Source organism: Artemia franciscana, unplaced genomic scaffold (assembly GCF_032884065.1).
Source record: "Artemia franciscana unplaced genomic scaffold, ASM3288406v1 PGA_scaffold_33, whole genome shotgun sequence".
Taxonomy (NCBI): domain Eukaryota; kingdom Metazoa; phylum Arthropoda; class Branchiopoda; order Anostraca; family Artemiidae; genus Artemia; species Artemia franciscana.
Window position 1 is genome coordinate 460,486 of NW_027062668.1, and position 220,000 is coordinate 680,485.

A 220,000-nucleotide genomic window follows, 5' to 3' on the forward strand; every position below is an offset into this window, starting at 1 on the left:
GGTTCTGTGTCTGGCTGTACCAAGGGCTTTTTGAAGACATGAGTGTGACAAGGTGAATTTTGGGGCAAAATAAATGCGTACCATAGACTTTATTTCACTTATTTTTGCTTAGGTATTTTGAAAAAAGGGCAAACACACAAAAAAACACAAAAGGGCAAACACACAGCACAAACACAAAAAAAAAGAGAGATAGAAGGAGAAAAGGAAGACTGTTGTCCTAAATTAGTGATTAATATAGACCAGCACTTGAATGAGGCCTCAACCCTACTCATCCATACAATCACATAGGTCAAACAGCATAGCCACACACAATCAACAATAAAGAATAATCCATGGACATGCAGTCATGTCGTCAATAAGTATAAGTCGTCATTTACCAAACAATACAAAAAATAATATAGACAAATAATTCAGAGGCAACACCCAACATAAGGGCTCATCAGGAGAATGCACTGGCCTATATAGGGTTTCGCCACTCTAAATTCTCTACCCAGCACAGTGTTGTGGCTACCACAGAATATCCATGGCATCCCCGCGTCAGGTATCACCCCCAAAATACATGCCTATGAAAGAAAAAAAAAACAGCAAATGTAAAACAACCAAGTAAAACCAAAACAAGCTTATCCTGTTAATATATCCCTCCCTTTAGCAACAATAGGTAAACTAAATATTAAAAATTTTACCAAATCACAAATATTAACACATTGCAAAAAACCTGAATGAACTAAACAATTATAGAATTCATCTTTACCATGTGGCTAATTTTTAAGAAAATCCGCTCAATTAGAAACACAATTCAAAATAAATGGCGCTGCGACAACATTTCTCGAACCTCCGAAATTAGTTGAAAATTTCTTTAAGTATTTCAAGATAATTCTTTTGATATTTATTTAAAAGTTCGTTATAAGGAAAACTATGTTTTTTAAATTGCCAAGTTAATTTATTTAAGAAACACCTCTTGATATCAATTTTTGGCTTAAGATTTTACATCTATTTTTAAAATCAATATAATTACTACAAATCCTTGCATAATGAAGTAACTGTGAGAAAAACGCTGAATATGTGATATTTGAGTGCATATTACTTTCAGGGAATGGGAAACTAATCACTTCAAAATCAAATCATCCGTTTTATTATACATTTTAAAACTTAATTTATTATTATCACAAATATTAATATTTAAATCTAAGAAATGATCTTCATGACCAGCGCCATGACTAGGCTCAAGAATAAGCTCTGATGGATATATATTTTAGAAATATCAATGAAATCCTTACAATTTAAGACCAAAATATTATCTAAATATCTTTTATTATTTGACAAAGCATGTTTTAAATTAATTGGATTATTCTTATCTATCATATATTTATATTCTAGTTGACTTAAAAACAAGTCAGCTATAAATGAGCTGGCATTCCCCCCCATGGGAATTCCTACAATTTGCTTGTACAAATCACCCCCAAATCTTATATAAGTATTATATAAACAAATTCTAATAACTCAAAAATCATATCCAAGCTGTAACATCTCAAGTTAACTGTAGTATTAAAGCAATTTGTCCATATGGCTTTTTTATTATAAATGTCTATTTTTAAGAACCTTTTACTAGATAAGAGGAAAGATTTCTTGATAACAGTTTTTAAATTATCAAACACTACCTTAAGTGATAAATTAGTATACATTGTCGCAAAATCGAAAGACTCAATTCTTTTAGCTGAAACCATTGTTAAAGAATATATCACCTGCAGTGAATTATTAACACTCCAATATGGATTAAAATTCGAAAATCTTTTAATATATATATATATATATATATATATATATATATATATATATATATATATATATATATATATATATATATATATATATATATCATATATATCATTATAAATATATATATATCATTAGTTTGGCTAGAATTTAATCTAGAACACTTAATAATATATATATATATATATATATATATATATATATATATATATATATATATATATATATATATATATATATATATATATATATATATATATATATTAAGTGTTCTAGATTAAATTCTAGCCAAACTAATGAATTTTCGGTGGTCTTAAGAGTAGTATTATATGCATACTACTCAAGTGAAGGTTTAATTTATATGGGTAGTATTATTAATAAAGATGATGAATACAATGAAGATGCATAAAGTGGAATTGCCAAGGCCTAAGTTGTTTTTTCTCAGTTGAAGAAAAAAGTTTGGAAGAATAGGATGTATTAAAAGAAAACAATTCTTTAGAATTTTAAGCTAGTTAAAAGAAACGACATCTACTCCATATACAACATGTCGTATAAAATTGCTAACCGTAAATTGGGTAACTTAGGTTTTCTTAATCGTTGAATACCTCTTAAAAGTAACCTTCCTGAGCTGTTTTCTCTCTCAGACATACTAGGGTGATTTACGTTTGTTACATAAGCTTTCATAAACTTCTGTTGTGATTTATTTTATGTATTTCTTTTTTTTACAGTTGATATTATTGAGATTAATTTCCCCCGTACACTTTGGCCCATTCTAACGAAAGTTAGTTTTATTTAAGATCACTCAAAATAATTCTAAAAGTTTGGAAATCTATTTTCTTTTTTACCGAATTTCTTTTTTTTATAGTTAATATTATTGAATTTAATTACCCCCGTACACTTTGGCCCATTCAAACGAAAGTTATTATGATTTAAGATCACCTAAAATAATTCTAACAGTTTGGAAATCTAGTTTTTGTTTCTAAATTTCTGAACAAAGTAAATTCGATGATTTTAATCTATAAAAAAGAAATGCTTTTGTAACTATGCATTAATTTAAGGCAGTGCTGGGATACTGCTGGCACTTTTTCCCTGATTACCAACAACATTATACTTACTATCTAAGACAGACCAATGTTTTGATTTTTTCTAGCTTGTTTTCAAATATTTTTTTATCGTTCTCATAAATTTTGTGAGCCCTTTATGTCAAAAGGTTCACAAAACATATTTTTTCTTGATTGAATGTATATTATAGGTTCTTCCACAGTTCCGCCACCCTTGGCACAGTCCATACAATGCTTGGCACAGTTGCACCACCTTTGGTACAATTCCCACAGTGCCTGGGCACTTTCGCCACGCTCGGAACGTGCCACCTCATGTAGGTGATTTCTGAGAGGTTGTCTGGGAGTCTAATCCTAAGACTGAAAATCTACCCTTCCTCGTGTGCTTGATTATCCATTATTTCCCTGGAGCCTCATTTAGCCGCAAATGACGGTATCACATTTTCCTACCCTTTGGGTTATCAAAATTTTGCAACACATGATACTCTTTGTGGACTATGGCTTGAAGTTTTTTTCATATTTTTCCTACAAATCAACTTTTAACTAAGAAAAGAAGAAATTTCTTCAAACATCAACGTCAAATAGAGAAAACGGACCTAAGGAAACGCCCAAAAGCCCTAAGTAATACTGTGATTTTATATTTTGAACCAAAACTATCTACTAGCTTTTAATTATAATTGAGTTTGTTAATTGATTAAATAAAAAGAAAAAAAAATTTCAACTGAAAGTAAGAAGCAGCACTAAAACTTAAAACGAACAGAAATTATTATGTATATGAGGGGGGATATTCTGCCCCTCGTTGATACCGCGCTCTTTTCGCTAAATTTTGAATTTTGTTCCAATTCCTTAAGAATGGCCTCTGAACCACAAAGGCCTTTTAATTAGAATAATTTGCTCTATTAAAAGTACTAAGAAAAAACAGAAAAAATCCCCCTGAAAACGTCTTTATACTTCCCAATAAGCAATACTATATGTAAATAATGGGCAAAGTTCATAGCTTGCAGCCCTTCCCCAGGGGACTGTGGGGGATTAAGTGGTCCTCAAAGGTGTAGCTGTAAGACTTTTCGACTATGCTGAGCAAAATTACTATCTCAAAATTTGGTCCGGTGACTGTGGGAAAAAATGAGCGCGGGACGGGGCCTATTTGCCTTCGAATTTTTTGGTCACTTAAGAAGGGCACTGGAACTTCTAATTTTTGCTTGAATGAGCCTTCTCGCGATAGTGGAGAAGCAACTTATTACTTTGAACTCTAGCTTATTACGTAATTATTAGTTTAATTTACACAGAATTGGATTTTTCATATCCCCCCCCCCTAAAACTTTTCGTCTCAAGCTTTATAATTCTTTTTAAATGCTTCATTTTCCATACCCTTCTCGCAGCTTCAAAACTCTAATGGCACACCCAGAGATGAGGAATAGCTCTGAAGGGCCTACCTCACCGCCTTTGTTTTAAAAGTTGAATGACACAACCAGAGATGAGGATTGGTTTTTGGAAGACCTACCTCACCGCGTTCCAAAATATGAAATATTATATATCATATGAGATTTTCGTCATTTTATAGGAGCGTTAATGCAGCTTTTCTTTGGTTTTCCATCCCTAGCCCCCTCCCTTTATTCCCCACAAATGTTTGACTCCCAATAAAAAAAAAATCAGACAGAGCCCTAAATCTCTTATACCGGAATAGAGGCACTTTTCCTTCAACACCTCAAAGGTATGACATGTAGGTAGGATTCTTGCTAAATTGCACAAATCTAAACTCCAAACTGCCGAGAAAACCCAAGTGTAACTAGCGAAGATGAACTCCACGGAGAATCTTTGTTCCTAGCACAAAGGAGCGAAAAAATCCACCTGATGAAAACAGGCGTATGCCTGCTAATTGCAACAGTGAGCGAGGATATGTCATTCTGTTTCGTGTGGTCTCTATGTTTCTTCCGAGCTTGATAAAACAATAGGTTTGAATATTGCAATATATCAATGTCAGCCTCTTCACGTACAAAAGACAGCGCGGTTCCCCTCAAATCGATGGAAGATAAATATCTTCAATAAAATAATCTATGGTATTTAATGAAAAGTGCTATTAAGAATCGACTAATTTTTAGCCTCCTAATTTATCAAATAGAGTTGAAAATTCTTAAGACCACAAGGATTAGACATAAATTGAAAATAAGCGTTAAATTGTGTCGATAATGTCCTCGAAGTTTTAATCAGGCATATACCGAGGGTATGCTTCCTATCCCAAGACTATCTGAATTGGGAATGTTGCAGAATTTACTGTAGTCTCGTATATTGCATACTTTATCTACTTTTATGCCGTATATACTGCTCCCTGTCCCCCCCCCCAAAAAAAACCGTGCACACCTAGATATGGTACTATTCTAGAGCCCTTTTTTTAATTGCTTACGTGAAAACTTATACAGCAATATGTATTTTTGAAAATTGCAAAAAAAAATGAGAATGCAAATTTTAATGAGCAAGACTTACAGATGCTGTTATATAGTTTTTTGTAGTATAAGTCACCAAATTTAAAAAAAAGAAAAGTAGGTGAAAAGTAAGTAGAAAATATGGAACCCAACAGCTTAAAAAAGTGTAGCTTCCCTTGGAAAGTGTAGCCATAATTGTAGTTATGCATTATACCAAACACAGTCAAGAAGTGTGTTGAATGAAGAACCTCATAAAACCGATTTCATAGCCACAAAGACAAATGAAGGGTGAAAGAATGCATTAGACTTGCATAATTTGGGCTATAAGTTTGTATATTAGGGGTGGGTGGTGGTGGTAAGGTCAGGTTAGATTACTCTCCCCTGATGTGCAAATATATAGCGCAAATTATATTATTATATAAACTAAAGTATAATATTTTCATCATGTTTTGGTATATTTCATTATGATCAACCAAACTTCACGTCTTGATTATGTTTGATATAGTACATAAGTAACAGTGTAACTGTCTTTGAGACTCAATAATTTTTATTGTTTTATTTTTAAAAACCAAAAGAGTTGTCAAATTCAGCCAATTGGTTTTGAATATTTATCCCTGCGGTTCGGAGTGGCAAAATTTACAAAAATAGAGCAGTGCCTCAACAACTTCATGATTCTAAAAGACCCAGAATAAAAACATCAAAAATCTTTTCTTTCAAATATGCATGGATGTAAAACGGGGCCAGGGGGCTAAAAATATATTATTTTGATGTCGTTGGCACTGAAAATTTGCAAATAATTGCAAATGGTTTAAATACTTATTCTGAAGGGTTATACACCTCTTTACAATCTCTGGCCCTGTCCTCTAAGTTTTTCCAAGCTCACCAACGACCATGGTAATTAACTATTCAGATATAGTCTTTAGTAGAGGCAAATTTGTCTCTATCTAGGCCGTATCTAGTGTGTTGCTGGGTTTTAACACCACTACCTAAATTTTTATCCGTCCCGCAAAAAAGTAACAAAAATTCATATGAACAAATTTTGATGCATTTGTAATTTTTTGGTAAACCCTCCCCTCAACAACCCCCTGAACAAAAACCCCTGAAAAAAATGTTCAACTGAGGATAAGTCCATTTATTTAGACAGAGAGAACAGGTACAAAAGTCGGGATATTTCGATCACATATTCAGCGATCGTCATCAGTAGAAATACCTAAGCTTTAAAATTGAAACTAGCATATTTAAGCAAAGCAAAATAATTAAGTTCCGGGTCATTCACTTGAATTTTTCTAAGAGAGTTCAAAAACAGGGTTTAGTCAGAGCTTCGAGATGTAAATTTTCTTTTTTAATCTTGGTTAAACGTAAAACGAATTTCCAATGAAGGTGGCAAAGTGTTCTTTGTCTTCTAATTGCAAAATAAATGTTGAATTTGTATTTGTAAACTTGATTGGTCTCATCTCCCCATATATACGACGCATTTTCAATGAAGTATCTTAAACTAGGTATCCTTTCCCCAGGTCATACTGCCTTTCTATGACAAACAAATAGATGTTCAAATGGAGATAAGTCCATTTACTTAGACAGTGAAAACAGGTGCAAAAATCTTGATATTTGGAAGTTACAAAGTATAGATGTACCCAAAAATTAATTATTTTGTTATGTATAAATATGCTAGTTTTAATTTTAATACTTTGGTATTTCTGCTGATGACGATCGCTGAATATATGATCGAAATATCTAGACTTTTGTACCTTTTTTCACTGTCTAAACAAATGGACTTATCCTATTTGAACGTCCATTTAATGGGGGGCAATCCTGCTAACTGTTAACAGAAAGAATGCCCCAAAATGAGACACTTACCTTAAACAATGGTGTAAAAATAGTGTTTGTCGAATTATAAAACAAATACAGAAATTCCATCTTGCATTTTCCTTGAAAAACCGAAATTACAACTCTGATTCTTAGAAACAAGAAACTTCCCAATAGCATATAGAAAACATGAGATAATTCTTCATTTTAGATTCGTATGAAGAGCCCCACTAAGTTCTTCTTTACGATTATGACACACCGTGGTCGTAAATTTCCTAGTCATTAGCTTGAACAGAAATAACTTTTTAATCCGAACTTGTTTAATGCAGCGAGACACACCATCAGAATGCAGTATTAACGTTAATCCATCTAATTACAAGTTACAATGAGTTGCCTGTCAACTATTTTTGTCTGGAGTATAATTGGCGTACATGCGAGGTGTTGAAAGCGCATGAAACTATTGTCTTCTATTGTATCTCATGGTTGGGAGTCACAGCTTAGATACCAATACAGTTATGAAAACTCGATTTATTTTTGGGACACAGTGCGCGGTAGCGATACTAGCGGCTGGAGACAGGAAACTGGCAGCACAGCTTATGTACCAATATTGGTATCTAAGCTGTGTATGCAACAAAACAAAATTGCGTCCCCGCCTATGGTGTTGTAGTACGATCTACGCGTCGGAGCGTGGGCTTGGAGGAGGCACCAAGTTCAGAGCTCTCTACGAAAAGCTTCTCATGGGCAAGATAAGAGTTTTCATAACTGTATATTGGTATCTAAGCTGTGTTGGGAGTATAGCTGGATATCATCTATTTTCATATTTAGCAACGAGAGATAATTTGTATTTCCTTCAATGCACCATCAGAAGCTAGTAAGGAGCGACCCGGCTCAATAGTAACCAAAACTCTAAAAAATGGAATTTTGATACCAATAGCTATATCAAAAGAATCGCATTTTAATGATGGTTTTAAATATATAAGTTTCATCAAGTTTAGTCTTACCCATCAAAAGTTACGAGCCTGAGAAAATTTGCGTTATTTTAGAAAATAGGGGGAAACACCCCCTAAAAGTCATAGAATCTTAACGAAAATCACACCATCAGATTCAGCGTATCAGAGAACCCTATTGTAGAAGTTTCGAGCTCCTATCTACAAAAATGTGGAATTTTTGCATTTTTTGCCAGAAGGCAGATCACGGATGCGTGTTTATTTGTTTTTTTGTTTTTTGTTTTTGTTTTTTTTTTCCCAGGGGTGATCGTATCGACCCAGTTGTCCTAGAATGTTGCAAGAGGGCTCATTCTAACGGAAATGGAAAGTTCTAGTGGCCTTTTTAAGTGACCAAAAAAATTGGAGGGCACCTAGGCCCCCTCCCACGCTAATTATTTTCCCAAAGTCAACGGATCAAAATTCTGAGATAGCCATTTTATTCAGCGTAGTCGAAAAACCTTATAACTATGTCTTTGGGGACGACTTACTCCCCCACAGTCCCCGTGGGAGGGGCAACAAGTTACAAACTTTGACCTGTGCTTACATATAGTAATGGTTATTGGGAAGTACACAGGCGTTTTCAGGAGGATTTTTTTGGTTGGGGGGAGGGGTTGAGAAGAGGGGGATATGCTGGGGGAACTTTCCATCGAGAATTTGTCAAAGAGAAAACTTCCATGAAGGGAGAGCAGGATTTACTAGCATTATTAAAAAAAAAAAAATTAAAAAATAAATGTGAAAAAGCTTTTTCAGCTGGAAGTAAGGAACAGCAATAAAACTTAAAACAAACAGAAATTATTACCCATATAAGGGGCTCACCTCCTTATGATACCTAGCTCTTTACGCTAAAGTATTTTTAGTAATTTCAACTATTTATTCTACGGCTTTTGTGATTCAGGGGTCATTCTTAATGAATTGGGATAAAATTTAAGCTTTAGTGTAAAGAGCGAGGTACTGACGATGGGGCGAATCCCCTCATATATGTAATAAAAACATGAGAATACAAAAGTTCTTTACGTAAGCTAATTTATAAGCTACGTAAATCTTTTACCAATAAAAAGATTCGTAAAAAATTAAAAGTTCTAGTTGCCTTTTTAATTAACCAAAAAATCGGAGGGCAACTAGGCTTCGCCCCCGCTCTTTTTTTCTCAAAATCATTCGATCAAAATTATGAGAAAGCCATTTAGCCCCCCCCCCTAAAAAAAAATATGCAAATTTCGTTTTGATTATTCCTCTGCGGAGAGCCAAAATCAAAACATGCATTGATTCAAAAACGTTCAGAAATTAAATAAAAAAAAACAAGTTTTTTCAACTGAAAGTAAGGAGTGACATCAAAACTTAAAACGCACAGAAATTACTTCGTATATGAAAGAGGCTGCTTCCTCATCAACGCCCCGCTCTTTACGCTAAAGTTTGACTCTTTCTCTCAATTCTTCTTTCTAAAACAGTAAAAAACTTTAGCGTAAAGAGCGGGGCGTTGATGAGGAAGCAGCCTCTTTCATATACGAAGTAATTTCTGTGCGTTTTAAGTTTTGATGTCACTCCTTACTTTCAGTTGAAAAAACTTGTTTTTTTTTTATTTAATATCCTTAGAAAATACAAGTACCTCTACTTTTTGGATGCATAGCCTATAGTTCATTAATAATCCAGCCTTTGTAAAAGACGGGCGCAGGAACTTTTCTTAGAGGGAGGACCATTAATGAAACAGGTATTCAGAAAACACCCAAGATGATTCAATTTACAGGTAAAAGAGTTGAAACAACTGAGACGATTGGGAGATAGATAGAATATATATATATATATATATATATATATATATATATATATATATATATATATATATATATATATATATATATATATATATATATATATATATATATATATATATATATATATATATGGGCTGTATTATTCCACATTAGAGGGAGGGGCTGGGGGTTAAATATAGCGGGCCTGCATGCAAAACATAACCTAATTTAACTTAACCTGACCAAAATATAAGCTAAATATTTATTTAAAATATAGCTACATTGTAGTTTTCCACTGAGCCAAAGCTAATTCTCTCCGAGTACGGACAGCAATAAACCCATTGTTTTGATATTACAAGATCCAAATTCTTGGTGTTACCTGGATAATGGACAAGTACCATAAACAAAAATAAGGATAATTTGAATAAGAGATGCAAAAAAAATTGGGGGAAATTCAGGATATTAGGGAGGCCGGGTCCACCATCACCACTTTGTCAATTATTTCCAGTTTCTTCGTGAAAAACCTGATCAGTCAGTCCAGCTTATCGCCAAAATGCTTCTCGGGGAATGTTTCTCAAGTCCGGGCTTCTCCAAGCATAGGTACCCTGGTCTTAAACAACAACAACAAGAATGTCAATAGAGAAATCTTTTCGTGCGACAATAATTCTATATTTGAATAAATAAATAACCCTATAGAGTTTTGGTTGAACTTCGCTGAAGTAAGGATGCTGGGACCGTTTTAAAATGTTTTATTTTAGTTTTAATGGTCGTATTTTATTATACGTCTCTTTTCTTTTATATATTTGTGTTTTACTGAGGGGGTCTGGGTTCCGAGACGCTCACCCTGCGTACGTCACGAAAAACAAACAAAGGTTTCTCTTTAGGTCCCTAGAATTCAGTTTACGAAATAGCTTAAAAAACCACATATCCACTATTCATAAAAAAAAAATATTTTCCGACCCTTTTTCATACTGCTAAAAAAGGCCCTCAAGTAAAGCTCAAAGAAAAGGGACCAATCCATATAGGCTTTTGCAAAGATGTTTTTTAATTACAATTATGATAGATAGCGTCGATCCTTGTCTTCCAGGAGAAGATTTACGTTGGAAAAACATAAGTTGAAACGCCCCCTTTTTAATGATGATTCGATGTAACAAAATGCCAGAATTTAATACACGACTCTGTCCATTTTTGGTAAATGCATCAAAAGGCGTGGTGTTCATGATGGATAGGTGTCGGTCATGAGAGATGCTGAATCTTGATGTGGTTAATATTTCACCATTGTCTTTTTAAGTCGAGCCATAATCGGTGAAGTGCAGCGTATCCACCCACTCCTTCATTTTTACTTGGACAAGTGCCTTAATTCAAATGACAAGTTCCATTTCGAGTCGGAAGAACTCAAAGTTACGAGGGATGTGATAATAATATAAGTTTGTCTCGATTGGTTAAGTGGAAACCTAAACAACCTTGTATACAACATCTTAAGAAGTCAGGGAAAATCGACAATGCAGTTTTTAGTGAAAATGACCTTCATAGCGGGTGCTAATTTAAAAAAAAGAAACACGGTTGACAAATCAGCAAAAAATAAGCTAAAAATTTCATAACATAAGACAGTTTAAGAAAGTATGCCTTTTCTTTGAAAGTACAGCTGTTTAGGGAATCAACAGATAGTTGGTGTTTGATGTTTACGGAGAAAAAGCGTTGTAAAATTTAACTTTTCCGTTGCGCTTGTTTATTTTCAGAGTTCGACGCGGCAACACTGACAGAACTCTGGTGCTGACGTAAAAACCTCATGATTTTTAAACAAACAAAAAATAAATATTAAAATTACGATCTTCAGGTGGGAATAGATTTGATATGAGCTCAGAGGGCAAAAAATGTTTTTATTCTTGTGTCCCTGGTTCTTTAAGATTTTTTTTTCGTATATTTCGCTGAAACGGTAACATAGAAATTTTTATAGAGAAGTAATTTTAACTTTACAATACAGATTTTTTTCTTAGAAAAATTAATACTACTTTTTTTGCTACAAACGGGTGCAAAAATAAAAAAAAGAAACGTGGCAAAAAAATTAGCGTAGCTTTGATTCGAAGGTGAAATTGTATTTGGGAATAAACAGGCTGTTTATTCATTAATAAGAACAAATTCAATGAAACAGTTATACTTATTTATTTTCAAGGTCCGAAATGGCAACACGTGACAGATCTGCGGTGATACCCTGAAAACCTGTTATTTTTCAAATAAACTAAAAAAATATTGGCAAATCACAGTTTTAAGGTATTAACACACCTTAAATGGGCCCAAGGGATGGTAGATGTTTCTTTTTTTTTATCTTTAGTCCATTAAGTTTTTTTTATGCTTAGCTAAGAGAGTGATATATAATTATATAGGATAATCTTCTAACCTTAGAATAAAAATATAAATAATAATAATAAAAATCAAGAATGCAGTTTTGTATAATTTTTTGTTTAAGTGGGTGCCAAATAAAATAAGAAATATGAGCAAAAAACTTGCAAAAAGCTAAAAATATATGACATTGAACGGCTTAAAAAGCTGTAGCTTTCCATTGAAGGTTTAAACGCTTTCAAATTCCCAAGGAATTTGTCTAGCAGCCCCAAATAAGGATTTTCTTACCTGCATTTTTAAAGACCAGTTTACAAGTAAGAAATGTATGTATTGCTGATTTAGGAGAAATAGTTTATTTCCTTGCGTTTTTAGGGCTAATTATGAGTCAGACAAATATTTCGGGGGAGGGTGGTTCAAACAAAATAAATAATAAAAAGAAAAAAAAAACGTTTAACTAATTTAATCCTGATTATTTATTTTCACAGTTCAGCATGGCATCACTGACGAAAATGCGGTTGTCTCCTAAAAACTTCATTATTTTTCAACAACGAAAAGAAAAATCTAAAAAAAAAATCATGATTTTCATTTGTAAATAATCCTAAGACGTTTTTTTTACATTTTTTATTTTAAAATACTTTAATTAAAATAGATTTTGTTCAATTTCTAAAATTTCGATTTACAAAAAATGTTGGTGGTTCAAAAAATAATAATAATAAAAATCAAGAATGCAATTTTGTATAGTTTTTGGTTTAAGTGGGTGCCAAATAAAAAAGAAATATGGCAAAAAACTTGCGAAAAGATAAAAATACATGACATTAAACGGCTTAAAAAGGCGTAGCAGGCTTTTCATTGAAGGCTTAGATGCCTTCATATTGTTAATGCTTATTTTCAAACAGTTGGTGGTAAAGAACTGCAGTAAGGAGCGACCCGGCTCAATACTAATTGAAATTCTAAAAAACGAAATTTTTATGCTAAGAGATTTATCAAAATAATTGGATTTTTATGCTGATTTCAAATATATAAGTTTCACCAAATTTAGTCTTCCCCATCAGAGAAAATTCGCATTATTTTAGAAAATAGAAGGAAATACGCCCTAAATTACAGACAAATGATTTTTTCAAGTTTGAACTACTTAGTTTTACTACTTTATCTTCAAATTTGTACGTGGAAACTTAGACGAAATTTTGGCCTCAGAAACTTCTAACAAGCAAAATTAAGATTTTAGAAAATTACGTTTTTAGCTATGAACATATTCTAAATGGGTAAATATATTTATTTTTTTTGCTTTTGTTGCTTCAATTTTTTTTTATTTTGTATGCTTTCCTGAAAGAGTTATAGGAAATGTTTTTGGGGAAATACTTAAAGTTAGAATGCAAGAAAGTATACCTGAAGATTCAATCTAGGACAAAGAATTTTTATATTTTTACAGCCTACATGCCTTCCTCTAAAATTTAATTTTTTTTATCCTATTTTGAATACATCAAGTAGCTTAGGGAAATAACTGAATTCAACTTCTTTTTGGTGTATTTTACCTTATCACTACATTTTCTATGGGACTTCATCCCATCATTCCACTGCCTTTTATTAGAGCCCGTAATTATGGTTTTATAGTAGGTGTAGTTCAGCATATCCATCCACTCCTCCTTTGTTATTTGGACCTGCGTCAAATTTTCTTATATCAGAAAAACACCTGATTTTTCGTATGTTTTTGCGTGTTTGCATGATTTTTTTGGTTGTAAGAAATGTAATCAAACTTTTTATCAAAAATATTTAAAAGTTGAAATAAAAGCGAATTGTGAATAAAGAGCGTTTTCAAGGGGAAATATTAAAATATCAACAAAGAATGTCTTTTTAGAGATAATATTTATTGACAAAAGGTACAAAGGACAAAGTTGCCGAAAAGTCCTTGGATAAAAAGCCCTTCTGTAAGATAGAATCAACTCCTTAAAAATTGTTAAAGAACGAAAGAAAATCACCTGATACCCTGTTTCAGATTAAAAAGCATCAAAAATCATTGAAACAAAAATAGTGGGTTCAAGAGCCCAGGAACAGCTGACATTTTTTTTTTTTTTATGAAAATATTGAAAACAGCAACGCGTAAGAAATCGTTGAAAAATCATTCTTTTCATGGGATTTTTTTTCAAAAATTTTCAACGGGAATCGGTCCTAATGTAAAATTAAGACTTAATTCATTCCTGAGTCACCTTTTGCTTGAGCAAAAATCGGCGAGACGTTGCGCATTTGGTTCCGTCTTTTGGTAGTGATTTACAAGCCCCTTTTTGGAAAAAAAAATATTCTTTAGAAATGGGAAGTTATCCTTCGAATTTTATTTTCATTTAAAAAATAAAAAATATAAATAGAAAATTGAGAAACAGAAAATAAATAGAAACACCCTGTGAGTATATATTCGCCGTATTAAGTCTGGGAAAGTCCTTACTTATGCTTAGGCTAACAACCCACTAGATACTTACGAAGATATCTATTTAAGGGAGGGGATAATTAAAAAAACACACTAAAGCACGCAGCTACATGAAACAGGTTGGATACTTAGAGCCCAAAAGCTTAGAGATTAGAATAAGGCAAACCTTAAGACCCCCCCCCCCCTTTTGTATACAAGTCCAGTCGAGTTTGTTCGTCATGAATCAAATCAAAAATCTCAATCATCCCATAGTTCTATGGATATTTACCTTAGTTCTTCCCTATGATGCATGGATGGATGATAGACTAGGATGCAGGACGATACACTGATGCCCTAGGATGGATCAACAGGGGAAAATTACATCATTTTTATACAATCCTGAAATAGGCTTATGCTAGCTTCGCCTCTCACTCAGACTATCTGTCTTGGCTTTGTCTCCAACTGGCCAATTGCTAAATGGTAATTTGATTTTAATTCGAACCCGTCTTCAGTCTAGATAAGTTCTGATTTACGCTTAGGCTAACAACCCACTAGCTACATAGGAAGATATCTGTTTAAGGAAGGGGGTAATTAAAAAATATACACTAAAGCACGCAGCTACATGAAAAACATTGGGTACTTAAGAGCCAAAACTTGGAGATTAGAACAGGGCAACCCTTCCCCTGTCTTAGGGCCTGGTCCAAATAAAGTGAGGGGCCACCGATGTCAACTCTCTATACGCAGCGCAAACCAAACATCCAAAGAAAATAAAATAGTTAAACTGAAAATTTAAGATTTGGTTCGAATAGACTCATCTATAAGATAGAAAGATCCTCCTAAGCTGTTGATGGTGAAAAGAGCGTTGAGTCAATTTTCAACTGTTGAATCTCTTTTACAGGAAAACGCTTTTCATGTTTAAGATACCTTGCAACTTCTGAAGACTCAAGGGAATAAGCATCATTTAACGAAGCCGTAAGTGTTGGTTGGCAAGCAAATCCGACACTTCTTCACCAGTCCCAAAGGACTGTCAGAAGTAGTATCCCTTACACAGATACGGCCCCGGCACTATCCCGGTTTACTATTGGAGTCACTTAACCACTTGTATCCCAGATGCAGATCCGCGTCTTGTCTTAGAGATAACGACATTCCTGGAAACATTACTTGCCAAGTTTATTTTGTGACAATCACTGGTGTTAGGCATCATTGTATTGCACCACGTAAATAGCGTAATCTATTTTTCAATTGGAGTTGGATATATGGTAAATGCTACCATTCAATTGTTTCTGGATGCCTTTTTGGCACCATTCCAAGAATATGCATACCACAGTGATTTGAGATGCTTGTTGGACAGACATATTCTCTTGATGGTCAGTGACGCTTGTTTTGGTTCCAAAAATGTTATGACTACAACCGGCCAGGCATATTTTTTTGTAATAAAATGGTCCTGAGCACAATGATTCTCCATTACCAGGCTTGCGCATGACTTTAGATCCTCGCGTCCCCCTTCAGGGGCCCAATGCTCCCCATCCCCCATTTTTTGTTTTGAACTTATATTTTTTTTTACTCGGAATTTTTTTCGTCGTGTCTTAAAATGGCATTTTTTTTTACTGTTTTTATTGTTTGGTAAATGACGACTTATACTTATTGACGACACGACTGCCTTTCCATGGATTATTCTTTATGGTTGATTGTGTATGGCTATGCTGTTTGACCTCTGTGATTGTATGGATGAGTAGGGTTAAGGCTTCATTCAAGTGCTGATCTATATTAATCACTAATGTAGGAAAACAGTCTTCCTTTTCTCCTTCTGTCTTCCTTTTTTTTTAATATGTTTGTGCTGTTGCATTGGTGATTTCTCTTTTCATTATACAATAATTTCAACCAAAATATTTCACTACATTACTTTGTTGTGTTTCCACTATTTTTAGGGTACACTAGCAACTCCAACGTTTAGAATGTTTATTCAAAATTCGGAGATGCAACAACAGGAATTTTCAGAGACATAGGCACTACTAACAGGCTCTTAGTAGGTGTACTAGAGTCTCAGATCGGTTAACAGGGTTTGCAGAGTATGGAAAGATGAGCTGGATTTTTTCCAAAATCCACACAAAAACACACGTGCAAAGAGAGAGAAAGAGAGAGAGAGAGAGAGAGAGAGAGAGAGAGAGAGAGAGAGAGAGAGAGAGAGAGAGAGAGAGAGAGAGAGAGAGAGAGAGCGAGAGAGAGAGACAGAGACAGACAGACAGACAGAAACACATACACACACACAAATGCGCAGAAACAGACACAGAGACAGAGAAACAGACGACAAGACACACAGGCAAAGAGTAAGAGACAAAAACAGTTGAAAATTTTCTAAATCCAGAAAGTTTGAGGTCCAACAATTCTGAGTTCAAAAAATTCTAAGTTCCAAAAAAAGAAAAAAAATTATAAGTTCCAAAAAGAAAAAGATCTAAGTTCAAAAAAATTAATAATTTAAAAAAAAATCCTAAAATGGTCACACCCAAACACTCAGAAAGAGAGAGGGAGGGAGAGAGAGGCTGTTTTCCGCGGGGAAATAATTTCCACCGAAGGGGATATTTCTGGAGTGACCGAGAAACTGATAGAGATTGAAGTATTATCCAAATGAAAGAATGTTAAGGCGATTTTTCAGGCTGAATCGTTCGCAAGTACTTTTACAGGGAGGAGGGGTTTTCAGTGACAATGGAACTGTCTGGAGGGAATTTGGCGGGAGAGGGGGGGGGTGCACTTTAAGTTGGATGAAATTTCTACAGAGGAGTGTTCTGTGAGAAGGAGGAGTATATTTGATAGAGTGTAACCCAGATATATCGATATTATTTAAAAAACGAACAGAAATCATTCCAGATATAAAGGGTTGCCTCCTCCTCAATACCTTGCTCTTTCCGCTAATGTTTGAGGGTTTGTCCCAATTTTTTAGAGCGGCTACTGACACGTGGGGGCCGTTTAATTAGAATAGGAAGCTTTTTTATAAGTGCTTACAGCTTTAGCGTAAAGAGCAACGTACTGAGGATGGGGCAACCTTTCATAAACGGAATAAATCTGCCAAGATTAATATGCAAATTTGTTTTAATTTTTCATGTACTACGAACCTGAATTAGTTGAAAAACGTCCAGAGATTAAATAAAAAAAGCAAGTTATTTTAAGAAAGTAAGGAGCGACATTAAAGCTTAAAACGAACAGAAATTATTCCTTATAAGAAAGGGCTGTCCCCTCCTCAACACCTTGCTTTCTATGCTTAAGTTTGACTCTTTGTCACAACTCAACTTTCTAAAACAAAGAACACTTTTGTGTAAAGAGCGAGGCGCTGAAGAGGGGACAGTCCCTTTCGTATACGGAATAATTTCTGTTCGTTTTAAGCTTTAATGTCATTCCTTACTTTCAGTTTAAAAAAAACTTTTTTTTTATTTAATTACAATTAAGACAAAGGGCATTTATACACAAAATAATTGTATAAATACTCGTTTGTTTTAATTGTTATTCTTTAATATATTTAAACTTATTCTAAAGTTTAAACATAAGAATATGCTAATACCAGAAAAGGGAGTTTTCTTGAAAAATTTTTTCATTCTTTCTACTTGCTTTATATTTTTTTTAAATGAACAATCATATTTACGAAAAAAAAAATAATTGAAGAAAAAACGGGTTTAATTTCTTATAAAGCAGTGACAACAAAATAAAATAAAAAACTACACTTTAGCTAACCAAAAAATAAAAATACTCCGAATATTTCGGCCCCACGTCCAGGAGCCTTTCTCAACGAAAAAAAAAAAAACAAAAAAGGAGAAAATTACAACAATTTAAGACTATTTTTAAGACATTATAAAAATGCCACGACAACTAAACCAACATAAAAAATATAAACAATCAAATATATAAGAAACAAAAACTCACATTTTAAAACAAACACTCCCGCAACTGACTGTAACTTTAGAAAAAACTGAAGTAATTGTTTATATTGGCACTTTCCTCTGCCAAAATCGATGTATAAATGGGAATCTATATTCCCATTCGGAAATATTCGGAGTATTTTTATTTTTTGGTTAGCTAAAGTGTAGTTTTTTATTTTATTTTGTTGTCACTGCTTTATAAGAAATTAAACCCGTTTTTTCTTCAATTATTTTTTTTTTCGTAAATGGAAAAGCAGTGTGGTCTAAGAAATTATTAACAATCATATTTCAAAAAAGTAATGCTATTTGTCTTTCCAGAATCGTATTTCCTTGTCAACCTAGATTTGTCGCTCAACAATGATTAACCTGAAACATTAGTTAGAACAATTTAGTTTTTTTCCAGAAACAAGAAACAGATTAATTGAATTGCAGAAATATAACAGAAAAATAAGCCACTACAAATTAAACACACTTTTTAACAAATACGAATTAGAAAGTAATATCTCTTTTTCTCTTTGATACTAATAACTTAGAACCGAGGATTCAACTATCTAGTTTTTACTAATTTTTGTTAATTTAGCTAAAATTGTCTAATTTTAGTTACTAAATTCATCAGAAAGTTTTACTAATTCCTAATATCAAAGAAGCTATTGAATTCAAGGATTGAGAGAGCGAAAAACAAAAGGCCAATACCGTCAACATAAATAACTCTTCTGACATTAATAAGAATCATTAGATAGGTCTTCCAATCTTAATTCTGCCATATCGCTGCTTCTCCGACACATGACTTATAGCTGATACTCAAATCCAATGACGGTATATCAAACTGCGAGATACCCAGTGATACATAATGAGTGATGGTGGTTCGTAACCCTTTAAGTCGATTGATGCGGCTATAAAATGAGCAAGACAATAATTGGTTGGCATATAAAGGTATACTTCTCTTAATGAGTGATGGTTGTCTGCTTTTTTACGCCCGCTTGTGGGTTAGTGGCTTCCTAGTGGTTTAATCATTGAAACTAGTATTGTCATCAGTTTGTCATCTTTTGATAATACTATTGCTAATGACAATAACATTGTAATGTCGATTGTAAAGGTACTTTTTTAGTGGTTGGTCTCTCCAGAAGAAATACTATAAAATTCTGACTTCAAAATTTTTTAAAAGATACTTATATCATTCCTAAAGCAGATTATTTTACTCCCCACCCCTCCTAATGGTCAAATATATCGCTAAATATATATTTAAATATATAATAAATTAAATAAATTTTAATATTTAAATAAATTAAATTATATTTAAACTACAGTGGTTGATCTAGAGCAAAATCTTGAGGTGGGAACCCAATGTGACAAGGGCGCGAATGAGCGAAATCTTGGGGGCGGGAATGTGACAAAGGTGGCAATAATTAACCAAATTGACAAATTTTTTTCTGAAAAAGAATGAAAAAAAGAAAAAAACGAATGGAGGCACCAGAAAAATCTACGGGGGGGGGATAGGGTCCCCTTGGCCACCCTGGATCTGCCACCGAATACGCAATGAAGTAAGGAAGCAAACTGCTACTACAAAGAAATATTTTGGACACGATTCTGCTAAAGAATCATCAAATTTAAACCAATTGCTGTGACTGCCACTATCGTTGCTATTGTTAGCAGTTCCTATCTATTAATTAAATAAAAAAAAACTAGTTTTTTTTTACCTGAAACTAAGGAGCGATATTAAAACTTAAAACGAACAGAAATTACTCCTTATATGAAACGGGTTGTCCCCTCCGCAATCCCTCGCTCTTTACGCTAAAATTTTTAATTGTTTTAAAAAGTAGAATTGTGGCAAAGAGTCAAACTTTAGCGTAAAGAGCGAGGGATTGCGGAGGGGACAACCCATTTCATATACGGAGTAATTTCTGTTCGTTTTAAGTTTAATATCGCTCCTTACTTTCAGTTAAAAAAAAATTAGTTTGTTTATTTAATTTCTGAACGTTTTTGAATTAATACATTTTTGATTTTGGCTCTCCGCACATAAATTATTAAAATGAAATTTGCGTATTAATTCTTTTTTTTGGCTAAATGGCTTTCTCTTAATTTTCGTCAGACGATTTTGAGAAAGAAGGGGTGGGGAAGGAGGCCTAGTTGCCCTCCAATTTTTCGGTTTCTTAAAAGGCAACTAGAACTTTTAATTTTTAACGAGCGTTTTTATTAGTAAAAAATATACGTAAATTAAGAATTAACTTACATAACAAACTTTTATATTCTTATATTTTTCTATTATGAGGGGATTTTTCCCCTCGTTAATACCTCACTCTTTACACTAAATCTTAAGTTTCGTCCCAATTTTTTAAGAATGACCCCTGAATCAGAAAGGCCTTAGAATAAATAGTTGAAATTACTAAAAATACTTTAGCATAAAGAGCAAGGTATTTATCTCCTCCTAAATACCTCGCTCTTTATGCTAAAGTGTTTTTAGAGCCCCTCATATGCGTAATAATCTCTGTTCGTCTTAAGTTTTAATGCTACTCCTTACTTTCAGTTGAAAAAACATTTCCATGTTTATTTTTTCATTGTTTTTTTTTATAGTAATGCTAGAAAATTCCGCGCCCTTTTCATTGAATTTCTCTTCCCCATGGCATATTCCTCCAAGGAAAGATCCTCCCACATAGCCCCCTCCTCTCAACCCCACCCCCAAACCAAAAAATCCCCCTGAAAACGTCTGTACACTTCCCAATAACCATTTCTGTATGTAAACACTGGACAAAGTTTGTAACTTGCAGCCCCTCCCCGAGGGATTTTAGGGGGGTGAGTCATCCCAAAGACATAGTTTTTATGGTTTTCGACTATGCGGAACAAAATGGCTATCTCAAAATTTTGATCCGTTGACTTTGGGAAAAAAAGGAGCGTGGGAGGGGGCCTAGGTGCCTCCAATTTTTTTGGTCGCTTAAAAAGGGCACTAGAACTTTTCATTTCCGTTAGAATGAGCCCTTTTGCGACATTCTAGGACCACTTGGTCGATACGATGACCCCTGGGAAAAAAAAAAACAAATAAACACGCACCCGTGATCTGTCTTCTGGCAAAAAATACGAAATTCCACATTTTTGTAGATAGGAGCTTGAAATTTTTGTCTATAGGATTCTCTGATACGCTGAATGCGATGGTGTGATTTTCGTTAAGATTAGACTTTTAGGGGGTGTTTCTCCCTATTTTCCAAAATAAGGCAAGTTTTCTGAGGCTCGTAACTTTTGATGACAAAGATTAAATTTGATGAAACTTATATATTTAAAATCAGCATGAAAATTCGATTCTCTTGATGTATCTTTTAGCATCAAAATTTCCAATTTTTTGGAGTTTCGTTTACTATTGAGCCGGGTCGCTCCTTACAACAGTTCGTTACCACTAACTGTTTGATAAAATTTCGTTGAGTGCTTTATGTCAGCAAAAAATGACTGCTTTGCAGTGCCGTTTGAAACATGGGTACATAGATAATTCTGTTGCTTGTAGAACACCATACTTATTGCATAATTACGTTGTATATAATATGTATCGCAGGCTTTTGTAAGGATAGATTTTACGAACTTTAGTGTATTTGTTGATTAATGGATCCGCTATGATACCTTGAACCAACAGGGGGACTTTGAATTTCCATCGTTATGTTGTTCCAAAGATCTACTACTGCTATTACTAATACCTCACTGCAGTACCAAGCCACCTGAGGCCAACACAGCTACGCACGCTCCTCCTCCAACCTAATCTATTCAAGGCCTCCCTCTTTACACCCTCTCAGAAAGTTCACATTCTCTTTAAATCTTTATTTATGACATCCTCCCAACCCAGCGAGGATGACCTGCTTTCCGTGTAGCTTCAGACGGTTGGCCAAAAAGGACAATCTTCGGTAATCTGTCATCTTTCATCCGGCAGAGCGTGGCCTTAGCCATCTCAACCTTTCTTTCATTACAGCCCTAGAAAGCGGGATTGAACCACATTTATCGTACAATCTACTGTTTGAAATACGGTCAGTCATTCTTAAAAATGTTTGAGAACTCGTAAGTATGATGTGGACAAAATATATGTAGCAAAAATCCGCAAAATTGCTGTGGTCTTCCGCAAAATGAATTCTGAACAACGCTTGTACGTTGCAAAAAAAAGTGTATCAATTACTTGCAAAATCGCAGGTATGATGCAACAAATCACAACTACCTTTGCCTGATCATAGAGGTAAGGTTTCAAATCATGAAGATGGGTCAGGTGGTCCGATGCTTTAAAATATGTGGTTACTCACTGGTAGATTTGGATGATTATGTATTATAATTTTCTTCAAAATTTTTGGGTGTTAGTACCAATCATGCCCCTCACAATAATTTCCCAGCATGAGGGTTGTTCTTACAAATCCATTTGTGACTTCGTAATATTTTCTTCCTTTCTTTTTTATGCTTCACTAGGTTATACAACTACCTTTGCCTGATCATACAGAAGATGGGTTCAAATCCACTTGATGATGTTGAGTTACTATCACTCCTTTACTTCTATATAGAAGTGAAGGAATGGTAATTTATAGACTATAAATATGATAATTCATAAAATGGTAATTTATTATCAGGTGGTAATTATAACAATTTGTAAATGGTAATTTATAAAACGTGGTAAATGGTAATTTATAACAATTGAATAATCAGCCAATCATTTGACTCATGAGCACATTTTCATGCAAGCAAGGGATAATTTCATCCACTGCAGATTTGTGGTTTTTCGTAAAAAGCTGGTAAATAATCGCCCATAGTCTGTAAAATCATTATGGTTTTCCGCAGAGTGTAGTATGTGACAACTAGGGGTTAATAAATGGGGTGCTTGTGCTCGTCCATGCCCAGTTTCTTAAGCTTATACAGCCTTAAGACCCCTATATTCTTTTTCTAATATTCTAAGATAGGGTACTTTAGTCCATAGACACCTGTATCATACTTTGTTTCTGTGGTCAAACCGTCTTAGTCCGTATTTTTAGAGGAATTTTTTGTGCAACATTAACAATTACCAACTTGACAACTAGAGGTTAATAAATGTGGTTCTTGTGCTCGTCCATGCCCAGTTTCTTAAGCTTATACAGCCTTAAGACCCCTAAATTCTTTTTCTAATATTCTAAGATAGGGTACTTTAGTCCATAGACACCTGTATCATACTTTGTGTCTGTGGTCAAACCGTCTTAGTCCGTATTTTTAGAGGAATTTTTGTGCAACATTAACAATTACCAACTTGACAACACAGGCAAATGACTTGAAGTTTTGTTCCTTTTGTAGGGTGCTAGAATAAAACTTTTTTTCAAAAAAAGGAATGCATCATAAAAGTTGCTTTTAAGGCCGTAATTAAGTGAACTCGAAAACGTCGAGCTTCAAAATTGAAGTTAGGGTAGCCTTCTGTCTCTCAATTCTCTAGAGACTGTTGATTGTCAAAAACCTTTCAAATAGCACTTATTCATTGGCGGAAATAGCATGTTAATTACACCAGCTTGTCAATCTGGTCTCTAAGGCGATCTGAAACGATTCTTTCTGGCAACCGACTTGTAAAAATTTCAGGTAGCTGAAAATATTCTAGGGGACTGTTAAAAAACAGGCAAATACATCGAAAAATGGTTCCAATCATCTTACAGGTTATTGTCTTCTGCTCGTGATAGTACAGATTTTGTTCTAAAAGCAATATCCTTTATCGAGTACACTTGTGAAAAAGAGCTAGACATTTTCTAAGATTTTTAAGCAATTAAAGGAAATAGAGCAAAATCCTAGCAAACATTTTGTAGCATCTTCAAGAAGCTACGGCCTAATATTAAAAGCGGTATCTTCCGCCAATGAATGCTCGAGTACTTTTTAAATATAAATTTTCAGTTTTAACGTGGGATTTTCAAGTTCCATCAGTTCACTTAATCACGGCCTAAAGGACTTTGTAATTCTTGCTAAAGATGCTACTTCTGTATCCAGTATTATTGTCCAAGAACAAGCACTAGAAACAGAAACCGAAACTGAAAACAGAAACACAAAAGTTTTGATAGCCAATTCTAATCATCTAACATTGTTAACCATAATCTAATCCAGATCTTCACCAAACTATTTTTTTTTTTCATCGTAGCCAGATTTTACTCAAGATTCCACTATAACACAAATTTCTGCCATATTTTTTCCCAAATAGGGTCAATGCAAATTTTTAAAGGTCCAACATCCTTCCTTTTTTGTGGGGGGGGGGTGTTAGTAAAAATAAGAATTTTAATTTAACTTTAGACAAAAGTGCAATAATTTTCGCATCAAATTGTTATGCATACAATTTTTCTATGTTCAACCGTACCACCTTAAACTAAAGATCGTTATGGTGCGTTTGACACCATTTACGAGGTCAGTTTGATAACCCTTATATAAGCCTCGTTTTCATGCGTGTCTAGGTGGATACCAGTGATTAATACCCATCAGTTTGAGTCAGTAAGAAATACTTATAATAAAATAAAAATTATTGGTCAAAAAAAATTATTGGCTTTGCTGATCACTGAATGGACTCTTTTCAAAAGTAAAACAATTTTTTGGCTTATTTGATGATTTTCAGTCTTATTATAGAGTGTACTTATCAGAAGGATCTGCAAGCAACGATAAAAATTCGAACATTAAGATATACTTTTTGGAAATTGATTCATATCATTTTATTACTTATTGATTAAGACAAACGATCCTAGTCCCCTTGGTAACTTATCATGTCTAAGGAAATACTATTTTGTGACGGAAAATGGGGGGGGGGCTTATTAATATTGGCTTTTGAAGCTTTTTGGCTCCAATACCTTCTTGGTAATGGTACTCACCTGACACTAAATCCTGATGGCCTTTCTGCCCCACATTACCTGGTAATAGTTTTCTAAATGACCCTTTGACGACCAAGGATAATTTTTTTTTAATGAAAAGGTAAGGACAAATAGTACTTTCGCCAACGACACTACAAATTTAAGCGAATGTGACAGGCCTTAGCATCGTATGTGAAGAAGATTCCCTTGGTCCGCTCTCACAGTTGTATTTTTGGGTTGTACGGGCATGGCCTACGAGGCCAGGGCCAGGGATTTTTGTTGATTTTTTGTCATAAGTTTGGAAATCCTTAGTCCCTCTTGGTTTCAATTTTTCGGAATAAGGAATCTATAATCATTTCGAATTAAAAATTAAAAAAAAAATGATTTATTTGCAATACATATTTCCACATAAAAATCATACAGTCACTTTGAGGCTCGTGCTCTTGGGAATGTGGCACCTATCATCTCGACAGCCCTGGCCTCATGTGCCAGTCCTGTTTACTTATTCATATTTTGTCGATATACAACACATTTGTGAAAATATTTCGAATATTCATTATGATTATATATTGATTGTTTTTATGATTATTAACAGCGAAAAAGGGACAGAGCAAAATGGGGAAAAAGGGACAGGAAAAAAGCAAAAATGTTTAAATAAAAGTTAAAATTAGGTAATATAAAACATAATAAAATAGATAAGTATATGTATTTTTTTACCCTTTTGAGAGCCGTTTTGTTAGAATCAGTGGTAATAAGGGATGGGACCAATAAGAAAGCACTGTTTTTGCCGTATTCCTGAAAAAAATTCTAAACAATGGAAATGTTAGTCTAATAACACATAACACAACATATAACATATTCATGAAGGTACATTCATTGATTTCTACGAGCAACAGATATAGAACATTCGACTATTTCCTATTTTCTGGGGTGACGAATTATAAATAAAATGATGAGAAGGAATAGTGACTAAAGGGGCAGAGCAAAAGATATTGAGCAAAAGAAGTTTGGTATCCAAAATATAGGATTTTATCTGAGATGAGTTCAGAAAATAAAAAAAGTTTCTTTTTGACTCGAATTGGTCATTGCCATGGGGCCCCTAGGATCAGTATTGGAAACACTATTCCGCTACCCCAGTGTACCCACTGACCAATATATCTATTTTCCTATCTCAATGTGTGGATAAATAAATGACCATTAATATCACAAGATACTCGATATTTTATATTTTTTATGTTTCCAACAATGACAAATGGGGTAAAGTAAAATGGACATACTCATTGAAGTTCAATAGAAGTTCAACAGGGAAAATAAAGAGATTTCTTCTGAGGGCTAAATTATAAGAAATGACATTTCATCATTATTCGCACTGGAGTCCTTTTTATCAGTCTTAGATATATTTTTCCCCATGTCCCTGCCACAATGTGTAAATTGATCGATGTGTCATCTTTTGTCTACCCCAAATGGCCGTGAATAATAAAAAACGAGCTCGGAATATATTTTCAGTAATTCTAATTTCTTGTAAAATCAATCTCATGTAGCACAACATTTTCTGAATTGCATCAGTCAATCTACCTACTCGTTAATTTAGGAAAGCAAGTTCCCCTAATTTCACAAGTTATTGAGATGACATAACAATTAAACATATACTAAAGCTTCCCAATAAACAATTCACTTTGACGTTGTTACTCAAAAATAATTAGCCTATATGCATTGCACCTGACATTTTCAAACCTTTCTCTAACTGTCAACATTTTCCGGGGCGAAAATTTAACGCTCTAGGCTAATTCCAAAAACGTAATCAACAGCCGAGCCACTCTTCTAGCCGTCAAATAAAGTCCCGAAATTATCGCCACCGTATGGAGCATTTAGCATTTGAATAACCAAACAGGGGATGGCCAACTTCTTAAAGCTGATTTTACGGCTTACTTGAAAATTAATGAGTATTTTAGAAACGAAATAGTGGAGAAAAGCAGGTAGTAAACTAAAAAGAAAGTGAAAAGAAAAACAAATTTAAGCGATAAATTGTATGTTTTTTGGGATTCTTGGTACCAAGTGTTTTATTTTAACAGTAAAAAAGGATCAGTTAATCAGATGGGATTCGGGAAATAAAAAGAGAAATACACTAATTTTTCAGATAAAACAAAAAGTTATTCTGGACTAAAGTGGAAAGAACGAAATTACAAAAACTTCCAACTGTTAAGGATAAGAAATAAAGGATTTCTTAGTACTGGTGCAGCCTTCAGCGTAAATCTACCAGTTTTTGGTTATTTACTTGTTTGTTCCAATTTATTTTATTATTGTTCAAACTTCTGTTTTCATTTTCTGTTTTTGTTTAACTGCTTTGATTTACAAAACGATATACGAGAGAAATATGTTTTGCAGAAATTTAAGCAGTACTTGGCCTTTATTGACATCATTTCTGAAAAATTTCTGAACAAAAACACCAAAATTGGCAAAAAAAAGAGGAAAAACACTTCAATGGCTTGGTAAAAAATAAAGAATACAATATCATCGACAGTTTTTTTTATAGCTGAGAAACAGTTAATACACTCCGACGGTTTTCATCATCCAAGCGCCATTTCGTGTTTCAGTACTTCCTTTCACTTGAGTCTGGTATTTAGATAAATGAGGGGGAGTTTTGACTCTATACCCTAGCAAGATATCAGAATTTTCACGATTAGCAAACCCACGATTTGGGATTTTTACAATCATGGGTCGTGATGGGATCAGACCTGGTTTCAGGGTGAGACCTCTAACGAGTTTTCCTACCCAAAACCGTGAGTGCAAACAGCGCTGCAAGGTGCCATTTATGAGTGGCGTACCTCTAGAAAAATATAGACTAGTAAGCAATAGATCTTTTTAACTGGATTCTGGTTAATTGATAATTCTTCTGGGTTTGGTTTATTTTGGTTAGCAAAATGAATTATTTTTTGGAGGTTTCGAGACTTCAGATTGCAAGAACAGGTCCAAAAATTAATGTTAAGAAGACTAAGTTGCTAACACAGCTTTACTTAACTAGGTAATATTATTAGTATAGACAATGGGTGCAGTGATAATGTTAATAGTTGAACAGCCAAGGCCGAGGGTGTTTTTTTCACAGTTGAAAAAAGTCTGAAGGAATAGGAAGAGAAGTCTTCAAACCAAGAATAAAATATTGGAAACTGCAGTGATGACAGTCGTCAAATATGGTTCTGAAGCGTGAGTGTTCAGAAAGACGGAGGAGGATTTACTAGATGTTCTCCAGAGGAATTGCCTACGGACCTTTGTGGGTACCCAACCGACAGACCTTATCTCAAATAGAAAGTTGTACAAAAAATGTGGTAGTTCTTTCTAGGAATAAATGAGAGAATGTTTGAGGTGGCTAGGACACATTCTACGGATAAAGGATGACAGATTACCAAAGATCATCCTCGTCGACCAATCATTTAGGGTCAACCTCCTCGTTCCCGAACGAGGAGGGAGGATGTCATAAGGAGAGATTTAAGTGAAATTGGAAGTTCTTGGCAGGGTTTAAAGAGGAAGGCTTTGAAGAGATTGGGATGTAGAAGGAGCGTACGTAGCTGTGTTGGCCTCAGGTGACTTGTTGCTTCGGTGAGTTGTTATTAGTTGTGATTTCTCATGCTTTCCTATTTCTGCACATAATTCACCATTATTCTATAAAATTCACTCCCTTCCCCTCCCCTCAAATCCAGTGCCTCTCTAAGAGGTAAACCAATTTGTGCTAAGATGATCAGGTATAGCCACAGCTTTACATAAGCCTTAATTAAAAGTGAGAATAATAAATATCAGATGTTTCAAACTTATTACGTGCTAGGTGTTATGTTTAAGATAATATTTTGATGTTAATCTTTATTTTGACTATTTTTCATACTTTTTTTTTTAGTTTACTGTTTTGTAGTGCTAAAATTGGTCCTATGGTGTTATTAGCTTTCATTGGGTTAAGATTAGTTAGTTTCCAATGTACTATGATGCTATTTTATCGATAAAATGTTCTCTATATACCAACAGCTCGAGGTAGTACGCTGTATGTAAAGAGCTACTCATACCAATAGTAACTGCTACTCGGAAAAAGGAGCTTCTAAAACTATAAATGTATCTACATTTTTGTGCTTATTTTTGAGCAAAATTAAACTTTAATGCTGATTCTAAATTAGTAATAATCGGAAAAAGGAGAAAATATTAATGAAATTGGCAAAATCAACTTCAACATGTTTAATATCTCGGAAATTTAGGTTCCAGGTCCTGATCTACAAACATAAGAAACTTTCTGTTTTCTCAAAGAAACAGTCACGGATACCTGTTTATTTGAGTATTTGTTTCAGTTTTTTTTTCTAATGTCAGGGTTAATCATATCGAACCAGAGGTCAATAGAGAAAAGGGCTCATTCGAACAGAAATTGAAAGTTCCAGTGCCTCTTTCTTAAGCAACAAAAGAGATAAAACCATGGCAAAATTATTATGGCAAATAGGCAACACCGAAAAATTTGGCCCGAAAACTGCCAAAATACCCACGATTGAAAATCCCAGGCTTGCCAATTGATGTAGAACAACTTGAAAGCTCTTTTTATAGTCTGAGAGGTCACGGGCTTACAGAAATCATAGACCCTAGATGGCACATGCCAAGCGTGTCGAAAGTGTCCCAAGGGCGGTGGAATTTTCCGGGATGTGTGGTACACTTAGATATACACTAGGTGGAAAAAAGTGGGCGACCCTAATTCACCCCCCTAAGAATATACAAAATAAACAGTGATTATTCATATTTTTATATTTATTATCTTTTATGATTATATTTTTTCTATAATTGACTATTGACAAATATTTTTAAGGCTTATTTTCCCGACTCATTTTATTTGAGGATGAATATTTCTTGTGTGCTTAGGGGGAAGCCTCAGGAGTACATTCAAAGGCCTGAATTTTCAAAATTCTATTCAAATGAATTAGAGGGGGTGGAATACTTTATTCAGCCACCATGCTTTTAGATAAGTATATTTTAATTCAGCATGTAAATTAGATGCTGCGGGTTATAAGCTCCGTTCTTAGTGTGGGCATTTCGTTTGCTTTGCTTCGTTTCGTTTCCTTTTCGTTTTTTTTTCTTTTCGTTTCGTTTTCTTTTCGTTTCCTCTGTTTGCTTACCTGCACAGGCAGGGGATGTGGGAGAAGAAGGATGTTCTGTTGGCTATAATTTTGTGAGTAATTTAGTCAAATCCAAATATAAAGAAAAAAGTGGCATACATTTTAAATTTAGTAAAGCCTGCTCTGCGTTGGCTAGAGTGGAAATTTTATTCCTGTTATTTGTATTAATAAAGATTTACTTACAAAGATTTACATATTATTCTTACTTTTGTGGCTCAGCCTTTTCTCAAATTTACCCCCCCCCCTAAAATGTAAGGCCATCCTTAAAAATAAATTTCTCTATGTATTTAAGACGGAATAAAGTCAAGTTCAAACTATAGCTTAGGGAAGGGGCTGTATACGAACAAATTGTTTTGATCAGCTAAACTATAAACACGCCGTGAAATAACGATTTAAGGGATTCTAAATAACCTCATTTATTATCCACAAAAAAACGAAATACCAAAAAGAAAAGGGAATGTAATTTATGAGCTTAAGCCTTTTACTTATTAGCGCCAGTTTTAGCTGAAAGATTACCTCACTTCATGTCAATTCTCAAAGTTTACGATCCAATTTTTGGCTGAAGACGTCTAATATTCAATAAATCAGAGAATATGAGATACCCGCCTATCACTTGTAAGGAAATGGAGTCAAATTCTCTTCTATAGCGTTAGCAACGCTATATGATAATAAGATTGTTTAACACCTTTTAAAGAAATTTGTAAGATTAAATCATATAATTAGTCATACTAGACATAGGCAAGTGGCAACCCACCTATGTCGAAACTGTCACCAGTGTTGCTAGATGTTTGGTTTAAAGCTGTACCGCCTTAAAAGAGAAAATGCACCGAAAGCTCCATTTTTCTAATTAAAATGCACCGAATGAACGATGCCTCCTCCCCCTAAAAAAACAAAATAATGTGCTGATTCGAAAAAAAAATGCGCAAAACGCCTCAAAAAAGTGCCAAAATGGCCACTCTGAATGTCACCGATCAAAATGCCTAAAGTGAAGAAGTTTAGAGATTATTCGTATAAGGCTGGTCTAAAGGTGCCATTCAGATATATGCAATGGAATTCAAAACTGGTAGATAGATGGTGGCAGACCTAATCCACGCTCATCAAAGTCATTTTGAAAAACGTAACTCCGCTGTTTCAGAATTCTGGACCAGTGCGCATGTGCGCTGTCCTTGCATGTATCTCCATTGTCTGTATGTGTCATAATGGAGACTATTTTGCGTAAAAAAAAATTGATTTAAACCCAAATTCTGATGCTCGAATCAAAAATTCTACTGATTTTGAAAGAGCGGAAACATAGTTTGGCAAAAAGAAAAAGAGACATTAGGTACTTTACTTTGATTTCATGATGAAATGTACTTTAGTTTCATTGGTTTCTTATAACATATTTCTATGACCCAATCACATTATTCCTTATTCCTGGAGAGAAAATTAACCCCACCTTTCTAAAAGTCAATTGGTTTTTAACTTCTATGTTAATTTTTTATCCAATAAAGAGGACAAATAGTTTTTAGTCTCAAGATTTTTTACAAGTAGCTTTTTTTTATTGTTAGGAGGTGTTCTTGGTTTTATCTGAGTTTCATAAATAGTTAAAAACATAACAAACCAAATTTTGTAACGAGGAGAATTGTACAGAAGCAGGAGCGGTCTTGGCCTCTTTTGGGCCAACAAAGCAAACATGATGCACCAGCCTGGTTAACGGTCCTGGTCTCTTTTGGGCCCTGGTAAAAATATTGGTTATCCCCCTCCCCACCTGTCTTCCACAAATTTTTATTTAAAATTTAACAAAATTTTCATTTATTAACAAAATTATTTTCAATTAACTAATTAATAATAATCTACGTTTTGATTATTTAAAGTTTATTATTTTAATTATTTAGATATTATTAGTTATTTCATTTTGACTATAATAATTATTATTATTTCATTATTATTTTTTATTACTTAATTAATAAATTTATTAAGTATTTTCATATATTAACTATGCCCTCTAATTTATTAAATAAAAAAATTACAAAATGATTACAGCCGTTAGATTATTTATTTGAAATTTTGCACCCCTTAAAGTTGTTGCGCGCAGGGTGAGTGTCTCCTCTGTCCCTCCTCTAAAACTGTCTTTGCAGAGCGGTCACTAGTATGCATTTGGTATGTAAAAAATTGCGAAAACTCTTTGGAAATAATGTTTTTCCTCTCACAGATGATTTATTTTCTTTTTAGTTTTAATAGAGTGGAGACCCTGGGTCTAAGCCTAGAGTGAAAATGAAAATTAAGAAATCTTTCGATGATTTTCCTTCTAAACCACCTTTACATGTCTTTTTAGTAGCACATAAATGGTGATGCTTTCTAAAATGAAATTTGAAACATCCTTTTATTATTCTATTCAGCTTGTCAAAACCATTGATTAGAGATTAGAAATTGAAAAGGATAGTTGTTTTATATAATAAAATAATTAGTTTCACTTTAACTGAGGGACGACCCTACACCCAGGTTAATCAAAACAAAAATAAGACAAATTCTTCAAACTGGATGGGGCCAGGTCATAAAAAGGACTTAAAGGATATTTCACAAGGTGGATTAAGTTAACCAGCCCTGGGCTCAAATTTATAAAAAAAAACGAAAGAAAAAAGGTAAGGCACCCTACTCTGCCTTTAGATATATTTTCTTAAGAATGCCTTTCTTGATTCCTTTAACAACCTTTATATTTTTTCTCATTTTATTCGTCCAATGTAATATTCACCTACTGTTGCCATGTCAATTATAGACCCAGCAAAGAAGACACGAAACATGATTGTTTCTCTTATAGGAAACTAGCTGTTGGCGTGGCGCTTCGCGCCACACCAGCACCTAGTTGGTGGTGGCGCTTCGCCCCCTAAGCTCCCCCACGCGCGTAAGTCGTTACGCGCCATATTAGTTACTCGCTATTGTAGTTGTGTCCCTGTGTCCCACCTGTGAATATATATATATATATATATATATATATATATATATATATATATATATATATATATATATATATATATATATATATATATATATATATATATATATATATATATATATATATATATATATATATATATATATATATATATATATATATATATATATATATATATATATATATATATGTTTTTAACTACGTAAAACTTGCGAATATACAACATTTTTCGCTGTCCCATTGCCTGCGCATATACAAAGCCTTATATACTTATAATGACATCATATGCAAACCCTCTTTACAAACAAACAAACATGCATACATACAACTTATTTTTATATAGATAGATAGATATACATATACACTATATATTAACTACGTAAGACTTGCGAATATACAACATTCTTCGCTGTCCCATTGTCTGTGCATATAAATAGATTGTCAGATTTACAGACCCTCTAACATGCAAAGATAGGTCTGACCAGTGAGTCATGAAAGCCCACTGAAGTTCTCTACTACAAATTATGCTTTTAACCTCGTTTTGCCACTTATAATAGTCAACTGAAATAGACTTAATATGCTTAAATTTTCGGCAATGGAGAGAAAATTTTCCATTTTTATATAGTTTTCCTGTTGTTCTTAGTCAATAAAATTCCTCGGTGTATTAATATTTATATACAGTATTTCTTTTGTCACATAGATTCCCTGCGTATTAAATTTATTCCAATCTATTATTTGCATAAAATTATGCTAAACATAAGTATGATCATTTGGTGTTACATTAAATTCATTGAATCTATCATCTTGTATCCTTACTATTCTTTCTTTTAATGTACCTTCTAATGTATCGCCTTGATACATTAAATATGATTTGGAGATTCGTGTGCTTTGAATTAATTTCAGTCAACTAATTAATTTCAGCTCATTAATAGCACAAAGAAAGAAAACGATCAAAAATGGGGTTTTTAATTGGGGCAAAATGGGGCCAAATGAAAAAACTGAAGAAAGCGAAAAGAACAGAAAGCGAATATTTCGAGAGAACAACCGCCTCTCTTCTTCAGCACGATCAAACCAATAATATCAAGGAAAAAACAAAAAAAAGTGCGGAAAGTAAAACAATACCAACGAAAACAAGAGCTAAGAGCTGATATGGCACTTGTGACGAGACCGGACGAGCCAAGAGCTCATGTAGTATGAGCTCTAGCAAAATTCTAAGAATCAACAGATTGATTTAAAAGGCAAATCGGAGGCTTAATGCCGGTCGGGATTTAAAATAAGAGCTCTGAGTCACGAGGTCCTTCTAAATATCAAAATTCATTAAGATCCGATCACCCATTCGTAATTTATAAATAACTCATTTATTCTACTTTTTCCTCTCCCTTCAGCCCCCCAGATGGTCTAATCGGGGAAAACGACTTTATCAAGTCAATTTGTGAAGCTCCCGGACACGTCTACCAATTTCCATTGTCCTAGCACGTCCAGAAGCACCAAACTCACCAAAGCACTGAACCCCACCCCCTAACTCCTCCAAAGAGAGTGGATCCAGTACGGATTCAGTCCGGTTACTTCAATCACGTATCTACGACATTTGCTCATTCTACCCACCAAGTTTCATCCCAATTTCTCTACTCTAAGCGTTTTCCAAGATTTCCGGTTTCCCCCTCCAACTCCCCAATGTCAACAGATCTGGTCGGGATCTGAAATAAGAGCTCTGAGACATGAGTTCCTTCTAAATATCAAATTTCATTAAGATCCGGTCACCCGTTCTTAAGTTAAAATTCCTCGATTTTTTGATTTTTCCAAATCAACACCTCTAGCTCCTCCAAAGTGAACAGATCCGTTCCAATTATGTCAGTCACATATCTATAACTTGTGATTGTTCTTCCCATCAAGTTTTATCCCGATCTCTCCACTCTAAGCGTTTTCCAAGATTTTTGTTTCTCCCCTCCAACCCCCTATGTCCTCGGATCCGATTCGAATTGAAAATGGAGCATCTGAGACATCCTTCTATATCCTTCTATATATCAAGTTTCATTAAGATCTAATCACCCATTCGTAAGATACGTTTCCAAGAATTCTGGTCTCCCCATCCAACTCCCCCCAATGTCACCGGATCTGGTCGGGATTTAAAATAAGAGCTCTAAAGCACAAGATCCTTCTAAATATCAAATTTCAGTAAGATCTGATCACCCGTTCGAAAGTTACAAATGCCTCATTTTTTCTAATTTTTCCGAATTACTACATCCCCCCTGAACTCCACCAAAGAGGGTGGATCCACTCCTGTTATGTCAGTCACGTATCTTGGACATGTTTTTATTCCTCCCACCAAGTTTCATCCTAATCTCTCCGCTTTAAGTGTTTTCCAAGATTTCCAGTCCCCCCCCCCCCAATGACGCTTGATCCGGTCGGGATTTAAAATGAGAGATCTGAGTTACGAGGTCCTTCTAAATATGAAATTTCATTAAGGTACGATCACTCCTTCGTAAGTCAAAAATACCTCATTTTTTCTATTTTTTCAAGTTTAAAAATCCCCCTCAAACTCCTCCAAATAGAGCGTATCCGTTTCGGTTATGTCAATCACGTATAAAGGACTTCTGCTTATTTTTCCCACCAAGTTTTATCCCGATCCCTCCACTCTAAGTGTTTTCCAAGATTTTAGGTTCCCCCCGACTCCCCCATATGTTACCGGACCCAGAGTGGATCCGTTCCAGTTATATTAGTTACGTATCTTGGACTTGTTTTTATTCTTCCCACCAAGTTTCATCCTGATCTCTCCGCTTTAAGTGTTTTCCAAGATTTCTGGTTCCCCCAACTCCCCCCTTAATGACTCTGGATCCGGTCGGGATTTAAAGTAAGAAATCTGAGTTACGTTGTCCTTCTAAATATGAAATTTCATTAAGATCCGATCACTCCTTCGTAAGTTAAAAATACCGCATTTTTCTAATTCTTCAGAATTAGCCCTTCCCCCCAACTCCCCCAAACAGAGCAGAACCGTTCCGGTTATGTCAATCACATATTTTTATTTTTTTCCCTTATCTTTCCCACCATGTTTTATCCCGATCTCTCCACTCTAAGCGTTTTCCAAGATTTTAGGTTCCCCCCTCCAACTCTCCCCAATGTCACCGGATCTGGTCAGGATTTAAAATAAGAGCTCTGAGACACGATATTCTTCCATACATCAAATTTCATTAGGATCCCATCACCCGTTCGTAAGTTAAAAACTTCATTTTTTTCTATTTTTTCCGAATTAACTGGCCCCCCACTCTCCCCCCAGATGGTAAAAATCGGGAAAACTACTATTTCTAATTTAATCTGGTCCAGTCCATGATACGCGGGCCAAATTTCATCGTCCTAGCTTACCTGGAAGTGCCTAAAGTAGCAAAACCGGGACCGACAGAGCGACAGGAATTGCGATCGCTATATGTCACTTGGTTAATACCAAGTGCCATAAAAACTCATAAAAAAATTAAATAAAATTCAATAAAGACCAAAAATTAAAAGAATTAAAATCAAATACCTAACAATATAGGCTTTCTGTGAAATATTCTCGAAATATTCGCTTTCTGTGTTTTCTTCAGTATTTTCATTTAGCCTTTAAAAACCCCATTTTTGATTGTTTTCTTCCTTTGTGTTATGGCAGGCCAATATGGTTTAAGAAATTATCATCGATCAAATAAAGTTCACATTAAATATGTAAGTGTACCAATCGGCAAAAAAAAAAGTTTATTTAATGTATCATCTTGCATCTTTTATATCCTTTCCATTAAAGTATTCTTGTATCCTTTAATGTATCCCCTTGATACATTAAATGCTTCATTTAAAATATTATGATTTGGTGATTCTAGTGAATTGAATTTATTTCAGTTCATCAGTGTCATAAATTAAATGTAAGCACATTTTTGGTAATACATTGATTTTATTTAATGAATCACCTGGTATCCTTAATATTTCTTTCCTTTGAGTTGTCTTTGTATCCTTCAATGTATCAACCTGACACATCAAATGCGTCACAATTTGGTGATTCTTGCGCATTATATTTATTTCACTTTAATATTTTAAAACTTATATTAAATGTAAGTATTACCATTTGGTGCTATGCAAATATCAAATTGCTCTGGTGCCCGTGCATGTACCACAATCCTAATTTTAATAATGTTGTCTTAAACATTCCCAAAAGAAAACTCCTACAATTTTTAAATCGTTAAAAGACTGGGAAAGTCAAGATAGGGACGCAACGATTACGACAATATAACGAACAAAAACAGTTGCACCACAACAAACTGATTTCCCATTTCAGGAAAAATCATCCTTTATTGACAGAAGGATTAATGAATTTAAAGAAGAAAGGATAAAGGAAAACCTGATAAAATTGACATTCTTATTTTCTATTCGGAAATGAAAAAAGTTGACTAGACTCAAGGTCACATAGTTGAAATTTCAGTAAGAGCACTGAAAGAGGAGAAATATGGGCACTAAAAGAGCACTAAGGAGAAAGGAGACCAAGGAAAAGAGCACTGAAGAAAGAAAGGAACACTAAAACAGCACCGAAGGAGAAAGATCACTAAAAGAAGAAAGGAGCACTAAAAAGCACTGAAGGAGAAAGAGCAAAGGAGGCCAAGGATAAAGAGCATTGATAGAAGCAATATAAATTTTGCTTTAACTATAAATGTTTGTAGCAGTGGACCAATGGAACCATTTTTGAGATCTGATGCCGTTTCCTCGTTTTTTATTTCCACGTAGAATCTAGATCAAGCCTTAGAAAGAACGAAGCATAAATGAAGCATACGAAGAGTTCATATTGAAGACCGCTATGCGAAACGTTATTCAGATTACAATTTGTTCAAGAATCTAGATCAAGCCTTAGAAAGAACGAAGTGTAAATGAAGCATACGAAGAGTTCTATTGAAGACCGCTATGCGAAACGTTATTCAGATTACAACTTGTTAAATCCGTTTTAAAAATAGTTTCAATTAAATAATTTAAATCTCGCAATGGAAACGTTATTTTTTCGAGACCATAGCTTCATGAGCAGTTTCCAGTTAATACGCGATGAAGACGTTACAAACGAAACGCCCTTGGCGTTCATTTTCATAACCTACTTGTATTTTTGCACCCTTATCAAAATCAGTTAAATGCATCTTCAAGGCAAAGGTTGGTGCGTTCCAGAGCTGGAAAATTAGGATTCGAAATTTATTTGATCAGATAAAAAGTGCCTTAAAGCCGGCACCCCCCACGGACCAGCACCCGGGACAGGGCGCCTTTCCCCCTTGATGCGTCCCTGATTCATATCCATTTTCTTTAAGTCGATCATCGTAACGAGAACGAATTGGACGAATTCTTAAATGAGAATAAGCATAAGGCTAAACCCAGCTTGATCCCATCTATCAAAACATTTCCGCTTAGAATCATCTGTGTGATTCAGCCCAATTATCCAAAGCCCGCCTCTTAGTTTCAGTACCTATTGCTTCATCAGGACCTAAGTTTTTAATGTTCTGAGTTTGCCTTCTTTGTTGCTGTATTCAATAAAAAAAAGTTGTTTAAACTGAAAGAAAAGAACGGTGCTGAAAATAAAACAAAACAAAATTATTCCATATATGAGGAGGGATGCCTCCTCCTCAGCCCCTCTTTCTTTACGCTATAGTTTTTTAATGTTTTAGAAAATCATCTTATTCAAGTTCAATTGCCCTAGTGTTTCAGCAGTCGTTCTTAAGGAATCGAGAAAAGAGCAACAGGTTGAGGAAGGGGCAGCTTTCATTTAAAAAATAATTTATGTTAGTTTTGAGTTTAAATACTGCTACTTACTTTAAGTTGAAAAAAGTTTGTTTTTTTATTTAATTTCTAAGGGTTTTTAGATAATGGCCCAGGTCTGACCAAGATTTGATCTGGGCTACCGGCCCCATAAGATCCTGATTTCTCGCTGCTAAATCGAAAACATAAATAATTGTGAAATGATTGGTAGTTTTCCGCTTTTTCAGTTGTTCTGCCAATAAATCAAAATATTGGATTATAGTTAAAACTTTGGACAAGATATGTATATTTACTCAAAATTTTGGATTGACAGTCATTTTGTTGAACAAGTTCCAAATAGTATTTTAACTACAGAATTTCGGGTGGAAGTGGACGGAGAGGGGTATATGGATGGGAATTCTGAGTGACTTTTGATATTCTACGTGGCTGTCAACCATCATAACCTCTACAATAGGGTTTTCTAATGTTTAAATACATTGTACATACATGTTAAAATAAAATAAAACATTGTATATAAATAGAAAAACAGAAACATTAACATTAAAACAACTGAAAACTAAGCTCCTAGTAGCGCTTGTAAGCTCCCTCCCCCATAAAAATTTTCCAGTGATTCTCATATAAAATAATGCCCCGTCTCGCCATTTCCACCTCTTTGCTGGAAGGTATGTGAATGTAATATTTTACGATACTCGTTGTCGCAATAGGAGGGGTACTATTAACCACCCCCTGTCCTGAAACTCCAAAAAGACGGCATAGGCTAAAAAATATTCCCGGGAATCAAGAAGTATTAGACATTAATGTCTCCCCCTTTCCCAAAACTCATTCTACATTCATCTGAAGGCTCAATGAGAGTTAAAATATTTGTCCATTAAAATGCACTCTTTGAGACACATCAGTGATCTTCCACATAACAAAAATAATAATAATAAAAATTCCGCATATTTTTGTAGATATGAGCTTGAAACCTCTACAGTAGGGTAGAGGTTTCTCTCCGATATACTAAATCTTATAGTGTGACTTAAATTAAGACCGCTTGCGCTTTTGGATGTGCTTTCCCCCCTTTTCAAAAATCAAGCAGATCTTCCCGGGCTCATAGATAAAATGGGTTTTTAGTATTTTCGTAAAAAACATTGAAAAAATAAAAATAAGGCAGAGATTTTCAAACACCTTTATAGTATTTTCGTTGAAAAAAAAACTACAAAAATCATAAGTGCCTTCCCCCTTGTATTTTGGAAAATACATTTTTTTTAAATATTTTCACTAAAAACATAAAAAAGCAAAAATGTAAATCATAGATTTTGAACACTAGTCTTGTTCAATGTTTGCATTAGAAATAAATGACCCACCCCATAGATTTTGAAAATAGGCTACCTCTTTTTAAGTGTTTTTGAAAAAAATCTAAGAAAAATGCCTTCCAGGCTAAATTTTGATGTGTTTAATAGTTTATTCATTTAAAAACGAAAAATAAAATCCTTACCTCGCTCCCAACATTTTTTTGAATTTAAACCACAGTCCCCTGCTTACTAGAATGGATCATGACAACCATTTATTTCTACAAGTAATCAATTTCTATTCACTAGCAATAAAATTCACTATATTACATATATATTCACTATATAACAATAACATTTCAAACAGTTCGTGGTAACGAACTGTAGTAAGGAGTGACCCGGCTCAATAGTAACCAAAACTCTAAAAAATTGAAGTTTGATATCAATAGCTACATCAAAAGAATCGCATATTAATGCTGATTTTAAATATATAAGTTTCATCAAGTTTAGTCTTACCCATCAAAAGTTACGAGCCTGAGAAAATTTGCCTTATTTAGGAAAATAGGGGGAAACACCCCCTAAAAGTCTTAGGATCTTAACGAAAATCACACCATCAGATTCAGCGTATCAGAGAACCCTACTGTAGCAGTTTCAAGCTCCTATCTACAAAAATGTGGAATTTTGTATTTTTTGCCAGAAGACAAATCACGGGTGCGTGTTTATTTGTTTTTTTGTTTTTTTGTTTTTTTGTTTTTTTTTTCTTTTCCCCAGGGGTCATCGCATCGACCAAGTGGTCCTAGAATGTCGCAAGAGGGCTCATTCTGACGGAAATGAAAAGTTCTAGTGCCCTTTTTAAGTGACCAAAGAAATTGGAGGGCATCTAGGCCCCCTCCCACGCTCATTTTTTTCCAAAAGTCAACGGATTAAAATTTTGAGATATCCATTTTGTTCAGCATAGTCGAAAACCATAATAACTATGTCTTTGGGGATGACTTACTCCCCCACAATCCCTGGGGGAGGGGCTGCAAGTTACAAACTTTGACCAGTGTTTAGATATAGTAATGGTTATTGGGAAGTGTACAGACGTTTTCAGGGGGATTTTATTTTGTTTGGGGGTGGGGCTGAGGAGAGGGGGCTATGTTGGAGGATCTTTCCTTGGAGGAATCTGTCATGGGGGAATAAAAATTCAATGAAAAGGGCGCAGGATTCTCTAGCATCACTGTAAGAAAACAATGAAAAATAAACATGAAAACGTTTTTTCAAATGAAAGGAAGAAGTAGTATTGAAACTTAAAACGAAAAGAGATTATTCCGCATATAACGGGTTCTAAGAATACTTTAGCATAAAGAGCGAGGTATTTAGGAGAAGATAAATACCTTGCTCTTTATGCTAAAGTATTTTTAGTAATTTCAACTATTTATTCTAACGCCTTTCTGATTCAGGGGTCATTCTTAAAGAATTGGGACAAAACTTACGATTTAGTGTAAAGAGCGAGGTATTAACGAGGGTACAAACCCCTTCGTATACATAATAAAAATATAAGGTTATGAAAGTTTGTTACGTAAGTTAATTCTTCAGTTACGTATATTTTTTACTAATAAAAACGGTCGTTAAAAATTAAAAGTTCTAGTCGCCTTTTTAAGTAACAAAAAAATTTGAGGGCAACTAGGCCTCCTTCTCCACCCCTTATTTCTCAAAATCGTCTGATCAAAACTAAGAGAAAGCCATTTAGCCAAAAAAAGAATTAATATATAAATTTCATTTTAATAATTTATGTGCGGAGAGCCAAAACCAAACATGCATTAGTTCAAAAACGTTCAGAAATTAAATAAAAAAAAACTAATTTTTTTAGCTGAAAGTAAGGAGCGACATTAAAACATAAAACGAACAGAAATTACTCAATGAAAAAATAAACATGGAAAAATTCTTTCAATTGAAAATAAGGAGTACCATTGAAACTTAAAACGAACAGAGGGGAGGGGACAACTCATTTCATATACGGAGTAAAATATAAAAAATATAAAATATAAAAATATAAATGTAAAAATATAAAATATAAAAAAAATATAAGGTTATGAAAGTTTGTTACGTAAGTTAATTCTTAAGTTACGTATATTTTTTACTAATAAAAACGTTCGTTAAAATTAAAAGTTCTAGTTGCCTTTTTAAGTAACCGAAAAATTGGAGGGCAACTAGGCCTTCTTCTCCACCCCTTATTTCTCAAAATCGTCTGATCAAAACTAAGAGAAAGGCATTTAGCCAAAAAAAGAATTAATATACAAATTTCATTTTAATAGTTTATGTGCGGAGAGCCAAAACCAAACATGCATTAATTCAAAAACGTTCAGAAATTAAAAAAAAAAAACTAATTTTTTTAGCTGAAAGTAAGGAGCGACATTAAAACTTAAAACGAACAGAAATTACTCCGTATATGAAATGAGTTGTCCCCTCCGCAATCCCTCGCTCTTTACGCTAAAGTTTGACTCTGCCACAATTCTAATTTTTAAAACAATTTAAAGCTTTAGCGTAAAGAGCGAGGGATTGCGGAGGGGACAACTCATTTCATATACGGAGTAATTTCTGTTCGTTTTAAGTTTTAATGTCGCTCCTTACTTTCAGCTAAAAAAATTAGTTTTTTTTTTTAATTGTTTACTAAGATAGGGTGTTTTTAGCATAAAATGACTATACATCAAACAGTTCGTGATAACGAACTGTAGTAAGGAGTGACCCGGCTCAATAGAAACCAAAACTCTAAAAAATGGAATTTTGAAACCAATAGCTACATCAAAAGAATCGCATTTTAATGCTGATTTTAGATATATAAGTTTCATCAAGTTTAGTCTTACGCATTAAAAGTTACGAGCCTGAGAAAATTTACGTTATTTTAGAAAATAACTTAACGAAAATTACACCATCAGATTCAGCGTATCAGAGAACCCTACTGTAGAAGTTTCAAGCTCCTATCTACAATTAAATAAAAAAAACGAGTTTTTTTTAACTGAAAGTAAGGAGCGACATTAAAACTTAAAACGCACAGAAATTACTTCGTATATGAAAGAGGCTGCTTCCTCATCAACGCCCCGCTCTTTACGCTAAAGTTTGACTCTTTCTCTCAATTCTTCTTTTTAAAACAGTAAAAAACTTTAGCGTAAAGAGCGGGGCGTTGATGAGGAAGCAGCCTCTTTCATATACGAAGTAATTTCTGTGCGTTTTAAGTTTTAATGTCGCTCCTTACTTTCAGTTAAAAAAACTCGTTTTTTTTATTTAATTTCTGAACGTTTTTGAATCAATGCATGTTTTGATTTTGGCTCTCCGCAGAGGAATAATCAAAACGAAATTTTGCATATTTTTTTTGGGGGGGGGGGCTAAATGGCTTTCTCATAATTTTGATCGAATGATTTTGAGAAAAAAGAGCGGGGGCGAAGCCTAGTTGCCCTCCGATTTTTTGGTTAATTAAAAAGGCAACTAGAACTTTTAATTTTTTACGAATCTTTTTATTGGTAAAAGATTTACGTAACTTATAAATTAGCTTACGTAAAGAACTTTTGTATTCTCATGTTTTTATTACATATATGAGGGGATTCGCCCCATCGTCAGTACCTCGCTCTTTACACTAAAGCTTAAATTTTATCCCAATTCATTAAGAATGACCCCTGAATCATAAAAGCCGTAGAATAAATAGTTGAAATTACTAAAAATACTTTAGCGTAAAGAGCTAGGTATCATAAGGAGGTGAGCCCCTTATATGGGTAATAATTTCTGTTTGTTTTAAGTTTTATTGCTGTTCCTTACTTCCAGGTGAAAAAGCTTTTTCACATTTATTTTTTAATTTTTTTTTAAATAATGCTAGTAAATCCTGCTCTCCCTTCATGGAAGTTTTCTTCTCCCATGACAAATTCTCGATGGAAAGTTCCCCCAGCATATCCCCCTCTTCTCAACCCCTCCCCCCAACCAAAAAAATCCTCCTGAAAACGCCTGTATACTTCCCAATAACCATTACTATATGTAAGCACAGGTCAAAGTTTGTAACTTGTTGCCCCTCCCACGGGGACTGTGGGGGAGTAAGTCGTCCCAAAAGACATAGTTATAAGGTTTTCGACTACGCTGAATAAAATGGCTATCTCAGAATTTTGATCCGTTGACTTTGGTAAAATAATTAGCGTGGGAGGGGGCCTAGGTGCCCTCCAATTTTTTTGGTCACTTAAAAAGGGCACTAGAACTTTTCATTTCCGTTAGAATGAGCCCTCTTTCAACATTCTAGGACAACTGGGTCGATACGATCACCCCTGGGGAAAAAAAAACAAAAAAAAAACAAAAAAAAAAAAAAAACAAATAAACACGCATCCGTGATCTGCCTTCTGGCAAAAAATGCAAAATTCCACATTTTTGTAGATAGGAGCTCGAAACTTCTACAATAGGGTTCTCTGATACGCTGAATCTGATGGTGTGATTTTCGTTAAGATTCTATGACTTTTAGGGGGTGTTTCCCCCTATTTTCTAAAATAACGCAAATTTTCTCAGGCTCGTAACTTTTGATGGGTAAGACTAAACTTGATGAAACTTATATATTTAAAACCAGCATTAAAATGCGATTCTTTTGATATAGCTATTTGTATCAAAATTCCATTTTTTAGAGTTTTGGTTACTATTGAGCCGGGTCGCTCCTTACTACAGTTCGTTACCACGAACTGTTTGAAAATGTGGAATTTTGTATTTTTTGCCAGAAGGCAAATCACGGATGCGTGTTTATTTGTTTGTTTGTTTTTTTTCCCAGGGGTGATCGTGTCGACCCAGGTGTCCTAGAATGTTGCGAGAGGGCTCATTCTAACGGAAACGAAAAGTTCTAGTGCCCTTTTTAAGTGACCAAAAAATTGGAGGGCACCTAGGCCCCCTCCCACGCTAATCATTTTCTCAAAGTCAACGGATCAAAATTCTGAGATAGCCATTTTATTCAGCGTAGTCGAAAAACCTTATAACTATGTCTTTGGGGACGACTTACTCCTCCACAGTCCCCCGTGGGAGGGGTTACAAGTTAAAAACTTTGACCAGTGCTTACATATAGTAATGGTTATTGGGAAGTGTACAGGCAATTTCAGGAGGATTTTTTGGCTGGGGGAGGGGTTGAGAAGAGGGGGATATGCTGGGGGAGCTTTCCATTGAGGAATTTGTCATGGGGGAGGAAAATTTCCATGAAGGGAGCGCAGGATTTACTAGCGTTATTTAAAAAAAAACAATGAAAAAATTAATATGAAAAAGGTTTTTTCAGCTGGAAATAAGGAGCAGCATTAAAACTTAAAACGAACAGAAATTTTTATCCATATGAGGGGCTCACCTCCTCCTAATACCTCGCTCTTTGCGATAAAGTATTTTTAGTAATGTCAACTATTTATTCTGTGGCTTTTGTGATCCAGGGGTCATTCTTAATGAATTGGGACAAAATTTAAGATTTAGTGTAAAGAGAGAGGTACTAACGAGGGGGCGAACCCTCTCATATGTGTAATAAAAACATGAGAATAAAAAGTTCTTTACGTAAGCTAATTTATAAGTTATGTATATCTTTTACTAATAAAAAAATTCGTAAAAAATTAAAAGTTCTAGTTACCGTTTTAATTAACCAAAAAATTGGAGGGCAACTAGGCTTCCTCCCCCGCTCTTTTTTCTCAAAATCATTCGATCAAAATTATGAGAAAGCCATTTAGCCACAAAAAAAATAAAAATATGCAAATTTCGTTTTAATTATTCCTCTGCGGAGAGCCAAAATCAAAACATGCATTGATTCAAAAACGTTCAGAAATTAAATAAAAAAACAAGTTTTTCCAACTGAAAGTAAGTAGCGACATTAAAACTTAAAACGAACAGATATTACTTCCTATATGAAAGGGGCTGCTTCCTCATCAACACCCCGCTCTTTACGCTAAAGTTTTTTTTACTGTTTTAAAAAGAAGAGTTGAGAGAAACAGTCAAACTTTAGCGTAAAGAGCGAGGCGTTGATGAGGAAGCAGCCCCTTTCATATACGAAGTAATTTCTGTTCGTTTTAAGTTTTAATGTCGCTCCTTACTTTCAGTTGAAAAAACTTTTTTTTTTATTTAATTACTATATAAAATAACTATAAAATACTACACTAACTAAAAATAACTATAAACTATACTATACTATATTACATGTACTACATTATACTATATATAGGCTACTATATACTATATAAAATATACTATATATACTATATACAATATATACTATATTACTATACTATATATACATACACTCTATTCACTAAAAAATAAATGAATATAATACTACTGCTTGTGCGCGTTCGGTGAATCTGTGTATTTATCTAATTCTACAGTTTTCATTTACGGTCAACATCGAGCAAATAAAAATAATCTGTGAAGCTTTAATGATCGTAATTCGAACATCATTGCAAAACATGAAAAAGAATGAAAGGGGACGATAAAAGAACTAATCATATATCACTCAATAGGAATTGCGTCCGACCCAAGTTTCATGAGAAGTTATCGCAGTCATAAAACGCCTTCTAGTAAGACAATTGATCCAAGGATCAACGAAGCGATAATACGGCTCTTTGATTTACGCCCTTAAACCATCTCATCATCATTATCATTATTGCACCGTCCATTAAATACGGGATCCCTGCCTTATCTAAAAATCGGTTTTTGGGAAATGTTCGATTTCGTGGATAATAAGTTGATATTTTATGAGTTACAGTTCCAATATTGAACGGACTAGAATTTTTCTGTTTTCATTATGTCCTTCTAGGAGGGATAGAGTGAAGATTATTACCAACCTTCATATCTAAAAAAGATATTAGTTCATTAAATTGAGATAGTAAATAAATGGGTAATAAATAAGGTAATAATCCACAAATTTTGATAATTAATTTAAACTTTTGTAACAACATTTCTAGCTTAGCAAATTTGATTCTAGAATGAAGGGTATTTTTATGACATAACAAGGGCGCGATAAGAAATTATTAAGCTTGTCATGAAAAGACTGTTTTATTCAAGGACTTTATCATCATAGGATTTGCAAAAAACTAGGATCAATTTGGTCCATAAGCTTTTTGTGCATTCTCAATGAACTACTACTCCAATTTAGTAAAAAAGCTTTTAGCAAAATGAGTTTTTAGTAAAACCCATAATTTAGTAAAAATATTTTCCAGCCAGGCACGAGCCAGTGGAAAAGGTCCTTCGCTTCCCCATCTAGTTATTTTCAAGCCTACTTTATAGTTTCTTTATTTACATGAAATTGACTAGCTCTTAAAACTTTTTTCCAATTCCCCCTCCCCCCTACTAAAGCAGAACCCAGCCAAAGTACCCCTTTCCAGGGGATTCATGAACTAAGACCAAATGTTCGCTTCGGTTGACACATTTCAGTTGGTTACTTTGATGTTTGCTTTATTTCATATCATGATTATAATAAAGTAGTTAATCAAATGCTTAAATGTATAAAAATAGTGTCATATAACATATTATATATAAGAAACTTAGAAAACATTTAGTAAACAATGCTAGTAATCAACATTGTGAAACTAACAGTGAAACAGGGTTAAACATTTTAAAAAAGATAAATGCACAGTTTTGACATGTAATTAATCATTTGCTTAAATATATGAAAATAATTGAATGTAAAATATTAAATAAAAGAACAAAGTTTCGAAACATCTATTGGCATCAATGTGAAGTCCCCAGTCATAGTTAAATACTATCAGAACTACTTATCATATTGATAAGGTTACATTGACATTTGCTTATTTCATATCAGTGGTTATAAAATTCAAAATACTATTTATTCTACTGCCATAGCTTTGACATTCTTGTTTTAAAGGAGTCATAAAACTTTAAAGGACATTGGAACACACATCTTCAATTATTGGTAAAGTTGATAACGCGAACTACTCTAACCAATTGAAATATTTGTTATTACCGTATTGGTTTTCCAAAACCTTGATCTAGGGATATAAGCTTTCGAGTATCTGTCAAAATACTATTTTGATCAATTATTGATAAAAAAAAATTTGAACACTGTTGATCAGTTTTAAATTAGTTAAATCAATTCTTTAATTCTCTGATTAGATTCATGATTTTGTGAATATTTCGATTCACATATTATTGCGATAGCCAAGGATTAGACTGACCCAGAATTTCATGCTGAATTCAACTACAACATTAATTTCTGTCAGAAATTTACTTACATCCACACCCCACCCCTAATAGTAAAAAAATAAATAATTCAGGGTGTATACTTGACCAAAAGAGTGGAGATTCAAGGTATATATTTGACCATTAATGAAGGGGTATAATGAAGGGGTCGAGGTAAATTATAAGTCGGATTGTTAGTGAGAGGGTGGTATTAAAGCAAATATGCGACAGAAATGAATATTATATTTAGATTGAGGGTGAAATTCCTATTCTGAAGGTAAGTTTATTTCTTAGCTATCACAATAATATGTTGATAAAAACAAATTACTCATGATTATAATTTAAAAATAGAGTAATTAGCATTGAGTTAATTATTTAAAAACTTTTCAAAAAGACAAAAGGGTGGTAATCTCCCTCTTAACATAAATATTTACTTTCTATTTCTTGAATCAAAAATGAATATCAGATAAAATTTGCTACATTAAATTGATTTATGGGTAGCCTAATGATATTGTAGTGCTAAAGACGGTAGCGTACTCTTGTGCCATTGGAGACACAACTCCTGTTGATCTTGATAAAAATACTACTTAATACCTTAAAGTACAATGAACATCAAAATAAAAACATTTTTTGCCCCTTGGATCAATTTTACGTCTATTTAAACCTGATTAAATAAACAAAAAGTTTTTTTTCAACTGAAAGTAAGGAGCAGCATTAAAACTTCAAACGAACAATAATTATTACGTACATGAGGGGTTTTTCTTCCTCAGCACCTCGGTCTTTACGCTAAAGTTTTTTAGTACTTTTAAAAGAAGCTTTTTATTGTTCTAATTAAACGAACATAGTATTTCAGTAGCTGTTCTTAAAGAATCGGGACATAATTCAAACTTTAGCGTAAAGAGTGAGGTGTTGAGGAAGTGCAGCCCCTCTCATATATGTAGTAATTTATGTTACTTCTGTTTAATGTTGCTCCTTTCTTTCAGTTGAAAAAACTTGTTTTCTCTAATTTTATTTTTGATCGCTTTTAAAAATTCCAGGAAATCGAAGAAAAATCCCTCCTCCCCATAGATTTATTCTCTAGACAATTCAATCCTGGTGAAAATTTACTCCGGATAATTACCCTTAGCATCTCCACGCGTAAAATTGAATCGGCAAAGAGAAAGCAATACAAGAGAAAGGCAAAGACGAATTTCGCATAGGAATTCTAGTAAATTCCCCCAGTACAAAATTTGCCCTGAATAATTCTCCCTGGAAACTTCCCTTCCCATGAAAAAATTATCTTGGTGGAAAATCCTACCAGCAGAAAATTTCCCTCCCCCCACCCAAAAAATGTACGCATACTTCACAATAACAAATAATATACATAAACAATGGGCGTAAATTAAGGACCTCTCCCCAGGGACTTTTGGGGGTCATGATATCTCCGAAGGCACAGTTGTTCGGCCTTTCAACTATGTTGAACAAAATGGCTATCTCAAGATTTTGTTCGGACAATTTTCAAAAAAATGGGCGTGGGAGAGGGGTTAATTAACCTCCAATTTTGTTGTCACTTAAAAAGGGCACTAGAACTTTTGATTTCCGTTCCAAATAGCCCTCTTTCAATATTCTAGGACCACTGGGTCGATACGATCAACCCTGGAAAAAAGAAAAAATAATAAAGACGCATCCATGATCTTGCTTCTGGCAAAAAACTACAAATTTCTACATTTTTGCAGATAGGAGTTTGAAACCTCTAGAGTAGTGTACTTTGATATGCTGAATTTGATTGTGTGATTTTCATCAGGATTCTATGACTTTTAGGGGGTGTTTCATCCTTATTGAAAATGATTTAAATATTCTCAGGCTAGTAACCTTTGATGATTGAAACTAAACTTAATGAAAATTATATATTTGAAATCAGCATACAAATCCGATTCTTTTGTTATATCAATATCGGTATCAAAATTCTTTTTTTTTAGTTTTGATTAGGCTACTTTTGAGCCGAGCCACTCCTTACCAAATTTTATTTCAGCCTTATGAAATTTTTATCACAGTGCCGCACTTGTCAGTTTTACCACATTGAACCCTGGAAACAAGTAAACAAGACTAATTCATTCAAAATAATAATACTTTTCGTCTGTGAAAGGAAATAAAAAGATAACTATTTGATGATTCCCAAAGACAATTTTGCCTTCAAAGAAAAGCCCCTCTTCTTAAAGTTTTGTTTGCCATATGTTTTTAGCTTGTTCTTTGCTGATTTCTTATTTACGATTTTTTCTTTCTTCTTTTTTTTTACATCCGCGACATGCCAAAAATTCTATAGCTGCATATGGATTTTTTTCATTAAGAATTTAATTTTTTATTTTTGCAGTATTTTTAAAGACACAAATAGCTGATATTCATTATTTTAGAATCTGGTGCCACGTGGATGAGGGAAGGCCAGCGGTGGTGGGAGGGGGCATAAAATAGTGGCGGTGACGCACCGCTGGCGTGCCGTTGAATATTTTTTTGCACCACCACTGGGGAGATAATAGCGGTGCTCCACCGGCGGGATCAATGTTGACCACAAACATCTATGTTTTCAACAGTCTTTCTAAAATCTGAGCTTTAATTTAAGAGCTTTAATTACTTTTTTATTTACTTTACCTTTTTTTATTTACTTTACTTTTTTATTTACCTTTTTTATTTACCGAACTTTAATTTACGATATACTTGAGCCTATTCACGAGTTAGAAACCGCACAGTTCACTGGCTGGACGCTGGTGCTCTTCGTTGTTCATCGAGAGAAGCAAAAATCTGGTAGAAACGAAGTACTTTTTGCCTCTTAGAACATTTACAGAATAGATGAAATATCTAACAGCTATATCTAGCCATATACAGCTACACTCCTAACTTAATTAATTATCAAAATTAATAGTATTTTTCATCGAAAAGTTACCGTCAACAGTTACCGTCTACATCATAGCTGGATTGGTAGGAATATCGTTCCCCTTAGCTTTCATACCATCAAACATCCAAAAGGTATTTTGAAAGTATATCCCCTTTCAATCCAGATTGTTGTGATAATAAAGATCTGTGCTCTTAAATACAGACCAACCAATACAGACCAATCTTGACGTTGTAAAAGTTCTCCGTCTATCATTTACGTGGTCTGTCTTGGGGACACAAGCCATGAAGAGATTCTTTAAGGGCCATGTTTGGGAGGTGGTTCTTGATACCATTCGATGCCACTCGTATCGTGTAATATAACACATTATATATGATAAGGTAAGATATCTATTGGAGTCGAATTATTTCAACACATAAAATTTTTTCTTATTATTCTGGACCTGTTCCCAAATCTTAAGTTGGGATTAAATTTCGTTCATTCTAACACATGCAACTATCTTTCATATCCCTATTAGTTAGCCATAATTAATCTGTTTGTACGATTTACGAGATTATAATTATGCCATGTTAATCAAATGAATGTTTAGTATTTAGTAATCCTTTTCTTTGTTTATATAATTTATATTTAACCAGGAAAATGATGCCAAAAGGAAAACACAGTATTTTGTCCGTTCTCCAATACTTAATTCCATCTATAACCACAGCGAAACTCCGCGTTTTATATGTTGCTTTGTCTCTTTTTTCATTCAGAAAGACTCCAGCAATAAATTACTTAAATACACTCCTTTTCTTTTTCCGTTGATCTGATAGAAAGACTGGAAAGCTTCTGTTTAGGCCAAACATCCTCTCGTCCCTGGAAAACCAGAGACCGTCCTGTCAAAAAACCCCTGATTTACAATCTTCATAACTCGTTCAGCGATAGGAATATTGGTAGTGAAGTCTTGTGATGTATTGCTAATATGTTCTCTCAAGGAGGTTGAGACTCCCTTTTTATTTGTGGTATTTAGAAAGGTAAAATATGAAACAAGCAAACTCTTTGAGGTACCAAGGACCAGTGGCGTAATTTCGGGAAAACCCTGATGGGAGTAAATTTGGAGTTAAATTTCTCAAATAAGGTGGAAATGACAGTGAAAACTGAAAAATGATTCATATAGTACCATAAAGGTAAAGATAGCCTGTACTATTGAAAACTGACCTGTTGCGGTGGATGCTTAAATTAGGCAAGCTTAGCTTTGACAAGATTTTTAAAGAAACTGAGTGTCAGCTGGGAGAGTGGGGGATAAATTGAGGTCTGTGAGGGGCTTCTGTACTTCCTGTCCCATAGCAAATTGCGCCCCTACCATGCACAGTGAAAAATAAACCTGATTATTCACGCTCGCTGAGTGGGAACTTGCATAACCAAATATATTCAAAAATTAAGTAAAAATCAGAACTCCGTTTTGATTGAAAGTTTCCTTCATATGAAGAAATACAGCTTTTAGTAGTAACGTGCCAGAAATAAAAAATAAGTGGCACCCTTGAATCATAGGTCAGCCAAAAACAAGCTAAAAGCTTATGGGACCCTTGATAACTTACAGCTTTCTTTTGACGGCCTAGTTGTCCTTGGAAATCAAAAGACTGTTAATGTTCAAGAACTTCTGCAGACAAAACGAGTTGTCAAATTTAACTAATTTGTTTTGCTTGTTTCTTTCCACGGTTCAAAGTGGCAACACTGACGAAAATCTGGCACTGTACTTTGCTAATATGTCCTAATAAAGAGGTCAAGACTCTTTTTATATCTGTGGCATTTAGAAAGCTAAAAGATAAAACAATCAAACTCTTCAAAGTATCAAGGACAGTAAATAGCGACCAAGACCACACTGCCTTTCCTTCACAAACATCAAAAGCAAGAAGAACAATAGGGAATTCTTTTTGTAAGACGGTGGAAATGTAATTTGAATGAATATTTTGGCCCTATATCCAAGGGCCGTCCTCAACAAAACAAAAATCTGGTTGAACTTTGCTGAAGTAAGGAAGCTGGGAGTGTTTAAAAAAAATCGTTTTTATTTTTATTGGTCTTATGTTGATGCAGGTTTTTCTTATTTTATATATTTACGTTTTGCAGACGGCGGCCGTCCTCTGCAAAAGGACGGTCTGCAATGGAAGTATAGGGAATATTCATTCAAATTAGATTTCCACTGTCTTATCAAAATAATTCTCTATTGTTCTTCTTGTTTTGATGTTCACTGAAATTCAAAATGAAATCTAATTATTCACATTTATCTGGTTATTATATTAAAAATTATGAAAAATCAGAAATCCGATTTTTTATTAAAAAGACTTTCATATTCAGTAGCCCAGCTTTTGGTGTATGGTGAGCCAAAGTTAGCACCAATGGGTCAAAAGCAGCAAAAAATAATCTAAAAACACGTTGAACCATCTAAAGAAGTTTTAGCTTTCCTTTGAAGCAGTCCTTTGAAGTTGTGAATCACAAATTGTTAATCTTTAAATAGTTAAATTGTTAATTGTTAATCTTAAATAATTTTAATTATTTAAAATTGTTATTCTTTAAATTTCTACGGATGGAAAACATTGTCAACTTTGAATAATTAGTTTTGATTTTTCATTTTCACGGTTTAACGTGGTAACACTGACAAAAATGTGGTGCTCAAACGATTCGTGGTAACGAACTGTAAGTAAGGAGCGACCCGGCTCATTAGTAACCGAAACTATAAAAAACGGAATTTTGATACCAGTAATTATATCGAAAGAACTGAATTTTTATGTTGATTTCAAATGTGTAAGTTTCATTAAGTTTTGTCTTACTCATCAAAGGTTAAGAGCAAGAGGAAATTTGCCTGATTTTAATACAAAGAGGAAACACCCACTAAGAGTCATAGAATTTGAATGAAAACCACACGATCAGATTCAGCGTATCAGAGAAGCCTACTGTAGAGGTTTCAAGCTCTTATCTGCAAAAATGAAAAAAGTTAGAGAAGGTAAAGTATACGGCATTGGAATCTACAGTCCCTACCGGCGGTGATGATCTCTGTTTCTTGGCCCTTCAGCCAAGAAGGGCAATGGGGGGCAACCATCCTATATTTTCTCACAACCTTCCTGTTTATCTTCCCCAGATTTCTCCAGGTACCCATTTAGAGCTGGGTCAACTCTGGCTGAGCGTACAGAGTCACGCCACTGACCCCCGTCCCAAATCAAAGAGTTGGGTACAATAGGTTTCGAACCCTGCAAAAATGTGGAATTTTGTATTATTTACCGGAAGAAAGATCCCGGATGAGTGTTTATTTATTTGTTTTTTTTTTTCCCAGGAGTGATCATATTGATACAGTCGGCTTAAAACATCGGGAGAGGGCTTATTCTAAAGGAAATTAAAAGTTCTAGTAGCCTTTTTTAAGTGAAAAAAAATGGAGGGTAACTAGGCCTCCTTCCACGCCACTTTTTTTCCAAAATCATTCCATCAAAACTTTTGAGATGACTATTTTGTTCAGCATAGTTGAAAGACCCAATAACTATGTCTTTGGAGATAACATGATCCCCCACATCCCCCTGGGAAATGTCTTTAAGTAATAAAATGTGCTTATTGTTTGCGCATAGTATTTGGTTTAGGAAGTATGGTTTAACAACATGCATATTTCAGGTAGGGAGAAGAGGACGAATTTTCTGCTGGGAGAATTTACCAAGGACATGAAAGTTTCCAGGAGGTTAACTTTTCAGGGGATATTTTATACTGGGGGATTAGCCAGAATTCTGATACGAAATGTCTCTATTTGTCTTGCTTTCTCTTTACCGCCTCAATTATACGCGTGGACATTTTAAGGGTAATTGTCTGGGGTAAATTCTCACCGGGATTGAAATGTCCAGAGGATATTTTCATGGCGAGGGGGATTTTTCAGCCAGATTTTTGGGCGTTATTTAAAAAATGCTCAGAAATTAAATAAAAATGCATTTTTTCAGTTGAAAGTAAAGAGTAACATTAAAACTTAAAACAAAGAGAAATTATTACGCGTATGAAGGGGGTTTCCCCCTCCTCAACGACTTAATCTTTATGCTAAAGTTTAAATTTTGTTTCAATTCTTTAAAAACGACTCCTGAAAGACAAGGGTTGTTTAATTAGAATAATAGGTTACTTTTTTGAAAATGCCAAAAAGCTTTAGTGTGAAGAGCCAGATGTTGAGGAGGGGGAAAACACATACCTAATAATTTCTGTTCGTCTTAAGTTTTAATGAAAGACAAGGGTTGTTTAATTAGAATAATAGGTTACTTTTTTGAAAATGCCAAAAAGCTTTAGTGTGAAGAGCCAGATGTTGAGGAGGGGGAAAACACATACCTAATAATTTCTGTTCGTCTTAAGTTTTAATGTTGCTCCTTACTTTGAGCTGAAATTTTTTTTTTTATTTAATATCCAAAAAAATTCATAATTGTGAAACAAATAAAAGAAAAATTACTATTTTATTCTGTTGGTACTTTAAACAAACGCTTAAGAAGTTAAATCAGAAGCAAATTTGGATTTTGGAAAGAATTTGAAATCAAGGCAGGATAGGTAACTTTTAAACTGTATCATTTTTGTTTAATAATTTTTTTTGGGCCAAGTATATACTCAAGAATCAATATCAGTGCGGAGGAATATTTTTTTGAGGGGTGGGGGTTAACAAAGAAATCATGTGAAAAACCATAAATATCAAGGAAAAATTAATGGGATATCACGTCCAAATGCCCCAGTCCAAGTCCAGTCCAAAGGCAAGTCCAAGTCCACTTGCATAAGCGCCGGCAGAACACCGTTCACTATAAACTTAGATAATGCACGAAGAAGACAGCAATCGTAAGACAACACAATAAGTTCAAAATGTGTGTCCCCACTAAAGACCTACAAGACTTTTCTATCAGTCAACCATTTCTCTTATTATGTTTAAATTCCATAGCTTTATCTTCCCCTTTAGAGGAGGATATTAGCATTATATGCAGAAAACAGGCAGGCTGACTCCCTTAAATCCCTAAAAGAGATAAAATAATCATTTTTTTATTATTAGAGAAAATTGAACTTTTCTCATAAGAATTCTACCCCCTCCCATCCTACCCTTTGGACAACGGATATTAGCATTATATGCCAAAAACAAGCAGACTAACCCCTCCTATCCCTAAAAAAGATCAAATAATCTAAATTTTTAAACATTGGAGAAAATTGATACTTTTCTAAAATTGAACTACCCCCCTCCCCTGCCCTTTGGACATGGAAATTATAATTATATGCAGAAAAAGGCAAACTCTGGGTCCACAAAACTTTTCGTCCTCATACTCTCTTGGTTCTGCTGCACTCACTCTTAGTAGAGAAGAAAGACACCTAGGCATCTTAGTTGATTCTGAACTGAACTTCAGTAGCCACTATGAAGCTGTCGTCAAGAAGGCTTCCAAAGTTGCTGGTATGATCAGAAGAAACTTCTAGTGCGAGGACGACAAAATGCTTGCTACGCTCTATAAGTCCCTTGTCCGCCCGATTCTTGAGTATGGACATTGTTCTACAAGACCATACTACAACAAGGACATAGATGCTCTCGAAAATGTTCAGAGGAGGATAACTAAATTCTCTCCCAGGTTACGCTTCCTTCCCTACGAAGAGCGGCTTAGAAAGCTTGAAATCCCAACCCTCGCCTATAGATTCCATCGTGGTGATCTTATTGAAATGTACAAGCTCTGCAATGGAGCCTATGATAACGTACCAGCCCAGAGAATCGTGCATTTCAATAAAAATCATCTCCGAGGACATCAGTACAAAGTGAGTATGGAACGCTTTTACAAGGACATGGGCCGATGGACTTTCGGCAACCGAGTTGTTCAGCATTGGAACAACTTACCAGAAAGAGTAATCTGCTCCACAAACTTACGGACATTCAAGAAGGAAGTTGATGAATATTATTCAAGTGACATTTTCTCCTTATGCAAATTTAGAAGAAATGCAAATTAAGATTTTTGTTTTGTAGAGGCTTAACGGCCTGCCATCAAATTTGCGAATATATTTATATAAGATAAAATATTCGAATTTTTAAAACGTTGGAAAAAATGGATACTTTTCTCGCAAAAAAATCCCCCCCCCTAGGTGATTTCTTTAGACAAGTCTTTTGGAAAATTTACTCCAAATTTGTGTGAAACTTTTGGCCCAAAATTTACTTTGTATATCCCCCCCCCAAAAAAAACACACACACACACAGTAAAATGTATACATATACCAACTTTCTGTTTCACAGCTGGTGCAAACCATTTTTATTTTAATGTAAAACTTTTAGTATTAATGGATAAATCGTTCAAGCTAACTTTTCAATTTATAAAAAATGTATATATATATATATATATATATATATATATATATATATATATATATATATATATATATATATATATATATATATATATATATATATATATATATATATATATATATCCTTTCTAGCAACCACCCTTCTTAAGAAAAATGCCAAATTTCGCTTTTTTTTTTTCAAGATAGGGTTTGAAATCTTCTTCAGCGTGTTTTTGTTGGTGTAACTTGTATCTAGATTACTTTCCTTTTCGGGTATGTTTATCCCCCTTTCTCTATGCTTATGTACATTTTCTATAAGTTTGATGGACATTTAAAATTCTTGTAAGCAGAAAAAAGCAAAATCTTCTATTGGATTTGAATATTTTTGTTCAAGATTCAGCTTCTAAAGTTTTGTTTCGCTGTCAAAGGCTGCTCTTTGAAAACTGAATCGTCTGATTTATTAGTTTTTTTCCCTCAGAGGTGATTTTATCAAACCAGTGGTCGTATAAGGGCTCATTTGAACAAGAATCCTGATTTCTAGCACCTTACCTTAGCAACAAAAGAAAATTGAAAATTCTTTGAAAACTGAGCGAAATTTTGAGACAATTAATCAGTTCACATCTTTTATAAGACTCTTGCATAAGACATGTCAGGTTCTTAGGTCATACGAACTGCGGTAAACAGAGGGTTAAGTGGATTATTCTTTGGGACAGGGCACCAGGAGCATCAAAAGTAAATTTTAAGAACCAAATTTTCCACAATCTAGTGATAGGTCCCTCAGATCCATTTAGAGGAGGGGAATCGGCAATTTATCCCCTAATCACCCTTTGTTTGAAGGAACATATATTGATTAAACATGTGAATTTGTGCTGAAGATATGGGCTCTTATTGCTGCAAGGTTTTGAATGCAACATTCTGTGTGGGTAGAAGGCACACCCAAATCAAATTATTAGAAAAGCTTCATCCCTTTTGGGAAAAGTGGGAAAAGGGGGATTGGCAATTTATCCCTTAATCTACCTTTGTTTGAAGGAACATATATTAATTAAACGTGTAAATTTCTGCTGAGGATATGGGCTTTTATTACTGCAAAGTTTTGAATACAAGATTCTGTGAGGGTAGCAGGCACACTTAAATCAAATTATTAGAAAAGCTTCATCCCTTTTGGGAAAGTAAAAAATGATGGCATAAAAATTCTTTTTTTTAGCACTTCGGGTAACCCCTTCTGCACTGATATATTTTAATGATATAATCTTTTAAAGGTAAAAAATCATTGAAAACTGATAGAAGTCAAAAGTAAAAGATTCTTCTTTATTCAACAATCCTTTATTAAGCAGTAACATATACCAGATATCAAGTAACAAATATAAAGTCTGAATAAGCTCCCGCTTTTCGTCATTTTGTCCCGCGCAATAACGTAAAGAGCGAAATTGAAACCTAATTTGATATGAATTAGGCTGTGGACTTATGCTAGAGTTTAACTTGCACTTCACTCCAAACATAATAGGTATAAAATAAAAAAAATTTTAAATCTTTTATTTGAATTAACGCACAAAAGAAAATCGAACTGAAAGTTTTACTGGGTAAAGCAAAATGGAAGCTGAAATAAGCACTTTCATTTCCAAAGCTTATGCCAAAAAATATTAAACTTTAAAATAATATCCAGGGGACTCAAAAAGGATTCTGCGTCCCCACACAAAATCTTCAAATAAACAAATGTCATATTTAGGTTGGGACTACTTTGATTTAGAGCATACAAAAATAGGTTACTGAATAACCGCTTAAAAAGTAAATGAACAAATACAGTCTAAACTATGAATACTTCTTTCCGTAGGTTAAGGCAGTCCTTGTCGCAACAATTGCAGACAAAACAGGCAAGACAGAGCGCAAATAATTGGCGACATGTGAAACCCTGGCCTATTTTAAAATGTTTTTTATCGTTTTTTCTTATAACGCATCCCTCATTTTCTCGGCATTTGTCGCACCATTTGCTTAGATTCTTGGTCAATTTGAACATTTGAAAAAGTAAATTGACTAATATGTAGTCAGCTATCCGATACTCTGCTCATGTTACCTACAGCAACAGCCTTTATTTCCTCGTCACCAGAAATTTCTAGCTATTGTCACAGCCACTATAAATTGTATTCCCAATCATGCTTACCCCTCCATGACAAGATTGCAATATTATCATCGATTTGCCCCTTCAAACCTTAGCCGAATTTCAATACTCCACGCTAATTAAGGTCCACTCATAGGATGTCGAGTTGGCTTCTGAGATGTACAAGTTACGACACATCTAAATCACTCTAGTAGTGACAGCTAGGGGTCTCTGACGGACTTTTCTCACAGAGAAGGTCCCCCGTGTGTCGCCTCCGTGGATTGATTTAGATGACACAGGAGTAAAGGGGGTTATGGGGACTCTTAGAAAGAAATTCTAGGACCAGATGCGACTCTCGAAAATTTATATTCTGGATATATTCATGGGCGGTACTTAGAAACAAAAAAGAACGCGAAGATAGCTTAAAAGGATGATTTTAAGGAGATGAATAATGATTCAGTTTCATAAAAAGATGAATGCGCTTAGTTAAAAAAAAAGACAGAGGAATAGCAAAATCATAGAGGTTAAGGATAGAGAGAAAGAGAGATGAACGAAGCATTTGCTTATAGTTTGATCAATATCACGAATCTAGTTAGTAGCGATAAAAACTAAATCTCTAATTAGCAGAGAAAGAGATAAAACAGAGAAAGAGAGAGAGATATGCAGAAAGATATCGACAGAAAAAGAGCGAGAGAGAGAGATAGAGAGAAAATGAAGTTGAGGGAGAGAGAAATAGACAGAGAGAGGGAGAAAAACAGATAGACAGAGAGAAAGAGAAAGAAATGGTGAGAGAGAGAGAAAGAAAAAAGAGAAAGGAACAGAGAGAGAGAGAGGAACAGAAAGTATTTACAAGAGAATTGGGCTCTCACATTGACTGACAAGCATAAAAACCGTATGTTTCAGCCAAAGTATCATAGATCCTCATGAACAATTGAACATAAATAAGAGTTAGAGTTCTAAGCGAACAGAATTAAGAAAGCTTAAAAAAGAAAAGCGACATCAAGCTAAAAAAAAAAGAAATACAGATGCCAAACACTGCAAGCCATAAACTAGAAAACCAGAAATAATCAATAGGTAGATTAATGAAAATAGATAAAGGATTTAAAAAAAAATAACTGGCAAAACGAAATTAAACTCAGTAGCCAGGTGAATAGATAAAGAGCGACGTGTCTCTCACTAATTCTATAGTTTTTTTTTCAGAAAGATGGGGAAACAAACATTTTTCAATAATCTAGAAGAAAATTGCATTACCAAATTCAAAATAACTAAGAGGAATAGAGCTTAACGTCGGGGACTAAAAACAGTCCCGAGAAATAGGAAGGTTGTGAGTTTGTTACATTTTTTTTTGGGGGGGGGGGTATTTGCATCGAGCCAATAGAGCATTGGGGATGGTTTATTCAAATGATAAATTTAAATTTCTAGTGTTCTTTTCACCAAGCTATACCAAAGAGCAAATTTTTTCTATTTGTGGAACTATTCGAAAGGTTTGTTCTAAATAGGCCAAAATCCTATCGAGCAAAAAAGTTCTAAGTCACTAATCAGAGCTACTAAAACACTATTACAAACATAAAAAGATATTTGGACCATAATTACCCTGTTTTAAAGACCAAGATACTACCGCGCGGTAGTGCAACCCCCCCCCCCCAAAAAAAAAAAAAATAAAGAAACAAGCCTTTTCCCAATGATAGTATATAGTAACGTTAGAACTTAAAACTAACAGAAATTACCCTAAGAATAACAAGAGCTCTGGGCTCCCCTCACTACCCCGTTCTTCACGCTACCACTTGACTATTGATTTCCAGGAACCATTTTAGAATAATATAAATATAGTATATTTAGAGTAAAACTTATATTATAAATATCGTATTATAAAATTATGCTTTAACAATAAAAAATTTTATAAATATATTTAGAATAAAATAAATATAGCCATCTGGTAATTGAAAGTTTTTATTTACCCTTTGCCTTTTGGAATAACGTAGTAAAAAAGTCTTTTTAATTGAGAGTGAAAAGCAACATTAAAACTAAAAATTGACAGAAATTATACCGTACATAAGGAGGGGCACCTCTTTTTTAATCCCCTGCTCTTTACGCTAAGGTTTTAGGGGCTTTAGAAATAATTCTTATTCCGAATCAACAGCCCTTTGAGCTTGAGCAATTTTTCTTAAAGGATTAGAACAAAGATTCAAAATTTAGCGTAAAGAGTGGGGTTTTAGGAGGAGGCAGCATTTTGCATTTATGGTATAATTTTCCTTTTTTAAATTTGCTAATATCGCTCTATACATTAAATAAAAAATAACTTGCTTTTATTTTCAGCATCCTTGTAAAAATAATAAGTCGGTAAAATAGCGACAAGAAGTGCTACTATATATACATGTAAGGCCAGTACCGGGAGACAGGCGGCTTCAACGCTGGTCCTCGCCATGGCTGCACGGCAGGCTTTTATGCGTTGATTTTTATTGTTGCTTGTCTTCTAACCAAGACTATTGTCCCAGTGAAGCTGCAGGTTGATTTACATCATCCTCCACTTCTCGCATTTTCATGTAACCTTTGGCATTGTTGTTTGTGTCTCGCAAAATTTCTCCCAAAAGACCCATTGGGTTGCGAAAGATCTGAAAATTTAAAGGCATGTGCAAGCCTTTCTTCAAAAGATTCATCTGGGTCTACAAAGTACATTCGGCTAGAGTATATTTTTCGTATGTAAAAGTGCATACGAAGGTGGTTCAAAATTACCTTCAAGAGCTTGTGATGGATGTACCACAAAATTATTTTGTGATAAATTTGTCCAGCTACTTTGAAGCGGAAGACATAACGACTACTGGGGGTTCGGTCATCGCTTATGTCGATTGAATCTAAAGCAAAATACACGTTCAAGTTTTGATTTGTTTGTGGAACTCTTTAGAGATTAAGTGACGTCCTATAAAAGGCCAAACCAATTAATTTGAAAATTGTGGAGGTGACCTTGCACTTCTACGACGCAAGCAGCAAAATCAACATAAATTACCTTTTTTGGCTACTCTTTCCTCGAGAAAATGAAGGAAATACACCATCTTACATCGCTAAGCCTACGGACGCAGTTATTCTGAATTAATATTTTACAAATTATGCTGCCACCCAGCTGTCCTGATCCTGGAACTACATCTGCATGCACTCTTTCACCTGATGGGCGATGTATCAAGCGTTTAAAGAGAAAATATAGCCCGTTCTTTCCCTAATTCTTCAATGAGACATTATTCTTCAAGCAATAACGATAAAAGTTACTATTTAGCAAAGACGTTGCTCGGCTAAAATCAAAAGTGTTACAGAATACACAAATAAACAATGCACATGCGTTTAACAAATATAATTTAAGTAGTAGATTCAGCTTTTTACTGTCAGCAGTGAGTTGCTGCAGATAACAGTACTGCACTGTAAACAAGCTATCGGATGGGTGCTGCCGAGCTTAATAAGCTCGACTTTTTTGCCAGCTTTACCATTCATATTAAAGTACATATCCCTTTTTCACTTCCTTCAACTTCCGTGCCCATCGTAGGTAACTAAAGCTTATGCAGAAATGACATATTATCAACATCCCTCTCAGTTCCTTTTCTGCTAACCGGCCCACCCCTAACCCCTATAATATCAAATTTGAAATTGAAAGCTCTAGTGCCCATTTTAATAGTCAAAGGTGATTGGACACACACGCCACTCATTTCCCCATAGAGATCCAAATAAAATTTTGAGATTCTTCTTGTTCCACTTTCTGTTGCTGCAGACGACAGTACTGCACTGTAAACAAGCTATCGGGTGGGTGCTGGTGAGCTTAATAAGCTCGGATTTTTTACCAGCTTTACCATTCATATTAAAATACATATCCCTTTTCACTTCCTTCAACTCCCATGTCCATCTTGGGTGACTTAAGTCCGTGTATCGCAGAAATCAGTTGCACTGGATTTGAGACTGACGTCTTAGCAAATCAAAAAGTACCCATTAAATTTCCATTGTTGAAACCTTATACAGGAAAATTACAATCCCCCTCAATGAACAAAAAGAAAAATACTTATTTGCATGGGCAGCAGTGATATGTCCTCGTATTTATTGAGTTATTGAGATCATAATGGCCCAAAGAAACGTTGAAAAAAATGGAACTTCAGTAAAGCGAATGGATGTTCTTTTTCAACAATTCTAACAGACCTGTTGAGCTATTTGGCAGCGCTTGGCTGTGCGCTGGTATAGGGAATGAGAGCTATTTTTCCAACATCTATTGATACGCAAACAGTCACAATCGTGCATTTTTCGCATATGCACGCAAACAGTGCATGCATTAGCAAAATAAAGACTGCAATTTTATCAACCATTTTATTAATGCAAACTTGTAATTTTATCAATTACATTAGAATTGAAAATTTTCACCGCCTAGTACCTATTTCCATCCTTGGCAAGGTCAGAAGGGGTAAAAATATCATTTGTGTATAATATTAAAAATAAATAATTGAAAGATCATTTCCTATTAATTGAAATCCGGGGAGACATCAGAATTGAAAAATTACATCATTTACTACCACCCCACTTCTACCCTAAGCGAGGTCATGGGGTGGTGAAAGCAGCATTTTTTTTTGCTATTGGCAAACTTCTGGTTTTAGCAGTGATTCATAACAATTTGACGCCCGCAAATTTGAATGTAAATTAAAATTGAGGCTACCTATTAATATCAATTTAACTTTGGAGGTGTGGGGTGGGGCAATTTTACTTACAATGATAATTTTCGGCTGGAAGTCTCTTCTTATTTTTAATGGCAAGCGCTGCTAAATGGCTCAACAGGTTTGTTAAAGTTGTGAAAAAAAGAACATCCTTTTCCTTTCTGAAGTCCCACTTTTCTAAAGAATCTAAAAAACAAGAAAAAGGAAACATAAAAATGTTTACATTTTGAGTTGACAAACTTAGTATGTTTTCACTGAAATGAAATTTATACGTGTAGTACTAATTGGATGATTTGACGTAGGCTAATCAGTGGGTTCTATGAAACTATTATGGATCACGTAATTTTTTATTTTTACCAGTTATACTAAAGTATTTATGAAATTTAAATGCACTTACAAATTCTTTTATGTAACAAAATGCATACAGTTTATATGTTTCATTGTTGCAATTATTGGTTAGTATTGTTATTATTTTCATTTTTATATGTCATTTATCATTATTTTAAAACTGTATGCACTACATTCAAAATAGACTGAAAAATTGTAGCTTTTCCCACGTATTCTATACTTCTGCAAGAAGTCAGCTCTCTTTGCTAGTGGCTCCATCATGGTCATAGCCCAACTCACACCTATTGGGCAAAAGGGTGTTAATTGGGACGTAGGAGGGGGAGCAGAATTGAAAAAACTTAGTTGTGTTCCCCACTAGACTTTGAAATGTATCTTACCCTTAAATTTCTGTAAATTTAACCCTCTGATTAAGCAAGTTGTAAAACAGCAAAAAAGTTATACCATAAAGCTATTTTCAGCAAATTCTAGCAAAACACTAAAGTGGAAGTTTTGCGGAGTGCTGGTAGATATCCATCTTTATACTAGCACCCTTATTGATGTGCTGCTTTCCAACAAGAAAACAAAGATATTTTCAGTAAATCTTATCAAAACTCTAAAGTGGAAGCAGATTTGCGGAGTGCTGGAAGATATCTACGTTTATGCTAGCACCCTTATTGATGTGCTGATTTTCAACAAGAAAACAAAGATATTTTCAGTATATCTTAACAAAACTCTAAAGTGGGTGCAGCTTTCCGGATTGGTGGTAGATATCCATCTTTATACTAGCACCCTTATTGATGTGCTGCTTTCCGACAAGAAAACAAAGATATTTTCAGTAAATCTTATCGAAACTCTAAAGTGGAAGCAGATTTAAGGAGTGCTGGTAGATATCTATGTTTATGCTAGCACCCTTATTGATGTGCTGATTTTCAACAAGAAAACAAAGATATTTTCAGTATATCTTAACAAAACTCTAAAGTGGGTGCAGCTTTCCGGATTGGTGGTAGATATCCATCTTTATACTAGCACCCTTATTGATGTGCTGCTTTCCGACAAGAAAACAAAGATATTTTCAGTAAATCTTATCGAAACTCTAAAGTGGAAGCAGATTTACGGAGTGCTGGTAGATATCTATGTTTATGCTAGCACCCTTATTGATGTGCTGATTTTCAACAAGAAAACAAAGATATTTTCAGTATATCTTAACAAAACTCTAAAGTGGATGCAGCTTTCCGGAGTGGTGGTAGATATCCATCTTTATACTAGCACCCTTATTGATGTGCTGCTTTTCAACAAGAAAACAAAGATATTTTCAGTATATCTTATCAAAACTCTAAAGTGGAAGCAGATTTGCGGAGTGCTGGTAGATATCTATGTTTATGCTAGCACCCTTATTGATGTGTCACTTTTCAACAAGAAAACACAAATATTTTCAGCATATCTAAAAAAAACTCTAAAGTGGAAGCAGCTTTGCGGAGTGCTGGTAGATATCTATGTTTATGCTAGCACCCTTATTGATGTGCTGCTTTTCAACAAGAAAACAAAGATATTTTCAGTAAATCTTAACAAAACTCTAAAGTGGAAGCAGCTTTGCGGAGTGCTGGTAGATATCTATGTTTATGCTAGCACCCTTATTGATGTGTCACTTTTCAACAAGAAAACAAAAATATTTAAGTATATCTAAACAAAACTCTAAAGTGGAAGCAGATTTGCAGAGTGCTGGTAGATATCTATGTTTATGCTAGCACCCTTATTGATGTGCTGCTTTTTAACAAGAAAACAAAGGTATTTTCAGTATGTCTTAGCGAAACTCAAAAGTGGAAGCAGCTTTGGGGAGTGCTGGTAGATATCTATGTTTATGCTAGCACCCTTATTGATGTGTCACTTTTCAACAAGAAAACACAAATATTTTCAGTATATATTAACAAAACTCTAAAGTGGAAGCGGATTTGAGGAGTGCTGGTAGATATCTATGTTTATGCTAGCACCTTTATTGATGTGCTGCTTTTCAACAAGAAAACAAAGGTATTTTCAGTATGTCTTAGCGAAAAACTAAAGTGGAAGCGGCTTTGCGGAGTGCTGGTAGATATCTACCTTTATACTTGCACCCTTATTGATGTGCTGCTTTTCAACAAGAAAACAAAGGTATTTTCAGTATGTCTTAGCGAAAAACTAAAGTGGAAGCGGATTTGCGGAGTGCTGGTAGATATCTACCTTTATACTTGCACCCTTATTGATGTGCTGCTTTTCAACAAGAAAACAAAGGTATTTTCAGTATGTCTTAGCGAAAAACTAAAGTGGAAGCGGATTTGCGGAGTGCTGGTAGATATCTACCTTTATACTTGCACCCTTATTGATGTGCTGCTTTTCAACAAGAAAACAAAGGTATTTTCAGTATGTCTTAGCGAAAAACTAAAGTGGAAGCAGCTTTGCGGAGTGCTGGTAGATATCTATGTTTATGCTAGCACCCTTATTGATGTGTCACTTTTCAACAAGAAAACAAAAATATTTTCAGTATATCTTAACAAAACTCTAAAGTGGAAGCAGATTTGCGGAGTGCTGGTAGATATCTATGTTTATGCTAGCACCCTTATTGATGTGCTGCTTTTCAACAAGAAAACAAAGATATTTTCAGTATATCTTAGCGAAACTCCAAAGTGGAAGCAGCTTTGCGGAGTGCTGGTAGATATATATGTTTATGCTAGCACCCTTATTGATGTGCTGCTTTTCAACAAGAAAACCAAGGTGTTTTCAGTAAGTCTTAGCGAAAAACTAAAGTGGAAGCAGCTTTGCGGAGTGCTGGTAGATATCCATCTTTATACTAGCACCCTTATTGATGTGCTGCTTTTCAACAAGAAAACAAAGGTATTTTCAGTATATCTTAGCGAAACTCTTAAAGTATTTTCAAACTTGTGGGGTGCTGTCAAATATCTACCTTTTTGCTAGCACTCGTAGTTGATGTGCTGCTTTTTGTCAAGAACATACGGGTTTGTATGTTTTCAGTGTACCCTAGTAAAACTTTTAGTGTTTATAGTTATGCGGGGTGCAGTTAGAAATCTACCGTTTTGCTGGCACTCATATTGGTGTGCTGCTTTTCATCAAAGAACGCAGGGGTATTTTCAGTATATCTTGGGAAAACTGTAGTGTTTATAGTTACGGGGGGGGGGGGGGCAGGTAGATGTCTACCATTGATGTGCTGCTTTACGCCAAAGAACACAATGGTATTTTTAGCGATGCTCTAATGTTTATAGTTGTGTGGGGTGCGGGTAAATATCTATCTTTTTGCTAGCACACTTATTAATATGCAATTTTTCCGCCAAGAAATCAAAATGTACTTTCAGAATATCTTAGTAAAACTCGAGTTTTCGCAATTTTGTAGGGTGCCGGTAGACCTTTTGGCTCGCGCTGTTGCTTCCAGTTTTATATAGATGGCAGTAGATGCTATTCTAGAGACATCTGCTTTATGACAACTAAAAATTAGATGGGACGATTGCTTACATAAAAGTTGTATATTCTCCAAATCTCTAGTGTGCAAACTCTATCATGGTAAAATACCTGTAAGTCACGATTTAAACCACCTTTTTTGAGCTAGTTGGCAAAAAGCACAGAATATATTTATCATAATAGTCTTTTCATTTATTTTGTTTGCAAATTTCATAACAAAATAGAAACATCACAGACAACCGTAATAACAGACTTATAACAACACAGCTAACCACTTTGACCAACTATAAAAACAAAACACGTTATAAATAGAACCCACGACCTGGCACTACAGAAGACAAGCACTAATTGTAGATTACTTTAGGTAAGTTATCCCTTTTCCTCACCAAAATAAATCAACTCACCATAATACATAACTACCAACTGATATAATGAAGTTATATGCTTCACTGCAAATAACAAACGGAAACGAAAAACAAATACCATTTATCTATAAAATCCTAATCCATTCACAAAATTTAGTCCAATTAAAATCCAAACAATCTATAATCTATAACAATCTTACCGTAAATCATAACAATCGTAATCTTATTGTAATTATACCAATTGTAATCTTATAACAATCTATAAATCTAGTTCATTCATAAATCCTTGTTTCCTTAGCCATAGCTACTACCCCTACTAACAATTTACTGCAGCACCAGACCTCTGCAGGCCCATACGGCTGCAGGCACTCCTCCTTAACCTGAATTTATTCAAAGCTTCATTCCTAACTGTAAATAACAAGCCAGACCAAGACGAAACAAGGAATAAACCCAGAAATGATGACAAATATCAGCCAGTGAATGAGAAAACCGTCTTCTATTACTATTAGTAACATTAGTAACTATCACTATTAAATTAACTATAACTATTAGTAAACTATAACTATGACATTAGTAACTATTAGTCTCTGCAACACCCAGTTGGCTGAAACCAGCAACACAACGGCTGCAAACGCTCTTCTTCCATTACAATCTACTCAAAGGTCTTTACCCTCTTTTGCCTTTTGTGCTAATATATATATATATATATATATATATATATATATATATATATATATATATATATATATATATATATATATATATATATATATATATATATGTGTTATTTTTTTCAGCATTGAAGATGGCTTCGTGGGGGTCCTTGCTGAAATAAATACTTTGTTTCGCTTTCTCATCCACTGGTAGAAATTTATCATTGTTTGTTGTTTTGTCCTTCTGTTTCTTCGATTTTTAGTCTGCTGTTGTAGTCAAGGTCGTATCCAGAAGTTATGTACGGGAGAGACGGAGGATTTTTCGGGAAGAGGAACAAAAAAACTTGAAAAAAAACGCAAAAGGAATTTGTTTATGTGCACTTTCCTACGTTTTTAGGAGCCGAACAATTTATATTTTTGGGGGGGACCCCTTAACCCCTCCCCCCTGGGTACAGTTTTTTTGGATCAGTAGACAGCCAGAAACTAGCGTAATTCAATTGACAATCTATATTTAGGAATTTATGCTTTTTCATCAACTATTTTTTTCCCTCTCTTCTTTTGTATGCTCCATTGTTTACGATTTCCGGGTTAGAAATAAATTATTATTATTGCTACTATATTCGCTGCCAATAACAACGAGAAAGTTAAACTTCTGTCAAAGAAATGTTTATCCTTAAGGTTTTTAAAACAATACTTGAATCGTTATTTGACTTAATAATCAGTCATTTCCATTTTAGTGTCCTGAATAAAGATCGATTTTTGTGTCGAGTATATAAGAGTACAATACTGTTGCTGCGTGTATCCTTCATAGTCTAAAATTTGAAATTTATTAGGGCTTCATCATAACCAGGTGAAAACACATATTACAGGTGAGAATATAAATTAAAAATGCGAAAATGCAAAATTTATTTCAGAGCTATAAGAGTTTATTGAAGAAGTTTCACAATTTTTTTAATTTTCGGGGTGTCTGCGCCCAGAAGCCCAACCCAAAAAGTGATGGTGGTGAGGAAAATGGAACTAACAGTGGATAATCCAAACATAGGTGCTGAAACATAACCAACTTATTTCTAATCCAGAGCCATCTATAAGGACATTTTGTTATTGCTTTTCTGAATGATTATATTTTTTTGTTTGCACCTTCAGCCATAGTAGCTTCAATCTCCTCAATGCTGAAAAAGTAAATAAATAATTAGTCGAGCAAATATAAGAAGATTGTTTATTTACTATAAGGCAAAACCTTAACTAGCCAATAAAATGTAATAATACAGACAGCTTAAAAAAGAGACTGGGAAATAAAAAATTAAAAGGAAGAGAATAAAAGAGAACAAATTATTTACAAGCAACAATTTTTATATAGAAATAACCGAAATAATAAACGATCTATTTAGAATTCACTATAATTAACATGGTACAATGAAGAATATTCTTAACATGACTAGAGTTGTTATTACAACAGAAACCGATTAACATATAGAATTCCAAGAATAAAAAAAGAATTAATCTTTTCCATTTCAAATGAGAAAGCAATACAAGGAATGGCTGCAAAGAAATGCGCTTGATGTACTATTCATCGACCTTTCAACTGGACATACTTTGAAATTGATTAATGAAAAAGACGAATTGAATTTCAAATATACTAAGTCTATTTAATATACTATAACAAATATATAAATATATTCGATAACTGCTTTCTAAGTTAGCACCAAAACATTTCAAAATGCAGTCTGTAGCCTGAATAACTTAGTTGAAAACCTAAATAGAGAAGGTTCAAGCCTTCCCACAATGCCACCAGGTACCAGCAGCCCTGGGAAAGCAGAAAGGAAGCGCAAAGGAAATGAGTCTATACCTAGCACAAAAGGTGCTATAACTAGGCTACAGAGACCTAGTTTAGCGCCGTCTCAGAGAAATGACTAGTTCTCTCTCCACCATTTCCCCTTGATTTTGGCCTGGACGACTCAGCACAAGCTTATTAAGTAATTTGGTCAAAACCACTGGTTTGGTTCATTTCCCAAATTTTTTCTGCATGTTTTTTTGAGTAGTCTTATTTGCATTTTATTTGTTTATATTTTTATATCTTTATTTAGGGGACAGGTAACAAGTTATTTGTATTATTTATTATAATTGAAGTGCTCAAGCATTATAATTGCTGTTTGATAATGCAAATTGCATCATTTTGGTTCCTGTTTATAAATGCAGGCACATGTTGCTGGTGATTAACCTCTATAAGTAGCAAGATGTGGTAGATGGCCCCATATTATTTTAATCTTGCAGGCCCTGATACCCCCCTCCCGTATTATTTTATTTTAGAGTTATCCTATTTACTATTTTATTTATTTTTATCATCCTTATTTTATCTGCTCAAATTTTTATATCTGAAAGTATGTGACAGGTTACAATGTAAAAGTGTATTATTTATTATAATTGTGTTGTATATGTACTTTAATTGCTGTAAGACAAAGCACAGTTGCATTATTTTGATCCTGTTTTCCAACGCAGGCAGATGCTGCAAGTGAAAATCCCCCTACCAATAGTATGTTCGGTGATACATGGTCTAGTTCAGTGAATATTGACTGAAGTGACACCCAAGGAAGCTAGTGATTACAGAAGGTACAGAATAATCGAATGATACGAACGCATATGAACTATTGGTCGAACGCGTCAAACCCCAAACAACAGCAACAAACAACAAGACTAAGAATAAAGTGAACTCACAACCCCTTCCCCCAGAGAAAACTTTCCCTCTCACATTAATAAAATAGAACCGTTGGGGTCTACCCCTTTTCTTTTCAGATAAATGGCCCCTTTCCCTTTTGATTACATTTTCATATAGTATAATTTCAAAGAACAAGCTAAATTCTTGTTGCTAAGTCAGTTGTGTTCGCAATAAGTAAAAGCTTTGGTTAAAAAAATATATTTTTGTTCAGGTGATCTGTACCATTTAAAGATAAAATTATTCAAAATAAGCCAGGGATATGAACTTTAATTTAGCGGATTGACCAGACTCATTTCTAGGGCCCACCCACCCTCAGTTTTGCTTGCGGGATAATAGTGATTTTTTTATTTAGTTCGTTCTCGAGAATTCGTTTCTAGGCTGCAAGTCTAGAAACGTTAGAGTCTATGTATAGAGTTTATGTTTTGTTGAAGTAGACATCGAAGAAAAAAGTGATTTATTGTCTCCAACTGTGTGAGATTATTTTTCCCCGAACCCTGACAGGGTAGGAAAAGATTTTCGAGAAGTTCCGTCATTAATATATTGATAGGAGTGTCATTTAACTCTCTAAAAAGGTAGTTACAGAGATATCAGTAGTGACAAAGGTTATGGCACCTTGGGCCCAATAGTTTGGGCCTTGAAAATGTAGTAGATTTTTCACAACCACAATGGTTGCAATATCAGTGCTGGAAGAAATCGTAAAACCCTTGAAACTGCTCGATCGCATTACTATACTCTAGCGGCACCGCGAGTGGTAGTGGTCTGGCGTTGGAGATCAAAGACTGGTAGCCTATAAGCTATCATGTCGAACAGTGGGATGTAGTCAGTATCGTTTCCTTGTTGCAATAATGACAAAAAAAACATGTATGAACGAATAAAAATATTCGCTTGATTCAGTTTTATATTATAATTGTTTAGAAAGTAAGTTTTAAAGTAAGGGATATTCTAATTACTTTCATTTGAAAATAAATTTATTCTTTACTTTAATTTCTGGCTGTCTTTCAAATCATTCCTGAGATTTCCCTCCTCTGTGGAAAATTTCCCCATGAAAAGTTCATCCTGCGGATAATCCCCCCACCCTACGATTCCCCTCCTCTGACCATTTCCTCCAGTCACTACCCGTGGAATATTCTCTCGACATGTAAAATTAGGCAGTAAAAGAGAAAGTAAGAAAAATAAAAAGACTTCCGTCTTTTTATTCGAAAGCCACCGAAAGCCAACCCACTTGCGCAGGCTTTTTCTCCACCGAAAAGTAACTAATACCTTCTTCTATACCCCCTTCCATAAAGTTCTGGTTTCCTTTAAATCCCTTCTTATAGCTTCTTTCCACCGTGATTGGGACGATTTGCTTTTCGTTTAGCCTCGGGTAGGGCAATTTGTGTCTTAATCTTTGGACATTTTGTCCAAAATGCGACTAAAAAAGCAGAACCTTTTCCCATTTAACACGAACTGAAATTCGTGAAGTCAGAAACTTGTTTATTACATTAGCGACTTATTTCTTAAACATCAAACCTCTCAATTTTTTTCAACTTCCAATACTGATTAGGAAGCTAAAATACAATAGTTTTTTATTACCTTAATTGATACTGGGTTTTGAGGTTTATCTTATTACCCTTTTTGGTTAATTCCTATTTACTAACCCTTATAATTACCAATAGGAAAATTATGTAAGTTGTTTACAATGGCCTCCAACCGATAGTATGACGATAAAAATTGAATTTTAAGGATTCTAATGACAATTACATGCAAATGTGCTTTTCCACTTAAGATTTCTAATACCTTTTCTTTGTTACTATTCTTGTAACCTTTTTGTGACTTCAAAACAGCAACGGATAGATTTTTTTACGACTGGAGCCCTTACCCCCTCCCAGATATGTGACTATAGTCATTTTCGTTAAAAATTTTACCCATTACAAACCCTATTTTTACCCATTTTTTTTAGTTCTTTTTTGAAAGTAACCATGAAGTGTGTCTTAGAACCCAGTATGGTTTGAAAACAAAACCTAAATTAAGAAACAAGACCGTTAAGGATAGAAGGTGTTCCACTGGACTCTCCCTCTACCATTTTACTCGCATTAGTGATGGAGCGATCAATCAAAATCTGGAAGAGCAAGGAAGTAAAATACGCGGCAGAGCTAAAAATACATTTGGGCTACAACTTTCGCTGATCTCAAGACATAATAACAAAAGCGAATCATAAATTTCGCTTTCTTTGAATTTTCTAAACATTTTTTTTTAAACTGCGCCATTACGTTAAGCCCATTCGCATAGAAGCGAGCTGCGAAGCGAGACTAGTTCAAATACTGTGTTGAATTCAGACCGGCAATGGATTGATTTTGTCACGGCTGGAACCCTCAACCCCCCCCCCTCTTGGTGCGTGTCACGCAAATTTAGCCTAAAAAGAGGAAAAAATTTGTACATTTGTACTAAGAAATTTGTACATTGAGGGAAACTTTCGCTTATTTATATGGAATTATTAACAAATAAACTAACGTCTAAACTCTATAGTGAAAAAAGAAATCACCAGTGCAACAGCACAAACACAGAAACAAACGAAAACCTTAAAACCAAACATAAAAACAAACTAACAGCATTTTCATACAATCCTAATAAGGGGGGTATTAATGCCAGGTTTGCTTCTCACTCAATTGGACTATCTGTCTTGGCTTTTTCTACAATTAGCCATGACTTGATGCCCAAAAACTATTCGATTTTAATTTAAAATAGTATAAAAAATAAATAATCAAAATAAACCATATTAATGCAAAGCTTTTGAGGAATCTTAAAGGAAACGTTGATTGGTCACAAAACAAGAACATGGAGCTCGGGAAAATCCTAATCAGTCTTTAGTCTATAACAATTAAATTGTCAAGCCTAGCTCAACTAGTGTGATGACTTCAGACCGGCAATGAATTGATTTTGTTACGGCTAGAGCCCTCACCCCCTCCTTGGTACGTGTCTATATAGTCATACACGCAAATCTAGCCTAAAAAAGAGGAACCTAAAATCCAAATTTTTACACTGAGGGAAACTTTCGCTTACTTATATGGAATTTTCACTTGCTATTTGTGAATTTGTCAGACAGAAACTAAGAAAACTCATTAAAATCGAAATTAACACCAATTTAAACTGTAAAATTTGCACTTTTTGTGTATTTTATTTCTGCTCGAGTTTTCCTGCAACATAATGAGGAGCAAACTACAGCCCATAGTAGCCGAAATTTGAAAACGTGATTTCAAACTTTCTAGTGATTTAGTTTAAAGGTGATTCAGGAATGAAAACTATTATATAAGACTATCTTAATAGTAAAATTTATTTCGGAAACATGTTTTCGATAATTTTGAAAAAAGTTTGAAAATACTCCAGTTCGAAACTCCTTGGAGCAAAGGACCCAAAAGAAAATTGCACAATTGGAGTAACCATTGTCGATAACCTTTAACTAGAGTATTTCCACTCACTCCACATTTAAAAAGTTACATCCACATTTATAAGTTATACCAATCAATATTAGAGCTGCCAGTTATTACTTATTAAATATAATTAACATCAGTAACAACAGATCAAGTCCCATAGTTGCAGTTTTGGCTTCCAAGGTGTGCTCCCAGGCTTTTAAGTCGCTAGTTATTTCTGGTACCAGGGATTCGAGTTTTTCCCATACCCCAGCACTTGACATGCTTGTATAAATTTGAATATCTAATCATTTATTAGCGTAATCTAAGAAATTCTGCTTTTTAGAATTCAATTCCTGCTTCCTGTTAATGCATCAAAGGATCATCCATTTTGTAAAAATTGTTTTCTTCTCGGAATCGTCGTGATTCTCACTGTTGCTTCTCTTCTATCTGCTGATTTCAATTATGATTCCATGAGATCATCTCTGTCGATTTTCTCCTTACCTCAGATTCTGTTGTTCAGTATTTTCATTTGAGATCCGTAGTGATGATTGTAGTCACAAATCTATTTTTCGCCTCATTTTCGTGCATTATTAAAAAAAAAAGAAATATTCCCATGCCTTTTGCCTTAGCGCTTTCGGATTCTTTCAAAATCGTTTTCAAGGCAAAATAATATACACATACATCAATAGATATATAGTTGTTCGTTTAAAGCAAGTATATATATTTGTTATTCTTTAGTTTTAAGTCATAATGTGTCAGAAAACAATTTTAATTGTGTTACGAAATTCTAGAGTGAATTCAATCCCTCCTTCCTGTTCATGCATCAAATAATCCTCCATTTTATAGGATTTTTCTTCTGGGACTCGTTGTGATTGTTACTGTTTCTTCTCTTGTAACCGCATATTTCACTTACGATTCCATGTATTCGTTTTGACGCTGGCTATCATGTGTCTTCTAGCCACAGGTCTTAATCGCTCTTCATTTTCAAGCATTATTACCTCCGACTTTGGACTTTCAATGCATATACCCTTTGAAATATCTAAGATACGCATTGGTATTGCCATTGTTTTATTCTTTAATTTTAAGTCATAGGATGGCAACTGAGCAGTTTCAGTTGAATTAAGAAATTCAATCCCCAACTTAATTCCTCCTTCATGTTTAACCTTTACAGACGCTAAAATAACACGTCCCTTAATCAGTTGTAATTTTGCTTTGTTTTCTAGCCACAAATTTTGTTGTGCAACATTTTTGTTTTGTAGTCTCTTGTATTTTTGCTGTTTCTTGTTTGCTGTTTCTTCAGCAACAGCAAACAAATATTGCTGTTGCATATATACATATGCATATATATATACAAAAGCATTTATACATCAAACAAAACAGCTGTTTGCTTTTTCTTCAGCAACATTTTTGCTGTTTCTTGTTCCACGCCTTTTTCGTTAATTGTTCAGAGCATTCTGTCATATTATATAATTTTTCATGCATCATAGATGCGTCCTGGCCAAGTGGATCAGTGCACTGGATTCAGGATCCTTTGTCTGAAAGGGCGAGGGTTCGAATCCTGGTATACCCAATTATTTAGTTTGGAACGGGGGTCAGTGGCGAGAGCAGTTTGTCATATTATATAATTTTTCATGCGTCATAGATTATGTCCTGGCCGAGTGGATCAGTGCGCTGGATTCAGGATCCTTTGACTGAGAGGGCGAGGGTTCGAATCCTGGTATACCCAATTATTTAGTTTGGAACGGGGGTCAGTGGCGAGAGCAGTTTATCATATTATATAATTTTCATGCGTCGTAGATGCGTCCTAACCGAGTGGATCAGTGCGCTGGATTCAGGATCCTTTGTCTGAGAGGGCGAGGGTTCGAATCCTGGTATACCCAATTATTTAGTTTGGAACGGGGGTCAGTGGCGAGAGCAGTTTGTCATATTATATAATTTTTCATGCGTCATAGATGCGTCCTGGCCGAGTGGATCAGTGCGCTGGATTCAGGATCCTTTGTCTGAGAGGGCGAGGGTTCGAATCCTGGTATACCCAATTATTTAGTTTGGAACGGGGGTCAGTGGCGAGATCAGTTTGTCATATTATATAATTTTTCATGCGTCATAGATGCGTCCTGGCCGAGTGGATCAGTGCGCTGGATTCAGGATCCTTTGTCTGAGAGGGCGAGGGTTCGAATCCTGGTATACCCAATTATTTAGTTTGGAACGGGGGTCAGTGGCGAGAACAGTTTGTCATATTATATAATTTTTCATGCGTCATAGATGCGTCCTGGCCGAGTGGATCAGTGCGCTGGATTCAGGATCCTTTGTCTGAGAGGGCGAGGGTTCAAATCCTGGTGTACCCAATTATTTAGTTTGGAACGGGGGTCAGTGGCGTGACTCTGTAAGCTCAGCCAGAGTCGACCCAGCTCTAAATGTGTACCTGGAGAAATCTGGGGAAGGTAAACAGGAAGGGTGTGCGAAAGCACAGGATGGTTGGCCTCCAACCCCCCATTGCACTTCCTGGCTGAAGGGCTAATTAACGGAGATCAGCACCACCGGCAGGGACTGTAAAGTCTAATGCCGTATTCTTTACCTTTACCATAGATACTAAGGACGATACGATCACTATGATGAAAAAAATGACTTTGTTTATGCTATTTTATTGTCTATAAATTTGACGTCACTTACATGAATTTTTTCTTAAAAAAAGGATCTAAACAAATTTTCTCAAATCTATTTGGATTTTTTTTTTTCCGGCCAGAAAATCCCAGAGTGCCAATTAAAAAAATAATAATAATATGAAGCCGTTTCCAAGAAAAAATATATACAAAAACAAATACACATCTGCTCGTTTAAAGGTATAAGACGAATATTTTACTCACGTTCTAGGTACTATGGAGAGAACCTCACATCCATTTTCGTTGATATAGATGTCGTCTTCAATACGGACTCCCCCAAAATTTCTGTATTCATCAATTTTTTCTTGATTCAAATACTTGGACAGAGTAGGATCTTTAAGAGCCTTGTTCAAACTCTGAAAAAAAAGGAAAATTAAAATTTTTTAAAATTAGATTCTGAGATTCAAAAATTAGATTCTTACTGCCTCTATAGAATCTGATTTTATTCTCTTAGAGCACCAAGGACATCAAATAAAAAATTTTTTTTGCCACCTGGGGCAATCTCAATTCTATTTGTACCTTAGCACAGCACTTAAATGATTTTTATTTTTGTCGTTTCAAGATTACGAAGTTTTTAAGGCAGTAATACATTTTCGTTAGTGTTGCCATGTTGAAATGTGAAAATAAATAAGCAAGACCAGCTAGTTGTGTTTGACTCTACTTTCTTCCTTAAAAACTAAAACATCAAAAATCTTCCCAAAGACAAACTACACCCTGGTGTATTGTGTTTGGTGCTATATGTTCATCCACGTTGTTTTTTTATTTTTATTTATTTATTTATTTTATTATTTATTATTTATTATTTATTATTTTATTTATTTACATCCTCCACTACAAAAACTACACAGCTGCTAATAGAAGCCTTTTTCATTAAAAATAGAATTCCCAGTTGCTCAAAACATCTCTGCGATGGTGAATGCCCCGCAAAGATTCGTCAGAATAAATAATTGCACCTTAAACACTGTTTTTTACTTTATTATATAAAATAACAAGTTTTTTTCACTGAAAGTAAGGAGCAAAAACTGAAAACAAACAGAAATTATTCCGTATACGAAAGGGGCTGTTCCCTCCTCAACACTCTGTTCTTTACGCTAAAGTTTGACTTTTTTTCACAGCTCTACTTTTTAAAACAATAAAAAACTTTAGTGTAAAGAACAGGGTATTGAGGAGAGGAGGTAACAGCTCCTTTCATGCACGGAATAATTTCTGTTCGCTTTAAGTTTTATTGTCGCTCCTTACTTTCAGTTAACAAAAAGTTTTTTTTCATTTAATTTCTGAACGTTTTGAATTAATACAGGTTTTGATTTTGGCTCACCGTACATGAATAATTAAAACGAAATTTGCATATTAATCTTACTGTTTTGGCTAAATGGCTTTCTCAAAATTTTGATCGGACAATTATGAGCAAAAAGGGACAGGGGAGGGGGCCTAGTTGCCCTCCAATTTTTTTGGTTACTTAAAAAGGCCACTAGAACTGTTAGTAATAAATGTACATAGCCTACGAATTAACTTACGTAACAAACTTCTATAGTCGTATATTTTCATCACGTATATGAGGGGGTTCGCCCCCTTGTCTATACCTTGGTCTTTACGCTAAAGTTCGAATTTTGTTCCAATTCTTTAAGAACGACCCCTGAATCACAAAGGCCGTTTAATTAGAATAAATAGCTCTTTTGAAATTACTAAAAATACTTTAGCGTAAAGAGCGAGGTATTGAGGAGGGGACAAACCCCATCATACACGTAATAATTTCAGCTTGTTTTAAGTTTTGTTGTTGCTCATTACTTTCAATTGAAAAAAAAACTTGTTTTTTTTATTTAATTTCTCCTTTTTTTAATAATGCTGGAAAATCCAGTGCCCCCTTCATGGAAATGCTCTTCTCCCATGGAAAGGTTTCCCCACGTACCCCCCTCCCTCACCAAAAAACCCTCCTGAAAACGTCTGTATACTTCCCAATAACCAATACTATATGTAAACAATGCACAAAGTTCATAACTTACAGCCCTTTCCCCGGGAACTGTGGGGAACCGATTAAGTCGTCCTAAGACATACTTACTACATTATTCCACTAAATTTTGATGGGTGAGACTAAACTTGCTAAAGGCTAAACTTGTATATTTAAAATCAGCACACAAATTTGATTCTTGTGATGTATGTATTTGCATCAAAATTCCATTTTTTACTTTCGGTTACAAATGAGCCAGGTCGCTCCTTACATACAGTTCATTACCACGAACTGTTTGATAATAGAGACATTAATGCATTGGCTTAGCATAGACAGGGAGGTCCTTGGCAATTACATGTTACATTCGTTACCACGAGCTCTTTCATTTGAAGTAACCTTTAAGTTAGTTATAAAAAAAAGGAAAATGGAAAAGATAAGGGCTTACAGGGGCCACGTTTTCCGGGGGAGTAGTAGCTTTTCGAAGGAATAAAGTAAAGGTTTTAATGGTACGAAAAGTAGGCTACGTTTAAAGTAATAATTTAACATGCAACGGCTAACGTTTGATTATAATTTAACGGTTAACATTTAGCGGTTAATAATTTAACAGTTGATATTTTGGCATGCTTTTTCTGAAATTTTTATGGGAAAATGTCTTTTAGATCAATCCAAACAAATTCCTTCCATTTCCAATGACTTCTATCTCTTACATATTTCTAAATGTGAAACTAAACATAAGCCAAACTATATCATACTGAATTCAATGAGCAAACAATAAAATTAAATCTTCCGCCATCTATTCTTTAAAATAAGATTAATCAGATGGCAAGATGTTATAGCAGCATTAATGTAGCCCCATCTTTTTTTATGCTCAGTTTAAATTAATTTGTACCCACTAAAGTAAAAGTATAAGAAAATAAAACATATCTTTATATTCGATGAAAATATAAGATGAAAGTATAAGGGAGAATTCAATAAGAAGATGAAGATAAACGTTTAACGTTGAAGAAGAAGCAGGTTTAACAAAAAGATAAAATGTGAGATCCAACTCTTGGTATTAAAGAATACCAAAAATGTCTCAGTTGCCTAAAAGTATTTCTCGACAAACCAAAGCAGTTTTTCAAAAAATATCTTAACTGACAGTAAGATTGAAGTGAGTTGTGCAAGGGCCAACTCACCGAAAAACAACAACATCGTGTTCTATTGTTCCCCTGAACAGTCATAATCTAAAATTTCCAGTTTGTTCTTTTAGATTACTCACAGCTCACTTAGCCGCAACATCCTCTTTTGAGGAGTACAACATTTGTTTTTTCATTCGGTATCTACACTCACTAATTACACAGCAGTGCCTACCTCGAGTACTTGACGAATATTTTGTCAGTTTTCGGCTTTTTTTCATTCGGTATTTACATTTATTAACCACAGCGTTGCCTAACCTTGTAAGAAAGTAAGTGAATATAACGGCAAAAGACCCTTAAGATCCAAACCGGCGGTGCTGATCTCCGTTTCGTAGCCCTTCAGCCAATATGTGCAATGAAGGGGGGGGGATGTGCTTTCGCACATTCTTCTTACTTGCCTTCCCCAGATTTTTCAGGTACCTATTCAGAGCTACGTCGACTCTGGCTGAGCTTACAGAGTCACTCCATTGACCCCCCGTCCCAAACCAAATAACCGGCCACGCTAAGAACCGAAACCGTGCCTATAGGACAAAGGATTCCCAACCCAGCGCGCCAACCACATTTTTCCTCAAAGTCACACGATCAAAATTTTCAGAAAGCTCTCTTATTCATCATAGTCGAAACATCTAATAACTAGGTCTGTGAGGATGACTTCATCCCCTAAAGTCCCCGGGGGAAGGGCTGCAAGCTGTGAACTTTACCCATTGTTTACATATAGTATTGATTATTGGGAAGTATACAGACGTTTTCAGTTTTTTTCTGGTGGGGGGTTGAGGGAGAAGGTTACGTGGGAGGATCTTTCCTTGGCGGAATTTTCATGGGGGAAGGGAAATTTCCAAGAAGGGGGCACCGGGTTTCTCAGCATTATTTAAAGGACGATCAGAAATGAAATAGAAAAAACAAGTTTTTTCAATCGAAAGTAAGGAGCAACAATAAAACTAAGACAAACAGAAAATATTACGTATGTAAGGGTGGTTACCTCTCCTCAATAGCTCGCCCTTACACTAAAGCTTTTTTTAACTTATAAAAGAGGTTATTATTCTAATTAAACAGCCTTTGTGATTCATGAGTCATTCTTAAATAACTGGAACAAAAATCCAACTTAGGTTATTATTATTTAAAAAAAAGTAAAATTAAAATGCAAATTTCGTTTTAATTATTCATGTACGGTGAGCAATCTTCAAAACCTGTATTAATTCAAAAACGTTCAGAAACTAAATGAAAAAAACAAGTTTTTTTTAACTAAAGGTAAGGAGCGACATTAAAACTTAAAATGAACAGAAATTATTCCGCACATGAAGGGGCTGTTCCCTCCTCAACACCCCACTTTATACGATAAAGTTTAATTCTTTCTCACAACTCTACTTTTTAAAACAATAAAAACCTTTAGCGTAAAGAGCGGGAAGTTGAGGAGGGGACAACCCCATTCATATACAGAATAATTTCTGTTTGTTTTAAGTTTTAATGTCGCTCCTTACTTTCAGTTAAAAAAAACTTGTTTTTTTGTTAATTTATTAACTATATAGGAAGAAGTTGCTTCCTTTTTCAGATTTTTCTTCCGTCATAGAAATTATTTTTATGTCATCCTTTTTTTTGCTTTTACTCTTTAATTTTGCTTTCTATTTCTGTTGACTATTAGTTTCTTTATTTCTTTACTACTTTCTTCTTTAATTTCTTTACTTTTACTCTTTTTCTATTTTACTTTTTTTATTTCTTTACTTATTGGCTTTCTATTTCTTAATCCTCAACAATCCTCATCTAATTCTTGTTCACACTTACAAAATGCATGGAGATGCCGGATCTTTTGATACTGTCTCAGATTTGATATTGTCTAAAAATGTTTGACATTTCGTTGCGTCCAAGTCGAGGTTTTCTCTGGTTTAGAAGGGGTAATTAATTGAATTCCACTTGAAATTAGAAACAGTTGTGATATAAGTGAATTTCAAAGGTTGTTAAAAAATGAATTGTTTTTTTAATATGGCTTTATTTATGAAATTGATAGGGTATAAAATTGATAAAATGGTATTGATTTATGAGCGTTAATATTAATTTTGAATCATGCGTATTAAGGAATGGTTGAGTGTAGTATTAAGTTAGTGAGAACAGGGAAAATGACGTTGCGGTCATGTTTTTTTAAACCCCTTCTGAGGTAAAAATATTTTCATTTTGTGTATTTATTTGATCATCCCTGTCCATACCATACCATGGCATTTGGAGGGAATGTGGTTGTGTTATTTTTTTTTAAATTGATCTTAAACAAATAAGAATACATAAAAATATAAATATTTGAGGTCACAAATAATTTTTTATTTATTTCGTGGGTCTAATTCCTTGTTCCTCCTCCATATCTTGCCATGACGTTTGGCAGGGATGTGATTGTGTTAATTTCTACACTAATAATTGGAATCAAATAAACAAGAATAAATAAAATGAAAATAAAAATATTTTCATTGCATCCTGAATGCTAAGAGATAACAAGCCAAATAACCTTCCTTGTTCAAACAAATAGCCGTTAATAAAACTGGACAAACCTGAAACAAAATCTTCAGTTTTTAAGGTATATTGCAATATTTATGAAATTTAGCATAATGCCTTTTTAAATGCCATACCGTGGTTACAGTACTGGGTTTTGGCGTTGTACAGCCAAACTCTACCCGCAAAATTCGTAGATATTGAAACTTTTGACAAGCTTATGTTAGCTACTGCAATTACAACAAATAAAGCTGGTTTTGACTTATTACTTAAGAACCGTTGGTCACTTCCCTAACAGCGTCATTGGGAAAGAATTATATGTCAGACCTAGACAAAAAATAATACTGGACAAGATCCATCTGTAATAATAATAGTAATAGAAAAGACAGGAACCAGGTTACGAAACCAAGTAATCTTGACCTAGGCAATCAAGAAAGACTGTTAATATTCGAAAAAGACACTAGAAGATGATAGTTGGGATTCGAAAAGAAAATGCAAAATAGCACGAAAAGAGTAGAATATGTTCAATAGTAGAAGACAACTCTGAAACAGCAAAGACCAGCTTCCTATATTGACATCCCATCCAGAATGCCCTTGAATGAGGGCAAACCTGTACGATTATCCAACACTAAGACAAAATAGCATCAAAGAAAAAGATTCGGTACTCGTCTTTTATAGTCCTTATATAATCCTTTAGTTTCTTTCAGCTTAGCGTAAGACAAGACAAAGAGAAGCAGCAGAATAGATGGGAAATATATAATTTGGGTTATATAATTGCACTTTAGGGGGGTGGGGGTAAAGTATTTGGAAAGTGTGAAGTTAGAAAACAATTCTTACTTAATAATATGCAGAATAACTGTACCTAACACATTTTGCATACAGACTCGCTACACTTTACCCCCCCCCCCTAATGTGCAAATATATATCCCGAACCGTTTTATAAAGTATTATACTTTTATCGTACTTAGGTATATTTCATTAGGATTAACCTAACTTTACTATATGAGTGGTCGGCACTATAGCAGACAAGTACCAAAGATTCTATGCAAATGCCATGCATTTGGTAAGTGTTAGGGAATAAAAAAGCGTGTCATCAATAAAAAGAACAAAAACCCGTACTAAAATTTTAGACAGATGGTGCTGTGTTTTAACTTTACTGTTGCACCGTCTTGTCTTTGATCTTCACAAAAAATTTTTTAAGTTGAATGTACAAGAGGACAGGTAATTGGAACCCAAAAATATAATTGTTTCTGTCACTTCTCAAAAAAAAAAAAAAATGTTTCTTCATTTAGATTTTACCACTAAATTCAATGGTTTTGTAGAATTAAGTTTTTAAAACTATCTAAACCCCCTAAGAAAACAAAATAATTATTATTTAATAAATAATTATTAATAATAATTAATAATAATTATATAAAAAATAAAATAATAAAATAATTAAAAACTATTAAAACCCTCTAAGAAATAATAAAAATTTTAGTTTAAACATATTCTCCTTCTTTTTCCCGCAGTGGTTGCTCTGTTGTCGCGAAAAAGAACCTAAATGATATAACTTGAGCCCATTCTACTACTAATCACTCTTCCCTCAAGACTGCCACCAAAGAGCGTGGAAAACAATGAGAAAGAAATCGTTGACGCTTTAACAGGAATTGTTAGAGAGGAATAAGAATAAAAGCGAGGAATAAGAATAGAGAGGAGTAAGAGGAATCGCTAGTGCTTAAAACAGGAATTGATAGAGAGGAATAAGACCAAGAGGAATAAACGAAAAATAAGAGAGGAATCTTTTAAAGAAATAAGAATAAGAGAGGAACAAGAGAAGAATTTGAGAGGAGTTGCTGATGCTTTAACAGGAATTGTTTGAGAGGATTAAAGATAAAAAGAATAAGAGAAGAATAAGGAGGAACAAGAATAGAGAGAAATAAAAATAGAGAGGAATCGTTAAAAGAAACAAAAACAAAAGAGAAGTAAGAGAAGAATAAGAGACGAACAAGACTATGGAGGAATAATAATAGAGAGGAATCGCTGATATTTTAAGAACAGTTTAAAGACATGCAAAAATATTAGCGCACCAGACAAAGCAGCATTGCCAAGCATAGATGAACTAAATATAAGCCTAATTTTAATGTATTAGAATTTAGAGTCCATTGAAAGGTCTTCTTCTATTTGGATAAATTCCAAATACAACTAGTTTTATTCAATAAAAGACATTAGCAATATAGGCTAGAATATCTTGACAGGTGGTGGAAGAAACAAAAACAAGTACAAGAAATATTTAGCTGAAGCGTTAGAGAACAATTGCTTTTTTTCGATCGTAAGTATTTTTATAAGAATATAGTAGCAATAATTATCAACCGAGTTAGATTTTTACAAAGTTTTAGAAACATTTTGTGCTGTGTTTCTGTGCCCAGTGTGTTATCATTAAGAGGAGTATTTAGCACTTTGGTAAAACAAAAACGTTGTAAAACGTCTTTGGTAAAACGTCTTTTTTGTAAAACGTCTTTGCACTTTGGTAAAACGTCTAGAAAACTAAAGTTTTCTAGACGTTAGTTTCCTTGTTTTTCTTTGTATTAATTGTTTTTCGTCTTATTCAGAGATCGGGGGACTATTTTGAATTAGGAATATTCAGCAATTTTTGGAAAATGTCTGTTAAAGTTTTCTAAATTTGAGTCTTCTCATTAATTGCTTGTGCATTTTAGTTGTTTTTTATTTTATTTTTCTGAGGGGAAAAAAGATGAATTTTATCACTAGGATGAGTGTTCAGCTCTTCTTGCATTAAGCAGCAAATTTTTTTTAGAAGTGAGTTTTCTTGTATGTTTTTGTTTGTGTTGCAATTTTTTCTGTTGATAATTTTTTCTCTTGAGAAGATTGAGAAGAAGATTTTTTCGAGTCCTAACATGATTCTATTTAGTTCTTTCTTAAATAAAGGACTTTTTAAATACGTATTTTATATTTAGTTTTTTAAACACGTTATGTATATACTTTTATACATTTTTTATACTTAAAAAAAGAACCCATTTTTATTCATTTATCTCTCAATAAACATCATGCTTTTCAAATTATTGTAGATAATTCTCAATTCAGGTATGGCATTTGATTTAAAATATAGTATAATCTCAACTGGCTTCTTTATTACCCTTCTAAACCGAAAACTGGGATTTCAAGATATTCTTGCTTCAATAGCAATTTATGAGTGAAGTTGTGGTTTTTACGCCAATAACAGTGGTTGTTTCTCTCTTTTATTGTAATTACTAATTCGATATTTCTCAATCTGAATTCTGAACGGGCAATATACAGGCAATCTGATTTTGGGCTGCTTTCTGATTTTTTTTAATGGCGCTAGTTTATATTCCCCGTGCAGTTTTTGGCGGCATTATTTTTGCTCTCCCACCGTTTTAATCTATCAACGAAAGACAAACATTTTGCTATCATTTCGCAGAAGAAATTAATTTTAATCCATTTAGAGAACTGCGTTTTGAAATTTGTTGTACATAGGTTTTTAGATTGAAAAAAAAAGTTGAATATGGAGATTGTTGAATAAAGGACAATTTTTTTTTTTTAAGCAAATTTAGATCCTTCTTCAGTACAAGATTTTAAGTCATATGATCATTCTTATACGGTGAATGGATAGATTAGAGACTAATAAATCCAGTGGTATGGGTGTATAGTCTTTTTGGCGTAAGTGGAAGCTACAGAGTTGTCGCAAAATCACTTGTTTCAGAGTGAAGATATACTTCAACCTGGTCTCAATACAGGTAAAATACATGCGCGCTTCTTATAAAAAGCGTCTGTCGCGTGTTCATCTCCAGCGATTTTTTTTTTATTTTTCTCAAGTGATTGGAGGGCAAACAGCCCCCCACCAGTAGTAAGGGGGTTCCAGTTTTGAGAGGGGCCCTATCCCTTCAAATCCCAGTCCCAACACTTTTTTTAAACTTATTCAAGACACAGGCGTTCGTTACGCAATAGGTAATGTTTTCTAAGAGACGCTGGTGTTGGTTACGTCACAGGGAATGTTTTCTAGGAGACGAGGGTGAATGTTGTTTCGTAGGGAATGTTTTCTAAACGAGGTATGTGTTAACTACTTAAAAAACATTCAGGGGCCAGTGAAAAACCTTCTGAGCCCGCTCGTGGGGGACCTTAAAGACTAGGGATCCTAACGAACAATTCAAACGGGAGCCCTAACAAGCAATTCCAACGTGGTCTCTAGCAACCAATTCCACTGGGGGCCTAGAAACTAATTCCAATGGGACCCTAGCGAGCAAATCTAGCAGGGTGATTGATTTTTGTTTGTGAAACTTATTGCGTGCTGGTTTTTCTCTTCGTAAAACTTGTATATTGATTTTTCTCCTCGTCAAACTTATTTTGTTCACGAAACTTAATACGTGCCGAGTTTTGTTCGTCAAATAGGTTGCATGCTGATTTTTGTTCGTGAAAATTGTTGCGTGCCAATTTTTTTTTAGTCGTACTTGTTGCATGTTGATTTTTCTCTTAACGAAACCTTTACATTGATTTTTCTCCTCGTGAAACTGATTTTGCTCATAGAAATTGTTACGTGATGAATTTGTTCGTGGCACTTGCTGCGTGCAAATTTTTTTGTGAAACTTGTTGCATGTTGATTTTTCCCTTCGTGAAACTTGAACATTGATTTTTCTCCTAACGAAACTGATTTTATTCATGGAAGAAGTAACACGAAGAAGAAACAAAATATAACCAGTTTCTCTAAGACTTTAATCAACATATACTAAGTTTTTTCGAAGAAATAATCCATATACAATAAGTTTCAGGAACAAAAATCAGAATGCATCATGTTTAAAGGAGATAAAATCAACATGAAACAAGTTTCAAGAAGATAAATATTATGATAAATTCAGTTTCACGAAAGAATAAATCGACATACGCCGAGTTTCACAACGAAAAATGCCAATATAAATTAAGCTCCACGGGTGAAAATCAGCATGCAACAAGTTCCATGAACGAAATCAGTTTCACGAGGAGAACAATCATTGTAGAAGTTCCATGAAGAAAAAAATCAACATGCAACAAGTTTCACGAACAAAGAGTCAGCACGCAGCAAGTTCCACGAACAAAAATCAGCATACAACATGTTCCATGAACAAAATTAGTTTCACGAGGATAAAATCAATGCGCAAGTTTTACGAACAAAATCAGTACACGACAAGTTCCACGAGCGAAAATCAGCATGGGACAAGTTCCATGAGCAAAAACAGTTTCAAGAGGAGAGAATTAATGTATAAGTTTCAGGAAGATAAAAATCGTCATGCAAAAAGATTCATGAACAAAAAATCAGCACGTAGCAAGTTCCACAAACAAAAAAATCTGCACGCAACTGGTTCAAAAAACAAAAGAAATCAGCATGCAGTAAATTCCATGAACAAAATCAGTTTCACGAAAAGAGAAATCAATGGACAAGTTTTGCTCAGAGAAAAATCAACAAGTAACAAGTTCCACACACAAAAACAGCACGCAGCAAGTCCCATGAACAAAATCCATTTCACTAGGCGAACAATCACGTAGAAGTTTCATTAGGAGAAAAATCAACATGTAACAAGTTTCACGTAAAAAATCAGCACGCAAAAAGTTCCACGACCAAAATTCAGCACACAAAAAGCTCAATAAATAAAATCAGTTTCACGACAAGAAAAATCATGTGCAAGTTTCATAAAGAGAAAAATCAGCACGCAACTAATTTCACGAAAAAACAGCAAGCATCAAGTTCCACGAACAAAAAATCAACAAGCAACAGATTCCATGAACAAAATCAGTTTCAAGAGGAGAAAAAACCAACATGAAACAAATTTCAGGAACAAAAACCAGCACGCAACAAGTTCAACGAACCAAAATCAGTTCGCAACAAGTTCCATGAACAAAACCAGTTTCACGAGGAGAAAATGGAAATTTACAAATTTCACGAAGAGAAAAATCAACATGCAACAAGTTTCACTAACAAAAATCACCACGCAATAATTTGCACAAACAAAATCAGCATGCAAAACGTTCCATGAAAAAAATCTGTTTCACGAGGAAAAAACTAAGTACAAGTTTCACGAAGAGAAAAATCAACAAGCTTGAAGTTTCATGAACAAAAATTAACACGCAAAAATTTCCACGAACAAAATCGGCACGCAACAAGTTCCGTGACACAAAATCAATTCCACGAACAAAAAGTAATCACGCATTAAGTTCTACGAACAAAACTCAGCACGCAACAAGCTCCATGAACAAGTCATTTTCAGGAGGAGAAAAATCATGTAGAAGTTTCGCGAAAATAAAAATCAACCTTTAACGAGTTTCATGAACAACAATCAGCACTAAACACGTTCCAGGAACAAAATCAGTTTCACGAGGAGAAAAATCAACGTAAAAGTTACACGAAGAGAAAAATCGGCATGTAACAAGTTTCACGACTAAAGATAAGCACGCAATAAGTTTCGTTTCACGAGGGAAAAATCAATGCATGCAAGAAGCACCTATTTTTTTGGAAAAAATATTTTTTTTGAGAAAAAAGGTTGAAAAACCGTTATGTGTGATAATGTGCACCCAGAAAGTGTCATCAGGAGTGGGCTATTTTATGCCATGATAGCCTCGATTGCTAGAATACATCAAAAGAAACGCTGATGGGGGTTTTTCATTAAGTTTAAATTATCGATTCTAGCGTAAACCAATATTTGTACATGAAAATACCCAAAAATACCCCAAGTGTGATAATGACAAGTAGAGGGTGTCATGTGCCAGCCATCGAATGTAACAGATTTGAAATTGCCATAGAACATCGCCCTTATGAAAAACCCTTAGGTGTGATAATGTGCCCAATGAAGGTGTCATCTGGGGCCAGTACATTGTGCCACGCTGGCCTCAATTGCTAGGAGTCATCAGGAGAAACGCTAATGGGGATTTTTCATAAGTTCAAACGAACGATTGTAGTGCAAACGAATATTTTTGCGAGAAAATGCGCGAAAAAACCAATGTGTCCGATAATGCCCGCTAGAGGGTGTCATTTGTCAGCCAATGAGTGTCACAGACTTGGAATTGCCAAGGAACATCGCAGTCTAACAATGAAATGGCAAGTGTCCAATGTTCGAATAAAAACATAGGTCATTTGTTAGTTTCAAAATTTATTTTGTTGGAAAAAGGTTGAAAGACCCATAGGTGTCATAATATGCGCCAGAAGGTGTCATCGAGGGGCTTGTTCATTGTGCCACACTGACCTCTATTGCTAAGAGTCATCAGAAGAAACGCTAATAGGGATTTTTCCATTAAGTTTAAACGATAGATAATAGCGTAAACGATTATTTTTGCAGGAAAATTCCCGAAAGGTGTCATATGTGTGATAATACATACTAGAGGATGTCTTGTGTCAGCCATTGAGTGTCAAAGGCTTTAAATTGCCATGGAACATCGCAGTATAGCAATGAAATGGCAAGTTTCCACTATTCAAATAAAAATAATGGTTGAAAAACTCTTAGGTGTGATAATACGCCTTCTGAGGGTGTCATCTGGGGGGGGGGGTAAATTGTGTCACGCTGACCTTAATTGATAGGATTCACCAGAAGAGATACTAATGAGGATTTTTTTTATTATTAAGTTTAAACGATCGATTCTAGTGTAAACGAATATTTTTGCAGGAAAATGCCCAAAAAATGTCATATGTGTGATAATACTTGCTAAATGATGCCGTGTGTCAGCATCCACTGTCAGTGGCTGGGAATTGCCATGGAACATCGCAATCTAGAAATGAAATGAATTACCGCTGTTCAAACAAAAACAGCGGTCATTTTTAGTTTATAAATTTATTTGGGAGAAAAAGGTTGAAAAATCCGTAGGTGTGATGTGTCCCCAGAGGGCATCGTCTGGGCTGATACATTGGGCTATGCTGGCCTCCATTGCTAGGAGTCTTTAGAGAAAAAATGCTAATGTGGATTGTTTCATTAAGTTTAAACGATCGATTATAGTGTTAACAAATATTTTATAGAAAAATGCCCGAACCTGTAATTCTTTATAATTTTTTTTGACGTTTAATGTTTTCCGTTTGTTGAGACTTAACTGTTTTTTTCTGTATTTTAATAATGCTTGTAAATTTGTTCTTATTAATATAATTTGTAAGTACAAAAGCCTCAATTCTTTAGATTTCTTGTTCCAGGAAAAACTTCAATACGCAATCCTTTACTTTATGAAATATCTAACGCCAATGTTATGTAACATCTCATTGATTGAATAGCTAACTCAATCTTTATAAGTTACTTTAGAAAATTAATTATGCTGTAACATGTAGGTGTATCTAATATACCAAAAATCAATTGGATTGGGACGGTTGTGCAATAATGTGGATATGGTTTGAAACATGCAAACCATTCAATCATTTTAGTATGCGCGAACAGGGGATTCTACTTGCGTGCAATAGGTTATAATATAGAATGTATTAGCCGAATCAAAATATTAAAAAGAATTTCACAGTCCACCGGTTAACACTCCATTCCATTGGATGGAAATGCCCTTTCGTATCCTAATGGGAAAAATATTGTTAGAATATAAAGATTACCGGAGATAAAACGCACTGAAAGAAAATGAAATCTCTTAAAGTATTATGTAACATCCCATGTTTGCACTGTCATTACGTGACACCCACATTTGTGTCCTCCTCAGTTACAAACAGGGATCCCCCATGGGGCTGAAGAAACAAGTTACGGGTGAATGCGTCTTCCTTAACATTAAGTAAACACTCCCCTATTACATGGAATCCAAAGAAATCTTGAAACCTCTTGAAAAACGTCTTGTCGATAAAACTGGTTGCCATTGGGGCCCCCGATAAAATTTGATGCTAGGGCCCCTAGATGGAATTGGAAGCTGGAGCCCCCAGCGGTTAAGTTGGGGGCCCGACGAAATAGGATGATTGGGTCCCATTGGAATTGGATGTTAGGGTCTCCGTTGGAATCAGTTGGTAGGCCCTCCGATTTAATTGACTGCTAGGGTCCCTAGGGTATCTGGTTGAAATGGTTGCTAGGAGCCCCGGTGGTTAGGTTAGGTTCCCCGTTGAAATTGGATGCCAGGTCTCCATTGGAATAGGAAGCTAGGGCCCCTGGTGGTTAGGTTAGGACCATCCGATGAAATTTTGAGGATAAGCTCTCCATTGGAGGTGGTTCCTAGGGGCCCAAGTGGCTAAGTTAGGGTCCCCGATGAAATTCTAAAGAACCAATGGAATTGGATGCTAAGTCCCCCTCCCCAGTGAAATTGGTTGCTAAGGGACCTGTTGGAATTGCTTGTTAGAACCTAATGGAATTGCTATTTAGGGTTCAGTATCTGTAAGGTCCCCAACAGCAGGCTCTTAAGGTTTTCCCTGTCCCGTGAAGATTTTTAAGTAATTAATACATGCTTCATTAGAAAATATTCACTATGACATAACATGCGCTTGCTTCTCTTAAAAAACATCCTTGAGGACGTAACAAACGACTGCGTCTCTTAGAGAACATTCCCTATTAGGTAACAAACATCTGTGTCTTGAAGAACTTTAAAAAAATTTGTCAGAACTGGAATTCGAAGGGATAGAGCCCCTCCCTAAACTGAAACACCCTCACTACCCCTCCCCCTCATTCCAATCACTTTTAAACACATCCAATCAAAATTTTTAGATGGCTATTTTGTTCATTGTAGTTGAAAGCTCCAGAAATTATGTCTTTGAGGATGGCAAAACTGATTGTTTTTCAGCAGCTGTTTGTCAAAACTACTCGAACGTCTGTTCGTCTGGAGTCTGTTTGCAGTCATTTTGCTTATAAGAGAACTGAGTAATATTAGGAGGGCATGTCTATTATGAATATAAAAAGAAATTCTCACATAGTCGTTAAAATAGCATCCAGGTTCAACTGTAATGCACATTCCTGCTTGCAATATCCTTGCAGTTCTTAGGCTTCGTAACCCAGGGGCTTTTGGTCTCTCTGGAGTTTTGCCAGGAATATAACCACCAACATCATGAGTATCTAAACCAATAAGATGACCAAGGCCATGTGGTTGAAAAACAGCTGCCAAATGACACTAAAAAAGAATTATTTTTATTTTTCTGGTAACAAAACTTGGGCTATTAAGAATTTGTATGTCTTGGACACCTCGGCAAAAATTATTCGTCAAATTTTTTACAAACAATCATGTTTCTGTGAGTGTGCGTGCAACTGGACCCCCTTCAACTCAATCCATTTAACTAAAAAATCGTTCAACTGAACCTCTGCTTAACTTGACTTCCATTTAACTCAGTCGTTTATTCAAAGGAATATTGAATAATAGTCCTCTTACAATAGTAAGTTCACTATTGAACTTAACTCAATCCGCGCATATTCCTACCCTCGTTTAACTCAACCCCCATGCAACTCAACTCCGTTTAGGTGACCCTCCATTTAACTCAACCCTCATGCTACACAGCCCCTGTTTAACTCAACTCCCGTGCAATTCTACCCCATTAAAGCCAACCCTATTTAAATCAACTCCCTTACTGCAACCATAGAATTCAAGCGTGTTCGGGCCGTGGCCATGAAATTTTGCTAGTTTCAAATCTATAAGACGGAAGGATTTTTTTTTTTTTTTTTTTTTTTAGAGCTGGAGAGTAGGAAAAGTTTTGCATTAAATCAGGATAAAACCACTTACACATAGGGATTAAGCAATGAATAAATACCAATTTATTCGAGTCAATTTTTATCACTTAGGATAAAACGGTATGAATTACATTTTATAGGTATTATAGTGTTGAGCTCAATGGGGTTGATTTGAATGGGGGTTGAGTCAAATGGAGTGAGGTTGCATGCGGGCGAGTTAAATGAGGGTTGAATCGCGCGAGAGTTGAGTTGAATGAGGGTTAAATTGAACAGGAATTGTTGAGTTAAATGCGGGTTATATTAAAAGAGAGCTGAGGTGAATGAGGGTTGAGTTTCACGGGGTTTTAGTTGAATGGAGTTGAGCTAAACGGAAGTTAGGTTATATAGGGGTTGAGTTAAACGGGGTTGATTTGCACAGGGGTTCAGTTAAACAGGGGTTGACTTGAACGAGGGTTCAGTTACACAAAATTTAGTAAAAAGCATTGTTCAACTGCATGAAAACCGTTTCTGCAATTATCAGAAAACTGTTAACAGTAACTTTTAGTGAATTTCTCAGATACAGTTAACGGTGTTGGAGAAAAGCTACGTGGCTAAAAAAAAATTAGAAGCGTAGAACATAAAAATTGCATTTCTGTGTTTAAGAACTAACTGTGTATCTATTCTATTTTTTTGTGTGTGTTTTATTTTTATGATTGTATTTAAATTAAAATGCTAGTAAATCTTTATACTTTTTACATTCTGTCTTTAACAAAAAGGAAAAAAAAATGGTAAATACATTTTTTTCACTAGATGAAATTTTCTTACATACACATTTATTTTGGAAAAAGAAAAAATAAGAAATAAAATTTAGTATAGTATAGTTTGCTCCTCAGAGACCTTGGTCTTGGCAAGGTGGTTCCAAAAACTTTCTTCTATTCAAAGTCTAGTATGAATTTCTACTTGAAAATCAAGACCATCTTCACAGAATCCCTTAGGTCTTACAAGTAGGGAGGAAGTGGAAGAAGGTGCCTGAAGACACTGTCTTGAGGTCGAATTTGGGCTGCAGAACTATTGCTGAAGCTTTCATTTACGCAGTAGAGTTTTTCAGACTGAGAAGTCACTGCTATGAACAGAGGGATATATTAAATCTCTCCAGGATAAAATTTGGGGTATAGGTCTATCATGAGAATATGATTGACCTTGAACGGTTGTATCGTATATTTACGAAAAGCCGGTTGTCCTCAATATCACTTATTTTAGAAACTAGAATACTTGGTCTAGATTCCAAGGCCAAGCTTCATATCCATTGTGGTACTTGTCTGATATATATATATATATATATATATATATATATATATATATATATATATATATATATATATATATATATATATATATATATATATATATATATATATATATATATATATATATATATATATATATATATATATATATATCACCGTGAGTAGCACAATGCAACCTGGCTTAAACATTTCCTTAAGCAGTTTTATTGGACTTCAAGCTTAATTATCACAAGCAGGGGGTAAAGGGTTGCTTTCCACGAGCGTTAACGTAATGCATTTTCTTGGTTAACATCTGCTTTGTCTGCTAAATTCCATCGGAAAACTAATTATGAAAAAGGAAGAATTTTTCAAAAGGAAAAAGCGTATTTGTTTTCACTAAAATTAAAACATAATGGTTAAATTGATTAAATTTTTAGCGAAGGTTCCATGAGTGCAATAGCACATACATCCTTTTGACCAATTTTATGTTTTGCTTATTGCATTGAAACACTCTTGTATAAAATTTTGTAGCTCAAGTGCGAAATAGGCGTGACGAATAGATTTCCTTTACTATATCACAGCAAGAATAAAAACACAAAGAAAATATTTTTGACTATAATATTTTTAGCGAGGATTACATGCGAAAAATTTGACAAGCAACATTTTGATTGTAATAATGAATTATTACGTGAGAGCCCCTTTCCCCTACATCGGGGATATACAATCATCTTAAATTCCTTTTTTGGTTGCACACAGCTTATTAGAATCAAACTTAAAAGAGGTGTTATATAGCTCAGGGGTGAAATATGTGTGAAGAATAAATTTCTATACTATATTATAGCAAGAATAAAAACGCAAAGAAAACATTTACGATTTGCGAAATTCGTTAATTCAATTTTTCCGTCAAATATCCCATTTTTGGCGTAACCCCCTTACCAAGGTTGAGGTGGAGGCACCTTTAATCCCTATCAAAGTTTAAATTTCTTCGCTAACCCCGGGTTACACATCATTTGCTAATATTAGCCCTCCATAGTCCCGTGTCATTACGGTATTTTCCCCATGTGTGGGCCCCCCTAAGGCGGGTAGAGGGCAATGGGGTTATTTCTGAAAGCTAAATTCCATGCTTCTTAAATGCTCACAAATATCCATATATTTAGTCACATATATTATTTTAATGAAATCTAATTTCCTTAAATGATTAAATATGATGTATTTTTTTTACCTCACGAAAAATTAAATTTGATTTCTATTTAATGAAAATTCGGACCGATACCCCCTCCCTCAAAAAGGGCAAGGACACACGAGAACGTTCCCACTTCTGTGCACCCCCATCCCCATGGTGAAGATGCCTCCCTTGGACTCTCGTGCAAAGCAGGAAGAATATGTCCGCACTACAAGGCTATGATGCAGGGCCCTCTGCCACTCACATGCAAGGAAGAATAAAAGCCCTTGTACAATCTCCAATTCTCACGGCAGTAAAGATGCAGGGCCTTTAAGACTTGTACCACCTGCGCGAGGCAAATATGGAGCTACTCTCCCTAACCCAGGTAAAATTCTTTGATATTTCTCGCAAATCTTAATGTATTTTTTTTTTCACCATGAGAAAATAAGCAATATATCAGGGGCCATGTTCGATGCCTCTGGGAGAGTGGGGGGGGGAGTTAATGGTTTTGCCCCATAATAAAACATGCGTTTCTCCTTAGCCTAATAAAGGATCCCTCAGGGTAGTTTTTGAGGAGCTTTGAGCGGCCACTTGGTCCTAAAGGAAATCGACTTGTCACCATGCTTTCAAACTAGACACTTAAAGTATTTCGGTATGGTGAATCCATTGAGGGTCCAAGACTAGCCTAAGATGTAGAGAGTATCGCGCTTCCAAATAAATAGTTTTTTAAGAACAGTGACAAAAATGCATTATTTTAGCGATTAACTCCATGTTTTTTTTAAACATTCTGCTTTCTAGAGTTGAAAACTTAGCGTTTCGAAGTTAAAAGGGGACCACACCTCTAAGAAGGGGAGTTTGAGGATCCTGGTACCTAGATTAATATTCTTTTCGGCTTAATAATAGGTTTCTTTTCAGCTTATTATCATAAGTATTTCAAGAGAATAAGAATTCTCAATCTTTCTTCCAGGCCACCATTGATGATTTTGTCAAGTTAATTGACGTTTTGCTGACAATAGGCGACAACATCCCCTCCGTAAGCACTTTAAGACTCTTTGGGACTTTTTAATACCTGAAGCGTAAAGAGGAGGCGACTTAGCAACATTTATGTGGTAGTTTCTGGCTCTTAGATTCCTAGCTGGTAGTGGGGGATATCTAGATCCATAGAGTCATTTTGGAGGTCAAGGCATAGCGTAATTTCTGATCATTGCACTTACAGATGGCATTTATTAAAATTCAGATTTATATCTGGCTCGATTAAAAAAAATTTAAGAGGGGGGAGGGGGAGGGTACAAAATATAATGCCGATTTAAAGGGTTGTAGAGGTGTACAACACTTTCGTTTCGATACGGGCTTATAGTACTTCAAGTATTCAGTCCTCGTCGCAGCACATAAACATCGTTTCATTGATGCCACTAAGACATATTTGGACGATTTGACAGGGGAGGCAAAGTTGGAGCCGGTTTTCCCAAGTCAAGTGAAATTGACAGTGAGAAATGAAAAATGAGACATATAACGTCACATACTACTACTACTACTCCTAATAACTCACTGCAGCACCAAGCCGCCTGAGGCCAACACAGCTACGCACGCTCCTCCTCCAACCTAATCTATTTAAAGCCTCCCTCTTTACACCCTCCCAGGAAGTTCTCATTTCCTTTAAATCTTTATTTATGACATCCTCCCAACCCAGACAAGGACGACCTGCTTTCCGTGTAGCCCCAGACGGTTGGCCAAAAAGGACATTCTTTGGTAATCTATCATCCTTCATCCGTAGAACGTGGCCTAGCCATCTCAACCTTTCTTTCATTGTAGCCCCAGAAAGCTGGATTGAACCACACCTTTCGTACAACCTACTGTTTGAAATACGGTCAGTCAGCCGGGTACCCAGAATAATCCGTAAGCAATTTCTCTGGAAAACATCTAGTAAATTTTAGGTTTACTAAAGACAACTGAACAGGTTCTGTGGATGCTTACATTATTTAGGCCTATCTTAGTTTTGACAATATTTTTGAAGACGCTGAATTTCAGATGGGGGCGGACAAGATGGGGAATGGGGCAACTCTCCCCCCCCCCTTCCCCATAGCAAAACACGTCCCTGAAAGAATTGAATACTCCAGGGTAAATTCCTAACTAATAAAAAAATAAGAAAAAAAATAAGTATGAAAAAGCAAAAAATATCCCAAGATCCTTCGTATTTGTAAACTGAATATATCCTTAGAGGACGTAATATACTTTGTGAATGAAAGTGAAAGGTTTTTCCTAACAATGCCAACTACTAAATGCTCTTAAGGAGTGGTATAATGCGCAACATCATTATCTAATTCTAACAAACATTAGCATAAAATTTCATACTAGGATGATCAATCGTCTGCTCTTTTGAGCCATCCTCGAAACTGATGGTTTTTTTTTCTCTCTAGGCAACAGATTAGATTTTCTTCACCTCGCTCTTTTCTTTTTCCTCGTCTATTTCTTCTATACTTTCTTCCATCAACATTATCTTCTCTACCAGCAAATTACATTAGTACCGTTATTAAAAATGCTAAATTTTGCAGTAGCGTTTGAGTAACACGAATTTAGCGAATTTGGACACAAAAAGATGTTTTCATGGATAAATTTTAAACAAAAACACCGCAGTCTTAAGCATATTTTAACTTTAAGACACATAACACTGAACTTAAAAAGATGAAAATGCATATGCTACTGAGAAATCCTGACGTATCAAAGGAATAGGGATTCGCCCCTACTCTCCAATGATTAAGCACTAATGACCCATTAGGAAAGATCATTATTTTTTATACTGAATGCTGAATTTTTGGCTTGTGCACTGGGGTCTTCTTTATCCAAGGACTCAAGAGTACAGGCTTTGAACCAATTACAAAGATCTAAGGCCTTTTTTTAAACCTACTTTTGTAGAGACTGTGCCCTTAATTTTTTTTAACATTAAGTTCCCTTCGCCCAGGGAACCACAGCTGGGACTTAACATTAAACAGGGTTATCTGTTTAGCACTGATTTTGAAGTTAGCACCCGGCGTCCCTGAATGGGGGATGTGCGCCTTCTAAAGGTTTCTTTATTCATTTTTATTCTTCGTCCTTCAGAGAGATATAACTTGAGAATATTGAACTGAAATAGCGAATTGCGAACTGTAACTGATTCAATTACTTGTTTTAGGTGGAAAAAAATAGTTTCAATGACCATTCAGGACAACCTTCAAAGACACTTTTTTGGGAATCAACTAGACTCCAAAGCACATAAATGTGCATGCGGAGAAAGTTAGTAGGCCTTAGGGCAGGGGCAGCTTGAGGTGCCCTGGGGTCTGTAACCCCGCAAAGGGCATATATTAATTAATTAATATTAATTAAGGGCAGATATTAAACGTATGCGTTACAAGTTTCTTTGAAAATTTCTTTGAAAAGTTTCTTTGAAAATCGCCATAAGCACAGTTATTTTACTTTCCAACTATGCTGAAAAAAATGGCTATCTCACAATTGTAAACGCATGACTTTGGGGATCAGGGCTAACTGCCCACCAATCTTTTTGGTAAGTTAAAAAGGGCAATATTAATTTTATTTTCGCTTTGAATGAGTCATTAAACATCTCTCTATAATGTTCTGGTAGCCCACTAGCCCTGGTAGAAAAAAAAATAAATAAAGGAGACACAAAAGTGCTACCCGTGCAAAAAAACTGATTTTCCTTTTTGTTCAAGCTGGGGGACTGTAATTACCCTAAAGAAGGTTCTTGACTATGTTGATTACAATGGTGCAATTTTTATTGTGATCTGACGCCTTTTTTGAGGGGTTTCAGGCTTTTTTTGAAGTCACCATAAATTTGTTTTCGCAATAAACTTTTGCTTTTAAGATTAACGTTCAAAGCGTGTTTTTCAGCTTTTGGTTACTATGGGCTGTGGTTCACTCTTTACTAGGTTGCAGCTTCTGCTGCAACCAGGATGCAAAATGGTCTATAATTGCTTATCAGCCTTTAATGAAGAGGGTCATTAATTGGGCTTTAATTAAATGGGGAAAGTTTACTTGAACTTCAAAAAGTGTTTACAATTTTCTTTGAAAATGGCCTCTTCGCAACCCAGTTCAGGGACGACCTACTTTTCATTCGATCAAAGATGTATGGCCAAGAAACAGTATTTTAGGCAATCGGTCATTCTTCATCTGTGAAGCGCGGACTAATCATCATAGCGTGTCTTTCATTAAAGTTTTAGAAAGGGGAATTGAAACCCGTTCAATTATATTTTAGTCAAAAAATAGTTGTGTAGTCATCAAGAAAAGCAGAGTGAATATGTTTATAGTGAATATGTTTATTATCGTCAGGCTTTCGTTTACATTTTGAAGGATTCTAGTCGAAATCATTAGTCTCCATTTTGTTCTTCAGATATTTGTAAAGCATTTGATAGTATTTGTCATTTGCAATTTTGCTCTATTCTGTACCAGATCAGGGTTAATACTTCTCTTATAGATTGAAGTTTTGGTATTTATGTTCACCCCAGCGGCTAGGGACAGGTTTTGGTGATTCATGTTGTAGTAACCGGGCTGCAGGGTTTACCCAGTTTCAAGAAGCCAGTTACCCAGTTTGCCGCAACAGTAAAACTTAAAAAGAGCAAAAATTATTCCAAAAACGAGGGGGCTGCCCCTTCCTTAATATTTTGCTCTTCAAGCTAAAGTTTTTTAGAACTTTAGAAAAGCTTCTTATTCTAATTAAACGGTCCATATTTTTCAGGAGTCGTTCTTAAAGACTTGGGACAAAAAGTAAACTTTAACATAAACAGTCAAGTATGGAGGAGGGGGAGTCCTCTCGTATACGGAATAATTTCTGTGGTTTTCAGTTGATGTTTTTTTGAAAAACGATTTATTTTATTTAATTTCTGATTGTTTTTAAGTAATAACAGAAAATCTGCCAACCCTCTCCATTACCCCGGACAATTCTATCCTCACTAAACATCCCCCCCAGATAATTACCTGCAGACTATTCCGCTTGGAAAACTGCGGACTATTCCTTGGTCTATTTTCATTTGAAAAAAGACCTCAAATTGCTGAAAATGTTTCAAATAGTTCCGGAAATCCTCCCCCTCCGTGGATAATTATTCCCAGAAATTCCTCCTGAATGAAAAATTTCTCCCGCAGAAAACTCTCCAATGGAGAATTTCTCCCACGGAAAATCCCCCCCCCCCCAATTGAAAAATCCCCCAGACAATGCCAACCCTTCTGAAAATTTCCCCTTAACAATTCGCCGGGAACATCTCCACACATAAGAATGAGCCACCGAAGAGAAATAAGACGAATAAAAAGAATTTTTATTTGAGTTTTAAAAACAATTTTTATACGATTTTTCTAGTACCATTGGCTCGACGCCATCACCCCTGGTAATAAATTGACAAACAAATAAACCCAGATCCGTGATCTTTCTTATGGTCAAAAATACAGAACTCCAACTTTTTTTTAGATAGGACCTTGATACCTATACTGTAGGGTTTTCTGATACACAGAATCAGATGCTACGATTTCCTTAATTAATTTTATATATTTGGAATAAACATAAAAATCCAATTCTTTTAATGGATCTATTGATATCAAAATTATGTTTCTTAAGGTTTTGATTCCTATTGGGCCGAGTCACTCCTTACTTATAGTTCTTTACCACGAACTGGTTTTACATACTGGATTTAGGCAAGAAGACGTGCTTCTACCAGTGTTTTTGTGCCTGTAGTGCCTGTAGAACAGGAGCTCAGGCAGGTAGAACCCAAATAATCATTATGAGGAAGTTATTACAAGAATATTTGATTAATCTAAATAAAATAACAGAAAACGAAACTAGAAATAAGAGTTGATAAATGTAAAAATAAATAAATAAATAAATAAATATATTCGCAAATTTGATGGCAGGCCGTTAAGCCTCTAAAAAACAAAAATCTTAATTTGTATTTCTTCTAAATTTGCATAAGGAGAAAATGTCACTTGAAAAGTAAAAGGACTATCCTGTAGGAATTTCAAGGGCCACTATTTTTAAACACCCAATAAGCAGGAAAATAGCCCAGCTCAGCCGCACAACTTTTCTATAGTTTTTCAGTAATAAATAATTTAACATATGTAAAAAGTAATTTCTAAGGCCACAGTGGGTAATCATGACAAGATGTAAGAATCGTAAAGAAGAGTGAAGGGAGAAATGAGGATAATACCAGCCAGTGAAAAAACGAAGAGGACGATGCAAATATTTCGGTTAAGACCTCCTCTAGACCGTCTTCAGGGCAAATTCAGTGAAAATCCTTTCACCGTTGCTTTGAAAGGGTCTTTCCTACTTTAGTTTCAGTGTTTGTTTTAAGGTTTTGGTTTTATTTTATCATTTGGATTTTTATCTGTATTCTTTTTGTTATCTTCTTTAGGATTCTTTCGTCTAAAAAATGTAATACCAAATACTTTGCTAGAGAGTGATATTTTAAAATATTGGTGTCACACTGCAAAACAATTCAGAGCTTTCTTTTTCAATCAATGGTCCGTCAATCATTACAAATCCGAGGGTGATTCCGTAATCAAAAATATTGATGACAATCGGAACAGCAAACATTACATACAGCACAACAATTCAGACCTTCCTTTTCAACCAATAGTCCGTTGATCATCACTGATCCGGAGGTGATTCCGTAAAACATTGGTGTCAGTCACAACAGAAAACGTTACATACTGCTTAACAATTCAGACCTTCCTCTTTCAACCGATGGTCCGTTGATCATTACTGATTAGAAGATCATTCCGTAAAACATTTATTGTTGTCAGTCGCAGCAGTATACGTTACACACTGCACAACAGTTCAAACCTTCCTTTTTCAACCAATGGTCCGTTGATCATTACTGATCCTGAGGTGATTCCGCAAAACATTTATTGGTGTCAGTTCCAACAGCATACGTTACACACTGCACAACAATTCAGACTGTCTTTTTCAACCACTGGTCCTCGATCATTACAGATCCAAAGGTGATTCCGTAAATCAAAAACATAAAAAAATAAAATGCCTACAACATTGGCTTTATTTATGGTTGATCAAATATTCTGTCCAGAAAAGCTTTCACGAGTAACCCTACCACAAATAGGCTTCCGAAATAATAGGCCGTGGCTTTCACAGTTTCTAAGATCTTTTTGCACCTCCAAGACCTTACACAAACCAGTATCGTTCAAATTCACCATACTATTACCATTTACCATAATGATTTCCGGCACTGCTTTTAGTTTATGACTGCATGCTAATAAAGTAACAAGAAGATCCAGTTTAGGTATAGAGACTTGACAATCAAGCCCTTCTCTTTAGTTACAAAAACTACATTCATGCTAATATCAAATAGACACAAAGGTTACTCAATACCATCAAACTGGTTCCATTTCACAGTCAGAGAGGAATAAGGTAGCAATTGCAAAATTACAATAGTTTCAGAAAATTAGCTCTATTTATCTGTCGAATACTAAAAGAATTTAAAAAAAGCTTGGATGATGTATCACCCTACAAAATCAAAAACATCCCTCTACAGCTTTAGATGATAGTTGCACCAGTAGCTGTAATCTAGCAAAGAACAGACCGTTGCCCATATTACTACCACTAACAACTCACTGCAGCACCAAGCCGCCTGTGGCTGACACAGCTACACACGCTCCTCCTCCTTCTCAATTTATCCTCCCCTCTTTATACCCTCCCAAGAAGTTCCCAATCCTATTAAATTTAAAATTTTCTAAAATTGAAAAAATGTGTTTTTGGGAAACTATTTTATTGTAAGTGTTTTTCGTGTTATATTTTTTATTATTTTCTTTGCTGAAGACAGCCCTTAGATATAGGGCCGAAATATTCAAACAGATTTCGTGCATTCACTGTCTTGGGAAAAAAAAGTCATCATTATTCTCTCTTCTGTATTTGAAACTATTTTGTGACAAAAATTTCTCATTTTTCGCTATTTTGAAAGTTTTTTATTCGTGTTCTATTCAACATCAATTTGTAATCATAAAAAGATATTTTCAAAATTTGGAAAAAGAGCATAAAACCTCGTTATAATGAAGTGAAATTGAAATACAAATATCCACTCTAAAAAACAAGGAAAATCATATTTTTGCGGGGATGAAATTGGTATTTCCTTTAGCTTTTAACTTTTTTTTATAACAGGCCTCATCACGTCAGCACATTGAGTTTGAGAACAAGTTTCTAATGTACTTTCTGTTTCAAACACTTCTTCATCATCTTCTTGTCAACAGCTCATGACAGCGCAAAGCTACCTGCGGCCGATACAGCGAACAACTGTGTCAATTTCTTCACTTGGCTCCAGAGAGAAGGGGTTACAACAGGTAGGTTTGGAATATAGCCCTCTGAGATTCTAACACGGGCTGTATCGTCTACGCTGGAACTAAAGGCTGGTAGGCTTAATAAATTGGCAGATGGTTTTGTTGCTAAAATAATCTTGCTCAATTAAGCTCGCAGAATTTAAAGCACACAACCTATATATTTGCGACAAGCATTTATGCTTACCGCTATTCTTAATAATAAATAAATAAATAAATATAAAAGCTAAATTTACAGCCTGAATTATTTATTTATTTGTAGGTGGTAGAGTCACAGCCAGTGAATATTGTCACCAGATGTTTATTTTGGTTTTGAGTCTAATGTATCTATTAGTCTATGGATTAACGACGATTCTTGGTCCTTAAGTCAGGGAATTTCTTGAACTATAAACTCCAAAGACTTACGGCAGGCTGAGCTTGTAGAGCCACACACTGATCCCCACCTCAAGCCAAAGGATTTTCCTACACCAAGACTCGTACTTTTGTTAGAAGGACATGCAATCTAAAGTCTAATAAGAGCCATTCGTTAGGTTTCTATTTGTAAAATCACTTGGCTGAGTTAGTTAAGTCTGCAGCCTAAATTTGCGTCAGTCAGAATTCCTTTATTGACCAATTTTTTTTTTATTGAATTCCCGTTATTATTAGCACATCTGCTATTGATTAAACATTATCAGCTGAGAGATATTAACAACAACAAAAATATTTCAAACTGTTAAGTCATATCTTCTTCGAATTTCCTATTTTTGAGCATTTCACCTCGGTGCTGAATTAATATTAAATAGCCGAACAACCAGGGCCCCTTTTAAAGCTCTGAAGATTCTAAGCGCAAACGTTTTTGCCACTCCGTTTTTGCGAGGTTTTCGCAAAAATTCAAGGATGATAGAAGCACTGAACAGATTGCAACTGAGGACCCAAAAGTAATAAAAGAGAGAGATGATGCCAAACTCTCAGCTGCCATTCTTGGGAGACATCTAACAGTTTACAAGTGGCCACGGAATTCCTGTTTTGTTTTAAAATCATTTATCTGTGGATAGGCAGCGCAACGGCAGTGACCGTGGCACTTAGACGATAAATATCATCAGGCCAGTTTTTATTAAGAAAAAAAAAATTAGTGATAATATATCACACCCCTTGGCATTGCGCGTATCTAGACTCGGGCCTATTGGTCAATCCAGACCTGTAAACAACAGAGGTCTAGTCAGTATTTTTGTTTTCTTGTTCATCAGCTAAAAACAAAGAACTTACGTAAGAATAGTACGCTCACCTTCATCATTTCTTCAACATCTCCCTTCACAATATCTGCTTTCTTCAGATCTTCAAGCATCACTCTATTGGCTAGTAGATGCATATCTGTCCAGGATACCCCAGGCTTAACAGCAGCAATAACTGCACGATTGGCTCTGAGGACTGCATTGTAGATCACCTTCTGCTTTTCCGTGAAGACCCCGTTAGCCGGAAAGGAGCAGGTAATATCAGAATCATAGCCGCAATATTCTGCTCCCATATCGAAAAGCCTAAAATAATTTGTCAAAGCATATGAAAAAGAGGTAAGATAGAATGGATGCCAGCTATTAGTGAAATATGACAGCACTATTTAAAGTTGACCAAGTCCAGGATAGAAAAAAAATGTTAAATATATTTATTTCAAAATTTGAGTGACTAAAATTATGAATATTGCTTTGGTCCGTTGATTTTTGAATTAAAATCAAGCTGCCATCAAGTCATGGCTAATCGGAGAAAAACCAAGACAGATAGTCTGAGTAAGAGGCGAAGCTGGCCTGATAATGTAAGACGGGGGACATGTGCTAAGCCAATGTGGTCTAAGAAGCAAACAAGGGCACTGGAGGATCCAGGTGAGACCCCTCCCCGTCATTTGGTCTAAATGCAGTTTGCAATCGCATTCATGGGAATATCAAGAAAAAATAGGGTAAGAATTCTATCCATCCTCATCTTAAAATGCTTGATCCATGCCTGCCCATGAGAGAGAGCTAGCACGAGGATTGTTCCCCGCTCCCCTATTCCCAAAAGACAAGAAATGCCCAGGGAAAAGTATATTTTTAGGATTTGGAAGCAAGTTTTACTTTTTTTATATTATTTTTTCAGCCCCCCTCCTCTCTCAGAGAAATGTCACAAGGCTCATACCTTACCCATGGTTTTAATAAATTGTTGCTAGTAGAAGTAAATGCAACCATGGATCATTAGCGAGAATGGATTCGACCTACTACGACCTCTGCTTTATTTTTAACTGGTTTGTTTCAAATTTTCTTCAAAAAGATATCTGAGCACTCCACTGAGCGCATTTCCGGTATTTTAGGTTTTTACTTTATCTTCCACCTTGGTATAAAAGTAGAAAATTATTTAAAATTTTAATGCTCTAGGTATTACGGTAAAACTGACCTTGCTACAAGAGGAGCTTTCCGGGTCTGTTATTTCAAAATTTTAGCCATATCATGGTTTTATCGAACGTTTTTTCTCTGTCTTTTTGTACGTCTTTACTGCATTTTTTCTCGTTGTTTATAGCGTGTTAAAAGAGAAATATTATTGTGATTAGCATAATATAATTACGTTAAACATAAATATTGAAAATAATAAACAAAGTTAAAGTCAAGGCATAGTTGAAAAGATCAGAATTTCTTTTAAACTTTCCACGTTCTCTCAAAGACTTTTTAGGAATCCAACACAATCACCTGTTACTTTTATTGAACCAAACATTACATTATGGTGCGGAAAAAACAAATAAACACAGCGCAATTGCTGAATTGAAAGTTTTTTTTTACTTTTTATTATACTTCAAAGAGGGATCTACTGTTGATTTATATGACTGGAGTTTATTTTTTCAATCCTATGTTATGCCTGAATAAAATCAAACAGTTCGTGGTAACGAACTGTAGTAAGGAGCGACCCGGCTCAATAGTAACCAAAACTCTAAAAAACGAAATTTTGATACCAATAGCTACATAAAAAAATCACATTTTAATGCTGATTTCAAATATATAACTTTCATCAAGATTAGTCTGACCTATCAAAAGTTACGAGCCTGAGAAAATTTGCCTCATTTTAGAAAATAGGGGAAAACACCCCCTAAAAGTCATACAATCTCAACGATTGTATGAATAAAAATCACACCATCAGATTCAGCGTATCAGAGAACCTTATTGTAGAAGTTTCAAGCTCCTATCTACAAAAATGTGGAATTTCGTATTTTTTGCCAGAAGACAAATCACGGACGCGTGTTTGTTTTTTGTTTTTTTTTTCCAGGGGTGATCGTATCGACCCAGTCGTCCTAGAATGTCGCGGGAGGGCTCATTCTAACGGAAATTAAAAGTTCTAGTGCCCTTTTTAAGTGACCAAAAAAATTGGAGGGCACCTAGGCCCCCTCCCACACTCATTTTTTCCCAAAAGTCACCGGATAAAAATTCTGAGATAGCCATTTTATTCGCCATAGTCAAAAAACCTAATAACTCTGTCTTTGGGGACGACTTACTACCCCGCAGTCTCCGTGGGAGGGGTTGCAAGTTACAAACTTTGACCTGTGTTTACATATAGTAATGGTTACTGGGAAGTGTACGGACGTTTTCAGGGGGATTTTTTTTGGTTTGGGAGGGAGAGTTAAGGTTGGGGGGGGTTTACGCGGGAGGATATTTCCATGGAAAAACTTCTCACGGGGGAAGAGACTTTCAATGAAGGGGGCGCAGGATTTTTTTTGCATTATTTAAAAAAAACAAGGAAAAAATAAATATGAGAAGTTTTTTCTACTGAAAGTGAGGAGCAGCATTAAAACTTAAAACGAGGAGAAATTATTGCGCATATGAGGGGTTTACCTCCTCGTAATACCTCACTCTTTACGCGAAAGCACTTTTAGTAATTTCAACTATTTATTCTACGGCCTTTGTGATTCAAGGGTCATTCTAAAGGAATTGGGACAGAATTTAAGCTTTAGTGTAAAGAGCGAGGTATCGACGAGGGGTGAACTCCCTCATATACGCAATAAAAATATACGAATATACAAGTTCGTTACGTAAGTTAATTCGTAAATTACGTATATTTTTAGTTAAAAAATTAGAGGGCAGCTAGGCTTCCTCCCTCTCTCCTTTTTTCTCAAAACCTTCCGATTAAAATTATGAGAAAGCCATTTAGCCAAAAAGAAATTAATATGCAAATTTCGTTTTAATTATTTATGTGCGGAGAGCCAAGATCAAAACATGCATGAATTAAAAAACGTCCAGAAATTAAGTAACAAAAAACAAGTTTTTTTAAATGAAAGTAAGAGGCGACATTAAAACTTAAAACGAACAGAAATTACTCCGTATATGAAAGGGGCTTTTCTTCCTCAACGCCCCGCTCTTTACGCTAAAGTTTTTTCCTTTTTTAAAAAAGTAGAGCTTAGAGAAAGTGTCAAACTTTAGCGTACAGAGGGAGGCATTGAGGAAGAAAAGCCCCTTTCGTATACGGAGTAATTTCTGTTCGTTTTAAGTTTTAATGTCATTCCTTACTTTCATTTAAAAAACTTGTTTTTATTTAATTTAATTTTCTACAAAATCAATTGTATGTTGTTTTTCCTATATATTACTTTGTATGTTTTGTTTAGTGCTGGGCGATAACTTGATTGAACGGTATACCGATATTTTTACTATCGATATTTTTTTTTCTTTAATTAACTTCAAGTTTTGCCAAAATTCAATAACAAAAATTGTAATTAAAGAGTAATTTTGCGCAATGTTTTCCTAATTTTGAATATAATACAAAAAACTTCCATAATATGAATGAATATTCCAAAAACCCTGATTTGGAATTACTTAGGATCAGGATGAAGAAAAATCAGATACTGGCTATTTTTGGCTATTCGAAATCGGCCGCATGTCAATATTTTCCCCTGACAGTTGGTTCTGCCTTTCAGCGATGAAATAAAAAATATTATTTTCCAGTGAAAGTGAGGAGCAGCATTAAAACTCAAAAGAACAATAACTGTTCCGTGCCTGAGGGGGATAACCCATCCTCAATACCTCGCTCTTCACAACAAAATTTCTTTTTGTATTTTTAAAATCTCTTTACTCTAATCAAACAGCTGTTTTATTTCAGCAGTTGTCATTAAATAAATGAGAAAAAAGTTACAAGTAGCGTAAAAAACGAGGTATTGAGGAGAGCGACCACTCCTCATACAAGAGACAATTTCGGTTTGTTTTGACTTTGGATGCTGCTCCTTACTTTTATTTAAAACAAAATAATTTTTTATTTAATTATTTTTCAAATAATGCAGAAAATCCACCTTTTCTCTCCAAGGAAATCCCTCCCAAGAAAATTCATCCTTGGAAAGGTCCTCCCGAGTATTCTTACTACATAATATGGAGAATAATTGTACCTAACACGTAAGGCATGCAGACCCATTACTTTACCCTCACCCCCAATGTGCAATTATATAATCTAAATTTATTTCTTCTTTTTATCATACTTAGGTATATTTCATTAGGATTGACCGTTAGAAAAACATATTAGAAGATTATTAGGCAGGGGGTATATCATAAAAGTGCCAAATCATGTGTCAAGGGTGGTAGAGGAATATGCTTCGTCCACATTTCTAATTGTGCCATCATCAACCCTAATCAGCGTCAGTGTCTTTAATTCTACCATCTCTTTTTATCAGTTTTATCAGTTGTTTCTCCCTTTTATCATACTTAGGTATATTTCATTAGGATTGACCGTTAGAAAACATATTAGAAGATTATTAGGTAGGGGGTATATCATACAAGTGCCAAATCATGTGTCAAGAGTGGTAGAGGAATATGCTCCGTCCACATTTCTAATTGTGCCATCATCAACCCTAATCAGCGTCAGTGTCTTTAATTCTACCATCTCTTTTTATCAGTTTTATCAGTTGTTTCTCCCTTTTATCATACTTAGGTATATTTCATTAGGATTGACCGTTAGAAAACATATTAGAAGATTATTAGGTAGGGGGTATATCATAAAAGTGCCAAATCATGTGTCAAGGGTGGTAGAGGAATATGCTTCGTCCACATTTCTAATTGTGCCATCATCAACCCTAATCATCGTCAGTGTCTTTAATTCTACCATCTCTTTTTATCAGTTTTATCAGTTGTTTCTCCCTTTTATCATACTTAGGTATATTTCATTAGGATTGACCGTTAGAAAACATATTAGAAGATTATTAGGTAGGGGGTATATCATACAAGTGCCAAATCATGTGTCAAGAGTGGTAGAGGAATATGCTCCGTCCACATTTCTAATTGTGCCATCATCAACCCTAATCAGCGTCAGTGTCTTTAATTCTACCATCTCTTTTTATCAGTTTTATCAGTTGTTTCTCCCTTTTATCATACTTAGGTATATTTCATTAGGATTGACCGTTAGAAAACATATTAGAAGATTATTAGGTAGGGGGTATATCATACAAGTGCCAAATCATGTGTCAAGAGTGGTAGAGGAATATGCTCCGTCCACATTTCTAATTGTGCCATCATCAACCCTAATCAGCGTCAGTGTCTTTAATTCTACCATCTCTTTTTATCAGTTTTATCAGTTGTTTCTCCCTTTTATCATACTTAGGTATATTTCATTAGGATTGACCGTTAGAAAACATATTAGAAGATTATTAGGTAGGGGGTATATCATACAAGTGCCAAATCATGTGTCAAGAGTGGTAGAGGAATATGCTCCGTCCACATTTCTAATTGTGCCATCATCAACCCTAATCAGCGTCAGTGTCTTTAATTCTACCATCTCTTTTTATCAGTTTTATCAGTTGTTTCTCCCTTTTATCATACTTAGGTATATTTCATTAGGATTGACCGTTAGAAAACATATTAGAAGATTATTAGGTAGGGGGTATATCATACAAGTGCCAAATCATGTGTCAAGAGTGGTAGAGGAATATGCTCCGTCCACATTTCTAATTGTGCCATCATCAACCCTAATCAGCGTCAGTGTCTTTAATTCTACCATCTCTTTTTATCAGTTTTATCAGTTGTTTCTCCCTTTTATCATACTTAGGTATATTTCATTAGGATTGACCGTTAGAAAACATATTAGAAGATTATTAGGTAGGGGGTATATCATACAAGTGCCAAATCATGTGTCAAGAGTGGTAGAGGAATATGCTCCGTCCACATTTCTAATTGTGCCGTCATCAACCCTAATCAGCGTCAGTGTCTTTAATTCTACCATCTCTTTTTATCAGTTTTATCAGTTGTTTCTCCTTTTTATCATACTTAGGTATATTTCATTAGGATTGACCGTTAGAAAACATATTAGAAGATTGTTAGGTAGGGGGTATATCATAAAAGTGCCAAATCATGTGTCAAGGGTGATAGAGGAATATGCTTCGTCCACATTTCTAATTGTGCCATCATCAACCCTAATCAGCGTCAGTGTCTTTAATTCTACCATCTCTTTTTATCAGTTTTATCAGTTGTTTCTCCCTTTTATCATACTTAGGTATATTTCATTAGGATTGACCGTTAGAAAACATATTAGAAGATTATTAGGTAGGGGGTATATCATAAAAGTGCCAAATCATGTGTCAAGGGTGGTAGAGGAATATGCTTCGTCCACATTTCTAATTGTGCCATCATCAACCCTAATCAGCGTCAGTGTCTTTAATTCTACCATCTCTTTTTATCAGTTTTATCAGTTGTTTCTCCTTTTTATCATACTTAGGTATATTTCATTAGGATTGACCGTTAGAAAACATATTAGAAGATTATTAGGTAGGGGGTATATCATACAAGTGCCAAATCATGTGTCAAGAGTGGTAGAGGAATATGCTCCGTCCACATTTCTAATTGTGCCGTCATCAACCCTAATCAGCGTCAGTGTCTTTAATTCTACCATCTCTTTTTATCAGTTTTATCAGTTGTTTCTCCTTTTTATCATACTTGGGTATATTTCATTAGGATTGACCGTTAGAAAACATATTAGAAGATTGTTAGGTAGGGGGTATATCATACAAGTGCCAAATCATGTGTCAAGAGTGGTAGAGGAATATGCTCCGTCCACATTTCTAATTGTGCCGTCATCAACCCTAATCAGCGTCAGTGTCTTTAATTCTACCATCTCTTTTTATCAGTTTTATCAGTTGTTTCTCCTTTTTATCATACTTGGGTATATTTCATTAGGATTGACCGTTAGAAAACATATTAGAAGATTGTTAGGTAGGGGGTTTATCATACAAGTGCCAAATCAGTGTCAAGAGTGGTAGAGGCATATGCTCCGTCCACATTTCTAATTGTGCCGTCATCAACCCTAATCAGCGTCAGTGTCTTTAATTCTACCATCTCTTTTTATCAGTTTTATCAGTTGTTTCTCCTTTTTATCATACTTAGGTATATTTCATTAGGATTGACCGTTAGAAAACATATTAGAAGATTATTAGGTAGGGGGTATATCATACAAGTGCCAAATCATGTGTCAAGAGTGGTAGAGGAATATGCTCCGTCCACATTTCTAATTGTGCCGTCATCAACCCTAATCAGCGTCAGTGTCTTTAATTCTACCATCTCTTTTTATCAGTTTTATCAGTTGTTTCTCCTTTTTATCATACTTAGGTATATTTCATTAGGATTGACCGTTAGAAAACATATTAGAAGATTATTAGGTAGGGGTATATCATACAAGTGCCAAATCATGCGTCAAAGGGTGGTAGAGGAAGATGCTCCGTCCACATTTCTAATTGTGCCGTCATCGACCCTAATCAGCGTCAGTGTCTTTAATTTTACCATCTCTTTTTATCAGTTTTATCTGTTGTTTCTCCTTTTTATCATACTTAGGTATATTTCATTAGGATTGACCGTTAGAAAACATATTAGAAGATTATTAGGTAGGGGGTATATCATACAAGTGCCAAATCATGTGTCAAGGGTGGTAGAGGAATATGCTCCGTCCACATTTCTAATTGTGCCATCATCAACCCTCATCAGCGTCAGTGTCTTTAATTCTACCATCTCTTTTTATCAGTTTTATCAGTTGTTTCTCCTTTTTATCATACTTGGGTATATTTCATTAGGATTGACCGTTAGAAAACATATTAGAAGATTATTAGGTAGGGGGTATATCATACAAGTGCCAAATCATGTGTCAAGGGTGGTAGAGGAATATGCTCCGTCCACATTTCTAATTGTGCCGTCATCAACCCTAATCAGCGTCAGTGTCTTTAATTCTACCATCTCTTTTTATCAGTTTTATCAGTTGTTTCTCCTTTTTATCATACTTGGGTATATTTCATTAGGATTGACCGTTAGAAAACATATTAGAAGATTATTAGGTAGGGGGTATATCATACAAGTGCCAAATCATGTGTCAAGAGTGGTAGAGGAATATGCTCCGTCCACATTTCTAATTGTGCCGTCATCAACCCTAATCAGCGTCAGTGTCTTTAATTCTACCATCTCTTTTTATCAGTTTTATCAGTTGTTTCTCCTTTTTATCATACTTGGGTATATTTCATTAGGATTGACCGTTAGAAAACATATTAGAAGATTATTAGGTAGGGGGTATATCATACAAGTGCCAAATCATGTGTCAAGAGTGGTAGAGGAATATGCTCCGTCCACATTTCTAATTGTGCCGTCATCAACCCTAATCAGCGTCAGTGTCTTTAATTCTACCATCTCTTTTTATCAGTTTTATCAGTTGTTTCTCCTTTTTATCATACTTGGGTATATTTCATTAGGATTGACCGTTAGAAAACATATTAGAAGATTGTTAGGTAGGGGGTATATCATACAAGTGCCAAATCATGTGTCAAGAGTGGTAGAGGAATATGCTCCGTCCACATTTCTAATTGTGCCGTCATCGACCCTAATCAGCGTCAGTGTCTTTAATTCTACCATCTCTTTTTATCAGTTTTATCAGTTGTTTCTCCTTTTTATCATACTTAGGTATATTTCATTAGGATTGACCGTTAGAAAACATATTAGAAGATTATTAGGTAGGGGGTATATCATACAAGTGCCAAATCATGTGTCAAGAGTGGTAGAGGAATATGCTCCGTCCACATTTCTAATTGTGCCATCATCAACCCTAATCAGCGTCAGTGTCTTTAATTTTACCATCTCTTTTTATCAGTTTTATCTGTTGTTTCTCCTTTTTATCATACTTAGGTATATTTCATTAGGATTGACCGTTAGAAAACATATTAGAAGATTATTAGGTAGGGGGTATATCATACAAGTGCCAAATCATGTGTCAAGGGTGGTAGAGGAATATGCTCCGTCCACATTTCTAATTGTGCCGTCATCAACCCTCATCAGCGTCAGTGTCTTTAATTCTACCATCCATACCGAGTACCCATATCCATGCCAAATAGCCTCACCTATGTGCATGATACTAGCCGAGCAAGATGATAGGTAGTGAATGGAATCAAACATCTATGAGAAAAAAAACTGGCAGATGATATGAAGATTCTTAGCACCGAGTCGCGAGAGGCTTCTTCCTTAAGAAAAACTTGACAACCTTGCAAACAGATATATAAGAGTTAGAAGATTTTATGGTTCATCAGTCAGTTCACTTGCAAAGCTCCATCATCAAGTTAGGATAAATCATGAAAGTCGTAAGTGGATCATACACTGTCTAATATATACAGGGCATAGTGCAAAAATAAATCAAGTCTAATTTCGACCCCCAAAACTTTGAGCCCGTCAAGAGTTTTATTTCTTTTTTTGTTTTTCAATTTTATTCAAACTTAACAAACTGATATTCTTAGCCGATCCACCTTCTCCTCACTTACATTATTGGACAGGAGACTACGTCAAACCAGAGTTTCTTACCCAGACGCAGCCATTACCCTATGGGGAGAGGGGCACCAAATGCAAAGGATGTAGCTGGCACGAACATGGGAATTTGAATAAAAAGCACCAGAAATTTGAGAAATTTTGGGATTTCCAGGAGGGCACTCCCCCCCCTACTCCCTAGAGTGTGGACGTTGATCTCTGAGCATTGGTAGCTAATCTCTAGATATTTACAAATTATGTCCTTTTCTGTTTGTTTGTTTTTTTTACTATAAATTGATAATTGATTAAATAGTTTTGTCAAAAAATTTCCTATGCCAAAACCATATTGGGTTAACTTTCGGCACTTAAACGATTGAAACTTTAGTAGAGTTATATATAACTGAAAAGGAAGATTCAAATCAAAATCTTGGTGTTCTGGCTTTGGTTCTCGCGGCTCTTTTGTTCCCTGGAACAATTATGGGATTCCCCTAGCTAGCTAATCTGTTCAGAAATCTTTTCATTTAAAATTTGCTCAGACTTAAAACTAGACTTCAATAATAAAGTAAGGGGTAAATATCAAATTTGAACAAAGATGACATTTTTTTTTTAGTTTTGCCAATGTATTTCACTACATCAAAAATATTATAAGCCCTGATGTAACCAGATTAGAATTTTCCACGTCAAATTAAAGAAAATCAGTCCAAACCAATGAATCATAGTTGAATCAACAAAACATTATCAACATTTTTAAAAATGATTAAAAAAAATTGATTAAATTGATTAAAATCTACATCGAGCAGATATAAAGTCATATAATAAGTGAAACTTGAACGGACATAACGGACAGAACATTCGGCCTGAACGGACGAATAAAGGAAATATAAGTGTATAAAGGAGAAAATAAATTTAAGTTTGCGTGGATCACAAAAAGCAGTTTTAACCCTCTCCCCCTCTTAGTCTTTCCCCCAAGTCAAAATTGGAGGTCCATTTGGCATCCCTAACACTCCCTTTCCCATCAAGTTTGTCAAGATTTAGTAGCCTAAATTGATTAAAATCTACATCGAGCAGAAATAAAGTCATACAATAGGTGAAACCTGAACGAACAGAAATGATTATGGGCGAATAAAGGAAATATAAAACAAACTTATTCGTTCTAGATTTTTAATCACAGTGATGAATATATTCAAAGATATTCCTGTTAAAGCAAAATCTAATAAAGGCTCAAATCTAATAGTTATTTCATATCAATAAAAATAATTCAATTGTCCGAAACAAGTTAATATTTTTACTGAGTTTGTAAACCAGAGTTATCGTTGCGTTCCCTGTCAAACATAGAATTATGCAGCAAGTTACCAGCAGTAAGCGAATCTAAGAGGGCAAGATATTTTTTTCATTAGGTTTACTATTTTTAGAGCTAAAACAAAGTTAATTTTTAAGGGAAAAAGTTTAAATCTGTCAATTTTAGAGGAAGAAATATAATGCTACGCTATGCTTTTCTTTAAATTTCCTTAAAGAATAGCAAAATTTACCTATTTTCGAATGTTTTCGACGTATTCTTCATTCTGAAAAAATACAAAGCAAATTTCATCGATTTAACTAGACAGACGAATAAAGCTGTCTCAGATATCGAATGATACTAAAATTGTTTTCTTGTCATGGAATTTTAATGTTGTAGAACTGCAGAAAAACAGCAAATAAAACCGAGCACAGACCGATGTAAAACCGTTGTAGCCTAATTTAGGACGTTATTACCCCGCCAATCGGGAACGATCTAAAATGGCCGTCTTCAAAACGATTTGCTACTTATTCTAGTTTTTTTTCGAAAGGGAGTTAAAAATTGACAAAGATTCCTTTACTGAATTCGAATTTTTGTCACAGCCACACATACTTTGTGACCATGGCCGTATCCCGGGGGAGGGGTACTTGGTTTGAACGCCCGATCGCCAAAATCTTTCGGTAACGGAAAAATTTTTGGGGACAAGGCTATACCATATTATTAACAACAATTTTTACATATATATATATTTTTTTAATCTTAAATCCCCGAAGAACAATCTATTTTCCACTAAAAGCGTATCGTGTTATTTCCACTTATCAGTACAATCCCGAAGGATTCAGTTACACCTGTCTTTAATATTGACGAAGAATATACTAGTGGCGTCAATGCACAAAAGTTTAGGGGAGGGGGGGCTAAACTTTATTTTTGAATGTCAAAGGAACAGAAAAAATCTGTCACTTTTTTTTATGAAAATACCAAGAAACATTTTTCAATAAAAATACTCCAAAAAATGTATTTTCCAAAATCTTGGAAGCGAAAAAATCTAGAGAGGGACACAGGCCTTCCCCCCTCAATTGACAGAATCGAAGATTTCGTAAGTGGACATCTTCTTTAAACAGCCTAAAATGTTTTTTTTCTTTTTAATGAGAGTAGAGAAAACACTAAATCAGCCTCACATCAAGCCTCAAAGAACATAAAGGAAACTAAAAAAAAGTAATGAAGCCACATTTTCTTTTCATTCGAAAATACTTGTGAATTATCACGTAGACTTCTTCCAAATTGATGCTAGCAGACCCTTCAATCCAAGCCTGCATCCGTTTCTAGAATGCTAATCATTGTATAACCCGAACAAGGGTACCCGAATTTTTTTTTAAGAAGGATGGACTACAGCAATCTCCCCCAGGGGGAGGGGGGCTGGAAATTGGAAAAGAATCCCAGAAAAGCGTAAAATTTTCCAACTATGCAGTGTTTGCCTATTTATCAGCTATCTATGGTCTTCCAAGGGATTCCTCCATCACAGGGTTCCTAGAATCCTATTATTCTAAGTAATCGTATAATACCAAAAGTAGCTACTGTCAATTACTTCATTAAAATTTTAAATTTCAAAACAACTTGAGAATCTGAGAAGCTCGTAACCCCAAGGATCATGAATTGGAGGATCATTAATTTATTAATTACAGGATCATTAATTTAGGGAATCATTAATTTTTATTTTATTTGCAGTTCGCACTCGCTGCCTTAATTGCTTTTGCAGCTGCTCGTCCAGCTTCGTCCGATGGGGAGGCAGCAGCAGAGACTGTAGCGGAGGAGTACGAAGCGAATCCCGAGGATGGAAACTTACAAGTGGTCCTACAAAACCAGCAACGGCATTGAGCGAATTGAAAGTGGAGCACAAAAACAAATCACCCCAGAAGATGCCGGAATGACTCAACAAGGACAATGGTCCTACCAGGCCCCTGATGGAACAGAGGTTAGATTACATTCTTTAAAGACCTAAGGACAGGGAAATGAAAAATAACCGTTTGAATCGGCTAAGTGGCAACTTACAAAACCAAATATAATTTCGGATTTATTTTCGGATTATTTCAAATATAATTTCGGATTACTTAATTGAAAACGGAAATAAAATTTCGGATTTTAAAAATCCCAAATTAAATTGATAAACCTCCCATTGCGCTTGTGGGTTTTCTTCACTTTGAGTTGCATCCCAAATGAGGTTTTCTTCCCATGACATTTTTAACCTTTCTTTCCATCGGCTGAAAGTGAGTTGAGAGGGGGGCAGCGAAAGCAGTTTCCAATGAGAGCATGAGTCTTTTTTTTTAATCCCCACGACGTGGAGGAAAACATATTAAAACGTGCTATTTCAAGCTTACAAAAATATTTTTTTTTAAATCTCTAACGATATTTCAAATATTTTAAAATATCGTAGCTTGTAATGACCTCAATAAACTAATAATGAATTGTTGCGGGTTTTCAGAGAAAAATTGAGGGGTTTAGGCGAGCTGGTAAAAAAAGGGCAAAGATTTTAAAAACAAATTGCCGGAAAAGCATCATGTTTTTTCAGAAGTTACCAACCAAGTCATTGACATACTATTACTTATAAAAGTAAATTTAAATAACTAGTAACTGGGATGATTCAACCTTGACTAGCAATGGAGATGCTTTTTGAAGAAGGCTCAACCGGTTCTAAATTAATTCAAGAAAGTAATTTATGGACTATGTCCAAAAGCAAAAGTGATTGCGAAGCTACTATGGCCTTGAAAAATTGCAATAAAAGGAAGTGGATGCGGAGTGCCTGTCACAGGTATTAACAAATTAACACTTTTTGCAACGTTTTCGTTTGACGTTTTACGGAAAAACTGGAGTGCAGATAAGCCAATCAAACAACAAAAAATTGCTTTTTTAGTATGTTAAAGAAAACGAGATTTCCAATCAGCTGATTCCTTGGGTAGTCTGTTCACAACCCCCTCCCCCATAATTTAGGGGTTTTAATTGTTTTCTAAGTTTTACACTTATACAGGTATATTTGGAGAGGAGGGGGTGGCCCTCGGGCATAAACCCTAACTGGAATCTCAATATGTTTAATTGGCTTTCGGTTTTGGCTTTCGGTTTTCGGAGTGAAGCAAATACAAAGCAAAAATGGATTTTAATTTGAGATAAATTTCAAATTAAAATTTGTAAACACGGTTTTAATCTGAAGTGAATTAATATGGAAATAAATGGTTGCAATGGAGTTTAGCTTTCTTCTGTTGAAAATAGCATTTAAAGGATAAGGATCACGGAGAAAACTATTGTTTCTAGTTTTTTTCGGAGGATACTCTGTTTAAATACAAAATATGTTAATTATTAATTTATTCGAGTCGGTTTATTTCATAATGCAATTTACGCAATTTAGTTGGTAATCGCGATTTACTTGGGAATCATAAGGAAGGGGACATTCATTTTTTTTAAATGATAATCATAGATGCAAAGATATGGAATGGGGGATTTTATCGGAGGATTTGCCTTGGGCCACCAAGAGAATCTCGAGGAAGAAGTTAACAACAATCGGAATATTTGGGGCAGAACATACGTTGTTGAAGACCTAAATTTAGATTCAAGAAGAGATTTGCAGACACCGTAGTTTCGGGAGATCTTTTTAAGTAATCTAACATTTAATTAATTAATTAAATTTAAAAATTAGTTTCAGTAACCTAACATTTCACCATCAGGAAAAGAGAGGCAATCGAGTCTAGTTCTATGTTCTCTAGATCTCTCAGGGATAATCTTCTGACTGATCCAAAAGGATCTATGCTATTATTTTGCAGTTAGCTACAGGCATTAAATAAAATAAGAATTAAACATACAACACTGAACAAATGATCGAATGTTTCAAAGTAGTAGAACTGATTAATCAAAAACTTCCGAATATTTTGATTTGTTTAGCTTTGTATTTAATCAAAAATATAATAAATTGATTCTGGTCATGAGAACGTCTATGAAAACTAGTTATCAGACATCATTCAAACTTCGTGGAAGGTAAGAAAAAGAGTGCGAGTTGGTTTATTTCGGTGTCCACAGATAAAATATGCTATGCCAGACATTAGGACACCTACCACAAAAGTTATTAGATCTAAAACACACTTGTTGGACAATAAGAGCTTGTTTCTTAGCTAGAGCCATTTAGGGGTCCCAACTAGATGCATTGTGGACAAGGGAAGCAAGATGGGGTCTGGTCATCACGATATCAACCGGACTAAGGTACCGGATCTCATCTTGGTTGGAAGTAAGAGAAAGTGTCTTAATCATGTCTTTGGGATTTAATAACAGATTAGGTCTATGTGGGGGAACAAGGCCATACCTAGGTGGTTTAGAGGTTAACCCCACCTCCCCCCGAAATGCCTGCCTGACTCATAAAACCGTAAAAAATGCATACAAAAAATTTGTGATGCGTTTCCAATTTTTTGTAACCCTCTACCCCCCCCCCCCCAAAAAAAAAAACACCCCACTCCCAAGAAAAATTCTGGCTACGGCCTTAAGGAACAACATCTCGATATTTTTGTTGATCACAAGTATACAGAACCAGCAATGTTTGTCAGCTCTTAACAAAACTTGCTGGAAAGAAACTCTTCAAAATACTGTGTGTTCATAGAAGTTCAAAACTGACCCCGACCAATTATTTTTTTTCTTTCGCGTTTTATTGTAGACACGCAGTATAATTTGTCGTACACCTTTACCGAAAGTCAAGAACTTAAGTAAAAATACAAGTTTGTTCAAGAAATCCAATCTACCTTTGACTCAGAGGTATCCAGAGGGATACCCTGTTTGAACCCTCTCCCCTTCCCAAAATTTTTGCCCGACTCGTACAAAAAAAATGTAATCAAATTTTTGCTACGTTTTTTAAAATTTATTTACCCTCCCCCTTTCCCGCAAACAAAAGTCCCGAATATGGCCGTGCTTGCCAGATACCTATAACACATCAAAACAACAGTAAAATATTTAAATTATTTTTTTTAGGTCGTTTTCAAGTTCACTGCTGATGAAAACGGATATCAACCAGACAGCGCCCTCCTCCCAGTTCCTCCTCCAATGCCTGCACATGTTGTCAAGCTTCTCGAATCCATTGCAAGAAGAGCTAAAGCATAAGAAATTTCCACTCAAAAAGGTGACGGTCCGCGAGTGAATGAGAGGAGAGAATGACCTTATTTTTGATACTGGCTTTGATCAAAATTTGATTAAAAATTTAACATTTTGACATAACTAGTTCCAAGTCTTTAGTAGAATGTTCACTACTAAAATATCACTGCTATATGAACATCTATATGGATAGGTTCATTCTTTAAGGGCTGATGGGATGACAATGGGTAAATATAGTGTAGGTCACTTTGATTATTACATCAGTCTAATTTCAATTCGACACCCAAGATGACAAGATAAAGGCTTGATTGTAGGACAATCTAAATTTTAGCATACTAAATTTAAAACAATGTTTATCACGAGGAGCCCAAGGTGCCAGCATTTCCCCTTGAAACTTTTTTTTTTTTTTTGAATTTCTAGGTAATTCCAATTCAAATTATCAAATGTTTCTTTATAACTGTTCTCCCTGATTTTTTAAACATTGCCCCCTTTTCGAAAGCATTTCCAGATTCGTTTCGTATGTCTTTCCTACGCAACACCAAAACATTCATCTCCTCACCCTTAAATTTGTCATGCTTGCAGCAGTAGCTGCAACCTAGTAAAGAGTGAACCATAGCCCATAGTAACTAAAATTTAAAAACCACGTTTTTTGAAAAAAAATCCGTAATGAAAAAAAAAGCCATCTGACACTGATTCAGGAATAGAAACTGTTATTTCGCTTTTTTTAAAAGTAAAAGTTTATTGGGAAAAGAAATTGATGGTGATTTCGAAAAAATCTGAAAACCCTGAAAAATGGCGTCAGATCAAAATGAAAATTGTACCATTGGAATTAAAACCTTATAAAGGGAAATTCAAGTCCCCCTCCTTGAAAAACAAGGGAAATCATTTTTGCATTGGTAGCACTGATGTGTCTCCCGTTTTTATCGTTTTTTTTTTCAGGCCTAGCGGGTTACCAGAACATCATAAAGAGATGCTTAATGGTTCATTCAAAAGCTATTTCTCATATCTACTTACTTCTTACAAATTCTGCCATCTGCAAGTGCCATATAGCACTAAAAGGGCACTTTTTGTACCATTTCTCAAGGGGTTTCGTTGGCAGGCTACCAGAACATAATTGACAGATTTTTTACATCTCATATATATGATATTGCTCATGTATACGTTATTCCTATAAAAATCTGCAAGTTCCAATGACACTAATAGCGGTGCCATGTCACAAGTGGAAAAGCCTGGGCTATTGGGCAAGCACAACTTATAAGATTTATGTGTAGTGGCTCATTTGAAAGCTATTGCTCATATCTACGTGCTTTTTTTTATTGTTTCTACCATTTGTAAGTGTGATATAGCACTGAAAACAACAATTTTGGTGCCACTTCTTAAGTGGAAAAGCTCTTAAGTACAAAACAGGCACTATTGTAATAATTATGTTCCAGAACCCTTAACTGGAGGTTTACAGGAATCCTTCCCGTACAATCCCCCTCCCAACCCCCTTAGTAAGTTTCATAAATCGTCTGCTCCCCAGTAAGCTACTGTAACATTAGCAGGATACCACGCCATCAGAGATATATATTTAATGGCTCCATTAAAAGCTATTGCTTATATTTACTAGGTTTTTTTTTACACATTCTACCATCTATTAGATTTTACTGATTTCATTGTTAACTTGTTTCTTGGGAGAATTTGCAATGAGCTCATTGTCATGGTTAAAGCATTAGCTTGAACCTAGTAAAGAGCAAACCACAGCCCATAGTAACTAAAAGTTAAAAAAAACGTTAAAACGGCATCTTTTTTCTTTTCTTCTTTTTTTCAGGCCTAGTGGGTTACTAGAACATCATAGAGAGATGCTTAAGACCTCACTCAACAGCTATTTTTCCCGTGGACGTGGTTTTTATAAATTTCGCAACCTGCAAGTGCACGAAAAAAAAGGCTTTCGGTGCTGCATATAGCACTGAAAACTATACTTTTGGTGCCACTTCTTAAGTGGAAATCTTGGAAGCATAAAACGGTATCATTGTAATAATTATGGTCCAAGACCCTTAACTGGAGGTTTGCAAGAACACTTCCCACATGTTTCTCATCCAAGTCCCCTCAATAAGCTATGCTAAAGTCCTACAAAAACTAATATATTAAGTTAGACTATTACAGGCATGGTTCTGTTAGTACAGCACTGGACTTCAAATTAAATTATCATGCGTTCAATTCCTGCTTGGATTTTTTTTCAATCATTGTTTGTCCCTTCTTATGATTACTTTTCAGATATTTTTACAAATGTTATGTATTCATTTTTAAAGCTGATCCCGGGAAGGCTCATTTTACTATTACTTAGCTATTACTTTAAGTAATAGCTAATACTTAAAGTATTTTATAGTAATAGTAATATTACTAGTAATTTTATAGTAATTTATAGTAATAGCTTTACAAGCTATTACTCATATCTACGTGCTTTGTGTCAATTTTACCATACATAAGTGCCATATAGCACTAAAAACGGGACTTTCGGTGCCATTGCTTAAGTAGAAGAGTTTGGAAGCATAAAACTTTTTCTGGTGTTGTGAGACGATTTGGAGTCTACGCTTCATCATAAGTTCGTTTTTTCGTCCTAGACGTAAATACATTCTAAGGCCACGCTGGCTACAATTGACGTATGAAGCACGGAAAAAAAAAATAAAAAAATGAAATTTCCTTTCGTGAGGTTTACTTCAAAAGGTTAGATTTTGTTTGTTTTCGTTTTGCTTTACTTTTTTGAGCACTGAAGACGACTTAGCAAAGGGCCTTGGCGCAAAGGTCTCCTTCCTTAGCACAAATTGGAAAATTCTTGTTTGCGTGGCTTCATAGTGGCATCAGAGTGGACCTTTCAATAGTCTTCCTAACCGAAACTGTGACCGCTAACGGCACTGCAGAGTGACCTTGAGCTGTGGTGCCCCTCAAGGAAATTGTATCTAGAACCACTGCTTTTCCTGAGGCCAAAATAATTTCAATGATTTAAAGAATATGAAAATTGCAAATTGGAATGCTACAATTTTAAGAAATAATTACCGTTTGACTGACGAATTCAGACACTTTTAACTGACATTAATAGGAATTTCAGAAGCTCATATATCAGGGGTAGGAGAAATAAAATTCGGTGATATAAAATTCATAGGTCGGTAGAAACGGGGATAGATGGTATCCTAGCCTGGGTAAATTAGGTGTAAAGGTAAGATAATTATGTCACATAATTACAATCACAAACCACAAACAGCCAAATACAAACTTCGGAGTAAAAAATATCATAAAAGAACACAAAACTGGTAAACCGGCAGAGAATGTCAAAACCAAAACAACAAAGAAAAATCGGAGTAAACATTCGTAGGTCAATAATTTAACTGTAAAATGTCAATTAAAAAGTTAAAAAGATAAAACTGGTCAAAACTAAACTAGGAAAAGTGAAAAAAAACACTAAAAGGAACACAAAAATAAGGGAGGAACAAGCGAAAAAATACATATAAAACAAGAGCTAAGTGCTCATATGGCACTTGTGACGAGGTCGGAAGAGTCAAGAGCCTAGAGCTCATGTGCCACGAGCTCTAGCAAAATCCTAAGAATCAATAGATTAACTTAAAAGTGAAATCAGAGGCTTAATGCCGGTCGGGATTTAAAATACTAGCTCTGAGACACGAGGTCCTTCAAAGTATCAAAATTCATTAAGATCCAATCACTCACTCGTAAGTTAAAAATACCTCATGTTTTCTAATTTTTCCTCCCCTTTCAGCCCCCCAGATGGTCGAATCGGGGAAAACGACTTTATCAAGTCAAATTGTGCAGGTTCTAAACACGCCTACCAATTTTCATCGTCCTAGCACATCCAGAAGCACAAAACTCGCCAAAGCACTGGATCCCCCCTTAACTCCCCCAAAGAGATCGGATTCAGTCCGGTTACGTCAATCACGTATCTACGAAATTTTCTTTGTCTACCCACCAGGTTTTATCCCGATCTCGCCGCTCTAAGCGTTTTCCAAGATTTCCGGTTTCCCTCTCCAACTTCGGCCAATGTCACCAGATCTGGTCAGGATTTAAAATAAGAGCTCTGAGACATGATTTTCTCCTTCTTAAGTTAAAAATACCTAATTTTTTTCTATTTTTCAGAATTAACCCTCCCCTTCACCTCCCTCACAGAGATTGGATCCGTTCCGATTATGTCAATCGCATATGGAGGACTTGTGCTTATTTTTCCTACCGAGTTTCATCCCAATCCCTCCACTCTAAGCGTTTCCCAAGATTTGAGGTTTCCCCCTCCAACACCCCAATGTCACCGGATCCGGTCGGGATTCAAACTGAGAGCTCTAGGACACGATATCCTTCTAAAAACCGAATTTCACTAAGATCCGATCACACGTTCGTAAGTTAGATATACCTAACTTTTCTAATTTTTCCGAATTAACCGTCTCCCCACTCCCTCCCCAGAGGGACGAATCGGGGAATTGACTATTTCTAATTTAATTTGGTCTGGTCCCTGATGCGCCTGCCAAATTTCATCGTCCTAGCTTATCTGGAAGTGCCTAAACTAGCAAAACCGAGACCGACAGAATTTACGATCGCTATATGTGACTTGGTAAATACCAAGTGCCATAAAAAGTTTAAAGGGACACTAAAAAGTGGGGGGAGGGAAAAACAGGCGAATAAATTAAAAAAATAATTGGGTAGCACCACTACCATAGGCAGCGCTAGCGCTGCCTAAGTAAAGAGCGATGTGGGCACAATGCATTATTTATTTTATTAGTATTATTTTTTTTTGTCTTAGACCAGAGCACTTTGTATCGAATGACTTGTCGTAAAAACTTCGAAAAGGGTTCATTCAATTAGAAATTGAAATGGCTAGTTCCCTTTTTAATAAACGAAAGTGATTGGAGGGCAACTAATCCCCCTCGCACGCCCACCATTCCTCCAAACACCTCCAATCAAACTTTTGAGATGGCCATTTTATTCAGCGTTGTTAAAAGGCCCACAATTATATATTTGAGGATGACAACCCCCCCCCCTCCAAAGCCCTCAGGGCAAGGGTTGTAAGTTAATTCCTCGGGGCATAAAGGGTTTATACAGAAAGTGATCACATAAACTTCGGGGGGGCGGGAGCTCATTGGATTGGTAATCAGAATTTCTAATACTCTTTGTAAGATTCAAATTGATCGGAGGGCGGATAACCCCCCCCCCCCCCACACCTCGCCATTTTGTTCAGTGTGGTTGAAAGGTTTGGAAATTATGTCTTTGAGGATGACAAATCCCCCACAGACCTCAGGGCAAGGGTTGTAAGTTATGCCTGGGGGCACATAAGGTTTTTTTTATAGAAAGGGTAGTATAAACTGCGGAGGGAGCTCATTGGATTAGTAATCCTATTTCCTAATACCCTTTTTAAGATTCAAATTTATCGGAAGGCAGATACCCCCTCCTCCCTAATACCTCGTATTTTCCGAAATGCACCTGATAGAAATTTTGAGTTGGCCATTTGTTATTGTAGAAACTGTTTTAATACTTTTAATAGTCAACCTGTTATTAGTAATAGGACCTGTTTTAATAGTCAAGAGTGATTGGAACGAAACAATCCCCCCCCCCACACACACACATCATTTCCCAAAACGTATATAATCAAAATTTTGAGATATGTTTGTTCAGCGTAGTTGAAGGGTCTGGAAATTATATTCTTGAGAATGACAACCCATGCCCTGAACAGCCCTTAGCACAAGGGTTGCAAGTTATGCCCCGAGGGCATATAAGGTTGTTTACGGAAAGGGGGGTCATATAAGCTACGGAAGGGGCTCATTGGAACGGAAATCAGTCGCTCTAGTTCCTTTTTTAAGATTCAAAATAATCGAGGACAGCCGCCCCCCCCCCTACGTCTCATTTTCCACAAATGCATCCGATAAAAATTTTGAGATGGTCATTAGTCAAAAAATCGTCCAAAGATCATATAATAAGGCCTTTGAGGTGGAGAGAACCCCCCAGAGTCTGGGAGTAAGGGTTGAAAGTTATGCCCCAGGGGCATATAAGGTTTTTATGGAAGGGATGGTAGTGTGAACTTAGAAGAGAACTAGAAGAGTGTCAGTTAATTTGAAATGTGTAGTTCTAGTTCCCTTTTAAAAGTTAAACATAAGCAACTAGCAACTAGCCATTTTGTTACCAACAGTCCAAAAATCATATAACAATTTCTTTAGGATGGGCACAATCCCCCAGAGCCCACGGGCAAGGTTGTAAGCTATGCCCCAGGGCATATAATGTCTTTTTATGGAACAGGTGGTCGTATAAGCTTTGGATCGGACAGAGCTCATTTGATTGGAAGTTCGGCCTTGTTAAAAAATCGAGTGATTATGTCTTTGAGGATGTCAACCTCCCCAGAGTTCTCAGGCCCATAGCTGTACGCACGGCAACTCGTTCATTGTTTAGCCACAGTATATGTTACTGAGAGAGGCATGCATGTTTGAACTTTACTTTCCAGGAAGATGAAGGGCATTCAGGTGAGCCCTTCGGAGAATATTGAGGGGAGTGTTGAACTAAATCAAAACAATAAGAATTGTCAAAAGGTTGTGTGTAAGGTTGTGCATAAAGACCGTCAAAAGGGTGTAACAGAGGAATACCTGATTATATTAATTTGCAAAATTTAGGAAATGACAAGGGATATGATCAAAATTGTCAAAAGGGAAATTTGATAACATACACGTTATCAAAAGGACATAATGTCGCAGCAATGGCTAATTGTATTAACCTGAAACTTCCAGGAATTGACGAGAGGGATGTTCAACTGGTCAAAAGGCAATATGTCAATACTAACATTATTGATATTAATACTAGGCTACTACTCTGACTACTATTAAAACTATGCCTAAGGGTGTGAAGGTGAAATTTTCAAGGAATTTTCAGTGGAAAAGGTGAATTGAACTACAACGCGCCGTCTGTATGCAGGTTGTCAAAAAGGTGTAACAGCAGCATCTTAAGAACAGGGCTTTTTATGAGGGATGTTGAATAAACCAAAAAGAATATTTTCATCCAAATTCTAATGCTTTTAATCATACCACTACTACTGTTATTATTATTACTACTACTGCCACTAAAGCTTAGGCTATTACAATTAATGCTACTATTAATACTACTTCTACTGTCATTAAAGCTAAGGATATTAAGGGAAAAAATTTGGGATATGTAGAAACTAAATTGAACTAATTCAAAACACACTATGCCCACACAGGTTGTCAAGCGGACGCATAAGAAATGCTTTAGGAAGGGTTGATGGTATTAAGCTGAAAATTTCAGCGCGTGTTGAAGAAACCAGGTCTTATGCGCATACTGCTACTAATGTTGCTGCAACTATTACTACGGTGCAATTTAAGGGTATTAACGCGAAGCTTTTAAGGAATATTTAGGCGAACGTTGAACTAAATAAAAACAAACTATGAGCATGTGCACTTTCAAAAAGATGACAAAGCAACATCTGAAGAACAAATTATATTATTAAGTTAGACCTTTGAGGGTAAGTTGTGGGGTATTTTGAACTAGCCAGAAGGCACTATGAGCATAACTTTAATATTACCAGTACAGTTACTGTAACTAATGACGCTAAGAGCATTAAGGTGAAACTTTCAGGGAAAGTGTAGGAGGAGTTTCAAATAGACGAAAAAACTGTATGCATGCAGGTTTTCACAAGGGCATATAAGCAATATCATAGGCAGCACCACTCTATAATAGCTAGATATATCACTGAAAATTTTGAAGGAGCTAATTCGACTCAAAATTAGAAGTTCTGGTGCCCTTTTTAAGAGTAAAAAGAGATTGGAGGGCAAGCAACCCTTCTCAAGCCCATTTATTTTCCAAGCGCTCCAGTCAAAATTTTGAGACAGCCATTTTGTTCAGTATAGTAGAACGATCAGCAACTATGTCTTTAGGGATATTGGGTATGCCATCCCCCCACAATCACGCAAATGACCCATTATGTTTTAAAACTAAATGTTGCCTTAAAATAAATCAAAAGGCATTGCGTAATGGTTACCAAGAAGACACCTCAGCAATATATCGAGAACGACTGGGAGTATTAAGTTAAAACTTCTGGGGTTAATACTATTACTACTTCTGCTCTTACAATTTAAATAAATAAAAAGAGTGCAAGTTTATCCAGCATTAAATCAAAAATGAGCGGAAACAAAGTCAAATAATCTTTCAAGCGTAAAACTACCACAAATCCCTATCAATAAATAAACGAAACTCAAAACGAACAGAAATTACAGTAAATAGCCGAGTCAAGCTCAAAACGAGCAAAAATTAACATGAGTACGGCTGATAACCCCCATGCCTTCTCAAGATCAGAACATAATTTGAGGTTTACTGAAAACAAAACACATTTTAAATGTTTTCATTTTTTTCACCACTATCCAATGAAATAAAGGAAAAACTAGTGGCGTATTTTGTTAGCTTTTCAGAAATGGAGTATTTTCTGTATCTTTTTTTTAATTTTTTCATGGAAGGGACAAAGATCTTTTTTTCACATCGGGAGGTAAAGCAGCGAACAGGGGACAAAATAGGAATGGTTTCAGAAACAGCTCGAGGCGATCATAATCCTGATCGGTAGTGACTTTTGACGAAAATGTTTTCCGTTCGAGGGTTTGTTATTGCATTTATTTTTTTGCGAAACGGTGGTACAACGTCACCCTCCTGTGCTCAAGGATTTCCAACCCTTTTGCTAGAAGCACAGAGTAGGGCATCTTGCCTTCTTTGAAAATTATTCGCAGGGTTCTTTTTTGATGGATTAAATTTTAGACATCATTGGTGCCAAACTGGACAAGCATATTCGAGATGCGGGCGGACAAATGAGGTATAAATCTTTGGGAAGGGAGGGCTAAATTTATTTAGGAGCTTAAGGAGGGAGATAGACGTATTAGCCCTATGGATGATATCTTGAACATGGCGATCCGACTTAAATTAGAAAAAATTGAGACGTCAAATTATTTAAAGGAGGACCCGGTTATTCAGGAGGGAAAGGATTAAGAAAACTGGATGAGGATTTAATGAAACATATTGGCATTATCATGGGCTCCGAGTGGTTTACTGTCACGTCTAAGTCCAAAGAATCATCTCCAACTTCGTCGAGGATGCTCATAGGATTGCCTATTAAATTTCTTAAGCAAGTTTCAACAGCTGTTAGGTCATGGACAAATATCCATCTGTCAGGAAATTCCTTAGCGAGGCCGTTAATCATAATTGAAAAAAGAAGGGGACCTGGGAGAGTATATTGGGGATATTCTGTTGTGGAGAGGTAGAGGATTAGAATAATGAATCTTGTATTTGAATACCTGCGATCTATTTGATAAAGAAGGAGGCAACCGATTTCACCAGAAAGGAATGAATATTTAATTCGCAGACTAGTTTTTCAACAAATATAAAGGATTCGCAAGGTCAAATGGTTTTGAAGGTCAATGGAAATTAAATTTAGTCAGGAATTCAGCCTTTCGAGGATTTTTAAACGTAGTCGATAAGAGACAGGGTAGTGGGGGGTAGAAGCGGATTCGATGCCCCCAAATTACCTATGGTCAATGAGAAGTACGTTTTTTTCCTTTAGCCAATCTGCAAGGAATCCCCCATATAGTTTCGAGAATATAAAAGTTAGAGGAACAGGACAAACACCTTCAAAACCAGATTTTCCATTTTTCTTTTTCAAAGGAAGTTATGAAACCCTGTTTCCATACTGACGGAGTTTACCCAGATTCGGTAATCTCGTTGAAGAGGACAGACAAAACATTTGAAAGGAAGCTACTGAAAGCACTAATAAGAGGAGACCGGATATCCAAAGGACAAACATTAGCTTTCCTTAGTTTCCCAATTCTTCTATCTATCTCAGATGGGAAAACAGAAGGAAAAGAAGCTAAAAAACCACCTGTTGGTAATTGATAAGACAATACTTGAACGATCTGGACGATGGATGCAAGGAATCTGTTAAGATACTTGGCAGTAACATTAGGGGATTCAGGTAGGTTGAAATTGAGTTGATCTAGCCTCCTGCCTCACACCTTTTTAACCTCAGAATGCCAATTTTTGGTTTATTAGTATACAATTCTTAGACCGTATTTTCTAATACGGTCGAGCCAATTTACGAATTTCTCCTTTTTCTCTCTTTTCTCTTTTTATTCCTCTTATTTTCATATAATCTTTCACTCATGTTATGAATATAATTTTTGGCAGCAACATTAGGGGATTCAGGTAGGTTGAAATTGAGTTGATCTAGCCTCCTGCCTCACACCTTTTTAACCTCAGAATACCAATTTTTGGTTTGTTAGTAAACAATTCTTAGACCGTGTTTTCTAATACGATCGAACCAATTTACGAATTTCTCTTTTTTTCTCTCTTTTCTCTTTTTATTACTCTTATTTTCATATAGTCTTTCACTCATGTTATGAATATAGTTTTTGGCAGCAACATTAGGGGATTCTGGCAGGTTGAAATTGAGTTGATCTAGCCTCCTGCCTCACACCTTTTTAACCTCAGAATGCCAATTTTAGGTTTATTCGTAAACAATTCTTAGACCGTATTTTCTAATACGATCGAGCCAATTTACGAATTTCTCTTTTTTTCTCTCTTTTCTCTTTTCATTACTCTTATTTTCATATAATCTTTCACTCATGTTATGAATATAATTTTTGGCAGCAACATTAGGGGATTCAGGTAGGTTGAAATTGAGTTGATCTAGCCTCCTGCCTCACACCTTTTTAACCTCAGAATGCCAATTTTTGGTTTATTAGTAAACAATTCTTAGACCGTATTTTCTAATACGATCGAGCCAATTTACGAATTTCTCTTTTTTCTCTCTTTTTTCTTTTTATTCCTCTTATTTTCATATAATCTTTTACTCATGTTATGAATATAATTTTTGGCAGCAACATTAGGGGATTCTGGTAGGTTGAAATTGAGTTGATCTAGCCTCCTGCCTCACACCTTTTTAACCTCAGAATGCCAATTTTTGGTTTATTAGTAAACAATTCTTAGACCGTATTTTCTAATACGATCGAGCCAATTTACGAATTTCTCCTTTTTCTCTCTTTTCTCTTTTTATTCCTCTTATTTTCATATAATCTTTCACTCATGTTATGAATATAATTTTTGGCAGCAACATTAGGGGATTCAGGTAGGTTGAAATTGAGATGATCTAGCCTCCTGCCACACAGCTTTTTATCCTCAGAATGCCAATTTTTATTTTATTAGTAAAAAATTCTAAGACCGTAGTCAAACAGTTCGTGGTAAACGAACTGTAGTAAGGAGCGACCCGGCTCAATAGTAAGCAAAACTCTAAAAAATGGAACTTTGATGCCAATAGTTACATCAAAAGAATCGCCTTTTAATGCTGATTTTAAATATATAAATTTCATCAAGATTAGTCCTACCCGTCAAAAGTTGGTTAAAAAGCGGGGCGTTGAGGAGGAAAAGCCCCCTTCATATACGGAGTAATTTCTGTTCGTTTTAAGTTTTAATGTCGCTCCTTACTTTCATTTAAAAAAACTTGTTTTTTGTTTAATTTCTATTAGGATCGAGCCGATTTACGAATTTCTCTTTTACTGTTTTTTGTCATTTCTCTTTTTATTCCTCTTATTTTCATATAATCTTTCACTCATGTTATGAATATAATTTTGAGAATTGGGTAGTACCTAACCATTTAAGGAAAAAGGTCTTATCCTTGCATGGTATACCAGATTCTAGATGGAAGTGACGAACGAACTTATCGAGGTTTTGCGAGTTCAGGGTGCAAGAGTAGGTTTGAAAATTAATGTCAATAAGACTAAGTCGCTAAGGCTAGGAGTAAGTGAGGGTGAAAAGGTGATTTTGGATAACAAGGAGATCGATCAAGTGGACAGCTTTACTTACCTAGCTAGTATTATTAGCAAAGATGGTGGGTGCAGTGAAGATGTTAAAAGAAGAAAAGCCAACGCCCACGGTGCTTTTTCACAGATGAAAAAAGTTCTGAAGATAAGTCTGCTAACCAAGATTACAATATTAGAAGCTACAATGATGACAGTGGTCATGGTCCTGAAGCGTGATCACTCCAAAAAACAGATGAAGATTTATTAAATTTCTTCCAGATAAATTGCCAACGAACTGTTTTGGGTATTCGACTGACTAACCGCGTCTCAAAAAGTAGACTGTACTAAAGATGTAGTTCAGTTCTATCCCGATTTCTAGGCCTATAGTGAGACAAAGGCTGAGATAGCTAGTGGACATTCTGCGGATGAAGGATGACAGACTGCTAAAGACTGTCCTTGCCGCCAATCGTCCAGAGCCAAACGAAAAGCGGGTCGTCTTCGGTTGAGAGGATTTCATAAGGGAAAATGTATGAGAAATGGGAACTTCCTGGAAGGATGTAAAGAGGGAGGTTTTAAATAGACTCGAATGGAGGAGAAGCGTACGTAGCTGTGATAGCCTCAGATTGTTTGGTGATACAGTGAGTTGTTAGAAGTAGTAGCATTTATGAATGTGCCCATTCAACCCTTGTTTGTCGACATATAAACTCATTTTTAGAGTTGTTTGATTCCATAACAAAAGGCAAACGTGAATCAGGGCACAAGAGTCTTTGCCATTAGACAGAGCCACAAAAATATCTTTTCAAGTGTCAACCATGGTACCAGTTTCCACAACACTTCACACTACCTTTGCAACAATGGTCTAAAATCTGCACTGAAATATTGACTACATTAACTTTTACAGATTTTCCCACAAATTATTGAAAAATAATCACTCACAGCATATCTCCATCCATGACTGGCTTTTCGTTTGGTGCACCAGCATGTCCATAATGCAGGATAGAACCACTTGAGCCACTGCCACATATGCATGTATAACCGACATGTCGACAACCACCATATTTATAGCAATAAGCCAAAAAAGTGGCCTCGCCTTGGTATTCCATCATCCCAGGCTTCATTGTCTTCATCACCTCGATGTGCGCATCTGAGGACAGTTTGGTGACGTATCGCATGATTTCAAGCTCCAAGGGAGACTTGTAGACACGGCTGTAAAATTTAAAATTTTTAAGCTTACAAACACCAAACAAATGATAAGTATTATTTACCTTTGAATTTTAAGAGTAAAAGAATTGACTAGTCTGGTCAGCTTCATTCTGGTTCAATTTATTAGTTCAATTTATTTCGCTATTTTGAGTTGCCAAAACTAAATTATTACTCATCTCCATTTTACAGGTCTTTTCAGTTTACATTTGTCTTTATTAATTCCAAGAAAATGGAATTTTCTGTACTGCACTCCAAGATATTTTAGTCTTATGAAGCTTCAAAGACAGTGAAAAAAAAATCTTTTTGATTAAGTTAGTCAAGTGGAAGATTCCACAGCCATTTAAATCTTAAAAAAAAAGGAAAAATGGTAATCCAATTCATGAAATAGACCTCCATGTGCAGCAATACCAGGCACCAAACTTAAAAAAAGGATCGTGGGTGAAAAAAGCTAAAAAAAAAACTTGGCAACGAACAGCTTAAGAGGGCGTAGCTTCCCTTTGAAGAGGCGCAAAAAGCATTGTCAAATTTAAATAATTGGCCCTGCTTATTTGTTTTGAAGTGGTAAAAAACGTGGCAAAAAAGACGAAAATGTTGCACTGCTTCCAAAACTTCATAATTCTGAAACACAAAAAGAAGATCGTGGTTTCTAGTCATAAATAAACCCAAGATTCATTAGGAGGCGAAAAAATGGTTTTATTTTGACGTCCTTGGTAGTCAATGGATTAGTAGAACAATAACAAGAGAGTCAGTTTAAACACCATCAATCCGTGGATAAAGCGGTGAGCTGTTTTTTTTTCCCTCACAGTTACTAACCAGGGCTCATTATAAAAACATGAGCAAGAACCCCTGACATTACGGAGCCCTTATGCCAGTTGGCCCTCGGGAAAAGCTCTGATTGGAGCTATGTATTCAAAAAACCATATGAGAAAAGAAAAATACAACTAAAAAGTGACAAACAATCATTGCAAGAAAAGATTAAGCAATTCTTGAAGGTTCCTACAATTCTATTTCGAAAGTTCATTCTATATCGAAGGTTCCTATGCATATACTATATATATATATATATATATATATATATATATATATATATATATATATATATATATATATATATATATATATATATATATATATATATATATATATGCATATACTATACAACCAATATTCTAAATTGACTTTTGGTACTTATATAAAACATCCCCTATCTAATATTCTTCTAATATGTTTCTCTAACGCTCAATCCTAATGAAATATTCCAAAGTAAGATGAAAAAATAAAATACTTTAGAAACAAATTCGGGCTATATGTTTACACATTAGGGGGGGGGGGGTAAAATATAGCAGGTCTGCATGCCTAATGTGTTAGGTAGATTTATTCTGCATATTATGTAGTAAAAATTGTTTTCTAACGTCACACTATCAAAATACTTTCCCTCCACCCCCCCCCCCCCCCTAATGTACAAATATATGGTCCAAATTATACATTTTCATTCTATTCTGTCAGTTCTCTTTGTCTTGTCTCACACTAAGCTGAAAGAAGCTAACGAAATAATAATAAAAAAATTCATTCCAGGTAATAAATATTTCCTGTTCATATGCTTTTCCACTTTCTTGTTCACGCTCCTTAATTCATATTCTACTACCCATCAATTGCACAACCAGCTGATTATAATCGGTCAGCTCTATCCAGTAGCCTACAATAAATCAACAAAAACATTAAAACCGGACCAAGAATAGAAGACAAAATAAGCGAACAGAAATTTGTATCCAAAAGCCAAGCAGATACAGCACAAAAAATAAGGAATAAAAACAATGAGAAAATAAATTTTTCTTTAAATTAGGGGGAATGATAAGTTTGAAAAGATGGATCTACAGGTGGAAATATAAAAACCTCTTGGATCCTCTCCTAACCTTTACTTATGGAATCAATTAACAGTGGTATGGACAGAGGTAAAACATCTTTGTCTTTTTTATACATATTCGCAAAGCATTCGATACACTTGATTTTCAAACACTACTAAGTCGGATGGAGGCGTTAGGTGTCCGTGGAATGTGCTTAAAGTGGTATGAAAGTTATATCACAGGGAGATCCCTCAAGGAAGTGTTGAATGACGTGCGCTGAGCAGCATTTCCAATGACGTGTGGAGTACCACAAGGATCAGTATTAAGTCCGCTGCTTTACCTAATCCATTTTTATCTCATCGTCTTTATTTGAAAGATGTTTTTCTTATCTCGTTTGCTGATGACACCGTTTTAACTCCGTTTGCCTCATTTATTTTTATTATTTTATATTATTATTTATTTATTTTTTACTTTACCCAGTCTCCGTGCCTGTTTTCCAACAATTCTTCCGATCAAAATTTAAAGATGATTAATTTGTTCAAAATAAACTAAAGGTACAATAAATATGCTTCGGAGGTTGACAATTCCTCTTCATACCACAGGGTAAGGGCTATAAGCCATGTCTTTCATAAGTAATTTTTTTTTGCTTATTAATTTATTTAATGTGTTTCTAATCTATTTAGTTTTCAATCTTGTATTCTATTAATGTTTCTATTAATTCTATTAATGAGAAAAGCGAATCTCGCATTGGACAGGCTGGAGATTTTCACTTAATTAAGTTTATTGTGTGTGAATGTTTGCAAGACATTTTTAATGACGTTGTGTAGAGTTGGTACACAACTGGATTTGTCTGATCTGGTAACTTTATGTGGTAATCCAATTCAGCAAGTTGATAATCTCCACTACCTTCGTTTTTATCTTGATTGCTATCTGCCATGGAAATGTCATAGTGACACAATTTCATCAAAAATTACCCGTGGGGTGAATAATTCGACGTTTGCAGCACTTTCTTCCTTAAAGAAGAATTCCTTAAGAATTCTTAAGAACTTAAGAATTCCTTAAGAACTTTTCACTTTATATTATTCGTTGGTTTATCAATCTATCTCCTACGGTTGCCTTCTATGGAGCCGTAACTTCTTATGCAACTATAGAAAAGTTCAAGTTCTAGAAAACTAAGATGTTAGAACAATCAGTAAATATGTCCAGGATGTACATGACACCTGTGCTTGTTTTAGGTCCCCGAAAGTCCTTAATGTTGGTCAGATAAGAGAATACCAATTTTAGGGGAGGTTGAGCATTGAAGAGTGATGAAGACTGGATTTGTTATTTTGATTTTTCTTTTATATTCTGATTTATCTATTATTATTTTTAATTCAGTTTTTTATTCATTTATCTATTTTACATATATATATATATATATATATATATATATATATATATATATATATATATATATATATATATATATATATATATATATATATATATATATATATATATATATATATATATATATATATATATATATATATATATATATATATATATATATATATATATATATATATATAGGTTATAGTTTATTAATTTTGGTTTATTTATAATTAAATAAAAAAACAAGTTTTTTTAAATGAAAGTAAGAAGCGACATCAAAACTTAAAACGAACAGAAATTAATCCGTATATGAAAGGGGCTTTTCCTCCTCAACGGCCCACTCTTTACGCCTTAAAACGGTAAAAAACTTTAGCGTAAAGAGTGGGCCGTTGAGGAGGAAAAGCCCCTTTCATATACGGATTAATTTCTGTTCGTTTTAAGTTTTGATGTCGCTTCTTACTTTCATTTAAAAAAACATTTTTTTTTATTTAATTTCTGGACGATTTTTAATTAATGCATGTTTTGATCTTGGCTCTCCACACATAAATAATAAAAACAAAATTTGCATATTCATTTTTTTTTGTTGGCTAAATGGCTTTCTCATAGTTTTAATCGGAAGATTTTGAGAAAAAAGGAGAGAGGGAGGAAGCCTAGTTGTCCTCCAATTTTTTTATTACTTAAAAAGGCAACTAGAACTTTTAATTTTTTACGAACATTTTCATTAGTAAAAAATATACGTAATTTGCGAATTAACTTACGTAACAAACTTCTATATTCGTATGTTTTATTGCGTATATGAGGGAGTTCACCCCTCGTCGATACCTCGCTCTTTACACTAAAGTTTAAATTCTGTCCCAATTCCTTAAGAATGACCCTTGAATAACAAAGGCCGTAGAATAAATAGTTGAAATTACTAAAAATACTTTAGCGTGAAGAGCGAGGTATTACGAGGAGGTAAACCCCTCATATGCGCAATAATTTCTGCTCGTTTTAAATTTTAATGCTGCTCCTCACTTTCAGTAGAAAAAAAACTTTTCATATTTATTTTTTCATTGTTTTTTTTTTAAATAATCCTAGACAATCCTGCGCTCCCTTCATGGAAATTTTCTCCCCCAATGATAAATTCCTCCAAGGAAAGTTCCCGTAACATATCTTCCTCTTTTCAACCCCCCCCCCCCCAAACCAAAAAATCCCCCTGAAAACGTCTGTACACTTACAAATAACCATTACTATATGTAAGCACTGGTGTAAGTTTGTAACTTGTAGCCCCTCCCACGGGGACTGTGGGGGAGTAAGTCGTCCCCAAAGACATAGTTATAAGGTTTTCGACTACGCTGAATAGAATGGCTATCTCAGAATTTTGATCCGGTGACTTTGGGAAAATAATTAGCGTGGGAAGTCTAATAACTAGGTGCCCTCCAATTTTTTTGGTCACTGAAAAGGGCACTAGAACTTTTCATTTCCGTTAGAATGAGCCCTCTCGCAAGATTCTAGGACCACTGGGTCGATACGATCACCCCTGTGAAAAAAACAACAACAACAAAAACAACAAATAAACACGCATCCGTGATCTGCCTTCTGCCAAAAAAAAATACAAAATTCCACATTTTTGTAGATAGGAGCTTGAAACTTCTACAAAAGGGTTCTCTGATACGCTGAATCTGATGGTGTGATTTTCGTTAAGATTCTATGACTTTTAGGGGGTGTTATCCCCTATTTTCTAAAATAAGGCAAATTTTCGCACGTAACTTTTAATGGGCAAGTCTAAAGAAATATATTTAAAATCAGCATGCAAATGCGATTCTTTTGATGTAACTATTGTTATAAAAATTCCGCTTTTTAGAGTTTTGGTTACTATTGAGCCAGGTCAATCCTTTCTACAGTTCGTTACCACGAACTGTTTGATAGTTTTAATTAAAAGTTGATGTTTAAGTAAACAGTCGAGTTTATAGGTATGTTACGTGGACTTTCGTGCGACCCAAAACCCTCATAGGTTTTCTCCAGCGCGAAAGTGTTCTTTAATTAATTTATTTGTTGGTTAATGTGGATCAATAAACATATGAACTAACCTTCAAAATATGGGACTAATACAAGAACAACAATATACATGACTGCTCGTCACCCAAATACGACTAAATGGTTAAAAATATTTTAGTTATTTTTGTTGTGTTCTTTTTTTGCAGTAAACTGCACATAGAAGTCCTTATCATCAAAAACCTGAGTTTCCAATTCTTTTTCAATTAATTAATATAGGTATAGATTATTAAGTTTCCATTTAACCAATTCGGACATCCCGACTTAATTTTAACTGTCCTTGGTACTTAAGTATTTTCTAGACAAGTGAAATCGGGAATCATCTAAAAACTGAACATTTTCATAGAAGATCCAAGCCACCGAATCCAGGCTAAATAAATGTGTTGCACCAGTTTGCACAAAAAAACCAGTTGCACCAAAAATGTGCCAATTTTTCGAACTACGTGTTTTACCACTGACGGTTACACTCGCTCTTCAACCGAAAATTTAGTTAAAAGGAGGGTATATTTTGCCTTGTTGAAATCATGATCATATAAAAGATAAATAAATTGTATTATTTGGAGTCCCAATAGAGAGGCCTACGATCTCCCTCCCCAACAGAACCTCGTCAGGGTAAATCCACAACAGTTCTTTCGAATCCTTAATTTGAGCATCGTTCTTCGAGTTGTTTTTCTTTCGAAGATCGTGGAAAAACGATCAACGGTAGTCACGTCGATCAACGGTAGTCATTCGCTCACGCTTCACAGATGCATTTGTTAGAAAGGTATTAATACCTGTTAAAATCACAGTCATGTTAGAATTGATAAATAATTGAAGATCCAAGTTATAACCTAAGCAGATAACTCAATTAAAAATAAATTAATAGAAGAAAGTGAACATATACAGTCCGACACAGGGAGCTCAGCTAAACCAGATCAATCTCCACACCAAATCTCCATAAAAGAAACTAAGGATGAGCAGTTCAACACTCCAACAGTTCCAGACAGGAAAAACTTACCAAAGGCACACGGAAATCGGGGAGATCAAAACCTGAAACCGACCTCAAGCCAGATGACACTTTCAAAACGGATGGTGGAGTAACTATGCCTTCTGCTAATTCTCCAACTATCATTGCAATTCCTACTTCTATTAAAAAACGAGCATAACGTACAAAAATCAAATTAAATGAATGAACTCTTTCAAACAAAGAAAAGTAATTTAAAAAGTGCAGGCTAATTTATAAAGAAGGTAAAATGTTAAGAATGTAAGTTCCCAAGAATAAGGAAAACAAAAACAAATCGAATCTAGAATGAACACAAAAGTAAAACTTACAACGAAAATAAAGAACAATGAATAGATGAGAATAAGAACATATATTAATAATAATATAGAATAATAAGAAACAATAATAATAAGAATAAAAGAAAAAAAAATGTATAAAACAGCCAAACTGAAGACGAATGGATATAACCAGAAATTAGAGAGGAACTGCTTGCCCCTAAAATCCTAAAAAGGTTTGAGGATCATTTGCACCATACTTGAAATATATTATTCAATACAATTTTCGTATGCTTCGCAGCACCAGGAACATCAGAGGCCCGATGCTCCAAGAACCAGTCTCTTATCAAGCTTAATCACTAGCTTTTCCATGGGTTCAAACCCTTCGTTCGAAGGAGTCCGCAGATATGACTCATAGGATAACACTCACATGGCACTTTTTCAAGACAAACGAGCAGCTTCAGACTCGGAATCTCCATCATGAAGTGAGGATTTTCACAAGTAATTTTTTGAGAATTTGGTACTTGTGTTATCTATTCCTCATTCCAACTTTTTTTATTGAGCATTTTTTTTTCTCAAAAGGAAGTTATTTCAAGATAAATGAGCAACATCAGGCTTGTAATTTTCGTCCAGAACTGATAATTTTCATAAGTACTCTTTTGAGAATTTGGTACTTGTGTTCTCTATTTCTCATCCCGACTCTTTTTTATTCAGCATTTATTTTAAACACGGAATTGTTTCAAGATAAACGAGCAACTTCAGACTTGGAATTTTCGTCCAGAAGTGAAAGTTTTCACAAGTACTTTTTTGAGAATTTGGTACTTGTATCCTCTATTCGTAACTACACTCATTCCGGATCTTTTTTATTCATTAATTTTTTACGTTTTCTTTTTTAATATACTTTTCAAGTCTATAGATTATGTATTTGTTTTTAGCCTCCTTTTCAAATTTAAGCTAATTTTTTTAAATATTTTCCGTACGTATTATTTTCCATTGAAGTTCTATTTAAAAATTGTAGAAATATGGATTAAAATTTTTCCAGTCTTTATAGCTTATGCTCATTTTCAAGAGAATATTTTTTTTTACATCTAATTACCGGAAATAATAAAATAGTCCTAACCTCAAAAGACTCACAAAACAGCTTAGCCGATTTTGCAAGATGGCTATCATAAATTCGACCTTTACAACGCATTTCACAAAGACTCAAGTGGAGCTTTACAAGTTTCTAGTGCCCTTGCGGGAAGAAAACAAACAAACTCAGTTACGAATCTGGTGCATGAGATGTAGAATGGTTTGAATAAGGATAGGTAAAAAAAAGGTAAAGGGTACGGCATTAGACTTTACAGTCCGTACCGGCGGTGCTGATCTCCGTTTCTTGGCCCTTCAGCCAGGAAGTGCAATGGGGGGTTGGGGGCCAGCCATCCTGTGCTTTCGCATACCCTTCCTGTTTACCTTCCCCAGATTTCTCCAGGTACCCATTTGGAGCTGGATCGACTCTGGCTAAGCTTACAGAGTCACGCCACTGACCCCCGTCCCAAACTGAAGAATTGGGTACACAGGGATTCGAACCCGCGTCCTCTCAGACAAGGGATCCCGAATCCAGCGCACCAACCCACTCGGCCAGGACGGCCGAGATGGTTTGAATAGAGTTGTAAAAAGGCAATCTTTGAGAAGCTAGTTTGATCAGGTCCAAGAACACGTTTTGAATAGAGTCAAAGCCTGTGATTGAGTTTTAACACTACAGCAAAACAGATATTTACCGAAAAACAGAGTTAATACCATAAAAATATAAGTCTAAAAATAGAACAATAAAGAAGAATTAATACTGACAAAATCATTTGCCAGCAAACAGTAAACATTTTTTCAGAGTAAAATATGACAAATTCAACTCTGCATTCATTTTTGAATGATTACCATGTCAAAGCATATACGAAAACACCCAACGATTCTAGAGCCAAAGGACTTGTCAGATGACATGAATAATAGAAGGGAGGAAAACGTCCGGTGTTCTGTTTTTAAGGGATCAAAAAAAAAAAGTTTGTTCCCTTCCCGCATACAAATAATACGCACCCCCCCCTTTAAACAAATGTTGAGAGTTTAACTGGACCTCTCAGTTAAGTGTTCAGAGTATACTTACAAAATTATGCATTTAATTCGTCAACTTTTAATGCGACAAACTGACTGTATGCAAATACTATACTAAGAAATACTCGCTTGCTTTCAGGCTTCAGGCATAAAAAGAAATTAAAATCGCGTACTCCTCTTGCGATGATCACAAACTAACCGACTTTAATAGTAGTAACCGGAAATATACTGACTTTAGCTGCTTGTTGAAGGACCTCTCGTGATTTTCTTGATGTTACAGACACTTGTGAATTATATAATGTAAAACTGTTGATTTTATAGGTTGAATAGTGCTGTCCTAGGGTCATATGCCCATATTATTTTCTCCCCAAAATATCTTGCAACTTTTTACTTATTAGCTCATAATTTATTTCGGATATGTTTATTAAGATATAAGACTCAAGTTCCTTACAGAAACTGATATGAGATTTCAAATCCTATGTAATATCTTTAAAGAAAAGTATTTTCCCTTCGTTGCAGTTTTTGACAAAAATTTAAAAATAACTCAGACTATTGGACACTCCGTTTTCCTGACACATTGAGCAAAAAAACAAAAAAAAATTTTTTTTGCATTTTCGTTAACTTAATTATCCTTCCGTTTTATCTCTAAAATTCCAAGCAAAAACAGGATATTACTCAAAACCATGCGTAATATCAAAATATTGATATTCCAGTAGGGTGCAGACTTGAAGGTAATCCTTTGAGGCATCTATCTCATTAAACCCAAAACTGGGCGCATTAGGAAATATACGCGATAGTCACGTTTTGATTCAGGATTTTACAGGCAGAACACCTAATAAATAAGGATGTGGAAATTTCCATTTTCCTCCTGAGCTGAAAAAACAGTTTCATTTATTGGATTTTATTGGTTCTTGCATTTTATTGGTCAATTAGTTAGTACTAGTGAACCAGTTTTGCTCTGTGAACAGAGAGACAATATTTAAAACTTCTTTCAGAAAATAACTTCAATTTCATTTTATTTATGCGCTGTTGAAAGTAAAAGCATTAGAGTATTGGACATCAGGTTGTTTTGCAGTCATTCATATGAAATTTTTTTTTCAGAATTATGGTTCAAAACAAATTTTTCCAAAGTCATGATCTATGTTGAACGTTTTTATCCCATCAGAATACTAACAATTTCCTTATTACGAACAATCTCATTAAGCGAAAAATAAGTGTATATCCGTGCATTTGATCCCCGGATGTACAAATAATTAATGTAATTTTTCTACCGCAGAACATAGTATCTTGTATGAAACAATTTAGAACCCAACATTAGCTTCAGAGCTATCAAAAAGGGAATTTCTTTCCCTAAAAGCTCCGAATGAACTTATTGTTCAACAAACAGATAGCGTTTCGAAACTCCTCCTGCTTACACTCAAGGCCTTCAAACTTCATGGGTACCTAATTTCAGTGAGCAGACAATCTACGAGGAATACAAAGGCGAATGGGAAGGAGGAAAAAAATTTCCCAAAGTCTTGAAATATCTAGATCATTTTTTTCACACCAGAAAATTGTATCCATTTTCGGCAAAAAACTACGATGTTATCTCCGGAAAAAATTTACAAATATAGAATTATTTGTAATTTATTATATTAAGATGCATTATGTTTAAACTGTTCCTTCAGCTGATTCTAACAAAAAACATCTATTATAATATTCCTTCAATTGATTCTTCTTCTCTACTTTATCATTATTTTTCCATTTTAAACTTCCAACAGAAACCCTATTCTGTCCTGCCCGTGATCCTTAAATACACGCAAAAGACAAAAATAAGAACGATCCGTAATTCGTTTATTCAAGAAACCGATTAAATATATTAAAAACTAAACTGAACAACAGACACAACCGGATTACCAAGCTCCATCATCTGATGATTTAACGATATGACGCCCAATACAGCTTTTAAAAAGCAAATTTGACCTCAAATATCTTTTCATCAGAACCGATTTATATTTGAGACGGAACAAATCCTCGTAAGGAATGGAGATCACTTGGAAGCCCATCAACTCCAGCTGTCTCACCTTCATCATCTGAGTGCCCATCAATTCTCCTTTTGAATTATAATGTTCAGGAACGTGAATTAGCACAGCTGTTGCTTCGCTATTGTCTTTTTTGTACCCAAAACGAGAAAAAGGCTCCACCTCTAGCTTATGAAGTAACAAATCAATGGAGTAAAACAATGGTAAATTAGCAGGCGTAAACATAACACTTATACCCAGTGCACCATGGCAAACTTGATTAAAGTCATGCTTCACCAAATTTGCCATTTTAACAATTCTACCGTCCAGCTTCTGATCACTTGAGAGCGTTGAAGGAAGTTTAGGACCTCTATAGGATGGACATTCAATTGTAAGAGCTACATCAAGAAGCTGCAATGTAGACATAGCTTCAGTTTTGCGCTTTCCGAAAACCATCTGAAGTCGATCGAGAAAAAAAGGGGATAGTACCTGGGGCAAAAAATTTAAAGGGTATCTTCCAAGGTACACACAGCTAATAAGCATATCTACCATCAAATCAGGCGGGCACTGGACAAACTTTTTATCAAGTAGTTCCTCAACTACAGACCAGAACTTACCATCAACAGGATCATAATTTAATTTCCCAAAGGACTTAACAACTGTTTCGAGCGCTCTTATAGAGAGTCGCTGTTGGTTTTTGATGAAAAATTCGTATGATTTTTCTAATATGACAGTATTGTAGACACGCTGTGTTCTGCACCAATTTAAGGAAGCAATTAGAAAGCTTTCGTCAGAGATTGGACATTTTCTTAAATATTTATCTAAAACACTCTCTAGATCTTGGCCATAGAAATTCAATTTAGTAAAGTAGTTGTATATTTGGGTCATCATTTCTTCATTTAGGGAGTGAATATTCAGCTTAAGCCAGCCAGCAAACTCAGTACATATCTTTCTAGAGCCAAGATTGAGATTTGAATATATTGAAAGAATCTCCACAATTTGTTTCACGCTAAATCCCCCAAGTAGTTCAATAGCTCTGCATTCAAGGATATAACCAACCATTTTTCGACTGCTCCTAAGATGTGACAACATATTAAACAAACTTGACAAATTATTGGTACTTATTTCAGCTCGTCGCTCAGAAAGACACCTCCATAGCATGTCAGGTGAAGATTCAAAGTCTGGAAGACGTCCTTGTGAAGCAATATCCGCAAAATATTTCACAATCTCCGGTATTTGATTTATACTAAATTTACATTCATTAACCCTCAAAAGGACTTCGCCGCATAATCTTAAACGATACGGACCAATATCATATGGGAAGGATTGTCTCGATACGAGTTTTAAAGCGCCAACTAATACATCACTATCTTTAGATGCCAGAATTATTTCAAACAGTTGATTAAAAATGGCTGATTCAATGAATGAGTCAACTCGGCTTACTGTATTCTGCACATTTAATTTATTATTTCTATACCCAAAATCAATTCCTAACTGAGCGATAGCGTTCAAAACTTGGAGGGCCACGGGACCAGTCACTTTATCAAACTCAGTTAGGCTCAACACTTTGAACACCCCTGAGTAGGATTTACACTTCCGAATTTCGTTGATAAGTTGATCATCAGAAAGTGTAGGCTTGTTTTGAGACACCACTGGTAATTCACAAGCTTCACCCTTATTCTCCATCAGAAGAAGAATATTATTTGTCTTTCTAAAAACCAGTGGCAATTCCTGAATCAATGTCCCTTCTTGAGCAAGGATAGTGCTTTTACCAAACTTTTGATCACTACTCAGTCTTCTCAGGGACGTTATTTGAACTCTTGTTGGGTGAGAAAAAAGTGGACGACCGTGAAGACATTGACGATGACCTTGAATCTGGATAGCATTCCAACCCTTCGTTGAAACGACTTTGGTTTCCCTACACAGAAAAATATCAGACAAATGATGTAAAAATAATTGCAACAAATGGGAACAGGAAACAGGAATGACTGCTTATAGAAAATTTTATTCTCTAGTATTTTTATTAGGGAACTTTTATGCCCAGATTGGTACAAATAGGGATAGATGGCTCCCAAAAGTATAGGAATAGAAGGATTTTGAAACTAGGGCATTTCTCTCACATCAAAGAGAACACAGGTATTTATGCAGTCAAAGCCCATTTCTTTATTGAGATTTCTTTTCTAGCAAGTAATCATGTGAGAAAATGTAAGGGTTTGAGGGATATATACAAAATGAATACAAAACCGACAGAGAAAAATAAATATTAACAGCTTTTGAGACATATATGATGCACTTTTTTTTTAATCACAAGGCAACAGCGATTGAGCTGTTTAATTAGGTTTAATTAGTTTACAACCAGAAACCAGCAAGGCAAATACGAAAACAGAATCCCGAATTTCACTTATGTTGAAAAGGTCAGTGAATCCCAGCATTAGCCAATAGTTTTAAATCCATATACCCACGGAAAACATTATCCTTCACATATCAAGTTCTATAGATACACTTAGCGGTACAGTGAATGTTCATTTAATCCACGTCACTCCTGAAAATCATATAATTCTTTCCTTGTACTATGACGTAACGATTTCCTATAGGAGGCTGCATTCTATTCTCAGGGTGTTCAGCCCCATCTAGTCCCTCATACCCCAATCCTCTAATTATACTAATGGCAATACTTTATCAGCATAAAAAAACTTCGGTAAATGAAGTATAACTCGAATACAAACTAGTGAAATCTAAAGCTCATGGAGTGGTCTTATGACATCCAGGTAAAAATTGGGTAAGGACCTGAAATATCCACGCCCTAACCATTCAAGCAACCAAATAGGCTCTCAGCCTCGAACGCTGAAGAGGTTTCATGTTGATATAAGTACAACAATAATTAAACCTCATATCCCTTTATGACAAAAAGTTTTGAACAGGTGGGCCAAAGAATTGGGAATGCATTGCAACTTTGTATACAGGTGGGCAAGACAGTATATCGAATAAATAGAAGGCAAATCCCATTAAAACTGTTAAGCAGAAATCACGATACAACAAAAACTGAGAGCTAACCACCTAAGGAAGTGGGTTCCACAAACGGAATGACACTCAAACTTCGCATTAACCAATGAACAGGGATCTCTGGTTACACCCAATCCTGAACATAATTCAAACAAGAATCTGAAATTCTTCCGAGTGAATAAAAGATACTGTGAATAGTAACATACAGAAGAGTATTTAGTAAATGACGGGTAATTTAAGTTTTGTTTGTAGAGAGTGGGTAGAACACTTTTTTTTAATATTCTTATGACGCTAGCTAGTATACTATGCTGCGCGCTAGCAAAGATGTCAGTTTTTCATATGTGCAGTGTTTGCATTTTGTAAGAATTGTTTTCCTGTTTGCAAATTAAGAAACCAAAACAGAGCTTTTTCTTTAAAAGCTCCCCCATTACCATAATCTACAGTACTTTTATAGATAGATAGATAGATTTATTCACACGAAAGCCATATTATGCTATGGTGACATACAAAAACACAAGCGAAAAAATACAACAACAAAATACAAGCAAAAAAATACAACAACAAAACGTAAACTGAAAACAAACCAAAACTGTCTATCTCAGAAACTCATCACGATTCCTCATACCTACCCGGACGAACTTTAGAATATTATTTATATCTAAGTAACATCTCACTTTTCAAAATTTCCAAATCCAATCTCTCCTGCCGACCTTTTTACCAAATATTTCCATGCGTAAATCCCTCAATTCCTTACATTCCCCTAAAAACTGAAGCAAAGACACATCCATCGCTCCATCATAGGGCAACTGTAAGGACCATCCCTCAATCTATAGTAAATTATCTATAGTAAATTATCAATCTATAGTAGATATCAATCTATAGTAAATCTATAGTAATTTTGTAAATCTATAGCACTGTTATGTCAAAGTTTAAAAAACTATTGTTGTCAATTTTGTTACAAAATAATTCAAATAATTCCCCTAAAAATTGAAGCAAAGACACATCCATCGCTCCATCATAGGGCAACTGTAAGGACCATCTCTCAATCTATAGTAAATTATCTATAGTAAATTATCAATCTATAGTAGATATCAATCTATAGTAAATCTATAGTAATTTTGTAAATCTATAGCACTGTTATGTCAAAGTTTAAAAAACTATTGTTGTCAATTTTGTTACAAAATAATTCAAATAATTCCCCTAAAAATTGAAGCAAAGACACATCCATCGCTCCATCATAGGGCAACTGTAAGGACCATCTCTCAATCTATAGTAAATTATCTATAGTAAATTATCAATCTATAGTAAATATCAATCTATAGTAAATCTATAGTAATTTTGTAAATCTATAGCACTGTTATGTCAAAGTTTAAAAAACTATTGTTGTCAATTTTGTTACAAAATAATTCAAATAATTCCCCTAAAAATTGAAGCAAAGACACATCCATCGCTCCATCATAGGGCAACTGTAAGGACCATCTCTCAATCTATAGTAAATTATCTATAGTAAATTATCAATCTATAGTAGATTAAATAAAAAAACAAGTTTTTTTAAATGAAAGTAAGGAGCGACATTAAAACTTAAAACGAACAGAAATTACTCCGTATATGAAAGGGGCTTTCCCTCCTCGACACCCCGCTCCTTGCGCTAAAGTTTGATTCTTTCTCGCAACTCTACTTTTTAAAACAATAAAAAACTTTAGCGTAAGGAGCGGGGTGTCGAGGAGGGAAAGCCCCTTTCATATACGGAGTAATTTCTGTTCGTTTTAAGTTTTAATGTCGCTCCTTACTTTCATTTAAAAAAACTTGTTTTTTTATTTAATTTCTGAAAGTTTTTGAATTAATGCATGTCTGATTTTGGCTCTCCGTACATAAATTATAAAAATGAAATTTGCATATTAATTCTTTTTTTGGCTAAATGGCTTTCTCTTAGTTTTGATCAGACGATTTTGAGAAATAAGGGGTGGGGAAGGAGGTCTAATTGCCCTCCAATTTTTCGGTTGCTTAAATAGGCAACTAGATCTTTTATTTTTAACGAACGTTTTTATTAGTAAAAAAAATACGTAACTTAAGAATTAACTTAAGAATTTTTTGATTATATATATGAGGGGGTTGGTCCCCTCGTTAATACCTCGCTCTTCACAATAAATCTTGGTTTATCCCAATTCTTTAATTATGACCCCTGAATCAGAAAGGCCGTAGAATAAATAGTTGAAATTATTTAAAAAAAATTTAGCATAAAGAGCGAAGTATTTATCTCCTCCTAAATACCTCGCTCTTTATGCTAGAGTATTTTTAGAACCCCTCATATGCGTAATAATCTCTGTTCGTTTTAAGTTTTAATGCTTCTCCTTACTTTCAATTGAAAAAACTTTTTCATGTTTACATTTTCATTGGTTTTTTTTATAGTAATGCTAGAAAGTCCTGCGCCCTTTTCATTGAATTTCTCTTCCCCCATGAAATATTCCTCCAAGGAAAGATCCTCCCATATAGCCCCCTCCCCTGAACCCCACACCCAAACCAAAAAAATCCCCCTGATAACGTCGGTACACTTCCCAATAACCATTACTGTATGTAAACATTGGTCAAAGTTTGTAACTTGCAGCCCCTCCCCCAGGGACTGTGGGGGGTAAGTCATCCCCAAAGACATAGTTATTATGGTTTTCGACTCTACGGAACAAAATGGCCATCTCAAAATTTTGATCCGTTGACTTTGGGAAAATAATTAGCGTGGGAGGGGGCCTAGGTGCCCTCCAATTTTTTTGGTCACTTAAAAAGGGCACTAGAACTTTTCATTTCCGTTAGAATGAGCCCTCTTGCAACATTCTAGGACAACTGGGTCGATACGATCACCCCTGGGAAAAAACAAAACAAAAAAAAACAAAAAAACAAAAAAACAAAAAAACAAAAAACAAATAAACACGCATCCGTGATCTGCCTTCTGGCAAAAAATGCAAAATTCCACATTTTTGTAGATAGGAGCTCGAAACTTCTACATTAGGGTTCTCTGATACGCTGAATCTGATGGCGTGATTTTCGTTAAGATTCTATGACTTTTAGGGGGCGTTTCCCCCTATTTTCTAAAATAACGCAAATTTTCTCAGGCTCGTAACTTTTGATGGGTAAGACTAAACTTGATGAAACTTATATATTTAAAACCAGCATTGAAATGCGATTCTTTTGATATAGCTATTGGTATCAAAATTCCATTTTTTAGAGTTTTGGTTACTATTGAGCCGGGTCGCTCCTTACTACAGTTCGTTACCACGAACTGTTTGATATCAATCTATAGTAAATCTATAGTAATTTTGTAAATCTATAGCACTGTTATGTCAAAGTTTAAAAAACTATTGTTGTCAATTTTGTTACAAAATAATTCAAATAATTCCCCTAAAAATTGAAGCAAAGACACATCCATCGCTCCATCATAGGGCAACTGTAAGGACCATCTCTCAATCTATAGTAAATTATCTATAGTAAATTATCAATCTATAGTAAATATCAATCTATAGTAAATCTATAGTAATTTTGTAAATCTATAGCACTGTTATGTCAAAGTTTAAAAAACTATTGTTGTCAATTTTGTTACAAAATAATTCAAATAATTCCCCTAAAAATTGAAGCAAAGACACATCCATCGCTCCATCATAGGGCAACTGTAAGGACCATCTCTCAATCTATAGTAAATTATCTATAGTAAATTATCAATCTATAGTAGATATCAATCTATAGTAAATCTATAGTAATTTTGTAAATCTATAGCACTGTTATGTCAAAGTTTAAAAAACTATTGTTGTCAATTTTGTTACAAAATAATTCAAATAATTCCCCTAAAAATTGAAGCAAAGACACATCCATCGCTCCATCATAGGGCAACTGTAAGGACCATCTCTCAATCTATAGTAAATTATCTATAGTAAATTATCAATCTATAGTAAATATCAATCTATAGTAAATCTATAGTAATTTTGTAAATCTATAGCACTGTTATGTCAAAGTTTAAAAAACTATTGTTGTCAATTTTGTTACAAAATAATTCAAATAATTCCCCTAAAAATTGAAGCAAAGACACATCCATCGCTCCATCATAGGGCAACTGTAAGGACCATCTCTCAATCTATAGTAAATTATCTATAGTAAATTATCAATCTATAGTAAATATCAATCTATAGTAAATCTATAGTAATTTTGTAAATCTATAGCACTGTTATGTCAAAGTTTAAAAAACTATTGTTGTCAATTTTGTTACAAAATAATTCAAATAATTCCCCTAAAAATTGAAGCAAAGACACATCCATCGCTCCATCATAGGGCAACTGTAAGGACCATCTCTCAATCTATAGTAAATTATCTATAGTAAATTATCAATCTATAGTAAATATCAATCTATAGTAAATCTATAGTAATTTTGTAAATCTATAGCACTGTTATGTCAAAGTTTAAAAAACTTTTGTTGTCAATTTTGTTACAAAATAATTCAAATAATTCCCCTAAAAATTGAAGCAAAGACACATCCATCGCTCCATCATAGGGCAACTGTAAGGACCATCTCTCAATCTATAGTAAATTATCTATAGTAAATTATCAATCTATAGTAAATATCAATCTATAGTAAATCTATAGTAATTTTGTAAATCTATAGCACTGTTATGTCAAAGTTTAAAAAACTATTGTTGTCAATTTTGTTACAAAATAATTCAAATAATTCCCCTAAAAATTGAAGCAAAGACACATCCATCGCTCCATCATAGGGCAACTGTAAGGACCATCTCTCAATCTATAGTAAATTATCTATAGTAAATTATCAATCTATAGTAAATATCAATCTATAGTAAATCTATAGTGATTTTGTAAATCTATAGCACTGTTATGTCAAAGTTTAAAAAACTATTGTTGTCAATTTTGTTACAAAATAATTCAAATAATTCCCCTAAAAATTGAAGCAAAGACACATCCATCGCTCCATCATAGGGCAACTGTAAGGACCATCTCTCAATCTATAGTAAATTATCTATAGTAAATTATCAATCTATAGTAGATATCAATCTATAGTAAATCTATAGTAATTTTGTAAATCTATAGCACTGTTATGTCAAAGTTTAAAAAACTATTGTTGTCAATTTTGTTACAAAATAATTCAAATAATTCCCCTAAAAATTGAAGCAAAGACACATCCATCGCTCCATCATAGGGCAACTGTAAGGACCATCTCTCAATCTATAGTAAATTATCTATAGTAAATTATCAATCTATAGTAAATATCAATCTATAGTAAATCTATAGTAATTTTGTAAATCTATAGCACTGTTATGTCAAAGTTTAAAAAACTATTGTTGTCAATTTTGTTACAAAATAATTCAAATAATTCCCCTAAAAATTGAAGCAAAGACACATCCATCGCTCCATCATAGGGCAACTGTAAGGACCATCTCTCAATCTATAGTAAATTATCTATAGTAAATTATCAATCTATAGTAAATATCAATCTATAGTAAATCTATAGTAATTTTGTAAATCTATAGCACTGTTATGTCAAAGTTTAAAAAACTATTGTTGTCAATTTTGTTACAAAATAATTCAAATAATTCCCCTAAAAATTGAAGCAAAGACACATCCATCGCTCCATCATAGGGCAACTGTAAGGACCATCTCTCAATCTATAGTAAATTATCTATAGTAAATTATCAATCTATAGTAAATATCAATCTATAGTAAATCTATAGTAATTTTGTAAATCTATAGCACTGTTATGTCAAAGTTTAAAAAACTTTTGTTGTCAATTTTGTTACAAAATAATTCAAATAATTCCCCTAAAAATTGAAGCAAAGACACATCCATCGCTCCATCATAGGGCAACTGTAAGGACCATCTCTCAATCTATAGTAAATTATCTATAGTAAATTATCAATCTATAGTAAATATCAATCTATAGTAAATCTATAGTAATTTTGTAAATCTATAGCACTGTTATGTCAAAGTTTAAAAAACTATTGTTGTCAATTTTGTTACAAAATAATTCAAATAATTCCCCTAAAAATTGAAGCAAAGACACATCCATCGCTCCATCATAGGGCAACTGTAAGGACCATCTCTCAATCTATAGTAAATTATCTATAGTAAATTATCAATCTATAGTAAATATCAATCTATAGTAAATCTATAGTGATTTTGTAAATCTATAGCACTGTTATGTCAAAGTCTAAAAAACTATTGTTGTCAATTTTGTTACAAAATAATTCAAATAATTCCCCTAAAAATTGAAGCAAAGACACATCCATCGCTCCATCATAGGGCAACTGTAAGGACCATCTCTCAATCTATAGTAAATTATCTATAGTAAATTATCAATCTATAGTAAATATCAATCTATAGTAAATCTATAGTAATTTTGTAAATCTATAGCACTGTTATGTCAAAGTTTAAAAAACTATTGTTGTCAATTTTGTTACAAAATAATTCAAATAATTCCCCTAAAAATTGAAGCAAAGACACATCCATCGCTCCATCATAGGGCAACTGTAAGGACCATCTCTCAATCTATAGTAAATTATCTATAGTAAATTATCAATCTATAGTAGATATCAATCTATAGTAAATCTATAGTAATTTTGTAAATCTATAGCACTGTTATGTCAAAGTTTAAAAAACTATTGTTGTCAATTTTGTTACAAAATAATTCAAATAATTCCCCTAAAAATTGAAGCAAAGACACATCCATCGCTCCATCATAGGGCAACTGTAAGGACCATCTCTCAATCTATAGTAAATTATCTATAGTAAATTATCAATCTATAGTAAATATCAATCTATAGTAAATCTATAGTAATTTTGTAAATCTATAGCACTGTTATGTCAAAGTCTAAAAAACTATTGTTGTCAATTTTGTTACAAAATAATTCAAATAATTCCCCTAAAAATTGAAGCAAAGACACATCCATCGCTCCATCATAGGGCAACTGTAAGGACCATCTCTCAATCTATAGTAAATTATCTATAGTAAATTATCAATCTATAGTAAATATCAATCTATAGTAAATCTATAGTAATTTTGTAAATCTATAGCACTGTTATGTCAAAGTTTAAAAAACTATTGTTGTCAATTTTGTTACAAAATAATTCAAATAATTCCCCTAAAAATTGAAGCAAAGACACATCCATCGCTCCATCATAGGGCAACTGTAAGGACCATCTCTCAATCTATAGTAAATTATCTATAGTAAATTATCAATCTATAGTAGATATCAATCTATAGTAAATCTATAGTAATTTTGTAAATCTATAGCACTGTTATGTCAAAGTTTAAAAAACTATTGTTGTCAATTTTGTTACAAAATAATTCAAATAATTCCCCTAAAAATTGAAGCAAAGACACATCCATCGCTCCATCATAGGGCAACTGTAAGGACCATCTCTCAATCTATAGTAAATTATCTATAGTAAATTATCAATCTATAGTAAATATCAATCTATAGTAAATCTATAGTAATTTTGTAAATCTATAGCATATTCATGTCAAAGTTTAAAAAAATATTATTGTCATTTTTGTTACAAATAATTCCAAAAAAGTAATTTGCCAAATCATCATTGTTGTAAGTCTTAAAATTTGAAACTTTCAATAGTTAAAAACAAATTATAACTTCTTAGCTGTCACGCCCAAAGGCTAAATCTGTCATTTTCACACTTCCGAAAAAATTGTCAAAAAGCTTTTGTTTTGCAAATTTTAAAAGAAAGAATCATCAGTGCAATTAAGAGCAGGAAAAACTGATTATTCAAGATAATTATCACGATGCCTCATACCTACCAAGACGAATGTTCCATATTATTTATATCTAAGCAACACCTACTTTTCAAAATTTCCAAAATCCAGTCTCTTCTCCCGACCTTTTTACCAAATATTTTCAGGTGTCAATCCCTCAATTCCGTACACTTCCCTAAAAATGATTCAAAAACTCGTCCATCTCTCCACACATAGGCAACTGTAAGGACCATCCCTCAATCTACCGTACCTTTTTTTTTGCAAATTGATAGCGCTTTTTATGCTAAAGTTTAAAAAATACTAGTGTCAATTTTGATATGAATAATTCCAAAAAAGACATTATGCCAAATCATCATTGTCGTAAATTTAAAAATATGAATCATTCGATAGTTAAAATAAAATTATAAACTAGCAGCTGTCACACCCAAAGGCCGCATCTGAAATTTTCAGACTTCGAGAAAGTTTTCAAAAAGCGTTCGTAAAGCTGTTTTGAAAGAGAGAAGCGGCAATGCAATTCAAAGCTGGAAGAAGAGGGTGTAGTTAAAGCAATAATGCTATCCGCTTTTTGGCGTTTTCCTGAGGCATTGAAATGTCAGACTTGACCTTTAGGCTATTAAATGAAAAAACAATTTTTTTTTACCTGAAAGTAAGGAGCGACATTAAAACTTAAAAGGAACAGAAATTAATCCGTATATGAAAGGCACTTTTCCCTCCTCAACGCCCCGCTCTTTACGCTAAGGATTGACTCTTTCTCTCAACTCTACATTTTAAAATAGCAAAAAACATTAGCGTAAAGAGCGGGGCGTTGAGGAGGGAACAGCCCCTTTCATATATTGGTTAATTTCTCTTCGTTTTAAGTTTTAATGTCACTCCTTACTTTCAGTTAAAAAGGCTTGTTTTTTTATGTAATTTCTGAACGTTTCTGAATTAATGCATGTTTGATTTTGGCTCTCCGCATATGAATAATTGGAACGAAATTTATATATTAATTTATTTTTTGGCTAGATGGCTCACTCATAGTTTTGATCGGACGATTGTGAGAAAAAACGGACCGGGGGAGTAGGCCTAGTTACCGCCGAATTTTTTGGTTACTTAAAAAGGCAACTAGAACTTTTAATTTTTTACAAACGTTTTTATTAGTAAAAATATACATAACTCACGAATTAACTTACGTAACGAAATTCTATATTCGTATGTTTTTATTACGTATATGAGGGGGTTCGGCCCCTCGTCAATACCTCGCTCTTTACATTAAAGCTTAAATTGTGTTGCAATTCCTTAAGAATGACCCCTGAATCACAAAGGCCGCAGAATAAATAGTTGAAATTTATAAAATTACTTTGGCGTAAAGAGCGAGGTATTAGGAGGAGGTGAACCCCTAATATGCGTAATAATTTCTGTTCGTTTTAAGTTCCAATGCTGCTCCTTACTTCCAATTGAAAAGAACTTTTTCATATTTATTTTTTCATTGTTTTTAAAAAATTGCAAAAAAATCCTGCTCCCCATTCATGAAAGTTCTCTTCCCCCATGACAAACTCCTCCGTGGAAAGTTCTCCCCGCATAACCCCCTTCCCCCCAATCAAAAAAATCTTCCTGAAAACGTCTGTACATTTCCCATTAACCATTACTATATGTATACACTGGTCAAAGTTTGTAACTTGTAGCCCCTCCCACGGGGACTTTGGGGGAGTAAGTTGTCCTTAAAGACATAGTTATTAGGTTTTTTCGACTATGCTGAATAAAATGGCGGGCCTAGGTGCCCTCCAATGTTTTCAGTCACTTAAAAAGGGCATTAGAACTTTTAATTTCCGTTAGAATGAGCCCTCTTGCGACATTCTAGGACCGCTGGGTCGATACGATTACCCCTGGAAAAAAAAAAAAACAAATAAAGACACATCCATGATCTGTCTTCTGGTAAAAATATAAAATTCCACATATATGGGAGCTTGAAACTTCTACATGAGGGTTCTCTGATACGCTGAATCCGATGTTATAATTTTTGTTAAGATTCTATGACTTTTAGGTGGTGTTTCCCCCTATTTTCTAAAATAAGTCAAATTTTCTCAGGCTCGTAACTTTTGATGGGTAAGACTAAACTTGATGAAACTTATATATTTAAAATCAGCATTAAAACGTGATTCCTTTGATGTAACTGCTGATATCGAAATTCCGTTTTTTAAAGTTTCGGTTACTACTTAGCCGGGTCGCTCCTTACTACAGTTCCTTACCACGAACTGTTTCATATAGCGATGATCCACAACCGTTAGAATTTAAATATAATTTGCAAGGAAGATCTGTTTCAATTTTAAAGAGTCCTTTCGAAGTAATAATAACCCAATTTCCTTGAGAAGAAAGCAACCATCCAGCTGCCTATGTGGCCAAAGAAGAAAGCAACAGCTTAGAATAGACCAAGCTATTTTTCCATCATAAACAACAAGTAGAACAGTAGGGAAATTTCTTTTCAAGAAAATACAATGCGAACTTCAAATGAATATTTCGACCCTTTATCCAAGGGATGTCCTCGGCAAAACAAATATAAACAGAAAATATAAAAGCAACTTACATTAAAGAACGATCCTTAAAACTAAAATCTTTTCAAAACTGTACTAGCATCATTATTTCAGGGAAGTTCCCTGAAGTAATATGCTAGGACTGATTTGAAAAGATTTCAGTTTAATGTATTCGAAGTTGAGTTTATTTTATATTTTCTTTTTACATTTGTTTTGCTGAGAACAGCCATTGGCTAAAGGGTCGAAATATTCATTTGAAGTTCGCATTGTATTTTCTTGCAAAAAAAAATTCCCTATTGTTATACTTGTTTTTTGTAACAGCTTAATATCATGGAAACACCCAATTTTCACCTCTTGGTTCCCCCGAAAATCACTATTTTGCAGCCTGTTGGTTTAAATTGTGTGACTCTGTTTTTTTTGTTGTTTTTTTAAGTATGTCTTCTTATATTGTTCTTGTAGATTTTCTATTATAATTTTCATCTTTTCGAAGTAAAGACAGCTGAACAGACGTCTTGGCTAAAATATTTATACTGGATTGGGGCGTTAATTGGCTGAAAGTGTTTCCTTATTTAGGTGATTATATTATGTTAGGAAAGTTATACCAACATTTTTCTTACATTATATCTAGTCACTGTGACCTTGAGTTTATTATAACAAAACAACATCATTATTGAGTCATACCCAACGCAAGAATTGGATTATTTGACCAAATGCATTCAAATACTGCCGAAATTATAGTTTAGCCTTTCTCACTGTTTTTATTCTAGGAATTGGAAAAAAAATATGGTTAGATTAAACAGGCCAATAAGACAGGTCCATTTTGTTCATTTTGAAAACAAACCAATACGGTCTATTTTGAAAACAAAGGCCCATTCAACAGGTCCTTTTTGAAAACAATTCGATACGAAAAAGTTTTCAAACATTGAATACCGACCATTTTTTTTCTGAAAGCTATTTTCATGAAAATAAAATGTAGATAATTAGACCTACGCTTCAATAGTGCAATAAAGAAAGGCGAAAAAATTTATGCTACAATTTTCAATTTCTATGTCAAGCAAAAAGAAAAAAGAAAAAACGAAATAAAACAAACTATAATTATTTCTCCGTCTGCATGATTATCTTCGAATTACTCAAACTCTTATTGCTCAATTAAATAAAAAAAACAAGTTTTTTAACTGAAAGTAAGGAGCGACATTAAAACTTAAAACGACCAGAAATTACTTCGTATATGAAAGAGGCTGCTTCCTCATCAACGCCCCGCTCTTTACGCTAAAGTTTGACTCTTTCTCTCAATTCTTCTTTTTAAAACAGTAAAAAACTTTAGCGTAAAGAGCGGGGCGTTGATGAGGAAACAGCCTCTTTCATATACGAAGTAATTTCTGGTCGTTTTGAGTTTTAATGTCGCTCCTTACTTTCCGTTAAAAAACTTGTTTTTTTTATTTAATTTCTGAACATTTTTGAATCAATGCATGTTTTGATTTTGGCTCTCCGCAGAGGAATAATTAAAACAAAATTTGCATTTTTTTTTTTTGGCTAAATGGCTTTCTCATAATTTCGATCAAATGATTTTGAGAAAAAAGAGCGGGGGAGGAAGCCTAGTTGCCCTCCGATTTTTTGATTAATTAAAAAGGCAACTAGAATTTTTAATTTTTTACGAATATTTTTATTAGTAAAAGATTTACGTAACTTATAAATTAGCTTACGTAAAGAACTTTTGTATTCTCATATTTTTATAACATATATGAGGGGGCTCGCCCCCTTGTCAGATCCTCGCTCTTTACACTAAAGCTTAAATTTTGTCCCAATTCATTAAGAATGACCCCAGAATCACAAAAGCCGTAGAATAAATAGTTGAAATTACTAAAAATACTTAGCGTAAAGAGCGAGGTATTAGGAGGAGGTGAGCCCCTCAAATGGGTAATAATTTCTGTTTGTTTTAAGTTTTAATGCTGCTCCTTACTTCCAGCTGAAAGAACTTTTTCATATTTATTTTTTCATTGTTTTTTTTTTAAATAATGCTAGTAAATCCTGCGCTCCCTTCATGGAGATTTTCTTCCCCCATGACAAATTATCGATGGAAAGTTCCCCCAGCATATCCCCCTCTTCTCAACCCCTCCCCCAACCAAAAACATCCTCCTGAAAACGCCTTTACACTTTCCAATAACCATTGCTATATGTAAGCACTGGTCAAAGTTTGTAACTTGTTGCCCCTCCCACGGGGACTGTGGGGGAGTAAGTCGTCCCCAAAGACATAGTTATAAGGTTCTTCGACTACGCTGAATAAAATGGCTATCTCAGAATTTTGATCCGTTGACTTTAGGAAAATAATTAGCGTGGGAGGGGGCCTAGGTGCCCTCCAATTTTTTTGGTCACTTAAAAAGGGCACTAGAACTTTTCATTTCCGTTAGAATGAGCCCTCTTGCAACATTCTAGGACAACTTGGTCGATACGATCACCCCTGGAAAAAAAACAAAAAAAAAAACAAAAAAAAAACAAGAAAACAAAAAAACAAATAAACACGCATCCGTGATCTGCCTTCTGGCAAAAAATACAAAATTCCACATTTTTGTAGATAGGAGCTTGAAACTTCTACAGTAGGGTACTCTGATACGCTGAATCTGATGGTGTGATTTTCGTCAAGATTCTATGACTTCTAGGGGGCGTTTCCCCCTATTTTCTAAAATAACGCAAATTTTCTCAGGCTCGTAACTTTTGATGGGTAAGACTAAACTTGATGAAACTTATATATTCAAAATCAGCATTAAAATGCGATTCTTTTGATGTAGGTATTGGTATCAAAATTCCATTTTTTAGAGTTTTGGTTACTATTGAGCCGGGTCGCTCCTTACTACAGTTCGTTACCACGAACTGTTTGATTCTAAGAAGTCCTAATATACTATAATAAACTAATATAAAAACTATTTACTCCTATAACAGCTTTCCTTTATACTATGCAGCTCTACAAAAGAGGCTTATATTCTTAGATCCTTTAGTAATCATACTATTATAATACCTAAGAGTTTTAGGGCAGTATCACTATTTCATCAGTGTTGCCACTGATAACCGTAAATTATACATACAAAAATAATTAGTTAAATCAGACAATATTTTTTACTCGTAAGCATTCAAATATTAAAAATCTGTTCATTCCTAAAGACAACTACGAGTTCAAATTAAAGCTGCAACTTTTTAGGTTGTTTGGTCCCATTTGCTTTTAGCTAATTTTTGGCTGATTTTTCATCCACATTTTGTTTTGTTTTTTAATGTGGCACTCACTAACACCAAAAAATACAGAACAGCTTATGGATGTTCCAGAAGTAACTGAATTCCGGACTTACCGGTTTTTAAGGTTATATCTAACTTTTTTAAGATATGTGTAACTTTAAAAAAATCATCCCTTTTCAAGAAGAATATAAAATATCCGCATACAATTAGATCAAACAGGAAAAAACGAGTCTTTGTTTTCAGTATGGGCGTTTTTTCTGCTGTCCATCTTGCGGGATATGATTGTATGTGGCGAAATTCTGCTCCATACCGGAAGCTAAGCAAAGGTCCAGACAGAATAATAAGCCCTTTTTGTTATCTAAACTCTCTAAGTCCTGAAATTTCAACAGATATATTTACTGCTCAACGCCCAGAAAGGTCTACTCTTCTTCACAAGAATCCTACCAAAAGGCTCACACAAAACGAAAATAATTTGTTTCTCGCCTCTCTGCCAAAACAGGTAAATGATTCTTTTCAAACAGAATCATCTACGAGTCAAGAAACAATCATAAAAAGAGAACAACACAAAGGTGACATAAAAAAAAAATAAAATCCTGGCTAAAATTCTTGCTGAACAACAATTTTGGTGAAACTGAAAAGGCGTTTTTCGCCGTCCCTCTTATGAGTTCATATTGTAAGTGGCAGAGTTTTCCTGTATCATGAAAACCGCTTTTGCTGATGAACAGTTTCAATGAAACTGAAAATCCCTGAACAGGCAATTAGGATGAAAAAGTAAGCAAAAATTTCAAACTGTCATGCGCATAAATTCCACTTCGGAATTGTTTCCACTTCTGAAACTGCTTAATTCTTCATAAGATAAAGCTCCTAAACTGTATACGATCAATTTGATTGTTTCATCTGTATTAAGGTATATTCTTAATAGTTACTTCTGAAGTAGGCAAAGTGCCAAGTAATCTCTACTAAGGTGATTAAAGCAACGAAATAAAAGGTTGAATAGCAACAGCAATTGAATGAATTTTTTGGCTTTTTTCATTATTAAAAAAAACAATTTTCCACCACTCACGTGGCTTTCAATAAAAATTGAACGTGAATTTTCGTCAACATAATCCATCATTAGCTTTTACTTTTGTGAGTCAATTTGACCACCAATTCTTGAACAAAAAGTTTTTATTGGACTGTCGAATCCCTTTGTCGAGGGAAAAATTAATTAATAAAAGACATGGAATTGGCTTGTTGACCGCCAATCTTGATTCAAAGTATTTGCTTCAAAGGCTCCTTCCACACATGAGGAGGTGTTTAAATACAAATTAATGATATTGCAGACACATATGTCCAGACGCTGTTAAGAGTAAATGGAAAAGCGTCTTGCAGTCATCAACCACAAAAACCTCATTATTTTAAACGACGAGACATGACCAGAAAAAGGTGACTTAATAAAAATTATTCAGCTTGGGCTTATTTTACTAAGCCCATTTTACTTTCAAGACCTTACCCCAAAAGAGTACCACTGTTTCTGTTCTTTTATAAAAACATTTTGACTGGAAAAATTTTCAGTCCCGAAGAGCAAGTCCGACAGACTCTCGAAATTTCTTCAAGTCTGAACCAATTCGAACTAACCCACTGAACCAGTCCGAATCTAAACCGATTCAATTTTGACGGGAAATAATTAACAAACTGCACGAGTAACGGTAGGAGGTCACATACAATAGTCACAAATACACAATAAGTGACACTATAATTGACACAACTACCAATAGAGCGGAACAACTACTTTGTTCAATAGGGTTATGAACCCTATTGAACTTAACGTGCCGAATTGAATTTATTTGATTGTGGTCTTCGATTCATACAACAAGCAACAGAGTGAAATAATCACCATGCTCAATAGGGCTATTAAACAAATATAGGTTAGTGGGATCACATAAAAATTAAGTAATGAAAGTTATGTTGTTAGCTAAAGGGATAAATACAACAGAATAGGATGGTCTCATTGGTCTTTCTAAAAATATACTTGGGCAAACGTTTATATTAACAGATTATTCAGATAGCTAAGAAACAGACTTACCCCTATTGTCAGAAGTGCAACCTGAATTCATATTATACATTCAATTGCGTCAGAAATGAACTTTGCCCCCCAATCCTATATATATCAATTCAGGGTAGGCTATATTCCAATTCAGGTTATATGTTTGCACAATAGCGGAGGGGGGTTTCCCATATTTTATTTCCACAAAAAAGAGTTTTTTGTGGTTGAATTTACTGCGATCTGATTTTTTTTTAGCCAATCAAAATTAAGAAGAATTCTTTCAGAAAAAAAAACAACTACACTTCCTTATCTATAAATTCTATAAGCAATTGTACAATAATTTAAATTCAAAAGATAGAAAACTTTGAGACTTTGCGATCTTATGTGTGACAGACATGTAATCTGATGTGTTCCGAGCGATGTGTGACAGAGAGTTAAAAGAGATAGCCTACCGTGAAAGACAACACACTCACCTTTCTTGCATTATGGTATAGAATCTTTAACACATTTGTCGCTAGATTGTAAAATAAACAAAGGCAATAAAAAAGATACCCAAAAATCAATTAAAAAGAATAATGAATATTACTTTGCACATTAACTAAATAAATTATTAACTGATTTATTTTATTAATTAAATTAATAATTTATTAATAATCAATTTATTTATCAGTAAAAAAAATAATTAATACAAACTTCAATATAAGAAAAAATAAAATAAAGTAAATTAATAAAAATAAGATAATTAATAATAAATAAAATATTAAAAATAAAAAGTAATAAAAAAAATTACCATTCCGACATCTCTGGAAATAAGATGTCTTTATCAACATTAAAGTTCTCTATGCCTTCGAATTCAGCTCCTTTGTAGGACAGGTTGCTATCCGTGTTAACTCCATTCTAGAAAGAAAGCATGTACATTTCCTAGGGTCAACACTTTAAAGCATTATCACAACTATTTAAACTATTTCTTCGACATATAAAAAAATTAATTTCAAAACAAAAATACCAACAATTTTATTAACATAAACGACTCTTAAAAGGACATAAAGTAGCATTAAAGAAAACAAAAATAATAAAAACGATGCTTTGAAAAGCAATCGATTAGATATTACTCATTGATTTATGGATCGTTAATAAATATTAAATTTTAAAAAAAGTAAGTTTTTTTTAACTGCAAGTAAGGAGCGACATTAAAACTTAAAACGAACAGAAATTGTTCCGTTTATGAAATGGGTTGTCTCCTTCTCGACGCCTTACTCTTTACGCTAAAGTTTGACTATTTCTCACAACTCTACTTTAAAAAAAAACTTTAGCGTAAAGAGCGAGGCGTTGAGGAGGGGACAACCCCTTTCATAAACGGAATAATTTCTGTTCGTTTAAAGTTTTAATGTCGCTCCTTACTTGCAGTTATTAAACTTGTTTTTTTTTTTAATTTAATTTCTGAACGTTTTTGAATTAATGTATGTTTTGATTTCGGTTCACCGCACATGAATAATTAAAACGAAGTTTGCATTTTTTTTTTTTTTTTTGGCTAAATGGGCTTTTCATAGTTTTGATCGGACGATTTTGATAAAAAAAAAGGGGTGGGGGAGGAGGCCTAGTTGCACTCCAATTTTTGGGTACTTAAAAAGGCAACTAGAACTTTTATTTTTTTACGAACGTTTTTGTTAGTAATAAATATATGTAACTTACGAACTAACTTACGTAATGGAATTCTATATTTGTATATTTTTGTTACGTAAATGAGCGGGTTCTCCCCCTCGTCAATACCTCGCTCTTTACACTAAAGCTTCAACTTGGTCCCAATTTCTTAAGAATGGCCCCTGAATCACAAACACCGTAGAAAAAATGGTTGAAATTACTAAAAGTACTTTAGCGTAAAGAGTGAGGTATTTTGGAGGAGACAAAAACCGTTATATACGTAATAATGTTTGTTCGTTTTAGTTTCTAATGCTGTTCCTTACTTCCACCAGAAAAAAACTTTTATTTATTTATTTTCTCATTGTTTTTTAAATAATGCTAGAAACTCCTTCAGAGAAATTTTCTTCCCTAATGATGAATTCCTCCACGGAACGATCCTCCCACGTAACCCCCTCCCCCGACCGCCCTTTAGCGTGAAAAAGTCCCCTGAAATCGTCTGTACACGTCCCAATAACCATTACTATATGTAAACAATGGTCAACGCTTGTAACTTGCAGCCCCTCCCCCGGGGACTCTGGGGGAGTAAGTAGTCCCAAAGCATTAAACATTAGGTTTTTTCGACTATGCTGAACAAAGTGGCTATCTCAAAATTTTGATCCAGGAACTTTGGGGAAAAAGTGAGCGTGGGAGGGGGCCTAGGTGTTCTCTAGTTTTTTTTTATCACTTAAAAGGGCACTAGAACTTTTAATTTCCGTTAGAATGAGCCCTCTCGCGACATTCTAGGACCACTGGGTCGATACGATCGCCCCTGGAAAAAAACAAACAAAGAAAAACAACAAATAAACACGCATTCATTATCTGTTTTCCGGGAAAAAAATACAAAATTTTATATTTTTGTAGATTGGAGCTTGAAACTTCTACAGTACGGTTCTCTGATACGCTGAATCTGATGATGTGATGCTCGTTAAGATTTTTTGACTTTTAGGGTGTGTTTTTCCCTATTTTTTAAAATAAGGCAAATTTTCTCAGGCTCGTAACTTTTGGTGGGTAAAACTAAACTTGATTAAATTTATATATTTAGAATCAGCGTAAAAGTGGAATTTTTTTTATGTAACTATTGGTATCAAAATTTTTCTTGGTACACTTTCATTTCAAAGAGAGTTTAATTTCTAGCTGTTTTTCAGATCATGCCAAAAATCCTCCCCCAGTGGAAAATTTTCCCCGCAAATCCCCCTCCCGGTCGAAAGTTGCTCCCGCAGAAACATCCCCCTGGAGAATTTATCCTGGAGAATATTTTTAAACTGAGTATTTCAAACACATATAAAGGGTCCATCATCAGCAGTAAAACTAAAAGACATTAATAAAAACAAAACATAAATGTGTTCAAAACATCCAGTTAAAAATTTTTATATTTGTTTCACTGTCAATTAAAAGGTTTCATCCCCATTTTGAACTGTTATATTTCCGTCATGGAAAGGCAGTGTGGTCTTCGAAGTTATGTACTTAGGTACACTTCTTTACAGACCAATGAGCCTTTGGTGAATAATAAAATATAATATTGTATCTGTATTTCATGATGAATAAATCTTATCTTATCTTAAAGATTGACGAACGGAATCTAGAAATGAATTTCAAACTGGCAGGCCTATGTGTCTGGTCACATGGCTGGCTCTCGTTACCGAGTGAAACTCAAGTCAAACTCGTTGTCGGATCGATAACCGAACCAAACTCAAAACGAGCAGGAATTGACACGAGTAAGGCTAATACTACCAATGAATTCTCGAGACCAGAACATAATTTGCACTTTACTGAAAAAAAAACGTGGACTGTCAGTTTAATATACATATTCTGATATTTATGCATTAAGGTTTAAATAATTATTTACTCATTAACGTCAAAAAGTGAAAATCTTTAAAATTTATTTTGTTTTCAGTAAAGTGCCAATTATGTCCTGGTCTTGAGAGGGCATGGGGGTTATTAGGCCTATTCATATTGATTTCCAATCGTTTTGAGTTTTAATCGGTTATTTATTATAATTTCAGTTCGTTTTGGGTTTCATTTATTTATTGATGTCGATTTGTGGCAGTTTTAAGGTTGGAAGATTATTAGACTTTATTTCTGCTTATTTTTGGTTCAATGGTGCTCTTTACTTTACTTTGGAAAACTAATTTCGTGGAATCTGTTTTTTAAATTAATATCTGTTCGTTTTTTATTGACGTAGTCTTTTTAATGGAAAAAGAAAATAATAAATTTTTTTCTATAAGAAATCATAGTTCGGCTTGCTATTTGTATGTTGGAGAAACTTTTTCAACAATTTTAATCCTAACACGAAGAGTATTGCTTAATTTACTTGTATACCTCCGCAAGTTAACCTGAAAGTAAATTTTATAGTTTTCCCAAAAAAATTCTATCTACACTCTTTGACAACCTGGATACACTTACACTCTTTTGATTCAGTTAAAATACATATTTAATACCCCAGTTGTTCTTGTGATATTGCTGAGATGTCTTATTGGCAACCAGCATAAACACAGTACCTTTTCATTTACTTTTAAAGTAACAATTAGTTTTAAAGCATAATATTTAATAATGTAAACCATTCTTGAGATATTGCTTTGTCACCGTTTCGAAAATCTACATGCTCATAGCTTGTTTTGATTTAGTTCAACATCCGCCTGAAAAGGCTTTTTCATCCCCTTTAACATACTTGGCTACAGCCTTAAGTCCTAGTTTCTCAGCTCTAAATGAGGAGCTCGCAACCGCTGGACTGGCCTGCTCATTTGTTATCACATTCAGAAGGATTTCTTCAGTTGTAGTAAAGGGGTCAGCATGACAGTGGAATACGGACACAGCCGTTTTTACAAGTATCATCTGCTTTTCGATAAATTTTGAGCTGGGTTCATGATGCACAGAATCAAAATTTGAACTTTAGTTCATATTAATAAGGTCATACAAAGCAGACGAAATTGAGGCAACATAAGGCAGGGTATTAATCGACTTTGTATAATTTTCGAGTATCAACAAGTGACGATATTGAAGTTCGTGCAATGAGACCACAAGAAGCACTCCCGTAAAATTTCCGCTACGTGCACAAGTTTAGGGCAAAGAGGGTGTCCGAGTGTGAAAAGATCTGGGTCACATCAGAGGCGATAGGGTAAGAGGAGGGAAGAGAACTTGCAAAAATACTTCGTATTGCAAAGAGTATAGCTTTTTGCGCAAATGTTCGATCAGTCGATCAGAACTTGTAAATTCTTAATGCTTGCAAGAGCAAATTAAGGCAAGGTAAATGTGAAAAGTAGAGTAGAGATATCATACTACCCCTCTACTCTTGAAATTCCTCATTAGTGGAATTGGACATGAAATTGCAACCCATGGAGAAATATTCCATCAGACAAAATGCTCAAAAAAGCTCCCCAGAACAAAAATATAGCCAATCTTTGTTTTTTTTTCTGTTTCTGCACATACACCCTTTTTGCCATTGACGCAAGGAGTTTCGAATGCTCCACCAGATATTCCTTTTCAGCGCTTGTTTCCGCTCTAGATTTCACACTCCAACCTCTTTAGCTCTTTGAAGCCTGGTAATTATTTTCTAGCGATCTTCCTTTATTGTGAGTCCTTGACTATCAGAATAAAATCAAACAAACAATATCAAATTACCGGTCAAACTTCCAGGAATTCGACTTCTATTATGAGGTTGTGCCTGCTTTGTTTCCCTTTTATGACTCTTTGCTTTTCACTGAGAGTTTACTTAAAGTTCAGTTTTCATTCATTTTTATTCCGCATAGGTTATCATATTCTTTATACTTGATTCTGTCGTTTTTTTATGGCACTTGAAGTAGTAGCAGTAATCACACAGTCAATTGAAAGCTCTAAGTCTACGATGTCCATAACCTTTACCAATTGCATTGGTAAATCGCTCATCTTCATATCCATCACTTACACTTCCTTCTTCAAGGATAGTAGAAGTAGTGATAAGAGTAACAGTTAGGGTAGGAGAGGTCACAGTACAAGCAATCGTGGTAGGTGTTGCAACTGTAGCACAGTTAGTCGTGTGATAGGCAGCGCTGGGAACGCTTTGAGATAAATTGTACCAGTTTCCCAACCAATTCAATTGAAGATTCTTGGTGGCACAACTATAACATTCTAAGTCAGTTTCCATTCCACTGATTAAATCTCGAGTTTCGAAAATTTTGAAAAATAAAACTCGACCAGGCAAATACAGCCCAAAAGTGCCGAAATGTACTAGAAATTTGGACTGTACCATACAATTTTCAAATGCAACATGTGTCAGGAATTCTAAATTGTACCAAAAACGGTACAAAATGTACCGCATTAGCAACACTGGTGATAGGACTGCTCGTAGTAAGACTAGTCATATGGCAAGATTAATATTGGTAATGGCAATAGCAGTTATGGCAGGTATCGGTAATAGCAGCAGGTATTGGCAGGTTTACTGTAACGAACAGGAGTAGGGAAAAACTACTAAAGTAGTAGCTTAACTAAGTCTATGCAATTGCCGAAAATAACTTTTGAAAGGTAAAGCTAATAAACTTTTAATAAAAAATTTAATGGCACTAAAAGATGAACTAAACGCATTCCCCATCAGGGCAATCATATTGAACCAGAGATTGTAAAATACTGGAAGGCAAAGAGGCTATAGAACAGAAATTTCAAGTTCTAGTTTCTTTTTATGTAAACAAAGAGTTTGAACAACACCGAAGTAGTAGACTCAGCCCTTTTGTGCCGCAAAATGATGATTTTGCGGCACAATGATGATTTATCATCAAAAATGATCACAATGATGATTTATCATCAAAAATGATGATCAAAATGATAGCGGTCCCTCCTGTTCTCTGCTAAGGTCTGATATATTATCTTAAAACAAAGACTAGTTCTATATTTGCTTTAAGCAGTATGATTTCATTTCAAATTATTTGAAAGGCTATCGGTAAACAGAATGCTTCTAATTACCAATTGGCCTCTCTAATATGTAGAATAGCTTTTTAATTTATTTATTTCAAATAATTTGAAGGGCAATCGGTAAATAAAATGCTTTCAATTACCAATAAGTTCCTCTCATATGCAGAATAGCTTTTTATTTAACTAATTTATTCATTTCGTTTTAAATTATTTGAAAGGCAATCAGTAAACAAGATGCTTTCAGTTACCAATTGGCCCCTCCCATATGTAGAATAGCTTTATATCCGATTATTTCATTCAAAATTTTTTGAAAGGCAATCGGTAAATAAAATGCTTTCAATCCAATTGGCTCCTCTCATATGTAGAATAACTTTTTATTTAATTAAGACACAAAAACAAGAGTGAAACACTTACTAGTGTCAACAGTAGATCAGCCTTTTGTTGCGTCAAAACTTCAGCAATCTGAAAACGAAACAAAAATCAGAAAATTGATAACTGAACCGTGAAACAAAAAGCATTCAACTGACAACTGAACATAACAATTAATATAAGAAATGGATAATATATATATATATATATATATATATATATATATATATATATATATATATATATATATATATATATATATATATATATATATATATATATATATATATATTCATTAATAATACATGACCATACACAAATATACAAAATTTATATTTACAAAATATAAAATATCATAATAAAAGTTTTTTTTTTAATTTTAGATAAATAACGGTCTAATTTTAAAATTTTAATTGTATAATCTTCAAAGCCTTAATTAAAAGCTTTAATTAAAAGTTAATTTTTTTAATTTCATAACTCCAATTAAAATAAAGGTTTATTTTAAAAGAAGATTAATATTATAATTATAAAATATCATGAAAATGTAAAATATTATATAAATACTAAAAATATATAATATAATATATAAAAAGCCACAACCTATATGTAAAAAATCTAGAGAATAATATAGGAACTGAATAAAGGGAATCAAAGATGTTTTCCCAAGCATTGGCAGCTGCTAATAATTCGTGACAATATGTTTTTGTCAGTGAATATAAATGTTGATCTGCTGAAACCTGTCACCAAAGACATTTGCAGTGAAATTTGAAAATAGAGTACCTAAAACGATCTTAGGCAGCACAATTGCGCTGCCTAAGTAAATAACAATATTGTCAAAATGTATTATTCATTTTTTTGTTATGGTTTTATATCAGGGCCCTTTGTATCGAAGGAGTTGTCGTAGAAACTTCAAAAAGGGTTCATTCCATCGTCAATTGAAGGAGCTAGTGCCTTTTTCAATAGTCAAAAGTTATTGGAGGGCAACTAACCCCCCTCCCACGCCCACCATTTCCCATACACTTCCAATCAAAATTTTGTTCAACGTAGTTGATAAGTCGGGAAATTATGTTTTTGAAGGTGACACCCCCCCCCCCCTAGAGCCCTGAGGGCAAGAGTTGTAAGTTGTGCCCAGGAGGCGTATAAGTTTTTTTTTATAAAAAGCATCGTCGTAGAAACTTCAAAAAGGACTCGTTCGATTGGAAAATGAGAGAACCACTGCCCTTTTTAATGGTCAAAAGTAGTTGGATGGCAACTAACTACCTTCCCACGCCCACTATTTCCCCAACCCATCCAATAAAAATTTTAAGACAGATATTTTGTTCAACTTTAATATGTCTAGAAACTATGTGTTTGAGGATGACAACCCCCAGACAGCCCCAGGGCAAAGCTTTTAAGTTATACCCTCGGGACATATAAGGTTTTTTATAGAAAACGTCGTCTTAGAAACTTCAAAAGGGGCTTATTCCATTTGAAATCCAGAGGGCTAATGCCCTTTTCAATAGTTGAAAGTAGTAGAAGGGAGAATGCCCCCCACGCCTATCATTTCCCCAAACACTTCGGATTAACATTGATATAGTCATTACGTTCAACGTAGTTGAAAGGTTTGGAAATTATGTCTTTGAGGATGACCCGCCCCCAACACACACACAGCCCTCAGAGCATATAATAATTTAGCATTGTCATTGAACTGCTATTATTAACTTTTGTTACAGCTTGTGATAATAGTTTATCAATAAAAAGCATTATCTATCTGCACCCTTTTTCATTCTTTTTTTTGTCATAATTGTGTAACATTTAAAGTACTAATCTTTAGAATTATAATCTTGTTACGTTACATTTTATCAAGTCTTTTTCAATCTATCAGTGTCCGTTTTAAATACTTGACTTCTATTCAATTAGTTTTTAAGATTTATATACATTTTTGTTCAGCGGTTTCGGTTTTATTTTGTTCCCTTTTACCAGACACGAGAAGCAAATTCGGCTCTTTTAGAGCTTGTGACAGTCTTCTGAAAACTTTATTTTATCTCTCTCAAAGATTACATATATACATGCATAGATATAATTTCATGTCAATTGTGAAAAAGAAAAGACCAACAATCTATTTAAAAACGGCAAATAAAGAAACCTCAGTTTGGTACCCCCTTAGAATACCAAAGAACATCACTATTCTTAGATCGTGCTACTACAAGTTTTAACTTAAAACAGAGTTTTCTTGACACTTGTGCCTTATATTAAGTGAGAATCGACAACTTTTTTTTTGTAAATTCGAGAGACGTCAAATTATGTAATAAGCAGCTGAGTCCCGGCATTACTAAAATACCGTTGTGGATAGAGTAGGTAGGGTTTTCAGTCCCTGGTGACAATGTAGCCCCTTCCTCCTCCACATTACTACCATAGTATACGTAAACAAAAACCGGTTCGATTAAGCTATATTATATAATTAACAATATACTCTGAAAAGTTATACGCTAAAAGAGTTAAGGTTATATTTATAAGCTTAAAAAAAAAAAAAAAAATCAGTCAGATAACCCAGGGACAGCTGAATTAAGAGGATTTGACTTACATCTTTGACATACCGGACCTCATTGACTTGATACTTGTGTCTGCATTCTTCAGGTGTCTCTATGTGGCCCATCCAAACTGCATAGTCTTCAGGCAACAATGGCATAAATAACGTGCTTTTCCCTGATCCTAGATGGATGGCTCCATAGAACCCAGGCTCTCTCACTCCAAAAGCCCAGTTGAAAAATGACTCCTTTAGCAAAATAATACCAATTAATCATGCAAAATCTTTTTGCTAAGTTACCAAGGACATAAAAATTAAGCATTGATTGTTTGGATTGGACATCGATTGTTTAAAATAGTTATATCAAAACTTAAAACTTATACAACTCTGTATAAAATAGAATATAAAATTTAATTTTTAACGAAAAAGACCTCAATATACAAATCCCGGTAGCAGTTGCCATATATTCAAAAGAAAGAAAAGAAGATTGGGTGAGAAACCTAAAAAAAGCTAAAACCATGCAACCATGGACAGCCTAAAAGGGTGCAGTTGTCTTTGAAAACTAATACGTTATTAGTTTCCAACTAATAATGTATTAGTTTCGCACTAACAATATTGGATTTTTGCATATCCAAAGTACTTCAAATTTATTTACTTAATTTCATTTATTTATTTTCACATTTGAACATAGCAATAGTGACATAAATGTGGCAATACCCTAAAAACCCCATATTTTTGAAACAATAAAAAGAGATATTCTAGATAATAACGATTTTTAGGCATGAACAGACCTAGGATGGGTCCAGGGGTCAAAAAACTGATTTCATTTGGATGTTCTTGGTACTCTAATATTCAATTCAATTTATTTATAACCATCTTTTACCAAAAGAGCGTGAAACGCCCTTAAGACGGAGTAATAAAAAAAAAAGAAAAAACTATAAATAAATACAAATCAAATCAACACCAATAGACAATCAAATAAATAATACAGACCAAGAATGAGATACTATCGACACAGAAGAACAAAAATCATTTAGCCTTATATCAATAACACATACAGGCGAAACTAGGCGTAGTTTATTCATTAAGTAACTATTTGTAGTCCAAGGAGGGTAACTGAGAAGGAATTTAGCATAACGAAAAAATACTTTACGAACAGATAATTTCCGAGGTTAACTAAAAAACTGCCAAACCGGACAAAGAGAAAGGAGATGAGGTACAACTAGGCTATTATAAATTTTTGGGAGATTTAATTTATCTATGTGTTTAATATTAGATACAATTGGAGCATAAGTAATTCTCAGTTTTTACTTCAAATTTTCAAGGGATGATTTCACAGTTTCTTTCATACTTTTTCCAATAGGCATTCCAAGGTAAATCAATTTTTGAGAAAGGGGGATTTGAGCACTAGCTAAAGATAAAAAAGTAGGGCCATTTGTCTCTTTAAAATTTAAAGCTACAGCAGCATTTTTTTTTCTACATTGAAAGAAAACCCAATATCTTTATATTCATTATAAAGCTGATGAAAGACGTTCTCACATCCACTAATAAGTACGACTTGAATTCAAAACGCTATCTGCAAAAGTCATTAATAACAAATTAAATCCACGGTAAATACACCTAACATTAACAGAATTTTGGACATGTAAAAAAGAATTATTAAATAAAGACGGTGAGGTAAGGCCACCTTGACGGACCCCTTTTAAAATATCAAAAAGGGATGATGCCCCTCTAACTTCGCCTTAAGGTGATGGTACATATACAGAAGGCATTTTACTATACAAAATTTAACCCTTCTTTTACATGCTTCAAGTAACACTTGGGAAAAAATGCATGGGTCGAAAACTTGAGCATAAGCAAAAGCACAAAGGATGAGATCAGCAAGAACATCCATTAAAGCAAAAAGTACATGCTCCCGGCTAATACCTTTTCTGTAACCAAAGTGGGGTGGGACATGACATTTAGAAATAATTTCATCCAAAATAGCTGACTCAAACAATTTAAAAGAGTACAAGAAACTGTTATTGATCGGAACGAAATGCACGTTATAAAACCCTTTTTGCCTTTGTTCGGGATAGGGGTTATTTGATTAACTGTAAATTGATAAGGAGCAACTCCGTTTTCAATAGACTTTTGAAAAAGTAGAAATAAATGATTAAAAAGAAAATCACTTGCATGATCACAATGTCTGGCAGCAATTCCATCAACTGCCGCGGAATTTCTTTTCTTTAGTTTTTTACAACAACTTGGCTTAAATACATCACTACATCACCTGGCTTAATTATAAATATCGAAGATTCGTGTTTTTTTTCAGAGAAGCACATAATTCTTTTTCAAAATTTTATTCAAGAGCAGGATCGGGAGAAGAAAACTTATGATTATAATAGTTTATACACTCAGGCATAGGAATATATATCAATACAATACAATACATATACTATATACATATACAATATACATATACATATACAATATACATATACACATATACTATATATAATACATATACAATACATATACTATACAAGCAGGTTGTCATAAGGACAATTATCAGTATACAAGGAATGGTCTACTAGGGTATCAAATTGAAAATTTAAGGACATATTAAGGATGATATTGAACAAGACAAAATGCAGAATATGCATGCTACTAATACTACTACTGCTAAACAATTACTACTACTATGACTGCTAATACAACAACTTCTACAACGACGACTACTAGTACTATTGAAGCAAAGGGTATGTATTAACACGAAATTTTCAGGGAACGTTGAGGAGGATAGTGAGCTAGATTGAACACACAAAGTGAATGCAGGGTATTAAAAGGTCATAACAGCTATATCTCAGGAACAGCTTAGAGCATTAAGTTAAAATTTCAGTGCATGTTAAAGGGGATATTGAGCTATTGGATCCATGGTAGCCAACACTTTCAGGAAACGTTGAGGGTATTTTAAGTTAAATCGAAACTATCGTTTGTATGCAGGTCGTCAAATGGCCGTATCAGTACTATATCAAGAATGGCTTAAAGTGTTAGGTTGAAACTTAGAGTATGCTGAGGGATATTTTTAAGCTTATAAAAATAGATTATGTGCATACTATTACCAGCATTAGTATGGCTATTACTGCTGTTAATACTATCATTATTTCAGCAACCTGTATTAATGTGGAAATTTTAGAGGCTGTTGGGCTGAATCAAAACACATTATTCGGATGTAGGCTATCAACAAGATGTATGAGAAACTTCCCAGAAACAGCTTAAAATAATGTGTTGAAACTATTAGATCATGAGGAGGGGATGTTTTACTAGACCAAAAACGCACAATGTGAATGCCATTATTGCTTACTACTAATACTACTGCTGCTCTTGCTATTACATTAGCTAGGGTAAAAGGTATAAAGGGTTTCCTATACCCTAGAATAGGGTATAAAGTAGAAAGTTTCATTACAACTGAATGCATATTTACCTGTCGAAAAACGTGTGTTATATCAGTGGCATCTATGGGTACTTCATCTCCACCTTTAAGTAAGACAACAGCTCCAACAGCTTTTTCTCCAAGGATATTCTTTAGCTTCTCACACAATCTGAAGCGGTTTTCTTCATAAAGTCGGAGGGGTATCTTGAGAGTTCGAAGTCCCAGGGAGTACATATTTCTGAAAATTAATTCAAATAAAGATAATAGCATGCCTTTACCAAAGAGAGAAAAAGCATTCCTCCCTTGAAACTAGATAAAAAAAAGTCTCTCTCCAAGAAAAATTGAAGAATGGTGTCTTAAACGACCACTCCCCCCTCTGTGTAGCCTCTTGCGGTATCAACTTGGAGGAGAGGCGTATTCCCCATAAGAAATATTCACACACCTCCCCTCAATTTTGAAAAGCCTTGTTTTGGTATTTCCACTGATTTTTTTTTTGTATTTTCACTGAAAAAAGCAGCAAAATTACCTTCTATACTTTGAAAAATATATTCTGTAACCCATTACCTTTTCTTGAATCCATGGCTCAGATAGTCACCACTCACCCTAATTTCCCTCTGATTAAAATATGTATACACCTATGCAAAGCATAAATTATACACTTTTATAAATTTCATCATGCATAATCATCATAATTTATTTGCAGCAAGGGCACCTTGGCAAGGATCCAAACACTAATGTTGAAAATTATAACCAACTTAGGCTATATGAAATAATGTGAAGCCACTTCAGAGATAAGAACTTTTAGCTGTGGTACTTGTATTCTAAATTAGTTCGAAATTTTGATGGGCATTGCACTAATTACTTCAACTTAGCGTAAAATTATAGCAGCTCATATAACTGGCTTACCAAAAAAGTGAATATACCACTTGATGCCTTTTTATGTTCTTTAGGAATATAATAATCGTTTCTACCGTAAATTCAAATTTAAGCACTTTTTAACCTAACCTAAACTAACCTTATTATAGATAATTTTAGCACTGAAAAAATGAAGTATTATTTTTTCGAAAATGATTGAAAAGATAGCGCTGAGAAAACGTGGTATTATTTTGTAGAAAACTAGCGATAACTCATACTTTAATTGAAAATTCGTGATTTTTAAGAGCTCAAAAAGTTCTTGAATTTGAATTTGCGGTAGAAGCGATTATTATATTCGTAAAGAACAAAAATAAAGGCATCAAGTAGTATGTTACTTAGTTCGTAAGTCAGATACATGAACTGTCATAATGTTTTGAAAATTCGTCATTTTTAAGAGCTCAAAAAGTGCTTAAATTTGAATTTACGATCGAAGCAATTGTTATATTTGTAAAGAGAATAAAAAAGGCATCGAGTGGTACGTTTACTTTAATGGTACGTCGGCTATATGAACTGCTATAATTTTACCCAACTGAGTAACACAGAAGAAAATAATCTGAAAATTATCATCAAATGGTTAGAATTAGAACTCTATAAATGGGATTGGTATGGGGGGGGGGAGGTAGTCTTGATTCATTTTTTTGTCTTATCTGATTGCTGTTTCATCCAGTAATTTTTCAGACCAGCAACATTTGGTGCCACTTCTATTACTATATTCTGTTACTTTCTATTATATTCTATACTAGCTGTTGGGGTGGCGCTTCGCGCCACCCCAACACCTAGTTGGTGGGGACGCTTCGCGCCCCCTCAAGCCCCCCCGCGCGCGTAAGTCGTTACGCGCCATGTTAGTTACGCACCATTGTAGTTGTGTCCCTGTGTCCCACCTGTGAATATATATATATATATATATATATATATATATATATATATATATATATATATATATATATATATATATATATATATATATATATATATATATATATATATATATATATATATATATATATATATATATATATATATATATATATATATATGTATATATATATACATATATATATATATACATATATATATATATATATATATATATATATATATATATATATATATATATATATATATATATATATATATATATATATATATATATATATATATATGTTTTTAACTCCGTAAAACTTGCGAATATACAACATTCTTCGCTGTCCCATTGCCTGTACATATAAATAGATTGTCAGGTTTACCGACATTTGAACATGCAACAAATAATTGTCCATGGGAAAAACAATCCGTATTCAGATCTATACCTCATTATTCTAATGATTGCTCTTGAGCTTTGTTGATGGTGATTGCTAATCAAACATTTCCTGTTTTTTCTTCTTCTTTTGTATTAATGCTAAAGCCAAGGTTCAAACCTGGAGCCTCTCGGACCTAGAACCTAGAACATAACGCTTTACCAACTCAGCTACTTCGGCTTGAATACATTTACCTTTTTTATTTTTTTTTTATTGTTTTAGTTTTCTTTTTCTCCTTTATTTTCAGTTTTTTCCTTTTTTTTCCTTTTTCAGTTTTTGTTTTTTTGGTTTTTTTATTAGTTTTTAGTTTTTTTTTCTTTTTGTTTTTTTTTGTAGTTTTTACCTTTTCTCAGTTTTTTTTTTCTTTTTTGTAGTTTATACCTTTTTTAGTTTTTTTTCTTCTTTTGTATTAATGCTAAAGCCAGGGTTCGAACCTGGAACCTCTCGGACCTAGAACCTGGAACAATACGCTTTACCAACTGAGCTACTTCGGCTTGAATACATTCGTTTTTGAATTGGTATATGATGAGATGAAATAATTCAGACGTCATATGCGGACAGTGACGTCAGTCAACAGACAGACAAACAACTTATTTTTATATATATATATAGATTTTTACCTTTTTTAGTTTTTTGTCTTCTTTTGTATTAATGCTAAAGCCAAGGTTCGAACCTGGAACCTTTCGGACCTAGAACCTCGAACATAACGCTTTACCAACTCAGCTACTTCGGCTTGAATACATTTACCTTTTTTTTATTTTTTTTTTATTTTAGTTTTCTTTTTCTCCTCTATTTTTCAGTTTTTTCCTTTTTTTATTTTTTTCTTTTTCAGTTTTTAGTTTTTTTATTAGTTTTTAGTTTTTTTTCTTTTTAGTTTTTTTGTAGTTTTTACCTTTATTTTTAGTTTTTTTAGGTTTTTTCTTTTTAAGTTTTTTACCTTTTTTAGTTTTTTTAAGTTTTTTTGTAGTTTTTACCTTTTTTAGTTTTTTTCTTCTTTTGTATTAATGCTAAAGCCAAGGTTCGGACCTGGAACCTCTCGGACCTAGAACCTGGAACATAACGCTTAACCAACTGAGCTACTTTGGCTTGAATACATTCGTTTTTGAATTGGTATATGATGAAATAATTCAGACGTCATATGCGGACAGTGACGTCAGTCAACAGACAGACAAACAACTTATTTATATATACATATATATATAGATTATATATTACTTTCTATTATACTCTATTACTTTCTATTACCATATATTCTTTGGTGCCACATCTATTACTATAAGTAGTTTAAAGTTAAGATATATTTGCATCCCAGGTTTTACGCCTACAGGTACTGAAGGTGTGCAAAGCATGTGTTACCATAATGTTTCATGTGTTACCATGTGCTACCGCGATGCTAGTAGTTTCAAGTTAAGATATCTTTGCATCCCAGGTTTTAAGCCTACATGGAAATAATCTGTGCAAAGCATGTGTTACCATAATTTTTCATGTGTTAACATGTGCTACCACGACGATAGTAGTTTCAAGTTAAGATATATTTGCATCCCAGGTTTTAAGCCTGCAGATACTGAAGATGTGCAAAGCATTTGTTACCATAATGTTTCACATGTTACCGTGTACTACCATGATGTTAGTAGTTTCAAGTTAAGATATCTTTGCATCCCAGGTTTTAAGCCTACATGGAAATAATCTGTGCAAAGCATGTGTTACCATAATTTTTCATGTGTTAACATGTGCTACCACGACGATAGTAGTTTCAAGTTAAGATATATTTGCATCCCAGGTTTTAAGCCTGCAGATACTGAAGATGTGCAAAGCATTTGTTACCATAATGTTTCACATGTTACCGTGTACTACCATGATGTTAGTAGTTTCAAGTTAAGATATATTTGCATCCCAGGTTTTACGCCTACAGGTACTGAAGGTGTGCAAAGCATGTGTTACCATAATGTTTCATGTGTTACCATGTGCTACCGCGATGCTAGTAGTTTCAAGTTAAGATATCTTTGCATCCCAGGTTTTAAGCCTACATGGAAATAATCTGTGCAAAGCATGTGTTACCATAATTTTTCATGTGTTAACATGTGCTACCACGACGATAGTAGTTTCAAGTTAAGATATATTTGCATCCCAGGTTTTAAGCCTGCAGATACTGAAGATGTGCAAAGCATTTGTTACCATAATGTTTCACATGTTACCATGTACTACCATGATGTTAGTAGTTTCAAGTTAAGATATCTTTGCATCCCAGGTTTTAAGCCTGCAGGTACTAAAGATATCCAAAGCGTGAGATACCAAGATGTTCCTATAATCATCCAATTTACAGTATAACAAGAATTGTTGGTAAATATTAATAGAAAATTGCCATGGTTTAAATTTGACACATTCCTTACAAGATTAAGCTTGTCAGAAACAACAATGCTTAAGCAGGGATGCCGCCAGTTGAAAAAATCAATCACTAAATTTATGAAAGAGAAATCACTAAATCAACCAAAAATTAACCAGATTTATAGAAAAATCACTAAGTTTAGCCTGCAGGTACTGAAGATGTGCAAGACATTTGTTACCATGATGTTCCTATAACCATCCGCCTTACACTAAAACAAGAATTGTTGGTAAAAATTAATAGAAAACTGCATAAATAACAATGCATAAGCAGGGTTGGCGCCAGTTGAAACAAGAGCCAAGAACTCAGATGCCACAAGCTCTAGCAAAATTATAAGAATCAATAGATTGATTTAAAAGAAAAATCGAAGGCTTAATGCCGGTCAGGATTTAAAATGAGAGCTCTGAGACACGAGGTGCTTCTAAATAACAAAATTCATTAAGATCTGATCACCCGTCGTAAGTTAAAAATGCCTTATTTTTTCTAATTTTTCCTCTCCCTTCAGCCTCCCAGATGGTCGAATCGGCGAAAACGACTTTATCAAGTCAATTTTTACAGGTCCCTGACACACCTACCAATTTTCATCGTCCTAGCACTTCCAGAAGCACGAAACTCGCCAAAGCACAGGACCCCCCTAACTCCCCCAAAGAGAGTGGATCCAGTCCGGTTACGTCAATCACATATCTACGACATTTGCTTATACTACCCACCAAGTTTCATCCCGATCTCTCCATTCTAAGCGTTTTCCAGTATTTCTGGTTTCCCCCTCCAGCCCCCCCCCCCCCCAATGTCACCAGATCTGGTTGGGATTTAAAATAAGAACTCCCAGACATGAGTTCCTTCTAAATATCAACTTTCATTAAGATCTGGTAACCCGTTCTTATGTTGAAAATACCTCAGTTTTTCTAATTTTTCCGAATTATCCCCCCCCAAACCCCCAAAGAGAGCGGATCCGTTCCAGTTATACCAATCACGTATCAAGAACTTGTGCATATTTTCCCCACTAAGTTTCATTCTGATCCCTCCACTCTAAAGTTCCAAGACTTTCCAAGATTTCCAAGATTTTAGGTTCCCCCTCCAACTCCCCCCAATGTCACCAGATCCGGTCGGAACTTCAAATAAGAGCTCTGAGACACGATATCCTTCTAAATATCAAATTTTATTAAGATCAGATAGCCTGTTCGTAAGTTAAAAATACCTCATTTTTTCTAATTTTTCCAAATTAACCGTCCCCCCACTCTCCCCTCAGATGGTCGAATCGAAAAACGACTATTTCTGATTTAATCTGGTCTGATCCCTGATACACCTGCCAAATTTCATCGTCCTAGTTTATCTGGAAGTACCTACTGGCAAAACCGGGACCAACAGACATACCTACAGATTTTGCGATTGCTATATGTCACTTGGTAAATACCAAGTGCAATATAATATAGTGAAATCAATCACTAAATTTTTGAAAGAGAAATCGCTAAATCAATCGAAAAATAACGACGACTCTTGAGAAAAATCACTAAATTAACAAGAAACTTACTAAAATTATAATTAGCTGCTTTAACAGACATCGTGCTTTTGCATTTTAAAAAAGTCGGTCTTAGCAACTTTTTAGGCTTTCATTCTTGTTTATCTATTTGATTAACTTGTTTCTTTCTCATGTTCAACACAAGGTACCGATGGGAGGGTGGTAAAACTATCCTTCCGAATTTTAAAGAAAACCTAAATGTTGGTGTTTCACTTTTTTAAGTAAATAATCTTCGATTGATTTCATAGAAAATTACCTCTACATTTTAAAAAATACCTTTGTTGTACCCTTATAAAAACAAAACAAATTTTTGCCTCACTGTCCACATTTTCCTGAATTGGTGCTCTTGGCTTATCTCCCTGATGTGTGCATGTTGGCTTGGCTAGCAGCAGTTTAACCAGAATGTTTACTTTTTTCTTTTTAGAAATTTGTGCATGTCCATTTAGAACCCTCTTTTTCCTATGCATTCAGAAACCATTATCTTTTGCCCTTGTTGAACTAGTATAATTAATGGAACACCAGAGAGGATTTTGAAAAATATAAACAAATCTGATAAGAAATCAATTATATATCTTTACCTTCGTCTCTCAGTTTTATCAGAAAAACAAACAAAGTAATTAAAAAACAAAGTATTAAAGTTACTGTCAAACAAAAATAAAAATAAGATTTTTAGTAGATTCAGGCAGAGATGTAATTCCAAAAAATATAAAAAAAAATAGCGACGAAGACCACACTGCCTTTCCATAACAAACAAATACAACGTAGAGACAATAGGGAAAATTTTTTCAAGACAATGGAAATTATTTATGTAGATATTTCGGCCCATGTCCAAGGGCCGTCTTCAGCACAATACAAGATTAAGAGAGAAACTATATATATATATATATATATATATATATATATATATATATATATATATATATATATATATATATATATATATATATATATATATATATATATATATATATATATATATATATATATATATATATATATATATATATATATATATATATATATATATATATATATATATATATATATATATATCTATATATCTATATATATATATATATATATATATATATATATATATATATATATATATATATATATATATATATATATATATATATATATATATATATATATATATATATATATATATATATATATATATATATATATATATATATATATATATATATATATATATATATATATATATATATATATATATATATATATATATATATATATATATATATATATATATATATATATATATATATATATATATATATATATATATATATATATATATATATATATATATATATATATATATATATATATATATATATATATATATATATATATATATATATATATATATATATATATATATATATATATATATATATATATATATATATATATATATATAGTTTCTCTCTTAATCTTGTATTGTGCTGAAGACGGCCCTTGGACATAGGGCCGAAATATCTACATAAATAATTTCCATTGTCTTGAAAAAATTTTCCCTATTGTCTCTACGTTGTATTTGTTTGCCAAAAAATATACAAAGTGGAGTAAATAGAATACTTTGTTTTTGTGGAAAATACTATGGTGGGAAAACCAATAGTAAAGGAAATAAACTCCAACAGCACAAAATTGGAATAATTATTCCTTAAAGTAAAGTTAAAAATCAAAAACTTAATATCATTCTAACCTAAGACATACTCTTTAAAATAAAAATAAAATACTCTTTCATTTTGCTAGAGTTTATATTAGAAGAATAATTTATATATATATATATATATATATATATATATATATATATATATATATATATATATATATATATATATATATATATATATATATATATATATATATATATATATATATATATATATATATATATATATATATATATATATATATATATATATATATATATATATATATATATATATATATATATATATGTATATATATAAATTATTTTTCTAATATAAACTCTAGTTTTTTTTCATGTTTTGTTTCAGCTAGCTTTTTTTTATACTTTTTCAACATTCATAAAGGCTTCCAAGCGTGAAGCCAAAATATTTGGACTTTTATTATTATTTTTGTGTAAAACGTCCACAATTTTTTTTTTACTTTCTTACCAAATTGTGCCCTTTATTGGAAGATTTTCATTTCAACTAAATATACAAATAATATTAGAATATTAAGGAAAGGCAATTTTTTCAACTAAGCAAAGGAAAAACAAATTGGACTAGCTCAAGTTTGTAATACGTTAACAAATAAATCTGAAAGCTGTTAATAAAAATTACTAAGGATATTGCTAAGTACACAAAAAAGCAAAACAATCATTTCAATTAATATACCTATGCAAATTTGACATTTGACAGAACTTGAGACTTTTATTATGAATCTAACCTACTTTCAAAGTTTACAACGATTAATAGCAGATAGTGTAATTACCCCAAACGTCGTCAGGTAATTACGCCCTTTGGCTAATAGGCGTGCAGTTAGTTCAAATCATTTGAACAGAATGGATTATGTTGGACATCTATATATATAAAAATAAGTTGTCTCTGTGTGTGTGTGTGTCGAGTGACGTCATGTTTGTGTGTCGACTGACGTCATGTTTGTCGACTGACGTCATTATAAGGAATGATTGCGTCATGAAGTTGCTTGTCGACTGACGTCATGTTTGTCAACTGATGAAATTACATACCGGGACACTGGGGCACAAATGACGACCGAGACACAGGGAATATAAATGACGACCGGGAACCTCAAAGAGAAATTACAGACCGGGACACCCGGACACAAATTACGACTGGGACACAGGGACACAACTACAGCAGGGACGCCGAGGGCACAGGCGGGATATATAAATGACGAACGGGACACAGGGATTATTCCAATAGAAATTACGGACCCAGACACCAGGACACAAATGACGACCGGGACACAGGGAATATAAATGACGACCGGGACACTCAAAGAGAAATTACAAACTGGGACACCGGGACACAAATGACGACCGGGACACTGGGCATATAAATGACGACCGGGACACAGGGACACATCATTAGAATAATGAGGTATAGATCTGAATACGAATTGTTTTTCCCATGGACAATTATATGTTGCATGTTCAAGAGTCAGTAAACCTGACAATCTATTTATATGCACAGACAATGGGACAGCGAAGAATGTTGAATATTCGCATGTTTTACGTAGTTAAAAACATATATATATATATATATATATATATATATATATATATATATATAGGCCTATATATATATATATATATATATATATATATATATATATATATATATATATATAATATATATATATATATATATATATATATATATATATATATATATATATATATATATATATTCACAGGTGGGACACAGGGACACAACTACAATGGCGCGTAACTAATATGGCGCGTAACGACTTACGCACGGGGGGCTTGGGGGGCGCGAAGCACTCCACCAACTAGGTGTTGGGGTGGCGCGAAGCGCCACCCCAACAGCTAGTAATGGATAATTATGGTCGGAAAAGGGCCCTTTGAGGTGGAAGCTTGGCCCCCCTGGAAAATCTTGGATGGGCATTTGCCCACCCCTGAACCCCCAAAATGGCGCCTCTGACAGATTGATAAGAAAAAATATTATTTTGCATGATTTTATCTGATTATTTCCTACTTCCTTTATATAGGAGGGGGGATTTAAAAAAAAATGCACTTTAGGCTTCAGATAATTCTTTATAAGAAATAATTAGTTAGGAAAGTTAGTTAGAATTAACTAATTCGTTAGAATTAACTAATTCGTTAGAATTAGTTAGAAAAAGTTAAAAAGAAAAGTTAGAGCAGCTGCTCCTCTTCCTCATCTGGCGCATATTCAAACGCTATGTCTGGCAGAAAATCTTACACCAGACCATCTCCAATATCACGTGGCAGTAAACTATTGATAAAGACATGATAGCAGCATGAACATCCCTTCCACCCTTTCAAGTCGATTTCCTGGCATTTTTGAAGCTGCATGGTGATGTTCAATTTTTTGCAATTGAGTGACTAATGGACCATGAGAATTTTGTTCACTGTTTTATGCTTGATATGGTTTCTATGGTGGATCTGCATTAGTCCATAATCTCACCAGAGTCTGTCACAGGAGGCTACGGTAACACAAATTGTTGAGATTGTTACAGCCAATCCTGTAAGCACCAACTTCGCAAAAAAAAAACAAAAACAACACAACTGCAAGTTGTTGATTTGAGTGTTGTCTCAAAGTGCAATGATTATGAAAAACCACTTTTGGAGATGTACCAACAGAGTTCTATGTTCAAGACTCCAATAAAGTCAGCTTCAGATCTTTTGTTAAATGATTCATCATCCTTCCAACATTGGTAAGAAAATTTAGAAAACTCATTGATTCAACTTACTGCATCCGTAAACTCACTTTGTGTCAGTGAGTTTGATCCAAAAAGTGGTACAAGTAAAGTAGCTGCAGCAAGGGCAGGATCGTTTGCAAATATCCTTCTATTTTCTAGGAACTTGTGGATTTTCCTTTCCTCAGCCTCTGCGACCGGCAAAAACAGTAGAGCCTCCAGGAAATGCTGCTATAGCAAACTGAAGTACGGGATGACACACAAAGCAAGAGCTTCCTCTTTTTCAAAAAAGTGACAGGCAAGTGAAATTGGTTTCAAGAATTTCAGACAGGCTGTTAATTGATCCAGTTTCACATCATCCAAAAGCACACTTCTGATATCCTGAATTCCCTTATTTATATCACACCTTCTATCAGTTGACATGCATGGTAAAGGTTCCCATAACTCTTCCATGAAGCGCGTGAATCGGTAGACAGATCCCCAGCAATTTTTGATAGGTAGTTCTGGGCTTATGATTTGTTGGTCTGATTTAAAAAAAAGGTCCAAAAATTAAATAAACAAAATGAGTTTTTTTCACTGAAAGGAAGGAGCAACAACAAACTAAAAATAAAGAGAAATTATTCAGTACTAGCTGTTGGGGTGGCGCTTCGCGCCACCCCAACACCTAGTTGGTGGGGGCGCTTCGCGCCCCCCCCAAGCCCCCCCGCGCGCGTAAGTCGTTACGCGCCATATTAGTTACGCACCATTGTAGTTGTGTCCCTATGTCCCACCTGTGAATCGACCATTCCCTGAGTCGCCATCGTCATTTATATATCCCCCTGTGCACCCCGGCGTCCCCTTTGTAGTTATGTCCCTGTGTTCCGGTCGTCGTCATTTATACTCCCTGTGTCCCGGTGCTTTGTTGATTGCTAATCGAACATTCCTTTTGTCCCGGTCGCTTTCTCTTTGAGTGTCGTCATTTATTTAGATTGTTTCTCCTTTATTTTTCAGTTTTTTTCCTTTTTTTAGTTTTTGTTCTTTTTTAGTTCTTTTAGTTTTTACCTTTTTTAGTTTTTTTTAGTTTTTTAGATGAAAATTTGTTTTAGTTTTTTTCCTTTTTTTCTTTTTAGTTTTTTATTGGTTTTTACCTTTTTTTTAGCTTTTTTAGTTTTTTTCGTTTTTTCTTTTTACTTTTTTTTTAGTTTTTATCTTTTTTATTTTTTTTATTTTTATTCTTAATTTTATTTGTTTTCTTTTTCTTTTCTATTTTTCAGTTTTTTCCTTTTTTTTAAGTTTTTTTTTAGTTTTTAGTTTTTTTAGTTTTTTTTTTCCTTTTTTTCTTTTTAGTTTTTTATTGGTTTTTACCTTTTTTTTTTAGCTTTTTTAGTTTTTTTCGTTTTTTCTTTTTACTTTTTTTTTAGTTTTTATCTTTTTTTATTTTATTCTTAATTTTATTCATTTATATATCCCCCTGTGCACCCCGGCGTCCCCTTTGTAGTTATGTCCCTGTGTCCCGGTCGTCGTCATTTATACTCCCTGTGTCCCGGTGCTTTGTTGATTGCTAATCGAACATTCCTTTTGTCTCGGTCGCTTTCTCTTTGAGTGTCGTCATTTATTTAGATTGTTTCTCCCTTATTTTTCAGTTTTTTTCCTTTTTTTAGTTTTTTTTCTTTTTTAGTTCTTTTAGTTTTTACCTTTTTTAGTTTTTTTAGTTTTTTAGATGAAAATTTTTTTTAGTTTTTTTCCTTTTTAGTTTTTTATTGGTTTTTACCTTTTTTTTAGCTTTTTTAGTTTTTTCGTTTTTTCTTTTTACTTTTTTTTTAGTTTTTATCTTTTTTATTTTTTTTTATTTTATTCTTAATTTTATTAGTTTTCTTTTTCTCTTCTATTTTTCAGTTTTTTCCTTTTTTAAGTTTTTTTTTAGTTTTTTTAGTTTTTTTAGTTTTTTTAGTTTTTTAGCTTTTTTATTTTTTTTATTAGTTTTTAGTTTTTTTTGTAGTTTTTGCCATTTTTTAGTTTTTTCAGTTTTTTTTTTAGTTTTTAGTTTTTTACCTTTTTTGTGGATCGTAACCTGATCCACAGATCCACAGATCCACAGACAACTTATTTTTATATATATAGATATGAGGGGCTTACCTTCTCATTAATCCCTAACTCAAAACAGCATCTGCAATAGAGAAATTATCGACTTGAATTGCATAAGCAGGTGGAGTATTTTCCAAACTTAACAGCATTTAGAGATCAAGCAAGTACTTGCTAAATTTTAAACTGTGTTGGTTCAATAGTGATCTGATTAATGTGGATAAATAAAGTTTATACAGCTACAAATAAAGTTTGTATACAATGTGGAATGAGCTAACTAGTTATTCTTTGTGTTTTTAGTTAAAACATAAGCTTGGAAGATTTAATTTTAAGGGAGTGTTTTGGTAAAAGGGGCCTTTAAGGGCAAACTTTGGAATTTGTTGGTATTTGCCTTATTTCTCCAGTTTTTAATAATGGAATGTTATATACAGCATTTTCTTGTGTGAAAAGACAATGTATTTCTTTTTTTTGAATAAATTAAACAATTAATAATTATAATACTGCACTTTCAGTGTGACATGGAGATACTTGAGAAGGTCCTATGTAGAGCAACCAAGCTCCCTTTTACCAAACAACTAATCTCCTACAAGTAACAACTAGAAAAGCTTGACCTGCCTACCCTAACATGCTGTAGGAAGAGGGATGTCATCCTTGCATTTAAGATGATGACCAATGATGCCAATAAGCCTGTTTTTGATCACAGTGAGTAAGCCAGAACATCACGAAATCCCATAAAACTGCATCAAAAGTTTAGCAGAAAGCATGAGAAGTTTAACTTATTAACCAATTGCAATGTCCCACTGTGGAATTCACTTGGCAAATCTACTGTGTCAACCAGATCAATGGAGAGTTTCAAGATTAGTGTTGATTGTGATTAGAGCAGCAAGTCATTGAAGACACAGTGGGACAAAGCAGAATCATTCAGCAGGATCTATTAGTTGCCACCCACCCCTTTTAGCCCTCAAACACACCCAGCCAGCAATACATCTAATGACACCCAGCAATGAAACCAAACTGTCTTGTATATATGTAAATAGTGATGATCAACTCATGAACTGTAAAATGAACATTAAATCAATGCTACCTGGCAACATCTATAGTTTCTTCAGCCTTAATTGCAAGAAGATGCAATTTAAGGTAATATATATTACATCATTGACATTTTAGAACAATCTAAATAGGTCAGGACTTTAAGGAAGAATTCATATTTTTCGAGGGTGGTTGCAATGAAATTTTTGTGCAATCATGACATAAAGAAGAGGCTCATGTCTGCAGTTAGAAGACAAGTGACAATGAGAATCCATATATAGAAGTCTGTTGCACTCCAAATGCTGATATATATATATATATATGACTCAATTAGACCACTAAATTGTGGGAAGGCCCCAGGTCCAGACAGTTTGCTACCAGAACAACTTATGTATGGTTCTTCAAAATGACTAGAGCATCTTACATTATTATTTCAAATGATAGTAACCCATCATTATGTCCCTTCTTTGATAGATGAAGGTAAAGTAGTTTGTATACGCAAGAAGGGCAAGGATCCTTCACAATGTTCATCATTTAGACCTTTAACACTTTGTTCTGTTATTAGTAAATTATTTGAAAAAATTTTATTTTCATATTTAACAACAAAGTATAATATGAGGGATCAACAGTTGGGTTTCTGAAGTGGTGTAGGGGTTCAAAATACACACACAATAATTCTAGAGAAATTGAAAGATAAGATTAAAAAACAATTATTTGAGTGTGGAGTTGATATTTCAAAAGCGTTTGATAGTATGTTGCATAACTATGCTTTTTTGTCACTGTTGCATAGTGGTGTGAACCCATTTATAGGCCAGTGTTTGGTGGGCTGGTATGGTAATTCATCTGTGAGAATCTTTTGGGGAGGGCAACTTTTATACCAAATTTATTTACATTGTGGAGTTAAACAAGGGTCAGTTCTTAGCCCCTTTATATTTCATAACACAATTAGATCAGCCACACAGTTCATACCCCCATATGTGATTAAAGGCATCAACATTAGCCACTTATTGTATGCTGATGATATTTTGTTGTTCTCAGATAATTTAATATCAATGTAGAATGCAATTAACACATTACACCCACATCTACAAGAGATAGGATTAGAGACTGAACCATCTAAAACAGAATTCCTAGTGGTGAATGGTAAAGGTGATATCCAGCATCATTCAATTAGGGTGGGATCACTTAATATTTTTAATAAAGATTCCATTAATTACCTTGGGTTGCCTTTTGGCCTGTCATACTGCAGCTATGTTAGACCTTCTCTTGAGTATGCACATCCTTCTTGGCATCCAAGATTGACAAAGGATCAAACAAACAGACTTGAGACAATACCACAAAGAGATATAAAAATTATCCTAGGACAAATCTACTCAACTTACAAGGATGCAATGAAACAAGTCAATTTAGACTCACTTGATAGTCATAGACACAGCTTAAAATATAGATTTGCACTAAATTGTTTGAATTCCCCAGCTCATTGTAGTCTACTACCCAACCTTGAGAGCCCCCCCAACTGAAGGACCAGTTACTAGACTTGAATAAATAAAAAAGAATTGTCCACAGTTACTGACTTGCTCAGCCTATAGTACTGAGAGATATTGCAAATCATTTGTTCCATATTTTACCTGTCATTTTAATAATATTGATGCAACTAATATTTAGTGTTTGATTAATATAATATTTGTTTAAATTTTCCTGTGAGTGCTGAGTGTGAAGTTGGAAGGTATAAATTATTTTTATCATGACATGCTACTGCTAGCTCTGGTTATTGTAGTGAATAAATAAATTCTATTCTATCTTTTGTATATAAAGAGGGCAGAAATAAATTATTATATATATATATATATATATATATATATATATATATATATATAAATAATAAAAAACAAGTTTTTTTTAACTGAAAGTAAGGAGCAACATTAAAACTTAAAACGAACAGAAAATACTCTGTGTATGAAAGGGGCTGTTCCTCCCTCAACATCCTGCTCTTTAAGCTAAAGTTTTACTCTTTCTCTCAATTTTACTTTATTAAACAGTAAATAACTTTAGTGTAAAGAGTGGGATGTTGAGGGAGGAACAGCCTCTATATATATATATATATATATATATATATATATATATATATATATATATATATATATATATATATATATATATATATATATATATATATATATATATATATATATATATATATATATATATATATATATATATATATATATATATATATATATATATATATATATATATATATATATATATATATATATATATATATTATATATATATATATATATATATATATATATATATATATATATATATATATATATATATATATATATATATATATATATATATATATATATATATATATATATATATATATATATATATATATATATATATATATATATATATATATATATATATATATATATATATATATATATATATATATATATATATATATATATATATATATATATATATATATATATATATGTATATATATATATATATATATATATATATATATATATATATATATATATATATATATATATATATGTTTTTAACTATGTAAAACTTGGGAATATACAACATTCTTCACTGTCCCATTGTCTGTGCACATAAATAGATTTTCAGGTTTACCGACTCTTGAACATGCAACATATATTTTTTAAATAGTTTTTAAACAGCTTAATTTTTTAATAATTTTTAAATGACTTAATCAAAAGGAAAATTTTTAAATAGCCTATATAATTTTTGGCAACAGGAAATTTTTCTCTGTGTGTAAACTATATTCTTTCATAATAGCTGTGCGGTGGATATCTATTAACATTTTGGTGACTATGCGCTGTTTTGAGCTCTTTAAGGGCTGAAAACAGCCCCAGAAGTAATGATTGAATCACAAAAGAGCATAAAAAAGGATATCAAATGATACATTCATTTTCACCTGTATAAATTGTGTTACAGGGTGCAAACTTGAAAGGCCTAACCTTTGGCCTTTCTAAAGATTATCATAACAAGTGTTTACCTCTTAATTCTCAGTTCTTTTTTAAATGAGTAAAAATAATTCTGACAGGGTTGCCCGAAAAGGCCGAAGAAGTCACAACTTTCTATAATAGAAAATAACAGAAAAATCACTAAAGGACAAATTAGCAGTGAAAAGCTTTAGAACACTGAATAAGTAAATACCTATCAAGTAAAGCAATTAGGATAGTAATATTTCTGTCTTGTAACTGATACCAAATTTCACTTTTTAAGAACCTAAAACTATTTTCTCATTGTCTTCATCTCATGAAATTAGCCTCAATGGGAAAAAAAATGAGCATTCACATGTAGAAATTGTTTAGTGTGATGCACTTCCTAACATTTACAGGAACGAAACATCAGACATGTCATTTCAACACATTAGTGGTCGAAGAAAATGTTACAACCAGGGATTTTTCTAGAGTTAAGCAGTGGGCGTTTATGGACGATTTGTCGCCTGAAAGTGGTTTCACCGAAAACAACAATTTTAGAATAGATATTCTGAGCTTGGGCGCTCCACAATTCAGGAGGTCAATTTTGGGTTAGTGGTATTTTCAAAGATGACGTTACTACAAGAATTATACAAAAGGGTTTTTCATTAGACTTCGTTTGCGGATGCTACGCCTTCTTTAGCACTGATTGCACCAGGGGATAACCCAAGAAGGCCACTGCCCAATGTTTCAGAAATAAATGTTACGGAATGGTTGCGATTTCCTGAACCTTTTAGCAGAGTAGGTGAGTTGCCAAAAGCCAGTGTTCTGACAAGTACTTCAAATTTGTACTGAAGTATCAAATATTAAGTACCAGGCCACAATTGTACTTAAATAGTACTTGAGTTTTAAGTACAGAACTTGTACTTAAGTAGTACTTCACGTACCACTTAAGTACAGGTCTACTAGCACCATTTCTAGCTAAGTTATATCTAGTCGAAAAATGGAAATAAAATGAAGACATATAATAAAGGCATTATGCAGTTTAAAGAAATAATTAAACACCACGAAAAACAGTAGAGCTCCGCTTCTTTGAACGTTAATTAGTTTTACACAGTAACAGTGCCACATCTATCCACTTGACAAAAGTCATGCAACAGTCTACCAAAGTAAATAATGACGGAATTCTAGGTAGTCCTAAGAATTCTTCAATGGATGTTTTCTTCCTTTTCCATTTAGTCCAAACTTTGCTGTTCTAAATCAAGAAACATTGAAAGAAGTGTCTAAGCTGACACTGATTTATCTAAGCACTCAAGTCTGAGGTCCCCTAAAAAATTCCTTCCTGGAGACAAAGTGGATCCTCCAATTGAAAAAAGTCTTTCAACAGGATTTGAAGATGGCAATACACAGTTGTACTTTCGAAAAACTTGCCGCACGTGAGGGTAATCTTTAAGAACGCAAAGATCCTTCCGTTTATCTCCTAGAAACTACAAAACCTCTATCTTCACTTTGTTAATTGCAGAGTTAAACCTCTATCTTCACTTTGTTAATTGCAGAGTTAAACTGTGATTAATCGCTCTCATCTTCTGGAAATTCTTAGAAACCACCACCTGAAAAGTGGCTGGACTTGTCGTTCTCAGGATCATTTGCTCTCATCCTTTTAGCCTTCTCAACCAACATTGTTGTAGCCACCTCTTTCCAGTTGTTTGGGAATATTTTGTTCTTAAACATAGACGTGCTGTCTTCATTCAGAGTTCATGCTGTGAGGACCTTTTTTGGATTATGCCTATTACTAAAGGATTATAGTATCTACCTGACCAACAGCTAATATTTAATTCAGTGACCAAGGGATCATAATTTGAACAAGCCCATTATTTTTCTTCTTGAGTGAAAATTTCCTTGGAAACTATGGATTTTCTTATTGATATTCTCATAATCAGTTACCTATATAATACATATAATTAAGGCTATCCGATATTTATAGATTTTCCGATAATTATTGGAAATTACGCTGCGATAAGGGTGCGAGGAGAAAAGTAAGCAGAAGAGGGGTGTGTGAGTTGTGGTACCCACCGGGCTTGCCCCTCAAATTGCGGGATAAGGTAGACAGCCTCCAAAACTTCCTTTACGATTGCTTCCCTTATCCCAGTTTTAGAATAAGTCGATATGTACCGGTCAAAACCAAACCATGGGATCTTTTTCCAGGTAGGTTCGCAGGCTACCCATTATGGCCAATTCGGATTTTGGAGTCTGTCCCCACTTCGAAAGGGCCTAAAATGTATTACGTTTTCTGCTATGGAAAGAAAAACATGATCGCAAATTAGTTACTTCTGAGTAGCTTGTCAGTTATAAAGGTAATGTAACGGAAGCTTCAGCAAAGAAAAGGAGAGGGGTAGATGCTGCATTTGATGAATTACGTGATTATCCGAATGTTTATAACAGTATCTGAAGGGTTCAAATACTGCTGCTGATTGTGCAGCAGAATTGCGAAATCTTGTTAATACTACCCGGCAGGATTTGCTCGCTACAAAGAAAACTTTTTCAGAGATAATTGAAAAGAAAATAGCCAAAGAAATGAAATCGACCGGGTCAACTCCAGTGACTAGTACTGCCAAGTTTCTGACACAGGCCATGGTTTCAGAAATACATGATGCGATCATTGTAGAATTTAGCCCAAAGTTTAACATCATTGAAAAACAGCTCAAAAGTTACTTGCATGCTATTGAGATCCTTGAGAACAGGGTAACTCAACTAAAGGCGAAAGTTGACGATTATGAGCAGGAAGCTAGGCTAAATTCTCTCTTATTTAACGGTGTGAAACAGAACCCATCGCAGTCTAAATCCAGCTATTAATCATTTCATACATGACCAAATGGGCCTGTCTAGTATCTCAAATTCCGATGTTGTGAGTGTTCATCGGTTCCGTCTGGGTTCTAGTAATTCACAAAGACTGGACAAGGTGGCTCCCATGCTCATGAAATTTCGTTCTAAGAACATTGCTAGCACCGTTTTCAAAGCGAAGAAGAATCTTGCAAATAGTTGAATTTTTGTATCTAAAAATATCAAAAAGAAAAAGTGCGAGTTACTGAATGCTGCCAGAAATAAATTTGGAAATCTTTGTGTATGGTCAGATCAGGGGAGAGTTTTTGTGTGACAGTCTAGTGTTAGTCCCATTCAGTGTATTTGGGGTATCGATGATCTTCTGTAATATCAGTGATAGTGATAATCGTTTTCATTTTCGTTCATTTTTTTCCTTTTTCTTTTTGGAGTTTACAATATCTTTTGTTTTTTCGTTATCCCTCTTCTGTATATTTCCTTACCGTCAAATGTGGCTTGTATTAAATTATGAATGGCTGTTTCAGTAAATAATGATATGCAGCAGTCCCGTTTGGACTTCTTGCAAAATTCGCCCTTTCGTATTGAAGATGTTTTGTCGTTATCGGTAGCAAATGATTTTGTGAGTCATCCATTTAAGCCGCTGCGGAGTAGCAAATATATTCGGTTAAGTGATATTGAAATGTCTCGGCATTCTGAGTCTTTGACTGTGGCTCAGTGGAATTGTCATCTGAATTCTAACTACCATGAGGTTGCCGGTCTGCTAGATCCTTATAAAAATAAGATAGAAGTATTAGGGATCTGAGAGTCGTTCGTAACTCATGACACTTTCCTCTCGTCACATTTTTTCCAGGTTATAAACTTTTATCAAAATCAAGGAGTTCAATGAGAGGAGGATGTTTGACTTTCCTGCTAGCAAATTCTTTGAATTACGTTATTCGAGATTATTTAACTCTCTGGAATGAAGGTAAGCTCGAAAGTTTATCAATAGAAATAGACCAAGAGAAAAATAGAGTTCATCATATTTTGGTTTACCGGCCACCCAGCGCAAACCCGGATGAATTGTTTGGAGAATTCGATGGATTTCTTCAAAGAATGTCAAGTACTAAACGGCAATGTATTTTTTAGGCGATTTCAGCTTTGATCTTTTAAATTTAGAAGGAGTAAACCTTGATTTTTTTTAACCTTATGCTTTCACATATCCTTCATCCCACAGTTTCAATCCCAACTAGAATAACAGATCATTCGGCAACCTTGATTGACAATATCTTCCTTTCTTTGGATGCAATTGTGGAGGGCAGTACTGAAGTTGTCTTACAACCTATGTCTGACCATCTACCAGTATTTTGCACCATTAAAAGATTTGGCTGTAAACATAAAACCACTACTAAGCTTCAATTCAGAATGAGGAAAACTGAAAATCTCAGGAAGTTTAAAGATGAAATCAGCATAGTATCATGGCAAGAAGTCATGGCAGAGAAAGAAGACCCCTGGTTTTGATAAATTTATGAGTATTTTGTCTCCTATTTATGACCAGTGCTGCTCATTAAAAACTGCAACTAAGAAGAAAAACCAACCACGAAAGCCATGGACAACGGAAGAGATACTGGAGATCATGAAGAAAAGAGACCAATTATTCTCAGATTATCTCAATAGTGAGAGTGATGACAGTTGGGAAGAGTACAGAAAGGTAAGGAATAGGGTGAATTCCGCGCGACGAGCTACAATGAGGGAGTATTTCAGAGAGAAATTAAAATCGCAGAAAGGAGACATTAGAGGAACATGGCTTACTATTAAAAGAGTCCTCGGTAATGGTAAGGATTCAGCATCAACTGACCAGTTAAGCATAGGTGAAAGAACTGTGAGTGGGAGGCAAGAGGTTAGTGAAGAGTTTTGTAAGTTTTTTTTTACCAAAATAGGATCGCAAATAAACCAAGAGGCAAAAGATCAAAGCGGACAGCTAGATATTCAAAAAGTTCAAAAAGGTGTGTTTCCTGACGAACTAAAGCGGGCAAAAGTTATACCCCTCCATAAAGGAGGCGATAAAAGAGATATTTCCAACTGGAGACCAATATCTATTCTACCGCTCTTCTCAAACATTTATGTCAGATTCGTAGTTTGGTTTTAGAAAAGGTCATTCTACAATGCATGCCGTTCATCATCTTTTAGATTGTGTAAATAGTGATTTGAAAATAATTTGATTCCTCTAACTATTTCTAATGATTTGAAGAAAGCGTTTGACACTGTGGATTTTGAAGTTCTACTGAAAAGACTGCGGAACCTTGGAATTAAAGATACAGCATTAAGTTGTTTTCGGTCTTATCTGTGTTGAACATCAATGAAGGTGATGATGAGTGATATATCTAGTGCAGCTATGCCTATAAATTGTGGTGTTCCCCAAGGATCAGTCCTTTGCCCGTTACTCTTCTTGGTATATGTGGATACTCTTCGATTTTACTTAAATGATTCAGTTTTAACCTCTTTCGCCGATGATACAGCTATCACAGTGTGTGCCTGGACTTCAAAAGAGGCTGTGCAAAAAGAGAACCACGTCCTTAGTCGGCTTCATGTTTTTACAGCTCTAAGCTCCCTTGCAGTAAATCCAAGAAAAACGAATTTTATGGTTTTTAGTAGAATTGGTGTAACTGAACTTCTTGAAAATGTGCTTTATAATGGCGTTAGAATAACATAGGTGTTTTTTGTAAATATCTCGGATTTTAAATTGATTGTAATTTGTCTTGGAAGAAGCATTGTGAAATAGTGTCGGCAAAAGCAGCTAGAGGATTGGGAGTGATGAGGAGGCTGAAAAAAGTGTTCCTGGTAGCAGTTGCCAAACTATTATACAGTGCTATTTTGCACCCTTACATCACGTATGGTTGTTCTGTTTGGTCAAGTAATTTCGTGATGAATTATCAAAGAACTCAAATAATACAAAAGAAAGCACTGCGTCTGATAGGAGAATTTCAAAACTGTCAAAAAGGGTATTTATTTTGTATTTCATATTAATTATTTTGTTTTTTACCCCCCCCCCCTCCAAAGATTTTTTTTCTAAATCTTTTGAAGAAAGAATTTAGCAGGTTCATGGTGGTTAAAATTGCGGCCACAACCACAGTCAGGACTCTTTTGTCGTAAGAGTCGCCGTTAATGGTAAATTCTTTGTTTAATTTATATGTTTCAGATGAAAATAAAAAATGTCTATGTCCATGTCTATGTCTGCATGTTGCAAGGACAAAGTCTTTGCAGCTTTGAACAGAACACCCCAGAAAGCTAAACCACCACTCAACACTATCTAGTTGTACGCAAACCAATGGAGCAATGTGCTTCAAAAACTACTTGAGCTTCATCAGTCTTTTCTGAAGGCTTTTAATTGTCGAAACATTTTTCTTTCAGAAAATTTTTATCAAATCATTTTTGGCCAAAAATTCATTTTTTCAAATCATTTATGAAACAAAACAGAATGGATATTTGTTTGGGCGAAACCACCTGAAAAACTTTGAAACATGCGTAAGATATAGCAAAACGGAATGGGTTTAGCATGAAATAGAAACAGAATGTGACTTTTGACAAAACACATTTCATTTGATAGACAAATTTAATTTCGATAATCAACCGTGAGTTTTACAAGAAAATGCAGCAAAAGATGAGTGGAATTTTTCACTTAGTAACAAGCTCCATGAAATTTCAGATTTTAACTTCGGAGGCAGAGGCTGCTTCACAAGAAGCTGTGCCTCCAGCTGAAGTACTAGGTACCTCAGATCTATTAAAAATTCCTTTTATATATCACCTCCTAGCAGATATCACGTCGCAGATAAGAGACTCCCATTCACGTATATCCATAACAGAGGCTGTTCAAAATCTAACCTGGATCACGTGATCACTTCCTCTTCCAGCTTATTATCATCGATTGTCAGGGTGGACAAAGAGAAGATTGATGACGAACACCTTGTTCTTAGCTGTAATTTGTCCTGTGAGCTCTCTGGCAAAACACTTTCAGCTTAGCCGAAGTGGTATAAGAAGTTGAACTGGGATCGTTCTAATGTCCCCCTATACCTTGCTACGTCAACTGCTTTACTGTCGACCATAAAAGTGTCATACCACCTGCTGCAAACTTCGGTTTCCTCGCCTTCAAGTGGAGTTGACCTAAATTGGTAATATTATCAAATTGTCCATTGCCTTAAATCAGCTTCCAAAGCTGCAGTTTCTGTTGATAAAGTTCGGATTGGTACTAGGAAGCCTAATTGGAACGTTCATCCTGAAGTAAAACGCGCTAAGCAAAAAGCCAAATTTTGGCTACGTATGGGGATATCATGTGACCGACCATCTTCTGGAGCTGTTTTTTCTGTGAAACAAAAGTGTAAACTTGAATATAAGGCCAGTTTGAAGAGAGCACGCTTGATTGCATGGACAGGCCCCACCGATAAGGCCACCTGGAACGAGGTTATTAATAATGAGAAACGTTCCCCATCTGCGCTATCTTGTTTCCAGCTAGCTAATTTTGTTAATCATAATAAGCGTGCGTTCAGTGTATTTAATAATTTTCTTCAGTCTTTTTCTTATAAGTTGCTTAAACCGCTATTACCATACCGTCTCTTGCAGGCTCACGTCCAGCCAGTAGCAATATCTGAAATTCGCCGAACTTTAAGAAAAATTAAACGTTCAAATAGCCTTGATGGTGACGGTCTTTCTTACCGATTTTTTGCTTAGGATTTTCCTTCTCTATTTAACCATCTACAAATATTTTTTCAGTCTTGCTTAGCATAGTCGCTTGTTCCTGATCGTTTCCTTTGTGGTCGTTTAACGTCTATACAAAAGCGAGGCAAGGACCCCACGCCATTTGTAAATTATCGTCCCATTACAGTATCGTGTTTTTTAAGTAAGTTGCTTGAACATGTATTACTACCAGAAATTGAGTCGAATTGTGATTTTACGCCTTTTCAGTTTGGTTTTCGGAAAAGTTTCGGTTGCTCCCATGCACATCATGTTTTAAGCCGACTCATGAAAGATGCCGTAAAAACTAAAATGTCTTTATACTGTCTTACTGTTGACATTTCTGGGGCTTTCGACAATATTGTGCACTCTCAGGCTCTATTTTCCCTTGCGTCTTCAGTTGTTAATCCTTCTGTACTATGTTTATTGTCTTCTTGGTATTCAAAGTCTAAAATTCAAGTTACCTAGAATGGCCAAATATCTGACCCTGTAAAAATTAATAAGGGAGTTCGGCAAGGTGCCATGTTGTCTCCTAGTATATTTAAATGTGTGCTTGCATCGTGCCTGCGTCCATTTAAAAGTTTGGTTTTTTACGGTAATATTGGTTTTTCTTCTGTTGCATATGCAGACGACGTTCTTCTTGTTGCCCGGACTCACCGTGGATTGCTTTCCAATTTACTATTTTAACTAATGAATTATCTAAGATTGGACTGTCAGTTAATGCATCTAAATGCGATTTTATTTGTTTAGTAACCCTTATGCGGTCGCTCCATTCGTTGCTGGGACTACAGTTTTGCCATGTTCTTCTTTAGTTAGTTGGTCTGTGTTTCGGCCCAACACTTTCCTCTACCTGTTCATCCCTAGTGGATCAAGCCGTGAAAAACCTACGCGTCGCTTACAGAAAAATATCCCCTAACAAAAGCCGTTACAACCGCAACGGTTTGTGCATAATTTATAATGCTTATTGCGCCCCTGTGCTTTTGTTTTTATCGGGCATGGCTCATCTGTTTCGTAAGAAATATCGCCATACTTTACGTGCGGTTTATTTCAAATGTTACAAATTTCTACTCCAGCTTCCTAGATGGCACCGAAACAGAAAAATAATTGCTCGATTTGGTTTAATAGATGTGCCTTCTCGGATTCGGTCTTCCAGTGATGACTTATGTAAAAAGACTATCAACTTAATTCACGTTTACGACCATCGGCAGCCTTTTTTCCATATTGATACTGGTTAATTAGTCCATGTTGTCTTTGGTTAGTTTAATTTTTTTCTCGCTGTTTATCGTTTTTGTTTTTGTTTATTTATAATACTCCGTACTTTTTTTTTATACTTTGACGGGTAATAAAGTTCATTCATTCATTCATTCATATATATATATATATATATATATATATATATATATATATATATATATATATATATATATATATATATATATATATATATATCTATATATATAAAAATAAGTTGTCTGTCTGTGGATCTGTGGATCAGGTGACGTCATGTTTCTGTGTCGGCTGACGTCATGAAATTAGTTGTCGTCATTTTTGTTATGACGATGCTTAGTATATTGTAAAACACATTAATTTGGTTAATAATATACCATTTAAAACACCAAAATGAACATGCTTGAGTAGTCAATCGGTGAGAGAGGGTGTCAGAACGGAGAATGAAGGTCCCAGGTTCAAATCCTGGTTAGGCTAAAAAAGGTAAAAAACTAAAAACTAAAAAAAAAACTGAAAAAACTAAAAAAAGGCAAAAACTACAAAAAAAAAACTAAAAACTAATAAAAAAAATAAAAAAGCCGAAAAACTAAAAAAACTAAAGAAACTAAAAAAAGGAAAAAAACTTAAAAAACTAAAAACTAAAAAAAAACTAAAAAAAGGAAAAAACTGAAAAATAGAAGAGAAAAAGAAAACTAATAAAATTAAGAATAAAAATAAAAAAAACTAAAAAAAAAGTAAAAAGAAAAAACGAAAAAAAACTAAAAAGCTAAAAAAAAGGTAAAAACCAATAAAAAACTAAAAAGAAAAAAAGGTAAAAAACTAAAAAAAAATTTTCATCTAAAAAACTAAAAAAAACTAAAAAAGGTAAAAACTAAAAGAACTAAAAAAGAAAAAAAACTAAAAAAAGGAAAAAAACTGAAAAATAAAGGAGAAAAAGATAACTAAAAAAATATAAATAAAAATAAAAAAACTAAAAAGATAAAAACTTCAAAAAAAAACTAAAAAGAAAAAAGAAAAAAACTAAAAAACCTAAAAAAAGGTCAAAACCAATAAAAAAAAACTAAAAGGAAAAAAAGGGAAAAAATTAAAAATTTATTTCATCATATACCAATTCAAAAAAGAATGTATACCGGGATGACGACCGGGACACAGGGAATATAAATGACACAACTACAACGGGGACGCCGGGGGCACATGGGGATATAAATGACGACCGGGACACCAGGACACAAGGAATATAAATGACGCCCGGGACGCTCAAAGAGAAATCACAGACTGGGACACCGGGACACAAATGACGACCGGGACACAGGGAATATAAATGACGACCGGGACACAGGGACATAACTACAAAGGGGACGCCGGGGTGCACAGGGGGATATATAAATGACGATGGCGACTCAGGGAATGGTCGATTAGCAATCACCATCAACAAAGCTCAAGGGCAATCATTAGAATCATGAGGTATAGATCTGAATACGGATTGTTTTCCCATGGACCATTATATGTTGCATGTTCAAGAGTCGGTAAACCTGACAATATATTTATATGCACAGACAATGGGACAGCAAAGAATGTTGTATATTCGCAAGTTATACAACTTAGGTAGGGGCGCGAAGCGCCCCCACCAACTAAAAATGACGTATTTTTAACTTACGAAGGAGTGATCGGATCTTCATGAAACTTCATATTTAGAAGGACCTCGTAACTCAAATCTCTTATTTTAAATCTCAACCGGATCAAGCATAATTGAGGGGGGCGGTTGAGGGGACCGGAAGTCTTACAAAATACTTAAAGCGGCAAGATCAGGATGAAACTGGATGGGAAGAATAGAAACCTGTCTAAGATACGTGACTGAAACCGGACCGGATCTGCTCTCTTTGGTGGAGTTGGGGGGGGGGGGTAATTTTGAAAATTGAGGTATTTGTAACTTACGAAAGGGTGACCAGATCTTAATGAAATTTGATATTTAGAAGGATCTTTTGCTTTAAAGCTCTAATTTTAAATTCCGACCAGATCCTATGACATTGGGGGGAGTTGGAGGGGGACACCGGAACTCTTGGAAAACGTGAAAATTGGGGTATTTTTATCTTACGAATTGGTGATCGGATCTTAATGAAAATTGATATTTAGAAGGAATTCATGTCTCAGAGCTCTTATTTCAAATCCCGACCAGATTTTTTGACATTGAGGGGAGTTGGAGGGAAAAATCTTGGAAAACACTGGGAGTGGAGGAATCGGGATAAAGCTTGGTGGTTAGAATAAGCAAATATCCTTGATACGTGATTTACAGAACCGTAATGGATCTGCTCTTTTTGGGGAGTTGGGCGGAGGGGTTCAGTGATTTGGTGAGTTTGGTGCTTTTGGACGTGCTAGGACGATGAAAATTGGTATGTGTGTCAGGGAGCTGCACAATTTGGCTTGATAAAGTCGTTTTCCCAGATTTGACCATCTTGGGGGCTAAAGGGAGAGGACAAATTAGAAAAATTAGGTATTTATAACTTACGATTGGGTGATCGGATCTTAATGAATTTTGATATTAAGAAGGACATCGTGACTACGAGCTCTTATTTTATATCCTGACCGGCATTAAGCCTCTTATTTTCTTTTTTAAATCAATCTATTGATTCATAGAATTTTGTTAGAGCTCATACCATATTATCTCTTGGCTCTTCTTGCCTCGTCAATAGTGCCATATGAACTCTTAACTCTTGTTAATACAAGGTACGAACGAGTTTTTGTGTGAAATTAAATAAAAAAAACTAGTTTTTTAAACTGAAAGTAAGGAGCGACATTAAAACTTAAACGAACAGAAATTACTCCGTATATGAAATTGGTTGTCCCCTCCGCAATCCCTCGCTCTTTACGCTAAAGTTTGACTCTTTGCCACAATTCTGCTCTTTATAACAATTAAAAGCTTTAGCGTAAAGAGCGAGGGATTGCGGAGGGGACAACCCATTTCATATACGGAGTAATTTCTGTTCGTTTTAAGTTTTAATGTCGCTCCTTACTTTCAGTTTAAAAAACTAGTTTTTTTTATTTAATTTCTGAACGCTTTTGAATTAATGCATTTTTGATTTTGATTCTCCGCACATAAATTATTAAAATGAAATTTCACATTAATTCTTTTTTTGGCTAAATGGCTTTCTCTTAGTTTTGATCAGATGATTTTGAGAAATAAGGGGTGGGGAAGGAGGCCTAGTTGCCCTTCAATTTTTTGGTTATTTAAAAAGGCAACTAGAACTTCTAATTTTTAACGAACGTTTTTATTCGTAAAAAATATACGTAACTTAAGAATTAACTTACGTAACAAACTTTTATATTCTTATATTTTTTATTATCTATATGAAGGGGTTTGTCCCCTCGTTCATACCTCGCTCTTTACACTAAATCGTAAGTTTTGTCCCAATTCTTTAAGAATGAACCCTGAATCAGAAAGGCCGTAGAATAAATAGTTGAAATTACTAAAAATACTTTAGCATAAAGAGCAAGGTATTTATCTCCTCCTAAATACCTCGCTCTTTATGCTAATGTATTTTGAGAACCCCTCATATGCGTCATAATCTCTGTTCGTTTTAAGTTTTAATGCTACTCCTTACTTTCAGTTGAAAAAACTTTTTCATGTTTATTTTTCATTGTTTTTTTTTATATTAATGCTAGAAAATCCGGCGCCCTTTTCATTGAATTTCTCTTCCCCCATGCCATATTCCTCCAAGGTAAGATCCTCCCACATAGCCCCCTCTCCTCAACCCCACCCCCAAACCAAAAAATCCCCCTGAAAACGTCTGTACACTCTCAATAACCATTACTGTATGTAAACACTGGACAAAGTTTGTAACTTGGAGCCCCTCCCCCAGGGACTGTGGGGAGTGAGTCATTCCAAAGACATAGTTGTTATGGTTTTCGATTATGCGAAACAAAATGGCTATCTCAAAATTTTGATCCGTTGACTTTGGAAAAAAATGAGCGTGAGAGGGGGCCTAGGTGCCCTCCAATTTTTTTGGTCACTTAAAAGGGCACTAGAACTTTTCATTTCCGTTAGAATAAGCCCTCTTACGAGATTCTAGGACCACTCACGATGACCCCTGGGGAAAAAAAAACAAAAAAAAAACAACAAACAAATAAACATGCACCCGTGATCTGTCTTCTGGCAAAAAATACCAAATTTCACATTTTGTAGATAGGAGCTTGAAATTTTTGCTTTAGGGTTCTATGATGCGCTGAATGCAATAGTGTGATTTTCGTTAAGATTCTTTGACTTTTAGGGGGTGTTTCCCCCTATTTTCCAAAATAAGGCAAATTTTCTCAGGCTCGTAACTTTTGATGACAAAGATTAAATTTGATGAAACTTATATGTTTAGAATCAGCATGAAAATTCTATTCTTTCGATGTATCCTTTAGCATCAAAATTCCGTTTTTTAGGGTTTCGTTTACTATTGAGCCGGGTCACTCCTTACTACAGTTCGTTACCACGAACTGTTTGATAGCTCAGGACATATACATTTTGTATATTCCAGGTGAAGATTTCATCATCATACGTATTTAGTTCATATTGCATACTAACTAACTGACAAATTTTAACTTATTTGAAACTGAAATGATCTACATATTAATGTGTTAATATGCAGTATAATGATTATTAAAATATGAGTGATTTTAATTTTAAACTATAATTAGTTGTCTTGGCTTTACTTTTGTCAAACAGCTTATGAAAAATATGAGTAGTAAGACTATTCGAAATCTTTCTGCAGCTTGGAAGGGTTTGAACCAGTTCAGTTCTTGCTGGGGTTATGTAGCCCTAGTCTAAATATATTAAAAAGGGTTCTTGGATCATTTTCCTGGAATAAAATTTTAGATTTTCTATAGTTTATTTAGTTATTTTTTATTGGGTGTCGTGGGTCATCTATAGCCAATGTCGTCCTAGAATACATTAATTTAGGCTTTTATATGGAAGTGACGAGCGAAGTTGAAACAAAATAAGATATGGCTTTTCAGTTTATGCAACAAACATATTTCCCTTAATTTATGGAAATCTTTTTGTGTAATATTTATCTAATTACCCCAGGGTTTATTTTTTGATTGTTTATAGTTTCATTTTGCTCTTTACTTACACCAGAATCACTAATTTTAAAAGCAAATATAAGCATTATGAAGAGCTAGAGAATAGGGATCGAAAGTATAATTAATTGTTAAAATATATCGAAAGATATACTGCTTTTATTTTTAACTCAGTAGACTTTAATTTTTTAGGTCGATTTTCATCACACGTGTCTGGATTATACGTACAGGGAAAACGTCACTAGTTGTCTCAAAGAATCCACCTGTGAGTGGTTTCTCAAATCTATTTGTATTGGAATCCGAAGCAAAAGGCTTGGAAAGTGAGAAAACACGTCTAAAAAGTCGCCTGCAAAGTAAAAAGCATAGAAAATTAGAAAGACACCAAAGATCACATACTGAAAAAAAGACATATAAATGTGACGTTTGTGAAAAGATCTTTTCTCAAAGAGGACATTTGAATACGCATCAAAGGGTGCATACGGGTGAGAAACCGTTTAATTGTCATGTATTTGACAAAACGTTTTCTCAAGCAGCAAGTTTGAACAGGCATCAAAGACTGCATTCTAGTGAGAAATTGTTTAAATGTCATGTATGTGACAAGATCTTTTCTGAACCAACAAAATTAAAGTTGCACCAAAGAGTGCATACGGATGAGAAACTGTTTAAGTGTGATGTATGTGAGAAGACCTTTTCTGACGAAGGAAATTTTAAGCAGCACCAAAGAGTCCATAAACGTGAAAAGCCTTTTAAATGTGATGTATGGTGCGTACCGAAAGCACATTTGGGTACGCACCAGAAAGTGCATGCATGTGAGTATCATATGCACATCATATGAGTGAGTCAATGCTCGGTAGGTGAGAAGAGTTTTTCACAAGTCTGCAGTCTGAATATACATCAAAGACTGCTTACAGGTGAAAAACCTTTTTAATGAGATCAACAAGTTTGTGGTAACAAACTGTAGTAAGGAGCGACCCGGCTCAATAGTAACCAAAACTCTAAAAAATGGAATTTTGATACCAATAGCTACATCAAAAGAATCGAATTTTAATGCTGATTTTAAATATATAAGTTTCATCAAGTATAGTCTTAACCATCAAAAGTTACGAGCCTGAGAAAATATGCCTTATTTTAGAAAATAGGGATAAATACCACCTATAAGTCATAGAATCTTAACGAAAATCACACCATCAGTTCAGCGTATCAGAGAACCCTATTGTAGAAGTTTCAAGCTCCTATCTACAAAAATGAAGAATTTTGTATTTTTTGCCAGAAGGCAGATCACGGATGTGTGTTGTTTGTTTGTTTGTTTTTTTTGTTTTTGTTTTTACAGGGGTGATCGTATCGACCCAGTAGTCCTAGAATCTTGCAAGAGGGCTCATTCTAACGGAAATGAAAAGTTCTAGTGCCCTTTTTAAGCGACCAAAAAAATTGGAGGGCACCTAGGCCCCCTCCCACGCTAATTGTTTTCCCAAAGTCAACGGATCAATATTCTGAGATAGCCATTGTATTCAGCGTAGTCGAAAAACCTTATAACTATGTCTTTGGAGACAACTTACTCCCCCACAGTCCCCATGGGAGGGGCTACAAGTTACAAACTTTGACCATTGCTTACATATAGTAATGCTTATTGGGAAGTGTACAGACGTTTTCAGGGGGATTTTTTGGTTGGGGGAGGGGTTGACAAGAGGGTGATATGTTGGGGGGAACTTTCCATTGAGGAATTTGTCATGGGGGGAAGAAAATTTCTATGAAGGAAGCGCAGGATTTTCTAGCATTATTAAAAAAAAACAATGAAAAAATAAATATGAAATTTTTTTCAACTGGAAGTAAGGAGCAGCATTAAAACTTGAAACGAACAGAAATTATTACGCATATGAGGGGCTCACCTCCTCCTGTTACCTTGCTCTTTACGCTAAAGTATTTTTAGTGATTTCAACTATTTATTCTACGGCTTTTGTGATTCAGGGGCATTCTTAATGAATTGGGACAAAATTTAATCTTTAGTGTAAAGAGCGAGGTACTGACGAGGGGGTGAACCCCTCATATATGTAATAAAAACATGAGATTGCAAAAGTTCGTTACGTAAGCTAATTTATAAGTTACGCTTATCTTTTACTAATAAAAACATTCGTAAAAAATTAAAAGTTCTAGTTGCCTTTTTAAGTAACCAAAAAATCGCAGGGCAACTAGGCTTCCTCCACCGTTTCTTTTTTTCTCAAAATCATTCGATCAAAACTATGAGAAAGCCATTTAGCCAAAAAAAAAGAAAAACTTGCAAATTTTGTGTTAATTGTTCCTTTGCGGAGAGCCAAAATCAAGACATGCATTGATTCAAAAACTTTCAGAAATTAAATAAAAAAAACAAGTTTTTTTTTAGCTGAAAGTAAGAAGCGACATTAAAACTTAAAACGAACAGAAATTACTTCGTATATGAAAGGGGCTGCTTCCTCGTCAACGCCCCGCTCTTTACGCTAAAGTTTTTTACTGTTTTAAAAAGCAGAATTGAGAGAAAGAGTCAAACTTTAGCGTAAAGAGCGGGGCGTTGATGAGGGAGCATCCCCTTTCATATACGAAGTAATTTCTGTTCGTTTTAAGTTTTAATGTCGCTCCTTACTTTCAGCTAAAAAAACTTGTTTTTTTTATTTAATTTTTATAAGAAATGTTCGTTTTATATGAACAGTTTTTATTGGCATCAAAGAGTCATCAAAAGATTTTGGGGAGATTATAATATTACAAGCTGGATCCTCATTTGTTTTATAATCTTTGTTGTAGCAAATAATTAGATTTTTTTTCAATACTTTTGTGTGTGTTTAGATTTGTTAGTAATTTTATTATCATCCTGTGAATAATAGTGATAGGAATTTGCTTGATTCTTACTTTGATACCAAGCTGATGTATATTGTAAATACTTGTGTAAATCAAGGATGTTGTATCAGCTCCGAAGAGTTCATAAAGGTGAAAAACTGCTTAAGTTAAATGTGGTTTATGCAAAAGAGTAATTTCATTTAATTCGGAATTAACATCTAACAACTTGGCTTATAGGCAAGATAGGGAATCGTGATTTAGGGAATCACGAATAGGTGAATCGTGAATAGGGAATTCCTATAGGGAATCACGATTCCATATAGGAATCGTGATTTTACTGAAAGATTTTTCTTTTATGGTAATTTCTTTTTTGCCAAGGAAGCTTTTCTTTTCATCCAATGGCCAATAAAACAAATGCCTATTTTCTGAAAAAAATCTTCTAATTGGTATGATCTAAAAAGGAATAGAAGTCTACATTGTCATAAACAGAAATTCATAATAAACAGGATTTTGAAGAAAAAAAAATTACCCGAGAAAACAAGACATAATTTTTCACATTTGTTTCATTAGTTCCACAAAAAGGTTAAAGAAATGACAAGGCTAAAGAAAGATAACCCTGGAACGATTGACAGAAACAGATTTGTTACTTGTGTATTTTTTTTTCTTTCTTTTCGTGTTTATAAACGATCCTCACAGACTTACTCCGGTTTCGATAGAAAAAATATCTGATTTTTTGGTTTCAGTATTTATCTGGTTAAAAAATTAAACAAACTAAATGTAAGTTAAATTTCAGCCACTGTCGCACAGTGGTGCTCAAGTTTGGCTATGGTATTATTTGGCCACTTTGTGTCTCTGGACCGCACAAAAAGAAAAAAAAGTGAAAAGTATTGGCCTGTCCGTAATTTATGTTCAAAAAGACCAAAAGCTTTGATTTCCAATTGCTTAGAAATTACTGCTATGTTTTGTTTTTTCCACTTTCTGAATTAGTTTAATATTTACAGGGCTCTTGATTTTGGTTAATAGTGTTTAGTGGACCACAAGTTTTCTTTGAGATGGGGGGAGGGGCGAAAATGTGATCAATTTATCTTAACTAATAGTCCTTGGCCAAGGTGACCGGAATTTTGGAAAAAAAAATGAAAGACCTGTTTGTTGTCTCAAAATGCATGCCGATGGTGTCCTGAATCGGAATTCAAAGTATATCCCAAGTTTTATTCGAGTGGCATTGGTTCAGGAACCTCAATGGCTACAATTTTGTATTTATATTGTCTGAACTTACGACAAGTTCGTGGTTTAAGGGGGTTCTTATGCACAGTAGAAGTATTAAAAGATTAAGTCCTATCCTCTTTAAAAATGGTCCAAAATGACTGTATTGATTTCTTTGATGAACGGCCTAAGATGTGACCAGTGCTGAAAAATTATTTGTTTGACTTCAGTTGGGATACAGAAAATTGAACTGATTGACACCTACAACGGTAAGTTCCTTTGCTAAGCAAACACTAAGGCGGAAAAACTTAGAACGGGGCGTAACTCCTCTCGATCCCTCAAAAATGTTCCAAAATTTAGTTTAGTAAATTACAGTCCAGTTAGTGGTTATTCTGAATCCCTTGAAGTTTTTCTGGATTTAAGAGCCCTCTTTTCCCCTATTTCAAGGAAATATTCAAAACTTGCTCATATTATTGGGACTTATTCAAATGACATTCTTCGCCATTGTGCACCAATTCTTGGTGAGCAATAATTTTAATAACTTTGCGAGATCAATTATCTTTTATATACAACCTTGGGCTATATACAGACATTTTGGAAGAAGAGACAATGTAATTAAATTCGATACGTCTCCGAGAGAATCCAATAAGGAACATTTTCAAGATCGAATGTGGTGGTTCAATTGGGTGGGGGGGATTCTGTTGTTACCAATTATAACAAGTTCCCAATTCGTTCAAAAGTGTATTCAAACAGGCTAAAGATGTAAATCCATTAAGCTCCAATTGTGTTTTGTGTAATTGGAAACAGTTTGTTGCATCCAGCCAAGCCGTATTCTAAAAATAAAGCCGTCACTATGTAAACATTTAACTAAAAAACAGCAGAACTGTGATTTGAAATAAAATTGAATTGTTCAAAAGCATAGTAATAAGTATTACTCTCAGATAAACTTCTAGAGATTGAAGAAGGACCTATTTTAGCTCTTTCAGAAAATTGAATAAAAAAAACAACAAATTTTTTCAACTGAAAGTAAGAAGTAACATTAAAACCTAAAACGAAAAGAAATTATTACGAATATTTGGGGTTTTTCCTTCTCTTCAATACCTCCCTATACCTCGAATTTTGTTCCAAATCCTTAAGAATGACCCCTAAATCACAAAGGCCGTTTAATAAGAATAAAAAGCTCTTTTGACAGCCAAGAGAATAAATCAGACCTTGAATCTTAAATAGTATTAAATAAAAAAAAAACAATTTTTTAGCTGAAAGTAAGGAGCGACATTAAAACTTAAAACGAACAGAAATTACTCTCTATATGAAATGGGTTGTCCCCTCCGCAATCCCTCGCTCTTTACGCTAAAGCTTTTAATTGTTTTAAAAAGTAGAATTGTGGCAAAGAGTCAAACTTTAGCGTAAAGAGCGAAGGATTGCGGAGGGGACAACCCATTTCATATACAGAGTAATTTCTGTTCGTTTTAAGTTTTAATGTCGCTCCTTACTTTCAGCTAAAAAAAATAGTTTTTTTTATTTAATTTCTAAACGTTTTTGAATTAATGTATGTTTGGTTTTGGCTTTCCGCACATAAATTATTAAAATGAAATTTGTATACTAATTCTTTTTTTGGCTAAATGGCTTTCTCTTAGTTTTGATCAGACGATTTTGAGAAATAAGGGGTGGAGAAGGAGGCCTAGTTGCCCTCCAATTTTTCGGTTACTTAAAAAGGCAACTAGAACTTTTAATTTTTAACGAATGTTTTTATTAGTAAAAAATATACGTAACCTAAGAATTCACTTACGTAACAAACTTTCATAATCTTAAATTTTTATTATGTATACGAGGGGGTTTGTACCCTCGTTAATACCTCGCTCTTTACACTAAATCGTAAGTTTTGTCTCAATTCTTTAAGAATGACTCCTGAATCAGAAAGGCCGTAGAATAAATAGTTGAAATTACTAAAAATACTTTAGCATAAAGAGCGAGGTATTTATTTCCTCCTAAATACCTCGCTCTTTATGCTAAAGTATTTTTAGAACCCCTTTTATGCGTAATAATCTCTGTTTGTTTTAAGTTTCAATGCTACTCCTTCCTTTCATTTGAAAAAACGTTTTCATGTTTATTTTTTCATTGTTTTTTATAATAATGCTAGGAAATCCTGCGCCCTTTTCATTGAATTTTTCTTCCCCCATAACATATTCCTCCTAGGAAAGATCCTCCCACATAGCCCCTCCCATCAACCCCACCCCCCAAACCAAAAAAATCCCCCTGAAAACGTTTGTACACTTCCCAATAACCATTACTATATGTAAACACTGGTCAAAGTTTGTAACTTGCAGCCCGTCCCCCAGGGATTGTGGGGGAGTAAGTCATTCAAAAAGACAAAGTTATTATGGTTTTCGTCTATGCGAAACAAAATGGCTATCTCAAAATTTTAATCCGTTGACTTTTGGAAAAAATTGAGCGTGGGAGGGGGCCTAGGTGCACTCCAATTTTTCTGATCACTTAAAAAGGGCACTAGAACTTTTCATTTCCGTAAGAATGAGCTCTTTTGCGACACTCTAGGACCACTTGGTCGATACGATGACCCCTGGGGAAAAGAAATAAAACGAACAAATAAACACGTACCCGTGATATGTCTTCTGGCAAAAAATACGAAATTCCACATTTTTTTAGATAGGAGCTTGAAATTTTCGCTATAGGGTTCTCTAATACGCCGAATGCGATAGTGTGATTTTCTTCAAGATTCTATGACTTTTAGGGGATTTTTTCCCCTATTTTCCAAAATAAGGCAAATTTTCTCAGGCTCGTAAATTTTGATGACAAAGACTAAATTAATTGAAACTTATATATTTAGAATCAGCGTGAAAATTCTATTTTTTTGATGTATCTTTTAGCATCAAAATTCTGTTTTTTAGAGTTTCGTTTACCATTGAGCCGGGTCGCTCCTTACTACATTTCGTTACCACGAACCGTTTGAAAAACATTGTAGATTACTTTGTTGATGTCAAGCTACGTTCTCACTTTTGACCTCTAAATTAATATTCTTGTTTTCCATATTGACCTTTGGGCGTTTTCAGTAAAGCCCTAGTTTTCTTCAACCATGTGAAAATAGGGAAATATTATCAGTTAGTTTACTTATATTATTTTTATCGATATATGTATAATAGATGAACTGTAGAAGCAATAATTTTTGTTCTTTTTAAGTTTTAACTTTCGCTACTATACTTCCTTCAGAATACTTTTTTTAATTAATCTTTACCCGTTTCTATTTTAGATTTATTTTTGAAGTAATATTAATATTATTTATTTTTATTGCGGGGGGGGGATTTTTTGCATATGCTGAATAATTTCTGTTCGTTTTAATGTTACTCCTTACTTCCATTTGAATTTGTTTTGAATTTATTTTGTGACGGTTTTCAAATAATACCAGGAAATCCCTCCCCCATTTTTAAATTTCTCATGGAAAGCTCCCCCAGAAACTTTCCTTCCATGGAAAACTCTTCCCATGAAAAAACCCCAGTTTTAGTTTTGTTTTTCTCCTTTATTTTTCAGTTTTTTTCCTTTTTTTCTTTTTTTTTCTTTTTTAGTTTTTTAGTTTTTCAGCTTTTTTAGTTTTTTTTATTAGTTTTTAGTTTTTTTTACTTATGTCCTGGTCGTCATTTATATTCCCTGTGTCCCGGTCGTCATTTGTGTCCCGGTGATTTGTTGATGGTGATTGCAAATCGAACATTCCTTGTGTCCCGGTCGCTTTCTCTTTGAATGTCCCGGTCGTCATTTATATTCCCTATGTCCCTTTGTCCCGGTCGTCATTTGTGTCCCGATGTCCCGGTCTGTAATTTCGTCGGTCGACAAACATGACGTCAGTCGACACACAAACATGTCACTCGACACACAGTCATATATCTATCTATATATATAAAAATAAGTTGTCTGTGTGTGTGTGTGTGTGTGTGTGTCGAGTGACGCCATGTTTGTGTGTCGACTGACGTCATGTTTGTCGACTGACGTCATTTTAAGGATTGAGCTGTATGCGTCATGAAGTTGTTTGTCGACTGACGTCATGTTTGTCAACTGATGAAATTACATACCGGGACACCGGGACACAAATGACGACCGGGACACAGGGAATATAAATGACGACCGGAAACCTCAAAGAGAAATTACAGACTGGGACACCCGGACACAAGTCACGACCGGGACACAGGGAATATAAATGACGACCGGGACACAGGGACACAGCTACAGCGGGGATGCCGGGGGCACAGGCGGGATATATAAATGACGACCGGGACACAGGGATTGTTCGAATAGAAATTACAGGCCGGGACACCGGGACACAAATGACGACCGGGACACCAGGACACAGGGAATATAAATGACGACCGGGACACTCAAAGAGAAATTACAAACTGGGACACCGGGACACAAATGACGACCGGGACACAGGGAATATAAATGACGACCGGGACACATGGACACATCATTAGAATAATGATGTATAGATCTGAATACGGATTGTTTTTCCCATGGACAATTATATGTTGCATGTTCAAGAGTCAGTAAACCTAACAATCTGTTTATATGCACAGACAATGGGACAGCAAAGAATGTTGTATATTCGCATGTTTTACGTAGTTAAAAACATATATATATATATATATATATATATATATATATATATATATATATATATATATATATATATATATATATATATATATATATATATATATATATATATATATATATATATATATATATATATATATATATATATATATATATATATATATATATATATATATATATATATATATATATATATATATATATATATATATATATATATATATATATATATATATATATATATATATATATATATATATATATATATATATATATATATATATATATATATATATCTATATATATATATATATATATATATATATATATATATATATATATATATATAGATATATATATATATATATATATATATATATATATATATATATATATATATATATATATATATATATATATATATATATATATATATATATATATAATATATATATATATATATATATATATATATATATATATATATATCTATATATATATATATATATATATATATATATATATATATATATATATATATATATATATATATATATATATATATATATATATATATATATATATATATATATATATATATATATATATATATATATATCTATTCACAGGTGGGACACAGGGACACAACTACAATGGCGCGTAACGACTTACGCGCGCGGGGGGCGTGAAGCGCCACCCCAACAGCTAGTCTATCTATATATATAAAAATAAGTTGTCTGTGTGTGTGTGTGTGTGTGTCGAGTGACATCATGTTTGTGTGTCGACTGACGTCATGTTTTTCGACTGACGTCATTTTAAGGATTGAGCTGTGTGCGTCATGAAGTTATTTGTCGACTGACGTCATGTTTTTCAACTGATGAAATTACATACCGGGACACAAATGACGACCGGGACACAGGGAATATAAATTGCGACCGGGAACCTCAAAACAATATTGTTGATTTCGTGGACGTCTATATTTTTGGGTGCGAGAATCGCTCTTTCACTTAGCCATTTATTATTTTTATAATTTTTTAGAATATTCGGAAATACTTTTTCAATCAATTCATTTTTGGACGTCACTAAATTACAGAAATCAGCAGGTAGTTGTATACGTCCTGAAATTGAGTCTACTGGGAGCTTTCCGTTTCCCATTGCCAGCAATTAATCTGAAAATGTTTGACCAGAGTCATCGTTTTTCAATCGGACACACATATTTGTAGTTAATTTTAATGTTTTTACGTGTGCCCATAAATTAGAATTTTTCAGGCAAGCATTCATTTCGTCTGCAGGAGTTGATCTAGGTATTATAGGTAATGTTTGCCTGAAATCTCCCGCAAGCAATATTAATGTGCTGCCAAAGGGTTTCGACTTCCCTCGCAAATCTTTCAAGCATTGATCCAGAGCCTCGAGCGATTTTTTGTGTGCCATTGTGCACTCATCCCAAATAATAAGTTTGCATTGCTGCAATACTTTACCCATCCCAGATGATTTGGAAATATTGCAGGTGGGAGTTTCTGTAGAATGCAAGTTCAGAGGCAATTTCAAAGCGGAATGAGCAGTTCTTTCACCAGGCAGCAATGTTGCGGCTATTCCGGACGACGCAATTGCCAACGCTATATAATTTTTTGATCAAATTGATGCCAGAATCAGTTTTATCACAAACGTTTTACCAGTACCTCCTGGCGCATCCAAAAAGAAAATTTTTCCAACGTTGTTATCGACACAATGCATTATCGTATCATAAATGTCTTTTTGTTCCGACGTTAACTTGGAACTGTTATTTTGTACATACGACAATAGATAACTCGTACTGTAACTTTGTTCACGATCCAATTCTACACATGTTGAAACAGCAGCGATACGGTTAGGTGAAGGCATTCCCAAATCCTGAAGAGGTTTGTTTGCCATACGTACGCACAAATCTTCTATAACAACTAAAGTGTAGTTATAAATTTCTAATGTAAAATCAAAAGTCATATCTGACGTCTCTAACTGTTTTCGATGGAGTATATCTTCGGACATTTTTGACTTATATTTTTCCCATAACTCTGTAGGAGCTGATGGAGAGCAAGTTGTTAAAATGATGCCAAACAATGCACGAATTTGACTTGGGGTTGACGTTTCGCACGCGTCATTGATGCAGTTATCCCAGTGTTGATCATTCTCCAATAAATTCAGAGCTTGGCTTGCACTACGGTAAGTGTCATGTATAGTACCATTTACAGTCCTCAAATACTCAAAGGATGTCGGACCGGGTACATTCACCAAAAGCAGGCGTAGAAAGAAGCATTCATGTTGATTGGGGTGAACGGTGTAGAGTCTTCCTATCGTGGTATCTTTGAAGATGGTAGGTTGGCCATCGACTGACTCACCCTGTTTTCGACGTTCAAATACTTTATTTTTAGTATTCCACGTGTAATACGAAGGCACTTCAGTTTACAGTAGTTTTTTTGCAAAAGAATCATTTTTGCAAAGCGAAAAAAAAGCTGTTAATGTTGTATCCGGTGGATTCAGGATTCTTTGTTGCACGTTGGTTTCCGTGAAATAAACACGTTGACCATTCTGTAAATGTACCGCTAAGTGAACAACAGCTGGACTACGTTCATGTATCGGAAATGAAAGAATTCGCCAAACAGCTTCATTACTGCTTATGTATCTTCCAGCCTGATATTGTACGATTTCATCGAAATCTTTGATTTCGGGCTGCAAGCCAAAAACTGCCATGTCACTGCCTTTGTTGACGTATTTACATATGTATTTGATTGCCTTTACGGAGTTACAGTATTCAACGTTTATGTGTGCATTAAATGTTTTTTATAATAATGGGGAATATGGAACAACCCACCGGTTATCTACTTCGATGGTGGTACCGTTACGCTTCTTTATTATTGCTGTTTTACCGCCATCTTCAGTAGATCTTCTTCTATATTGTGGGTAACCATCATTGCCAGTAATTGTGTTTGATACTAAAAGTCGAGGATATTGCTTTGTGCACCTTCCTTTGGCCATGCATGGTGAATTTTCGTTCAGTGCACCGCAAGGTCCATGTATCATATTTTTTACAATAATATCATGTAACCCCTTATCGACATTTTCATCAGGTATTTCAGCGGAAATCACATCATCAATTTCGTTCGAAGTAAAATTTTTTATGTAACCAGATTAGTATATGTGCGTGTGGCAAACCTCGTTTTTGCCATTCCACTGAGTACATCCAGCATCGCACTGACCCAAACACTTCAAGTTTGACAATGTAGTTTTTCAGTGATTTCAACTTTTGCCGGAAGACACGGGTCGTAATGTCATGCCTATGAACCGCCGATTGTCCTTGAAATAAAAGCTGCAGTATCTCGTCCCAAGATTGATTACATGTAAATGTAATAAATAAATCTGGACGACCATAGAGACGAACATACGCAATAGCATCTTGAGCATATTCATGCATATGACGGGGACTGCCAGCATATGACGAAGGTAAAATTGCTAATCTTTCAACGTTTGTGGTATTACCGTCATTTATAACTGCATCTCGCAAATGAATGTATTGTTCAGAGCGGAGCTTGGTCTGATTCAGGCGGATATATAGCAAACGTTCTGATTCAATTTTAGCATACATATCAACGACGAATTGGTGAAACAATTCACGGCATTTTAAAATATAATTTTCTTCATCCTGCCGAATCATTAGTCTATAGGAATAATAATGCATTGCACTGCATTTCTTATTCATTTCTTTGTTAGTGGCTGGATTCATCAATTTAATATTAAAGTGATAGCCATCGGCTCCATCCCAAAAAATGATAGGATATTGTAGGGCATCGTAGCATCGATGAGTTTCAGCAATTCTTAACAACTGAGCGTTTCGCTTATGAAGAATAATATCTCGAGGTAAAAACTGATCACCGACCATAACGATTGCCACTTCGTCGATAGTTGGAGCATTGTATCTACGCACATGTTGGCC

General features: G+C 34.4%; 2 protein-coding genes and 1 pseudogene across 7 annotated transcripts; 2 read left to right on the plus strand and 1 right to left on the minus strand.

Annotated features, from left to right (window-relative positions):
• Positions 1-68,344: 68,344 nt before the first annotated feature.
• On the minus strand, positions 68,345-193,771 carry LOC136041708 (xaa-Pro dipeptidase-like). Of its 6 annotated transcripts, none has more exons than XM_065726448.1 (10): positions 193,653-193,771; positions 177,031-177,217; positions 173,622-173,813; positions 171,104-171,151; positions 164,919-165,025; positions 134,748-135,017; positions 106,151-106,400; positions 93,392-93,589; positions 78,161-78,312; positions 68,345-70,363 (listed from the first exon to the last, which is right to left on the minus strand). In XM_065726448.1, the coding sequence occupies exons 2-10, from the start codon at positions 177,211-177,213 to the stop codon at positions 70,312-70,314; spliced, it is 1,452 nt and encodes a 483-aa protein (XP_065582520.1). In that variant the 5' UTR covers positions 177,214-177,217; positions 193,653-193,771; the 3' UTR covers positions 68,345-70,311. The 6 variants fall into 6 exon arrangements, with proteins under 6 accessions (XP_065582520.1, XP_065582519.1, XP_065582518.1 ...); XM_065726447.1 differs by having other exon boundaries at positions 193,572-193,670; XM_065726446.1 differs by lacking the exons at positions 68,345-70,363; positions 78,161-78,312; positions 93,392-93,589; positions 106,151-106,400; positions 134,748-135,017 and adding an exon at positions 145,421-147,526 and having other exon boundaries at positions 193,653-193,674.
• LOC136041707 (larval cuticle protein LCP-17-like) lies at positions 106,610-122,127 on the plus strand (annotated as a pseudogene).
• A 7,661-nt stretch (positions 193,772-201,432) lies between the features above and the next one.
• Positions 201,433-208,240, plus strand: LOC136041696 (zinc finger protein 28-like). Its single transcript, XM_065726423.1, has 2 exons — positions 201,433-201,557; positions 207,598-208,240. Exons 1-2 carry the CDS (start codon positions 201,433-201,435, stop codon positions 208,238-208,240), a joined length of 768 nt encoding a protein of 255 aa, XP_065582495.1.
• The last annotated feature ends 11,760 nt before the right edge of the window (positions 208,241-220,000 follow it).

Coding starts and splice junctions, on each gene's coding strand:
- LOC136041696 (XM_065726423.1), top strand. CDS start 201,433: ATGTCTTTATACTGTCTTACTGTTGACATTTCTGGGGCTTTCGACAAT. Junction 201,558..207,597: donor CTATGTTTATTGTCTTCTTG/GTATTCAAAGTC, acceptor TTAATTTTTTAG/GTCGATTTTCATCACACGTG.
- LOC136041708 (XM_065726446.1), bottom strand. CDS start 177,213: ATGTACTCCCTGGGACTTCGAACTCTCAAGATACCCCTCCGACTTTAT. Junction 173,814..177,030: donor TAACACACGTTTTTCGACAG/GTAAATATGCAT, acceptor ATTTTGCTAAAG/GAGTCATTTTTCAACTGGGC. Junction 147,527..164,918: donor TTTCCAGAGATGTCGGAATG/GTAATTTTTTTT, acceptor TTTTCTGTGTAG/GGAAACCAAAGTCGTTTCAA.